Below are 288,358 nucleotides of genomic sequence, written 5' to 3'. Positions count from 1 at the left end.
AACCTCAAGCTCATAAGACTTGTCTGTAGTAATTACTACTTGTGAAGAATGAATGAACACAAGGAGGATGATTAAGTTAATATTCTTGCTTTACTGTATGTATTGTCTAATTTCAGAGTTTCTTCCGGTCTCAAAACTTTAATAATCATCTATCTCTATGCAAATTATCTTTCATCTGAGCTTGGGGCATTATTTTTTCAAATTGTGACTGGGCAATCTGTTAATACTGCTAATAAGAAATTTGTACACAATACAGATACAACTTATAACATTATGTTCATTAACTTAAAAAGATTTTTTTTCTCTTTGTTAATCTTAAAGTTTATTACTGCATTTATTGTTCTTGTCCTATATGCAACAAGTTCATAAATCAGTTTGGCATTATGGTTTCTGTACATATCATCAATTTTTCCTCTCTATCCCATTCCAATCACCATTATGCTGTGTATTTGTTGGGTTATCTTCCCTGCTAGTGTGACTTCTCAATCATAGCCACCCTCCAGACTATACATTGCGACAAAGTTAAATGTGAGTTCTTAAATCAATACTTCTCAAATCTAAAAACAGGAGTATATATGGAAGTCTTGATTAAAGGTAAATGTAGTAGTTCAGTACTATGAGGAAACGAGAGTGTTTTCTATAAACGGTGCTGAGACAATTGCAAATCTATGTGGAAAAAATATTTACCTTGGCCACTACTTCACACTATGTACAAAAAAGAAATTCTAGAGTTGCAGATCTAGATGTAAAATAGGAAAATAGAATATTTTTGTGATGTAAGCAAAGTGCTCTTAAACTGAAAACAGAAGTGCTAATTTCAAGAGAAAAATAATTTATAAATTAGACTGAATTAACGCTAAACTCTTATTTTCAAAAGACATAACTAAAAGGTAAAAGGCAAGGAACATCGTAAGAGACAACTACACAGTACTTAACTACAACCACGTATATCCAGAATATATAAACAATTTCAACAGATGAATGGAAAAGAAGACAGAAAATCAAATATGGATATGGGCAAAAGTCGAAAGAATTAATGGAGTTATAAGGAGAAGGCAAATTCAAAATACAATGATATATTACTACATACTCATCATAATGGTAAAAATGCAAAACAAAGAAAATGCCAAGTTTGATGAGGACATAGAATTCTCACAGTGGTGATAACAAATATTGATATAATTACATTGGGAAGCTCTTTGGCTTTATCTACCAAAACAGGATATATGAATCAGAAATTTTGCACCAAAGTATATATCCAACAGAAAAACGTAAGTTTACCATAGGACATATACTAGAATCTTCATAGCAGTATTATTCATAATAGCTAAACAATTGCGAAATGCCCAAATGCCTAACAGTAAAATAGACATACATATTTTTCACAATGGAATACTATATGTTAATCAAAATAAATAATTTATTACTGCACGTGCAATATGAATAAATATCCATGTATCAAATTAACCACAGTAAACCAGACACAAAAGAGAAAATCAGCATGATTTCACCTATGTAAAAAATAAAATCTATAATACATACAATGAAATATTATTCAGCTGTAAAAGCAAATAAATTTCCGATGCACGTTACAACATGAAAAATCCTGAAAGCATCATGCAAAGGGAAATAATCCAGACACCAAAAAATAAATACTGTACAAGTCTAACTATAGGCAATATCTATAATATGTAAATTTGTAGTCAGACAGTAGATTAAAGGTTATCACAATTTAGGAGAAGGCAGAGTTATAGCTTAATAGGTACAGAATTTCTATTTGGGATAATGAAATTTTGAAAATAGATATGCACAACATTATGAATGTAATTAATGCTATTAAATTATACGCATACAATAATTAAAATGGAAAATGTCATCTTACAGATATTTTACCATAATAAAAATTTAAAAATAAATCAAGCAAGTGTACCAAGATTTAACTATCAAACCGTTCATAACAAATAGCAGAGAAAAAAATTGTTTCCCAGTCTAACCTGTCAGCAATCAGAGGTAGGTTAAATATGTTTCAGCACAAACACTCAATGAAAGTTTACAAGACCATTCAAAATCATATAGGAAAGAATATTTAATGGCAAGAAATGTATTTACGTATACTATAAAACTAAATATATGTTATGCAATCACTGTTTTGTTTTCAAAATCATATGTGTATGATTAGAAAAGAAGGATCTATACCAAAATATGTCTCTGGGAAGTGACATTTTATCTTCTTCTTTTTTAATGTTTATTCTTTCAATTTTCTATGTCACAAATATGTATTACAAATAGACAAATAATACAAGTTTTGGTTTCATATAAGCAAAGAAACAAAACATAAATTCAGAACTTGATAGTGATTGCATGAAAGTATCAGAAGTCTTCCGGAATATCACAGAAGTACTCTGTGGTGTTTCACTTCTTGATGTGGGTACTGGTCACAAAGGAGTGTTTAGATTTTGAATTATATGCTTTATAATATTTATACTGTCCAATATGCATATTAGGCTTTAATAATTTTTAAATACATTTTGAGAGCATTCTTTGCTAATTTAATTGGGGATAATCATATACCTTATATGGTTTCAATTGCATTTTAGGTTTATTCATTAGATTTTTTATACTCAGTCTCATCATCTTTCAAATGCAATGTTCTCTCAAGAAAGCTTTGTTCATCTTCCAAATGGAAAGTTCTTTACAATACTGTGGGGAACTCATTCTGCTTCATTTTCCTAATTTACATATTTAATGTAAATAGTGCTGACATATAATGGACAGCAACTATGTCAAGCATGGGACGCAAAAGTTGAACAATTTGCTTCAACATAGTCTTTAATGGACCCTCTTAGAAAAAAAAAAAAAAAGTGGAGCTTATAGTTCAAAAGCCAAAAGAGATGAAAATTTAGATTAGTGTAAAGAAAGCAAATCATGGTATGTTGATAGAGACTACTGAGGTAAAGGGTGTTGGTGCATTAGCAAGGAAGATTTTTTTTTAAATCACTTAAGCTATGTTTTGAATATTCATAATTTTTTGTCATGAAAAGAATGTCATGAGAGCGGGGACATGAAGGTAAAGATATTTCATATGGTCAAGCGTGACAAAAATGGAAATGAACTGGAGATGGTTATGGCAGGCGGTTCAAGGCAGAGGCAGAAAAACATTTGTAGATCTCATTAAGGAGTTTAAATTGTATGGGAAGACCGTGAGGTTTTAAAAAAACTAACTATATATGTGGTAAAATACTTAAAATATGTCTCAGAATGCTGCATGGAGAATAGCTTTAATTGTAGAATCATAGAGAATAATTCAGAAAACATGACAGTTGTGTAGCCAACAGCAATTGCTGTTATTGACTTTGGCAGTCTGGATTGAGAGAAATATTTATATTCTCAACGTGTTCTCCAATATATGTTTATTGAGATATGTTTGAGGAGACAGAATGAATGGAAAGAGTGACAAAATCAGGGTTGAATGAATTCATGGCCTGAAAAAATATGGCTGATAAGAGAAGACTAAGAAAGGAATGAATGTGGCAATCAATTTAATTATCAAACAGTTATAGTCATACCCATTATAGGCCTACCTCAATTATTTCAGACTTTTTGTCAGACATCTAACAGGAGATTTTAAATATAAAGTTAAATATATACATAGGGTATAAAGAAAAAAAAGATTGGGGTAAGATACGCATGTTTGAACATACACAAAATATTAAAGGACTTGGCCTAGATGAGATAATACACAAAAAGATATTGGAGAAGAAAAAGCAAAGAGTTTAGAACTGGAGCCAAAAATCAACAATTTTTAAAACTCAAAACAAAAATTAAAAACAAAACAAGTAGGAAAAAAAAAAACATTCAGAGGTCAAGTACAGATAGAAGAACAGGAGAGAAGAGAAGTGGCTAGAGAGGTAAGAAGCAATGAAAAGGATGAAACTGAAAAAACATGGTGGCCCGAGAAAAAGCTAAAGGTCTTCTACTCAGAATTATTTTGAGAGAAGATTAAGTCAAAAAGGGCTACGTACAAGTAAAACAGGAAAATTCCTCTGCTGCCTTTATGGATGATAAGAGTACGTGTAAGATCCCAGAGTCAGGAAACCCAAATTTGCCTTCTAAGCAAACAAAATACATGGCTACACTGTTTAATTATAGTTTCTTAATCAATGCAACTTGGAGACTTCCATCTTTGTTAGATTTCACAGACCAATTGTACTCTGACTTGCAATGTTGATGTCTAAAGGTCTATAACCACCATGAGATATGATAATCATGTACATTTTTTTTTTCATCATGATCAGTTTCCTTGTAAACCTGGTTAATTCTGGTGATCTTGTGATTATCATTTTAAATAATTTTTTTTTTAATTTGGTTGGGACCATCTTACTCCCTTTTCAATCTTTCTTTGGAAGTAAATCTTTCTCTAAAGCTATCTCAACAATAATTTTTCCTCTTAACCGATTCTGCAGATTCTTCCAAAATGCATCAGGGCTGATTAACTCTGTTTTTAAACATGGCCCGTCAAGAGTTGATTGCCCCAGGGCTATGTTCTTCAGATAATGAGATCCATCTTGTATAATAATGAAACTTTTACACTCATGGACTGGATTGTGCACTATTTTAATATGACCCCTGAAACTAACCACTCTATTCTAGTGTTATTACTTATACTCAAGAGGCATTGAGCTAGTATTTGCACTGGTTGCAAAGCTATTTCTTAGTGATTTAAATTACACAATATAATTTTGCAGAAATTCCTTTGGCTGACTTTAAGATATTTCAAAATGTAATTATTTGCAACATTGAAAGATCTCATATTTATTGATACAAATAATTTTATTTGCATTAAGTAAACATTTCATTAAATATGCTGAAAAATATATATAAGGGCAGTCTGCTTTATATGTTTTTATTTTAGTGATGATGCTTTCTTCTGTTTACTTAAAAATATTACAGTATTTTCTTTTATAAAAATTACTACTTGTTCTATTTCTTATTTAACAGATTGAGATTTAATATTAATATTCAAAGACATATAGAATACTGAGGCAATATTTTTCATTCTTCCTTACAAAAATATATATTTTTTTGTTTTAAAGGTGTGAATAATAAAAAATAGTCTAAAATTTCTATGGAAAGAAGTGAATATATTGAAAATAATAGTCTTAAAATTAAGTACCTATTTTCTCACTACCCTGCATACATTGTTTTTGAGATTGGAAGTCTTTTATTCACTTCCAATCATAAAAACATAATGTTTTCGGTTTTCATTTATTCCCATTTCCTTTCACGTTTCAAAGCATTTTCTGAAAGTAGCCTTTTTCCACCTCTCTTTTTTGCTAAATAGGAGATTAAGTCTCCCTAAATAGAAAGACTGCCAATTACCCACCATTATCAGTACTCTAAAACCTTAGGCCTCTTAAATAAAATGTATTTGGCTATGATTGTGCTGGTCATAGTGATTAAATCTGGGCTCTTTAGAAATAAGTAAATAAATAAAACTTAATCGTTAATCTTCAGAGTCTTATAGGAGAAGAAAAGCAATAGAATGGAGTGAAAACTCTTAAAAACAGTTTGAAGAGAATATAGTGTATGATATGAACTGAAAAATGTCCTTAATTTTGAGGTATGATTTACATAGGAATCTAATCATGCTTACTGAAATTTGGTAATATTAGATTATGAGATATAGTAGGTAATTTTCCTCTTTGTAATTAACATAAAATGAAATGACACAATTTCTATCATTAAAACATCTCGGTTTCACTGGTAATAAAGCTTTAATTGTATAATAATAATATTATTAATGTTAAAGTAATCAAATGGAGGAAGGGCCCTGTGGGAGAGAAAGATAAAGCATAGAACATTATTTTCTTTTTTTAAAATAGCCTCTCAATGTAGAAAATTTATTTTCTCATTTATTTATAGATCCGTGCACCAATTTTCAGAAAGTGCAGTTTGTTACTGTGTGAATGTTAGCACAGACAATGCCAAGTTTATATTAAGTCCTCCAAAAGAGTAGAAACACAAATATGAAGTATAATTTTTTATCTAAGATCACCTGTACTACAAAATTAATTTGGCTTCCAGTTAATTAACTTCTCAAATCTCTCCCTACATGCATTTGGCACTTTATGGCTACATATATTTCTACATACAAGTGCAAAATGGTGAAAAACACTGAGACCATGAAAATACAAAAAGCAGCCACAAAAGCCTCAGCTCCTTCTACTTTCTGGTAGATGGATTATGAGCTATAATATGTCATTTGAAATATCCTCTGGTGATTTGTTAGGACCATCATGACTCGTAACTACCAGAAAGTTTAATGTTTCAATTTCCTGTGGTTTAACACCACCTTAAAGTTGTCAGATATCAAATGGTTCACCCGATGCAATGAGTTACTGGTATATAGAACCTACATTGTGAGTTCAACTGCCAGTCATTTACTTAAAGCTGGGGCCTTCTTTTTCCTTTTGAGCTTTGAACACCATAGAAGCAATTACTCTGAATATTTAATAGTTAATTTATTTCTCCCTGTTTTACCTGAAATATGTATCTAACTGTTGCAGTGTAACTATGCATATATTAAAAATCCCACAAATTATAAATGACTGTCAGTGGTTGATGGTGACAAGCATGTGATAGTATTGTCCAATCAACAAAATTAGGAAAACAAGAATTCCTATGTGAACTCTGTGTATATTTATTAGAGAATCAAATTTCACCGCCTGATGGATCTGGCTACAGAATCCTGTTTCTGTCCAAAACTATATTGTGTTAATGTGTGGAATATGAAATAAGTGATGGATGTGAAGGTGCATTTGTTAGATTCTAGCTCCCGTTTAAAAATTGTTGAAAAACTTTGTTTACTGATTAGAGCAACTTATGGTACTAGTGAGTTAACCAACACTAGGGATAAATATTAATTTAAATATATTTAAATGTGATTTAATTAATAATTATAAATTAAATATCCAATTAAATAACTAACTTAACCATAATAATTATTATGTCTTTCCTATGTATCAGGCATTAAGAATTACCTCATTTAATTCTTGCTGCAATTCTGCAGTATAATTTTATTATTGTTACCCTTTTATAGATGAGGAAAATGAGCCTTGAAGAAATTATATAGTATATCATTGGTTTCATATATAGCAAATTTCAGTTTCAGAATTCTTGTTACACTATATTACCTCTAGAACAGATAGACTCTACTGTCAATGTTTCTAAGAATACTAAAGACAGAAGGATATTCATCTATTTATTAATTACAAGACAAATTTTGATGTGACATATATTTAAAAAAACTTCATGTGATATAATTGTAAATAGCTTATATTTAAATATTAAATAGTCTGAATTATGAAAATAATTTAAATATTAAATTAAATATTTAATTTGCTACAGAAATTTAACATACCCTTAGTATCCACCAGACAGTACGTAACTTAGAAACCTTTATCTTATTTAGATATATTATAATATTTGAATAAAACTCAGTAATAGGTTATCACATACAAAAGTTTTGTTTTAAAAAGAATGAAGTTGCAAAGTACATTTTTCCATTTTCTTCTGCTAAAACAACTACTACAGGCTGGGTAATTTATAAACAATAAAAGTGTATTTGACTCTCAATTCTAGAGGCTGGGAAGCAAAATATCAAAGTGCCAGCATCTGGTGAAGACATTTGTATTGCATTATTCCATGGTGGAAGGCAGTAGGTCAAGGAAAGGCATGCAACTGAGAGAGAAATTTAGCCCAACTCTTTCTTTTTAAATCAGGAGCACACCCTCACAATAACTAGTCCACTGCTATAATAACTTCATTAATCTATTTATATATAAGTCCTCTGCCATCATAATCTATTAAAAGCACCACATCCCAATAGCATCAAAATGTCAATTAAATTTAATTATAAGGGTACAATGAAACCCTGGCATAGAGACAGTATACCTGAATATGCATAGAAGAACATAAAGTAAGGGCTATAAAGAAATACATCAAATCTAGCCTGGTTTTGAAGGATGAAAGTACTTTCATGGCTATTTATAGTTTCCCCCATAATGATCCTTGTATATCTATTGCATATTCCATAATTTTAAATGTAGTTTAGATTAAAACCACACAAGTCCTTGTAGTGTATTATGAGCTTAATTCACATTGGAAAAAACATATCTCTTCTATAGTACTATACAATGCACACCTCACCAAAATGTAGAAATCACTTGTCTGTTAATATCTTTACGCTATAATTTTATAGAGTTTAAATTTGTTATTTAACATAGTAAAGCTAAAGGGAAGAGAGTTCAACTTGTTGCAATGGGACAGAACTTGACTGGTAAAAACTAAAAATAGGATCCAATTTTCTAGTTTTGTTTTATTTTATGTATTTATGTATTTATATTTCAATTGATTTTGGCGGAACAGGTGGTGTTTGGTTACATGAATAAATTCTTTAGTGGTGATTTCTGAGGTTTTGGTGCACCCATCACCCTGTACCCAATGTGTAGTCTTTTATTTCTCGCCACCCACCACCCTTTCCTCCAAATCCCCCATGTCTAATCTATCATTCTTATGCCCTTGCGTCTTCATAGCTTAGCCCCCACATGTGAGTGAGAACATAAGAAGTTTGATTTCCCATTTCCGCATTACCTCACTTAGAATAATAGTCTCCAATTCCATCCAGATGTCTGGGAATGCCATTATTTGGTTCATTTTTTTATGGATGAGTAATATTCCATGGTATATATATACCACATTTTCTTTATTCACCCATTGATTGATGGGAATTTGGGCTGGTTCCATATTTTTGCAATTGCAAATTGTGCTGCTATAAACATGCATATGCAAGTATCTTCTTTGTATAATAGCTTCTTTACCTCTGGGTAGATACCTGGTAGTGAGATTGCTGGATCAAATGGTAGATCTATTTTTAGTACTTTAAGGCACCTCCACACTGTTTTCCATAGTGGTTGTACTAGTTTACATTTCCACCAACAGTTTAAAAGTGTTCCCATTTCACTGCATCCACACCAACATCTATTATTTTCTCGATTTTTTGATTATGGCCATTCTTGCGGGAGTGGGGTAATAGAGCATTGTGGTTTTGATTTGCATATCCCTGATAACTACTGACGTTGAGCATTTTTCCATGTGTTTATTGGCAATTTATGTATCTTCTTTTGAGAACTGTCTATTCATGTCCTTAGCCTACTTTTTGATGGGATTGTTTATTTTTTTCTTGCTGATTTATTTGACTTCTTTGTAGATTCTAGATATTAGTCCTTTGTTGGATGTATAGGTTATAAATATTTTTCTCCCACTCTATGGGTTGTCTGTTAATTCTGCTGCTTATTTTTATTTGCTGTGCAGAAGTTTTTTAGTTTAATTAAGTCTCATCTATTTATCTTTACTTTTGTTGCATTTGCTTTTGGGTTCTTGGTCATGAAGTCTTTACCTACGCCGATTTCTAGAAGGTTCCCCCCCCAATGTTATCTTCTAGAATCTTTACGGTTTCAGATCTTAGATTTAAATCTTTGATTCATCTTGAGTTGACTTTTGTATAAGGTGAGAAATGAGGATCCAGTTTCATTCTTCTGCATGTGGCTTGTCAATTATCCAACCACCATTCGTTGAATAGGGTGTGTCCTTTCCCCACTTAATGTTTTTGTTTGCTTTGTTGAAGATCAGTTGGTTTTAAGTATTTGGCTTTGTTTTTGCGTTCTCTATTCCATTCCATTGGTCTATGTGCCTATTTTTATACCATGCTGTTTTGGTGACTATGACCTTATAATATAGTTTGAAATCAGGTAATGTGATGTCACCAGATTTCCTCTTTTTCTTAGTCTTGTTTTGGCTGTGTGGGCCCTTTTTTGGTTCCTTATAAATTTTAAGATTTTTTTTTCTAGTTTTATGAAGAATGATGGTGGTATTTTGATGGGAATTGAATTGAATTTGTAGATACCTTTTGGCAGTATGGTCATTTTTACTATATTGATTTGACTCATTCATGAACCTGGTGTTTCCATATGTTTGTGTCATCTATGATTTCTTTGAGGAGGTTTTGTAGTTTTGCTTGTAGAGGTCTTTCACCTCCTTGGTTAGGTATATTTCTCTTTTATTTTTGTGATGAAGTTTTACTCTTGTTGCCCAGGCTGGAATCAATGGTGAGATTTCGGCCCACTGCAACCTCCATCTCCCAGGTTCAAGTGATTCTCCTGGCTCAGCCTCATGAATAGCTGGGATTACGGGCATGCACCACCACGCCCAGCTAATTTTGTATTTTTAGTAGAGACGGGGTTTCTCCGTGTTGGTCAGTCGGATCTCGAACCTTAAGTGATCTGCCCAGCTTGGCCTTCCAAAGTGCTGGGATTACAGGCGTGAGCCACTGCACCCGGCCTGGTTAGGTATATTTCTAAGTTTTTTTCTTTTTTTTTTTTTTTTTGCAGCTATTGTGAAAGGGGTTGAGTTCTTCTTTTCTTTCTCAGCTAGGTCACTGTTGGTATTTAGCAGAGTTACAGATTTGTGTACATTAATTTTGTATCCTGAAACTTTGCTGAATTCATTTGCCAGTTCTAGGAACTTTCTGAATGAGTCTTTTTGAATGAACTTTTTGAATGAGTTTCTATGTATACAAACATCATCAGCAAACAGCAACAATTTGATCAGTTTGATTTCCTTGTTACTAATTTGGATGCCGTTTATTTCTTTCTCTTGTTTGATTGTCCAGTGCTATGTTGAATAGAAGTGGTAAACATAGGCATCCCTGTCTTGTTCCAGTTCTGAGAGGGAATGCTTTCAACTTTTCCCCATTCAGTATTATGTTGACTGTGAGTTTGTCATAGATGGCTTTCATTACATTGAGATACATTGCTCATATGCCTGTTTTGCTGAGAGTTTTAATCATAAAGCGTTGCTGTACTTTGTCAATCGCTTTTTCTGTGTCAATTGAGATGATCATGTGATTTTTGTTTTTAATTCTGTTTATGTGATGTTTCACATTTATTGACTTACATAGGTAAAACCGCATCTTTGGTATGAAACCCACTTGATCATGGTGGATTATCTTTTTGATGTGCTGTTGGATTCAGTTCACTAGTATTTTGTTGAGGATTTTTGCATCTATGTTCATTAGGAATATTGGTCTGTAGTTTTCTTTTTTTGCTATGTCCTTTCCTGATTTTGATATGAGGGTTGTACTGGCTTCACAGGATGATTTAGGAAGGATTACCTTTCTGTCTATCTTTTGGAATAGTGTCAATAGGAGTGTACCAATTCTTCTTTGAATGTCCAATAAAATTTTGGTGTAAATCCATCCTGTCCTGGACTCTTTTCTTTGGCATTTTAAAAAATTACTATTTCAATCTCGCTGCTTGTTTTTGTTCTGTTCAGAGATTCTGTATCTTCCTGGTTTAATCTAAGAGGGTTGTATATTTCCAGGAATTTATCTAACTCCTCCAGGTTTTCTAGTTTATGTGTGTAAAGATGTTCATAGTAGCCTTGAACAATCTTTTATATTTCTGTGGTATTGGTTGTAATATCCCTTTTTATTTTTAATTGATCTTAGATGAATTATCTCTCTACTTTTCTTGGTTAATCTCACTAATGGTCTGTCAATTTTATATATCTTTTCAAAAAATCAGCTGCTTGTTTCATTTATCTTTTGAATGGCCTATTTGTTTCAATTTTGTTTAGTCTGCTCTGATCTTTGTTATTTCTTTTCTTCTACTGGTTTTGGGTTTGGATTGTTCTATTTTACTCCAGTTCCGTGAAATGTAACCTTAGATTATCTATTTGTGCTCTTTCAGACTTTTTGATGGGGCATTTGATGCAATGAACTTTCCTCTTGCACCACTTTTCCTGTATCACAGAGGTTTTGATAGGTTGTGTCACTATTATCATTCAGTTCAAAGAATTTTTAAATTTCCGTCTTGATTTCATTGTTGACCCAATAATCCTTCAGGACCAGGGTATTTTATTTCATGTATTTGCATGGTTTTGAGGGTTCTTTTTAGATTTGATTTCTAGTTTTATTCCACTGTGAGAGAGTACTTGATACAGTTTCAATTTCTTAAATTTACTGAGACTTGTTTTGTGGCCAATCATATGATCTACCTTGGAGAATATTCCATGTACTGATGAATAAAGAGTATATTCTGCAGTTGTTGTGCAGAATGTTTTGTGAGTATCTGTTAAGTCAATTTGTTTTAAGGTTTAGTTTCAGTCCATGGTTTCTTTGTTAACTTTCTATATTGATGACCTGTCTAGTGCTGTCAGTGGAGGATTAAAGTCCCCCATCTATTTCATTTCTTAGGTCCAATACTAATTATTTTATAAATTTTTGAGCTCTTGTGTTAGGTGCATATATATTTAGAATTCTAATATTTTCCTGTTGGACAAGTCCTAGTCCTTTTATCATTATATAATGTCTCTATTTGTCTTTTGCAGTTACTGTTGCTTTAAAGTTTGTTTTGCCTGATATAAGAATAGTTACGTCTGCTTGGTTTTGCGATGCATTTGCATGGAATATCTTTTTCCACTTCTTTACCTTAAGTTTAGATAAGTCCTTATGTGTTAGGTGAGTCTCCTGAAAATAGCAGATACTTGATTGATGAATTCTTATCCATCCTGAAATTCTGTATCTTTTAAGTTGAGCATTTAGACTATTTACATTCAATGTTAGTACTGAGATGTGAGGTGTCATCCTATTCATCGTGCTCTTCGTTGCTTGAATACTCTCAGCATTGGTTTTCTGGAAAAGATTGTATCTTTCCTTTATTTATGAGCCTTAGTTTCACTGGATACAAAATTCTTGGCTGACAATTGTTTTGTTGAGGAGGTTAAAAATAGGACCCCAACCATTTCTACTTTGTAGGGTTTCTGCTGAGAAATCTGCTGTTAATTTGACAGGTTATCCTTTATAGGTTACCAAATGCTTTCATCTCACAGCTCTTAAGAGCCTTTCCTTTGTCTCGACTTTAGATAACCTGAGGAGTACATGCCTAAGTGATAATCTTTTTGCTATGAATTTTCCAAGTGTTCTCTGAGCTTTTCGTATTTGGATGTCTAGATCGTTAGCAAAGTAGGGGGAGTTTTTCTTGATTATTTCCTCAAATATGTTTTCCAAACTTTTAGATTTCTATTCTTCCTCAGGAACACCAATTATTCTAGCTTTGGACATTAACATAGTCCCAAACTTCTTGGAGATGTCTTTTATTTTTAAAAATTATTTTTTCTTTGTCTTTGATGGATTAAGTTAATTCAAAAGCCTTGTTTGTGAGCGCTGAAGTTCTTTCTTCTGCTTTTTTGATTCTATTGCCAAGACTTTCCAGTGTGTTTTGCATTTCTCTAAGTGTGTCCTTGAATCCTAGAAGTTGTGATTGTTTTTTATTTATTTCATTGAAAATTTTTCCTTTCATATCCTGTATCATGTTTTTGATTTCTTTAAGTTGGGCTTCCCCTTTCTCTGGTGTCTCCTTGACTAGCTTAATAACTGACTTTCCGAATTCTTTTTCTGGCAATTCAGAGATTATTTTCTTGGTTTGGATACATTGCTGGTGAGCTGGGGGTGTTAAAGAACCTTGTTTTGTCATATTACCAGAATTGTTTTTCTAGTTCCTTCTCATTTGGGCAGAATATGTCAGACGGAAGATCTGGGATTCAAGGGCTGCCATTCAGATTCTTTTGTCCCACAGGGTGCTCCCTCGAAGTGGTGTTCTCCCTGTTCCCATAGAAATGGGGCTTCCTGAGAGCTGAACTGGGTAGTGATTGTTTTTGCTCTTCTGGGTCTAGCCACTCAGGGGAGCTACTGGGCTCTGGGCTGGTAGTGGGGAGTGTCTGCAAAGAGTCTTGTGTTGTCATCCGTCTTCAGGTCTTGCAGCCGTGAATACCAACACGTGCTTCGGTGGAGGTAGCAGGGGAGTGAAGTGGACTCTATGATGGTCCTTTGTTGTGTTTTTGTTTAGTGTGCTGGCTTTGTGTTACTTGGCCTCAAGTCAGAAGGTGGCACTTTCAAGAGTACATCAGCTATGATCCTGTGGGGAGGATGCAAACTTGCCCTGGGGACTCCGAATTAAGTATTCGGGAATAACAGATGGTGATCAGGGCTATAGGGCTCTCAAGAGATTATGACTTTTGTCTTTGGCTACCAGGGCAGGTAGAGAAAGACCCACCAGGCTGGAGCAGGGATAGGCATATCTGAGCTCAGCCTCTCCTTGGGCAGGGCTTGCTGTGGCTATTGTGGGAGATGGGGTATGGTTACCAGTTCAATGGAGTTATATTCCCAGGGGGATTATGGCTGCCTCTGCTGATTTATACAGGTCACTAGGGAGGTGGGGGAAAAGCCAGGAGTCATTGGTTTCACTCTGCTACTCTGCAGCCGGCAGTCCTAAAGGTCAATTTCACTCCCACTGTGGTCCCCTAACAGCACCGAGTCTATTTCCAGGCAGCTGCTGACTAGGACTGAGAATTTGCCTCAGAACACAAGCCTTGCCATTGAGAAAGCAAGCAGACTCTCAGTTTTTTGGCATCTCAGGTAGCTTGCATGGGTGACCCGGTTCCTTCAAAGGGTCTGTGGATTCCCTCCACCTTTCCAAGTATGTTCCTGTGGTAGTTCTTGGAGCAAAAGATTACAATGCGAGTCTTCACATGCTGCTCTGTCTGACTAAGTGGGAGGTGCAGACTTTAGCCCCATCCTCTATCCACCATCTTAATCTTCAGTATCCAATTTGAGACGCTCCTTATGTTGTAGTTATCAGAGTGCTTCTACAGCATGGAAGCCTTACAAATTCACTCTCCTGGACAGCAGAGAAGCCTAGAGATGTGAGGCAGACATTTGGAACCACTTTTTCACCAAGAATTTGCTCTGAGGAGGGTGGGGATCTGAGAAGCTGAACAGTCATCTGTGGTTGAGAGGCTGAGAAACTTACCAGAGTTTTGGACAATTGCACAGAGTTGATGAGAGAACATCAATTGGAATTTGAGGCTAACCTGGGAGAAGGATCCTGGATTCCACCCCTGCCAAAATTGCAGTTGGGACCCTGAGAGGATATGCTTTAGGTTAGGTGAAGAGAAAATATGCCAGCAATCACAGTAACTGAAGCCAGCTCCAAAGCAAGTCAATGTCCATTTGTATTAAGGTTACCTGCACACTGTTTAATTGATTCTTGAAGCAAACATTTTTGGATGAAAAAGCAATTTGAGTTTTAAGTTATCTTGCACTGTTTTATACATAATTTCTTGGTCTCATGCAAAAATAATCAGGCATGCAGCAACACAATAACAGCAACAACAACAATAACACACACACACACACACACACACACACACACACACACACTCTGAAAGTAAACCAAAGAAACAAAGAAAAAAAACAGAAACAGAAATATTGCAGTAAAACTGCCAAAAACAAAGACAAAGAGGAGAATTATAAAGGCAGCAAGAAAATAAAATTAGAGAAGCCAGAAAAAAGCATGTTGCCTTCAAAAAACTTCCCCAAAGAAACAATAGAAGCCAGCAGACAATGGACTGAAATCATTGAAGTGCCACCCTAGAACCCTAGAATTCAATACCTTGTGAAAATGTCATTCATAAATGAAGATAATTGTTAATTGTTAAAAAACAAAAACTGGAAGAAATCAACTGTGCAAGTCCCTGATTAAAGAAAATGCTACAGGAAGAATTTTTTGGCATTGGAAAACACTCACAGGTAGAACCATAGGGATAAAGAAAGCAGAAGGAAGAATGTGACAGGCAAATTTGAAGGTGGATTAAATGAAATTGACTAAGGAAAAATTATGTGTTGTAGAACTTTATATATAATACTTATGCACAATTAAGTACATATTATATATATGCATGCACACTAATTAAAGCACATATCTACAATGAAACTAAAGGCATGGGGAAATAACTGGAGACAGGTGTTCTAAGAATTCTAAGACCCCTATATTGCCTGAAATCTGGAAATATTCTAGGACACACACTCTGTGTCCTATATTAGTCCTGTATTTTATTTTATCATTAATCAGCTAAGTGTATCTTATACATTTTAGATGAGTTATCAACTAAAACTAAAATAATAACTAGCAATTTTTCAAAAAGGAAAATGGAAGTTGATTAAAAAACATATAGTACATCCCCAAAATGGACGAAACAGTGAAAAAATTATAAAATATAAAAGAGTCTACTTAAACACACATGTCAGTGATTAGGGTAATTATAAATGAATTAAACAACACACTTTTTAAAAGTTTGTCACACTGGTTTTAAATATATGTATACTGCATATTACTATCAAAACTCCGTGTAGTAAATATAAGATAGGTATAGTAGTATGAAAAAAATAAGCACAATGAAAACGTTTATGAAAAGAGAACTCGCTTACCAACATATAGAGAAACTTTAACCTATGCTGGTATGTGATTTGCTTTAAAAAAATAGCAATTATTTTTATTACATCTCGAGTTTGACCTGGAGATGTTATTGTCTGGATTTATTTTTCATTCTCTACCCTTCACAATGTTTAATTTTTCTCCCACATTGCTTATTTCAGAATTTTCTCATTCCAGAATTATCTGATATTGATACTACCATTGAAGTTTTTATTAGAATTCTGCAATAAATTCTTCATAACAAACTCAAAATCTCAATGGCTTACACAAAGATTTTTTTTTTTTTTTTAAACTTACAGAAACATGGGCTTAGATATTCCCCATGAGTTCCTCATTCTGGAATTAGTACTAGCCTTGGTTATGCTCTTTTCAAGGTAGAGGGTAGAAGAAATGTAAAAGCTAAGCTAAACTACAAACTACACAAGCACATTTTAAGCAGAAACTCATGGTATCTCCTAATATCCTATTATTGGCCACAAGAGTCATTTGGTGCAGCCTTCGTCAATGTGATATGCTGGATGATCTGTGTTCGCTCCTGGAGGCACTGCAGTCACATGGCAAATGTTGGTATATCATTTTATTACAAGAAGGGAGTGAAGAGATGGAGCAATAACTTTATGTGTTACATTTGGCAAATTTACCTTTACTTTTTTTCAATTGTAAATTCCACAAGAAATCACGTACATAAGCCCACAATGTAGGCACAATACGGTAATATATTCCAGCAGTGTACCATTTCGTCCTTGCAGTTTTATTGTGTTTCTTGCCCATACATACACATTTGTTCAGAATAAGCTCTGTGTATATGTATATGTATGTGCAATTGACATATGTTTATATAAATTACATATTTTTAAAATTAGTTCAATATGGTTATAACACGTGTTCACTAAATACTTGAAGAGGCTTGTCCAGAGGCAACATGTTATCTCAACTAATTGTTCACAGTCACAGTCACAGATGGAACTTCTGTTCTACTCTTTTCCTCCTCACTATTGCACTTGACTCATCTTAAAAAAATAAAAATAAAAAAATAAATACTTGCTAAAGAAATAAAATTTTTGAGATGGAGTCTCACTATGTCGCCCAGGCTGGAGTACAGTGGCATGATCTTAGCTCATTGCAACATCTGCCTCCTGGGTTCAAGTGATTCTCCTGCCTCAGCCTCCCAGGTAGCTGGGATTACAGGCACCCACCACTATGCTTGGCTAATTTTTTTAAATATATAATAAAATGGTTTTATTCTTAATTTTTATTTCCAATACAGTTTACAAATACACTTTTACTCTGATAATACAGCTTTGCAACTAGCAAAGCAGTTGTGCTAACACCCATAAATACAGGTGGGGAGACAATTAACATCCACTAATGTTTCTCTACATAAACTATTATTTTAATGTCATTTTTTTAAACGAACAGTTGCAAATAGACTACATAATATATGTGGGCAAAAAGGCAATTAAGTGACTCTCTTGAAACACTAAATGTGTAATAAACAGCATATTATCAACATTTACATGATTCACATCAACATGATGACATCCTAAAATGTATTCCTTTTAAAGGATAGACTTATAAATAAATATTACATACCTTTTAATACTCTGATACAATACTTCATATACTGCAGGAAAATTAATTGTGGAGCTAGTCATCAGCTTAATCAGGAATCCTTTTCCCATCAGCTTTTATTAATAAAAGAATCACAATTAGGTCACAAATAAACAGGCAAATGATTAATTACATGATTTGAGGCTTAGGATGAAAACTTGTCAAAATTAGTTTGATAAAAAACAAAGTTATATGACACACTAAAACCAACTGTTCACTAGTTTTTGCCTTGTGTGGACTGCCCATAGTGAAAAAGGAACACATTTTTAGTGAAGAAAGATACAATAAACTATATTTTGGAACTTTTCAAGAGGAAGAAGGAAAAAAGATTTCAACAAAATTAAGGGCAAATACAGATCCTAACAAAGGCATCCTGACATCAGGGAGGCCATGTGCTTGCTATGTGCAAAACTTGATTCCCCCAACAGCATACAGAGAACAAAAACTGCACTGGCTTTGTAGTTATGTCTATAGTCTAAGTTTCTCTTATGGATACTAGGCTACAACAAAACACTTCACAATTACCAGCCTTTCCACAGCCCCCTCAATTAAAAATAACTCAAGATGTTATTAGTTCTTAAAATCCCCAATAAAATAACCTCTAAAAACAATCTTGACCATTTTCTTCGCCGTTTACCCTAAGCAACTGGGCTTTTTAAATAATGCACACACATACTAAGAAAGTCCTACCCATGTTTTCTCAACCCCATTTAGCCACATTTGAAAAGACCTTGATTTCAGTGAGAGAGATGACCATAAGTTTCAGAAGGGCCACACACTAGACATGAAGCGCCTTTTAGTTTTTTTTCTTTTTAAAAAGTTACTAAGACTGTGAAATTTGACTTTTTTAAAAAACCCCAATACTATGTGCCAGATAACTCTTTCACCCCAAAATATAATATCCTATGCTTATAATTTTAAAATCCTCAGTGAGCTATGGAATATTGTGCATATTGAATACCTACCAGCAACCTAGAAGTGAATGGCATCCATGTGTCTGTCACACTGACTTTCCAAATAACTAATTCACCCATTACTGACTGCTCTGGCCCTGAGTTCTCTGACTTCCTTAGAAATCACCTCTTTGGAACTTTCATTTCCACAACTTTTTTTTAAACCTGCACCTCGACCTTTCTCCATCATCCTAGCCTCTTTGCCTGATTCCATCCCACATAAAGTAAACTCATCTAAGAACCTGCAATCACCTTTTACCAAACACATAATAAGCCTTAGCAACCTAGGGATTATGATAACTCTGGCCTTGGCCTAAGTTCACATAAGAACATGATAGTTTGTTGACCTCGTGGAGGGAAATCTAAGTGAAATCAATATCTTATAACAAACAAAGCTAGCCAAGATCAGGTATTTCCATTCTGAGTATAAAAGCAACTGATCTTAGGCAACAGGCAGAGATGTTAATGCAGGAGATACATTTGTACAATCAAACTCTTGTGTGCTGGTGAAAGATTTTACCCTCAAAGTCAAGTCAAGACAAAACCAAAGCAAAGTGGAGAATAAGTCAATGTAGCAATGCAATAAAAAGAACAGGATTCAAGCTTCTTGCTGCAAGTACTGAACTGAAATCTTTTTCTTTACAAATTTGACTAGAAGACAGCAGTCACATTTCCCTAATAGGGAAATACCTCAGGCCACAGCTGTGTTCTGAAGCAACTCAAAGTTCAATGAATACTGGGGGGTAGGGGTGGGACTGATATACATTTTGTCAGTGAGAATGGCAGCCAAACTACCTGAGAGTCTCAAGGGACTGAGAAACCTCAGAAAGGAACTACTCCCAGGGCTGGATCTACGCCTTCCTTTCAGGAGCCAAAGTCAGAAGAATCCAAAGAGACCATAACTTCACGGCAAAGATGCCATAGCATTTTATTACCGTCACAAAAGTCAACCAACGATATTTTCATTGAAATATCTGCACTGAATCATGATTAAATGTATGAGACAAAGAGGGATGTCTTTGGCGAAGGCACTTAGGGTAGAACATTAGCCAATCTCACCAGTTGGCTAAAACAAAAATGAATTCGTTCAACCTGGCTGGAGGCCTGTTAGGGCTATTCTTTCTCACTGTGGCCTGACTGAAAACCAGTGGCATTAAGAAAGAGTCACATTTCCCCAGTCTGGGGGTGGCCCAGTGGGGTGGTGCTGCTCTCAAAAGCCTTGTGCCCCTAAACACATCCATCCTCACAAGATCAGTTTCCCTAAGTGCTGGTTCCAAAAATAGGCTCAAAGTTGGCAGAAATCATCCAGGAAGCTTCTTGAAGGCCCTCTCTTTATTTCTCAGTCTGACTTTCAGCTTGTCCCAGCTACTGCAAGCAACTTCGGCTTCCCAAGGTCACTAGCAACTTCTAGTTTTGCTAATATCCTTGGTTTTCCATGGCATTGGTTGTGACCATCTGTTAGACTAGTGGCTCCCCAATTAACTGTACCTGCACTTCACACTCTTTTCTTGAATCTGGGCTGGGCTTGTGACTTGTTTAGTAAGTAAAGGGCATAATCCAGCTCTCTTTTGATTAGAAAAAATCATCATCATCATCATCATCATCATCAATAGAGGGCAGTAGAAGGGATACAGTGACAATTCTGGATTTAAGTCTTCAGAAAGTCTGACCACTTCTGCTTTTGAGCTCTTGGGAGCTCTGAGCCGCATGTGACAGGTCTAGCTACCCTGCCAGCCAGGCCACTGAAAGAGACTACATGGAGAAGGAGAAACTCAGGACTGCAGGCAGAGAGAGAAGCCTAGCCATCCCAGTCTCTCTGCTGACCTGCTGACCACATGAGTGACCATCTGCAGGCTGGCAGAAGAACAGTCCAGCTGAGCCCAGCTCAGACTGAAGAACAGTTGGGGGTGGGGTTTCTTTAAGCAATTAAAGTTTTGGGGTAAGTTTGTCAGCAACATTTGACAACCAAAAACACTGGTCATTCATAGATGCCTTTTTTCTAAGTACAAAACAATTACTCAAATGCAAAGAAAATGTGGCAAACATTTTCCCACCACAACCGTCTCAGTCAACAACTGAACTATAATTGGTCATCAGCTGGAAAAAAAAAAAAAAGCCACACCTCTTATCTTAATTCATAAATATCCATGATTCTTTTTCTAGGACTCTTTAATGCCAACACAAAGGTAGACCAATCAGCTTCTGACAGTCTCAGGGACTGGCTTAATTCTCATTTGGCCAAAAATAGAAGCCATCAAAATGAATTATCCACTACTGGATACACAATGGTAAATGAGATTGTTCTCAGTTTTCTAGGATGTTGTTACTTAATTTTCCCAAATCATTTCTTCTTATCATCCCCCATAATGAGGAAATAAAAAAATAAACTGGTTAAGGTTGTAAAAAGAAGAAAAAAAAAAGCCTATTACTAGAATTTGAATCTCCACCATCTGCAAAATACAGTGCACAATTTAACTGCTTCCTCAAGATAAAACAAATTCTATAAAATATAATGTTGTCTACATTGTAGAGATGATTCTTCTTATCTGGGTAAATGAGTAATTGGGAAGCAGGTATTGTTGAGTTAAAATACAGTGGTCTTTAAATGGTTTCAAATTTTCCATATCAGAGGTAGTCAACCACAATGCAAGCCTTCCAAATTCAAATTCTGTCTTCACATAAACTTTCTCGCATATGTTCTTGATCTTTTTAGGGAGAGGGTGAAAGTCCACATCTATTTCTGTGCTGAAGTTCTGGCAGGTTTTCTCATCTGAAACTTTTCTGCTGTTGCATCACGTTTTCAGACTCTAGCACTGTCTTCTCTCATTTCTGCACAGGGTGGTGTTGGAGTACACGGCGGGATGGGGCTCTGATCTCCACTTGTCTGGTCTGCTAGAGAACACTTAATATTTGTATATTTGTGCCCTTTACTCTTGATTTTCTGCTCTTCAATCCTGCGCTGTAGTGTTTCAATATAATGCTGGACTGCCATATAGATAAATTGGTACTGTGCTTCTGTCTGAACCATCCCTGACCTCTGAGACCACACCATCTGGATGGTTTTGGGAACGTCAATGTCACAGTCAACACCTTTCTCTCTGATTATGTCAATAAGAATATCAATCACAATCAACGTCCCTGTCCGGCCAATTCCAGCACTGCAGTGCGCCACAAATGGCCCTGCATCTGTGATGCTCTCCTGTTTATGGTGCACCTCCTCCAGGAAGTCCAGCATACCCCCAGGGTCACTGGGCACTCCATGGTCCAGCCAGGTCTGAAAGTGGTATTGCCAGACCATTCTCTCCATGTTCCCTTGTCCAATCTTTGAAAGTTTAAGTTCTTTTAGCGTATAGTCATGGAGGGTGCTTTCTTTGACCTTCCTAACATTCATGACACCATAATCTTTCAGAGCATACTCATCAGGCCAGTATTTGACACATTTACTCTTTCCTCTCTCCACTTCTTTTGTTGTCATGACAATCACTTGGGAGTTTTCCTGGAACACCATCTGCAAAATTTACTCACCACGTTTTGCAGGCAGCCTTGTGTGGCAATGTAACTCTTTCTGGACTTTGAATTGTTGCACTTGGTTTCAAATTCAGACATGATGATATTTGCATTGATGTAATCTGAAACAGACTCATTTGGATCACTGTCTTGTAAGACAACCCTGGTATGATCAAAGGGCAGGATGTTTTTATATCTTTTTTTGTTTTTGTTTTCTTGTCTTTGACCCTCTTTTCGGCTGTAGAGAGGTTTGCCCTCTTGTTGTTGTAGTGTCTCAAATTCTTCCCAAACGCCTTGTTTGACTTTGTCTGTGGTCTCAGCTAATTTGCTTAGTTCTCAAACTCTGCAACATTTATACAAGCATTTATACAAGTCGTGTTAAGGGGCTGCTTGAGTTGTAGCACTGTACCCAATGTTTCCATCATAGGATTCTTCTTGTAATGTTCCTCAAGATCTGTCAAAGAATCAAACTGTTCTCCACCAAGGTCGTATTTCAGTTCCTTTCAGAGGTAGGAGGTAGGGTTTGCACAGTTCAGAGGATATTTAAGCTCAACAACATCTCCATTCTTCCCTTTTAATTGTCCATGATGTTCCATGTAATACTGGACCAACTCAGCCAAAGTGGCAAATTTCTCCCCTCCATTCAGGTCATAGTAATCACCAGTGTTCTGAATCTTGATGTGGGTGACAGCTCCATTTCTTCCAATGGAAAGTGTGAAGTCTCCAGGGTTACTTTTACTAGGCCTTGCCAAAAAGCTGCCATCAACTCCTCTTGTCATCAGGTTTTCTGCCTCCACACCAGTGATACTTGGGTGAAACCATCTCCGCGATGTCACGTTCCTCCCGCCCTCCGGCTCCACGAGGGACCCGCTCCTTGCTCAGGTTCCTCTGGGCTCTGTCACATTGGGCTGGCCCAAGGGAGGCCGGCTTGGGACCGGACTCAGGGCAAAGCCAGCTGGCCATTCACAGACCCCTCCTCCAGGCCTTGGGATCCCGGAGACTATGCAGCCGCCTCCCGTTCCAGCTTGCTCCTCCTCTGGCGAATTTTTGTACTTTTAGTGGAGACGGGGTTTCACACTTTTGGTCAGGCTGGTCTTGAACTCCTGACCTTAAGTGATCCACCCTCCTTGGCCTTCCAAAGTGCTGGGATTATAGGCTTGAGCCACCATGCCTGGTTGGGCCTCTATTTCAATATGATTTTTATTTGGATGGGCATCTGGAGAAGCCTATGCTATATTATATCACTTTGCTTTCCATAACTTATTATAGAAATATCTATATTGCAAGCTATATATAATTTCACGAATTTCAAATAAAACGCTGAAGGTCTGAGCATGGGATTCAATCATACAAAATAGTAATTGTAGTATCCAAAATCAGAAAGATATGGGTTTTCTGTTATTGGACTGTCTCACTATATTTTTCTTAGCTTATAGGATAGACATGATTTTCCTGAATTTCCAATAAAATTCTAGAGGCTCTCATAAGCAGACCAACAATGCAAAGTAGTAAAACTGAGATATTCACTATTAGAAAGATGCAAACTTCAAAATGATATTCTTGCCATTTGATAGAATTGCTTTTGTACATCTATACATTCAGAGTTTTGTTTTGTTTTCTGAACTGGTTATGAGAAGAAACAGAATTTTTAGGAAATGAAACTTTGTTTTCCACTGTATTTTAGTTTTGCACATTAAACTTCTTTTATTTAAAATATTTTGCATTTATTTTCTAGCATTTTTTCTTCTTCTCATACTTATGTGTTGACTCAGGGGTACCTGATAAAATAGATACAATTGATCATTCCTTTTTTTTTTTTTTTTTGGAGACGGAGTCTTGCTCAGTCACCCAGGCTGGAGTGCGCTGGCGCGATCTCGGCTCACTGCAAGCTCCGCCTCCCGGGTTCTCGCCATTCTCCTGTCTCAGCCTCCCGAGTAGCTGGGACTACAGGCGCCCGCCACTAAGCCCGGCTAGTTTTTTTTTTTTTGTATTTTTAGTAGAGACGGGGTTTCACCGTGTTAGACAGGATGGTCTCGATCTCCCGACCTCGTGATCCGCCCGTCTCAGCCTCCCAAAGTGCTGGGATTACAGGCTTGAGCCACCGCGCCCGGCCTGATCATTCCTATAAAGATTTATATGTCCCCAAAAGTGGAAATTGTCTTACTTTTTCATAATTTGTTTCTTTATATTTGAATAACACTTAAATGTAAAGGTTACATGGTGAATACAGACAAGATAGATTTTAAATAGTCTATTGTTTTACAGACCTTTTAATATATGCTTCTGAGACTAAAAAGTAATACCTAACACTTATGCTATCTGTTAGACTCATTGCTTCATGAGGATCCTCCTAGTTTCATGAGGATGCATAAGTGTATTTTAGGCATCACCGTATTTTTAATGCCTAGTATTGAGACAACAGTATGGGAGGGGCTCAATAAATAGTTTTCAAATGTTTAAGTCTGGGGACTAATTTCAGCAGGAAATTAATGTATAAATATTTATCAAAACACTATTGAGCCCTTAAAGTTGTTATGATTTTTTATGTGTTGATAACAAAAACAGATGTTATTTTGGCCTGCTTTGTACTTACAATCCAGAGATAGAGAAGCACATTAATCAAACGCAACAGACGCTATAAATGTGTGTCCATCATTACTGCTATAAAGGAACTAACTCTTTGAGGGCTTATGGAAGTAAGATTTGACATAATCATGATTAGTGAAAGTGGAAATCAAAAAATGGAATATAATGCATTAATGGTTGAATAATCAAAAAACCAGATAAAAAGTGGGGCAGCATAGAGAAGCCAAGACACAGGAAATAGCACATAAAGTGTAATGCGATATGTAGGTGCACTCCTAATGAGTACAGAGACCCCAAAAAGTACAAGGTCAGAGATGACAGAGCAAAGAATACAATGAGGATGCATGATATGAAAAAAAAGCTGAAGAGACACTTAGGGAGAGGGTGTTAGGTTTCTATTGATCAGGATAACAGTTGTCTTTTTTTTTTTTTTTTTTTTTTTTGAGACAGAGTCTCGGTCTGTTGCCAGGTTGTAGTGCAGTGGTGCGACCTCAGCTCACTGCAGCCTCCATCTCTCAGATTAAAGTGATTCTCCTGCCTCACCCTCCCGAGTAGCTGGGACTACAGGCATGCACCACCACATTAGCGCCGGGCTAATTTTTGTATTTTTAGTAGAGACGGGGTTTCACTGTGTTGGCCAGGATGGTCTCGATCTCTTGACCTCGTGATCCGCCTGCCTTGGCCTCCCAAAGCTCTGGGATTATAGGCGTGAGCCATCGTGCCCAGCCTAACAGTTGTCTTTGTCTAAAAAAGAGTGAAAACAATTAAAATATTTTATGTGTTTGTTGGCATTTTCAGATTTTTAAAATATTATTCTGACTGCTATGGGGAAAATGGAGCAGAGATAATCTATGGCTAGTGTGGGAAAAACAAAAAGTTAACTGCTGATTTCCAGGTAAGCGATATAATTGCATGAGCAGGTATTGTGGTGTAGATGGAGGGAAGGTTAAAAAATACCATATTTTTTACTAGGTAAAATAAATAAGAATGTATGTAATTCTATAGATGATAATGTCATTCACCTACATAGGGAACATTAGAAGAGGCACATGTTTGGGGGAACTGTATTTTGTTGGTAGCACATAAACCTGGAATGCCTTAGATATATTTAAGACATGATATTAAATATACATATTGTATTATCCATTACAAAATATCTGCCTTTCAATAAAATTATTATAAGTCATGCCCATGAAGAAAAGAAGCAATAAAGAAAGCAAACAAACTAGACTCAGATATGATACAGATAAGAAGTTAGTTATCTGCAATAGAAAAAGTAGACAACTTAAAAGACGGACAATTTAAGTAAAGGAAATTATAAGAAAAAAATCAAAAGGTAATGCTAGAAATGAAAACCACTAACAGAAATGAAGAATGTTGTTTGATAGATAATCAGTAGACTGAACATGGCCTAGGAAAGAAATTAGTGAGCTTAAAATTAGACCAGTTGAATCATCTTAAACTTAATGCAAAGGATAAAACTAATAACGACAACAACAAAAAATAGAACTGAATGTCCCAAAGCCAGGATCAATTTGAAAATCTTCAACAAATACATAATAGTAATACTAAAAGAGGAATAAAGAGATAGTGTAGCAGAAGTAATACTTCAAGGAACAATGGCTAAGAACTTTACAAAATTAAGAATAGACACCAAAACAAAGACTCAGGAAGCTCAGAGACAACAGGCATGATAAATATACACACACACACACACACTCACTCACAAAATGACACATATTATTTTCAAATTGCAGACAGTCAAAGGTCAAAAAAATCTCTTAAGGAAATGAAAGAGGAAAAATACCTAGAGAAGAATAAGATTAGGAATTACAGCAAACTTCTTATCATAAGTCCATAAGCAAGAAAAGATTAGGCTTAAATATTTAACGTATTAAAAAAACCGCTTAGAATTAGATATCAGGAAAAATTATCTTTCAAAATGAAGGAAAAATAAGATATCCTCTGAAAATTAAACACTGAGGAAATTAATAATCATTAAATCTGCCTTATAATAAATGATAAAAGTCCTTCAAGAGGAATAAAAATAATGCAGGCCCGAAACTTAGAAATAAAGAGCAAGAGAAAAGAAATAGATTACGATAAACAATATTTTTTCTTATTTTATGAATAAAATATAAAATTTGTGTTTAATTAAATAATTATAACAATTTGTTGCTACATATGTTTATATAATATATGGATAAGTGAAAAACAGCAATGACAAAAGTGATGGAACAGGACTATTCTAAGAAACTTACAGTAAACATGAATAGATACACTGTAGTTTGAAGGTAAGCTTTGATTAGTTAAGTGAATGTATTAGAACCTTAAGGGAAGCCACTTAAAATTTTCAAAAATTACTATGAATAATATATTAACAACAAACACAATGAGTAGAAAACAGTTACACACATGGTAGACAGTAAATCACCTATATCAATAATGGCTTTAAAATGACTAGTTTAGATGCATCATTAAAAGACAGAGATGCAACTCTTTGTTGTCAAAAAGAATCTCATTTGAAGTATATAAACTAAGGTTAAAATTTTAAAAAGGGTGAAAAAGATATCATGCTAACACTAATCCAAAGAAGGCAGAAGTAACTAATTTTGGTGAAAGGAGACATCAGAAGAAGAAAATTTATTACAGATAAAGAGCCACACGACATAATGAGAAAGGAAACAATTATCCAAAAATGTATAATATATAACAACCCTAAATCTAATAATAAAAAAATCAAAGTACTCTATTTCTTCTGAGGAAGAAATAAAGAAATACACTATTAGTGTGCTATAAAATTTCAACATTTCTTTTCACAAGTGATATATCAGTAAGCAGCAAATCAGTAAGGATATTGTTGACCTGAACAATACTAAAAATCAACTTGATATAATTGATACTTATATACAACTTCATTCAATAACAGCAGCACATATATTCTTCTCAAGTTTGCATGGAACATTCAACAAAGGAAACCACATTCTTTCCTGGGATGTAAAATGCCTATCAATGTGTTAGAAACATATTAATAATTTAAAACACATATTAATAACTTAAAAGTATAGAAATCATGCAAATCATGTATTCAGAAAACAATACAATTAAACTAGAAATGCATAAAATGTAGTCGGGAAATCCTAAAACATTAGAAGATTTAACAGTACACTTTTAAATGATAAATGTATCAAACAGTAGTTTCAAACAAATATTGTAAAGATTGTGAAGTAAATAAAAATAAAATATTTACCTTTGTGCAATGAAGGAAAAGAAGTGTTGAGAGGGAAATTTATAGCATAATATGCATCTACAATGAATCTACAGCTGGTGAGAAACTAAATGTTTTTCTATAAGGTTGGTGTCTTAGAGTTCTCTAGAGAACAGAATCAATAGAGAAAAATATACACATTATTATTTTTAAAATAATTTTATTTATAATAAGAACTTGTCTTGTGTGATTATGGAAACTAAGAAGGCCCAGGATCTGCCCTTTGCAAGGTAAAGACCCAAGACAGCCATATATTTCAGTCCAAGTCTGAAGGCCTAACAACCAGGAGGACTGATGGCGTAAGTCCCAGTCCAAGAGTAAGAGAAGACTGTTGTCTCAAAGTTCAAGCAGTCAAACAGAGAGCAAGAATTCAATCTTCCCCCATATTTTAGCTCTAACTGGGTCTTAAATAGGTTGGCTGGTATTCACCCACATTAGGCCAGGCAACCTTCTTTCTTCAGTCTACCAGTCTAAACACAAATGACTTATCTGGGCATCTCAAGGCCCAGTCAATTTGACATAAAATTAAACATCACAACTGGGAACAAGTCAATAATGTCCTATCTCATAGCTTCTATTCAACACCGTATTGGAATTCCTGGCCAGGGCAATAAGAAAAAAAGCAAGACATGGGTGGTAAGGTGTAAAGATTGAAAAAGAAGAAATAGAAACTTCCTCATTTGTAATGGAATAATAGCTCATGTAGAAAATTCAAAGGAATAAACAGAAACATTTAAAATTAATGAGTCCAAGAATATTGTGAAATGTAAATTTAACATACAAAGGCAATTGATTATTCAAAAAATATTACAGTAGAACTACTTTTATACATTTACAGTAAAATTCTTCCCTTTAAATCTAAGAAAATATATGCATGACCTATTTAAGGAAAACTGCAAAATATTATGAGAAAAATACAAGCTCTAATTAAATTGATAAATTGATACTTTTTTCTCTGTTTATTTATTAGAAGTCTCAATATTGTTAAGATGTCAATTCTCCGCAACTTAATCTATAACCAACACAATCTCAATCAAAGTCTGTGCAACCTAGTTTATATATATTGGTGAATTGATTGTAGCATTTAAATGGAAAGGCAAACAGCCTAGAAAAACCAACATAATACTGAAGAAGAAGAAAAAATGTTGGATGACAAACCTTATCTAATTTTATAAGACTATAATAATCAGGAACATGTGGAACTGGTGAAAGAATAGACACATCAATCCACGAAACAGACTAGAAAGCATAGAAATCGACCTACACACATCTCGTCCACTATGTTAGTCTGTTTCATGATGTTGATAAAGACATACCTGAGACCGGATAATTTATAAAGAAACACGGGTTTAACGGACTCACAGTTCCACATGACTGGGGAGGCCTCACAATCATGGCAGAAGGCAAAAAGCACCTCTTACATGGTAGCAGGCAAGACAGAATGAAAGCCAAGTGAAAGGGGAAACCCCATATAAAACCATCAGATCTCATGAGACTTATTCACTGCCATGAGAACAGTATGGTGGAACCCGCTGCATAATGCAATTATCTCCACCGGGTCCCCCCAACAACACATGGGAATCATGGGAACTGCAATTCAAGATGAGATTTTGGTAGAGACACAGCCAAACCATACCATCTGCTAATATTTGACAAAGGAATAAAGGCAATTTAGTGAGAAAAAGATAGTATTTTCAGCAATTTATGATGGAAAACAATTGGACTTCCATATGCAAAAGAAAAAAGTGTAGACAGACACATTATATTATACTCCAAAATTAACTTGAAATGGATCATTGTATAAAAGGTAAAATGTAAAGTCCAAGGTAAATATGTAAATATACATTTTCATCCTAAACGTAAAATGTGAAACTATGAAACCTCTTGGAAAAAAAAAATATGGAGTTGGTTATAGTGATGTGTTAAATTCGTAACAGTGGCATAATTCACCAACCAAAAAATTCATAAGTTGGATTTTATTAAAACCAACAATTGTCTGCCCTGCAAAAGACACTATTAAGAAAATGAAAATGTAAGCTACATACTGTGAATGAATATTTGATAAACACAAATGATGAAGGACTTGCACTCAAGATATACAAATAGCTTGTAAGCTCAAAAACGTAAAAACAAGCAGTTACAACAAAGGGCAAAACACATGAACAGACACCTCACCAGAGAAGATATACAGATGGGCACATAGCCTATGAAAAGTTGCTAAACGTCATTTTTAATTAGTGAATTGCATATTAAAACAACATCTAATAGAATGAATTCAATGTGAAACAAAAAAGTGGCAATGCTCCCTGCTGCTGAGGATGTGGAGCAACAGGAAAATAAGTTGGTGGTAGGATTGCTGGTAGGATTATAAATTAATAATTTTGGAAGACAGTTTGGCATTTTTTCCCAAAAAGTGAAATATATGTTTAACATACAATCCATGAATTGTGCTCTCAGGTATTTAAAAAACTCAGTTAAAAACTTACGTCCACAGAAAACCCAACACATTAATGTTTACTGCAGTTTTACTTAAAATCATCAAAAACTAGAAGATAGCTATTAATAGGTAGATGGAACAAAAAACTCATACATTAAGATAGTAGAATATGAGTCAGTGATTAAAAAAGGATGTGAACTATCAAGCTATCAAAAAATTATGGCCAAACCTTAAATCTGCCCATTGGTATATTTAAAAAGTTATTCAGAAAAAATCATATATTGTACAATTCCAATTATGTGAAGTTTTAGAAAATGCTTAACTATTGAGAAAGTAAACAGATAACTGGTTGCCAGAAGTTCAGATAGGGGGAACTTTAGTAGGTGAATCAGAGGGAATATTTTATTGTGGCAAAACTATTCTGTAATGATGAATAGAAGAAATTTAACATTTGATATGTTGTGTATTTAAATTCACACCTCGTGCCATAAACTTCTGTGTTGCATATGTGATGCCAATAGAATGGAATGTAGAATGTGAGAAAGTAATCCAAATATATTACAAATTTGTAAAACAACCTCACTGACTAAAGTTATGGAATGAGGCACCAATAAGAGTAACTTTGGAATTAGTGGAGTTTTTTTAAATAAGGGCAAAAAGAAATGTATATAAGCACCATACTCTACTTGATAAAATGATTTTCCATGGAGATACAAATTAATAGTTTTGAAATCACTGAACACTGAAATTGAATAATTAGGTAAATAAATGGTGAATGGTGGGGCAATATTTCTAAATGTTGGAGTGAGAGATTATAGGCAAGTAAGGAAAAGAGGACAGAATAATTCATGTGGTCATGGATTAGAGCTGGAGACATCAATACAACATACCGTTTAGCTTAATATAGACAAAGGCAGTTAAATACATGTGTGTGTATGTGCATGTGTGTGTACATGGGTTGATCTATCCACGTATGTTTATTTGCTTTACCAGAACTTATAAGCACATTTAACTTTCATAGCTTGGCTTCTAATTTAATGTCATTCTCAAAAAATGCAACCAAACCATCTTGGAGAAAAAAGGGTGATTCTAGAACTGGAGTAAGAAATACATAAAATTAGTATGGATTTCATGTAGTACCAGAAAGTGTTGAAAACAGCAACAGCAACAAACAGACAAACAACAACAGAAAATAATAATGATGGGAGTATACCAAAAGAATACCAGAGTCAAATTTAAGCAACAAATAATGTTGTATGAGATAATAATTTAAATTATCAAATAAATATCCATTGGTACATACTGATATAAATACATTATTAGGTATAAAAACAAATGGGAAAATATAGACAATACCCCAAATAGAAATTTTCCAAATAATTTATAGAGATACTTCACCCTTAATTAGGGGATGCATATCTCCCCATTCCTTAAGTGCTGGCTGTGCATAATGACTTCCTTCCAAATAATGCATTATTAAAATGAGGGAGGAATAATAATTTTACAATGGAGATTCCTGAGTGACACTACCTCAGTTTACAGAATAGCACAGACTGGGTAATTTATTTTTCTAAAAAAGAAGTTTATTTGGCTCACAGTTCTGAAGGCTGGGAAGTCAAAGAGCATGGTACCAGCATCTGGTGAGGGCCTTTGTGCTGTGTCATTTCATGGCAGAAAGGAGAAAAGCAAAAGCAGATTATGGAAAGAGTGAGAGCAAGACAGGGCTGAACCCACTTTCATAACAACCCAGTCCCACAAGAACAATATAAATCCATTCATGAGGGAACAGCCCTTGTGGCCCAGTTACTTATTAATGGTCCAACCCTTAATACCTTCACTATGGCAATTAAATTCAACTTGAATTCTGGAGGGGACATTCAAACCATAGTAGCGCTGTTGAGTAGTATTTCTGCTGATATTTTATTATCATAATGGCACTTTACCTTTGTGGTCTTCATCTTAAGAAAATAATATCCACTCACATAATTAGAAAAACATCAGGAAAATCCCAGTAGAAGAATATCTTACCAGGACTTTTCAGAATTGAAAACATCATGAATAACAGAGCAAATTAGAGAAACTGTCGGCCAACCATAACTGTAAGGAGACATGACTACTAAATGTAATGGAGAATCCTAGATGAGATCTTGAAACAACAGAAAAAGGAAATATGATGAAATCTGAACTTTACTTAATTATGATGTATGAATATTGGTTCATTAATTTCAACAAATATGCCATACTGATACAAAGTATTAAAAATTGGGAAACTAAGTTATGTGGAAAACTCTCTGTACTATCTTCACTATAAATGTGTAAGTCAAAACTGGTCAAAAATAAAAAGTATACTTTAAAAACACTATAGAAAGTAAGAAGAAATATTTGGTAACCTCCAGAGGCATCAACTCATATGAATTGTTTTAGATCATATTCCAAATGCACCATCTAAAGTTTATCCTCTCACCCAGTCCTTATAAAACTGTCAGAGTTCAAACCAGAGCAACCCCATCTTGAGTAAGGGCTGGGTAAAATGAAGCTGAGATATCCTGGGCTACATTCCCAGGAGGTTAGGCATTCCTAGTCACAGGATGCTTATGACTAAGGGAACAGGTTAATAATGTTGACTAAACAGACCCAGGAATTAACAGATTCAGGAAATGTCCTAATGCCCCAATGCCTTTTTTTTTTTTTTTTTTTTTTCTTTTTTTGAGACAGAGTCCCACTCTATTGCCCAGACTGGAATGCAATGGCACGATCTCAGCTCACCACAATCTCTCCCTCCTAAGTTCAAATGATTCTCCTGCCTCAGCCTCCTGAGTAGCTGGGATTACGGCATACGCTACCGCACCTGGCTAATTTTTGTATATTTAGTAGAGACGGAGTTTTACCATGTTGGCCAGGCTAGTCTTGAACTCCTGACCTCAGATGATCCACCTACCTAGGCCTCCCAAAGTTCAGAGATTACAGGCATGAGCCACCGTGCCCGGTCAGCCCAATATCTTAAGAAGAAAATGATTCGTAGTTTAAGTTCTGCTTTAAAAGCAATAATATAGATTCTTGCCGAAGATAGTAGGTACACAAAGATTAACAATCTTTTGTTAGGAGCCATGTATAACAGTAGAGCACATCTCTCCCACGATTTCTTGCTATATATCTTGTATATAAACAGGCATTGTTCCTAAGGTGGTGTGTTTCTCCCCTTGCTTTCGAGAACACCCTGCTCTGTCTACGGAGTAGCCCTTCTTTTATTCCTTTACTTTCGTAACAAACTTGCTTTCGCTTTACTCTGTGGGCTCTTCCCAAATTCTTTCTTGCATAATATACAAGGACTCTCTCTTGGGGTCTGGATCACAACCCTTTCTGGTAACAAAACCATTTTTTCCCTTTGATTTTTCAGACCTCTTGTTTGTAACTACTTCTTATTGTTGCTTGACTAACTCCCTCAATATTACTTGTTATATTCCTTAACTTTGTCCATACATGTTGAAATTGTCACTTCCAGTGGTAGATATAGGTTTTATGGGGCCTGAAATGTGTGCAATTTGGAATTCCTTTTTTTAAGAAAAGGCGTACAAAATTATAGACACCAAATCTGAGAGCAAAACTATTTTACTGGAGACTTAGAAGGGTGGATCCCTTTCTCCTGAAATTCCTTTAGGAAATTTATCTGAAATGCTTACTGTAATGATTCCTAATTGAAAGCTTGTTGTCCCTCCCCATCCAGAATATTGAATTGCACAGCAGCTCTCAGACTTCACAGAAGCTCATGCAAATGAGGGCCCTGCAGCTTAAACCTCATTAGCTTCACATTAAATCTGTCTCTAGTCCCTTCCTTTAATTCTCTTCAAAATCCCAATTGAATGTGGCTGCTATTCTATGTCAACAACTCTTACCAGTACAGGCTAGGGAGGAGGAAATGGAAAAAGTAGGCTAATTAGAGATCTCTTTAGTCTGTAGAATCAATGCTCTTGGGGGATTTGTGGCAAACAGGAAATGAGGGAGAGGTACATAGCAGTGATGATAGCCAGGCTTTAGCTTCAAAATTAGTGCGGTTGTCAGTGTCATTTGTTCGGAACAGGGAAAAGGCATGAGTTTAAGGAAAATCAAATGTCAGTTTGGAGTTTGTGAAGTTTGATGTGTCTGTGTACCACATCCATAGATATATCTAGGAGGCAGGTGTTCTGATCTGCAGTTGTGAGGATAGATTTGAGCTAGGGATATAGGCATTAGAATCATCAACGTACAGTAAATTTCTCTCTGTGAGTGGTCACTTGAGTCAAAAGACTTAGGAGTAAAGAAGGGCTAATGTGAATCTCAGAAGAGCAATGTTTGAAAGGGCAGCTCATAGAAGCAAATGCAAATTGACTCAGTTGTTAGGAGGAAACCACGACATTCTATTTAAACCAAAGCAAGAGAAACAAATATATAAAGATGGACAGCATAAGTGACAATTCTGATAAGATGGCGAGGCCATGCAAATTTAAAAGTTTCTGTCTTGTTTGTGGCAATACTGAGAATTTTATAAGGTAAGAATTACACCATTTTAAGATGAGTAACCTGAGTTTCAGAAAGATAAATAATGCTCCTTAATTCATAGCTCAAATAACAAAAAGATTTCAAATTTGAGTATAAATCAAACTCTATTACAAACTACACATGGATTAGGAGGAGAAGCAATCTCCCATTAAAAATGAGAAGTATAAAAAGCATGACCAGTAGCACTGGAAGTATGCTGGTGGGAATGTAAAATGGTACACCCACTGTGGGGAAAAGTTTAATCGTTTCTCAACGAGTTAAACATAGAATTACCCTGTAACCTAGTGATGCTGCTCCCAGGTATGTACCCAAAAGAACTGAAAGCAGATATTCAAACAAAATGTGTATAGAGATGTTCCAAGTGGCACTATTTGCAATGACCAAAACATAGATACATCTTAAATACCCATCAACGAATGGATGGGTAAACAAAATGTGATGTATTTATAAAATGAAATATTATTCAGCCATGAAAAGGAGTAAAGTACTGATATGTGCTACAGCATGGATGCACCTTGAAAAAATTATGCTATGTGAAAGAAGCCAGACACAAAAAACACATATTGTATGATTCAACTTATATAAAATATCCAGAATAAGCAAGTCCAGAGACAGAGAAAGAAAGCAGATAAATAACTATTAGGAAATGGAAGGGGAGTTATTGAGGAGTGACTGATTACTGGGTATGAACTTTCCCAGTAATTTAAATACATTCTGGGTGATGAATACATTCTGAAACTAGCTAGTGGTGATGGTTACACTACATTGTGAACGTATTTAACGCCAGTGAATTTTTTTTTTTTTTTTTTTGAGATGGAGTTTCGCTTTTGTTGCCCAGGTTAGAGTGCAATGGCACAATCTTGGCTCACTGCAACCTCTGCCTCCAAGGTTCAAGCAATTCTCCTGCCTCAGCCTCCTGAATAGCTGGGATTACAAGCATGTGCCACCCATGCCCAGCTAATTTTGTATTTTTAGTAGAGACAGGGTTTCACCATGTTGGTCTTGAACTCCCTACCTCAGGTGGTTCGCCAGCCTCAGCCTCCCAAAGTGCTGGGATTATAGGTGTGAATCACCATGCCCGGCCAGTGAATTGTACTTTTAAAAAGTGTTTAAATGGTAAATGTTATGTTTATCATAATCAAAAGTTTTTAAAAATTATCACTGGAAGCTATAAGCCCTCAGAATCTTTAAAACTTTTAAAACAAAACAAAACTCCAAACAATCTCTATCAAAACCGTGAATGAAAGTTATCTCCTTAGCATATTTTTGTGGTTTTATAATTATGCGGTTATGGCATAAAAAGGCCAGTCTTCCTGTTATTAGATCTGTATTATCCATTATATATGCTGAGCAATAAAAAAGAAATGTATCTGTCTACTCTGCTGCCTCCTATTTGTCACCCCTACAACCTGGCTTTGTCCTACAACTCCCATCTTTTCTCCTTTAGTAATGGTAGAGTTTTGCATTTACACAATAATTTTTGTTATAATCGTGGCTTCATGGCTAACAAAGAAGATTTCTATGTGTATGTGATTGGTGCTAATACCAACATGCTATCCATTCCATCCTTCCAAATTTAATACTTTAGGTAGATATTGTGTGAAGTTTATGTTTCTGGGAGATGCCTTTATAGAATATACCTTATGTCTAATACAATGTAGTATATTTCATATACATATTAAAGAGTAAGATTTTCATATTTATGGCCCATAATGCAGTGGTTATGAAACAAAACTTTAAAAAACATAAACTCTCCAAATTTTGGAACAGTTATATAATTACAGAAAAATTACAAAGGTGGTACAGATAATTGACATAAACTCCATGCTCAGTTCTCCCTGTTTTTAATGTTTTATATTAGTATGGAACATTTGTTAAAATTAATGAACAAATACTCATAAATTATTAAGTCTTTTTTCAGATTTTCTTTTAATACCCTTTCTTTTCTAAAATCCCATCCAGGATACCACATTCCATTTACTTGACATGTCTCTGTAGGCCACTCTTAGCAGTCAGTCTCTCAGACTTCTGTTGTTTTAGATGACACGGACAGTTTTGAGGGGTATTAACCAGGTATTCTGTAGGATTTCCCCCATGTTTTATTTCATGATTAATATAGTATATGCTAGCAACATGGTTTATGATCATGTCGATGTTGGCCATAAGCTCATGTTTGAGATAGTGTTGGTCAGGGTTTTCCGTTGTAACGTTGCCTTCCTCTTCTAGGAATGAGGAAGTACGCCCTCCACTCCTTGAGAGTAGATATCTATAGAAATTATTTGAAACTCTACAAACTTCCGCAATTTTGGTTCCATTTTTTTTCACATGGAACAGCACAGGATGAGGGTGACATGGATCAGCATAAATGGGAAGAATCATGAGAAAAAACTGCTGAGGAAGCCATGAACAAAAGCCTTCTGCCATTTTGTGGACCCAGCAAGTCAGATGAAGATTTAAAATTACTGATATGGAAAATTACTGAGCCAGCTTGAAGAAATATCTCAAGGCCACCAATAAGGAGGTCTCAGTAGAGGTTCTGAAAAGCCTGTCAGTGTAGCCTCCCCAGCCTGCCATAGGAGGCCTCTGAATGGGGATCTCTAAGATAGGAATGCATATATGCCTAAAAGTGTGGCCTGCCATTGTGGGAATAGGGGTGAATCTTTGACTACAACTATCTCCAAAGGTTGCAATGCGTTGGCTGTGCACCGAGTGTTGAGTGGGGAGAACCACCTTCCCCCTTGAAACCTGCCAGTAAAAGCTTTGTAATTGACTATAACTGGGCCTGAAAGATCAGTTCATCTATTTCTGCTTGTGTTAAGTTTGGGGGTTTGTGTCCTAAAAAATGCTGGTCTATTTCATCAAAATTGCTACAATAGAGCATAGAGTGATTCATAATATTCTTCATTATCATTTTAATATTCATGGAGTCCGTACCAATGTGTTTAAATATATGGTAAAGACAGTGTCAAGAATGGAAGCTTGTTCCCAAGGTATAATTCTAATATCTTGTTCCCAAGGTATAATCTAATTGTGATTCACAATCACAGAAACAATTGTATTTTCAATGATTTCATGATAAAACTACAGGAAGCTTTAAAAATTATTAAGCAGAAATTTCCAACTGAAGCTTGCAGAACCCAGCTGCAATGAATATGATACTGAGGATATTACTCCCACTGAGTGGGAGCAACATCCCTGGAAATGAGTGCCTGAGTGTTTTTCTCTCTGTGTACTTTGCTGTTCTCTCTCTATCTCTCTTCTTCCTCAAAGCCTCTAGATCCTCTGTCCTCTATCAATTGCATCTTTATTTCTCTTTTAAGCAATTTATAATCTATGTATAAAATTGACCACCCTTTCTTCCCAACTCCCATATTTTAACTATTTTATTTTTTTATTGTCCAAAACAAATGTAATTTAATAAATATTCAATTCCTATAATTATTTGCATTACCAAAAATAACATTAAATATATATTTATTCATGAACAATAATATAATACTTAGCAGATTTTCATTTTTTCTGCTGAAGATTTGAAAAAGTTGCATTAGTTTTGTTTGCATTTCAGTCATGTTAAATATAAAGATGCTTTCTTCAAATATCTTAGGTCAGTGTTTAGAAAAGGTGGTCCATGGGTATTCTAATCTAGGGTATTTGCAATATGTAAGCTTACAGTTGGAATTCTTGGGTCTCATTCTAGAGCATATGAATCAGAATGTTTGAAGAATGCCCATCCTTTTGACACATTTTAAATCAGTATCCCTGCAGATCTCTGTGTACAGAGAAAATTATCTTAAGTCTTGAATTTAAATTTTTATGATATCCTTTTTATTTCTCAAAAGTCATATTTGCAAATGTTTCTTGATTATCCTCCTTGCCATTCTGCCACATTTACTAAGGTATTCAGATAATTTTCTATTACTGGGACTATAAATGTAATTTCCTCAACTATTTTGAAGAGATAATATTTTCAATCAGATTGCTATTTCTTGTGCTTTCTCAGTTTTCATAAAATTCTTATTACACTGGTAAGGTGGCAAGAATTTCAAACAGGTTTTCAAATGTGGCTTCAATTATTTCTCACCTATGTGGTTTTGAGTGAATTTCCGATAAAGTATATAAATTGTTTGCTTTTTAAATTTATCATCACACTTCATTTGACTATATTCATTGCATTAAAAATGAAGATGGAAGTGGATTTTTAAAGGTATACTATCTTATAGATGCGCTTCTTAAATTAGCTTATTGATAATAGTAGGAAAGGTGCAATATTTAAAATATAATTGTGTAAAATCATCTTAGAAAGATCAGGAGTGTGAAATTATAGAGAAACACAAATTGTAATTTTCAGTTTGTGTGTATGTGCATACATTTTAATTACTTGTACATAATTAAATGTATCTTTTAAGTTTTAGAAAGTTATAACAAAATGTCATGACAGTAATTAATAGAAAAATACAAAAAGATCATCCCTTTTAAAAATGTATTCCAGCATATAAAAATACTTAAAGCCAGGCATGATGGCGTGCATCTGTAATCTTAGCTACTCAGGAGGCTAAGGTGGGAAGATCACTTGTGCTCAGGAGTTAAAGGCTGCAATGAACTCTGATCACCACTGCACTACAGCCTGGGTGACACAGTGAGGCCCTGTCTCCAAGAAAAGATAAAAATACGTAAGTCTCTAACATTGACAATCTTACATTAAATTCCTATAAATTTGAAAGTTGTAGGTCGTAGGTGCTCTCTCATGAGTCAATACACTTTGCTTCGTCCCAGATTTACCAAAAATGTGATATAAATGATGGCAAATCATGAATTCCAAAAGAAGTAACTTAAGGTTTGTGTTCTGGTGGGAGATGGAGCATATTTTTTCTTGGCCAACCTTTCCTTGGCTGGACAGCTAACGTTAGAGTGTCCAGATCTCCATAAATAGTCCCCTTTTCTTCTTGCACTGCATACTGGCTGATTCTTTTCATCACTTCTAATTAAATCATTGTCCAGACCATGTCTTTTTTATCCCCTGTTTATAATCCTTAAATAGCTTCTTATTGCGCACTGAATAGACTTGCCCTGGTTTAAAAAATCCTACATACGCCTAAACACAGTTTAGCTCTTTAGTTTATCTCCCATCACTCCCTCACTCATTCATGATATCACAGTCTCACTGACATTCCTTCTATTCCTTAATCAGGAAAACTTTATTTTGACCTTGAGATTTCCACATTAGGTCTACTTCCTTTTTAAAATGTTCCTTTCCTAAACTTCACATAGCTATCTCCTCCTTACTATTCAGACCACAGTCTAAATGTCTTTTTTGAATAAAAGATGCTGGTGAGGTTGCAGAGAAAAGGGAATGCTTATACACTGCTGGTAGAAATGTAAATTAGTTCAGCCACTGTGGAAAGCAGTTTGGTGATTTCTCAAAAAACTTAAAATAGAACTACCATTGGATCCAGCAACCCCAATATTGGGTATATACCCAAAGGAATATAAATCATTCTATCATAAAGGTATATGCGCTCATATATTCATTACAGCATTATTCACAATAGCAAATACATGGAATCAACCTAAATGCCCATCAATAGTAGGCTGATAAAAAAGCGTGCTACATATATACCATGAAATACTGTGCAACCATAAAAAGAATGAGATCATGTCCTTTGCAGCAACATGCATGGAGCTGGAGGCCATTATTCTAAGTGAACTAACACAAAAACTGAAAACCACACACCACATGTTCTCACTTAGAAGTAGAAGCTAAACATGAGTACACGTGGACACAAAAAGAAGGGCACAGTGGACACCAGGGCCTACAAGAGTTTGGAAAGTGGAAGGAGGGTAAGGATTGAAAAACTACTTTTTGTGTACTATACTTATTACCTGGGTTATGAAATAATATATATACCAAATCCCCATGACACGATAGAACCAACCTGTACATGAACCCCAGAAACTAAAAGTTGAAAATAAATAAATAAATACAATGCTATTTTTGCAATGAAGCTTTCCCTAACCATTCTATTTCCAGCCTGTCAATCTTCTAGTTAATTATTAAAAGTAACAGCAAAAACGGCAATTACTTTTGCACCAACCTCATAACATTCCATCCTAATGATTTTAATACACTACTAATATTTTTTTCATAAATTGTTCTTGTATAAGGCATAAAATTAAGGTTCAATAGTATGTGCTGCCTTGACATCCAGTGAAACCAGGAAGGTTTTGAACAGCCTCATTTCAAGTTCCTTTCCCCATTCTGCTTCCATGGATAAGGTCTTGTCACCAAGTAACATTTCTTTTCTTTTATTTTTTTTCATTGAGACAGAGTCTCGCCCTTTCACCCAGGCTGGAGTGCAATGGCATAATCTCAGCTCACTGCAACATCTGCCTCCCGGGTTCAAGCAATTCTCCTGCCTCAGCCTCCCAAGTAGCTGGGATTACAGGCACTTGCTACCACACCCAGCTAATTTTTGTATTTTCAGTAGTGACGGGGTTTCACCATGTTGGCCAGGCTGGTCTTGAACTCCTGACCTCAGGTGAACCGCCCGCCTCCCAAAGTGCTGGGATTACAGGCGTGAGCCACCACGCCCAGCCACCAAATAACATTTCTTTTCAAGGAGATAGGCATGTTCCTTAAGTACTGACCCTAGTAAACCCAGAATAGTGAGTTTTGCTTCCCTGCTCACCTGCAGAATTATTCAGCCAAGGTATGTCCTTGGCTGAAACTAGAGGGCACTCTAATAATAATACTAAAAAACCAGCCTCCCATGGCCCATAATTGTTCGCTGTCTTCCTGAATTTAACCTCTGCGTGCCCCCACGTGAAATGTGGTGCTTTCCTTCCCTGGATTGTATCTGTGATGAGTAAACTGCTGTCTATCTCATCTATCCAGTGTTCAGCCTTCCCATAGCCATTCTGACCAGAATCCCTCCTTCACTAACGGAGTGAAAGAGAGGCTAACAAAACAATGTTTTTATGCATTTATTAATCTTCTGCTATTTGTCTATTACCATAAAAGGCAAACACCATATCAACAAACACATCATTTGTTTCCTTGACCCACATAGCCCTGGACCCTTCAATAATGCAGCATTATTGATGAATTTGAATACATGAATGATTACTTAGACTTTTCTTCCTATCTCAAATATTTACAAATTATCATAATATAGATATTTACAAACATAAATATGTTTAGGGTTTTTAAGAAACATATTTGTATTAATGCTAAAAAACATGAATAACTTCTGATATATTTACAAACATATTATATAACAATTGTATGGATAAATGTGTAACAGGATGTAAAAAAGGTACATGCTTAAACACAGGAGAAATTATTATGGGCATGAAAAAGAAAAAAAAAAGTGTAGGTTGACTGGCAGAATGTCTTCAGAAACAAGATGAAGAATCAATAATTTTATGTTCAGCCAAACTATATTAAAACTACTCAATAACATAAAGAACTGGAGAGAATTGAGGGAAGGGGAGATTGACAGGAGAGGAGTGGGGAGGGGTGTGCTTTCTTTGTGAAAAGCTTCTGTGGGTGCTGCCCTGCAGCTTTGCACAATGTAATGTTGATGATTGCACAGTAAGCAGCTACTTGGAGAATCTTGTAGAATCTTCTCCCTGGAATATACCTGGAAGATGCCTCACTTCGTTTGGGTGGGATTAGCTGAGAGCCCTAGCATTTTGCATTATTTCTCTAGAGCTGAAAAAGTCCTATTTGAGATCAACGTTAAAGTCAGGATGAAGATTCTGCTAAATTGTTGTCACTTCCCAATTAGCCTAGATAAGTGGCTCTGCGCTGACTGTTTTTCCTATTATTCATCACCTGATGGATTTTTGGTAAATGTAGAATGTGTTAAAAGACACGAAGGGCTTTCCTTCTTCTCCCACAGGAGTCTTACTTCTGAGGCACAGAGACTTCTGTCAGAGCCTCTCTTGCAAATTGATGTTTCTTCTATAATCAATGCTGTGCCTGTGTGATATGCAACTGTATTTTTAATTTTATTTTTGAATGAAACAGTGAGAGGCATTAGAGTAGGAGTCTGCATCTTTTCTTAGTTTTTACTACCGTGAGATAAATTGAATTCATTTTTGTTCAGTGCAGCCATTAAGTTTGTGTCATGTACCTGTTAACCCTTTACTATGCTTAAACTATAGTTTAACTAAAGACAAGGAGGCTCATAGTACGTAATAGTATCCCGATTATCCCTTTTATAAGAGTGTGCCGAATGTTATCTAATAAGAATAATTATAATTCCTAAGTCAAAATATGATTGATTGATTGCTAGAAGGATTCATGACTTTACCGAATATAAATATCTGAAATAATTATTCCAGTAAAGGATACACTCCCACAAAATTAAATAATGCAAATAAAAACAAAATGAAGAGAAACTCATAAGCAAATGAATTCTTGAAGGAACAGACTAGTGAAATAAATAGATCTCAAAGAATGAATGAAACAGTTATTATTAAAAAAACTCAAAATAATTTCTACCTTAGGGAACATGGTGTTTGTAAATCTTTCTTGGTTTACTATCTTGTTCAGTGAAAAGGTGTACATGTTGATTTTCTTTCAATTTGACTCTTAAATGTTTACATTTATTAGTGTGAATGAATAAGTCTACAGAATTTGTATACAATTTAGGTTTGTTCTAGGTCTTTACAATTATAAACAAAAGTCTAATGTATTCCAGATATTTTATGTTTGGTTATTTACATGCTATATCTAAATATATCAAACATATACCTAAAATATATTCGTTAGATGAGTGAATATGAGAATATTACATGATTATGTGTGTGCAATTAATCTGGCTTTTTGTTCACTCCAGTTTTTTACCCACTTCTTGTAAGAAGAAGATATTATTTTAAAACAAAGAGAAAGACTATGACCCAAAGTCATTTTCTAAAAGTTAAGAATGCTTTTGTTTATGTGTTTGATTAAGATAGTGAGAAATTTGGTAACATAAAACATTTTAAACATTTAAAATTCACTTCTATATAATATGTCATTTTTAATATGAAATGTCAAAGTCTGTAAGAAAAGATTGACAGTAGTTTTAAAAACTACTTATATCAATGAAACTGAATATATAAAAACATACAAATTAGTTAAAAAATGGGTTATGAAAATGCAATTTACAAAAGAAGAAAGGTGGATGACAATTAAACTTATCAAAAAAATGCTCAAATTCACTGTACTCAGAAAAGTGTAAATCAAAATATAAGTGGACAGCATTGTTCTGTCGGATCCGGGAATATTAAAGCGTCTGATAACTTCCAGATTTTAGCGACGTTGCTGACAAATAGCCACTTGCATATAGAATTGACAGAGAGGGGATGCAAAAACAACCTAAATATTTTGGGGTAGGATCTGATAGTATCAATTAATACTATAATAGTTGTGTGCATATTATCTCACTTAATGTATTTGTGATATATATCCTGTATAAATAACCAAAACTGTAATATACCTTGAATGCATGCTTTGTTTATAACTATAAACACTGGGGAAAAAAAAAACCACCCTAAGATACATATTGATAGTGTAATGGTTGGGTAAGATATGAAATAATCATTAATTAGAATAAAAGCAATAATTTAAAAGAATTAGGTGCATATGTATTAAGTGATCTGAAATATACCCATTTTATATACTGCTCACTGGAATAAAGAACTTGGGAAACATATGTATAGAATAATCACATTATTATTACAATTCCTTCTGTGTGTGTATGTGTATGCAGTTATAGGTGTGTATAGATAGATTTAGTCATCATCAAAAATACCTAGAAGTTTATGTAGCAAATTATTATCTTTGAGTTTCTAGGACCATGAAATTAAGGAGAAACATGTTCCAAGACATGTTAAATATCAGGCGAAATAATAGGTAAATGTTTATGCAATATATTTTCATTTTATTATTTTACCATAACATATAAATTTTAAAATAATGCAAAGTATTTCTTTCGAAATACATATCAGATTGTGTGGCTTATTATAAAATTATTTATAGGGCCGATGCTGCGGCTCATGCCTGTAATCCCAGCACTTTGGGAGGCTGAGGTGGGTGGATCGCGAGGTCAAGATAATTGAGACCATCTTGGCCAACATGGTGAAACCCTGCCTCTACTAAAAATACAAAAATTAGCTAGGCTTGGTGGCGCATGCCTTTAGTCCCAGCTACTTGGGAGACTGAGGCAGGAGAATCGCTTGAACCCGGGAAGTGGAAGTTGAAGTGAGCTGAAATCACACTACTGCACTCCAGCCTGGCGAGAGTGAGACTCCGTCAAAAACAAACAAACAAACAAACAAAAAACCAATAAAAATAAAAATAATTATAATACTGCAATTCTCTTCTGCTTCTCTACTTATAGCATGAAAAATTCTGCTTTCCATAGTGATTATTAGTTTTAACTCATGTAACCACGTAGCTATGTAGAGAAAAAGAATAATTTTGATGACAAGGAAAAAGTAAAAAGGGAAAGAAAGGTGGATTTGATTGACAAACTCTATTGAGAGAATATTTTCTTTGAAAGAATTAAGCTCAGGGGTTTACAACTTTACTTCAGGCAACAGAACTTAAATTTAAAATGCTAAATCTCTATCGACTTGCAGAAAAATGCATATAAACCTTGTTTAGGTCGTGTAGTAGCCTATGAATCTCTTGGGATATGAAAAAAGTTTGATAGCATTTGAATTGCATATGGAGTTATTAGATGAAAGGATCCATATGCATTAATGTATAAATATTCCCAAACATATCTCCAGTTACTTTACACAATAACATTTCAAGAGAAAACAGAAATGGAAAGAGAAAAACAAAACAAAACAAAAAACACTAAATTTGGGCCAGATTAGCTTTCATCAGTTCAAAGAATTTCTATACTTTATAATTCAAGCAAAATAATTTAATTAGTTTGTTTCAAAGAATGACCTTCCAATATTCTAAATTTGACCTTGTGTTTGTTTAAACTAACTAAATCGCTAAAAGTATAATGTCTTGTAATATATTTATTTATAAAAAGCAAATTGTTATGGGATTCCTTTATGTGAAGTCAAGCAAAATACATAGCCAGCATACAAATGTAAGCATCCCTTCATTCTATGATAAAAGAGTCAAGCACAACTTCAGGGAACTTTTTCTCTTACTCTAAGGAGAAAATTTAATTCCTGCTTTTTGCTACAATGTCTTTCAGAAATGAAATTAATTCTTTGAGATTTCCCATAGTTTCATTCTTCTTCCTGTCATTAATATAAACAAGTGTACGATTGATCTAATGATCAACAAGGTTACTTGACTAGAAATAAAATATATCCACACAAAGATACCTTTATTAAAGCAAATAACTAATTATAATTTTCAAAAACATTTTAGTAAGGGGACCACCTCCATTATGTCTAACTTTTGTAATCATTTCTAAATTGTGCAAAACTGAGTTTATTGTTTTCCAGTGCTGCTGTGTGGATTAAGCTCTATGATCTCACCTTCATTTTTTTTTTTTTTTCCAAATTTCAACTTTTATTTTAGATACAAAGAGTACATGAGAATATTGTGTGATGCTGAGGTTTGGGGTACGGATCCTTTCACCCATGTAGTGAGCATAGTATCTATCTCAACTGCATTCATAATACTACAAAAAAACATAATTTCATTTTTATTTATACTTACACAGCATTCCATGGTTTATATGTACAACATTTTCTTCATCCGGTCTACCATGGATGGGCATCTGGGTTGCTGGTCTTTGCTATTGTAAATAGTATGAAGATGAACATATGAATACATATGTCATTTTGGTAAAATGACTTACTTTCCTTTCAGTAAAAGAACAGGACAGAAAACTAAACAATAATGTCAAACACCTACAATCATCTTATCTTTAACTTGGCTGACCAGAGCAAACAACGGGAAAAAGATTCCCTATCCAATAAATGGTTCTGGGATAATTGGCAAGCCTTATGCAGAAGATTGAAGCTGTACCCTTACATTTTACCATATGAAAAAACTAACTCAAAATACATCAAAGACTTAAATCTGAGACCTCAAACTACAAAAATGTTAGACGACAATCTAGGAAATACTCTTCTTGATGTTGACCTTGGCAAATAATTTTTGGATAAGTTCCCAAATACAATGGCAACACAAACAAAAATAGACAAGTGGGATCTAATTAAACTAAAGAGCTTCTGCACAACAAAAGAAACTATCAGCAGAGTAAACAGACAACCACAGAATGAGAGAATATATTCACAAACTATGCATCTGACAGTGACCTAATGTCCAGAATCTATAAGGAGCTTAAACAAATATACAAGTAAAAACCAAATAATTCCATTAAAAAGTGGGCAAAGGACATGAACAGACACTTCTCAAAAGAAGACATGCATGCAGCCAACAAACATGGAAAAGTTACATATATATGGCATCACTGATCATCAGAGAAATGTCCATCAAAACCAAAATGATGTACCATCTTACACCAGTCAGAATGGCTATTACTAAAAAGTCAAAAAACAAGAGATGCTAGTGAGGCTGCAGAGAAAAGGGAATGCTTATACACTATTGGTGGGAATGTAAATGAGTTCATCCACTTGGAAATCAGTCTGGAGATTTCTCTAACAACTTAAAACAGAGCTACCATTTGACTGACTGACTTTTATTTCTGATTCTGGTTCTGCAACTTCTAGATCACATTTTGTTAGTCTGAGAGTTCGACGTCATCTGTTCACACCAGGCAAACTGTCCTGTCACCTTCTCTGACCTCTTCTCGTCTACTGCTGAGTAGATTTTGATGCTAGGGCTGCTTGCATGATATATACTTGAGAGTCATACACGCTTTTTTATTCGTTTTATTTTACTTTATACAATAATAGTCATTTTGGCATTCTTTACTGCTACAGCTTGGTTATTACATCCTGTATTCCTCTATTGAGTTTTTCTAACTTCATTTTGATTTAGTTTAATGATCTCAGACGTATTTTATCTTCTACTTGTTCCAGAATCTCATTCAGCAGAATCATAAGATCTTTTATAATCTGCCATCGCGGACTCTCTCTGACTCTTTTTTCTCTCTCTGCAAATCTGTGTGTGCATTTATTTTTTAATTTTGGAATAAATTCAGACTTACGAAAAAGGACAAAAATATTTCAAAAAATTAAAAAGAATCCTTCATCCAGTGTTTTTAAAATTTTTATGTTATGTAATCAATAATGTGTGTGTATACACACACACATACAAATAAACACGCACATATATAATCTACAAATATGTATCTCTCTATATGCACAAATATAGAGTATATATTAATAATTGCAAATGGATTAAAAATTATAGTTCAAATTTCTGAAATTATTGGGTTAATTCTTATTCCTACTTTATGTGGGTGCTGTGATCTCACATGAAAGATGAATAACCCGTTTTATATTCCAAAATAAAGATTTTAGCAATAAAAACCTGTATAATTTTCTGCAGCTGTATTTAAATATTCTAATCATCTGTCACTATTTTTTTGTGTCATAAATGTTTATTTTTAAATTTTGAAATAAATTCAGACTTAGGAAAAGGGGACCCAAGTTTTCAAAATATATAAATATATCCTTCATCTAGTATTTTAAAAATTTCATGTTATATAACCAATGATGAACACTCAGAAAATAAATTAATATGTGTAATAATCTACCAGTATTATTCAAATTAGTTTATGTCACAGATTCTAAAGATTAGGACAAAAAGGAAAATATAATAATTTATGTGTCCAACTAATTTCCTTTTTCTGGTGCAAGATCCAATCCAGGACCAAATATTTACTTGTCATGTCTCTTTAGTGTCTTCCAACACAATTCCTCATTTTTTTCTTTGCTTTTCATGACTTTAAAACTTTTGAAGCGTATTGGCCAGTTATTTCAAGAGTGTTCTTAATGCAGGTTTATCTAATGTTTTCTCCTGATTAAGGTATGTGTTTTAGTAAAAATATAATGGAAGTAATGGTTTATGTTTTTTTGATACATCATTTCATGGGTGGATGATGTAAATATGAGTCATTACTGGTTATGGTAACTTTGTGTGCTTGGTCAAGGCGGTTTCTAAATAGTAAGGTTATGTTTATATCTTCACAATTAATATGTATCATGTGGAGAGAAACATTGAAAGTATGTAAACAAAATGATTTTATCATATTTGTGCTAATTTTGGAAACATTTCATATCAAGCTTTTGTCTTTTTTAATTAACCAAAGTAGTAACTTACCTTTCTACATTGCACTACCTGTAATAACTGAAGGATAATTTTAGTTTGCTTAAACATGTCATATGTTTAGTCCTATACATTTGTATTATTTATTTAAACAATACAATAAACTAGAACAATGTGTCTGGAATAAATGAGAAAAAGAAAATATGTAGCCATGGCTTTAGACAGCTGCAAAGGACATGGCTTCAGGAACATTCTGAAAACCTGCTTAAATAGACAATAAAGAGAGTCTTGATGACAATGGAAATTGAAGGCTAGTGCCCATTTGATATAAAAGAAAAAATAATAGCTTCCTATATTATTTCTACTGCCCCATGGAACATTAACAAAACTGAATTACCCTATAAAGAGAATAATGACTTGGAAATGTGTATGGAAGAGAAGATGTTCAGTAGTCTTTATTACAGAAATTTTTTCTAATCATGAATATAAAAATTTAGCAAATGAAAAGGTGCCAAACTTTGCATGTACTTTAGCAGTATTAGGAGGAATAGAGTTTTTAAATCGATCTGAAGTCTTAAAATCTGGATTTATGTTTTAAGAAAATGATCACACATTAAAGATGGATGCCAATATAATTGAAACTTAGCAGAGCAGCTGAAAATTACCCAATACATGTATGACCTTAGTGACAATGATATCCTTTTAGAGAGCAATGCTAATTGCAAATTTTAACATTTATTGTAGGCATGAAAAGGCATGCCAGCATACAATTCATTTTAATTGCCATTAATTTGTTCATCCATGTTCCATCTTATTGGAAGCAAATAAGAAAGTTAATACGCCCTTGGCTTTTTTATGATTATGGGAAATGTGATCCATTCATTTCCCTTTGACTCCAGATTTAAGAAAATTAAATGGGGCAGCTTTCTGAGGTACCCAAGTCTAGAAGAGTAAAGGAAGGTGTACCACAAGCAGTGCATAGGTAGCACATGAATTTTAGCAAACTATTTATGTCTTTCTTTTCTAGCCCCCAAAACAACTCTAGGCATCTCATTTCACATCAATTGCTTGAAGAAATAGCATAAACAACCATGAGGGACAAACATACTTTTGGACAAGTTGTGTTCCATTGCACAGTTAAATTACTTAGTGACAGAGTGACTGCTTTGCCTACTTATACACTTAGAAGTGTCATCCTTGGCTATACTCCAGATTCTGCAGTCTCACAGCAAATCAGATTATAATGCTTAATATTGTGAAGTAAGTTTATTTATTCCGTCAGTAAGTATATGTCATAGAAAAGGAATTGAAAACAAGGTTGCATATTGACCAGAATTAAGATGGATTAGAGTAAGATCAGCCACATTAATTCAAGATAAATAAAAGGGTTGGAAAATTACCTATTTATTATAAATGTGATATGAAAATTTAAAAGAAGTTATTTTGTGAGTTGTTTGACTTATTTTTTTTATTATATTTCAGTGGATCGAAGAGTGTCCCCCCAAATTTATATCTACCAACAACCTCAGCATGTGACTTTATTTAGAAATAGGTTCTTTGCACGTAATTAAAGATTTCAAGATGAAATTACCCTAAATTTAGGATGAACCCTAAATCCATTCTTGTACAAGAAAAGGAGAATGCACAGGGAGACCATTTGCAGAGGGAAGCAGAAGGTTGAGTTATGCTGCCACAAGCCAAAAATACTGGTATTATCAGAAGTTGGGAGAGGCAAAGAAAGATTCTTTTCTGGGGTCTCTAGAGGGAGCTTAATCTCATTGAGACCTTGATTTTCTACTTACAGCCTCCAGACCTGTGAGAGAATAAATGCATTTTGTTTTAAGCTACCTGGATTTTTGTACTGAGATTGGGGCACTGTTGTATCTAATATCAAAAAATGGAAAGTGCCTTGGAATGGGTTAAAAGATATACAAACTCCAAAGATATACAAACTTTGGGGCATATGACAAAAAGTGACTAGATTGCCTTGAAAAGTCAATTGGTAAAAATATAGATGCCAAAGATGTTATTGGTGAAAGCTTACTGGCTATGAAAAGCATGGTAGGCCGGGCACGGTGGTTCAAGCCTGTAATCCCAGCACGTTGGGAGTCTGAGGCGGGTGAATCATGAGGTCAGGAGATCGAGACCATCCTGGCTAACATGGTGAAACCCCGTCTCTACTAACAATACAAAAAACTAGCCGGTCGAGGTGGCGGGCGCCTGTAGTCCCAGCTACTCGGAGGCTGAGGCAGGAGAATGGCGTAAACCCGGGAGGCGGAGCTTGCAGTGAGCCGAGATCACGCCACTGCACTCCAGCCTGGGCGACACAGGGAGACTCTATCTCAAAAAAAAAAAAAAAAAAAAAAAAAGCATACTAGAGAAAACCCCTATCATCTTCGAGAATACATAAATCATCACGAACAGAATGTTGGTAGAACATTAAAGGTGTTTCTGATGAGTCTCAGAAGAAAATGAGAAACACGATATTGGAAACCGGAGAAAAGGAGAGTCTTACTTTAAAATGGTAGCAAACGAAGCGGAATTTGGTTATACTGTTGGGTAGAAAACAGACCTTGTAAGCACTGAACTCGAACACACTGAATTTGAGTGCACTGTGATTTCTCCTTGCTTTGTGTGTATATGACCTTTGAACCCCAGCTAGGGGTTAGGCCAAGGAACCCAGCCCCACTTGTCAGGCCTTTTCTTGAACAAATTGGAGGATAATTGTCCCAGATGACTCTAGATCAAGTTTCATGAATTTCTCCAAACCAGAGTGAAGAAAGCCAGTTTTTCTAGGGACCTTCAAGTTGTGGGACCAACAGGAGGTCTTGTTGTTCTGCCCAACTTCTGAGAATCTTTCCTGAAGACCCATGTTGTGACCCCATGAATATCTACTTTAAATCTCAGATTTCTTAGTAACCATTTGAAAATTTCCACCTTACTAGCATTAATATCTTGATTCTCCCCTTCCTCTTTCACCTTTGTTTTGCTCATTTCCTTATTTATCTACTATAGGTGCTTCATCATTTTTTTTTCCCTTTGGAATTAGGTCAGATTTGGCCCTGTGTCAAGATCTGCCTCAATACTGTTAGTAAACTCCTATTTATCCTTCAAAACCCATTTCCGTGATCATCTCTCACATTCTCTGCAGAACTTTAACTAACCATATTTACCTTTCATAGGTGTTGCTTTGAGATTTAATGCCTTGAGAATGAAGAATTTGAGGGTCCTGAATTATTACATTGAACGGAAATATTCTGACTCCCTCCCTCACTGACCTGTACTGGACTGCACCATGAACAAGAAATAAAATTTCTCTGTGAACCCACCAACAATATTTATTTGGTAAACCCACTAGGATTTGGGAGTTTGTTTATTATAGTGCCAAGATTAGGTATTATAGTACCTAATCAATTACATAGTGTTTAGCTACAATATAGTTATTTAAATGTCAATATTGGCTGTTCTTATATGACTTTATAAATATTAAAATCTAATTTTAAAAAGGTTAAAATTTTATAGAAAAAATATATATGGAAAGAATTGATATTGTAGAAAATGAAACTTAACCTAAATGATGAATAATTAGAATTTGCAGAAAACAGAAACCTATAAAATAAATAAAAGAGACTTAATAATTGTACATGAGAGAAGACATGAAAACAAAATAAGGCCGGGCGCGGTGGCTCAAGCCTGTAATCCCAGCACTTTGGGAGGCCGAGATGGGCGGATCACGAGGTCAGGAGATCGAGACCATCCTGGCTAACACAGTGAAACCCCGTCTCTACTAAAAATACAAAAAAAACTTAGCCGGGCGAGGTGGCAGGCGCCTGTAGTCCCAGCTACTCGGGAGGCTGAGGCAGGAGAATGGCGTGAACCCGGGAGGCGGAGCTTGCAGTGAGCTGAGATCCGGCCACTGCACTCCAGCCTGGGTGACAGAGCGAGACTCCGTCTCAAAAAAAAAAAAAAAAGAAAACAAAATAAACTAAGCCCAATAAAAAATGTGAGCTATTCAGTTAATCTAACATATTACATAACTAACAATCTTTTATCAAATGTCAAGTATAAAAATAGGTATAAATATTTGAAAACATACTGTAAATATTTTTGAATAGTAAAATCACCAGTGTGGAATCACCAGGTTGCTACCCCCAAAATAAATGAAAAATATAATTTTTGGAAAAATATGAATAGAGTTGAATAAATTTCCTTAAAGTTATTAATTATAACACTTGAATATTTGATGGGTTGAAAATAAGCTCATTTATATTAGCAATAAAAAACAAAAGTAAAAAGATGTACTGATTATACAGGCTTATAGAATTAATCTAAGAAGAAACATTTAAGATGTATATGAGTAAAATAAAACCTGCAAAGCCTCTATTGAAGAAAATGAAATAAAATGGAAGCATATTTCACGTTTCTGTATGGAAAGCCTAAAATAAAACATACAAGCTCATCCTAATGAATTAATGTTTTAATTTTAATTTTAATTTTAATTTTAGGGTACATGAGCAGGTTTGTTAATAGATCAACTTGTGTGATGGGGGTTTGTTGTACAGATTGCTTTGTCACCCATGTATTAAGCCTCGTACTCATTAGTTATTTTTCATGATCCTCTCTCTTATCTCACTCTCCACCCTCCAATAGGGCCCAGTGTGTGTTGTTCTGCCCTATGTGTCCATGTGTTCTCATCATTTAGATCCCACTTATAAGTGAGAACATGTGGTATTTGGTTTTCTTTTCCTGTGTTAGTTGCTAAAAATAATGGCCTCTAGCTCCATTCATGTTTCTGCAAAGAATATAATTTTTTTTTTTAAATGGCTGCATAGTAGTCTGAGGTGTATATGTACCACATTTTCTTTATCCATTCTACCATTAATGAGTATTTAGGTTGATTCCATGTCTTTCTATTGTGAACAGTGTGGCAATGAAAGTACATGTGCATGTGACTTTATAATAGAAAACTTTATATTCCTTTGAGTATATATCTAGTAATGAGATTGCTGGGTCAAATGGTATCTCTGTCTTTAGGCCTTAGAGGAATTGCCATACTGTCTTCCACAATGGTTGAACTAATTTTTCAGCCACAAAACTACCTGCAATCTTAAAGAAAATAGGGTACTCTTAAATATAAAGAAGAATCACCCATTTATTCTTAGAGTAGACTTTTAAACATTTGAATTTTAAAAGTAGGGGTAAATAATGCACTACAATGGCAAACGTAATCAATTTCTTAAGGTTTACAGAAAATTTAATAAAATGTCTGTCTTTCAAGTACCAACCGTTATTACTGCTCCTGAAATCCAAGCCGCATCTCCATTCCCATGGTTCCAGAAGAAAACATTGAATTTCTTACACTATCATTTATACATCATCTAAAAACATTGAGAATCACTGACAAAGGTCAGAATTAAAGTCAATGTGAGGTCAATAAGATTTAGCTTAGCATACACAACAAAATAGATCACAAGAGGAAAAGTCAAAACATTTGAAAATAAAAATTAGAGACAACAGTGGTTGTTGAATTACTAGGGGAAAAATAAGAAAGCAAATAATACACAGGAGGAAAAGTTCAACAAAATTTAATAAGCAAAAAACAAAAAATAGAAAATTATTTTAAAAGGAAAAGTATTGATAATTATTTCTGAAAAAGAGAAATATTAATAAAACTAGTGTGCAAGGAAAAACAGCACATTCATATAATTCATATATTGCCTCTATCAAATTGGTAAAACAACTTAATGGCAATACTAATATTATCATATATGTAAAAAACAGTCATTCTTCCTAGAGAAAAACAGTGAAAATGTACAGAGAATTGTATGAAAAGATATATTTAATTTTTTAAGATTAAGATTATAATATCAAATGGATGACTAATGCCATTCATTATGAAGAAAATGATGAGAAATATGCAGAATTGATTAAGTGGTTCCATCAAAATGAAATTTAAGTTTCAAATAAATTAGTCAATATAACCAACAATTAGTGATTAGGGAAATATAAAGTATGAGACTACAGTGGTGCATCCTGCAGCCACTAGAAATTAATATTCAATAAGTGAATAATATGTGGACAATTCTAAGTACAAAGTTATAAAAGTAGTAAATACTATATGTTGCCATATAGTATAAATATAAAATTATATAACACTACATAGATACTTGGATAGATAGAAATAAAGTAGGATTTGAAAATGATGAGAGAATAATTGACAATCTATTCAGACATACACACCCTAATGTATATCACATCTTAAAATTAGGGTGATTACTTTGTTTAGCATTCATTTTGAAGATTTTTCCAGTGGAAATAAACATTTTAAAAATGATTCTTCCATTGCTGTTACATATAAAATCAAAAATTGAAAGCAAAATACTTGAGTTAGTTAAATCTTAGTGGTGTGAGAAAAGCTACAGTATGTTCCAGCCTTACAATAAATAACTATGAACTTAGAACACATTCAAACTAATATTATAAAATACTTTGAATAAGATGAATGTTAAATATATCATTATATTATAAAATGAGGATTGCAAATTGTATGTATAATTTATAATAACAGTTACATAAAATATAGACAAAAAGTTGAAATGAAATATATTAAAATGGTAATGGTAATTTCCCTTAATCAGTAGAATTTAAGGTGCTTTAAAATCGCAAATGTTTTATTAAATTAATTTTGTTCTGTCAAAATTATAAAAGAGGACCAATGGATTTTTAAAAGGAAAATCAAAACTAAAATTTAATAAAAACATAATTAAGTATTCAGGAGCCATCCATTTTTCATCAGGCTACAAGATTTCATATGAAATATTTAAAAGTGTTGCCCTACAAAATGTCTCTAAGGCAGAAAGAAATCATAGATGAAATCTTTTATAGGTAGAATCCATCCAAGACTTATAGTAGGAAATTGTGTTTTATTTCTTTTGTCTATATAAAATTCCTGTCTTGACATTAATGGACATGGGAGGTGATAGATTATTTTTTCTTCACAATATTATTATTTAGTTCATCAAATGAGAGATGTTTTGAAATGAAGTATAACTCAAATGATATTAATTTGGACGTTAATGGACACATAGATGGCATAATTTTATCTTGACCAATAAGTGTGTGTTTTAAAGCATTATTACTTTATTACTGATATGCTAAATATCAGTTGCAGATTGCTGTTAAATTTATTGCATTATCCCAATATATTGCACTGTATTTCTTACATGCTAATCAAAGCCTTGTCAATTGTAAAGTTGTTAAGTGCTGTTAAAATTTAAGGACATGTATCCTACTATTTAATAGCACACAAATAAATTATCCAACTAAAAAATGTGCAAAGAATTTGAATATACATTTTTCCAAAGAAGACTTACAAGTGATCAACAGGGCACATTAAAAGATGTTCGACATCAGTAATCATCGGGGAAATGCAAATTAAAAGCAAAAATTAGATATCACTTCACACCTGTTAGAATGGCCGTTATCAGAAAAGTAAAAAAAAAAGATAGCAAGTATTGTGAAGCAGAAATTGGAACCCTGGTATACTGTTGGTGGGAATGCAAAATGGTACAGCATCTGTAAAAAGCAGTACAGAGTTTTCTCAAATAATTACAGGTAGAACTACCATGAAATCTAGCAATCACTCTTCTGGCATCTATCTATAATTATCGAAATCGGGATCCTATCATGTCCTTTGCAGAATATGAGTGGGGTTGGAGACCATTATCCTAAACGAATTGGAATAACACGCGAATAGAAAATCAAATACCAAATGTTCTCACTTAAAAATGGGAGCTAAACATTGAGAACACATAGACACAAAGTAGGTAACAACAGACACCGGGACCTACTTGAGGGTGAAGGGTGGGAGAAGAGAAGGGATAGAAAAACTACCTATTAGCCTTGTCAATTGGTTACTATCTGGGTGATGAAACAATCTGTATGCCAAACATCATGACATGCAATGTATCTATATAACAAACCTTCACATGTACCTCTGAACCAAAAAAAAAAGTTAAAATTAATAAGGATCTCAAAGATGTATGTGCATTTTTATGGTATTGCAGTCTGATTTGCAAGATATGGAAACAAATATCCATTGATGGATGAATGGATAAAGAAAATATGGTATGTACACATAAAGGAATATTATTTGGCCACAAAAAGAAGGGGATCTTGTCATATGTTATAAAATGGATTAATCTGAGGATATTATGCTAAGTAAAGCAACCCAGTCAACTAAGAATGAACACTGCGTGGTTCCACGTGTGTGAGGTATCTAAAGTAGGCAAACTCAGGGAAGCAGAAGGTACAATGGGGGTTGTCAGGGCTGAGGGAAGGGGAAAATGGATAATGGCTGTTCAATGGTGCAAAGTTTCAGTCATGCAGGTTGAAAAATTCTGAAGTTGACTGTAGACATTGTGCTTAAACAGTACTGTGTTGCACACTTAAAATACTAAGAGGATAAATCATATATGATTTTTAGCACAACAAAAGAAAGAAACATTTTTTAAAAGTTAAGTAGACTTAAGGTATCATTTAGAAAAACGTTTACCTTTTGGCTGTTAACCCAGCTTTATTCAGCAGAGTTTAGCTAGTTTTAGTCTCCAATCCAGTTAATCACGGTTCATGTGCATTTATTTCAATTGAATTCCTTGGAATTACCTTCACATTTTTAAATTCACTACCAAATAGATTTTCAGTTGTTGGCAGGCTTCCTCCATTCCTGCCGCATTAAAATTGTGGGGTTTGTTTTGGTTGATATTTCTGTTAAATGTTGTTCAAGCCTAAAAGCATTTCTCATTATTTTCTTTGCCATTCAATTGAGATTTTCATATAGCTTCACTGAACTTGAGAATAAGTCTAGCATTCCTTTTGCTGTACCAATACACAATGTTTTTATCTCGTTTCCCGTAGGTGACTTATTTAAATTGTTATTCTATACAGAAGCGTATAACCTATTTGTCTAAATAGTCTATTGCTTTCCACATGGATTAATTAATATCATACTTACAGAAGGTTTTTTTCAATTAATATTTTGGTATTTTTATTAAGTTTCAACATGATAATATTATTTATAAAGAGCATATTTACTCATTTAGTATTTATAATGAGTTTATTTAAGGAATTGACATTTTTGCTGAACTGAGTAGATCACAAAACAAACAAAACAAAATAAAAAGCAATGAACCAATGAATCAAGGCCATGAATATTGTGTAAATATTTATGTTCATTTTTTGTCTTTACATCCTGAACTTAAATCACGTTGGAGATAATCCTATTTCTAAAGAACAATAAATAATGGTACATTTCCTATTGAAATAAAATGGGGACATGGTTCAATTAATTTTATATTAAAGTCAAATTTCAAAATGAATTTAAGAGAGATTTTTAGAAAATTTTTTTTAGCTTTCGTAGTTCTCAAACCTGCGCATCAATGTGTAACATGTCCCCATAGACAACACCACAAATATTTTATTTTATGTTTGCAAGATTTTAGACCAGAAAAAGTCATTCTACTTCCCATATTTTTAATTGTTTAAATAATCTACATTATTGAAGTGTAGCTTCCCTATTTAAAAAAAAGAAAATTTAGGTATATACTTTGATACATTATAAAAATATATAATCAAGGCAGTTCAACCTTAATAATAATAAAATATTTCTATAATTCACTGCATTAGTTTGTTTTTACACTACTCTAAAGAACTGCTTGAGACTGGGCAATTTATAAAGAAAAGAGGATTAATTGACTCACAGTTTAGCATGACTGGGAAGGCCTCCGGAAACGTATAATCATGACAGAAGTTGAAGGGGAACCAAGACCTTCTTCACATGGTAACAGGAGAAAGAAGAATGAGGATCCAAGTGTGAAGAGCCCCTTAGAAAATATAAAACCACCAGATCTCCTGAGAACTCACTCACTATCACAAGAACAGCATGGGAGAAATTTTCCCCATGATCCAATCACCTCCCACCAGGGTCTCCTGCTATACACACGGGGATTATGGGGATTACAATGCAAGATGAGATTTGGGTGGGGACACAACCAAATCAGATTACTTACTAAAGTTTTCTTTGTAGTTATCCTCATCCCATCCCTCCACAATCCCATTCTTCAGCCTCAAAAAAAACACTGCTGTTTTCTATGATTAAGGATTAGTTTTGACTATTTTAAGATTTCATATAAATAAAATATTAATGTTTATACTCTCTTGTTTCTGTCTTCTGTAACTCAGCATGCTGTTCATAAAATTCATGTTTGCTATTGTGTGTGATATCAGCAGTTCATTATCTTATATTACTAAGTAGTATTTCTATGTATATATCACAATATTAATTTATTTGTTTTTTGATGGGTGTTTGTATTGTTTCTAGTTCTGTACTTAAAAAAAAACAAAATTGCTATGAACGTTTGTGTGCAAGTCATTCTCTTGTTTAAATATCTAGAGTTGAAATTACTCCTTTATATAGGACGTGTGTTCTTAATTTTATATGAAACTTCCAAAATATTTTACACCCTAACCAGCAATGCACGAGAAATTAAGTTATTCCCCATCCCCACTAGTATGTGGCATGTCTTTAATTTTAGCCATTCTCATTTTTTGTGGTGGTATTTTGTTGTGGCTTAATTTGCATTTCTCTGATGACTGTTAATATTTGTTTCTTTTCATTTGGTTATGTCATATTCATTTAACTTCTTTTGGACAGTGTATGTTGAAATCTTTGATCTTTTTTTGTTGGGTTGTTAACTTTCATAAAGTTAAAGATGTCTTATAAACTGTGTAAATGAGTCCTTTGTCTAATAAATCATGTCAACCATTTTTCTCTTCTTGTCAGACATACTTTTCATCTTTAAAATGTATCTTAAAGGGAGTGAGTAATATGGTTCAATAAAATGTATCTGTTTTCTGTGTGCTTAACATTTTTGTATCATTTCTAGAAAATTCTTGCCTCCATCAAGGTCACAAATAATTATTTTCTACCTTTTCATTTTCACAATGATCTTTCCTATGTTTTCCCGTGTTTCTGCCTATCTTTCATATATTTCAACTTTTAAACATCTGTCTGTGCTATATTTTTGTGTTAATTGAATATTATGTTAGTTGGGTTTTAAATACTGTTGTTAATTCTTGCCCAAAGATTGTATCCAAATGTCCTAGCCTTATTTGTTCAAAGACCACCTTGTCTACATTGAAATTATTTGGTAACTTTGTCAAAAAGCTATTAAACCAGTACATGTAAGATGTCTGTTCTTGCTTCTGTTTTTCACACCACTGTTCTTTATTTCTATTCTTACACAAAAACCACAGTCCAGATGCATGGTAATAAGTCTTAAAATCAGGTAGTGTAAGTTCTCCAAATTTGTTCTCTTTAAAGATTGTTTAGACATTCCATATTCTTTATATTTAACTTTAAGCTATAAAATCAGCTTGTCCATTTCTACACTTAAAAAATAATTCACTGAGGTTTGCTTGGCTAGAGACTCAGTCGTAATCTGTGTGATGTTCTGTCAAGACTCCTTTATAGATGGCATTTATTTATTTTATCAAAAGTCGTATAATGTTTACTATATGTCTTCTTGTATGAGCTGATATTCAATGGCTAGATACACTAATTTGTTAGTTTATCACAAATTTTCTTATAATGACATCATTTTTCCTTCTTTTAGAATAAAAGAATACTCATAAAAAGATACATTTTACCTTATAGACCTATGGTTATTTTATAGTTTAGTTCATGTAACAAAGGCAAGATAGATGCTTGATCTGTTCCTTTGCTTCCTGACAACACATCACATTTGACAACTTATATCTTAAATACTGTTATGTACTTATGGATTTAGTATGGTTGACACATTTGGATGTGTTTCATTCATTCAGTGTCTTCTTGAATGCAAATTTTCCATCTTTTGCTTTTACTACTTGCTTATTCACCAAGTAGTATTTGGTGAATACTACTTCAAATTGTCTCCTGAGTCTTCTTAATAAGATCCTTACTAGCTATTTTACTCCTGTGCTGATTGGTTATCAAAATGGTACAGACTCATCTTGTCCACGTTCTGCTTCACACAAGGAATACATTTGTTTCTACGGAGATCCCTGTTATCTTATTGGCTTTTTAGTGAAATATTTTATTTCAGGACCACAGTCTGGACACTAGTAGTAATTTTTCATACAGGATGCTTCAAAGAAGAGGTTTCTTTCACCATTTCTAAGCCTTTCCATCGGCAGGTATAGGCAAAGTATTATATAAAAGAGATTTATGATTCCTTTCTGAGAGTTCCAAATGGAATTCAGTCTTACAAACTTTATTCTATCTTGTATCTGTATTTCTTCTTTCACCACATCTAGAATCTTGGTTCTTAAAGGCATAAGGTATTATTTGATTAGAATATTGTATTATTACTAATTTTCAGTATACCACAGTAAACACAAATACTATTCGATGAACAATGCCAACCCTACTAAAAACATGCTACAGTGATGGTTTTGTTTGTTTGTTTCTTTATGGAAATCTTACCTTTCTTCTAGGTTTAGTATGGTCCCGCTACTTCTGAGATTTTAGGAAAGCTCCATTTGAAAGGAAAGCACCCAGGAGACCATATTAGCCTTGTCCCTGAAGAGTTTATTCATCCAGATTCATTCATAAATGAAATTACAATTTTAGGTCAGACTCCTTTGTCAGTTCCTCAAAGCAGAAGGGAGAGTGATATAATCTGCAACTACAAACCCTCCCAAAAAATAACTAGGAAGCTAAAACATATTAAAATATATCATTGAGGCTGAAAACCAAATATTGAGAGCTAGGTGGGATTTACTGCCTTCTTTACATAATTGTATTTTTAATTTGCTTTGTTCTTATAAACTATCTTTAAATATAATTCTTCAAATTTCCTAAAGGAGAGAAAACAAACTGCTGTGCTGTTTCCGTGGTACACTGAGGATTATGTTTGCGTGGTCTTTGTCCTGTGCCCTCCCATCTATGCATCACAAATAGGCTTGCATGCATTGGTGCCTATATGTTTACTTGGCTCACCACTCTCCCGTTTATACTTTATGTACAATCTCTCCCAACTCTCAACTTTTATGTACTACACTTTCAGGCCTAAAAATGCTCTTCCCAGTTCTTCCTTGAGTTAGCTTCTGAGCAGCCACCAGGACCCAGTTCTATGCCACATTTTCCAAGATGGTTACAGGTCTCTATTATTTCATCCATAAAACTCTGAATATTCATCTGTCAAAATATTTATTTTACTCTAGGAAAATCACCAGTTTACTTCTCTAAACCTAGGATAACAGCCTATATCTCTTGAAGACAAGATAATATATAATTTTTGCTATATCTTAATTGCCTGGAACATAATAAATTTTCATAAACCAGTCTGGTTTATGAAAGATATTCTTAAAGAAGCAGTTACTATTAAGCAGTGAACTTTATGTTGTCAGTTCTTTTAACTTCATTTGCCCAATTTCATCTCTTTGTTTCAAACTGTACCATCTCATCCTCCTTCATGGAATAAGAAATGCTTTTATGATATAAAATTCCACTAAATGCATAACAATCATTTTTTTTCCTAAGGGCAGTTCCCATTCACCTTTTCTTATTTGGTCTTTAAAACTAACTAGTAGTATATACAGTTTATACTAAATCCTAAAATTAATCAACAAAAATGCATTCCTCTGATAACTAAGAATTTATCTAAGTACAACATATCTATAATTTTATGGGCATTTAGTATATTATAGGATACATGACTTGGCATTCACCTATATTCTGAGTTTATACCATACACTTATCCTGAGTGCTAGATATTGTAAAAAATGAAAAGAATTGGTATTCATTGCAAAAAGTCATATTTTCTATATAAATGCTAATATATCCATCACAACATTTTGTAGGTGAAAATCCAATGTAACAATTGTATGTGTCTTCAGTATGAACATAGGGAAGTATTATTTTCTGAACAAAATCCAGACTGAGAAAAACAAATAACACTTTTTCACATGTTACTCACCAGAATGTGATCTTTAAAAAATTTTTCCAGTAAGAAATTTTCCATCAGAATGCATTAAAAAAAGTGTATATGCCCAGGTGCATAGCCAATAGAAAAACCTATACTAGGTAAAACATACATGCATTTTAATGAGAGTACATTAAACTAACTTGGGCATTTTTCTGTGTCATTTAATTCAATCATCAAAGGACATCCTTGTAACTCACTGAAAAACATAGGGAGAGATTAACATTTTCACCTTTTTGAATGAATATCTGTGTGACATGAATCACATTCTACATTAGGAAATTGAAGGAAAATAAAGTGATGCTGTTGAAATACTTTACACGTCTAATGACAAGTCGTTCTTATTTGCACTCACTAGATTAGTACACTGTGCATCTTATAATGCAAAGAATAATAAAAATTATCCCAAGTTGATCTTCTCATTGTTCATGCCAATAACAAAGTTTAATCTCCTTTCATGTTCTAGGAAATTAGGCTTATCATCTTTCCCCTACAATTCCCTGATGTTATGAGACAGTGGTGTCCAGTAGAAAGAAACTTTTAGAACACTTATTTCTATTTTAATTATTCCATCATTTTAGATAATATTTAGGGTGATTTAAAATTTACAACATTGATTGATTTATTACCCCGCCTTCATAGGAACAGTAGTCATACCTGGTGATGTTTTCAGCTTACAGATTTCCAAATAAAACAAAGAGACGTACAGTTAGCCCTCTGTATCTGTGGATTCACCAACCACAAATAGAAAATACGGTGTTCACCAAAATAAAAACAAAAATAAAATACAAAAATTAAAAATAATACACACACAAAAGCCTGTATAATAACTACGTAGCATTTGCATTGTATTCGGTATTATAAACAATGTAGCGATGATTTAAAGTATATGGAGGGATATGTTTAGACTACATGAAAACAGTACATCATTTTTCATGTGAGATTTGAACATCTCCAGATTTTGGTTTCTGTAGGCATTCTAGAACCATTCCTCCATGGATACCGAGTGAAAACTGTAGTTCAAGGCACTTTGAATAATGTATTTTAAACATAAGAGTATATTATTAAATATAAGAAATAGGAATAAAAAATTTCACCTTAAATATGGGAAATATTATTTTAAAATATTAGAGCATTCAAGAGGTTTCTAATAATTGTAAATTTCAAAGCTGTTTTTACAACCTCTGCCTTGACATGCATAGAGGAGAATATCTCCTCAGTCAGATCAAGATTTTTTTTTTAAATAACCTCAATTTTAACCTATAACAATTATGTTATTTCAGTAAGAAGCTAAAATGTGTGTTTATTTACTGTTACGGGAAAGGGGTCACGATCCAGACCCACAGATAGGGTTCTTGGGTTTCCTGCAAGAAAGAATTCTAGGCAATTCCATAGAGTAAATTGAGAGCAAGTTTCTTAAGACATGAGAGAATGAAAGAATGGATACTTCATCGATGGAGCAGCGCTGAGGGCTGCTGGTTGCCCATTTTGATGGTTATTTCTTGCTTATATGTTAAAGAAGGGGTGAATTATTCAGGCCTCCCCTTTTTAGATCATATAGGGTAACTTACCAACATTTGTAAACTGTCAACTCACTAGCGGGAGTGCAGCAGTGAGGACACCAGAGGTCCTTCTCATCACCATCTTGGTTTTGGTGGGTTTTAGCTGCCTTCTTTACTGCAACCGGTTGCATCAGCAAAGTCTTTATAACCTGTATCTTGTGCTGATCTCCTATCTCATTCTGTGACTAAGAACACCTTAACTTACTGGAAACGCAGCCCAGTAGGTTTCAGGCTCATTTTACTCAGCATCTATTCAAGAGGGAGTTGTTCTGGTTCTAAAGTCTCTGACAATACCACTGAGAATTTTGTGTCTGCTCTTACTTTAGTATGACCTAACTTAAACAGAATGATATAAAAATGGTTACATATTTCCATAAAGTAAACAAATCTACATTATCATTTCTGTAAGTTAACTTCCTTTGTTTGTTTTTGAGATGGAATCTCCCTCTTTCGCCCAGGTTGGGATGCAGTGGGGCTATCTCAGCTTACTGCAACCTCTGTCTCCCAGGTCCAAGCAGTTCTCCTTCCTCAGCCTCCTGAGTCCCTGGTACTACAGGTGGCGGGGCCAAGCCCATTTAATTTTTGTATTTTCTGTAGAGATGGTGTTTTGCCATGTTGGCCAGGCTTGTCTAGAACTCCTGACTTCAAGTCATCCCCCTGCCTGAGCCTCCCAAAGTGCTGGAGTTACAGGCATGAGCCACTGCACCTGACCAGGTTAACTGTCATATGTGCAGCATATGGATAAAATAGTAAAGATTTTGATATTATTTCATATCTATTTAGAATTTAGTGGAGGATTTTAATTGGTAATTATGACAGAAACATTTTTAGATTTTTCAGCAATCACACTGCTTTGCCAAAATGAGTGGGGAGGACAAAAGTGTAAGTAATAAAATCTATTGAGAAATCAATCCCTTGGATTATGAACAGGGCTTGACCCTGTTAATGGTAGAGTGTGTTTGAGAGAAATGAACAACGTAGAAGTATACTTTAGAAATAGAACGGAAAGGAATTGCTGTTGCATTATGTAAGTTTCCCTCTGTCAATTATTTTGTAAAATAGAGTTCTCATATCTAAAGATTGAATGCACTAACAGTGTATGTAGTTTTGCTTCATTTCTTATTCTTGAACTGGTATTAATTACAAACAGAAATTCGACATCTGAATGTACTTTCTCTCATGAACCAAGATTATATCTACTCGTGTGGAATACTGGTTAATACAAATATGTATATGGGTTCCTAAGACTTTGACTCATGTTGCTCAGTATGTCATCTCTTATTAGCACAATTCCTGCCAGCCATTACTTAAACAGTGATGGACATCTTAGTTCACTTGAGTTTCCAAGACCTGTCTTCACAATTCAGTTTGTCCACCTTCTGTGCAAATTTTTCTAGCCAGAATTTTGAGTTGTTTTAATTAGCAAAACATAAGTACTTTGTGAAAAGGGGCAGCAAAATTAGACAACAACAATTATTTTGAGATGCTTGAATGCTTATTAATATGCAAATTTTTGTTGTAAGACTGAATATGATTTAGAACATTTATTCTTGAAATTATTGGAGTTTATGTGTTTCATTTCTTATTGAAGGTAGCTAATAGATTGAAACTCTCAGACATGATGTTTTACATCTAATGAAAGAGCTCACATGGCATTGTCTCCAAACTAAATGCTGATTTCAATAGACATGAACTTCTTAAATACATCTCTTAAAACATCGAAGGCAAACTGAAGTGGTGTGTATTCAATGTTTCAAGTTAAAATTGGCCTTATTGATACATTTAATTTTTTCATGTGCTTTGCTAACGGTTTGTGTTTGCTATTTTTAGCACCATATTTTCTTAAATAGAATCACTTTGCTATTGTAGCATTATTTTATCATTAAAATATTTAAATCCCTGGACATATTGTTTTAATAATTATTGCAATGGCATTCCTTTCAAAAAAGTAGGAAGGTTTAAAATTATCTGATTGACAAATAATTTTGCATGATACATTTTCCCCAATTAGGAGCAGAAGTGAAATCTCTATTAATTAAAAAGATGGTTTTACCAAATGGCTGAATTGTTTTTCTAAATATTTTAATAGATAGATGAAAATACAGGCAAACCTCACTTTATTGTGCTTCATTTTATTCTACTTTGCAAATATTGTGGTTTTTTACAAGGTGAATGTTTGTGGCAACCCTGCACCAAGCAAATCTATCTATGTCAGTTTTCTAACATAGTATGTTTGGCATGTGTCTCTGTGTGACATTTGGTAATTCTAGCAATATTTCAATTTTTTATTATTTATTTTATCTGTTATGTGTGATCTGTGATCAGTGATCTTTGATATTATCATTGCATTGTTTTGGGGTCCATGGACTATACTCATATAAGATGACAAACAATTGGTAAATGTTGTGTGTTCTTACTGCTTCATCCACCAGTCCTTTCTCCATTTCACTTCCTTTTCTTGGGCTTCCCTTTTTCCTGAGCTATGACAATATTAAAATTAGTTCAGTTAATAAGCCTGCAATGATCTCTAGATGCTCAAGCAAAAGAAACACTTTTCATGCCTCTTACTTTAAATAAAAAGCTAGGAATGTTTAAGCTTACTGAGGAGGGCCTGTAGAAGAAGGAGACAGGCTGAAAGCTTAGCTGTGAATGCAAAAAAAAGTTATTGAAGAAATGGAAAAGTGCTACTCCAGTGAACACATGAATAATAAGAAAATGAAAGTGTTATTTTGGTTATGAAGAAAGTTTGAGGGGTCTGGAAAAATTAAATCAGCCACAATACTCCCTTAAATCAAAGCCTAATCCAGAGCAAAGTTCTAACTTTCCTCAATTCTATGAAGGCTGAGAGAGGTAAGAAAGCCACAGGAGTAAAGAAAGCTAGCAGAACTTGTTTCTTGAGGTTTAAGGAAAGAAACCGTCTCCACAACATAAAAATGAAAGATGAAGCAGCAAGCGCTGTTGTAGAAGCTGGAGCAAGTTGTCCAGAAGATCCAGGTAGGATAACCGATAAAGGTGGCTACACTAAACAACAGATTTCCAATGTAGGTAAAATAGCCTTATGTAGAAAGAAGATACCATCTAGGACTTCCATAACTAGAGAGAAAAAGTCAATAGAGGATGATGCAGCTGATGACTTTAAGTTGAAGCCAATGCTCATTTACTATTCCAAACATTCTAGGGCCCTTAAGAATGATGTTAACTCTACGCTTTCTGTGCTCTACAAATTGAACACCAAAGTCTGGAGAAAATCACATCTGTTTACAGCACGGTTTACTGACTATTTTAAGCCCACTATTGAGACTTATTGCTCAGAAAAGAAGATTCCTTTAAGGTATTACTGCTCACTAGCAATGCATCTAGTCACCCAAGAGCTCTAATGAAGGTGTACAAAGAGATTTATGTTGTTTTCATGCCTGCTAAGACAAAAATCCATTCTGCAGTCCATAGATAAAGGATTAATTTCAAGTTTTACATCTTATTATTTAAGAAATACATTTCATAATGTTAAAGCTTCCCTAGAAAGTGATAGCTCTGATGATTCTGGGCAAAGTAAATTGAAAACCTTCAGGGAAGGATTCACCATTCAGGATGCCATTTAGAGCATTCATTCTTCATGGGAGAATATAAACATCTCAAAAGGAGTAGTAGTGCAGAAGAAGTTGTCTCTAACCCTCATGGCTAACTTTGAAATGTTTGAAACTTTAGTAGAGGAAGCAACTGCAGAAATGGTGGAAACAACAAGAAAACTAGAATTAGAAGTAGAGCCCGAAGATGGAACTGAATTGCTGCAATCTCATGGTAAAACCTTAATGGATGTGGAGTTGCTTCTTATAAATGAAAAAACAAACAAACAAACAAACAAAAACCAGAGTGGTTTCTTGAGATGGAAATTACTGCTGATGAAGATGTTGTAAGCCCTTTTGAAAGAACAACAAAAGATTAAGAATATTGTATAAACTTAGTTAATAAAGCAGCAATAAGATTTGAGAGAATTGTCTTCAATTTTGGAAGAAGTTCTACTATGGGTAAAATACTACCAAAGATCACTGCATGCCACAGAGCAATCATTTGTGAAGGGAAGAGTTAATCAATGCAACAAACTTCACTGTTGCCTTAATTTAAGTTTCCCATCCTTCATCTTTGCCATCCTGATAAGTCATCAGCCATCAATGTCAAGGCAAGACCCTCCACTGAAAAAAGAAATGAAGGCTCAAATAATTGTCAGCATTTTTAATCAATATTTTAAATTCAGGTATATACAGTGCCTTTTTAGACATAATGCTATTGCACACTTGCTAGACTACAGCAGCACAAGGAGACTAGATGCTCTTTGTGACTCACTTCACTGACACATTTACTGTATTGCAGTGGTCTGGAACCAAACCCTCTATATCTCCAAGGTATGCTTGTATGCAGGATGAGGAGAAAAGTGAAGGTCATCCTGAAAATTCTAACGGTCCTTTTTGCCCTGATTTGGATTCTTCTTCTCACTATACAGGCATATTAAATAAATTATTTCATGTTCTTTTCCTTTTCCTCCTCTTTCTTCTTCCTTTTCTATGTTAATGTTGTTTTTAAAATAATAACTCAAAATTTATTTGTTCTTCCAAATTATACAAATGTGCTTAAAATTGTTGCATTTTTTAAAATGGAAGTTTCTGCGAAAATTGATAATCTTCAACAAAAATAAATATGATCATACATTTATTAATAAAACTTTATGAGAGGCCTAACATGAAATAAGAATCATGCAGATCAGTTATCACCCAAACCTGGATCTGGGCATGGGCATTTCAGTGAGTGCCCAATAGCAGAGAAGAGAGGAAAATTACAAAAGTATGAGGGATTGCAGCGTTAATCAGAGAAGACAATCACTTCTTTATTTTTGTGGCATGTATGTTTTTGCTTCTCTTTTTCAATCAGTTAATAAAGACAGTTATTCTATTTTTTAAAACCACCACAGCTCATGCACAATGCATCTCTAATTCACCATTGATTCCATATATTGAACTGAATCAATTGATTTTTTATGTATTCATTTATAAATTCATTTATGCATTATATCAATGTTCATTAATATTTATTAAGCACTTATTCCATGAAAGGTACTGTGTTAATATTGAAGACAATTGGGTGAAATAGATGATTTTATTAATATCAGGAACGATTGGAGACTCTGCCCTCCATAGTTAGACAGACCTATTGTAGTTTGATTTTTACTTAACTTGAATTTATGCGATGATACAGTGGTTTTCAAACTTTCCTGTCTGAGGAAATAAAGTTATTTTTGTTTATATAGGTTATACAGGTTAATATTTATTGGAAATTAAAACTAAGAGTTTTTAAAAATAGGTTGATTTATTTTAAACCAGCTATTAAAAACCCATTATGCTATTATAAATAATATATTTCATGAAAATATAACTATTTTTCAAAATGGAAAATTATATGAAAGCTGTTATTGCTTTATATATTTTTCATTAGTCTTTTATAAAGTCTGTCTTACTAGAAGATAGTTGGATTTTCATATCTGCTTCTGCATCCAGTCTCTTGTGATATGATGCTTTGGTTTAATTATATGAGGAAAATCTTGCCTCTCATGGGTATGTAGTTTGAAAGGAGGACACTACGCACCCCTGAAAGGAACCCTGCAACTCCCAGGGATTACACATTCAGAACCACTGTCTCACTGGGAAAGTCATGCAGTCAGAAGTCAGACATACCTATGAAAGTAGAAATTGTAACTCTCACAAGTAGTAGATTTTGTCATAAGGATAGTATGAATCATTGATGATGGAAAAGTGCTGGCTTAAAAGTTTAAAATACAAAAAAAAATTGAGGAAGAAGGTAATTTAGATACAGAAATTTGAGTATACAGCAGAGAATTAACCATCGAACCACACAGAAATGTATGCCTTTTTCATTGTGATCAGATAAAAAGGAAAGGATAGGTATGGGTTTAGGTACGTGTATGGCATTTAATGCTGAATGCTGAAGGAGAGCCTGTCCTGGAAAGATTCTTGAGCAGACATCAACCACACTTTTCTTTAAATGTCTAGATAGTCAATAATTTGGTCTTTGAAAGTCACAGATGATTTCTGTAACTTCTTCCCCTTCCTGATCCTTCTTTTGTTCCTCTTTTGGTTCTTCTGGTTCTTGTTCTTCTTTTATGTTCGTGTTTTCATTTCTGTTTATCTCCTACTGCCCCTCCTCCTCATCCTCTTCCCTTTTTCAAATTTTAAAAAGTTAAAAAACACTCTCACTCAAATTATGTGCAAAAACAGGCCTGAGAATAAATTTAGCCCACGGGATTTGGGTTGGTAATGCCTAGTTTAGAGAAACAAGTCCTTGTATTAATGAGAGTTATGAAAATTGACAATGACAGAGGAGTATAAGTTGAATAAAAGTATGTAAGTGCAGCTCACGCCTGTAATCCCAGACTTTGGGAACCTGCAGCAGATGGGTCATGAGGTCAAGAGATCGAGACCATTCTGGCCAACCTAATGAAACCCTGTCTCTATTAAAAATACAAAAATTAGCTGGGTGTAGTGGTGCATACCTGTAGTCCCAGCTACTCAGGAGGCTGAGGCAGGAGAATTGCTTGAAACCGGGAGACAAAGGTTGCAGTGAGCTGAGATCATGCCACTGCACTCCATCCTGGTGACAGAGAGAGTCTCCATCTAGAAAAAAAAAAAAAAAATGTAAGCACATTTGTGTAATGCAAATTAAGAGTGATGCTGCCCCCATTTTCTCCATCATTAATGAAATTATAGATCCCAACATTAAAAAACAGTTTTATATTTTGAGTGAAAACTATATAAATAATCTTCTTTCTGTGACTTCAGAATTCAGATATTTTCCTTGAAATAATAGGGATAATTTTTAAATTAAAAAGATATGATATTTAACAAAATACATAAGTTAAAAATTTGATTTAAAATTATGGTCTCATTAGAATATTAGATGGTTGTTATTTCAAGAATGTAATCAAATACAAACACATATTTAGTCATACATTTAGAAAGAAAAGCACTAACACTTATAAAGGTCAAAATCATTCTAAAAGATATTAAACAAATGCATAACAGAAAATATCCATTAGTCACAGTTTTTTCTAAAATCTAATTTAGAATTAGAAAATAAAAAGTGTATTCTCTTTGCACAGGTTTTTATTCAGCATTAATGTTTGTATGGGGTGGTTTTCAGATGAAACATTAAATTGAAGTTCCATCTGCCTAAACTTAGAAGTTATTAATGATGTTAAAATTTCTTATTACTGTGGTTTAGAAAAAGAGAATGTATATATAATTGTGTCCTGGCTGACATTTTATTTTTTTGAAATGAAACGATGGCTGAATTGTCACTAACAGAAATGTTCATTGAAGAAAACAGAATGTTGCAGAGTTTACAGAGGAATTCAAAATTATATATCAGAAACATAAAATATCACTCTAGAAAATGCCGTTTAATGTAGCATAAAATAACACAATTTAATCTCTAAGCAGGTGTGACACTGATTGGAAGCAAGCATAATTACTCCTCTATCTCATTCAGTAAACAATCTCTATAATATTCACTTTATTGTGAAATTGTTATATTATTTCAAAAATTGACTCATTCATTTATAAGCTTTGCATTTTCATTTCCACATAAACTGTACAGCATGTTAAAGCTGACTGATGAACAAGACTTACTTTCCACACATTAAAATGTTAAAATGGCAAATAAGAATATCTTGTACCAGAGGGTTAGAGATGGCCAAAAGAGGAACTCTCACTGAACTAGATTAGGGATACAATTCCTAAGAGGGTATTATACAAGTATCTAGCAGCCCAATAATATGTTTTAATACATAAGGCTTTGTGATCAATAAATTACTGATTTTAATAATGATCATATTTAATTTTTGATACATAAACTAAGATGCTAAAGTTGACTTAAGATTAATACTTTGTCCCATAGCTAATATAACAATTTGAGTTTGAAATTGTTATATATTCTCAACTGATTTTCACATGTTCTGAAGAGGGATATGAGAAGTAATTGATGGTGCTTATCGGCAAGCTTATCAGGAGAGATGTCTCGGGGTATGAAGTGACGTTATAGCTGATGATATTTAAGCAGACCACTCTGGCTTGGGATCAACAGAATATTACAGTGAGGTCTCACAGTACACACAGTATACATAACACCACCAATTGCTGGGGGGGCAGTTCAGTAGAAGCAATCACAAGACACCGATCAAAGTAAGAGAACTTGCCACACATTTTATTATGTGATGCCAGCAGAATGTCTCCCCATCAGGCAGCCAAAGAGTATTATCTCAGCAATCAGGGGAGCCAGAGAAAAACACAAGGACCTATGTATAGGAAAATGAGAGCTTATCCACCTGACACTATGTATTAATCTGTTAGCATGCAGCTATGAAGAAATACCCGAGGCTGAGTAATTTATGAAGAAAAGAGTTTTAATTGACTCACAGTTCTGCATGGCTGGGGAGGCCTCAGGAAACTTAAAATTGTGGCAGAAAGGGAAGCAAGATATCTTTCTTCACATGGTGGTAGGAGAGAGAAGAATGAGAACCGAGTGAAGAAGGAAGCCCCTTATAAAATCGTCAGATCTCATGAGCACTTTCTCACTGTCACAAGAATAGCGTGGGGGAAACCGCTCCCATGATTCAATTACCTCCTACTGGGTCCCTCCCATGACACCTGGGGATTATGAGAACTAAAATTCAAGATGAGATTTAGGTGGGAACACAGCCAAATTATATCATTCCACCCCTGACCCCTCCCGAATCTTATGTCTTCACATTTCAAAACACAATCATGCTTTTCTACCAGTCTCCCAAAATCTTACCTCATTCCAGCATTAACCCCAAAAGTTCAAGTCTAAGGTCTCATTTGAGATAAGGCAAGTCCCTTCCACCTATGAGCCTACAAAATCAAAAGCGAGTTAGTTACTTTCTAGATACAATGAGGGTACAGGCATTGGGCAAATAAATCTGGCCCAAATGGGACAAATTGGCCAAAGCAAAGGGGCCACAAGCCCTATTCAAGTCAGAAACCAATAGGGCAATCATTAAATCTTAAAGTTCCAAAATGATCTCCTTTGACTCCATGTCTCACATCCAAGTCATGCTGATGCAAGAGGTGGTCTCCCATGGCCTTGCACAGCTCCACCCCTGTGCCTATGCAGGGTACAGGTCCCCTCCCAGCTACTTTCATGGGCTGGCATTGAGTATCTTTGGCTTTTCCAGCCATACAGTGCAAAGCCCTCAGTGGATCTACCATACAGGGGTCTGGAGAATGATGGTCCTCTTCTCATAGCTCCACTAGATGACACTGTTCCAGTAGGGACTCTGTGTGAGGGCTCCAACCACACATTTTCTTTCTGTAGTGCCCTAGCAGAGGTTCCCCATAAAGGCTGTACTCCTTTAGCAGACTTCTGCCTGGACATCCAGATGTTTCTATACATGCTCTGAAACCTAGGCAGAAGTTCCCAAAACTCAATTCTTGTCTTCTGCACACCCACAGGCCCAACACCACATGGAAGCTGCCAAAGTTTGGGGCTTGTACCCTCTGAAGCAGTGACCTGAGCTGTACCTTGAACCCTTTTAGCCATGACTTGAGGCGCTGGAATGCAGAGAAGCAAGTCTCTAGGCTACGTTCAGCAGGGCAACCCTGGACCTCACCCACAAAACCATTTTTTCCTCCTAGGCCTTCTGGCATGTGATGGAAGGAACTGTCATGAAGGTCTCTGACATGCCCTGGAAGCATTTTCCCCATTGTCTTGTTGATTAGCACTTGGCTCCTTGTTACTTATGCAAATTTCTGCAGCTGGCTTAAATTTCTCCTTAGAAAATGGATTTTTCTTTTTTATCACATCATCAGGCTGCAAATTTTCTAAACTTTTACGCTCTGCTTCCTCTTGAATGCTTTGTCACTTAGAAATGTCTTCTTCCGGATACCCTAAACCATATCTCTTAAGTTCTATGTTCCACAGATCTCTAGGGCAAGAGCAAAATGCCACCAGTCTCTTTGCATAGCAAGAGCGACCTTTACTCCAGTTCCCAACAAGTTCCTCCTCTCTATCTGAGAGCACCTCAGCCTGGACTTCATTGTCCATATCACTATCAGCATTTTGGTCAAAGCCATTCAACAGGTCTCTAGAAATTTCCAAACTTTCCCACATCTTCCTGTCTTCTGAGTCCTCCAAACTGTTCCAATCTCTGCCTGTTACCCAGTTCCAAAGTCGCTTCCACACTTTTTGGTATTTTTACAACAGTGTCCCCATATTCCCAGTACCAATTTACTGTGTGAATTCTTCTCACACTGTTTTAAAGAAATACTCAAGACTGAGTACTTTATTTTTTAAAAAGAGGTTTATTTGACTCACAGTTTAACATAGTTGGGGAACCCTCAGGGCACATGCAATCATGGAAGAAGGGGAAGCAACATGTCCTTCACATGGTGACAGGAAAGAGAAAAATGAGAACTGAGTGAAGGGGAAAGCTTCTCATAAAACCATCAAATCTCATGAGAACTTACTCCCTATCACAAGAATAGCATGGGGGAACTGCCTTCCTGATTCAATTACCTCTCACTGTGTCCATCCCATGACATGGGGATGATGGGAACTACAATTCAAGATGAGATTTGGGTGGGGCCACAGCCAAACCATATCTCACTAGGAGGTTACATGAGTTCTCCTTACTAGCCCCTAAATTATCCTGTCATCTGGGAGATGAGAAAGGGGAGGGAAAGAAAATCTCCAAGGACAGGAAATTTATCTTAACAAGAGTGATTCATGCAATGAGACTGTTTTATTTATTGAATTGGACTGAGTTTAATAGATAAAATTGATTTGAAGTTTTCCTTTTACTATCCTGAAAAGTGAGGGCTTTCGCTCTAGGAAATAAACTCAATATCTTTAAACACACTGACACACAGACACACACACACACACACACACACAGAGATTTGCATATATCAACTTTATTACAGAGAAAGCACACAGTCACATGTTATCTTTATCAAATATCTATAGTGTTTAGAGTATGAATGAATTAGATATATAGTCACTAAAGAATAAATGTCCTGTATTTTGTGAAATAAAAATTCAATGAGAATCTACAAGACGATGAATACATAATTTAATGAAATACATATTTAAAAACTGTATTTATATTTTTATCTGTATGTATGTACTCATATTTTAAAATAGCAATATTTTAAAACTCATATTTGTGTGTGTATACATATATACACACACACACACATACATATGCAACTGTAATATTAAAAAAAAGAGACTTTTGAATGTTTTACCTTTATAAATATGGACAAAATCCACCATAGAATAGAAATACACTAATACAGAAATTTTAAAATTTAAAGAGATAAAATCAACTTATAATATTCAAAGATGTACAGAATTCCTCCTAAATAATATATACATATATACATATATATATATATATTTATATATATATATATTTTTTTTTTTAGATGGAGTCTCGCTCTGTCACCCAGGCTGAAGTGCAGTGGTACTATCTCGGCTCACTGCAACCTCAGCTTTCAAGGTTCAAGTGATTCTCCTGCCTCAGCCTCCTGAGTAGCTGGGATTACAGGCACACGCCACCACGCCCAGCTAATTTTTGTATTTTTAGTAGAGACGGGGTTTCACCATGTTGGTCAAGCTGGTCTCAAACTCCTGCTCTTGTGATCTGCCCACCTCAGCCTCCCAGAATGCTGGGATTACAGGCATGAGCCACTGCTCCCGGCCATAATACTTTTTTAATATCAAAGAAATATATGTTTAATAAGACTATTATTTTCTAGTATCCCAAATTATACAAATATGCTTAAAATTGGTGCATAAAGCCCTGTGTTTTATGCCAGCATTCATGAAACTGTGTCAGGCCAAAATGTTAGCTTAAAAATGGGTAAACATTTTAGATCCTTCACAGGATTGACTTTGTCAATAAAGATGAAATGCTACCAGAGACATGACTTTTAGGAAGAGAAATCCAATGATCTTTAGGACTAGGTTCAAAGATATGAAATAACTTTTAGGATCTGTTAGTGAATGTTCTCACCCAAGTAGAGGATATGTGTAGGGGGCTAAGATCGTTGACTGCCATGGCTGTTAATGAATGAGTTAAATTAATGTAGAGTGGGCTGAGCAATGAAGTTATGGCCAAAATGTGATGCCCAAATGGGAGTTTAGATTTTGATTATTCTTCTCTGGGTTGACAGAGGAATGCATGATATCACAACATGGGTTAGCAAGCCTAATGGCCCAATCCAGAAGCAATATGACTGTGTCTCCTTGTCTAAGGTGTATCTAAAGGTGAGATACATATTGAAGACAGTTACTATCCAATAGAGAGCTTTAAGTAGATCAAAGACATTAGAAGTGTGTTTGGTTAAGATGTGAGTAGCATACCAACCAAGACTTTGAAAGAAAATGTTCCATGCTCATTATTAATAGCACGAAGCCCCTCTCAAAATTGCATCTTCTTATACCTCATTCATCTCTACCTCAATCTCAGCTGCTTTAAAGATAAAGATGTTTTAGAGTATGGACAGCCTATATTTGTTCCCAGAAGAAACAGAAGTCTCCACACATTCATCCAGGTAGAGGTGAATGTCAAGAATAGCAATTCAAATTATTATAGCTCTGTTTAGTACAGACTCCAAAGTTACTATCCAGGCAAGTTTAATGAGAAAAGGGGACATTTGAAATCAAGTGAAGAATATTGAGTAAATGGGAGGCGACTCTTGTATTCAGGAACTGCCACCACTTATATTGAGGTGCTAGTGGAACCTTACGCATTGGCTCACTCCACTTCACGTGTCTTCCTGTTCCCTGCCGAGTAGATATAAATAATATATTATCCAAGGAAAGAGAGACAAATCATAGCTTTATTTAAATTCTTACTGAATACAAGCGTACTGAGGACTATTTTCCAGTGTGATAGTGCCACCCATTAGACTCAGGAACTAACTACTATTCCTTAAAAAATTGTGGAAGGTCTAGCTTCAGTGGCTATTTACATTTCCACGAAAAAGTAGAATCTGTCTCTCCGGGGGAAACTTTAACCTCCACTGGACTACGTAAATCAAAACTACTGGCTCAGTGGAGCCCTCGATTCACAGAAGTTCCTCTAAATGTCTAGGTCTAGTTCACTTGTGGTTTGGCTTAGCTAAAACTGAAGACTATGTACTGGACTGTTTGGCGAAGCTACTGAACTTCAGCACCAGCTATGCAGAACCAAAAAATGGGTTTGTTGCACTTGTGAGTCGGCAAAACTTAAGGTCATTCTTCTACTTGTAATCAATACTCTACTTGGCAAAACTTATATTTTTACTGATTCTTGGGTATTTCCATTGGTATTATACATGTTATTCTGTCCTTTGGAAAATTACAGACAAGTAGGTTAAACATTTAGCTATTTGGAGATGCAATCTGTGGAAACAACTCATTGCTATCACGTGAACTATCTGTGTTACTCATGTAGATGCCATGGTTACGTCCCATTTCTGATGAGATTAACTGAGATCAACTTGCTGATGGAGCCTTCACTGTGTAGCTTGCCACTAATGCTCACTGGATCTATCATCATCCCAGACATGGCAACATATCCATCATAGTAAAGGACTCTATGATTTTGATTCAGAGGCTACTACTGTATGTCAGACATTTGACCCCTACCTAAAATTTACCAACTGTCTTTCAGGGAAGGGTGACACATTAGACGAGGAAGTATCTTCTCTCCTCTTGACAGTTTGATTACCTTAGTCTTTGGCCTCTTCTCAGGACTATCAGTGGTATCTTTCCAAAGTTAATACTATTCCAGTTTGCCATTCTGTTTGGTTCTATCCAATTAGCTAACTCCAGTGACTCTCTTTTAGCCTTTTACAATTATCCATGTTGTAATTTTAACTCTCTGGATCATTTGCAACAAGATTATGGTGTGTCTGTTATCACTAAAGCCACTGAACAATGAGCCGATAGTGAAGGGTAGTAAAGGAGTACAGCTTGTGGTACTTTTTAACATTGAAATGATCTTGAAAATTGACTCAAAATGATTTGTGACTCTATCTCTTTCATGACTTTCTTTCCCACACTCTTCAGTTAGGCTGTTTGGTCAGTGGATGTCTTGTCTCTAGACAGAGATTATCTAGTCTTAATTAAATAGTGAATGTGCTGTGGTCTTTTTCTCTTTCTCCCATCTCAGTATCCCCAGCTTTTCTACCCTTGTGCCTGCCAAGCAGGAGGGGACTTGGTAAGTAACACATATATTTTGTTTTAATATTTCCCTGACAGATTACATGCTTGAGAAAGGGGAAAGCAGAGCTAGCTCACTCTCACCAGGCCCAAAGCCCAGGACCAAGTCATCTCAATACCTGTTTGTATCAAAATAGTCTTGAACATAGAGGCATTTCCCTAACAACATTAGTAAATAAGATCAGACAATATGTAAAAAGTACCTGACCATGTTATATTTTGTCAAGAAAGACATGATTTTTAAACATCGAATAATGTAATTACCTATTCAACAAAATAAGAGAAAAATATACAATCATTTCATTAAATATAAAAAATTATTTGATAAAATTGAAAACCAGAAAAACAACCCAAAAATGACCCCAGCTAGTCCACTATGGTGGACCTGTTGGTTGGGCCTGTAGGAATGAGCCCTGTATCTATAACAACAGAGGTTGACCTGAAACCTGGGTCTACAAGGACTTACCTGGTTCTTGAGTAGGCCTTGAACCTGAGTCTGCAGGAGGTGGCCAGATGCTAGGATGGTCCTGGCACCTGGGTCAACTGGGATGGGCCTGGAACCTGAGTATATGGAGGTGAGTCTGAGTTCTGAGTCTATGAAGGCTGGCCTGATACCTGGATCTCCAGGGGTAATCTTGGTGCCTTAGTCCACAGGGTCTGTCCTGACACCAGGGTCTGTTGGAGCAGGCCTAGACCCTAGGTAAAATCTGGAGAAGAGTCCCTTCTGGAGCCTAGGGCTGGCCTGGAGCCTGGATTTTAGAGGGCTTTTCTGAAGCCTAGGATCATGGGTCCTGGCCTGTTGCCTAAGCCATTGGGGCTGGCCTGGAGCCTGGAGCCAAGAAGATTTTTCTTGAGCCTTTCTCTACTGGTGCCAGCCTGGATTCCAGATGTGCAGTTACTAGCTTAGAGGCTAGGTCCATAAAGACAGGCCTAGATCCTGGGGCTTCTGGGGCCTGCCTGGCATCTGGTTGCAGAGGAACAATCCAGGAGCCTAGGTCTCTGGTGGCCAATTCAAATCTGAAGACTTGGTCTACTGGAGCATGAAGTTGTAGCAAGTGACTTGAAGCATGGGACTGTGGGGAATGGCCTGGCATTGGGTAGCCCTGGGGCTTGTATCTTGTGTCAAGTGTGCTTGCCTGGTGTTTGAGGCCAGGAATGCTGACCTGGTATTGAGGCAGCCTTCAGCCTGTGGTTTCAGAGGCTGGCCTGGAGCTAGATGGTCCGAAATTATGTATTTGCAGGGACTGGACTGGAGGCTGGATCCCTAAATGTTTGCCTAAAGACTGAGATTGTGGGTGCTGGCCTGGCAGTAGGAGCAGTTTGGAGTTTGGGGCCACGGGGGTTGGCCTGGCAGGTGGACTGCCTAGACACCAAGACCTGAAGCCTGGAGAGGCAGGATCCAGCCTGGTGCTTTGGCAGCCACAGAGGCTCAGTCTGCAGGTACTAACCTAGGGTCTGGGACCATTAAAGCTTTATCAATGCTGGATTTTCCAGGGGTGGGTACAGTTTTGAGGTCTGAGGCCTAGTCCAGTGCTCATTTCTTCCTCCTTCCTCCACCACTGAGGCTCTCTCTCTCCAAGCTGTGCTGCAAGGGGTTGCAAGAGGGGTGGCCTGGGTCACATAAAGCTGTCTTTTCTACACTCTTCAATGTGTGCTTTCTTATTTCTGTGCATCTTCAGGTACTCTAATTGCTCATCTAATTCCCTGGATCTTGTGAAGATAATTTTGCTTTTGGTTAGTTGTTCGAATTGGTATTTCTGCAGGGAAACAAATGCTCAAGAGTCCTGGTCCACCCTCTTGCTGACATCTCTATACTGATTTGTTAAGAGAAATCAAACAAGGATCAGAGATAAGGAAGGTCAACCAGTTGTATAAAAATTTTTCTTCTCCCAAATTGATCAACAGATTAATGCCATTTCAATCAGGAATAACTAAGGCAATCTTGGGGAAATGCTAAGAAGCTGAAATACTTTACCACCTGTAAAACCTACTTTAAAGCTATAGTATCTAAGAAAATTTAGTTACAGAGTAATAGTAAAAAAGTAGATTATTTTCAAACAGAATTTATATATATGACATTAAAAACATGGGGTCAGAAAGTACAGCCTGTGGGCCAAATCTAGGCTACTGCCCATTTTAAGAAATAAAATTATATTTGAGGGCTGGGAGTGGTGACTCACGCCTGTAATCCCAGCACTTTGGGAGGCTGAGGCGGGTAGATCACCTGAGGTCAGGAATTTAAGACCAGCCTGGCCAACTTGGTAAACCCTGTCTCTACTAAAAATACAAAAAATTGGCTGGGCATGGTGGCAGGTGCTGTAATCCCAGCTGCTCTGGAGGCTGAGGCAGGACAATTGCTTGAACCTGGGAGGCAGAGGTTGCAGTGAGCCGAGATCACTCCATTGTATTCCAGCCTGGGCAGCAAGAGTGAAACTCTGTCTCAAAAATAAATAAAATAAAATAAAATAAAATAAAATAAAATAAAATAAAATAAAATAAAATATAAAAATAAAATGAAATAAAATAAAATTTGAGCATAGGCCCATCTCTTCACTTATGGTCTGGTCTATGGCTACTGTCTGCTTCAACAGCAGAGCTGAGTTATTGTGGCAGAGACAAGCCCTAAACGTCTAAAACATTTTAAACCTGACACTTTACAGGAAGTTTGTCACCTCTGTTGCAGTATAGAGCATTGGGGAAGAGACAGTCTATTCAATAAATGCTGTCGGTCATTTGTATATCCAAATGAAAGGTAATGAAATTTACTCCATGTCATATCAGATACAAAATTGAATGCACTGTGTTTTATAGACCTAAACATGTCAGTGAAAGAATAAAGATGTTTATCATAAAACATAGGATAATATATTCATAACCTTGGGAGAGATAATAATTTTAGACACGATACAAAAAGCACTAACCATAAATAGAAACCGATTAAATAGGCTATAATTGATAACCTCTGTTGTCACAGAGAATGAGAATATACATTCAATACCCCAAACAGACAAAGACTTCTTACCTGTATTATATAAAGATCTCTTACAAATTGTCAAGAAAATTTTGAAGAAATAATATAAGAAATTGAAAAATATTTCAATGTGTCTCTCAAAAGACATCCAAATGGCCCAAAAAATTATGAAAAGGTAGTTATCCATAAGAATAAAGGAAATGCAAATTAAATCTGAAATATCTATATACCACTACAAACATAATAGAACTAAAAAAGAAAAAAAAGTAACGTCAGTTTAGCAAGGATGAACTACTGATGGAGGTGAAATATTTTTCTATTTTCTTTAGAAAAATTTTTGAAATTGACTACTAATGATCTTAGATGTAGTTGCAAAAGATATATGTATATATGTCACAAAAAAATATGCATATAAGTATCCATAGCATAATTATTTATGCTAATCTGGAACAACAATATTTCCATTAAACAAAGAAAGAATATGTTACATGCCTAAAATAAAAGTCTATTCAGCAATGAAAATGAACTCATTGCTACTTACAATATGAATGACTTATATACATAGAGTGAATGAAAGAAATTAGACACTAAGCAATGCTTATTATGTGATTCAGGTACACAAGTTTCAATGGGTAGAAAAAACTAATATAGGATATGATATTCAAAGGTCAGCACAGAGGTGACCTTTGGGATGGAGAGAGAAGTAAACATCTGGAAGAAAAATGAAGGTTGGCTTCTGAAATCTCAATAATTATCTAATTATTTTGTAGTGGTCATAGGGTATCTGATTATTGAGCCATTACTTATGATTTCTGCATTTATACTTTGTAAGCTTTCCAGAAATGAAATAATACAAATATTAAACATAAAAACTTTCAAAAGTTTCAAAGAGTAGTTGAGGCATTGGATTTATGTGACACTCACGGTAGATGTGTTATTTCATATTCCCAGATTTGATATCTCATAGAAATCATATTTTTTAAAATAATATGGGAGAGTTAAAAGACCTCTCTGAAGTTCTTCTATTCTTTCAGAGTTCTCTGAAGAAATAGCCCGTGTATGCATTTACATGGAATGAACCTGCTGTTATGGTACAGAAAAGTCTGTCTTTGACATGCCTATTGTCACTGAAAAGGGTTTTAAAGTGTATAAAATCCTGCATGGCCTACCAGAAATTGGGAATATTTCCTGGTCTCTAGAACTTCTTTAATGGCTAAGCAAAGTCAAGGATACAAGTGCTGAATAAGCAAACCAGGTTTATATTAATACTAAGACTAACGCCAACATTTATTGAATCTTTAAATATTGGAAAGGCACTTTTTAATGGAGAATAAGTTTCAAATGTAATGTCCCAGGGAATCTTATGGAGCAATTGCTTTTATCCCCTTTTTATAGATGAATAAATCGAGGCACAAAGGCAATAAAAAGTCACATTATTGGGTAATTATACTGCAAAAGAGAAACAGGCATTGTAATTCCTGTGACCAGACTTTTTAGCAATACTCAAGTATTTAAAAATATATTCCATTATGACTAAAACAGTACAGCGTACCAAATGACAGAAAATTATCTAATTTACTCAAGGAACAAGGCAACCTCTTGACTAACATTAATTTAGTTGGAAGGTTATGTGATTCAAGTTTAAAATAATATTTCTAATATTCTCAACTCATTTTATAGTTTATTAATACTAAAATGTCAAAGAACATATAGAAACAGCTTAATAGTTACATAACAAACTATAATAAAACTATTTAAATATAAGCAAAGAAATAAAGTTATTATTGAAACATTCTTGAAGGCAAAAGCAAAGTCACAATTATAGTCAACAATTAACTTAGAGGAAAGGAAAGCTGATGCTTTTTGCTCCTTTTGAGGTAGTTTGTGAAGCATTTTCTTTATTATTATTATTATTATTATTATACTTTAAGTTATAGGGTACCTGTGCACAATGTGCAGGTTTGTTACATATGTATACATGTGCCATGTTGGTGTCCTGCACCCATTAACTCGTCATTTACATTAGGTGTATCTCCTAATGCTATCCCTTCCCACAATAGGTCCCGGTGTGTGATATTCCGTTTCCTGTGCCCAAGTGATCTCATTGTTCAATTCCCACCTATGAGTGAGAACATGCGGTGTTTGGTTTTCTGTTCTTGCGAAAGTTTGCTGAGAATGATGGTTTCCAGCTGCATCCATGTCCCTACAAAGGACACAAACTCATCCTTTTTTATGGCTGCATAGTATTTCATGGTGTATGTGTGCCACATTTTCTTAATCCCATCTGTCTGATGGACATTTGGGTTGATTCCAAGTCATTGCTATTGTGAATAGTGCTCCAATAAACATACGTGTGCAAGTGTCTTTATAGCAGCATGATTTATAATCCTTTGGGTACATACCTAGTAACAGGATGGCTGGGTCAAATGGTATTTCTAGTTCTAGATCCTTGAGGAATCGCCACACTGTTTTCCACAATGGTTGAACAGCATTTTCAAATTATGAAGGCTTCTTTTGCCGTGGTGGGCTGCTTCATTCTTTCTTTTGTGTTCATATTGTTACCTGTACTAAATTATGCTGAATAACCTTAATGATAATAAGCCATCTTCCTTTTGTGTTATTTGTGAGTTAACAAATAGTTTTTTTAAGAAGGGAGGGTGGGATTGAACCCTGTTTTCATATATCATTCACAATCTATATATGTCATGAATATCACTACATATGAAAACAGAAGAGTACATTTTCTCTGAGAAGAACTGCACACATTAATACATGGAACAATTTTTAATTTTCTTAATAGCAGCATTTTCCCAAGGACAGCTTGCTTTTATTGAATAGATGCTGATTACACACTTTGGATTTGTGTCTCTATAGACTATATGTGTTTTCTAGTACCTAGGATCAATTCTAGCATAACCTAAGAATTGAGAGAGAGGCTTTAATCTAGAGGGTTTCAATTCCAGTATGTGAATTACTGTTTATAGAATTGTAATCTAGTTACTTAAGTATTACTATAAGCGCTGCAGGTAACAGGCACACAACTGTATCTTTTTTTCACTCTAATTAGTTAATAATGTAGCTTCCTGTAAGAGTAATCAGATTAAGCCCACAGCTTCTTATTGGAAGGTAGGCAGACTTTATTTCTATATCAAAGCACATTTATGTCTTCTTGCATTTTTTCCATTATTCAGTACCCAACAGAATTAAGAGAAAGACCATTTTTGTTATTGTCCTGCTGTTTCTCCTGGGTGATTGGATTGTTTATTTTAGTATCATCCTTTCTTCCATCTTATCATTTATCACACTTTGTCATTCAGTGGAGAATGACTCACTGAAGAGCCAAAACTCAAACTGTTTTCAAACTATTTCATCTCAAGCCAAACATGATTGAATATAATTCATCTTTGAGTCCAGTAGAAGAGCTAAACTTACATTGTTCAGTGCCCTTGGAATAACTGCTTGAGTGTTTAAAGACCAGCTACCTGGATGTGTAACTTGGGAAGAGGGAGAAAAAGGGCAATTAAGCTCTTAAACCACCATGTGGTGGTTAATATATTTCTTTTCTTTTTCTTTTTAGATGGAGTATCGCTCTGTCGCCCAGGCGCGATCTCTGAACGCTCTGCCTCTCGGGTTCACGCCATTCTCCTGCCTCAGCCTCCAGAGTAGCTGGGACTACAGGCGCCCGCCGCCATGCCCGGCGAATTTTTTTGTATTTTTTAATAGAGACGGGGTTTCGCCGTGTTAGCCGGGGTGGTCTCGATTTCCTGACATAGTGATTCGCCCACCTCGGCCACCCAAATTGCTGGGATTACAGGCATGAGCCACCACACCCGGCCTAATACATTCCTTTAAGGGAGCATAGCAAGTTTCAATTGAAAATTATTTCTCACTTACAGGAATGAAAATCACTTGCCTAAGATTCAAACATAGTTCGCAGTAAAGATGGATTTGATAAAAATGCAGCTGGAAGAAGAGAACAACTCTCGGTTGTTTTGCCCCCTGAAGCCAGAGAAAAATTGATTTTATTTTATGCTAATTGAGGAGTGACATCAACAATCAAGTGGTGCTGTTTTCATTGTGCATTTTTAACTGCAATGAAAATCAACAAATAATACAGCTTCGTTCTATATCAATGTATTTTGCATCATGTTTACACAATTACTGATGAAACCAGATGTCACCATGCCATAATATTCTCTAATTATTCACTTTATATAAATATATACTCATATAAATATGTGTGTATGTGTGCTTGTGTAGCTTTAAGTAAAATGAATAATCCCACTACTATGAAAATAAAAATAAAATTTTAACATAGAAAAAAGTAGTATATCTACTATACATATAATTTTCCACGTTGTATTTGAAGTTACTGATGTGAGGAAACACACTGGTTCTTTTTTTTTCTTTTATTTCTAAATCCCTGTAACAGTTTATATATATTTGTTTCAATATCTGAAGTGATTACACAGGTTCAAATTAATGATGATTTGCAATTTATGGTTTCAAGGAGAAAAATAATTTTCCTAGACAGTCTAATCAAACTTTAGATTTACCACTACATAAACAATTCACTCCTTTTATTAATGTTCTAATTATTAGTAGAAAAATCAAATGCTATAGGTAATAATTGGCAGTTGCCATAAATTTCACATCTATGTGAAAATAAAAAGCCCTGAATAACTCCAAATGCCTATTATACCCTTAGTGTATACTGATTTGGTATTAAATTTGGTAAATTATTTTCAAGGATTTTATTTAACTTTGCTTTTCTTACATACAGTAGCTTTGAGTGTATTTTTCAAAATGTATCTCAACCTGTGGTTTATTATTAGTTATATTAGGTCTCAATGAATCTCTTTAGGATCTGTTTTACACTTATTAAACTCACACACACACACACACAAAAGCACATAAAAACAAAGTTGGAAACGCTGACAAAAACTGTAATGAACATCCCCTACTTTAACCATGCTCCCTTCTCCATATTACTTCTAGCATGAATTTTTCTTAATTCATGGCAATTTAACCAGAATACACATGGATGGTATTTGACCAAGATACTATTCCAATTCACACCTTTTTTTTTAGGCCCTTGATGACATGACATTCAGATTCACTGGTGCTTTGCTTTTCTCAGATATCTATGACACCTTCGAAAATGTTGATGAACTGGAAGCATTCAATAAACAGTGCAGCAAAATAAAACTTTTGAAATGTGAGGTAGTGAAAGGTAGATTCTGAGTACTTTTCAAGGTTATTTTTTAATTTTTAAATTTCAAGTTCTGGGATACAAGTGCAGGATTGTTATGTAGGTAAATGTGTACAGTGGTGGTTTGCTGCACCTATCAATCTATTAACTAGGTATTAAGCCCAGCATGTATTAGCTATTTTTTCCTAATGCTCTCCCTGCATCACCCACCCCTGAAAGCCCCTAGTATGTGTTATTCCCCTCCCTGTGTCCATGTGTTCTCATTGTTCCACTCCCACTTATAAGTGAGAACATGTGATGTTTGGTTTTCTGTTCCTGCGTTAGTTTGCTGTGGAAAATAGCTTCCAGCTCTATCCATGTCCCTACAAAGGACATAGTCTCATTCCTTTTAATGGGTATATAGTATTCCATGGTGTATGTGTACCACATTAACATAGTGTTCTCTTGGATTAACCAGGGCGAGTACCAACATTTAAGGCCACAGTAAATGTCTGAACATTGATTTGCTTTCAGATTTGCTCTTGGCCTTTATTCTAGTAAAGCTCTTCCTTATTCCTTCATAGTTTGTGTGTGTGTGTGTGTGTGTGCAGTTTTCTTTTATTTTGTTCTAATTGTCTTTGTCTAGTATAGTATTTATAATATGATTTGGTATTCAATAAATGGTAATCATCCAATGCAGCATCCTTTTACTTAAAGCCAAAAATATAAATTATATTTTCCAAATTTCAGGCTTGTACTATAAGCAACTAATTCTTTTAATCTGAGAATATAATAATCAAACATATGTAATAAACTAATCAGATGAAAATGTGCAATTTTCAGAGAAAATTTATTCCAAATTATCTATCCCTTTATCTAGTCTTACAAATATTCTAGTCTTCAAATATCATAAAACAACATGATTTACTCAGTGTATTTCACACTGTTGAGAGACACCTCATGTTTTTTATTCTTTGTTTTTATGTGGGAACTTGCTAGATTCCAGCCTCCTTATAAGTTTTAGTTCTTTCTGCATTAGAAAGAAGGAAACAAGCATCGCTGGCTCAGATTCTCTTGTTCTTCCTCTGGGATGTTCCTGTTCAGAGAGAGAGGGCTTCTGGTTTACTCACCAAACTCTACTGGACTGAGGAGGTCGATAAGGAGAAGCTCTTGCTCTCTGTGACTGAGTGAGTAATTTTAATATTACAGGGAGTTTTAATATTACAGGGAGTTTAAAGACTATGGTGGCTTCATATTGAGACCACTTCCTACAATCCAATTTTGGCATCATAAAACTAACATTTTCATGTGATTACTTTGTCCATTTCTCAGCTAGTTGTAACTACAGGAGATGAATGAGTCATTATATATCTTGTGTTCAAATTCTATTACATAAATTCTAAAGATGTACTTAAAGATATTGATGTAATATCACCATTTAGGTGTTCCAGTGCAACACCGAGACAGACAAGCTGAGTCCAAGAACCTGACACATGAGTGGAAGAAGTCAAGATTGAAATGAAATTTCTAGCTCTAGCTCTTCCTGCTGTAGGTGTTTATATATTCACAGCTGATCTCCCAGACATCTGAAGACCCAGACAACCCCTCCTAATTGTGTTCTTTCTGAATTCCTTTCAAAATCTATGAACATGTTAAAATTTGTCCTTTTGTATGCCATTAAGTTATAGGATAGTTTGCTATCAAGCAATATATAAATAAAATAGATACCTGTTTTAAGAAAAAATAAATTAAAAGCTCTTTGCAGAGGTAACACTTTAAGGGTTGGCAGTTTAAATTTTGATATAAATTATTTTAATTGAAATGATTGAAAAGATACAATTGCATAATTTAATTGTTCAGCACATCCGTGTTTTCACTTTTGATGCCAGGCTTGTTTAGATTTTTTAATAAAAAATAAAACCTGCTGTGTATTCATTTTTGCATTTCCATTATGTATCATATTGATATGCACAAAACAAATCCTAAAAAGTATTTCTTTGGTAAAGACAACTAAGTATGTCTGCATGTAAAACATTAGAGATAGTTTACCAAAGGGGACTTATTCAATCAAATAATGCACGAAGTTATTCTTATTGTTAATAAACAGTAAAACAAATGACATTGCAGCATAAGTAAGCAAGAAAACAACAAACATACACATAATTATTTCACTTGATGATATTCACGCATATATATGGAGCTTCACCAAAGCAAAATTTTGATGACTACACACACACACACACACACACACACACATACACGCCTGCTGTACTAAAATGGAGAAGTGACCTATCATAAGAGTGACCCTGTAATTAATTTGCTCTTAATTCACACCAATCCATACTATTTAAGAACAAAAGAAGCTGTTTGGATTAAATAATGAAAAGTCTGTGTCACTGGCCACAGCTCCAAATAAAAAACGGTGTGAGAGAATAAAGTGTACATGAAGTGAGAGTCAGACATCTTTGGGGCTTCTCTTAAGAATTCTGATAGAGATGTGTGTGAGTGTGTGTGTGTGTGCATGGTCTTTTGCAGAATTCTACTTAGAAGAAGCTCTCTATATATTTCATCCTCACCTACAAACTGAATTTCATCTGAAGGTGTGGCCAGTGACCCAGGCTTCTCATTATTTAACCCAGGCAATCTCTGTTGCCCTTCAACAGGACAGATTAGTGTCATGCAAAGAGGAATTGAATTACAGGGTCACTCATAAGATAGGTCACCTTTTCATCTTAGTGGCAGTAACATGATTACTGGCGCAGTCAATGAAGACCAGCAGCTGATCAGGACCAAGCATCAGGTAGAGTTTTCAGGCTCATTCCAACTGGCAAAATAAAAATCTATATTGGGACCCCTGAGACATGAAGAGAGAACAAAATTGCTTTGAGCCACTGTGGTGGTTGATAAATGGCACGCTTAGAGAAAAACATTAGTCTCTCTACCCACCCGCCCAACACTAGCTAAATTCAAAGGAAATATGTACCTCTCTGGTATGCAATTAAGTACTTAATTTATTCCCTCTCACCAGCAAAAAAAAAATACCATTGTGTTCATTATTCACTGTTCACATTCAAAGGGATGTTAAATATGGATAATTTTTCAAAAAAGTTATGTGTAAAACAATAACAAAACTCTAAGTAGAATATGTATGTTAACATAATTTTATTTTTATTTTTATTTATTTTTGTTTTTTGAGATGGAGTCTCGCTCTGTCGCCCAGACGGGAGTCCATTGGCGCTATCTTGGCTCACTGGAAGATTCACCTCCCAGGTTCACGCCATTTTCCTACCTCAACCTCCCAAGTAGCTGGGACTACAGGTACCTGCCACCATGCCCGGCTAATTTTGTGTGTGTGTGCTTTTAGTAGAGATAGGGTTTCACCGTGTTAGCCAGGATGGTCTCAATCTCCTGACCTCGTGATCCACCTGCCTTGGCCTCCCAAAGTGCTGGGATTACAGGCGTTAGCCACCGCGCCTGGCCAACATAATTAATTTTTAAAAGGCAAGTAGCATGTACAATAAATATATTTAAGATTACATGAAAAAGAGGAATCTATTCAGACATCAGAGGAATGAGATTCAAAGAAGAAGGCACAAAGTTCAAAGAAGGCATCACAAACATAGCGAAGGTTATATTCAATCTAGTGTCTTTCATTATGTAGAATACATGCAATTAATCATTAGATGGAATTGATTAAATAAGTCTAAATCAGTCTGCATCAGTCAAATGAATCTAAATATCAGGCTGCTTTAGGATTTTTTAAAATATATATACTTTAAGTTCTGGGATACATGTGCAGAACGTGCAGGTTTGTTACATAAGGATACGAGTGCCATGGTGGTTTGCTGCACCCATCAACACATCATCTACATAAGATGTTTCTCCTAATGCTATCCCTCCCCTTGCCCCTGAGCCCCCGACAGGCTCTGGTGTGATGTTCCCCTCCCTGTGTCCATGTGTTCTCATAGTTCAACTCCCACTTATGAGTGAGAACATGCAGTGTTTGGTTTTCTGTTCCTGTGTTATTTTGCTAAGAATGATGGCTTCCAGCTTCATCCATGTCCCTGCAAAGGACATGATCTCATTCTTTTTTATGGCTGCATAGTATTCCATGGTGTATATGTGCTACTTTTTCTTTATCCAGTCTATCACTGATGGACATTTGGGTTGGTTCCAAGTCTTTGCTATTGTGAATAGTGCTGCAATAAACACATGTGTGCATGTATCTTTATAGTATAATGATTTATAACCCTTTGGGTGTATACCCAATAATGGGATTGCTGAGTCAAGTGGTATTTCTGGTTCTAGATCCTTGAGGAATCATCACACTGTCTTCCGCAATGGTTGAACAAATTTACACTCCCACCAACAGTGTAAAATCATTCCCATTTCTCCACATCATCTCCAGCATCTGTTGTTCCCTGACTTTTTAATGATTGCCATTCTAACTGGCATGAGATGGTATCTCGTTGTGATTTTGATTTGCATTTCTCTAATCACCAGAAATGATGAGCTTTTTTTCGTATGTTTGTTGGCCACATAAATGTCTTCTTTTGAGAAATGTCTGTACATATCCTTCTCCCACTTTTTGATGGGATTGTTTGTTTTTTTTCTTGTAAATTTGTTTAAGTTCCTTGTATAATGGAGTCAATTGCTCATTAATAAAAGCTATGTATATATAAAATAAAAAAATTTATTAGAGTTTAAAATTTATTAACATAAATTATATTAAATATTTTCATAATCCTTGACACATTTTGTTCTTATGTAACTAGAAAGTATAACTCTTACATAATAATGAAATGCATTAAGAGAAAGATTTTTCATAGTATTTTAAATAAAATTTATATTAATATCAAATTGTATCCCTTCCCAGGATTTTTGAATAAAAAATGAAATATCCTCGTTTCCATGATACCAACCAAAGTGATATCAAGCAATACAGTGAAGGGGTTACTCTTTCTTTAAGAATATGTCAAACATTCCAAAATAGTGATAAACTCATATTTTCATATAATTAAATAATTTCTGCTCATTTGTATATTTTCTATCTTATCATCTTTATCCAATTTATTACCTTTTACTTCATTTTACCTGATAATAACAGTGAATTTCAGAGAAATTAAATTACCTATCTGCCTGTCTATGGAACTTTCTTATATAATTAATTGAAAAATTACTTGAACATGATCTTTCTAACTCTTAGGTTAATGTTTGTTTGTTTTTAATTAACTACTTAAGTATAATTAATATTACTGATTTGATTACTGAATTATGTTATACTAAAATTTGAACTAAGGTTTAAATAATCCCACGTGCACTCTAAAATGCACTGAAGCCTCCCCTGGCTTAAACTAACACTAGACATAACTAATATTTTTTAGTCCTTGTTATTTATATTCTTTTCTCTATTCATCATGTCATTATTTACCCCCGCTCCTCATTAATGCTAATCTAAAACAGGTGAAATGACTTTAACACTTCTAATGCTTTTACTTATGTTTACTCCTAAAGTACTTAATAGGCAGCACAAGGTATACAGTGCAATATAATGATGCAGACAAGAGACAATGGCTACTTCTTGAAGTGTGGTAGTTTTGGCAACTCCTCAAGTAGCTACATCAGTGAGTTTTTATGTTTTGGCTTACTGTCCTTTACAACACTCCAGCTAATACAGAGAAAGTTTAATCCATCTCTGGAGCCCAGGGGGAGAGAGTAAAGTGGTCACAGTGAGATTTGTAAGCTTGTAAAATCTCTTGTCTCTTTTTATAGATATTAATTGAAACTGTGGGCTAAGATAACTTAAGGAATAAAAGACACACATGCACACACACACACACACACAGACACACACGGTGGTAACATGAAATAGCCTAAGAAGGGCCTTTTGAATTTCAACATTTATTGGGCAATATGAGGAAGTTTGACACCCAAAACATAGTCAAAAATATGAGGATGATTAGAAAAACATCACATCTTGTCAAAAAAGCCAAGTGGATACAGTGTTGCAGGATGTATGGTATACTGAATAGACAAAACCGACAAAACAGATGATGAACAAAATCTATTTGTTATTTGGCAATATTTATTGATTAATATCTTTTAGGAAGCTAATATTCCTAGTGAGCTGTTGCCTTCATTTGTGTCTCAGCAGGTGAACAGGGCAAAAATGTTTGGAAGTCTAACTCCCAATAATTCTGCTTAAAGAGTAACCTCTGATGGTCATGAAATAAAGTTTTATATTCAGTCAAGTAGGTAGTTAAATGTCACTCACATCTAAGAGAAGTAAAACTTGAGTTTAACTGTATCTATTGGAAAACATAAAATATCTCCTAAATATATCCATAAAGGCTGTGTTTCTGGAATAAAATTGATCATGTATCAAAAATAGAGAAAAATGAAGAAAATTAAATGCATTAGTCATAATATTGTCTTGAAAGTTTTTGAATTTTTCCTAATTCCCTTATTTATTAAGATAAAAAATATATTACACCTTAATATGCTCTGATAAATGTCAGTGTCTTGCATAGCAAGCTTAGCTGTGGTTAAATATATGATTTTTGACGAGCAATAGAAAAATATCAGTAGAACTAAGAATTGATTTTTTGAAAACAGCAATGAAATTGACATACCACCCTTACACAGTGTTACTAAGAAAAAAGAGAGAATAGTCAAATAATTAAAATCAGAAATAAACAAATGTAAATTACAATCAGAACCACAAAATAAAAGAATTAAAATAAAATAATATTAAATATGTTAACAAATTGAATAATCTAGAAGAAATAGCTAAATTCCTAAAAACACACAACCTACTCAGATTGAATCATGAAGAAATAAGATATATGAAGAGTTTAATAACTGGTAAGTAAACTAAATAATTAATGAAAAGCTCCCAACAAACAAAAACCTCAAACCAGATAGCCTCATTAAAGAATGTTACCAAACATTTAAAGAATTAACATCAATTCTCTCAAAACTCTTCAAAAAATTGTAAAGTAGGGAAAACTTTTGCGCTAACTTTATAAAGCCAGATTTACCCTGATATTGTCAATGCCAGACAAAGACATTGCAAGAAAATAAAATTAATAACCAATATCCCTGATGAATATTAATACAAAAGCTCTCAGAAAATGCTAAAAACTTAATTCAACAACACATTAAAATAATTAAACACTACAAACAAGTAAAATGTATTCCTGGGATGCAAGGATGGTTCAACTTATAAAAAGCAATCAATGCAGTACACCACATTTGCAGAATAAAAGACAAAAACTCTATGATCATGTCAACTTTTGCAGAGAAACTGTTCAACAATATTCAATGCCCTTTCATGATAAAAATTATATGAACGAATACAATGCTCTTTCATGATAAAAGTCATGCAACAGAACATGAATAGAAAAAAATTATCTTAAAATAATAAAGGTCATATATGAAAAGCCCAGTTAGCATCACACTTTATGGTGAATTAATGAAATCTTTTCCTCTAAAATAGGAAGAAGACAAGGATGCCCACCAATATCACTTTTGTTTAACACGTTATGGGAAGGCCTAGACAGAGCAGTTAAGCAAGAGAAATACAAGGCATCCACATTTGAAAGAAAAAAGTACTTTTACCTGTTCACAAATGACATGACCTTGTATATAGAAAACCTTAAATATTATATAAAGACAAATCTGTTAGAGTTAATAAATTCAGCAGAGTTGCAAAACACATAATCAATACATTAAAATCAGTTGCATTTCTATAGCATAACAATGAACAATAAGAATACAAAAGTAAGAAAATAAATCCATTTAAAACAATATAAAAAATGTTTAAGGCAAAAGACTTATATACTACAAATTAGAAAGTATTGCTGAAATAAATTATATAAATCATAAATAAATGGGATGTTATCTCATGTTTATGGATTGGAAGCCTAAATTTTTTTTTTTTTTTTTTTTTTTTTGATGTGGGGGACTGAGTCTAGCTCTGTTGCCAGGCTGGAGTGCAGTGGCGTGATCTCAGCTCACTGCAACCTCTATCTCCCGGGTTTGAGCAATTCTACTGCCTCAGCCTCCTGAGTAGCTGGAACTACAGGCATGCACCACCACGCCCAGCTAATTTTTTTTGTATTTGTAGTAGAGACAGGGTTTCACCATGTTGACCAGGATGGTCTCAATCTCTTGACCTCATGATCTGCCCACCTCAGCCTCCCAAAGTGCTGGGATTACAGGCGTGAGCCACTGTGCCCAGCCTGGAAGATTTAATTGTTAAGATGTCAGTATTACCCAAAACTATCTTTCGATTTAATGCAATTCCAATAAAAATCCCAGCAGTATTTTTTGCAGAAATAGAAATAATCATTTAAAAATACATATGGATTCTTAAGGGACCCTCAGTAGCTTACTCTTGACAAATAACAAAACTAGAGGACTCATACTTCCTTATTTCAAAATGTTTTACAAAGCTATGATAATTCAAACATTGTGGTACTGACATGTAGACAGACATGTAGCCCAGTGGAACAGTACAAAGGGCTGAAAAATCAACTCTCGTATATATATTGAAATGATTTTCAAGAAAGGTGCCAAGACAAGTCAATGGGGAAATGACAGTTTTTATTATAAACGGTATAAAGAAAACTGTATATCCACATGTAAAATAATGCATTTGAACCCTTATACCACATATAAAAATGAGCTCAAAGTGGATTAAATAGCTCAATATTAAGATTCTACACTATAGAAGTCCTAGAAGAACATACAGGAGAAACTCTTCATGACAGCAGATTTGACAATGATTTCTTGGCTATGACATCAAGAATACAGGCAACAAAAACAAAAATACACAAATGGGACCATATCAAACTTTAAAACTTTTATGTATCAAAGGACATGATCAACAGATTGAAAATGGAACCTGTAAAATTATTTGCAAGTCCTATACTCAAAAATGAATTAATATCCAGAATTCATAAAGACCTTTCACAACTCAAAACCAGAATAAAATTGCTTAATTTAAAAGTGGGAAATGACTTAAATAACTGTTTCCAAAGATGATATACAAATCACTAAAAAGTACATAACAAGATATGAAACATCACTAATCAGAGGAATGCAAATCCAAACCACAATAAGATACTTCACACTCATTACAATGACTACAATCAAAAACATAAAAACATTGGGAGTTATACCTGATGTAAATGATTAGTTGATGGGTGCTGACAAGTTGATGGGTGCAGCACACCAACATGGCACAAGTATACATATGTAACAAACCTGCACGTTATGCACATGTACCCTAGAACTTAAAGTATAATAATAATAGCAATAAAAATATAAAAAATAATAATAAGAAAAAAAAGAAATGCCACATAGAAGAGTGTCAAAGACTGTGTATCTGGTGGTTTGCATGGTACAGGCTCTGAACGCTTTTAGAAAAGTCAAGAGTCTGTATAAGAGCAGGAGAAAAATCCCAGAGAAGTTGCAAGAAAGCCCCTTGAAAGGTCTGTCACTCTGCTGTGATAAAAGCTAACAGATGAAAAAATGGAACATGTTACCAGCTAGAATTTCAGCTAGCTTCATGAGAATGAAGGAAACTAGATTGAGTATAATTTCTGAATCTCAAGAGAAAAGAAGATTCCATGCAACAAATAAGACCAACTTTCATAAGGTGAAGCCTCCACCTACAATTCTCACTTTAATCAGCTGTGCTTTCAAATGACAGGGAGGCAGCAAACACATTTAAAATATAGGTGCTAATCTGTGTTACCTGTGGTTTTGAATACTACAGGAAGAATCTGACAGAGGGCTTACTGTGCTGCATAAAACAATTACATAATGAGCTTATTACCAATCCCTATAATTCTTGGTCACAATCCTAAAAGTATTTGTAATTATCAAATTATACCTTCTCCTTGAAAAAGAATTTGTATCATTTTATAAAAATATGTTTTCTTAAACAATAAGATTTTGTTGTTGCTATTAAAGATATAGAATTCAAAAAAAAAAAAAAAAAGAAAGAAAGAATGTAATAAGTGTTGGCAGGAGTGTGTAAGTTGAAACCCAGAAATTTTAAAAAATGGTGTAACCAGTTTGGAAAAGAGTATGACAGTTCCTCAAATAACTATAAATATCATGTGATTCATCAATCTTACTTCAACTCTCTCCAACACAAAAAATTTGAAAGCAGGGTTTAACTAGTGAGTTCAGTTGGTTCCCTCATATTATATGTGTAAATACATAAGGCACTGAGGAATTAAGTAATCTACCCAAGGCCATCCTTTTACTAGATGGAAAAGCTAGGAGACAAGATCTACAGCCTGCTTCCAAAGGAGAGGCCTTTCTCTGTATCGATTCTGTGTGAGCACTAAACATGGAAAACAAAAAGCTAGAAAGATCTCAAATTGACATACTAACATCACAACTATAAGAACCAGAGAATCAAGAGAAAACAAACTCCAAAGCTAGAAGAAGACAGGAAATAACCAAGATCGGAGTGGAAATGAAGAAGATAGAGATACGAAATACCCTTCAAAAAAAATCAGTAAATCCAGGACATTTTTTATAAAGAAAATTAAAAAAAAAAGACTGCTAGCTAGATTAATAAAGAATAAAAGAGAGAAGAATCAAATAGACACAATAATAATGATAAAGGGGATATCAACACTGACCCCACAGAAATACAACCAACCATCAGAGAATAGTATAAACACCTTTATGTGAAGAAAATAGAAAATCTAGAAGAAATAGATAAATTCCTGGACACATACACCCTCCCAAGACTAAACCAAGAAGAAGTGGAATCCCTGAATAGACCAATAACAAGTTTGAAAATTGATGCAGTAATAAACAGCCTACTAATGAAACAAATCCCAGGAACATATGGATTTATAGCAGAATTCTACTGGAGGTACAAAGAAGAGCTGGTACCCATTCTTCTGAAACTATTCCAAACATTTGAAAAGGAAAGACACCTTCCTAACTCATTTTGTGAGGCCAGCATCATCCTGATACCAAAACCTAGCAGAGATACAACAAAAAAAGAAAATGTAATGCCAATATCCTTGATGAACATCAATGCAAAAATCCTCAATAAAATACTGGCAAACCAAATCCAGCAGCACATTAAAAAGATTATCCACCATGATGAAGTCAGTTCCATCAAGACAGCTTCATCCCTGAGATGCAAGGTTGGTTCAACATATACAGTGCAATAGACGTAATTCATCACATAAAGAGAACTAAAGACAAAACCCACATGATTATTTTAATAGATGCAGAAAAGGCCTTCAATGAAATTCAACATCTCTTTATGTTAAAAACCCTCAATAAACTAGGTGTTAATGGAATATAACTCAAAATAATAAGAGCCATTGTTAAAACCTACAGCCAATATTACACTGAATGGGCAAAAGCTGGAAGCCTTCTCCTTGAAAACCAGCAAAAGACAAGGATGCCCTCTCTCCCCACTCCTATTCCACATAGTATTGAAAGTTCCAGCCAGGACAATCAGGCAAGAGAAAGAAATAGAGTGTATTCAAAGAGGAAGAGAGGAAGTCAAACTGTCTCTATTTGCAGATGACATGATTCTATATCTAGAAAACCCCAATGTCTCAGCTCAAAAGCTTCTTAAGCTGGTAAGCAACTTCAGCAAAGTTTCAGGATACAAAATCAATGGCAAAATCACAAGCATTCCTATGCAACAACAACAGGAAAGCAGAGAACGAAATCATGAATGAACTCCCGTCCACAATTGTTACAAAGAGAATGAAATACCTAGGAATCCATCTAACAAGGGAGTTGAAAGACCTCTTCAAGGAGAAGCACAAACCACTGCTCATGAAAATCAGAAGTCATAAACAAATGGAAAAACATTCCATGTTTATAATTAGAAAGAGTTAATATCATGCAAATGGCCATACTGCCAAAAGTAATTTGAAGATTCAATGCTATTTCCATTAAACTACCATTGATATTCTTCAGAGAATTAGAAAAATCTATTTAAAAATTCATACGGAACCAAAAAAGAGCCCACATAGCTAAGACAATCCTAAGCAAAAAGAACAAAGCTGGAGGCACCAGGCCACCCAATTTCAAACTATACTACAAGGCTACAGTAACCAAAGAAATCGTGGTACTGGTACAAAAACAGACACATAGATCAATGGAACAGAATAGAGAACTCATAAATAAAACCGCACATCTACCACTATCTGATCTTTGACGAACCTAACAAAAACTAGCAATGGGGAAAGGATTCCCTATTTAATAAATGGTACTGGGAGAACTGGCTAGCTATATGAAGAAAATTGAAACTGAACATCTTCCTTATTGAAACTGAACATCTTCCTTACACCTTATACAAAAATTAACTCAAGATACATTAAATACTTAAATGAAAAATCGAAACTATAAAAATGATAGAAGAAAATCTAGGCAATACCATTCAGGACATAGACACAAAAAAAGATTTTATGAGAAAAACATCAAAAGCTATTGCAACAAAAGCAAAAATTGACAAATGGGGTCTATTTAAACTAAAGAGCTTTTGCACAGCAAAATAAATGATCATCAGAGAGAACAGACAACCTATAGAATGGGAGAAAATTGTTATAACCTATCCATCTGACAAAGGTCTAACAATCAGAATCTACAAGAAACTTGGGCAATTTTACTAGTAAAAAACAAACAACCTCATTAACAATTGGGCAAAGAACATGAACAGACACTTCTGACACTTCTCAAGAGATATTTGTGAAGCCAACAAAAAGACTAATATCATCAATTATTATAGAAACGCAAATCAAAACCACAATGAGATACTATCTCATGTCAGTTGGAAGGCAATTATTAAAAAGTCAAGAAACAACAGATTCTGGTGAGGCTGCAGAGAGATAGAAATGCTTTTACACTGTTTTTGGGAATGTAAATTAGTTCAATTATTGTGGAAGACAGTGTGGCAATTCCTCAAAGACCTAGAACCAGAAATATCATTTGATTCAGTAATCCTACTTCTGGGTATACACCCAAAGGAATATAAATCATTCTATTATAAAAATACATGCATGCATGTTCTGAATCATAGGTGGGAATTGAACAATGAGAACACTTGGACACAGGGCAGGGAACATCACACACTGGGGCCTGGCAGGGAGTGGGGGTCTGGGGGAGGGATAGCATTAGGAGAAACACCTAATGTAAATGGCAAGTTGATGGGTGCAGCAAATCAACATGGCACATGTATACCTATGCAACAAACCTGCATGTTGTGCACATGTACCCTTGAACTTAAAGTATAATAATAATTAAAAACAATACAAGCATACGTGTGTTCATTGCAGCACTCCTCACAATATCAAAGATATGTAATCAACCCAAATGCTCATCAATGATAGACTGGATAGAGAAAATGTGGTACATATACATCATGGAATACTATGCAGCCATAAAAATCAATAAGATCATGTCCTTTACAGGGACATGGATGAAGTTGGAAGCCATTACTCTCAGCAAGCTAATGCAGAAACAGAAAACCAAGTACTGCCTGTTCTCACTCATAGGTTAGAGCTGAACAGTGAGAACACATGGACGCATGGAGGGGAACAACACACACTGGGGCCTGTAGGGTTTGAGGGGGATAGAAGAGCATCAGGAAAAATAGCTAATACATGCTGGGCTGAATACTTAGGTGATGGGATGATAGCTGCGGCGAACCACCATGGCACACATTTACCTATGTAACAAATCTGCATATCCTGAACATATAAACCAAAACTTAAAAAAAAAAAGACAAGTTAGTGTATAGTTATTTTTGTACCATTGCTTTTATAGACACCCAATGTTGAATTATAACTGGGCTGCCTAAGAACACCCTCTTCTCTTCCATTTGCAAACTGCATTCTCCTTATTTGTAATGACAAACTCTCTAAGCAAAGTTTATTGGATGCACTACACACAATTTCATTTTCCCAACAATTCATTGTGCTTTCCTATATCACTTTTAAGATTACAAGGCTCTTTTGGATTTTACTATTGTGACTATTGTGACTAATTTCTCCCAAGGAGAGGATCTCTTTTAATCAATTTCTGAACTTGCACAGCTGTTATTGTTGCTTCCAAATTCAAAGGCTCCAAGGGTCCAGGAGGACAAATAAGCATCAGCTTTGAATTTTCTAGTCCTTAAGCAATTCTATGCATTTCAATGACTTCAGCAATAATGTTTTTCACCACATTTATTCCAAGACTAGGCTCGGATTTTGAATTTTCCTCTGATATTTGCCTATTAATTGTAATTTCCTGAGAGCTGTTAATTGGCATAAATGTTGCATTGCTCCTCTTCCTCCTGATAAAAATGTAGGCCTGTGGTTTGGGCTTAATATTGAGGTGTTCCCCTTTTCTTTCATTTTCTTTTCTTTCCAATCCCATTTTTTTCTTTTTTTAATTCTCAAAATTTTGCCCTGTGGGTTTTTGAAATGCAAGAGGTCAATGAATATTGGATTTACTTAAAAAAACCCTTTGTTCTACCAATTCCTGCCATTTTCAACTCCTAATATATGCTAAATTCATCCAGGAGGAATTCTTTTAACATCAGTAATCTTTTGAAAATGCAAATCTCATCACATGAATCCTTGTTTTACTGCTTTAAAGTTTTTAACAGGTTTAAATCTGCATGATTAGGTTTCCCTCTACTGCTCTGGCAAACAAATTGATATTCTCTCAACCACTCACTGGGACTCAGTTACCATGGCCTTATGTTTGTCAGTTTCACCAGCTATTATATAACAAAGCCTCCTTATTTCTAAATATCCTTCTTCATTTTGTCCTTCAAAATAGATATACAACACACACACATACACACACAACTAGGACATAAATATACCCATATTCCTTAGAGTTGAATCTCATCTAGTGTTCTGGTTTCAGCTTGACTATGTCTTTCATTTTTTACCAGCATCTCCCCTCACACTATCTAAAGCATAACCTCTGACTATAATCTCTCATCACAATAATTAATGGAAATAAGAAAAAAGTGGTTCTTGTGTAAAAAAAAAAAAAAAAAAAAAAAATCTGTGTCCTCAGTAATCTATATACTTATTATGGCTATGATCCAAGATTATCAATTGTATTTTAACACTTACCAATGCATCAGGCCTGAACTTGACCTACTTGTATCCTGCCTAGCTTACTTATAGTATGATTGAGCTTTCTGATAAAATGTCCTAGCCTTGTTTACATCTACGATATTCTTTTATAAATATGATAACAATTTTCTGCAGTTATCTTCCGATTGTCTCTTACATTAACAAGATATATGTTTGATAGATTTCTTAATTGATCTTGACATTGAGTTCTGACATGTAACATTTAAAGGACATTTTCATTATATTCCTGATCTTGCATTTATTTATTTGTAGTATCTATTTTTTGCCACCTTTGATAAAACTGAGAATCAGTTAATCTTTTTGACTATATTGTTCCCTTCTTATCTATATTTTAAAAAACATTAATTCTGCTTTGCTATCATTTCTCTCTTATGACCAACTAGTCTGACTCTATTTTCAACTCCTAGAGTTTGCCAAAATCCACGTCTTCCAATCCACTGACCATTCATTGAACATAAAAAACAACACAGAAAATTAGCTCTAGCATTTATCAAGCAAAGCTTGTACTATGTTGACAAAAAGAGTTGAACTCTATAAAATATTCATTTACTCTGAGCCAAATGTGAGTGACCAGTGGACTGTGACACAGCCCAGTAGATCCTGAAACATGTGCCCAAGGTGGTTGGGACATAGATTGGTTTCATGTTTCCTGTATGTTACTTTCCATAAATCTTCCACCACATGGCTTCACTGGAGTCTCTATGAACCTACTCTGCCTCAGGAGGCTGCCTGATTTGTAAATTGCTATTTGTTCAACTAAACTCTGTTAAATTTAATTTGGCTAAGGTGTTTCTTTTAACAGTCTTTTCATGGTCATCTTCATATAATGATAGAAGTCACACGTGATTAGGGGCCTACTCTACTCCGGTATGACTTTCTCTTAATTTAATTAAACTCATCTGTAGTTACTCTGTTTATTAATAGGGTCACATTATGAGACACTCATGTTGAAGTCTGCCACATGTTTTTTGGAGGGAAGGCCTAATTTAACCCATAACATTCTCAGAACACACAGAATTAAACTAGATATTAATAACAAAATGATAACTAGAAATTTTGAAAATATTTGGAAATTACAAAACATAACTTTAACCCATGAGTCAAGAATTTATTTCCAGAACACTAAGATATATTTATACTAAATTTAAAAATATAGCTTATCAAAATTTTTGTGATGCAGCACAAATCATGCTTAGAATTAAATGTATACAATCAAATTAATTTATTGGGAAACTATGAATATCTATAATCAATAAAGTAACTTTCACACTCAGAAACTAAAGAAGAAAGAATAATTTAAGTCAAAAGCAAGAATGATAAAAATCAAAGATAAAAATCAGAACAAAAGTCAATCAAATTGAAAACAAGGAAAAAGAGAAAATCAATAAAATCTAAAGTTGGTTCTTTAAAAAGATTAAAACTCAATGGTGTTCATATATAACATAAAGATGTTAATTCTCTCTAAATTAATCTATGGAGTCAATGTAATTCCAGGATCATTTTTTTAAAAAAACTAAAATGTGTTCACATTTATACTAAAAAGGCTATGGCTTTTCCCTGATCTTTAGAAAAACAAGATCGGAGTATGTTACTGGATACAACTACAGTAATTGAAAAGGTGAGGCTTTGGTAGCTGGATAGAAACAGAGACCAACCAGTGGAGCGTGATGAAGACTTCAGAGAAAAAACATGCATGTAGAAATGGATATAAAACAGAGCTATCTGAAAAGGCAATGTGGAAAGAATGGTATTTCAAAAAAAAAAAAAAAAGAAACTATCCTGAGTAACTGTTACGTATATACTAAGGGGTAAAAAAATTAATCATTTCTTTTCAAACCATATACCAAAAAAAAAAAAAAAATCAGTTAAATGTTTGAGAAGATAAATTCCCCAAAGGTTAATATGAGAGAACAGATACCTTACTTTGGAGCAAGAAAATATTCGTTACGTATGCATACACAAAAACTACTATTGTTGAATAAATGAATGGATAAATTGACTTCATTATAAGTAAAAACTTTGATATATCAAAGACTCTATTAAGAAAGAGTAATGGGGAGGCATAATGTGAGAAACTATTGGTAACACCTTTGTGACTGTTCAAGATCAAAACAGAAAAGTTAAAATTGCGGGGTTTTTTAATGAGAGAATTTAAATTAGAGAATTTGGAAAAAAATGCTGGATCTGAACACAAAGGAATAGTGGATACTAAGGGACCACAGTTGTAGTGATTTCAGGAAGCACCAATCCTTTGTATGGCTGGGGCAGTAACACATGAGGTTAGGGGTTTAGAATCTAGCAACATGTAGGCAAGGATTCTGAACTCAGACCTCTGTGAAACATCCCCTTTCCAGATGATTGTGTCATTTGAAGAGATGAGGGAAGGGCTCCGCAGGGAATGGAAGACTCTGACAGATAGTGATAAGAAAAGTAATTTCAAAATGGAAAGAAGGATACATAGTCTCTGCCCTCAGAGGCTTTACCATCTAGGCCTCAAGACAGATACTATGCATAAAATATATGTATGAGTTGGTGAGAATTCTTTCTTGAATGTCCCCAATTGAGTGAGATATCCATGACTAGAAATAATACATCTGGAACCAAGGAGAAATGTCTTCATGAAAGTCCTACTCTACAGGCTCTAGTTGAAGCTTTGGTCACTCAGGGGATAGTGAGATAGCCCAGGGACCTCTCTTAAGGGCCTGTCTGGGCCCCCTCAGCATGGAAATAAACGAAGATTTTGAGTTTCTTCAAGAGAATTCCAGGCAAGCCCTGAGAAATAAATGAGCAACTTGATAAGCAAGAGGTAATAATAGCTTAAAACAATAGCCAAAGGAGTTAGAGTCACAAGATCTTCTGTTCTCTTAAAAAAAAAAAAAAAATTTTTAATATATGTCTTTGAGTTGTCTTTAGAAACCCAGACCCCCACCGAGTGGATCCACTGGCATGTGGACCTTAGGGAAGGGCAAAGGGAGGACTGAAATTGGACCATCGTTCTTTGTTCTAAGTTTCTTCCTGAGGGGCCTGAAGGAGTTCACACCCACAGGGCAGAGATAACATTCTTTTGTGTTGATTCAAAATCTTTAGATGTAGCTTCACCTCCTAACCAACCCCAAATCAGAAAATCTCTGAATCCATTTAGGATTCGTGGGGCTCTGCTTAGAGCCTGCCTGTTTAGGCCAAGCCAATGAATGGCCTCCAGGTGTTGATATGACTTTGCCTGAAACCTCTGCCTCTCCACTTTTAAAATTCCTTACCTGTAAACCCTCTGGGAATTTGAGTCATAAGCATGACTTGCCCAAATCTCCCTGTGTAGTGCTCTGCAATAAATATCTCACTTTCTTTCACTGCAGTTCCAATGTCAGGGTTCGGTTTTGTAGCACCAGGCCGGCGGACTGAAGTTTGGTTCAGTAACAATAGGAGAGAATGACAGCAAGCCTGGATCAGTGAGTTTGAAATAGGATAAGCCAGCCAAGAGTAATCCTAAAGACAGAAGGAGACTCAGAAACAGTTAATAATGCAGAAACAAAGTCCAGCAAGAGAATGGACAAGTGATATAGAGAGGTAATTGAGATGAGCATTTTAAAAGTCCGTGGAACTGGCAATTTGGGCATTAAATGTGACCTTTGTGAAAGGAACACTGGTAGGCAGAATTGAGGGTATAAAAGTCAGATGTAAAACATTTTTATTGATTATAACTAATACCATAAATACATGGTTTAAAGTTTAACGTCATTCCCCCTCCTATACGTTTACATTTATATTCAGAAACATCTTGTGGAATGTTTGGTTATATTTTTAATACATCTTTATGAATAATCAGAATGAAATTGCCAAAATTTTAAATCTGAGTGTAAGAGCTAATTTGCTCTACATTTGTAGCTGCTTATCATTATAGCCAGTGTTATCAACTTAATGTAGCAGAAGAATTTCCTCCTGGGTCAGTTGCTCAAAACCTTGGTGTAGTATAAAAATTCTTCGTCACTCTTTTCTAAGTACAAACAAAATTATTTTATATAGTTCAGGGAATTTGTCATTTTCAGTAATATAAGCAAATAATATTGCTTTTCTTCAAAATATTATGTGTAGAATAAATAGAAATAGATATTGAGAATTGTAAAACTAGCTAAAAGCATACTGGAATGTGAATTTAAAATTATCCTTTTAGATCAATTTTGGAAACACTGCTAGGACCAAAATATAGTATATGTTAGCATTTCACACACTTTATTTTCGTCATAAATTAGCATTTACTCATGTAAACTACAGAAATATTTATCTACTGGGCTAAAGCTTTAAAAATCTCAACTTTCTAACACCGATTTTCTATAATTATACTGGACATGAATTCATATGGAATTCTGTATCACTGTAATAGTAATTTCCTGACTAAAGCATTCAGATGGAAAGAAGAGAAGCAAATGGCTAAAGACCATGTCTTGAACTAACAAATAAAATAGCCTGTCAGCTGCCTAACTTATTTTCAAGCATTTTGGCACATCTCTATGTAAAAAATGGTTATGGTTCTGAGAGTTTTCTCCAGGTAGAATCATTTGTCAAGCTGTAACAAAACTTCCTCTTTTTTTTTATTAGAAAAGTTATGAAGCTGAACTTTAGAAACCACTTGCACTAATCTATTGGTTAAAAAAATATCTAGGAAGAGCAAATGCTCTCCTGTCTCTGTACTAGTGTAAGCATATGTGTATGCCCAAGAATGCATTTTAAGCACCATTAATGCCGATAAAGCACAGCGCTGCAGTCATTTTTCATGAGTGGTGGCTTTATTGACGCAGTCCCTCTGAACAACCCTCTTCATCTCTAACTGTTCATCTGTCTCGCAGAAATAGCACAGTGTGTTCATTCATCATGTGAATAATGGGTGGTAAAATCTCCACTCTTTTTCCTTCTACGGAACTAGTGTACTTTCATGGACTGTGCTTTTTGAGCTCATTAATAAAAATGATGTTATATGATTCACTCCAGTTATTTCCCTGGGCTGTTGCTCACATCATAGGAAGCAATAAAAGGAAGGAGGTAGAATGTGGAAAGAGAATGGGACCCCTGGTGGGTGGGAGTGATTGAGATAGCAGCTCATTATCCTTAATAAGCCAAGGGATAGACAAAAGGAGGATGAATAGGATGAATACACTTTTGGAAACAAATAGTAGTAGGCCACCCTCTCTCTCTCCTCTCTCTGTTCTCTCTGTCTCTCTTCCCCTTTCTCTCTTGCTCGCTCTCTTTCTCTCCAGAGTACTACGTAGTTACAGCAAGTTTTCTGTGGCACAGAAATTATTGCAGGTGGAACATTATTTTCAGCACTCCAGACTAGATCACTGCAATATGCTCTATTTGGAGTTCCCTTGGAAGACCTCCCAGAAGTCTCAGATAATACAGAGTGCAGCTGTTGGAGATTGTTAGCACAAATAGATTTGGCTTAGCTGGAAGCCTGAAGCCTGGAACTAAAATATATCTGAGCTCAACTGTTAGCTGAAAAACTCTGAAATAAAAAATACATAAAATAATACAAAACTAAATGTTTACACTGTAAATTTTGCAGATAAAAGACTTAGAGATAATTAACTTTGCTTCGTTCTTGAAATAAAAAGTAGCATTCCTAGGTAAAGATGAAAATGTGTTCAGTCAGGTGGAGCATTCTTCCAAATTGTGAGTCTTGTTTTTGAAAGATATAAATACATACACTCATATCTGAGTAAAATACATATAAAATGGACAAATGATAATTCTAACAGCATTCTTATTGAAAAATGAGTAACATTGTTATTTCAATTACACCGAAGTCAATAATGTTTATGTACTAAAAATGAATCACAAAATAACTCTCTATTTTTAATTTTCTTTTTTGCACAGATCATATGAAATTGATTTTACAACAAAAAATGGAAATCGAACAACGAGATCACTTGGACACAGGGCGGGAACATCACCTGTCGGGGGTTGGGGGGCTGGGGAAAGGATAGCATCAGGAGAAATACCTAATGTAAATGACGAGTTGATGGGTGCAGCAAACCAACATGGCACACGTATACCTATGTAACAAATCTGCACATTCTGCACATGTATCTTAGAACTTAAAGTATAATAATAAAAAATAATAATTAAAAAATATTCTTTAAAGATGACTATAAAATCCTTAGACTTTATAGTGCCATTGGTTTATTTACTTAAATTAACAATAAACAAATTTTAAATACTGTTTAGTGCTAAAATACATCATTAAGGTGACTAAGGCAGGAATTTAACAGCAAAGACAAACAATGCAACAGAACATCCAGTACTGTTTTTGAAATTGTTGGAATGACAAAAGCAAATGGACTTAGTGCATGAGTTTGCTTTTGCATTGCTATAAAGAAATACTTGAGACTGGGTGATTTAGAAAGAAAAGAGCTTTAATTAGCTCATGGTTCTACAGGCTATATTATCAGGACACCACTAATTACTCGGCTTCTGGGCCTGGCACAGTGGCTCATTTCTGTAATCCCAGAACTTTGGGAGGCCTAGGCGGGTGGATCACCTGAGGTCAGGAGTTTGAGACCAGCCTGAACAACACGGTGAAAGCCTGTCTCTTCTAAAAATACAAAAATTAGCTGGGTGTGGTGGCAGCACCTGTAATCTCAGCTACTCGGGAGACTGAGGCAGGAGAGTTGCTTGAACCCGTGAGGCAGAGGTTGCAGTGAGCCGAGATTGTGCTATTGCACTCCAGCCTGGGTGAAACAGTGAGACCCCTTCTCAAAACAAACAAACAAACAAACAAAACTACTTGGCTTCTGGTGAGGCCTGTAGGAAGAGTACAGTCATGGCAGAAGGTGAAGGGGAATCCAGTATATCACATGGTGAGGGAGGAACCAAGAGACAGAAGAGCAGGTGCCACCATTTTTTAAACAACCAGATCTTAGTGAACTAACAGAGTAAGAACACCCCTATTACCTTAGGAAGGGCACAAAACCATTCATGAAGGATCCATCCCCATTATCCCAACACCTCTTACCAGGTCCCACGTCAAACAATGGGGATTGCACTTCAACATGAGATTTAGAAGGACCAAATATACAAATGATAGCAGTTAGCATTATGAAATTTCTAAGCCTTGATTTGAAACATCTATAACTATATACAGAAGTATGGATCAGTAAAGCCCACAGACTCTGCAATATCCATATTCGCGTCTGCTTCTATTACGGCTTCACATTGATTTTCATTGTAAATTTAACAGTCTGTCTACTCCATTAGATTATCGCTAATTTATGAATTAGGTATTTTTCCCAAAATGTGTAATAAAAAATAAGAAATTGATTATCTTACTTAAAAATAGTTGTATTCAAAAATAAAATTAAAGATAACAAAGGAAAGTAAGTAAATAAGTTTATTCACTGCAAAACTGAGGCTCCATATAACGAACCTAAATAGTGAAAAACTAAAAATGTCTCTAGAAGTCTGCATTGACTTTTTTTAATCTGATGGAACTAATTTATGAGTAATATTCCAATCAAACCTGTGTTAATTACAAATTGAGGGACCAGTTAGCAGTGTGAGGGACCGAGGGACTAATGTATATTTACACTGTAATAAATCCCATTATAATCATTCCTGAACTCAACAAAAAACGTTAATCTACAGTTATACTTCACTTTACCACTGTGATACTTTCTGAGAAATGCATTCTTAAACAATTTAATCATTGTGCAAATATAGAATGTATACCTGTACTATGTGTGTGTGTGTGTGTATATATATATATATATATATACACGCTACCACAAATCTAGGCTATAAAGCGTAAAACCTGTTGCTCCTAGACTATAAATCTATACAGTAAGTTACTGTACAGAGTAGTATAGTCAACTGTAACACAATGAGAGGTATTTGCAACCTAAATATAGGTAAACACAGAAGATGAACAATAAAAATACAGTATAAAAAATAAAAAATTGTACACCTGTATAAGGCACTTACCATGAACAGAGCTTACAAGACTAGCAATTGCTCTGGGTGAGCCAGTGAGTCAGTGGTGACTGAATGTGAAAGCCTAAGACATTACCACACACGACTGTTAAGTTTATAAACAATGCATACTTGGTTGTATTACATTTATTAAAAAATATAAACATATTTTTCTTTCTTTAATTATAAATTAAGTTTTTCACCAGCCTGGACAATATGGTGAAACCCTGTTTCCATAAAAATTTCTTTAAAAATTATCCAGGAATGGTGGTGTGTACCTGGAGTCCCAGCTACTTGGGAAGCTGAGGCAGGAGCATCACTTGAACCCTGGAGGCAGAGGTTGCAATGAGCTGTGATTGCCACACTGCACTCCAGCCTGGGTGACAAAGTGAGACCCTGTCTCAAAAAATAAAATAAAATCAAGTATAAAGCATTTTACTTTATGTTTGAAATATTTACCAGTATTTAAATATTGATATTTTAATAATTAATTTTAGAAGTTTCTATTCAATTAATATTTAAATGTTTATTTCTAGTTCCTTAAATACTAAGGAACCCAACCAATTAAACCTACTATTGAAAAATACAATTCTATTTTATATTATCAAGAATTAAACATCTTGGTTATAACCAATGTGAGGGTCTTAATTTTATATTTCTCTCAATATTTACTAATATACTTCTATTTCTTTTAAAAATATTCTGGCTTATATAATCCCATTATGCCTCACTTGGTTAGATACCAAAGCATTAATATTTAATGTCACATGTGTGGTCCTTTTTACATTTTTAATTTCAGAGGCCAACTAATCTTACATTAAACATATGCATAGAATTGTGATTTTCATACTTTTTAATTTTTTAATATAATAATATTTGTATTCGGGGCAAAAAATGTATATTTTAAATTAGAAGCACTTTAAACGTGTTTTAATTTAGAAGCACTTTAAACATTCAAATGTTAAAAGTTATGCTGTAAAAATTATTAAAAGTTCTGAATAAAAATGTTTAAATTATTTCAGAAAGCACATCCATGTGCAGTGTTTTGACTCAGAGGAATGGAGATAAATCTGAACAATTATGGACCATGAACTGCTCTATAAATCTCTTGAAAATGGAGGCTACTTCATCTAAATAGAACACCAGAAAGAAGTAGTTTGCACAGGTATGAAACAATCTGTTCCACAGAGGATAATTTTACATATAAGATGTTAAAATATAGTTAATAACTGAGTTCAATTTTTATTATGTAAATCATTTGTGGTTTACATTTTGTATGAGGAAATTTGTTTTGTCTTCAGTAAAACCATATTTTATTGTCCAAAGAAAGATTGTTATTCACAAATTTATGCAAATTTAAGTAAGAATGCAACATATCCTCTGGTAAAGCAAGACTTTAATGAAAATCAAAATTATGACTTCCCAAAATTTCCATGGAACCTCTTGGGCTATGTCTGCTCACCAATATTAATAAGCTATGGAAGGTATTATGATTATTTGTTGACTGGAAGAATATAAAGATTATAAGAAAATTTAAATCTGTTCTCCAAAAAATATTCAATAAATAAGTTGACATGAGTTCCCTAGGAGGATATTCTTTAAAAAAAAAAATCAGATTCCAATTGATAATAGCTAGTCTGTGCTCTTTTCCCAAGACAGTAGAATATCTGCAGCAATCTCTGCTTTTTCACTGATTTAATTCCCCTAATTTAACAAGTTGTAGGTATATAAATCCCCAAGAGAGCTTATTTGGTAAGCCTCAGCATTTTTCTAATAGAACAAACTTCATTTAACATACATACTACTATGTACTCATATAGTGAAAAATGTAAAATCATTTCTAAACAAAATATAAGATGAAAGCTGCATGAGTTTTACTTTATGTATCTGTTAAGGACATATTTATACATTTATTTAGTTATTCATTCTTATTCTAGTATATTAGACATAATAATCACACACACATTCATATTATAATGTCAGTTCTTGATCAATTGTGTTGGGTTCTTTGATGGTGAAATCACCTTTGCAAAAATTATGACAGTGGGAGAAAGCTAATATGACTGAGTCCATCTTGCTTCTAGCTGACAACCAAACTCTACTTGCTCATTCCTGAGCATAGACCTAGCTAATTATGAGGGAAATTTAAAGTTTAACTTGAAAACAACAATGAAAACAGTTCCTTCCCCAAAGTAACTCCATCCTTGCTGAGGGACCAGAATCAGCTTTTGAAAATGAATACATTGACCACAAGGTTAGATTATTTTAGGGGCTTGAATTGTGTTAGGATTTAGGTATAAACTCTAACTAGTCATTGTTTTATAACTAATCTTTTAACGGCTGCTTACTGTTCAGGGGTCTTGTAAACTGAGGTAGCCAGATATGTAACTTCGTCAATTGTCTCAATAGATAACATAACTACTGTAAAACCTAAGACTGTTGTTTGAGATATTTTTTAGACTTTTGCATCATGGCTACCAATGACTCTATCCAGACTCATGACTTATACCAAGGAATTAACCCAACTAAACATGTGACCTTCACTCAGAAACTGACTCAGTGAACAATGATGGTTTAGATATCCCTATGATTTTCTCCCCAACCTATTAGCAGCACCCGTTCCCTGGCCCCTGCCTGCCAAATTATCCTTAAAAACTCTAGCCTATGTGTTCTGAATAAGGTGGTCTTGAGAAATATCTCGTGTCCTGTTGCTCTGCTGCCTTGTGATAATTAAACTCATTCTCTGCTGCAATCCTTTTATCTCAGTGTATTGGCTTTTCTGTGCAGTGGGCAAGAAGAACCTATTGGGTACAATGAGAAGAATATTTAATACTACCATGGAGATTTATATAAATTAGGATTTCCTCATAGTAAAGGCAGTATCTAATCACTTATGTTCCATTAATCAGGGTAGCTTTGTATACATGCTGCATATGACCATGCAAATCTTACTTTTGAATTCACTATTTTCCTGTTTGTATTGTTGGGACTTAGAAAATGTAGAAAATGGTACTCAAAAATGTGGCACTTTGACATGCTCAACTAAAGAAGCCTCAAGGTTTCTGACCTCCCCCTGCTTTCCTGTCCCTCTTAGCCACTTTTCTGAAGCAAACAGGACAGACTCTCTATGGAATTTCCTTATCTAAGATAACTTATTTCCAGAAGGCATGTAATTGTCTTAAGAACTTCTCTGTAGGTTGGGAGAGTTCGCCATGCCCAGACATACTTATTATGTATTCTGAAGGCAGTTTTAAGAGATTATCTAGAATACTTTATTTACAAAATAAGACTAACAGTGTTCACAGTGAAGTTTCATATCTCACCTTCCTGTCACTTCCCCTCACAGCTCAGAAGAACTTTGTTCCAGAAAATTGTACTTTCAGCTTATTCATCTCCTTTGAAAATAATTTTCTTCTACCCTTCATCTCCCATCTCCCTATTAAGAAGTGTATATAAGCATCTGGACCTTATTGGGTTATTGAGTAATCATTCTCCTGTTATTCTCCCATGCTATACACATTAAATAAATATTGCATGCTTTTTAGCCTATTAATCTGTACAGCTTTAGTTCATTTTCAGGGACTCTTTAGAGAGTAGAGAAAAAGCTTTACCTTGGTCCTTAAGTATTAGTTCTGCCCTCCTTCTCCCATTGTGGTGAGTCTATGAACAAGTTGTCTTATCTTTCTAATTCTTTCTTATATAATAAAGAGACAAAAATATCATAAACTATATGATGAAGATTAACATTTCTTATTGCATATTTTCTTTTTTCACTTGCTTATTGATAAAACTACTATAAAATTATCATCATTTAGAATGGAAAATAATAAAGGCAATGTCCCCGGTAATAAAAATTACAATATTAAAAACAAAAACTTTATTCACTGAGTTCTTTGTTTGTCAAAAATGTAACTGTAATTCTCACTACATCTCTTTATTGTGGATAATATTTTGACAGTTCTTTTTAATTAATGCATTGATGAATTAACAATCAAAATCTTTTTTGTAATTTGATGATGTTCCAACAAGCAGAAAGTGGTAGTGCCAGTATTTAAACACAAATTAGAATGTTTTGACAGACCTATTTTTGATATTACATAACTCCTGCCCATAACATAGTGATAATTACTTAAATAAAAACTATTCTGAGTAATTTCAGCATTATAACTTTCCATATTTTTATTCATGTCTAAAATAAAATATATCTATATGATACGAACATTTTATCGAAGTAGGTACATTTTTTGGTTTCTTATTGATTGAGGAGACCATATTTATTTAGATCAATTCAATAATTGTGCTCATTTTAGTCATAACATAAATTGCATTGGTAGCCCATCCTTTAATATCTAGAAATTAATATTTCCAAATGTTAGTAGTAGTATTATTGAATATTATTTCAATTTTTTAATTGCCATACTTTTTAACCTCTGATAAATATTTTACTTCAGCATTTTAAATAGTAAAGGTCATACAAAATAACTCATTAAGACATTCAACGAATAATGATAGTTTATTAAGTTTTAACTATTCTACTAATTATTATGCATGGAATGGAACAGCAATCAGTTATGTTCTCCTTATGTAGCCTGCAGCTACTGGAAGAGAATAACCATAAATAAAGAAACAAATGAAAGCATGATTTCAAAGTGGGAAGATTGTTAAGAAACCAAAGAAATAAAATATTTTGACAAGTATTTTTTTCTTAACCAAATGTTAGCCAGGCTTTTTAATCTTCTGCTAGGCCCATCTGTGCAGTTCCTTTCAAATTCCAGTTTTAGCAAAGAACCCTGCTAAGTCAGTTTAGCAAGCACTTCTCCCTTCCCCGTCCTTGATAGCAGATCAGCTCTCTCATCCCTCACTATCCTCTCAGTGCTGTCTGATCACCTTGGCCTGTCTTCAGCAAGTGTCATGTTGGGGAAGTTTAGCCAGAATCTTTCTTACCCCTGATGTTTTCTGTTAGTAATTTTCTGTCTACTGATATGCACACTGTTTCTTGGGTATAAATTGTCACTTATCCATATTGTATTTAGAATTGAGTCCAATCTCTCTTCCCACACTACAATTGGTCCCTAAAATGAATATAATGGTTTGGAATATAGTCTTTTTTATCATGCTTTATCAAGTATCATTTCATCACTTTTTAACAGTTATGGTGTGATGACTCAGATAGGGTCAGATTTATCATAGATTCCTAGGTCTCTCACCCAGGACCCTAAGTACACACCTTTGAAGCTTTTTGTCTTCATTCCTGGCTGATTGAGAATCAACTGGAGAGTCAGACTCCTGAAACATTGCCCCAGACAAATATCAGCTACAGTTGGTAAAAACAAATTTTGATTCTTAAGATATGAGGATATTCTCCGAAGCTGGATTAGAATCCCAGGCTTCTCTTGCAACATACACCCTGGGATGCAAGGTCTTTTCTTGGCTCCTTGTTCTGAATGGGAACCATTCCCTGAATTACTGGGCTGTAATTATTTATTTATTTATTTATTTATTTGGCTCTCAATTTTTGAGTGGGGATTATTCCCTGACTCCCTGGGCTGAAAGTCCCTCTTTTTGGCTCCCTGAGGGACTTCTCTATTCTCTCTTTTGAACCCTGTCTCTCCCATGGGAAATTCTCTGTCAGCTAAAACCCTTCTTCTTAAACACCTGCTGAATATATGCTCTGCAAACTCGATTTACCCCTGTGAGACACTTTTCCCTCCCACTCCAGCCCATCAAACACTTGAACTTTGAGTCCCGTAGCCTCCATTGAGAGTTCTCAAGGGATTTGTAGTCTCCTCAAAGTCAAACATCTGTGGCTGAAAAGAGACAAGAGCAGGAAACTATTTGGAAAGTGGGCAAATGAAAAATCTTAGTAGTCTTCTTCACGAATATCATTAAAAAGCTTTAGCTTTTACTGAGTAGGTAAACTCAACTTGTCTTATTTTCATCAAAAACAGAATTTATCTTCACATAGAGTGAAGATAAACAGAATTCATTTTCACATAAAGATAAATCAGTGAGTCTATTACTGCTTCATTACTATAAATTTTAGAGATTCAATTTTTTAAAAATATCTGGTTTAATTTGTTTGTATCTTTATGTATCTGTACATGTATGTATCTGTATTTATGTGCTATTTATATAAAATATTTTTCTACCCCCACTGATATTACCAAGCTAAAATACCCAAATTGGTTGAGGAATAAATGAACACTAAAGCAAATTAAGCATTCAGAAAATGTTCAGAAAAAAATGAAAACTGATGCGAATTTCTTTTTTAAAATTAATATAATCTGGGATAAATAAAAACTAGGTGTAAAATTGTGTGTAAAATAAAACTATGGAAGTTTTCAGAATTGCCAGCATTAAATATAGTATAGACATGCATTTTTGCCTGGATTTGCTAGTCAGAAAACTTTGTGTTTTCTGTGCTAGCTATTTAAGGTTGCAAAATTATAAGTCCAATCTGAGAGTAGAATGCAGAGTAAAAATAAATTGTTGATTGCTTGCTGCACATTAAGTTAAAACAAAGAGAGAAGATTCTAAAAGGATTGTAAAAATGTTAACTTGTGTTGGCAAAGCTGACTGAGATTGGATAAATTTATGTATACAATTTTATTAAAATTAGTTTTAATAGTAAATAAAAGTAAAAGTAAAATTTAGCCTTTTCTGTCAAAACAGCAGTATTTAGTAAATATTCATCTGTTCTTAACAGAATACTGTGAAAGATTTTTCTCTGCCTCTTAGGCATCTGGCGTATAAAATAAAGGTTTTGCATTTTATCAGGGTAGATTCTTGTGCCTCATTTTGTCTTTTGTTGGGTCTTTGATTACTTAAGCAACATGATTTTTCTCAATATTAATTTCATTTACAACTATGTAACTTTCTGTATTTTTCTTTAAAATCTTTTCTTTCACTTAGAACAAATAGATAACTGAAATCATACTTATTTAAGTGTTTCAAACCCTTTGGCACTTTTGACAGACTTCTCAAAATAAAGTTTTAAGACTTTTCACCTTGAATTAACTTTGGGATTTTCTAGTTGGTCACCTTCAAAGCTCAAAGAACACGTCTCTAACCTTGTAGAAGACAGATATTCAACTAACTCTGCTTATCTTATATGTTAAATTCTATGAGAAGCATTGTCAAATAAATGATGCTTAATTTGTAAAAAAGATTAAAATTGTATTTTTGGATATATTATTGATATGATTGTTCCAAATATAGTATGAGATCTCTAGAAATCTAGTTTGTATTCTCAGTTAGTTATAATTTTATTATGTTAAAATGTTGTATGCCACTAAAACAACCAAACGTCCTTGTCAATTGTGTCATTGTTACACATGTACTCTCAGAAGAATTTTACCCATAATAATTTCAAGCCTTTGCTTTCATAGACTGCTATTGTTTTACTGTAATTTTTCCCAAAAACCATACAATCACCTACAGTCTAACAGTCCCTCTTTTTTCAGGACATTTATTAAAAATACTCTAACACGTGCTCTGGAATACAGGTTTCTGGTAACTTTGAGATCATGCTATTGCACTGGATAAGAATTTCCAAAACTCTAAAGAAGAAACTTAAGGCTTCATAAAGCTGCTAGCCAAGATCAGGAATTAACAACATGATACTAAATGAACTAAAGAGGATAATTTTTAATGATTCTTTGTTTGAAACAGTGTTCATTCCTTAAGTGTTTTGTTTTCTAGATTTAAGAAACCTTTTTTCTTTTAAGCTAATTGCTTTCAGCAACTCAGTAAAGCGTAGTTTGGGATCAATAAAGGAAACGCTTTTTCTTCCTACATAGTTACTCCAGAATTTGGCAACTATTTGTAGTCTTATTTTTATGTCAAGATAGTAATTTGAATAAGTTCAATAATAATATGCTTTCTTCTCAACAGGATACAATTGAAAAAACTGATACATTGCTAAGACTTTCACTGGAATGTCATATTTTCACATATGACCAACAAGCTTCAAGAAACTAAGATTTACTTTATGGCAATAAAGCTCCCTTTGGAAAACTGGCCTGAGTATTCCCAGCTTTTATAAAGAAAGAGAGGCTTAACAGACTCACAGTTCCCCGTGGCTGCCGAGGCCTCACAATCATGGTAGAAGGTGAAAGGCGCATCTTACATGGTGGCAGACAAGAGAGACTCAGAGAGCCAAGTGAAAGGGAAAATTTCCCTTATAGAACCATCGGATTTCATGGGACTTGTTCACTACCACAAGAACAGTATGGAAGAAATTGTCCCCATGATTCAATTATCTCCCAACGGGTCCCTCCCACAACATGTGAGAATTATGGGAGCTACAATTCAAAATGATATTTGGGTGGGGACACAGCCTTAGCCATATCAAGATTGTCCTTTCCTGGTAGGTCTAGGAACCTCAGGATATTTTGGGTACCTCAATAACAAACGAATTCACCAAAATATATAAGTGTTACAGATGCGTCCTGATGGCAGGTCCTGGGTTTGTCTTTAGAGTTCAAGAGGCTTTTACAACTCTAATCTGAAATTTTTTAAAAGTTCTAGTGAAACAAACATAAAAAAAGCCTATAAGGTCAATCACTATTCTTGCTGCACTTATGTAAGTAATGAGGCAAAGTTTAATAAAACAAATTATTTTGCAAATATCTTACTTTATCTTTGGTGGAAATGGAAGTGGCTATAGAGACAAAAATTATGTTTTCGAAGGAAACTACAGAGCACTCAGTATTAGATTTTAGTCATATTTATCTTCTTTGAGGTTTTATTATGTACCTATAATCTGGACTGCAGTCTCAATATTTCTAGTTTACTTCAATATCTGGCTAAGACTTTTCATACAAACATTTTTAATTATCTTCCATCCTTTTTGGTTGGAATCACTGTTCTTTTCCAGAAACTCTGGAAGAAAGCTAAAGCTGGACAACTGCTTTTTTTCTGATGCCCTGCAAGCTGAAGCTAGAGGACCTGATACTACTCAGAGAAACCTCCACAACAGCTTATGCAAGAACAATCTTTGTGATGTCCAAATTGTAAACACAGGAAATCTGTCAGATGGCTACAGCCTATCCTCATTTCAACTAAAGAGGCTTCAGGGTCAGCACCTAGAAATCTTTTCAACTGGCTGCCCTTTAAACTCGGAAACTGAGTCTACAGTTTATTTCAAATATTAATTTAAAAAAAAAAAACTAAAAGTAACATACATTAGTCACTCATCATTAAAGGTTTGACAGTTCACACCATCCAGGGGATATCCTGTACTACCAAGTCCCAACAGACGATTTAATCAATCCTTAATAAACAGGAAAATGGAGTTATATTGTTCAAAGGAAGGAAGAATGTTTCTCTTTCCTTGAGCAAAAGAGAGAATGACAAAGATTCTCTATGTGGACAAACATCAGACAGGATTCTGAATCTTAGGGTAGGCCCATCTGTGCACTTATTTGTAAAATTTGGTTTTAGCAAAGAAACCTCCTAACTCAGTTTAGCAAGAAACTCCTTCATCCTCGATATCTGATCATTCTCGAAATCTTATCAAAGTTTTATTTTCCACCATCCCCCAGGATGTCAGATTAGCTTGGCCTGTCTCTCAAAAGAATTATCATGATGGTCCTGTGTAAGGTATTTCTTACCATGCTTTAACAAGTATTATTGATTTTTTTTTCTTTTGGAATTTGAGAAAGCAAAACTAGTTGTGGAGGGTGAAAGAATATCTTTTTTGATTTGATGTTGAGAGAAGTTTTACTTAAGAAGTTGACATTTTATAAGAGACTAGAAGAATAAGACCAAGAAAAGTATGTCCAGACTGTATGTAAAGACACCATTAATAAAGAAAACAACATATACACAAAGACTCTGGCAGAACAGGCCTTTGTGTTTTGAAATAACTTAAGATGAGTATGTATCGAGCTTACCTGGCCAGAAGAAGGAGATACAGATAGTAAAATTAGAGAGATTGCGATGGGGTCATATATATGGTTCGATATGTATCTAGATCTAATAAGTAAGGCCTAGACTAGACAAGAAATTGTTGACTTCTTTTATATAACTTACATTTAATACATGAGACTTAAATAAAGTAGAGATAAAATATACAAAGAAGAAAAATGCTGCAAAAGGGTTGTAATCAAAGGTACTCCTGTCTTTAAATATCAGATAAAATAGGAGAAAAATCAAAGGGGAGATGAGAGAGACAACTGAGAAAAATAAGAGGCAAAAATAGAAGCCTGTCATGTGAAAAGAACCAAGAGAACCAAGAGCTTTAAAGAAGAAAGTTTGAAAACTATACACAATTCTATAGATACTTTAAAGAAGATACTAACGAAAAAAAATCTTCCAATGATAAAAGTCTAAGGTAATTATTTTTAGAAAGCACATTTTCACTTGGAAAGGGAAGGCAGTAATGATAAAATTGATTGAAAAGGGAATGAGATCTCCCACTTCACTTTGCACATCACTAATATCACCAGCTACCTCTATAGCCTAGATCTTTCCTGTTTAAATATATGCACATATTTGTTGTATTATATTGAATTCTTTTTCTAATTTTTCACTCAACTTTACTAGTATTTAATATCAATGTCTTTGGAATTACCTAGGTTTTAACCATGTGATTATATTGACCAATGGGATTTTGGTGGCTGTAAATGACACCAATTTTTAGCTTATGCTTATAAAGTTGTGCTTAATATATTGGTTTAGAGGTCTTTTATGAAAAGATGACATAGCAGTTGTATCATAAGCCACAGTTGGAGAATAAGAAACATGAAACAAAGTTAAATCAGTTGATCTGCAAAGTTTAAGCATGTAGCAGAACCTCCAAGAAGAACAGAAGATGCAAGGTCTGAGTCATTACCACTCCTGGAGTTCTGCAAATATATGCGAGAGAAATAAATGCTGTTTCTTCTATGTCTTCTTCCTTATCATCAGGCACTGGTTGGAAAGCACTCATCTCCATCAAGTCATCTTCTGTTTATATATCTGGTGTGGTATCTACTAGCTCCTGATTTTTTCCAAAGTCCATACCTCGAAGGCCTTCACTACTTACCTTTTTTTTTTTTTTTTTTTTTTTTTTTTGCCATATTTACAGTCTTTTATAATTTCCTTGATTGGCTCTTTTGTAAATCCTGTGAAGTCATGGACAACATCTGCACACAGTTTTCTCCAGCAAGAATTTATTATTTCTGACTTGCTGGCTTTCAAGACTTTTCCTATAATAACTACGACATCTTCAATGATGTAATTCCTCCAGACTTTCATGCTGTTCTGTTGATCTAGTTTCTCTCTCATAGCCATGCAATCCTTTCCATAGAGTACTTGGTGTAATGAACCTTAAAGATCCTTGTGATCCCATGATATAGAAGCCGAACTAAAGACATTGTATCTGGGGACAAGTAGACCCCTTTGACACCTTTGTTGTCGAACTCATGCGATACTGAGTGGTCAGGGCATTGTCCAATTAAAGAATAAAAGGAACTTTAAAAGGCAGTTTCTTACTGAAAATGTACTTCCCGAAATCAGGAACAAAGTGTCAATGCAATCAATCCAGAAAAAAGATTCTCATTGTCTAGGCCTTCTTGTACAACCAAAAGACTAGTAGCTGTTTTTTACTCTTTTCTCTACAAGGGTCAGGGTTAGCAGCTTTATACATAAGGACAGTCCTGATCATAAACCCAAATGCATTTACACAAAACAGTGGAGTTAGCCTATTTCTTCTTGCTTTAAATCCTGAGGCTCACTTCTCTTTTGTATTAATAAATGTCCTTTGTGATACTCTTTATTTTTTTATTTTTATTTTTTATTTTTTTCAGAACAGGACACTTTTTTCTGCACTAAAAACTTGTTCAGGTAGATATCCTTTCTCCTCAATGATTTTCTTAGTTGCCTCTGGGAACTCGTCTGCTGCCTCTTGGTCAGCAGAAGTCACTACTCCTGTTATTTTGATATTTCTAAAGCTAAACCTCATTCTAAAATTATCAAACCATCCTTTCATTGGCATTAAATTATCTAGTTTTAAATTCTCCATGTTCCTTTGCTTTGCATTTTCATATAATGACTTTGTATTTTCTTAAATTATATTAGAGTCTATTGGTATGCCTTTCTTATAGCAATCCTATTCCCAAATAAAAGAGCTTTTTAAATACAAGATGAAAAGGCATTCCACAAAATGTTCAATATTTTCATGCTGCTGTTGTAGTTATGATAGCTTCATAGATTTTTTCCCTTTTTCTTTCTTTTTATTTTATTATATTTTTACAATGGGCCTGACATTGGATTCGTTTATCTTGAAATGATAGGTAATCACAGCTGCAGACCTCAATCAATGGTACCTATCAAGCAATTCAACTTCTTCTTGTAATGTCATAGCATTCCTCTGCTTCTTGGGAACACTCTGAGCATCATTAGCAGCACTTTCTATGGGTTCCATGGTGTGATTCAAGGTTTACAATATTGCACTAAACACAATGGAAAATATTCAGTAACAGCAATAGATCACTTTTTACTGTGATACATGATTTACTGGAAGAAGAAACGGTTCATGAGGGAGATGAATAGCATCACATGGCATTTTAAGCAGATATTCACAACACTTAAGCCCACTATAATAGCAACAGGAGGTGGTTAAAAATTATTGCAGTAATACAGTATGTACTGTGGTTAATTTTATGCAGTTATCATTTAATACAGCATCTTTATATTTGCTTACATTTCTCACGAAGGCAAATGGTGCCATGTATGGTCCCTAAGTGTTTGGGTGCAAAAGTTTTGACCAATTTAAAATTTTTCTGATGGATTTGTTTAACTTTTTTGGTATTAAATAACAAAATAGACTAGAATCTACATATATTTTATGTATTCATCACATACCTAACTTTTACTTAATTTTAAAAATATTTCTAGGCTATACATTTTATCTTTGAGTTTTTTTCAAATTAGTGAAAATCCCCCAAAATGTTTTCAACGTATTTTTTTAATGTTCTAATAAATGGCCTCATTTAGTTCAAAACCACTTTGTTCAAGGGTTAGCATATATATTGTTTAAGGGTCATGTTGTTCAAGGGTCAATATGTATACGTAAAGAGAGAGATAAAAAGGAGGAAGAGAAGGGACAACGAGAATGATTCGTGGATAGGAAAAGAAATGTAAAAAAATGCAGAGGCTTTGGGGTGTTCGACACCTTCTATTTGTTGACTCAGGGTCATTTAATTTATATAATTTGTTATTCTGGGTTGTATTCTTGTAAGCATTTTTTCTTTAAATGCATTATATTTCATGTAATATTACTTTTAAAGTGAAAGAAAATAAAAGGAGCTTTTATTCAAATAATTGCTGAGTTGTTGAAGTCTTGAGAAATCAAGCAATAAATGCCTGCTTTCAGAGATGGTATCATTTCTGATTCAGCCTGTGACCACACATTGGGAAATAGGAAAGGAGTGGAATTGTTAAGCAAGAATAACAAAATTAAGAATGAAAAGGATGATTAAAGCTGATACAGTACTCTACTAAATGAGAGATGGACTGTAATAATAATTTGAGTAGAATATAATTTTAAAAAGTAACTTGAAAACGGGAAAACCAACCATGAGCTGATGGCAATAGTAAAAAGACAATATATACAAGCAAAGGTAGAATGATTACCATGGTTTTCACATTTATATAAGAAGACATTGATTCCATGACCTAAAAACTATGTGTCAGTCATTGACCAAAAGCAGTAAAATCAGAATGATTATATAACTGATTGTCTAAACTTGGGGATTTTAATCCAGGAAAAGAAACATGATGCCTCCTGGGAGTATGAAGCAAACATAGCAACAGTGTTATTCTACATACAATACAGCATTGACTAAATAGCTTCTAATGTTCAGGTAAAATATCATAGAAAAAAGCCTCATACAATGTGATGGGCAAATTATGAAAAGAAGAGCTTTTAGTATGTATTCCATGTGGGCTCTTATTACCATTTTTATCACTTCAGAATGCCTTTGTTTTGATGACCATTTTATTCATGTTTTATAACACCTATTAAAACTTTCTAAAATTGTAGATTTATGCACTTTAAATTCTCTTCTACATTATTCAGTTCATAAGAATTATTTTAGGACTGTGTTTATATTACAGTTTTTGAAGTTTTTACTTTAAATAAAAAGGAAAAGAGAAACTTGGTTAATTTAGTCACCTCTAATTTAACTGGTAAAAAGTTTGATACTAAAGAGCTGCCTGATATTGGTTGGTACTATTTTACTATGCATGAATTTAGTAATTTTGTGACAAATTAAATGAAATAGGGTGACAATTATGCAATCATTTTATACCTTAATGAATATCTTAGAATAAAATTGAGTAGTTAAAACAAGTCACAACAAATTTGATTTTAATACAGTCTTTGTCAATTTAGACTTTGGAAGAAACAGCACTCTAGAGACGTTCTCATAAAATATTCAAAACCAAGGAGCTTATCAAAATACACATTAATCTCCTTGTGTTTCAATTTGGAAAATTTCTGTTGACCTATTTTCAGGTTCACTGATTCTTTCCTCAGCAGTATCACATCTACTGATGAGCCCGTCAAAGTCAGTGTTATTTTCTATTACAGTGTTTTTTATTTTGAACACTTTACTTCTATTCTTTATTTGATTTTTCATGTATGATATTATTACCATCTATTCTTCCATGTTGTCTGTTTTTAGACAGGACCATTAATGTGTTAGTCTTAGTTATTTTAAATTTCCTGCCTCATAAATCCAACATCAATGTTATATTTGAATCTGGTTCTGATCATTGTTCTTTCAGATTGTTTATGCCTGCCCTTTGCTGTATCTTTTAATTATTTGTTGAAAGCTGAATAGATTGTCCTGAGTGACAGAAAATGAAGTAAATGTGGGAAGTTTTGGTCATCTGTCTTGCAGTTGAACTTTGCTTAATATTTGCTATAAATATAGGTATTAGAGGTTAAAAATTCTTCTGGTTTCCCTGTTTTTGTCTTTTCTTTTGATTAATGAACTTCTTGATGTATTGTTTCTCAGAGAATTGTCTCTTGAAACTCTTTCTGCTGTAATCCTATTACGTGCCATTACATTGGAGTCCTACTCTAGTGACAAGATGTAGGGGAGGAGAAAATTCCATAATCCTCTGATTACATTTTAGCTTTTTAGTGAGCCTCTTTCTTGCACTTGTGAAATTCAAATTTTTCTACAGGGGTGTATCTTTATTTTCCCTGCCTCCTAATCAATTATCTGGTACAGTGTTTCTTTTTTTTTTTCTTTTTTTTTTTTATTATACTTTTAAGTTCTAGGGTACATGTGCACAACATGCAGGTTTGTTACATATGTATACATGTGCCATGTTGGGGTGCTGCACCCATTAACTCGTCATTTACATTAGGTATATCTCCTAATGCTATCCCTCCCCCCTAACCCCTTCCCACAATAGGACCCGGTGTGTGATGCTCCCCTTCCTGTGTCCAAGTGATCTCATTGTTCAATGTTTCTAAACAATTTCTTTGAACAGTTGACTCCTGTTGACATTTTTCCTTTTTAGGTAAGACAGGAAGGCTGAAGGATGGTGCAGTGGGAAGAATGCCTTTCTCCCAGCTGGAACGAGGCCCTGGAGAAGTCTTTACTCCTAAAGTGTAAGGATTTGTTTTCGAAAAGTTTCTAGGCATATTTAAACATGTTTATGCTTTTGCTCCCCACGTCAAAAGTAGGGAAGTGAGTAGTTCTGGGATCTTTACTTCTTCACTGAGAGAACCTTGTGAGATTCCTAGAGAAAAAGCTTGGTGCATGCACAATTTTTTTGCTTTCATAAAAATCTACACTACACACATCCTCTAGTAATTTATCAAAATTATTAGTGAATTGCCAAAAATTATCCCTTAAGTATTCTTACCAATTTATGACTTCAGTGGCTTATGTTTCTGGAAAACAGAACTTGGTGTAACTTTCTGCATGTATGTCTCCAGATTTCAAGATAGTAGTTTCACTTTTGACTTAATTTCTCTGATGGATCAAAGAAAAGTCATTCGTTTTAAGTTTGTCTCACTGTTTTTGTTAAGGAAAAGATTAATTACTTCTAAGTTTTTTTCTTTTGGAGTTGAAACTGGAAGTTCCAGATAATTTTTTCCTAATGCTTTATACTTTATATATCAAATGGTATACTTTAAGGAAATGTATGTCTTATTCTGACAGCTTTTTTAAACATATAGAACAATTATCAGTTTGACACAAATTGGGAAAGACATAATGTTAATAAAATATTAAAATTTGACAAAAGCAGTATTTGAATAACACATGTATTTAAAATATTTTTAATATGCAAAGTAACAACTGAACTTATTTCTAATTTGTAAAATTTACATTAAAATTTAATAGAATCAACTTACATTTAGATATTTATTTTTAATATCATTCTCTATGAAAAGAAACCAAGTCTCCTTAGAGAATTAGTGGGATCCAGAATTGGAGCAATAAATAAGCAAAATGAGTCCAGATTATCTTATTAAGCCAGAGAGTTAGAAATTGTTGATGTGCACACACACCCACACACACATACACACCATGAAACAATAAAAATATGTGAAGAGATACAGAACTCAAATCCCATTTGAAAAAACTTTCAATGACCCAATACAAAACAATTTGAGCAACAATATAAAGTAATACTGAATTATAACCCAACTAACAAAATAAACATACATGAATCCCAACTGAAAAAAACAAATTAGTGAATAAATGAGTAAGTAAATAAATTGAAAATTGGCTACTTTTCTGTACAAAAGAATTCTAAATAAATATTGTGGATATTTTGTCTTCAAAAAGAGAAAGCATGACTCTCCATTCCTTAAGTGTGAGCTGCTCATAGAGACTTACTTCCAAAGCACAGAGTATGGAAACTAGAGAAATGAGTACACTTACAGTGAAGAAACGTGACAAACACTATCTACTCCAGATGGGCAAGGTTAGTAGCAACATTAATGAGTCAGGTCCATAGCATGTGCCCTTGATATGGTATAATGAGAGTGACATTTCACCTTTCTTATTCTTTCTCCCCAAAACATGTAACCTCACTCTAATAATGAGAAAAATATCAAGCAAACCACAATCGAGGAACATTAAACACAACACTTGATCAATAAGTGTTATAGACTTCTGCCCCCCTATTCAATTTCATATGTTGAAGCCCTAACCCCCAATATGACTGTACCTGGAGAAAGGAATTTTGGGAGCTAATTAAGGTTGAATGATGTCATAAGGGCAAGTCTTTAATCTGATAAGACTGTGAGCTTCTAAGCAGATGAAGAGAGAGGGGCTCTCTCTGTCTCTTCACTATATGAAAAAACTACCTGTCTACAAGCAAAAAGTAGAGCCTTTGCCAGAAACTGAATCAGCTGACACCTTGACCTTGTACTTTCCAGCCTCCAGAACTGGGAGAAAATAAATTTCTTTTATTTAAGCTCCCCAGTTTATGGTATAATATTAGGGCAGTCCTACCCAGCAGACTAATACAGTACTTCTCAAAACTGTCAAGGTTACAAAAAACATGGAAAATCTGAGAAATTGACTTGATGTTCCACAGCCATGAGAAGTCTAAGGAGTCATGAAAATTAAATGCAATGTCGTATCATTTATGGAATTCTAGAAGAGAAGAGGACGTTAAATAGGAAATCTGAATGAAGAGTAGACTTGAGTTAATAATATTACTAATATGTATATAAATTATTAATTTGTAAGTTAGTAATTAGATTTATTAATTGTGACAATTGTACCATGCATCGTATTAAGATGCTAATAATAAGAGAAATCAGGTGTGACTATATGGAAACTCTGACTATTGTCACAGCTATGCTTTAAGTCTAAAACTATTCTAAAATACAATTTTATTTTAAAAATAAATAGAATATTTTCATTATAATTTGTGTATAAATAAGTGCTTATATAATGTCCCAAAATCTGTTATTATTCATGTAGTTAGTCATTTTATAAAGAATTAGTAAAGAAATCTCAGAAGAGATAATACAATGAGGTTAGAAATGGGAGGTAAATCAGAATCATTTCTGGAAATTTCACAGTACAGTGAAAAAACTTCCCATATTTTACTGAAAAATACATTTCTTATTCTGCTTAATTCCCAGTTCAGCACTCTTTCTACCAAACTATAAAACATGCAAAATGCTTGCTTTGACATTTTGTATTTTACAATCCACTTAGATAGGAAAAAGTAAACATATCTATTTCAGTTGACTTATCTGCAAAATTGTAGGGTTGAGCAGATAAGCACAAATGGAATTTCTAGCTAGAAATACTGTAATGTTTTACATGATTAAACAATAGCAGATACAATGATATAATATGAATTGTTTCATCTTTCACTTTTTCCAATTCCGGCATTTAGTACCTGTAGTGTACTCATAGCAAAAATAATTCTGTACATAGAGTCTTCAAAGAAAGATTCTGATATGGATCTTTTTCATGAAAACTCTTATGATGCACAATAGGAGGAGCTTCTCTGGTTCAAGAACATTTATGTAGGAATTGGGGAAGTTTTGCATAGATAGGTTTGACTTAAAAGAAGGGGCTACATCCTCCATATGCATTTCATTTACAGACAAACATAAAAGCAAACTTCTTTTATTTATTAGTTTTTAACTTTAATTTTCATTTTAATGTGCAGGATGTGCAGGTTTGTTACATAGGTAAACATGTGCCATGGTGGTTTGCTGCACTTATCAACCCATCACCAAGGTATTAAGCCCAGCATGCATTAGCTATATTTCTCAATGCTCTCCCTCCCCCTGCCACCCCCTCAACAGGCCCCAGTGTGTGTGGTTTCCCTCCCTGTGTCCATGTGTTTTCATTCTTCAGCTCCCACTTATAAATGAGAACATAAAAAGCACTAATTTTAAGTGTTATCTCTTCAATATATTTAACATCTAATCATAATTTCTTAAAAATATTGCCTGCCTTGCATAAACCTTCATCATAAGATGGTTTAGCTTTATTTAGCTGAATTCTTTAAAAAAATGTTTTAAGATTTCCTGTCTCATTTCAATTATAGGTAGGAGCAGATGTCATAGTAAGAGACAGGACTAGCTGGATTACCTAGGCCAACTAAGAATTCCTAAGCCTAGCTAGGGAAGGTGACCACACCCACCTTTAAACACAGGGCTTGTAACTAAGCTCACACCGGGTCAATCTGGTAGTAAAGAGGGCTCACTAAAATACAAATTAGGCTAAAAACAGGGCGTAAAGAAATAATCAAATCATCTATCACCTGAGAGCACAAGGGGAGGGACAATGATTGGGATATAAACCCAGGCATTGGAGCCCGATCTGGGAACCCTCTTTGGGTCCCCTTCTGTTTTATGGGAGCTCTATTTTCACTCTATTAAATCTTGCAACTACACACTCTTCTGGTCTCTGTTTGTTCTGGCTTGAGCTGAGCTTTCGCTCACCGTCCACCACTGCTGATCGCCACTGTCGCAGACCCACCACTGACTTCCACCCCTCCGGATCCGACAGCGTGTTTGCTGTGTTTCTGATCCAGCAAGGTGCCCACTGCCGCTCGGGACAGGGCTAGGGGCTCGCTATTGTTCCTGCGCGGCTAAGTGCCCGGGTTTGTTCTAAGCGAGCCGAACACTAGCCGCTGGGTTCCACGGTTCTCTTCCGTGACCCATAGCTTCTGATAGAACTATAACACTCACCGCACGGCCCAAGGTTCCATTGCTTGAAATCCCCGAGGCCAAGAACCCCAGGTCACAGAGCGAGAGGCTTGCCATCCTCTTGGGAGTTCTGTGAGCTCTGTGAGCTCCAGTAACAATAGAACCTACCAAAAAGCCCTGCCACCATAGTTCAGTTTCATTTTCTTTTTTTGTATAGTAAATAATTCAATATTTAGAAAAGCAATTTTTAAGCACAGTTACTTTCGTTAAATATTCTAATGATCTCCTAGCATTTCTATCTTTGCAAGTAATTCACATTTGATAGTTAGGAACCCCTGGATTAAGATATAAACATCTTAACAGCAAGCTACTGACAGAAACAATTTCAGAAGAATTGATGTCTCCCTCCTTCGACTGAAAAGAAAAAAGAATAAGATTTTGTAGCTAAGTCCGCAAGGCACTGACCCTACCAATTTCTCCCAGGCTCAGGGAGGTAAAAATGCTATGTGTTTCATTTTTAAAATAATTCTTCTTGAATTGGAGTGTTGGTTTCACGGTAAATGATGTGGCAAGATCAAAATCACTTGTAAGTGGACAAATAGGAAAGTGACTTTTTAATTTGAATAGTCATCTGTATCCAGAAACATTGCTTAATCAAACGCTAACATTCCTCTCCCATAGTATCATACATATATATACAGAGAAAGAGGGAGGGGAAGAGACAGACAGAGAGTAAAAGCATCTAAGGAGACATGAGAGTTGCTCGTTCTCTCTCTCTCTCTCTCTCTACACACACACACACATACATATTCATATACACTAATTTTTCAGCCTTTGATGATTAGTAAGAGGAAGAGAAAGAGAAACTACCAGTGAAGAAAGGACTTTTCTCTCCCCAGTCACAAGTCTGTCTATCAGAAAAAGAGAACAGATTTGTTCACATTGATAATCTCCCTGTCACTCTTTCTATCTTTTCATGCCAATGTGGATTCTTATGGGCCAGTTAGTGTCCTTCAGAAACATATGTTGAAGTCCTCACCATCTCAGATTGTTACCTTATTAAGAAATCGGGTTTTTTGCAGATGTAATAAAGAAGAGGTCATTAGAGGCTGTTTCTAATCTAATAGGACCATGTGAAGAAGGTTCACTAATAACTAGTCCCAAGGGAGGACACACAGCTTGGGGGATGGCAAAGATTATTATTATGCCAACCACTGAGAATAGGAGTCCAGACACCTCCACCACATTCTGGCTGCAGTTTTATCAATTGCCTGAGTCTGGTGAGACAGAACACATACACACAACAAGTTATATGAAGCACATTTATTTCTTACAGAGGCAGCAAGGGACAAAGGAAGCCTGGAATCCATTGTAATTAATTCCTTCCAGCTCAAGAAAGCTTCCAGGAGCAGAGGGAGTCTTGACTGCACCATAGCTGAGGAACACTGAAAGCAGCCGACCCCAGATTACATACCTCAGGGGCCACATAAGTCGCTGGGCATTGTTCGAAAGAACATCCTGCTTCCAGAGGAGAGAGAATCAAAACGTAGCCTCCCCCAGGCAGTTCCTCCTTGTCTCAGGATATTGTACTCCCAGTGCGTTCTACAATTATTCTGAGAATTACAGGCAGGAAGAAAAAAGGGGAGAAACTGGTCAGCCAAGGCTCTCAAGGCACCATCCAGCAGGCTGGCATCCTTCTAAGAAGATAAAGACTCCGTGTGATGACAGAGACACATAGGAGAGATGCCATGTGACAACAGAGGCTTAGATTGAAGTGTTGCTGCTGCAAGCCTAAGGATGCAGAGGTTACTGGCAAACCATTCTAAACTAGGCAGTGGCAAGCAAGAACTGTCCTCTACAAATTTCAGAAGGAATAAGGCCCTGCCAATATCTTGATTGATTTTGGACTCTTGATCTCTAGAACTGTGAAACAATATATTTCTCTTCTCATGCCCACTCCTTTCCTTCCCATTTGTACTGTTTAGCTATGGTAGCCCTAGGAGACTAATACACTCATTGATGGAGACTTGTTTAATATTGAATACGATTACAGATCCCAAAATGTTAGGAACAGTGCTTGATCTCCCCTGCAGTTTCATCCCACCATGTATTTAGCTAAAGAGGCAGAAACTGCTTCTTGAAATTGAGACTATGAGCTCTTTTAAGTTGGAGTACTTTTTTCCTGATGAATTCTTCAGAGAGGCGTCAAGCTTTGAGAGCAATGTGTTTGTGTCTATAAGGATCTTTGCCTGCCGGTGGGTTTACTAGTGACTTCTTATCATTGATAAAGTACTACTTACTTTCACACATGGAGTGTAAATGAAAAGATTAATTAAACATAAACCAATCCAAAGTGACACAAATTACTAAGTGATTGGATTACCAGGTAGTGGATTAATATATGGTGACATATAGTCTTAGTTATTTCCAGACAATTTTGTGGTTTGATACATTATAGCAAACTTAAAATTTTGTGTTTTTCTTCTAGTCTGCACTCATTCATTTAGTGTTTGTTGTTGTTGTTGTTGTTTGTGTTACATTCTGTAACATTCTGTTGCAGAGGGCCACTGTTATTCATTTTTCAATCATTATCAGTTAGTATGGAGTTCAGTAATATTAGATTTCCAAACTTTTTAGTAAAAACATCAATCAAGGAATGAATGCATAGAAAATAAACACATTACATTTGTGTGTATTAGCCTCAGTTATCATCATCACATAAAAAAACATAGTAGATCAGGTGCGGTGGCTCACGCTTGTAATCCCAGCACTTTGGGAGGCCGAGGCGGGTGGATCACAAGGTCAGGAGTTCGAGGCCAGCTTAGCCAATATGGTGAAACCCTGTCTCTACTAAAAATACAAAAATTAGCCAGGCATGGTGGTGGGTGTCTGTAGCGCCAGCTACTCAGGAGGCTGAGGCAGGAGGATCACTTGAATGCGGGAGGCAGAGCTTGCAGTGTGCCGAGATCATGCCACTGCACTCCAGCCTGGGTGACAGAGCGAGACTTCATCTCAAAAAAAAAAAAAAAGAAAGAAAAGAAAAGAAAAAGAGAAAGAGAAAGAAAAAGAAAAACAAACGTAGTAGTGTTCACTTGTTGACAAGACAAGATACTGACCAAAGGTTGGGCTTGTATAGATAGAGCTTGGGTTTTGGTTGACATTTAAAACATGTATCAAACATTGGCAGAAAATTAATTTATTTCTAATTTCCACAATTATTTTATTAATTATTCTTAATCTACTTATCATAGCTATTTTATCTATATTTGACGCACTTGTCTAAGACTTCATTGATCAGAGTAGCTGTGAATTCCAGCTGTAGGCTTTACATAGAAATGCCTGGTAGGTGCACAGAATCTACCTTTGTCATGATGTATCAACATGAGGGACCTAAAAGACAATAAAACGCTGCTTACATACAAACTCAAGAGTCCTTTTTCCTCTACCCCAGGGGCAGGTAGCTATAACCACTACCCCAGCCATCACACAACCCCCTATTTTCATGTGCCATCTTTGGAAGGAAGTAAAGAGAGGAAAGACTATTTGCCGAACACATTTATTTAAAAGAAAATAAACTACCAGAAACAGGTTGTCTAAACCAGACAAAGCTTGTCAATTTTAAGCCTTCTTTACTCCATGCTATCCAGCAAGGTTAGGATTCATGAGAAAAAAATAGTGAAAAAGAAAAAGTAAACCTGATTTTCCCTTGCACAACTGTATAATAAGCTAAGTTTTCCACCTGGGGTTCAAACTCAAGATCCTTTACAGGGTTAACTGCACACATCATCTTCGCTCCCTTAACTATCATCCACTCTTCAGTACTCCACACTGACTGCACCACTCAAACTTTTCTTTAGCACTGCCACTAGTGTGACTTGCGTTTGCCAAATCTAGTAGATACTTACTAGTCTTCCTTTATCCCAACTTCACCGTAGCATTTGTCCAAGATTATTCTTTTTGAAAATACTTTTATCTTGACTTCTCTGATACTATGTTTTCATATTGTGTTTCTTTTACCTCTCAAGCCATTCCTTCTCATTCTCTTTGTTTCTAATTCTTCCACTTCATCTTGCTTAAGCATTACCACCGCAGACCTTGACCTCTTTCTTTCTTCGCCCTCTCTCTAGGTGATCTCACTCATTCCCAGGCCTTCATGGGTCCTTCCAAGCCATGACCCACCAGTTTTAGGCTATGTTTCTTTCCTGCTCTCCAGAGACATAATTCAAACTGCTTAATCTTTTCATTCAGCTAGTTCACAGAAAGTAACACGTCAGTATATAAACACAACATAATATGCTCAAATATAACATGTCCAAACTGAAAATCTTAATGTAGCCTTATTCACAATTCAATTATTCCTATTAGGTTCTCTACATTAATAGATGGTCCTTCCTTCAGTCACTCAAGCTGAAGACATTGAAACGTTCAACTGCTGCTTCTGCTTAAACTGCTAGATCCAATCCATCATGAAGTCTTATAAATTATAGTTCCTATACATATCTCAAAGCTGTCTATTTCCCTTCAGCTCTGTGACAATCAAATGGGTCTAAGCCAACATCTGCCATATGGGTTACTGTAAGAATTTCCAAATTGGTATTTTCACATCCACTATTTAGTCTGGAGAAGAAAAAAACACAAATTTTCCCATAGAGTAGTTGGATTGACGTATTAAAAAAAATCTAAATTGGTTTATTGCTCTCTTGTATGATTAGAGTAAAATCTAAACTCAGTAAATTATTTATAACTACTCAAAAGATACCTAAGGTCTAGTACAATTCAATTTCTTATCTTTGATCTTGCCATACCGTCCCTTTTTTATTCCATTATCTAATTTTGACCCCCCCTCAAAGCACTCTTTCCACTTGAAATAACAAACCATACTTATCAATCTTGTTTACCTATTTTAAATATAAAAAACAAAATATATATAGAAATAGAAGTGAATATTTGACCACCACTCAACCTGAAAGAGAGCCACTGAAGCCTTTGAAAATGCTTCCTAATTTGTACCACTGGTTATACTGTTTCCTGCAGAAAACAACTGTCATGTTAATGATCCTCTTGCATATCATTATATCCTTATCACAAATTTACAAACCTCTAAAAAATGTCTTGTTTCCATTTGTCATTTTTATTAGGTTTTGTCTGCACTGATAAAGTCATACTTACATACACTCCTGTGGATTTTCTAAAAAAGTCATAACAGGTTTATGCAATTCTGTTATATGGTATTGGAGTTAATTTGTTTCCCTGATGTATAACTTTGGTTAAACAAATAGCACAATGTATTTACTCATTCTATTGTTGATAAGTAAAGGAGTTATTCCTAGCGTTTTATCTGTAAATATTAATACTAAGACAATTTTTATGCATGGACTGGTGGGCGTGCACACACATGGATTCCTCTTTGGCAAATACCCAGAAGAGAAATCCTCAGATCGTAAAGTATATATATATTTAAAGCATGGAGAATTTATAATATTTGATCATTTATTATCCTAAAATCTTTGAAGTAATTTTAAGGGTTTTTATTTATTTTATTTATTTTAGTTTTCAGATGGAGTCTCACTCTGTCACGCAGACTGGACTGCAGTGGTGCGATCTCAGCTCACTGCAACCTCCGCCTCCTGGAGGCAGAGAATCAAGCTATTCTCCTGACTCAGCCTCCTGAGTAGCTGGGACTACAAGCACCTGCCACCACACCCAGCTAATTTTTGTACTTTTAGTAGAAACGGGGTTTAACCATATTGGCCAGTCTGGTCTTGAATTCTTGACCTTGTGATCCACCTGCCTCAGCCTCTCAAAGTGCTGGGATTACAGGGTGAGCCACCACACCCAGCAGATTTTAAGTCATTTTATATAATTCAACTTTATATATAGCTAACTTGAATGAACAAATTGAAATCAATTTTAACATAAATATAATAACACATTCTAATTATTTTCTCCCATTCTTTGGCTTGCCTACTCATGACGTATTTTTAGGAAATGTTAATGTCCTCAAATACATCATTATTTACATTTTCATGTGTGTTTTAAAATACTTCTTTAACACTAGGTCATAAAATATTATTTTAAAATTTAAAAATTTTAGTGTTGGTATCCCCATTTCACTCTTTAATTTGTATAGGTGAGATGGAATGAATTTGTTAAAACCACTTTTATTTTTTGATACAGGAAAACACATTTTTCCAACATTATGTATGGCATATTCTCTCTTTTTCAGTGACCTCTTATGTAGCAAGATATTATGTCTATCAGCTGCTGCTTCAAAATCTTTATTGTATCCACACAAAACTACTTTGGTAAGTAATGTTTATAAGATGTCAAAATATCTGCTAGATACAGTCTCCCAACCATATTTTTCTTTTTAATGCATACAATGTTTAATACATATAAATAAATAAATATAAAATATATAATTCATTTGTATAAAATATATATTATATGTGTATATATACAGAATTACATAATATATAACATATATAATGTTATAAATGTTATATATAAAATATATGATATATAACATATATATTATATTCTGCCAGGTATACATATATAATATATAATCTATACATATGAATTATGTTTTATATTTATTTATGTTATATATTTTATAATTCTTTATATATAATGTTATGTATAATTGCAATTGCTTCATATCTTAAGTTTCTGATATGAATATTATGTTAACTCTTGCTCTTTGTCCTCTCTATGTGATGGGAACATATCCTGAGAACTTTGAAAATTTTCTCATTGTCCTTGATACTCTTAAACTTCACTAAAATGTTTTTCAGTGACAATTTTTCATATGTTTCTTATTTGGCATCCTATGTGCTTTTGTTTATTTCAAGAGAATTTATCTCTGTTATTTATTTAAATATTTCTATTTTATTATTTTTTAGATCTTTGAATTTTTTACCCAATTATTAAGTTTTCTACATCCATTCTACTTAAGATAATTTTAATTAGTGTTTTTAATGTATTGATCCTTTTTCTACAAAGAACTTACATTTGTGTTTCTAACTCATAATTTAGTATTCAGATACATTTGCTTCACTATTTTTGCCTTCCTGTAAACAAATTTCAACTATACATAATTTTATATATAAACAAGCACGTTTGTAAAATGACTTACATATTTTGCTTTAAATTGACGATATATTTTCTTCATTGTTTTATCATTGATGCCTATGATGGAACACTTCTACATCTAGTGGTATTTGTAATCAAATTTTTCCTTTTGATTACTGTTGTTCCTCTTGTTTTGTTTAATATTTTGTTTGTTTTAAATTAGTTTGCCTCCTCCGATGTCTTTTTATTTGAGTACGCAACTACAAAGTGATACCAAAACCCTAGACATCAGAAAAAAACTTTGACTCACTTTCATTTGCTAAAAGGCTAGCAAATACTCCTTGATATCAGAACATTCTCTCCAGCTCCTCAGGTTAAATGGCTTGGTGGGCGAGCTCTGAACTACTCCTGGAGGTTGAAAAGAGAAAGTACATGGGAGTGAATGCCCCAGGCTAGTCAATCACCCACCTGTTTACTCAACACTCAACAGACCAACATTGCTGCGTTACTGGTCTGGAATAAAAGTTTTTGCTGGCTGTATGAATATCTTCTTTTGAGAACTGTCTGTTCATATCCTTTGCCCACTTTTCAATGGATATTCATATAGCCAACAGACACATGAAAAAATGCTCATCATCACTGGCCATCAGAGAAATGCAAATCAAAACCACAATGAGATACCATCTTATACCAGTTAGAATGGCAATCATTAAAAAGTCAGGAAACAACAGGTGCTGGAGAGGATGTGGAGAAATAGGAACACTTTTACACTGTTGGTGGGATTGTAAACTAGTTCAACCGTTATGGAAAACAGTATGGCGATTCTTCAAGGATCTAGAACTAGAAATACCGTATGACCCAGCCATCCCATTACTGGGTATATACCCAAAGGATTATAAATCATGCTGCTATAAAGACACATGCACACATATGTTTATTGCGGCACTATACACAATAGCAAAGTCTTGGAATCAACCCAAATGTTCATCAGTGACAGACTGGATTAAGATAATGTGGCACATATACACCATGGAATACTATGCAGCCATAAAAAAGGATGAGTTTGTGTCCTTTGTAGGGACATGGATGCAGCTGGAAACCATCATTCTCAGCAAACTATCGCAAGAACAGAAAACCAAACACTGCATGTTCTCACTCATAGGTGGGAACTGAACAATGAGGTCACTTGGACTCGGGAAGGGGGACATCACACACCAGGGCCTATCACAGGGAGGGGAGAGTGGGGAGGGATTGAATTGGGAGTTATACCTGATGTAAATGACGAGTTGATGGGTGCTGACGAGTTGATGGGTGCAGCACGCCAACATGGCACAGGTATACATATGTAACAAACCTGCACGTTATCCACATGTACCCTAGAACTTAAAGTATAATAAAAAAATAAAATAAAATAAAAATAAAAAAATAAAAAATAAAAAATAAATAAATAAATAAATAAGTTTTTGCTAATGTTGCTGATTCATGCAATTCGGCATGAGCATGAGTTTTTCCAGGGAGATGAATTCTTTTATTCTAATTTTTCAAAAAATTCTTCCTGGATACCTCCACTCCAGATTAAATCAACCATCTTCCAGAATCAACAAATTCCCAATGCTGTGTTGCCGCAATTTTTTCCTATTGTTGTTTAACAACAAATTCCCAGTGCTCTGCCAAGCCATGTGGCAAAAATCTATGGGAAGAAGGATGACCTCCCCTGACCAAATATCATATGTTTCATAGTTGATTTCATTTGAGAGGGGCTGTAATCGTGTAAATTTACCATCTTACAGAAATTTAAAAATCTCAGCTTTATGTTACTATTATGATGATTGTGCCAGTCTTGTACGTTAAGTTTACTATAACAGAAAATATTCTCCCAAAGTATATTTCCGTTTCTTGTGAAAAACTGAAAAATAGAAATTATAATAAGGTCAGTAGAATGACCACTTTTTTTTTTTCATTCGTATGCCCCTCATTTTAGCTAGTGTCTAAGTGCTAGTGGGTTATTTAACTAATTAATTATTGATTGAGTAAAAACAACCCTTGGGGTACTATCTGTTCATATTTACATAAAATAAAACTTGTGTTTAAATATTTTATTATGCATTTTCTCCAGTTACTGACTACAATCTGTTCTTAAAAGTGAGACAATCTCTGATGAATGCTAGAGATCTGGCATACATAGCTATTAGCTTTTTGTATTTTTTAATAACTATTTTGTAAATAGCTAAATGTAAGCTATTGTATATGTTTATAGTCACTATTGGCCAGTGAGCCGATTAAAGCCAGGGTTCTTCTCTATTAAACAAATGTGGAAATTAATATCTAATATTTACTCAAACTTTTTCATGTTCCACCTACATTTATACTTGACATGATACCAACTCTATCTGCCTTCAAGGAAAGCATGTTCAACTAGGGTAGAGAACTATGAAAACAAAGCCCATAAATAACAAATGTTGAGAACTGAAGATCACTTCAATGGAAAAAAATTTAACTGCAGGTAATAGAAACGTCTGCCTAGGTAGATCCTTTTTAGGAATTTTTAACTGAATCTAAATATTTAGCTGGTCAAACAGCAGTACAGGGAGAAAAGTCTACTTAAATATTAAGAAGTATATTAGGCATAAATTGAAAAATTAAATTAGAATCAAAAGCTAAACTGGAAAGATTCATTTATATGAGATAATTTCCAAAACTCCCTTCTGTTTCAGCCTAGAGAATGGTGTTATGTGATTACTTAATTTAGTAATATTAGAACCAAATATTACATAAGTAAATGATATAAAAGCAAATCTAGATTCAAAAAATAAATCACAAAAAGTCCTAATCAAAAATGTATTTCCTAGAGAACTACATTTTGGAAGAGAATTCTTTAGTGAAACAGAGTAGCATACCAGATTTATTTCTATGCTTCAAAAATATAACCACCAAAAATCAAACTACTTATACTCAGTTTTAGGGCCTTAAGAAAAATAATTATTGTAACTGCAAAATTACACATGGAATTACTGTCAGGCCTCTGAGCTCAAGCTAAGCCATCATATTTCCTGTGACCTGCACGTATGCATCCAGATGGCCTGAAGCAACCAAAAAATCACAAAAGAAGTGAAAATGGCCAGTTCCTGCCTTAACTGATGACATTACCTTGTGAAATTCCTTCTTCTGGCTCAGAAACTCCCCCACTGAGCACCTTGTGACCCCCACCCCTGCCAGCCAGAGAACAACCCCTTTGACTGTAATTTTCCACTACATACCCAAATCCTATGAAATGGCCCCACCCCTGTGTCCCTTCACTGACTCTTTTTTCAGACTCAGCCCACCTGCACCCAGGTAATTAAAAAGCTTTATTGCTCACACAAAGCCTGTTTGGTGGTCTCTTCACATGGACACACATGACATTTGCTACTGTGACTCGATCGGGGGACCTCCCTTGAGAGATCAGTCCCCTGTCCTTCTGCTCTTTGCTCCGTGAGAAAGGTCCACCTACGACCTCAGGTCCACAGCCCAACCAGCCCAAGGAACATCTCACCAATTTTAAATAGGGTAAGCGGCCTCTTTTTACTCTCTTCTTCAACCTCTCTCACAATCCCTCAACCTCTTTCTCCTTTCAATTTTGGTGTCACCCTTCAATCTCTCCCTTCTCTTAATTTCGGTTCCTTTCCTTTTCTGGTAGAGACAGAGGAGATGCGTTTTATCCATGAACCCAAAACTCCAACGCTGGTCACGGACTCGGGAAGACAGTCTTCCCTTGGTGTTTAATCACTACAGGGATGCCTGCCGGATTATTCACTCATGTTTCAGAGGTGTCTGATCACCGTGGGGATGCCTGCCTTGATCTTTCACCTTAGTGGCAAGTATCACTTTCTCTGGGTGTCAAGCACCACTTCCCGTGGTGGCATGTACCCCCCACCCCCACCCCTTCTCTCCGTGTCTCTACCCTCTCTTTTCTCTAGGCTTGCCTCCTTCACTTTGGGCAACCTTCCATCCTCCATTCCTCCCTCTTCTCTCTTAGCCTGTATTCTCAAGAACTTTAAACTTCTTCAACTCACACCTGACCTAAAACCTAAATGCCTTATTTTCTTCTACAGCACTGCTTGGCCCCAATACAAACTTGATACTGTCTCTAAATGGCCAGAAAATGGCACTTAAGATTTCTCCATCTTACAAGACCTAGAGAATTTTTGCCGAAAAATGGGCAATTGGTCTGAGGTGCCTTACATCCAGGCATTTTTCACACTTTGTTCCCTCCCTAACCTCTGCTCCCAAAGCGATTCTTCCCAAATCCTCCTTATTTCCCCCCTGCCTGTCCCCTCAGTCCCAACCCCAAACGTTGCTGGGTCTTTCCAATCTTCCTTTTCTACGGACCCATCTGACCTCTGCCCTCCTCCCCAGGCTGCTCCTTGCCAGGCCAAGCCAGGTCCCAATTCTTCTTCAGCCTCCACTCCTCCACCCTATAATCCTATCACCTCCCATCCTCATACCTGGTCTGGCTTACAGTTTCATTCTGCGACTAGCTCTCCCCAACTTGTCCAACAATTTCCTCTTAGAGAGGTGGCTGGAGCTGAAGGCATAGTCAGGGTACATGTGCCTTTTTCTCTATCAGACCTCTCTCAGATCAGTCACTATTTAGGCTCTTTCTCATCACACCCCACTAAATATATACAGGAATTCCGATATCTAACTCTGTCCTACAATTTAACCTGTAGTGACTTAAATGTCATCCTAACTCGTACCCTCTCCCCAGATGAAAGGGGAAGAATTATTTTCTGTTGCCCCATCTCACGCTGACAGCTGGCTTCATGAGCCAGACCTCCAGGAAGACATTAGAGCAGTTCCCCAAGACGATCTCCAATGGAACTATCAGGCAGATTCTCCAGGTATAGCTAGGCGAGATTACATGATTTCCTGCCTAGTTGAAGGGCTTAAAAAGGCAGCTTACAAAGCTGTTGGGCGCGGTGGCTCATGCCTGTTAATCCCAACACTTTGGGAGGCCGAGGTGGGTGGATCACCTGAGGTCAGGAGTTCAAGACCATCCTGGCCAACATGGTGAAACCCCATCTCTACTAAAAATACAAAAAAAAAAAAAAAAAAAATAGCCAAGCATAGTGGCATGCACCTGTAATCCCAGCTACTCGGGAGGCTGAGACAGGAGAATCGCTTGAACTCGGGAGGTGGAGGTTGTGGTGGCCTGGGCAACAAGAGCAAAACTCTGTCTAAAAAAGAAAAAGAAAAAATTATGACAAGTTTAAAGAAACTACCCAAGAACCCAGTACATGGCTCTTTTGGCAGCAACCCTGAGACACTTTGCAGCCCTAAACCCTAAAGGGTCAGAAGGCCGTCTCATTCTAAATATGCATTTTATCACCCAGTCATTTCCTAACATTAGAAAAAAGCTTCAAAAATTAAAATCCGGTCCTCAAACCCTACAACAGGAATTAATCAACCTCACTTTCAAGGTGTACAATAAGAGAAAGGAGGCAGCCAGACAACAACACATTTCTGAGTTACAATTACTTGCCTCTGCTGTGAGACAAAACCTAGATGCACCTCCAGCATTCAAGAACTTCAAAATGCCTAAGCCACAGTGGTCAGGCATTCCTTCAGGACTTCCTCCATCAGGATCTTGCTTCAAGTGCCAGAAAGCTGGCCACTGGGCCAAGGAATGCCCACAGCCCAGGATTCCTCCCAATCTGTGTCCCATCTGTGCAGGGACCCAGTGGAAATCAGACTGCCCAGCTCACCCAGCAGCCACTCCTAGAGCCCCTAAAGCTCTGGCCCAAGGTTCTCTGATCGACTCCTTCTCAGATCTGCTCGGCTTAGCGACTGAAGACTGACACGGCCTGATTGCCTCAGAAGCCCCCTGGACCATCGTGGACACTGAACTTTGGGTAACTCTCACAGTAGAGGGTAAGTCCATCCCCTCTTTAATCGATATGGGGGCTACCCACTCCACATTACCTTCTTTTCAAGGGCCTGTTTCCGTTGACCCCATAACTGTTGTGGGTATTGATGGCCAAGCTTCAAAAGCCCTTAAAACTCCCCAACTGTGGTGCCAACTTGGACAACATTATTTTATGCACTCTTTTTTAGTTACCCCCACCTGCCCAGTTCCCTTATTAGGCCAAGACATTTTAACCAAATTACCTGCTTCCTTGACTATTCCTGGACTACAGCTACATCTCATTGCTGCCCTTCTTCCTAGCCCAAAGCTTCCTTTGTGTCTTCCTCTCATATCCTCCTACCTTAACCCACAGGTATGGGACACCTCTCCTCCCTTCCTGGCAACTGATGACACCCCCATTACTACCTAATCAGCCTTACCCCACTCAATGCCAATATCCCACCCCACAGCAGGCTTTAAAAGGATTAAAGCGTGTTATCACTCACCTGTTACAACATGGCCTCTTAAAGTCTACAAACTCTCCTTACAATTCCCCCATTCTACCTGTCTGAAACCAGACAAGTCTTACGGATTAATTCAGGATCTGAGCCTTATCAACCAAATTGTCTTGCCTGTCCACTCCAAGGTGCCAAACACGTATACTCTCCTATCCTCAATACCTCCCTCCACAACCCATTATTCTGTTCTGGATCTCAAACATACTTTCTTTACTATTCCTTTGCACCCTTCATCCCAGCCTCTCTTTGCTTTCACTTGGGCTGACCCTGACACCCATCAGCCTCAGCAACTTTCCTGGGCTGTACTGCCACAAGGCGTCATGGATAGCCCCCATTACTTCAGTCAAGCCCAAATTTCTTCCTCATTCATTACCTATCTTGGCATAATTCTTCATGAAAACACACGTGCTGTCACTGCTGATTGTGTCTGGCTAATCTCTCAAATCCCAACCCCTTCTACAAACAACTACTCCTTTCCTTCCTAGGCATGGTTAGGTACTTCTGCCTTTAAATACCTAGTTTTACCATGCTGACTAAACCAAGCCTAGCTAACCCCACAGATCCTAAATCCTTTAACCACTCCTCTTTCTGTTCCTTAAAAACAGCCCCAAAAGCTGCTCCCACACTAGCTCTCCCTGGCTCATCCCAATGCTTTTCATTACACACAGATGAAGTACAGGGCTGTGCAGTTGGAATTCTTATACAAGGACCAGGACTGTGCCCTGTAGTCTTTTTGTCCAAAAAACTTGACCTTACTGTTTTAGGCTTGCCATCATGTCTCTGTGCAGTGGCTGCCATCACCCTAATAATTTTAGAGACCCTCAAAATCACAAACTATGCTCAACTCACTCTCTACAGTTCTCATAACTTCCAAACTCTATTTTCTTCCTCACACTTGACACATATACTTTCTGCTCCTATGCTCCTTCAGCTATACTCACTCTTTGTTGAGTCTCCCACAGTTACCATTGTTCCTGGTCTAGACTTCAATCTGGCCTACCACATTATTCCAGATACCACCCCTGACCCCCATGATCCACCTGATATTCACTCCATTTCCCCATATTTCCTTCTTTCCTGTTCCTCACCCTGATCACACTCGGTTTACCGATGGCAGTTCCACGAGGCCTAATCGCCACTCACCAGCAAAGGCAGGCTATGCTATAGTATCTTCCACATCTATCACTGAGGCTACCACTCTGCCCACCTCCACTACCTGTCAGCAAGCTGAACTCATTGCCTTAACTCAGGCCCTCACTCTTGCAATAGGACTATGCATCAATATTTATACTAACTCTAAATATGCCTTCCATATCCTGCACCACTATGCTGTTACATGAGCTGAAAGAGGTTTCCTCACTATGCAAGGGTCCTCCATCATTAATACCTCGTTAATAAAAATTGCTCTCAAGACCACTTTACTTCCAAAGGAAGCTGGAGTTATTCACTGCAAGGGCTATCAAAAGATACCAATCCCATCACTCAAGGCAATGCTTATACTGATAAGGTAGCTAAAGAAGCAGCTAGCATTCCAACTTCTGTCCCTTACTGCCAGTTTTTCGCCTTCTCATCAGTCACTCCCACATACTCCCCCACTACAACTTCCACCTATCAATCTCTTCCCACACAAGGCAAGTGGTTCTTAGACCAAGGAAAATATCTCCTTCCAGCCTCACAGGCCTATTCTATTCTGTCGTCGTTTCACAACATCTTCCATGTAGGTTACAATCTGCTAGCCCACCTCTTAGAACCTCTCATTTCCTTTCCATCATGGAAATCTATCCTCAAGGAAATCACTTCTCAGTGTTCCATCTGCTATTCTACTACTCCTCAGGGATTGCTCAGGCCCCCTCCCTTCCCTACACATCAGGCCCAAGAATATGCCCTTGCCCAGGACTGGCAAATTAATTTTACTCACATGCCCCAAATCAGGAAACTAAAATATCCCCTGGTCTGGGTAAACACTTTCACTGGATGGATAAAGGCCTTTTCCACAGGGTCTGAGAAAGCCACCACAATCATTTCTTCCCTTCTGTCAGACATAATTCCTCGGTTTGGCCTTCCCACCTTTATACAGTCTGATAATAGACAGACCTTTACAAGTCAAATCACCCAAGCAGTTTCTCAGGCTTTTGATATTCAGTGGAATCTTCATACCCATTACCATCCTCAATCTTCAGGGAAAGTAAAACAGACTACTGGTCTTTTAAAGACACTTCACCAAGCTCAGCCTCCAACTTAAAAAGGACTGAACAGTACTTTTACCACTTGCCCTTCTCAGAATTCGGGCCTGTCCTCAGAATGCTACAGGGTACAGCCCAGTTAAGCTCCTTTATGAATGCTACATTTTATTAGGCCCCAGTCTCATTCCAGACACCAGTCCAACTTGGACTGCACCCCAAAAACTTGTCATTCCTACTATCTTCTGTCTAGTCATACTAGGCCCCAGTCTCATTCCAGACACCAGTCCAACTTGGACTGCGCCCCAAAAACTTGTCATTCCTACTATCTTCTGTCTAGTCATACTAGGCCCCAGTCTCATTCCAGACACCAGCCCAACTTGGACTGTGCCCCAAAAACTTGCCATCCATACTATCTTCTGTCTAGTCAGATTCACCATTCTCAACTACTCATACATATCCTGCCCTCGTTTATACTGCTGGTTTACACTTTTCCTCCAAACCATAATAACTGATATTTCCTGGTTTTACCTCAGTGGATAGAAGATCTTCAGTGGCAAGGTACACTCCAATACTTTCACCCTGGTGAAGTCCTATTCTTTACTTTTATATTCACTCTTATTCTCGTTCCCATTCTTATGTCACCCTCTACTTCTCCCCAGCTAACTCCACCACACTATCAATCTCACTCACTATCTCCTAGCCATTTCTAATCCTTCTTTAACAAATAATTACTGGCTTTGCAGTTCTCTTTCCTCCAAAATCACTGAGGCCTTGACTTACCCACTGCTAAACAAACAAACAGAAAAACCCAAAAACAAACAAACAAACAAACAAACAAAAACTCCATATATTTTTAAATGAAGAGTGTTGTTTTTACCTAAATCAATCTGACCTGGTATATGACAACATTAAAAAAAAAAAAAAAAACCCTCAAGAATAAAGCCTAAAAACTTGACAACCAAGCAAATAATTATACTGAACTCCCTTGGACACTCTAATTAGATGCCCTGGATCCTCCCAATTCTTAGTCCTTTAATACCTGTTTTTCTCCTTCTCTTATTCAGACCTTGTGTCTTCCATTTAGTTTCTCAATTCATACAAAACCGTAACCAGGCCATCATGAATCATTCTATATGACAAATGGTCCTTCTAATAACCCCATAATATTACCCCTTACCACAAAATCTTCCTTCAGCTTAATCTCACCCACTCTAGGTTCCCACGCCGCCCCTAATCCTGCTCCAAGAACCCCTGAGAAACATTGCCCATTATCTCTCCATACCACCCCCCAACATTTTCACCACCCCAACACTTCAACACTATTTTATATATTTTTTTATGAATATAAGAAGACAGGAATGTCAGGCCTCTGAGCCCAAGCTAAACCGTCATATCCCATGACCTGCATGTATACATCCAGATGGCCTGAAGCAAATGAAGAATCACAAAAGTGAAAATCACAAAAGTCAAAAAAGTGAAAATGGCGGGCTCCTGCCTTAACTGGTGACATTACCTTGTGAAATTCCTTCTCCTGGCTCAGAGGCTCCCCCAATGAGCACCTTGTGACTCCCGCCCCTGCCCACCAGAGAACAACTCCTTTGATTGTAATTTTCCATTACCTACCCAAATCCTATAAAACGGCCCCACCCCATCTGCCTTTGCTGACTCTTTTCAAACTCAGCCCACCTGCACCCAGGTGATTAAAATGCATTATTGCTCACACAAAGCCTGTTTGGTGGTCTCTTCACACAGACGTGCATGACAGTTAAAAAATAAAATACATATTTAAATAGAAATTTATGTCTAATAGCCAACAGTTCTCTGTTCTCTCTGATATCTGGCTTTTTTTTTTTTTTTTTTTTTTTTGCCTTTTAAATAACTGGTGGGGGCAGAAGAGAGGTACAGATCATAAAAGCACACTCTGACATCAGTCTCTGCCATCGCTCCAGCTTTACTCTCAATGAGAACTATCACAGACATTAGAAGACAAGGATTGTATTACTTTGCTTGAAGGCTGAATAGAAAGTGAAGGACTGAAAACACTGCTCTTGCTTCTGGGAATAAAAAGTCCCACAAAAGTTCCTGCTTTTATGAAGCATAGCCTTTACTAAAGAGACACAAATAATTAAATCAGAATATAAATATATAATAGGTCTGGAAGCCAAAGGGTTTAGGAAGAAGGATAATCAAGGGCAAGGGGAAAGAAAGTCATGAGGGGGTGAAGTGCTATTTAAGATGGGGTGGTTAGAGAGAACCTCTCTGCTACTGTTATGTTGGACAGAGGCAAAAATAAAATGACAGAATAATGCATAATGGCAGAAATAATTCCAGGCATTGGGAGCAGCAAGAGAATACTCCAAAGCAGGGATGCTTTTGGTGCATTGAGGAATATTATTAAGGCTGGTATAACTGAAGCAAAATAATGGAGCAAAAGAGCTACATGAGAAGAGTACAGTCAGGAGGAGTGTGTGCTTGTGGGTACAAGTAGAAGGTATCACACAGGGCCATGAGGCCTTAAAAGCATCCAAAGGATCACCTGTGAGACAGGAAACAGAGGAGTATGGTTATATTATTTATCATTAAAAAAAATAATTAGCATGGCTGTCAGAAAGAGAATTGGCTGTTGCTGGGCAAGGGAGGGTGATCAGATAGGAGGCTGTAGACATAGTCCAAGTGATAAATGATGTTGGCTTTGATTAGGGCAGTAGATACAGGCAATGCATAGTGATCAGATTCCGGAGATATTTCAAAGGAAGAGAAAACAGGACAGGCAATTATATGGAAAAAAATAACACTGAAAGTTTTTAAAGAAAAACTTTATAATTTACTGGAAATAGATTGCAATAAGAAAGAATTAGATATGCCCAGGCAGTAGCTGGGTAACTACCTGATTCTTGAATGCATCAAAATCCCAGAGTTTTATTTATATAAGTGTATTAGTCAGGGTTATCCATGAAACAGAACCAATAGGAGAGGTATATAATATTTATTATGTAGATTTATTATAAGGTGTAAGGAAAATGGATGTACTGCAGTCAAAAACAGACTGAGGCAGACATCCAGTCCAGCATGACTCAGCAAGTTTGGAGCACAGGTGCACAACTCCTCATATGATGTAACCACAAAATGTGAGGCACATTAAGTAATCACTCATATGTGCTTATAGTTGGCTTTTAGCCACAATTGTCTGTAAAAGGTAAAATTACCCTGCTAACTCTGTACATATAGTTTGCTTGTGCACATGGCTTGTTTGTTCCCATGGCATATTTGTGCCCACAACTTGCTCACACAGAGAGAGAGTAAAAGCCATGTCAACACTGTCTATGATTCCTCAAGTGTTTTTCCAGCTACCCACCACTCATCCACCAACTCCCCTCAGAACTCAGTTAGAATCTAACAGTTGGCATCATAAACAGGATCCTGAGCCATGGTACTTGGATAGGGCTCCTGTGAAAACCTAGGCAGTGCTAGATGGGTCACCTGTGAGCATGGAGAAGGCACTGAAGCAGCTGGAAGCACAGAGCACTGAGAAGGAATGAGACTTTGCCAACAGAGTTGGATGAGCATTTTTGACTGTGCTATGAGAAGTACACACCCAGTCTCTGAGGGGTGTAGCAGAGTTAAGGGCACCTCAGGTGCAGGCAGGGCACCTGGAGGCCTGGCTACAGAGCTTAGAAAAGAAATTAGAGGCTCCAGTGAATACAGGTCTGGGTCTGCCATCTCAGCCTGAGACCCCCCTACTCCATCTGATACTGAGAAGAACAAACTCCCATTGTAGGCTTGTCCAATGACTCATCAGAAAGTAGATCATGAACAGCTACTGGGACTCCAAGGGAAGGCTCAGGGACCCCCCATTATAATGCAACACAATTCATTTACTGCCTATACCCCAAATGAGGTGTGGGAATAAGGCAAGCAGTGCCACCAGTGCCCAGGAGAACCTATGCTCACCTGGGTGCTTCATCTGTGGGATGAGGGGGCAGATAATATATCCCGTTTCACCTCTGAGATTGAAAAGCTGGCATCTATCAAGACCCACTTCTCTCTCCATCAGCAGCTGCAAGTAAGTAGGTGGTTGGCATAAGGGCAAGGTGACCACATCCTGATCGAGTGGCTGTGGGCAGTCATACGGACTGTGTGGAGTGATGCTAGTGAAATACCCAAAACTCATAGTTGTATGCAGATTTGGTGCAAGTCATCCAGGAGGCAGGTATGCCACAGGCTATATTTGACCTGAACACCTGGGGCCAGTTGATGAATGTTTCACCTCGCACATGAAGGATCTTATATTGGGTTCTGTGCCTCTGAGCACTTTTGTCTCTCTAGTTACTATCCTCACCCTGTACATAGGGCACCGCATGTATAAAGTGACCACTGATATGGTGGCTCTCAGGGAAACAGAAGGCCATTGGCAGGACTGAGGGATATTCACCTTAAAGAAGGGGAAGAAGCGTTGCCTGCGGGATCCCCCCCTCCAACCCCATGGGAGAAAAGGGAGCCCCAACAAGTGACCCGCTCACAGACGTTGATATATTTGATTTTGGCTGGCTTTGACTAAGAGAAAATCGATAAGCAACCCAATGAAGTACTCTTAACTTTATGGAGACAGCTGTCTCTGGACCAGCAATTTCAGAAAATGCCCAAGGGGGAGAGACATTGTGGTGTGACCTGGTCCTGGCTGGATGCTTCGGCTCAAAGGCTACTTGCTGCAGCCAGGAGGAAATGTAGAGCCTTTTTGATTTGACCAGGGAAGCAGCTGAGGTGCCCGGCTTTGGGGGACACCAGACAACCGGAGGCAACACGTAGACTTAGCAATCCACTAGTCCCTGCACCTGAATAAGTTTCTGGGCAAAGCTGCCTACGTAGACAGTTATCAAAGCTGGTCAATGAAAGTAAAACCTGTATTTTTTTGCACCTTGGCATTGGCTGGCTCCATGCTTATGTACTGTGTATGTCTCTTCCATACCTGAATACATTCTGGGAGTTGGATATTTTACATGGCTTGGCAGCTGTGCCATATGTCACGGATTTGATGGACCATTAGATTAGAGAATTGGGTTGGTGCTGCTATTTGGTAGACTTGGCCAATGCATTCTTCTCAATTGACATTGCTCTAGAGAGCCAGGAATGCTTTGCCTTCATTGGGGGGCAACAATGGATTTTCACAGTGTTGCTGCAGGACTATGTGCAAGATCATGTGTTGTGGTCTTGCTAATAATATGCTAACCTCTGATTCTCTTGCATATTTAGAAGTGGCAATGCTCCCCTTGCCTAGAATTACGATGATGCAGCTGAGACTTCCTTCCTGACAGCCAAGTGGGCTATTCAGCAGGCACAAGCCTTACAGGTAGTTGACCAGGGGCACCCATTTGAGCTGGATGTGCACATGACGACAGATGGTTTCGGTTGGGGCCTGTGGCAGTGCACAAAGCACTCAAGAATGCCAGTCAGCTTTTTGTCCCAACTGTGGAAGTGAGAAGAGCTCTGGTATTCACCCATAGAGAAGCAGTTAGTAACTGCATATGCTGCCATTTAGGCTCATGAGACCATGGCAAGATGGGCTACAGTCATCAGGAGGATGACTTACCCAATAGCGGGGTGGATACATTTGTGGGTAAGCATCCCCTGGACTCGGACAGCACAGACATCCGTTTTAGCAAAGTGGGGTGACTACTGAGAACAGTGCAGTATGCTGAGTACGAGTCCCTTAGCACCAGAGTTGCAAGAAGTTTGGGACCTGTAGTCCTAATGCAAGAGAAGGCCATGGGGCCTGAGGCATCCCTAGATCCTGAGCCATCACCATTTAAGAAAGGGCATCCCTCCATTCCTGAAGAGGCATGGTAAACAGATGGGTCCAGCCAAGGTGCTACTGCTGCCTGAACCACTGTTGCAGCCCAACCTAGTACTGACACCATATGGTCTGAAACCAGGTGTGGACAAAGTAGCCAAACCTAGAGCAGTATGGATGGTGATCACCAAGGAGGTTAACCTGGAAGTTACAGAATTGACTAGTTAGTTACTAGTCAATTGGCCCATATAGGACCAGTCATGTCGCAAAACCTATGGGAAGAAGGATGACCTCCTCCAACCAGGTATGGGAATGAATGGTAACCTGTCATTTCCTGCCCCAATGTCCCTAAAGGTAGGGGAATAAAAAACTTGGCTTAATGTATAAAGTAACATTAGGATAATGTAACCATCGAGTGGTTGCCCGCATGTGTTGGACCTGTGTGTCAGGGGCATGTGTGCCAAGTCTATGTATTGGGCCTGTATGCCAAGACCTATAAGTCAAGTCTGTGTATCAGGCCAGTGTTCCCAGAGCTTATGTGTCAGGCTTATGTGTTAAGCCTGTGTGTCGGGCTTGTGTGTATGTATCAGACCTGTGTGCCCACAGCCTATGTGTTAGGCTTATATCTCAAGGCTGTGTTGGATCTGTGTGCTCAAAACCTATGTATCAGGCCTGTATGTTAGACCTGTGTGTCCAAGGCCTATGTCTCCCTCAGCCTAGGAGGTGGAGTGGAAGGAAAATGGATGTACTGCAGTCCAGAATAGGCTGAGGCAGACATCTGGTCCAGCATGACTCAGAGAGTTTGGAGCGCAGGTGTACAACTCCACATATTATGTAACCACACCATACAAGGTGTATTAAGTAACCACTCACGTGCACTCGTGCTTGACTCAGAGTCACTATTGTCTGTAAAAGGTATAATTACCCTGCTAATGCTGTACATACAGCTTGCATGTGTCCATGGATTGCTTGCACCCATGGCTCCCTTGCACCTAAAGAGAGAGTAAAAGCCATGTTGAAACAGTCTGCATTTCCTAGAGTGCAGACTAACTGGAAAAACATTTCCAGCTATCTGCCCCTTGCCCACAGACCCGCCTTGGACCTCAGTGAGAACCTGACATAAGGAATTGGCTCATATAATTATGGAGGCTGACAGATCCCAAGATCTGCAGTCAGCAAGGTGGAAACCCAAGTGAGCCAATGGCATAAGTTTCAGCCCAAAAGTCATTAGCATTGAGACCTAGAGGGAAGATTCAATGCTTCAGTTCACACCAGAGAGCAGGAAAAACATAATGTCTCAGCTGAAAGGCAGTCAGGCAGGAGGAGTTCCCTCTTACTCCCAGAAGGATCAGCTTTTTTGTTTTATTCACACATTCAACTAAATTGATGAAGCCCATCTGTCCATTAAGGAGGCCAATATACTTCCCTTACTCTATAGATTCAAATGTTAACTTCACTCAGAAACACCCTTAAAGACACATCCAGAAAATGGAATGTAGGACCAAATGGCACCTTGTAGCCTAGTCAAGTTGACAAACAAAATTAACCATCACAATGAGTGTATCATAAAATGATTTCCTTTACTCCAAAAATTAATTTTTTGATCTGCAGCCAAGAGGTCAGTAGAAGAGATGTAATAACAATTAACAAGGACAGGCAAGATCAATCTTGTAGTGATAAGTTAGCTAACTGTAAAAAATATGCTGATCACTTGCATTTAGCATTACTCATTTTATTATAGAAAAAATAGTCTTAAAGGTCCACATGTTTTCCTAGGGGACAAAAATATTAAGGAGTTTTTGTTAGCAAGGCTCTATGATAACCTCATGTGATTCCTACCTCCTGGTACTCATGGTCTTGTGCAGTATCCCCCATTGTATCTGGGACTGTCTGTGTGACCAGTGGAACACAACAGAAGCGATGGCATATCACTTCTGAGACCAGGTCATATAAGCTATTAGGTCTTCTCTCATTCTGTTCCTGTCTCCTTTCTCTCTCTCCCTTTGGAGAAAGATGCCCATATTGTGAGGACACTCAAATATCCCAATGGGGAGGTCCATGTGGTGAAGAACAGAAGTCTGCATATAGACAGAAAAGAACTGTGGCCTGTAGCCCATAGCAATATGAGGGACTCCCCTAGGAAGTGGTTTCTTCTGCTGCAGCTAAGCCTTCTGTTAACTGTAGCCCTGCCTGACATCTTTACTGAGCACCTTCATGAGCTCCTGAGTCAGAACCATCCAGCTAAATTCCTGAACCACACAAACTGGAAAAATCATTCAGCTAAATTTCTGAACCAGACAAACTGGGGGAGCATCAATACTTATCTTCCAACCTACTAAAATTTGGAGTAATTTCTTATAGCAATGGTTAACTAAGACAGGTTTTGGGACAGAGAATGTCATGCTGCTGTAACATAAACCTCACATGTGGGCTGGTATTTAAACTAGGGAGTGATTGGAAACTGGAAAACTTCAAACAAATGTGAGTGAAAACAGAGGAGCTTTTAATAAATGGTTTGTAATAACAGGGTGATATTTGAGGAGGCTGCTTCAGGGGAAACTGTGGCTTGAAATACTAAGAAACAAATAGATTAAAGTTTCCCTTGGAAATCCAGATGCCTGAAGAGATTTGAGAGAAAGCCCTAATTGTAGCTAGAATCAGATCTGCAAGTTTCATCTCTACCTAATCAATACAATTCACAGCTATAACTAAATTATTTCTTCTCTTACAGTGCCCTAGTTCCTACTTGGTATAAATATTCATCTGTGAAGTGCAATGATTTAAATGTGTCCCCTAAATTTTATGTGTTGGAAATTTAATCTCCAATACAACAGTTTTGAGAGGTAGCACATTTGGGAGTTGATTAGCCCATGAGGCCACTGCCCATATGAAGAGATTAATGGCGTTATTGTGGGAGTGAGTTTCTAATGAATGAATTTGGCCCCCTTCCTCTTTTGTTCTAATCTCAGCTGCATAAGTGCTTGTGTTTCCGCCTTCCACAATGGAATGATGCAGTAAGAAGCCCCTAGCCAGATATGGGCACCTTGATCTTGGACTTCTCAGCCTCCAGAATCGCACAAAATAACTTTCTGATCTTTCTAAATTAACCAATCTCAGCTATTCAGTTGTAGCAGCACAAAACAGACTAAGACAGGGAGACAGTTCTTTCTTCTCTTGCTGCTGATGGAATTCCAGCACTGCTCAGCCTGAGAGGCAAGAATGAGCCTGTCCTTGCTACCTGTTTTGTTTTCCAAAGTTAGGAATGTCCATCAACTGACTCCTTACCTTTACATTTTTGCCCTTTTTGGCGCTTGTGATGGATATGAGTGTGGAGGACTAGCATGTGCAAAATTTGTCTTCTTGTCTGGATGCCTTCATGTATTTATCTTAAAAGTTTGGAAGAAAATAAAGATTGAAACCAGATTAAAAGCACATGCTTATAAATGGTTTAGGCATACAGACACAAATACTGTGAACAATGAATGGGTTTTTTAAACAACTTAATTTTGCAAAGGAGGTGGTAAGAAGTTGGAAAGCCTTTATGTATATATAAACCACATTTCCTCTTTCCAAAACTCTTGTCATCTGCTTCTGTGCGTTTTCACTGACTGTTAAAGGCAACATGTTTTTCCCTCTCTATCTGGGTATTCTGTATCTGCGTGCCATCTGCCGGGTCTGACATTATTTCTGGATAAATATACTCTTTGTTTTAGTGAGTTCCCTACCTTATTTCAGTAGTAAAGTCCAGTTCTGCTTGGGCTCTATGATTTAAAACGTCTGCTTTATGCAGTGTTGTGGTACTTCTCTAACATCAACCTGCGTTCTGCCATCCACAGCCCAGGGAAACTGCAGTGGAGTAATTAGCAGTATCTGAATTACAATTTTACCAAGAAGGCACAAAGGGGCAAGAGCCGAGGGCAACAAGAAGGATGATTAAGTTTTATCAGTAGTTTTTAAACTTTCCTTTTCTACTGTTCACAAATACATTTAGATTATCAAAGACATTTACTTAAAAGAAATACAAATCAGTTCTTATCTTACCAATTAAAACAATTTTTTTAAATTTTGATCTTTGAAGATGTCACTTTTTCTTTAGTAAGTAGTAAAGCTTTGTACCCAGAAATGTTCCTCATCAATGCAATTTGATAACATCCAGTGAATTAAGACACCAAAGTACTTAGCATGATTAAACTGCTGATAAATGTGTATTTTTGAATTCATCAAGAAGCATTTTCATGTGATATAGATTTTTTTTTTCTCTCAACTTGATGTAGACTGTTTTGGTTACTTTTTTTGTTTTAATTCTGTTAAAAGGCATCTAAGTAAATATTGAACTTACAATGAGAAGTATTTTTTTTTCCAAACAAATTTAAGTAAATAACTTGTATTAATTTGCTTTGCTTATGAGTGAACTACTCAAGACAAAAGTAGATAGTAGTCTTGAATTTACAAGTAATTCAACTTTCTTTTATCCAGAATGTACTCTCTTTGGAAAGTATTGCATTTAGTTGACTTGCTTTTGTTTTATACTTATCATATATTTGCTATTTTTGTTATTTTGCGCCAATATAAAGTGTTTTTTAAAAAAATTTAGATCCATTTATAGGATTTACAATAGAACTCTAGAGTATTTTAACCTTTTTGTCCTGCTGGAGAAAAAAATAATAGTACATTATGTGTTTTCTTATATACCCACAAACAAGTGGGTTCAGAAATATTCAATTATACCTGTGAAGAGAAAATAGAAAAAATGGGAAATATTTGTAGTAAAAATTTGGATGAGCAGACTTTTAAAAACAGCATATTAAATTGCAGATGTACAACTAAAATGACTGAGTTCCAGGCTCTTTAGTTTAGCTATTTGCATGCAAAAGTAATAGAACATTAACAAACTATTGTGCAATCTGGTGTAATTGCTCTACCCATGCAACCCTCATACACCATGGATATACTTGTGTACAAAATAGCTATGATACTAGCATAACAGAGAAATAAAACTTTAAAGCTTGGTTTTATGTGGTAGGGAAGAGGAATCAAAGAAATTATGGAACTCAGGTAGGGTTTTTACTGTCTTGTCTTCTTTTGGGAGCTACCAGCTGCTACACTCACACAAATAGATTAGTTGAAAAATACATTAAAATGTACAAATTATATCTTTACAGTGAAATTAATGACTACATCATTCACCATAAAAGATAATTTTACAAAGGAAATACTGCATCATTAAAGTTAGCATTTGTGAAACCCAAATGTGTATAATAAAATGACAGCAGCTTGCTCAAAACAGTGTTATATCCTGCTAAAGTGCTTATCTTTTAAAAGAAGAAGCAGTGATACAATTCCACTCTTCTAAGGAGGACACAAAGGGTCCTGCTAAATTCATTTATCCTGTTTTAGGGTACAAGGATTTTAGTGCTCTTTAAAATCTTAAAACAGAGCACATTTTTATTTTTTTGTTGTATTGTGTGATATCAAAATTATTCATTAAAGAATTGTTAATGATATGGCAGATATACTAAAATAGCTGAATTGTGAGACAAATTGGGATAATTACATAAAGATTATTTAATTAATGAGATATTAAAATATGAGATATTAAAACATTTACAAAATTGTGAAGTCTCATTGAGTTCAGAACTAGACTTGAATCACTATTCTATTTCAAAACTAATTAAATCAGCTGTAGTGAACCATCTCCAAGTCAATGCTTTCAACATTGAATGCATATCTATCACAAAGTATAGCAGTTTTAAAGCCACTTTGCCAAGAATCTTGGAATGGCAAATGAGGATAATCTTTTGCTTCCTATCAGTGCTCTAAATACAAGGAAAACTGCGGAGTCATACCTACGTATAATTATAATAAACTTCTGCAGAGGGGCAAGTGATTCTTCCATTTGTTTCAGAGAACCAGCACCCATTCTTACATGTCCTCTTGCCAGTGCATTAGTCATAAATAACAAGCATAAATAGTGCTGTTTATATACTTATGTTTTCCTTTCTATTGTGGAGGATGATGAAATTTAAATTTATTAAGGATTTTGACTCTTGAGAAAAGGAGATAGTACCCAACTGTCAGTAGATTGAGTAATGTGAAACATATTTGATTAGTGATTCAAAGAAGAAACATTAAGATTGCAATACAAAAAGTGATTATACTTTGATGTGCTGTTTGTCTGCAAATGTTCTGGGTTATGCTCAATATTCATAACCTAACTTTTGTTGTGCAGAATAGCCTCTTTCTATTATTAATATGATGAGGAAGCTATGCATGCACTGAATGCATTTTTCTTGGAAATATGTACCAAATGATACAGGTATTATGGGTGCAGAAGCAGGAATTAAGGAAACCTGATAATTTAATGAGGAAGATGACTATGTAGTCAGGGAAGAATTCATTATGTCTGAAAAGTTTCATTGTTGATGAACTATGGCAGACTGGCTTCTTGGTATATACTGAGACACATAGTGGTAGACTTTACTTCCATCACACTTCATTTCTTTTTTCTTTCTTTTTTTTTCTTTCTTTCTTTTTTTTTTTTTTTTTTTGAGACAGAGTCTTGCTCTGTTGCCCAGCTTGGAGTGCAGTGGTGCAATCTTAGCTCACTGCAACCTGTGCCTACTGGGTTCAAGAAATTCTCCTGCCTTAGCTTCCCAACTAGTAAGGATTACAGGTGTGCACCACCATGCCCAGCTAGTTTTTTAACTTTAGTAGAGACTAAAATGAGGTTTCACCATATTGGCCAGACTGATCTCAAACTCCTGACCTCAAGCATCCACCCGCCTCTGCCTCCCAAAGTGCTGGGATTACAGAGTGAGTCACTATGCCCAGCCTGTTTCATCTCTTTAAAAAACAGATTCTATAGAGCTTACAAAACTACATGCAGTAACCATGACATAAAATAGTTATAAAATTAGTAAAGAAAAAATTAAAAATGAGTAAAAAGAAAGCAGAGGTTCATGTACATGAAGCAATATACATTTTAAATTTATACTCTGTTAATGAAAGCATGCGTCAAAATCAGATCTGATCATTCTGGTGACTAACCAAAGAAAAAAGAAAAAATAAGGCTTTTACAAATTTAGCACAGTATGTTTTTTCATGTGAAGTGCTAAATGAAAACAGTAAAATGCTTCCTTTAATGTGCAAGACTAGTTTCAAATAGCATTGCAATGCAAATCGAAGGTGCAATGCAAATTGAAGGTACAATACTGTTGAGCCAAAGACCAAATAATGTTTAATATTATACTTCAATGTCTAGTGGCTGGCATAATTCAACTTTAAGATGAAATATCTACAAAAGGATTATAATTAATATTTTGGAAGTAATTATTATTGCCACCACTTTCAATTCTTGCTCCTTAGAAACCTTTCCTAATCATTGACATTAGATAGTTCTAAGTTATATCCTTGGAAAATACATTTGTTATCAAAACATTTGGGTTAAGAATTAAGAACATTTATCTATAGAAACTCTTACTTAAGTTTGTTAAGGTATTGTTAAGTGGCAGATAAAGTTGATGTACAGTAACTTAACTGACTAGTTTTCTAAGTTACTCTATGACTTTAGAACTATCTCGGCTGAGCTGGGCACGGTGGTTCAAGCCTGTAATCCTAGCAGTTTGGGAGGCCAAGGCAGAAGGATCACTTGGAGTCAGGAGTTCAAAATCAGCCTGGCCAATGTGGTGAAGCCCCATCTCTACTAAAAATACAAAAAAACAAAAACAAAAAAAAATGGCTGACTGTGGTGGCCCGTGCCTGTAATCCCAGCTACTTAGGAGGCTGAGGCAGGAGAATTGCTTGAATCCAGGAGGCGGCAGTTGCAGTGAGTGGAGATCATGCCACCGCACTCTAACCTGGGAGACAGAACGAGACTCAATCTCACATCAACAACAAAAAACATTACCGTGGCTGGCAGACTAGGAGGTGTAGCACTATTAACACAACTTCTCCAAAATGACTCCTAGTGCAGCGAGGACTTCATATTGACTTACCCCATCAAATAATTATACATTTTAAATGATGGAAGCTTTAAGGCATTAATAAAGTGCTATGAGGTTTTACAGGTTTTATCACATTTTATTCTAGCATAACATATATTGTAACAGACGTCTCCTGCATTTAAAATTTTTATATTTTGTATTAATCATATTCATAATATTTTACTAAGTGAAATGCTTATAATAATGAGTCTTTCAAAATTTCATATCAATCACCATTATACCATAGCAAGTTGTTTTGAAATTTCATATCAATTACCATTATATATTAGAAAGTTATACATTTATTGTATACTATGTATTTTTTATGAAATATATCATTATTTTACAATATTTTAACCTTACAGAAAAGTTGCAAGATTAGTACAAGAATCTCCAAGATACTCTAACCTAAATTTACTAGCTGTTTATGTTTTGTCTCACTTGTTTTATCATCCCCTCTCTCTGTGTTTTGTTCTATTTATCTATTTATACATATACATATATTATTTTTCTTCTTGAACCATTTGAGCATAAGCTGGAGATAGTACTACACTTAACTCCTAAATACTTCAGTGTGCTCAGCCTAAGAGTAAGCTTATTCTTCTAAATAGCTATGATATAGTTAACAAAATCAGAAACTAAAAAATAATCTGTACTCAATATTCAAATTTCAACAATTTGTCAAAAAACAGTCATTTATAAATATTTTTCTCCAGCCAAAATCCAAATATATTGTTTCCAAGTTGCTTTAGTCTTTTTAAGTTTTGTGTAACTACATATAAAAATATATATGAACTTATTAAGTGTACATTCTTTAAAGGTTTTGTGTTTTCATGTAAGTCAGACTATTTTCTATATATGAAAACTTTATAAGAACGTTGTTTTTGCCAAACACTCTGAGATAAAAATATGTGAACTTTTCATTTAAATAATAAAATCTGGCAAATGCTATAGAGGAACGAGTAATGACTAAACCTCTTATCTTTGACACAGTTCAGATTCTACTAATAATATTTACGTATGTCAAGTGTTAAACACTAGGCTAAGTGGTCTTGGATATATTGTCTCGCCCTTTGAATAATATAAATAAGCAACCTGGTATACAGTGAGGATACAAATTAGTAACTTGAAGTGTGTATTGTTGATAGCTATTGAAACTGAAATTTGAATTCAGGTTTTTAGAATTACAGTTAAGCAAATTTGTGTAATATATAATATAAAATAACAAGGGTCAGAAATAAATCCAGATTAAGTTCCAGGAGCAAGAGATCACAGCAATTTTTAATACGAGAAATGAATGAGAATTTAGGCTTTGAATGTAGTTGTGCAGAAGTATACATAAATACACATGCTCATCAGAAACAATGGTTCAGAACATGATTCATTCCATCCCTCAGTCATACGCCGACTTTAATGGTTATACATCCGTGTCTCATCAAGAAAACGTTCATTGTTTCTTGAAAGAATTATTTCTAATGTCTACTTCCAGAAAACTCATGTGTGTATTGGTGGGGATGCTACTCACAAATTTGGGATAGTTTTATTCCTTAAGTATGATGGGTATTTTTCTTTTCTTTTGCTGCAAAACAAATTTCCACAGATTTAATAACTTCAAACAGTACCCATTCATTAGCTCACAGTCCTGCAGGTTACAAGTCTGGGTGACCTCAACTGAATTCTATGTTGAGGTTATCACAAAGCTGAAATTATGGTATTAATCAGGCTCAACTTTTATCTAAAGACATTGGAAAAGAACCCACATCCAGATTCTTTCAGACCAATGGCAGAATCTACTTCTACGCAGTTAGAGATCTAGAGGTTCCATTTCCCTTGCTGGCTGTCTGCCAGGCATTGCTCTCTGCAAGCAGTGACCACCTGAACTTCTCACGTCACTTTCTCTGTCTTCAAAGCCCACAACCATGTGTTTGTCTTTCTCACACTTTAATCTTTCTGAATTCCCCTTCTGCTACCAGCTGGCAAAAATATTCTGCTTTTCAAATGCTCGTGTGATTACATTGGACCGTGGTCATCACCCAATCATAAGTGTCAACCAATTAGTACACTTAATTACATTATCTAAGTTATCTAAGTCCCTGTGGCCTTGTATGTTAACATATTCAATAGCATGATTTTCATTATATTGGCATTCCCAATAATTATGATAAAAAATTTGGTGGGGGCCATTTTTTGAATTTTGCTTACCTCATAGAAGATAGTAAAATATGTCTGAGGCATATTTGAATTTAGCCCTATTTTATCACATCAGCACTACCACTTTCAGAGTGAACCTGCATATTTGCGATGAGTATTCTTGTAATCTGCATATTTAAGGTCTTCTTTTCAGTAAGAACTCTACTTGACATCACTGTAATTTTTTATGTCATTGATAAACTACATAAATTTCTTCTCTCTTGGTTTTCACAGAGTCATTACTTTTTGCTAGCTTAATAATACCTTTGGCTACTTATGAGTCTATTTTTCTTCGTTGTTGCTTCTGATGTATTTTGTTTTGTTTTGTTTTTCCTTTACCAGCTGTGAAATATCCACCAAACTTTGGATTACAATGTTTTCTGATAATATATTTTATTCCTATTGAATATTTACTCTCATGGATTCCATTATCTATTTGCAAATATATTTCCAATCCTGATTCCCACTTTGCTATGTAGTCTTCCACTTGTATTTGTTGATCACAAATAAATATCATGTAAAATATTATATTCTTTGAATGCAACAGAAAATAGACTTTCAGCACTGAGAGAAAATAGAAAAAAATAGGGCTCATACTCATTACATTAAGTATTCTTGGCAAATTAAAAAAATACATCGAATAGCATATTCTTAAATTGCAAAATATCTAAATAATCAAAGGGTTATAACAATATTTTTATAATGCACCCCACAGTGGTGCTTAAACTTTTATATTGCATTTTCAGTTGTTTTGAAGCTGGCAAGATAGATTCTCTGGGTTTATAAGAGTACTGGACCTGGGCCTTGGGGACAATGGTCAATGACACGTCTCAGATGAAACGCTCTCCAGGAAGCTTCTTTTAGCCCAAGAAAGCAAACTTGCCCAAAGTCATGCCGGTTTTTAGGTAACTGCCCACATCCAATGACTGGAGAATGAAGAGATATAAACTCCCAGCATATTTACTTTAAGACAGAACAATTATGATGGGTCATTCATACTCCACAGCTGCCTGTGATGAGCTATGGTCTTGGCTTCAAATGCAGTCATATGCCATGTAACCACGTTTCAGTAAATGACTGACCACATATAGGATGGTCCCATAAGATTATAATGGAGCTGAAAAATTCCTATCACCTAGTGGCATCATAGTCCTTGTAACATCACAGTGCAATGAATTACTCTCATGTGTGTGGTGATGTTACTGTAAAAAAAAAAAGAATACTAGTGAACTGCCAGGCATATAAAAGTATATAGTACTTACAATTATGTACAATACATAATAGTTGATAATGATAAGAAATAGCTATGCTATTGGTTTATGTATTTAATATACTATACATTTCATTGTTATTTTATTATTTATTTATTTATTTTATTGTATTTTATTTTTTCGAGACAGAGTCTCAGTCTCTCGCCCAGGCTGGAGTGCAGTGGCACAATCTTGGCTCACTGCAAACTCTGCCTCCCGGGTTCATGCCATTCTCCTGCCTCAGCCTCCTGAGGTGCTGGGACTATAGGCGACCACCACCATGCCCAGCTAATTTTTTATATTTTTAGTAGAGATGGGGTTTCACTGTGTTAACCAGGATGATCTCAATCTTCTGACCTTGTGATCCGCCCTCCTTGGCCTCCCAAAGTGCTGGGGTTGCAGGTGTGAGCCACCGCGTCCGGCCTCATTGTTATTTTAGAATATAAATAAGTTAACTATAAAACAACATCAGGCAGGTCCTTCAGGAATTATTTCAGAAGAAGGTATTTTTATCATAGGAGATAATCATTACCTGCTTGTTATTATGCCTGAAGACCTTTCAGCGGGGCAAGATATGGAGGTAAAAGGCGGTAATATTGAAGAGTATGACCCACTGTAGGGCAAGGTTAATGTGTGTGTTTGTTTCTTAGTTTTCAACAAAAAAATTAAAAAGAAAAAATAAAATAAAAATTTTAAAAATGGAAAATGCTTGTAAAAAAATATTTTGTACAGCTATACAATGTGCTTCTGTTTTAAGCTAAATGTTATTAAAAAGAGTCAAAAAGTTAGAAACTTTACAAGCTTATAATGTAAAAGCATAACAGTAAGATAAGATTAGTTTATTATTGAAGAAATATTTCTTGATAAATTCAGTGTACCCTAAGTGTACATTGTTAATGACGTCTACCATAGAATTTCATGTCTTCGTATCTGCCTGCCACTCTCTTATGCACTAAACTAGAGCAACTGGCAGTCCTATAAACTACATTCACAGTAAGTGCCTTGTACAGGTGTATGTTTTTCTATGTTATACTATGATTGTTACTGTACCTTTTCTATGCTGAGACACATAAATACCATTGTGCTACAGTTACCTAGAGTCTTTTGTACAGTAACATACTGTATAGGTTTGCAGTCTAGAAGCAACATGCTATACCATATATGCCAGGTGTGTTGTAAGCTATATTGTCTAGGTTGTATAAGTACACTCTATGATGTTCACACAATGACAACATTGCCTAACCATACATTTCTCAGAAAGTTCCCCTATTGTTAAGTAGTGCTTGAGTGCACATCACTGTTTTGCTTTGAGTAACCACTCCTGCTGACCAATACTACTTTTTACACTAACTCATAGGTGTTCAGAGCTTCCTTTTATTATTTTTGTAGTGCACTACATGTTTTTTTTTGTTTTTGTTTTTGTTTTTGAGACAGAGTCTTGCTCTGTTTCCCAGACTGAAGTGCAGTGGTATGATCTCGGCTCACTGCAAGCTCCGCCTCCCGGGTTCACGCCATTCTCCTTCCTCAGCCTCCCGAGTAGCTGGGACTACAGGCACCCGCCACCACGTCTGGCTAATTTTTTTGTATTTTTAGTAGAGATGGGGTTTCACTGTGTTAGCCAGGATGGTCTCAATCTCCTGACCTCGTGATCCACCCACCTCGGCTTCCCAAAGTGCTGGGATTACAGGTGTGAGCCACCGCACCCGGCCACCATTACATGTTTTAATAGTTATTGAATAATATACTAGAGCATTTATCTATCTCATGACACCTGCCTGAAAACAAATTGAAAAACAACACAGAAAAATTACTTTTATGCAATTCCTTGTAATTCAGTTGTTTCAATTACAACAATCCTCAGAAATAAAACTTTTAAATCACTTTTTAAAAGATTGTAAAATTTATGATTTTATTTTTTAGATGCTTTGATATCAGATATCTCTAAATCATGCAGTCATTTAATGTAATGGTAACCTAGATCATGTAGTATGTCTCTAAAATTTAAGTTTATAATTTTTCTCAAAAGAGTGGAGTCTCTAACACAAGTGATTTGACAGAATCACCATCTGCCTGCCCTGAGCTTTAACATCTAGAGGAAGGTGTCATCTACTGGGGAAATTTCCACATGCATTTCAGTTGAAAAGGTAAGACTTCCTCACCTTTTCTTGCCCTTTGTGCTTGGGGAAATGGAGTACCACTCAACACTGCTGGCCAAAGATACAGCTGGCCAGTTCTGACCTCCTGGATTCTGGCCAACAGCTGTTCAATCTGTGCTCTGCACTCAAGGGACTTGAAGTTGAAGCATCATCCCTGTATTGCCAATTCCACCCTAATTATCTCAGTGCTCCATAACCAAAGATTTCTTTTTTTTTTCCCCCACCAGAATAAATTGTTTAGCATTTTCTCTATCAAATCCATACTATTTATCAGTATAGCTACATGAATAGATCCTAATACTTATGAATTCAGTAAGTATATTATCAATAGGGTGTATCTTTTTAACTGAAGCACAACCTGAAAACTTTTTAGTAAATAAAAACAATAACAGTAAGTCATAGCTAGCAAATGATTTTTAAACTCTTTAAAAAATTGATTATTAAGTAGAATTAAAGGGAAGAGATACTGACTTTCAATTTTATCAAGTTTACAATAATTTTTTATTTTAATTTTTATTACAATAATCTCAACAATTATTTTAATTGTTAAAATAATTCTAGGAGAATTATTTTAAATTAAGAAAACTTGAGGTTTTTGGCAGGGAAGGACCACATAAAGGGGTTAGTTAGTTGGAGAATCCTAGTGCATTTACTCAGGTGTCCAGTTGCTATTTATGAGTTGAAGAAAGAAAAGTGTATTTGAAAACACCTTTGCAAAAATTATGACACTAGAAAAACCAAACATAGGAAAATTATGACAGTGAATGAAATCTGACCTAACTGACCCCATCTTGCTTCTAACTTACAAGCCACTCTTGTTCATTCTTGGGTGTAGGGTGAGCTTACCATAGTAGGAATTTACCTTATAGTTTAACTTTGAAACTAAGATGATAACAGTCCCTTCCTGAAATGAACCCTCTCTTTGCTAGAGACCAGACCACCTTTGTAAGGCTAACAAGTTAGCCACAAGATTAAAAATGATGGATCAGGAGTCACACAGACAGAGACAACAAGATTCCTAACCTCCTCAACTGCTCCTGTGGATGACATCACTATTTTAAGACCTAAGATTGTTGTTAGAGACATTTATCAGACCCTGTATTCTGATGGACCAGCTGGCACCACCCAGACCAGTAAACTGGTTCAATTAGTTCTGTGATCCCACCCAGGAACTAAAGGCAGAAAAACCCACTTTGACCCCCAGTGAATGTATCCCCTACACTAACAATTAACATTCCCCATTCCCTAGCCCTCTGCCCATCAAATTATCCTTGAAAAACCCTAACCTCTGAGCCTTTGAGGAGACTGATGTGAGTGATAGCTCTAGTTCCCCTGAATGGCTGGCTTCGCATCTATTAAATTCTTTATTTTCTACAATACTACAGTCTCAGGCAGTTGATTTGTGGGCAGTGTGCAGGAAGAACCCCTTGGGTGATTACATATTTGTACAATTATATTTTTAAATTCATACAGGAACTCATATTTCTCACAATGTTTCTGTTTGTTAAATTATTTTTACCATGTTTGCCCTTTAAATTTTCTCTCAAAAATGTATGTGTAACTTTTCCACAAGACATAAAACATTAATATATAACCTTTTCAATTATTTTCCAGTAGTGCCAATAAAAATGTGCATGTCTTGCTTACTCTTTCCCACTGTCCCCATGTGATTAACTTTAGTGACTCACATTATGAAGTAGGATCATGATTACAGAATCACAAATGTATTAAACCTCTTAGTTTGAATAAATTGACCCTAAAATTTATCTAAAATTTAGACCTATAATGTCTAAATTTATAATATTTTAACCCAAATACTCTATTGCCCTATTGGGTACTCTAGCAGAGGAAATAGTCCATTGTTATTGTCTGTTTATTGATTAGAATAGAGTGATGATTTGGTTAAGTGTTGTGTTCAGATGTAGCAAAGTTTCTCAGTAAACAGATCTGGGGATGGAAATTTGCACATAATAATTTTATTAAGGAGAGTTCTCAGGATTAATACCTATTGAGAAATAAAAAATTAAGATGGAGAAAAAGAACTTGAACTGTGAAACAGTCTCAAGGAGGCCTTGGCCAATCTCTTGGGCAGATCTGCTCTTTAGAATTCTGCTTTGAGATAGGGGTGCAAGTATTTATACCATCATATCAATAGCCATTTGATAATGAGCGTCCCAGGGAAAGAGGGTTTCTTGTGGTGAGGCAGCTCCCTTTGCCCAAGGACAATTTCATAAGTCTCAAGATTCACTAGAAAGAGAGCAGGCAGCAATACTCTCAGGGGGCAGACAAATGAAAGCCTCAGAACTGAAGGGTGAATCTTGGTAGCCCACAAGAGCATCCATTACAGTCCAAACTTTTGCTTTCTTCAGCTCCACCTACTTTACATAATGCATTTTGGAAACTCTTCATTCATTATTTGCACTGGTCATATTTTTGGGGGTAAACTGCAACAGGAAGTTTAGTGGAAAAAACTTCAACCTTACCACTGTAGCTGGTCTTGAAGACATAATTTGCTTCTCTCTCTCTCTTTTATTTAAAACAAAACAAAACAAAACAAAACAGTTCTAGATTCCCCTCAATTTTAACAAGTATCTTCACTGACTTAGGGTCTTATTTGTATGTTGACGAAGAAGTTATTCCCAAGGGGGTCTGAACTCCAGGTCATCATGCTTTTCTGCTTTTCAATTTTCTGCTGGTTTTTCTGTTGGCCTACTGTACATGAGCATTAAACAATAAAACTGGGTAAGAAAATGCCAAGAGATATTTCAGGGAGGACACAAGTATCAAGCATATTGTTTTCTGACCTCACTGCATAACATTTCTATCTCTTTGTGATGATCAAGATAATTACTGCTACTAAGATTGTGACACCTTTTCTTGATGATTGGTATTTTGACAGTGAGCCCTGAAGTATACATACAACAGCCAAGGATTGAAGCTTAAAGGCACTTTTGCTGTATACTCTGGTGAAGGTATTCTTCCACAGGAAACCCAGATCTCTAAAGCAAAAAAAAAAAAAAAAAAAAAAAAGCAAAAACCTCTTAAATGGGTAGCTAGAAATAAAAAGAAGTTCAGTTACTTACTGAGAACCACTCTCAGTTCTCAAATCCATATATCTCGACTTTTAAATCCTAACACCATATGAGAGCTATTGATTTAGGGGATATATTGCATCTTGAACTATAGTGTTCTACCTTATCAGGGTATTATCCTTAAACTGGCACATCAATTGTGCTTTTCATAGACTATTACATCTATATCTCTCTCTGATTAACAACTTCTGGGTGGGATGCATAAGCGTGTATGTGTGTGTGTGTGTATGTGTGTATAACAGAAGTAGTTGATGCCACAGTAAACTGTACACTGATACACTGTTTTGCTCTAAAGTAGGTTCTGAGGCTGTGCTAGTTCTATATCAATTTGTAATTCCTTGAATAATGATGCTAATTGAGACCGTGAAGGCAGGAATTATACCTGGGATAGGTTTCGATGCTTTCACTTCTGGTGCCAAAGGACTCCACTGTAATTAACTGGCTGCTAAGAGTACACATGGTGTCTTCATGTATGACGGCACATTATGGGTTCTGAATTGGACTTCTATGTTTGAATATTGGACATTCTGAAGCCATAGTAGCTAGGTCAGCCTTAGTGAGTTTGAATCTATGTTACTAGATTCATTCATGACCATCCTTGCCACTGCAGCAACTTTATTATTGTGCCCTTATCCTTTCAGGACTAAAGGGGCCATTGAGACTTTCTTACATCAAATGCCGGAGTCATTGTTTCTGTCTGGTTGTTCAGTGATTGTTTCTGTCTGGTTGAGTAGTGAATTGTCAAGGGCACATGCCTTTTGTTGGGTATTATCATATACTACAAAGATCATATATTATGCCCACTCCTGTAGGTTAATTGACATATAGTTCCCCAGACATTCTTGTTCTTGGTCTCATTTTTCTTTGCAAATTTTCCAAAAATCTTCTAAGCTATTTGCCACAGCCCATGATTCTGCATAGATTCTTCATTAGTCTTCTTTTCTTTCCATATAACATGAATGACCAAAGATTTGCTCATTAGGAGAATTTCTCCTCTCCCAACTTTCAGGAAAATACAGGAGTGGGCCTCTAATGAAACTGCAACAAGCTTTTATTAGCTTCTAACCAATACCGATTAATCCACCCAAAGTCTGACAAAGTTAGAAATTACCAAAACTAATTCAAGAAAAAAATAGAAAACCTGAATAAAACTTATATACATAAAAAAGTTTGAAATTAAAAATCTTTCCCAAAGCATAATCAACCCCTCAAGAAAAGAACAACAATTAAAAAAAAAAAAAAAAAAAAGCAAAAAAAAAACCAAAACACATAAGGCCAGCCCAGATGGCTTCTCTGGTAAATTTCATCAAATATTTAAAGAAGAAAAAATATCAAGTTACTCAAACACTTCTAGAAAATAGAAGAGAAAGGGATAGTATTAATCACATTTCCAAGAGGTTAGTGTATTCGAAAACGAGCAAACAAAGAATCGCAAGAAAAATAATTCATAGTGCAATAACCTTATAAACATAAATGCATAAAATCTTAAGATATTAGCCAACTATATTCAGCATAATATAAGAATTATGTACTATACCGGCCGGGCGTGGTAGCTCATTCCTGTAATCCCAGCACTTTGGGAGGCCGAGGTGGGTGGATCACCATGTCAGGAGATTGAGACCATCCTGGCTAACGTGGTGAAACCCCGTCTGTACTAAAAATACAAAAAATTAGCTGGGCACAGTGGCACGCGCCTGTAGTCCCAGCTATTCGGGAGGGTGAGGCAGGAGAATCACTTGAACCTGGGAGGTGGAGGTTGCAGTGAGCCGAGATCACTCCACTGCACTCTAGTCTGGCGACAGAGCAAAACTCTGTCAATCAATCAATCAATCAATAATTATATACTATACCAAATGGGTTAATTCAAGAACTGCACAGGTAATTTAATATATATAAATTAATTAGTATAGTATATTAAGAGACTAAAGCACATATAATCATCATCTCAAAAGACACAAAAAAAGATAATTGAAGAAAATCTAACACTGCTTCATAGTAAAAACTCTCAAAGTTAAGAAATAGAAGTGAACTTTCTCAACTAGATAAAGGACACATACCATATACAAACAAAAAATGACAATTAATATTATGTTTAGTTGTGAAAGGCTGAACACTCCTTTTCCTATTATAGAGAACAAGTGAAAAATGTCTACTCTCTCCATTCTATTAAATGTCATGCTGAGGATCTAGCCAGTGTTATATGGCAAAAGTAAAATGATAAAAAATGAAATTAAATAACAAGCATGCATAGTAATAAGGAGAAGTAAGACAGTTATTATTTGCAAATGACATAATCCTATATATAGAAAATCCTAACGAATACATACACTCAGAAAGAAAACAAAGAAATAGAATTTGCAAAAATCACAGGATACAAGATTAATGTACAATAATGCAGTTTGGAATTCTAACAATAAGAGACTTAAAAATAAAATCTCAGAAGAAAGTTTATTCACATTTACATTAGAAGCTACAATAAAAATATATATTTAAAATAACAAAAACCACAAGATATTGCTCAAAGTACAGAAGACCTAAATAAATGATAAGATATCTCATGTTCATGGAATGACTCAGAATTGTTAAGATGAGAATTCTTCTCAAATTGTTGTGTAGATTACATGAACTTCCTATCAAAATCTCAGCACATTTATTTTATAATAGAAAATGATCAGCTAATTTTAAAAATTGTGTGGAAATGTAAAAGATTGAGACTAGCCAAAACCACTTTGAAAAAAAAAATTGGAGGACTTATACCACCTTAAGTCTGAATATACTGTACAACTTGAATAATAAAGGTTGTGTGTTATTGCCAAAAATATTATCAAATAGGCCAATGAGTATAATTGAGAGTCCAGAAATAAGGCCTCACCTTTTTTAGTCAATTGATTTTCTACAAATATGCCAAGTTAATTTAAGGGCAAAAAAAAAAAAAAAATAGACATTACAAAAAATTTGTGCTGGGAAAATTAGATATCTATAGAGAAGCAAAAAATACAAACAATACAGAAACCAAAACAAAAAAAAAAAAAAAAAATCTCAACATTAATCATAGAGCTAGATGTCAATGATAAAACTATAAAAATTCCATAAAAGAACATAGGTGAAACAATCTTATGGCTTTTGGTTAAGTAGAATTCTCATACATGTCAACAAAAACAAGATCCATGAAAGGAAAATGTTGATAAATCATACACATGGATATGGTTTGGCTCTGTGTCCCCACTCAAATCTCATCTGGAATTGTAATCCCCAGGTGTCAAGGGAGGAACCTCGTGGGAGCTGACTGAATTGTGGGGGAGGTTCCCCCATACTGTTCTCGTGATAGGGAGTTCTCAGGAGCTCTGATGGTTTAAAAGCGGCAGTTTTTCCTGCTCTCTCTCTTTCTCCTGCTGCCTTGTGAAGACAGTAGTTCCTTCCCCTTTGCCTTCTGCCATGACTGGAAGTTTCTTGAGGTCTCCCAGCCATGCAGAACTGTAAGTCCATTTAACCTCTTTCCTTTATAAATTATCCAGTCTCAGTAGTATCTTTTTCTTTTTTCTTTTTTTCTTTTTTTTTTTTTGAAATCGAATCTTGCTTTGTCGCCCAGGCTGGAGTGCAGTGGCACAATCTTGACTCACTGCACTTCCTCCTCCCAAGTTCAAGTGATTCTCCTGCCTCAGCCTCCTGAGTAGCTGGGACTACAGGCACCTGCCACCACACCAAGATATTTTTGTATTTTTAGTAGAGAGAGGGTTTCACCATGTTGGTCAGGCTGGTCTTGAACCCCTGACCTCAAGCAATCTACCCGCCTCGGCCTCCCAAAGTGCTGGGATTACAGGCTTGAACCACTGCACCCAGCCTCAGTAGTGTCTTTATAGCAGTGTGAAAATGGGCTAAAACACATATCAAAAGTAAAATTTAAGAGAATAAAAATGCAAGCCATATCCTGGGAAATTATCTTTACAAGGTATATATCTGACAAAAGGTTTTTATCCAGAATATGTAAAAGACTCAAGGATCAACAATAAGAAAATAAGCAACCAAATGAAAAACTGGCCACAGATTTCAGTAAGCACTTCACCAGAGTAGATAGACGGATGACAAATATGCATGTGCAAAGTTCCTCAACATCATTAGTCATTTGAAAAATGTAGAACCAGAGTTTAATACCAACATTTATACACATACACACACACACTAAGATGACTACAAGTTTTTAAAAAGACAACTATGTGAAGAAAGCGTATCCTATACAATTCGATTCTTATAAACTATTCTTAGGCCGGGTGCGGTGGCTCAGGCCCGTAATCCCAGGACTTTGGGAGGCCGAGGCGGGTGGATCATGAGGTCAGTTCAAGACTAGCCCGGCCAACATAGTGAAACCCCTTCTCTGTTAAAAATACAGAAAATTACCTGGGTGTGGTGGTGGGCGCTTGTAATCCCAGCTACTCGGGAGGCTGAAGCGGGAGAATCGCTTGAACCTAGGAGGCAGAGGTTGCAGTGAGCCAAGATCGTGCTACTGCATTCCAGCCTAGGCGACAGTGCAAGACTCTGTTACCAAAAAAAAGTACGTAAATAAATGAATAAAATAAACGATATTTGTTTTAGATAATGAAACATAGTTATAGTAGTTTAAAGCAGATCTTCAGTTATCTGGAGGAATCTGAAACGGAGTAAGAAGGAAGTAATAAAAGGGTAGGAGGAAAAGTTTGTAGATGGCTGCTATGCTTATTATTTTGATGGGAATAATTGTTTCGCCTGTATATACAAGTGCAAAAAAATGTCAAATTGTGGCCCGGTGTGGTGGCTCATGCCTGTAATTCCAGCTACTTAGGAGGCCGAGGCAGGAGAATCTCTTGAACGCGGGAGACAGAGCTTACAGTGAGCCAAGATGGCGCCACTGCACTCCAGCCTGGGCGACAGAGCGAGGCTCCCTCTCAAAAAAAAAAAAAAAAAAAAAAAAAAAAAAAAAAAAAATTCAAGTTGTAATTTTAAATATATGTGTTACATTGTATGTCAAATAGAACTACTGTAGCTTTCAATAAAAATAAGATATTTTATACATTGTATTTGCATTTCACTGAATCAATGTTGCTATCTATTGTAGCATGTACAATTATTTTTTAATACAAATTAGGAAAACGCATGCTATTAAATTTATGTCACCTGTCTTCACTGAAGAATTGGAAGAATGTTTAAAGTGTGAAATCTACAGAAGAGCACATGAAATTTAAAATCTGATCAGTAAGTTTGTTCAAATGATTGTTTCATTGTCACTATTGAAAATTTAAAATTTGCTTTCATTTTCCTCAAGCTCTTGGGAGGAGATATAGAATTACTTCTAGAATATATATTAGTGAGCAATTTCTTCTGATTTGTATTCTTTTAGGCAAAAATATGCTTACTGATATTAAATTTATTGTTCTGTATCATGAATATCAGATGAAGCATGAAAATGAACATGAATAGACAAGCCAAGTTTCTTTTGAATGTTGAATAAGAGTGTGTTAATAATAATTTAACTATCTTTCCACTTGCATTATTTACTGATACATATATCAGGTTACAAATGGTTATAAAGAGAGTATTTGGTAGGAAAGCTATTTAAAGAATTGGTACAGAAAAGTGTCGTGTGATTTTCATTGAAAATAGAACAAATATGATGGCGTCTAGGGGTGATTAGTTGTTCTTACCTTACAATTGTCTGCTTCAAAAGTAATTGTAGCACACAGCAATGTGTTACAAATACTGACTATGAAAAGGAAACTATTAGCTACATTTATTATTACTTTCCAGCCAAATAAAAACAAGATGTCACACAAGAGATTTGAGAATCCTGCTGTCACTGAAGACATTCAAATGCAAAACAGTAAAATACAACTATTACATGCTTGCAAATAATACTCAACCAAACTTAAAGACAACCAATGTTAACTAGCAAGGAAAGTAGATTTGTTTTTAACTTGAAAATCCATCTCAATAATACACCAAATAAACATTCTTTGAGTATACAAGGGTTTTCTACATGATACTTGATATAAAGATTTTTCTTATGCAGATAATATGTTGAAATTAATGTTTTTTGTACATTAATTTCAACGGAAAATAATATTCAGTTCGAAATTTAGTAGAATTTTGTGATTTGTCTTGCAAGCTTCATGCATTTCTTTATGGCCACATTTTCAGATTCAAGATTATAAGAACATATTTTTTTTCTCAAGTAAATTTGCTTAGCAACATATGTTTGTGACATAATAAAAAATTAATGTTGTGTGTATGTGTGTGTGTGTTCTTGTTATCTATTGCTCTGTAACAAACAACCTATATCTTGTATCTTAAAACAATAGCTGTTTATTTTGCTTAGCAATCTGTCAACTGGGCAAGGCTTAATGGGGATAGCTCGTCTCTCTTCCACATGTTGTCACCATAGCCGGCAAGTTTGTGATAGGTTTTGGTTTATCTCCATGTGGACCTCTCATGGGAAGCTTGGCCTTCTTACAGCATCGTGGCTGGATTCCAAGAATAAATTTCCTTAGACCTAGAAAGTTGAAACTCCTGGGGTTTTTTGTTTGTTTTGCTTTTTTAACGTCTGGACAAGAAATTGGCGCAGCACGGTGTCACTTCTCCTGTATTCTATCGGCCAAGTGGCCATAGAGGCCTAGACTGACAGGGAAGACATAAACCCCTCTCTCAATGTGAAGAGTGAAGAAGAACCTTAGGGCCACATTTAAAAACTTCTGCAATGTGATTATAACCATCTTAAGCCTGTTTCTGATAACATTGTAAAAGCACCTTCCTCAAGTGTCGTACACTGCCTTTGATTGCTTCAAGGGTAGAGCCCTAACACCTTATCCACTACAAGTTCTGAAGCTGAAGGTGTAAGGATTTAATGTGATTATGTTGGGACACAGAAAATGATACCTCAAAATACAATGCTTTGGTATTTTGAGTGTTTAGAATTAAAGAAAATGAAAAGGCCTCAGAAATATGCCAAAGTCTCTTAATACCTTCCCTTTCCTCTCTCTCTGATCCTTTCTTTCCTGAAGTACATGGAGGAACGCTTTCTGGAAAAATAAATTTCTTAACTGACTGAAAAAAGCCTGTCTCTAAAAGAAATGCAATTGTCTTACGACCTTTTCCTAGTAAGCTCATCAAATAATTAGGAAAGAATTACCACAGGAAAGAGAAGAGGCGAGGAGTCCTCACCGTGCCCAGACAGACTTTTCTTTTTTTTTTTTTCTTTTTTTTTTTTTTTATTATTATTATACTTTAAGTTCTAGGGTACATGTGCATAACGTGCAGGTTTGTTACATATGTATACTTGTGCCATGTTGCTGTGCTGCACCCATCAACTCGTCAGCACCCAACTACTCGTCATTTACATCAGGTATAACTCCCAATGCAATCCCTCCCCCCTCCCCCTCCCCATAATAGGCCCCGGTGTGTGATGTCCCCCTTCCCGACTTTTCATCTCTTCTTCTGAGGGCTGCTCTGAGGGTTTACTTGAGGGCCTTTATTTTCACAATAAGACAACCTTTGTTCAAAGTAAAGTTCTGCCACTCACCTTCCTGCCACCTCCCCCAGACCTCAGGGAAACTTTGTCCCAGGTCATTATTCTTTGAGCTCATTCTTTTTTTCCATAAAAAGCATTTACTTCTATAACTCTCCTATAGCCTTTTCCTAAGAAGAAGAGTCGATAAACATCTGTACCTCATTGGGTTATTGGGTAATTAGTCTCTTGTAATTATATTTTGCATATCTTTTCTCCTGCTAATCTGCCTATTGCCAGTTCATTTTTGGTGAGTCTTCAGAGAGCAAAGGGGAAACTTTCTGTCTTTGACCCTACTATTATCAGAAATACAAGTAATCTTATAAGTTGATGGCTCTGTTTGGGCAAAGCTAGCCAAATTTTGTTTTTTCCTCCATCATACTCAGATGAATGTGAATTTCTGTTTATTATTGTGTATTTTCAATATCGTGACCAGAAGAACAATCTAGAAGTTAATAGACTTGAGTGTATTAACTTTGCCACATCTCATATTAAGCTATAAAAAGTGTTAAGTTTAGCCTAATGTTGCCTCCTTACATATTTTTAGTTTGACATAAAGATTTCTTTGTAACAGCGAACTATAGCCAATCTGAATGTACAAACAACCTGTACCCTACTCTTGTAGCAATTACCAAGTTTCAGGCAATTAAAGGAAGCCAACTGTTTAAACCGAGTTCTAATAAAGCAAACGCCAAGTCGTAACCAATCCAGCTGTTTCTGTACCTCATTTCCGTTTATTTACATCACTTTTCTTTTTTTATCCATAAATCCTCTTTGACTCAGCATTAGCATTACTAGAAAGGGGTCTTGATCCAGACCCCAAAAGAAGGTTCTTGGATCTCAAGCAAGAAAAAAAAAAAAAAAAAAATTGGAGGAGAATCCATAAAGTGAAAGCAAGTTTATTAAGAAAGTAAAGGAATAAAAGATTGGCTGCTCCATAGGCAGAGCAGTAGCTTGATCTGGACTGAGGATATTTATACTTATTTCTTGATCATATGTTTAAAAAGGAGTATATTACTCACAGTTTTCTGGGAAAGGGATGGGCAATTCCTAGAACTGTGGGTTCCTCCCCCTTTTAAACCATATAGTGTAACTTCCTGACCTTGTCATGGCATTTGTAAACTGTTTTGGTGCTGGTGGGAGTGTCTTTTCGCATGTTGATGCATTATAATTAGCATATAATGGGCAATAAGGAGGACCAGAGGTCACTTTCCTTGCAATCATGGTGTTGGTGGGATTTATCTGGCTTCTTTACTGCAACCTGTCTTATCAGCAAGCTTTTTGTGCTGACCTCCTATCTCCTCCTGTGACTTAGAATGCCTAATCTCCTGGAAGTGCAGTCCAGTAGGTCTCAGCTTTATTTCACCCAAACCTTATTCAAGATGGTGTCGTTCTCGTTCAAATGTTTCTGAGACCAGTGCCAGAGTAGCTTTGAATGTATTCTCGTTGAAGATCTACCCAATTTGCAAATCATTCTCTATGCAATTAAACTGTTAAATTAAATTTGTCTGAAGTGTTTCTTTTAACAAAAACAACAGCTAGCTTTTTGATACTAAACTTGTAATGACAATTGTTTTCGCGACAATTTTAGGTTTGCATTTACATTCTATGCAAAGAAGCTGCTAAGCTATTTTTAGATATCTTTGCAGTATCTTTTTCTAAAGTTTGTTAAACACTACTGTGCAGATGTCACTATATTAGAAATGCACACAATTATTTGGTGCCTTATTGATATCATGAGAGCATTCTTTTGTTTATTTACTTACACTGAACAACCTAACCACTCACATAGAGACTAATATGAAGGAAGAAGTCATACATAGATTCCTTCATGATTGCAAAGCCCAGACAGTAAATTGAGAGCTCTGCCCCAGATTAAATATAAATTTCTTCCCTTCATTAAAGTTCTCATAGAGATATCTTAGTCAATGTAAAATTTTTCTCCATTTTTGGAAAAGGCCTAAATAAATAATAATGCAAAGTATAGCATCATCATTCTTTTTTTTTAATCCTTCTTAATCTCTGCAGATTGAACTCAGCTATATCTCTATGAGGACGAGAAAGAGTGGCTCAAGTTTCCTTCTTAAACTACTACAGATTTGACAGTCAAAGATTCCTTGGGGATTCGGAGACTGAATAAAGTTAGTTGGAATTGCTGTATATTACCAATTAAACCTTTTCATGTCCCAGTTCCCTAAAGTTACAAAGAATAAATAGGACAGCTAAGAATATCATCTTATTTGGGACATTTTTCCAAAATATTTAGTAATATAGCACATACCAACTCTCTTTGCTGCCAGTCATATATAATTTCCTTGTATGTATGCCAGTCATATATAATGTCCAAGTATGTGTGTACTGTGTGTGTGAGAGTGTATATGTCTGTGTGTATACACAATTTCCATATAGATATATAGATATGTATGTTTCCACATGATTTCCAAGTAGTAAGACTATGTCATTTGGTTTAATATGCACCAGTTGTGCACTCAAAAATGGTTGGGAGGAGATGCAACTAACCACTTTAAATTTGTTAAAGAATTTGAAAGGATCAGGAGAGAGCTAGGAGATTGTAACCTTGGTACCGCGTGTCAGTAATGAGCAGTGATTCATGAGAAGTTAATAGTAGCTCTCTAGGGCAAAGACTTTGAAGTTGGGTGAAACAAAAATAGGAAGTGCAGTCACTGAAAAGGGCAGAGCAGGTAGTTCCAAGAGCTTGACCCATCACAGAAACAATATGCACACACACACACAAAAGCAGAAATCAAAAACTGTCAATCAACTTTGTTGAAACTGAAAAATAGTCAAAGGTTCAAAGGTTGAGAGCAAGCAAGTGCTGAATCAAGAATCAGTGGATTTAGAAAATAAATTTTGCAGCTGTTTAGCTTTCCTTTGTCCCTGACTCCTGTCCCAAGCTTGGCAGTAGCCTTGAATACAGTGATCTGTGTTTCCAGTCCCCAGTTCCAGAGGGAGCAGAGCAGACCTTGTTCTCAAAGAATTGCGTATTTGTTTTGACCAGTTTGGGGGCTACCCGAAGGACAGAAGCAAGAAGCTTGTCTTTGTTTCACCTAATTTGGAAGACTCTCACAGCAGAAAACCAGCAACTAGGCAGAGGGCATCACTCAAAAATAGGGAAAGGGAAATGAACAATTTGCTGCTGCCTGGGGCAAATGATTACTGTGGAGCCAAATGACATATGCTGAAAACTTGGGAGGAGGATAAGAGACTCTTAGAATTAGGGCGTTATAAAGCACTCTTCTGTACTAAGAATTTAGTAAACCACAGAAAGCCTAGGAAAGCCTATATGCTGAGAAAAGACCTAGGCTTTCATTTGTGGCTGATCTTTAGGCTCAATGCAAGCAGGAAGTAAAGGCTAAGACAGATATGTAGAGGCCCTGGCCGAAAGCTAAAAACATGTCCCAACACAGTTTTTTAAATCATCATCATCATTATTATTGTCTCCGATGTTCAAAGAAATCTCTGAGCAAATACTATTTGTCCACAAGCTAAAGAAACAGATTTTAGAGACCACACGTGAGGACTATAGTCATTTTAACGGTTATAAAAATAACGAAACAAGCAAACAACTACAACCCAGACCAAAGGATAAAAACAACAGCAAAACACTGAACCAGGGGATCATTTTGATTTCCAGAGTTAGCACATTACACTGTTTAAAAAGTCCTCTTTCTTAACAACAGCAAAATGCAAAGTGTACGAAGAAACAAAATAGAATGATCCTTTCAAAGGATAAATTAATAGAAAATGTCCCTGCGGAAGCACAGACTTTGGGCTTACTAGATAAAGACTTCTAATCAACTATTTCCTTTAAAAAGTTATACAAAAAAAATGTGCCTGCTCTTCAAAAGTTACACACAGACTTACCACATGACCCATCACTTCTATGTATCACTCCTATGAATCACTCCTATGTATCAACCCCAAAAAATCAAAAACAGGTATTCAAAGAAGTACCTATACAAAGGTGTTTATGGCAGCATTATTTACAATAGCAAAATAGTGGAAAGAACTCACGTCCATCATTAGAAGAATAATAAATTGGCATATACATACAATGAAATTCAGCTACAAAAAGGAATGAAGTTCTGATACTTGATGCAACATGGATGAACAATGAAAACATTATGCTAATAAAATAATCTAAGTAAAAAAGGTCACTTGTATGTGAACTCCCAAAAATTTAAGACAGGTCTCAGTTAATTTACAAAGTTTATTTTGCCAAGACTGAAGACATGCGCCTGTGACACAGCCTCAGGAGGGCCTGATGACATGTGCCCAAGGTAGTCAGAACACAGTTTGGTTTTACAAATTTTAGGGAGACATGAGACATCAATCAAGATGAGACAACTTGAAGCAAAGACTAGAAGACTTGAAATGGGGAGGGGCTTCCAGGTCATAGGTAGATAAGAGACAAATGGTTGCCTTCTTTTGAGTTTCCAATTATCCTCTGCAAAGGAGGCAATGAGATATGCATTGATCTCAGTGAGCAGAGGGGTGACTTTGAATAGAAGGGGAGGCAGGTTTGCCCTAAGCAGTTCCCGGCTTGACTTTTCCATTTAACTTAGTAATTTGGGGACCCCCAAGATTTATTTTCCTTTCACAATTCTATTGACATGAGGTATCCAGAGTACATACATCTTTAGACAGATTGATAGTCCTCAGAGCTTGAGTGAAGAGGGAGAAAGTGGGAATGAGTGCTTAATAAGTAGATTTTCTTTTTAGGTGATAAAAACGTTTTTGGAGTATTAAAAGTGCTAGTTGCACACCTTTCTGAAAATAGTAAGTGACACTAAATTGTGTTCTTTCATAGGCCAATTTTGTTATATTAATTTCACTTTAGTGACAGAAATATTGAACAAAAAATTGATTGGGAGATTTCTGCTACCAAAGTGCGGTACTGTAGGAAGATGAAGGCCAATATTTGTTGCAAGAATCAGAAAACGATGTCACATAAATGGCAAGAATTATGCTTTTTTGTGGTATCCAAGTTCTGTAGAAACAATGATGACTTGTTGAACTAAAATTACAAAGAAAAATTACCTTTCTGGATTGAGCTAATTGTTATTGGCTAGTTTTTCCAACCTGGGGACACTGTTCACACCCGGGCAGGAGCTAAAGGTCTAGCTTAGTTGAGGCAGAGGTCCACTGCCAGGGTAGAGACGCCAGTAAAGCTCTAAGTGTTAGAGGAGGGCTGGAGAAAAAAAACTAAAATCTCAAAGGCTTTCAAACATACTACCAGTATCATCAGTGGTAGTTTCCTGAGTTCTGGAGCACAGAGAAGGCCTAAGACTGGCCAATCTTTCAAACTGGCAGAACAAAATCTCCAGTAGTCATTAGATGCCCAGAAAACAAAGACACACTAAGAGTGGTGCTTCCTACATATTCACTGTTGTGTCCCTTCTAAAATATTTGCTGCAGTTTGCATCAGTGTGTGGTGACAAGTGGAGAAATGGTCTGGGAATACCACAGCGTACCACTGGATCTTCCTTCATGCCTGAGGTGAGGGTACCTTCATACTCACAGTCAAAAGTCTAGGTGTGTGCCACTCTAGAAAGAATAGCAAACCAGAAAATTCTTACTAAGTCTGCAATCCATTCCAATCCAGCTCCGTATTTGATGGGATTGGAATGATGACTAGATTGTATTGCTTAACAGTTAAAGTCCTAGCCATTGTAATATGAACAATAGGGGGAGCAAAAAATAAGAACTGGAAAAGAATGGTGAAAACTGTTATTAATCAGATTATGTGATTATACACAATGTAAAGTTCAAAATAATCTAAAGACAAATGTTAGAATCCGTAAGTGAATTTTCTAGGGTTGCTGGCATAATGCCTATATGACAAAACGCACATTTCTAAATAAAGAATGGCTAAAATATTAAAACAAAAATTAGAAAATATTCTTAAGTGGATTATAGTGAAAATAGTGTACTGAAATAAATGGGATAAAGCTAAAGAAGTGCTTGGAAAAATTCACGGCCATAAATGCTAAATATTTTCAAAAAACACAGGCTAAATTTAAATTACTTAAATTTTACCATAAGAAACTAAGCAAAAAACAGCAAAACATGTTTATAGAAAGTAGACCACAAATAGTAAAGATAAGAAGAGAACAATTAAATTGAATACAAATTGAAAATATCTATTTACAATAGTATCAAAAATATAACATGCTATGAAATAAATCCAAGAAAACAAATTTAGGACTCTATCTTGAGAATTATAAAACACAATAAATATAAGAATACTCAAAGAAATGGAGTATATATCACACAAATAGATGGGAAGACTTGATAGTTTAAAGATGGAAATAATCCATAAATCAAAGTATGGTATATGCAATCATTATCAAAATGCCAGAAATCTAGTTCGTATGTCTGTATGTAAATTGACGAGCTGATTCCTAAATTTGTATGGTGTTTTAGAAGGCAAATATTTTCATAGCAGCATCAAAGAAGAACAAAGCAGAACGACTCACAATAACAAATATCAAACTCAATAATGGAAAAGAATTGAAAGTCTATAAATAGATCAATATACATGTGCTCACCTGATTTATCAAAAAGACAGCACTCTGTTACAGCGGGTAAAAGCCCATCTTTTGAATACATTGCATTAGGTATATTGGCTATGAATGTGGACAAACACATTTCTGCTTGTCTAGCAATTCTACTCCTGAATGAATGTTAAATAGAAATGAAAGCATATTTATACACACACACAGAGCACATGCACACCCACATATACACACAACATTGTCTAAATGTATTTATCACAGCTTCATTCATGATAATCAAAGAAAAGGAATCTACTCAAATGCTTATTTTTAGCACATAGATAGAGCTACATTTATGGAATCTGACACTAAGCATTAACAAAAACAATGTAAAACCACATGGAGCAATGTGAATGAATCTTATAAAAAAAATATTGAGGGGAAAAAAACACCCAGACATGGCTACTGACTCTGTGATTTCATTCATAGAAAGGACAAAGGCAGGCGAAATCAATCCGGGCTGTTAGAGGTCAGGAAAATCGTTACCCCTGGAAGGTAGAATGTGAGAGGGGGCGCAAGGTGAACCAACTGTTGTGGGTTATGTTCTATTTCTTGATCGCAGTGATAGTTTCCCAGACGTGCTCAGTGTGTTAAAATTCACTGGTCTGTCTATTGAGAATATGCACACTTTTTTGTGTATATATTATACTTCCATAAAAGTTTATAAAAATAAAAATGATTGGTCAATTGTCCTGCAAGTAGATTTCTCTATACCTTCAAAATTTCCTTCTGTATGTGCAGAAACCCAATTGGAGAAAAATACATATTATTTTTACCAAAAGTTCTCAATTGGAGAGATTTTGTACCCAAGAGAATACGTGGTCATGTTTAAGTCAGTTTTTGATTGGCCCTACTAGAGGGATATGAAGGAGGGAAATATTGGTATCTCTTGAGTAGAGACAGGGATGTGGTTCAGCATCCTGAAATGCACAGAACAACCCCCACTAAAAAAGAATTATTTGACCCAAAATGTCAATGACACAAAGGTTGAGTCACTTAAATGATATGCATTTTACTAAATGCATGTTAAGTAAAGCAATGAAGCTTTCTTTAACTCTATTCTGCTGCTGATGGCGATTCCCAGGGTGCTATCTTTTAAGACACCCTGTATGTCACATGCTTTTTGCCATATGCTTCTTGACAAATCTTGCTTCTCCTCAGCTTTTAATTCCCTGATTATTAATTAACCTTCACGACAGCAAGTTAATTGCAAATATGCACTAATATTATATTTTTCCCTTCTTCATATTACCTGACTTTATCTACAGAAGATATTCTTTCCTTAGGCCCAAAAGAAAGTCAAATTAAGGAAAACAAGTACAATTTCGGTTAAAATAAGATAAATAGACATTTAGGCTATTTTTAGCTACCAACCACCTAGATGACCAAAATCTCTTAAAACTCTTCGCAGTTCTACCGCTGTCCTAGTTCAATCTCTATGAGAGAAAACAAAAACAAAAACAAAGCAAAACAAAAAAAAAATTAAAAGTTTCAGGCAAGATTTTCCTGAATCTAGCAAAATTGTTCTTTTTGAAGTTTGTGAGACGTATTTTTGTATTAGAATTTTAAATTCTCTGAGGATATTTCCAGGAAAAATGTCTAAATATCAGTCAAAACTAGACACTTCCCCTCTCAGTTTTAAGTATTAAGAAAGCTTTTCTAGTCACAAAACTATCTATCTTTTTTATTTCACCTATTATCACAGTCTCTGATTCTCCTCACTCAGCCTACTAAGTCTATGCAGTAGATTACAAGAGATTACAAGTTGTGGTGATTTTTAGTGCTATTTGATGTCAATTAACTTAAAAGACCAGAGACTCTTACAAATCACTTCCTTTTTACCACTTCATAAATTCCTGGAGATGATCTTATGAAAGAAAGAAAAATCCAATATGAATCAAAGCACACATTTATTACTTGTTATGAAAATATTGTAAACCACAATTATGAATTCACTTGTAAAAGTCAATAATATGCTGTTTGGTTTGGAGAATAAGCAGAAAATGTATGAGACAGACAACATCAACAAAGGGATTATGGAGAGAGGAAGAGCAAATGTTCATTCCCCCATTATGTTGTCCACCAAGCTACCTGGAACCAGGACGCAGTGACATGAGTGACGTAGATGTGCTGTGCCTTACAAGAGTGACTTCAATCACTTCTCAAGCTGGCACAGGCCATTGTTCTACATAATGACCATTTAGATTATTCTATAATTTTTCTGATGCAGTTAATTTTTGATGTTTTTCTAATAGGATTGTGGTAAATAGTTTGCAAAACCACATGCAGTTGGTAATTTCCAGGCTGTGGGGAGAGATGCGGTGCTCACACCTACGAGGCATAGCTTAGATAGAGAAGGGCCTCCTAAATCAGTTCTGACTGGACGTGGAAGAGCTTGTTGGGAAACCTGGGGCAGCCACTGGGGCTGACTAAAGCTCCAGTAGCCTGCTTCCTTGGAAGATGCAACTGCGACGATGATGGACCTGGAAGGTGGAGAAGGCATTTGAGATGGAGGAAAAACACCGATGTGACCACCAGATCTCCCAGCACAACCTCCAACAAAATTTGCAGCTTGACAGTCAGTGTGGAAACATCTTGTTGAATTAGATCTTGAGTTGTAAGATTCTTTTCAGAGGTTCACAACCAATCCTGAGCACTTCCAGGATGCTGAGTAATTGATTTAAAAAGCTGAGATTCTGTAGCATATAAATGAACCACTCACAAAGTTATACCTACAATTAGATGTCCTTGCAAGGTAGCTGGAAGAAAGATAAGTGAACCTCGTTGACCAACAACAATACTTCACAGCGAAATGTCCTTAGTCTTTCTCAAACAATTCAATTCCTCCAAGTGAGCACTAATAATCTGCAGAACCAGCTGGAGGAATTGAAGGTGTTTGACATTACCACAAGAAACCAGAAGAAACATTGCTCGTAGAAACTGGTGCACAACTACTCGGATCTATGCCACGTATCTGCCTATTCATATTTCTGTCCTATTCATATTTCTCTTTATAATTAAAGAGAAAACATTTCTGTAAATAAGATTACTTGCAGAGGTCTTTTGGATTTGTTGAGAAGTTTCAATGAAACACTTGGAAGAAACCTAGAGCCAGAAAAAGTCAAAAGGTTTTTCCAGTGTCAAGACTTGTTTAGTCTACTGGTATGACATGACCAAAGTCAGGAAGATAGCTGATTTTGCTCTCTGAGAGAAGAATTACCTCTGGGTTTATTTTCTGTTCATGGTGCCTCACAAGGAACAACTCTGTGTCACAAAAGTAGGCAGTGGCACCAATGGTAATGACAATCAGACAGGTGATGTCCTGGACTTTGAGTAATATTCTCTTCTTCTTGTATGAGGTCACAGAGAAGAATACTGCCATGCTCACACAGTGGTACTGAATTCCCTTATATCTTTGTAGGCAGGCAAGCTGCTTGGGAATTGTTCTTCATTTCACTATTAATTGCCTTTTACTTTGAGAAGAAGCCATCAGATATGATATTTTTACTCTTTATTCTTTTAGTGTTTATGAAAGGCAGAGACAAAATTTTTCCATTCTCACCATCAACAGGCTGATTTTCTGGTCCCAGGTAACAACAAACACCTGATTAATTACCATCTTCATCAATATAAACTGCATTTGCCATATAAGGATAAGAATGAGGATCTATTCATTGAGTTATGCCCTACCTTGAAACCACAGCTAGTGCCATATTTATTTACAATAATCACTCTACTCAGTCCTCTGTGTGACTTTCCTTTAGTTGTAAGAAAAAGTGAATATTTATTAAAAATATGTAAAAATATGGCACTTATTCTGAGAATGAAAAGTGATTGAGGATCTATTTTGTTAGTACAAAAGTAATTGCGTGTTTTGCCATTACAAGTAATGACAAACCCACAGTAAACTTTTACACTAACATAATAAACGAACTTTAGGACCTATGTGATTCTTCCTTCTCTCTCTCTCACTAAGCATTTCTGTTTATCTGGAGGACTTTACTGTTGTATTCACTCATTTAGAACAAGCAGTTCATCTTACTTTCTAGTTAAAGAAAAAGTTTATCTCATTAGCTGAGCTAATTACCATTATCCTTCCCAAAAGACCAATTATTCCAGACCTTGTGGTTTTCTAGGTCCCATTGTTTATCTTGGTCCAGTCAGTAACCAAACCTGATCTGCTTCTCAAGACCTTGGTGTTTGGGGAAAGAACATTTCCCCAGTAAACTTTAGATACGGTAAACTCCACCTGTTATATGTTCAATCCGCTAGAGAAACAAAGTATCCTGTGTCCAGATGTAGCTGAAGATTTGTGTGAGTGTGTGTGTGTGACACAAATATCCACAGCTGGATGAATTTTGTAAAGTGCAGTTCACCAACAAAGGTCTAAGTATGAAATTAGCATACATTTAAGTCAGTGAATTTTAGTAAAAGTGCTGTATACAAGAGATGTAAGCTGGTAACTTCCTTCATAAGCTTAATGATTCTATAATTACTTTGGTGGGAAAGTAAAGTGTTTTCTCTGTGTTCTAACAGAGGATTCCCACTTCCTCAGGTTTCAGCTTTCTCTAGGGTGCCTTCGCTATATAATTCGAGATCAGGCTGTAGCTGTGACATACTCATTCTAAGTATTGGCATTCAAAAAAGAAGAGAAAGGCAAATACTAGTTATTTCTTAAGAAAGATTCCTGGAAGCTGCCATAAAACACCTATCTTTATCCTGTTGCGTGAAACTGGGACATTGGTGGACACTTAGCTTCAAGAAAGGCTGGGAAATGTAACATTTATTCTGAGTGATCTGATGACAACCTAAAACTCTAGACTTTTGTAAAGTTAGGAAAAGGATATAAAAAATATTGAGGGATAACTATCACTCCATTGCAAGAATCAATGTTACATGAATAGTTACCATTAATAATATCTGTAATAGTAAAAGTAGAAATAGCAGTGACATTAATTTTATAACTTTCCTCTAATTTCATTTAAATGTAGTTGAATGAAACTGTATTTTAGAAACTGAAAGGTGATGAAATTGTGAGAGGCTTACCAGGTTTGTGGCTTTTGTACTTGGAAATTCCCCCTTTTTGTTTTTGGCAACTCTACAGGAAGGAGCCCATTAAAGAAAATTTCTCTGTGTTTACATAAAAATTCTACAAAAATAATGCTCTTTTATGTTGGTCCTTGTATATTGATAATGTTTTTATTAGTCTTTTCTCACACTGCTAAAAAAAAAAAAAAAAAAAAAACTACCTGAGACTGCTTAATTTATAAAGGAAAGAGGTTTAATTGGTTTATGGTTCTGTAGACTGTACAGGGATCTGCTTTGGGGAATCTCTCAGGAGACTTACAATCATGGTAGAAGGTGAAGCGGAAGCAAGCACATATCCACATAGCTGTCACAAGAGAGAGAGTGAAAAGGGAGATGCTACACATTTTCAAACAACCAGATCTCCTGACACCTCTATCACAAGATAGCTGTAGGGGTATGGTGTTAAACCATTAGAAACCACCCTATGATTCAGTCACATCCTACCAGGCCCCACCTCCAACACTGGGGATTTCAATTCAACATGAAATTTGGGTGGGGACACAGAGTCAAACCATATCACTGCTGAACACAAATTAATGACTATACCCAACCTCCTGGTAGCTGCGCTGAAGTTCATGAAACAACTGAAATTTGGAAATGGCATTCTACTGGTATGACTGTACTCTTTATAGCAACATCTTCTACAGATTATTCTAATTTCAGTAATTTATGAGGTATGTTAATTCTGTTAATCACACTTAAAAAATAAATTTCTCCAAGAAGAACACATTCTTTAGAGCAGTGCATTTTTTGAGACTCCTGGAAAAGGTTGTGTTTGTGTACTCTCATTGGGGTATAAAAATGAACAATTCGTATAGATTAAAATAATCATCTTCACCTATTATTTGTTATATTTATTAGCTTAGTTAAAAAATGAGTACTAGTTAGAAGTAGCTTGTATTTATTCAGTTATTTACCTAAAATTAAATTTATTGTCATTATAGTTACAGTTTCATTAAGAGGAAAAATATCTTATCCTTTGTTCTTTGTGTAAGGAAAGAATACATTTAATATATTTGTCTTGATAGAGGAGGCAGAGTCAGTTGGCAGTGTTTAGCCAAATTATACATGATGCCTCTATGAATTGCTTTGAGGATGAATTAGAACACTGGCATGGAAAATATTGTCATCAATAAAAGTTTTCAAAGCTCATGATTGATTTTCTCTTTTTGTGTATATGTTTATTGTGTGAAAATAACAGCCTTTAACAATTTTAATATTTTTTTCTGGCCAAAGTATAGACACGAAGTGGTTTTGATTGGTGTAGAGTGTCCTTATGACGAACAATTTTGGAGAAATTTTGGCTCAAATACCAAAATAGTGGAAATATAAATTAAATAACGGCCGAGGAGACTATTCAAGAGAAACATGTATAGAGATTGCTTTGCTCATTTTCCTTTAGTTTATTGGTTTGTGTCTTAGTTTATGAAGTGGTATTATTTGTATGAGTTTATGAAGTGGTATTATTTGTATGGGTGTTTTTCTGCATGCATGCATGCATGCTTAGTGGGAGTTTGTGTTTAAATAAATAAATATCTGCAGATTTTGAAATGTAGACTTAAGAATGAATGAAATTCTGTGTCTACTTTTTTTGGGAACAGGATGCAACATTTCAATAGTTTCCACAGAGGGTCAAGGTCAAGGAGCCAGTTTCATGGGGATTTAATTATTTGTTTAGTTGTATAATTTCAAAAAGGATCCTGTAAGGAAAAATATCAAGGGATTTTATGGTACATTTAAAAGAACAAATATGTTGGGATGTCTCTCTAACTGCCATTTTCTTAAAATCATACTAGTTAGTAGTAGCTTGTATTTATTCAGTTATTTACCTAAAATTAAATTTATTGTCATTATAGACACATTGCATAATACTGCAATGTGTCTACAATACCCAAACTCATCAAAACAGAAGACAGAATTTTAGCTTCTGGGGCTGAGAGGAAAGAAAGAATGGGAGTTGTTATAATGGACATAGAGTTTCAGTTTTGCAAGGTGGAAAAGTTCTAGAGCTCTTTTGCACAATAATGTTAATATAGTTAACATTACTGAACTGTACACTCAAAAGTAGTTCAGAAGGTAAAGTTTATGTTATGTGGTCTTTGTCATGAATTTTCAAACAGTAAAAAATTATTTCATGCTTCATATACATTAAAAATCAAAATGTGAAGGGCATTCTTAAACACAGCTGAGATTAAGATTAATGTTATTACCATGACAGTCTAATTTCAAACACAGCAAATCCTTCTTTAGTTGCTTGAATAAGAAAAAGATCTGACAGTGATGTAGTGTTGAGGCAGGAGAGGATGAAGTAGGACTCAGCAGTTTCAATAGATTTTTCATGTTTTGACTGAAAGGCTCCAATTTCTTCTTTATTCTCTGTAGTAATATACTGTCATCTTAATGAAAATCTGATCTCCATATTGATGCATTGTTCAGTAACTGTTCCTTCAGTTGGAGACTTATATTGCGTGGAGAGAAACATAAGTAAAAAAAATCAGAAGAGTATGTACATCTTATTAATATTTTTAGTTAAAGTGCATGTGTTTGTGTGTGTTTCTTTATATTTTAATTCCCAATCCCTACTACTCTGAACCATTATCTAGAGGAACAGTGATCTCTCTGGGTTTGAGATTTTGAGCACATGTATTTTGAAGAGCATCTGTTAAGACAGATTAACTGAACAAGCTAAACAAGTTAGAACAGTTTGTATTGGTTTTGTAGTGTTTTACCATATTAAAGTAATGCCAAATGACATGACAAGGACTATGACCTCCCTCAGCGACTGGAGTTAATCATTTGTAATTGATTGAACTGTAGAAACAATCACATAAGAGATTGCATAATATGTACATTGGGAAAAAAGTAGGGAAACAAGATAACATCATAAGTTATGTAAATATCACAGATAGTTACTGAATATTTTCCATATTAAGCATTTGATGAAGAACAGTGAAAAATTAGGCACTTAATAAAAGCATTGCTAACAGTTGCATGGCAATTATGTATTCACATTAACTTTCAAATACTTTAGAACCATTATAAATTAGTATTTGATTTGACCTATATTTAAAGTATAAAACATACTTTGATTAAAGGCAAATTGTGTAAAATTTAATGTAATTATTCTAAGGACATCCGGTGACCAGACGTGGCTGAGATTAATTTTATTCCAATTGCAGGAGATGGAAAGCATGAGAGGATATCTATCAAATCAATTAAATCTGGTTTTTGGCAAGTAGCATGATGCAGACTGGGTAGAAGTTTGAGCAGAATTTAACGTTACTTTCTAGTAAAGTATTCCTCATAATCCGATATTCAGTAACTTCTGTGATTTATTGGAGAGACATAAACAAAACGTTGTTATGATTAAGATCTCTGTCTGTTTATGGAGATATGGACAGTATCAAGAGGACTCACAAGAATGTTGAAATATCCAGGGCATATAAAAAATGGGAAGCTTTTTATACCACCCTTAGGCCTGCAGGGGCAGGAAGCAAACATCTTGTTACTAGGCTGTGAACTAATGTGAGGAAGGATATGATCCTGAGGTGGTCTGTGAAGATAGGAGAATTGGAGAAGAGATGGTTCTGACAGTTCTTGCCTACAGTCTCTGATCTGTAACTCTGATTGACTGAACCCAAGAAGAAGCCAGAGATCAAGCACATTTGGGCTGGTGCTCTCTGACGGAGTCAACATATCTTTCGCAGTAGAACAGAGTAGAGAAAGGTGAATATATCCTAATGAAAGCAAATGAAGATTAACTCCCAATACAATGCTACATTATGTTCTTCTAGAATATAAAGACATGTTACATAATGACATTTTTCGTCAATATATCTCATTGAAACAGAGAATGTCTGACTAAGATAAGAACGTATGTTTTTAAATTCACTTAGAGATCATTCTAAGTACAGCATTTTGCAGTTTCATTACTATAGTGAATAACAAATGAAAATTAAAGGTTTTAAGAGGCAAGAAAATAAATGATCAACATTATAAGCTTTACATTTAAACAACCTGTAGCAGCACTATAGTGCTGGAGTGGTCAATAAACCGTATGAAGTTTAAGATTCAAATATTGTTTGTGTAGGAAAGGGAAGACTGTATGACTTTATTATCAATGTATGTGTGGCAGGAAGAGTAAAATATAATATTTGAAAATATATCCCAAATTTCATATTACAGAATTTATATGTCTCTAAGATTTTCTTAATAACTAGAGAGGAGCTGGGGACAGTGGCTCACACCTGTAATCCCAGCACTCTGGGAGGCTGAAGCGGAGGGATCACCTGAGGTCATGAGTTCGAGACCAGCCTGACCAACATGGAGAAACCCCATCTCTACTAAAAACACAAAATTAGCCTGGCATGGTAGTGCATGCTTGTAATCACAGCTATTCAGGAGGCTGTGGCAAGAGAATTGCTTGAACCCGGGAGGCAGGGTTTGCGGTGAGCCGAGATTGCACCATTGCACTCCAACCTGGGTAACAAGAGTGAAACACTATCTCAAAAAAATAAATAAATATAAATAAATAAATAAATAAATAACTGGAGAGTGATTTTTAACATTTAAACTCAATTAAATTTGCAATCTAGAAGCTTGACAGTTGTAAAAAAGCATAGTTATTAAAATAATTTCAGAAAATTGAGCATAATATTTTTTATTTTCTAATCCCCTAAAACTAATAATTGATTCTTCTCAAATACTTGGCTTTACCTTATTAAAATAAATTATATTGAATTACCTTGACACATAGATAAATAAATTATAATGTTTCTAAATTATGTTACTTTCTAATAAAATATTCCTGATAAAATACCTAATAACTTTAATGATTTATTTGAGATATAAACAAAATTTTGTTATGACTAAGATTAGAAGAAAAATAAAGATTCTTATAGTGGACCCAAACAATTGCAAAAATTACTAAAAAAAAAAAGCATTAAAAGCTGAAGTAACAGTTCATGCTAAAGTCCAATCATTTTACGACTGTGATAAAAGTGATTGTTAACATCTGCACAGTTCATATAAAAGACATCAATATTTGTAGCCAATGACTAAAGGTATTGAAGTGATAAGAAATTAAATAAACTCATCTCTTTTATCTGTAATATCTAGGGTTGTTTCCAGTTAAAATACGTCATCTGGGGATAAAGCTAAATATAGCCTCTCTATGCATGCTTTTGGCATCACTGTTATTGTCAGTTTTTATACTTATATGTACAATATTTTTTTGAAATACAAGTATTCTTTAACTATTTGCAAATAAAATACAAAAAGTAACTTTAAATGCATCCTGCACCTCCCTCCCATGGCACTAAATTGCTCGAGCAATAATTATTAAAACGCATAGTGGCATTTTTTTAAAGTGAGAATATAAAAAAAATTTCTAACTTGAACGAGGCAGAAAAAGGGCAGAAAACACTCACCAGGATAGGAAAAACACAAATAAAAATAAAAATAACATGAAGAAGTCACAAATATTAATCACTGAAAAAAATAAGCATGTGGAAATGATACAAAAATATCAGTAATTGCAATGAAAATAAAGGAATATATGTTGCCTATTAAAATGGTAGATATATTTGACAAATAAATACATCCCACTAACAGATGGCAGAGTTGGGATCCAAACCCTATCCCACTGGACCCAGAGCCAGAGCTTTTCACACTACAGCGCCCCGATTGGACAGTCTTCACACTCTGGTCAACTCATCAGAGAGTTGAAAAAAGAAGGCACAGTAACACTTTGACTTCAGCTGGGAATCGACACATCAGAGACTAAAATTTTCTGCCACTCTGAGCATGTCTACAGATAGGAACAAAAAGTGTCATCAGAATTTATTTCGAGTTTTCAGATAAATTTTAGCATGTAGAGAATTTTGCAAATACAGAATCTATGAATACATATGGGTCAATAGAATTTCATTTTTAACAAAGAAACAGTAATTAAAAAGTTGGAAACCATGAACGTATGTGCACCTAACTCCAGAGGCACAATATGAAATTAGAAAATCACAGCAAAATACTAGGAGGATCCAGGCATGGTGGCTCACAACTTATAATCCAGCACTTTGGGAGGCCAAGGAGGGAGGATCATTTGAGGTCGGGAGCTCAAGACCAGCCTGGCCAACATAGTGAAACCTCATCTCTATTAAAAATACAAAAAATTAGCCAGGTGAGGTGATGGGTGCTTGTATTCCCAACTACTCAGGAGGCTGAGGGAGGAGAATTGTTTGAACCAGGGAAGCAGATATTGCAGTGAGTCAAGATCACACTACTGCACTCCTGCCTGGGCAACAGAGCAAGACTCAAAACAAACAAAAAACCAGAAGGTTACAAATTTGCAGATATGTTGGAAAAACTCTTATTTGAAAGTTAGCAATTAGGCAGTTATGAAATCACTAGGAATGCAGAAAATTTCAATGCACCAGATTAAAAAATTGAGCTAGTACTTCATAGATAATTTTAATTTACATAAATACTAGAGACTATCCATATATATATATACATATGGATATATATATATGACCAATTTTAAAGCAACATAATGAAACCACCTTTGCAAATATTATGACAGTGAAAGAGTCTAGCATGGCTTACTCCATATCACTTCTAGCTTCACAAGCTGGCTTTCCTTTCACATTCCTGGGCTTTAAGCCAAGCTAACCACGGCAGGAATTTAGATTATAGCTTATCTTTGAAGCAAGAATGATAGTAGCCCCTCCCTCAACTGACTCACTCCTTGTTCAGCGACTGAAACTGCCTTTGTAAGACTTCTGAAAGGCCACATATTAGGATTACTGGGCGGTTAGAGCAGAATGCATGCACAGCTTGCCTTTATATAATTGTTTATCACACCATAGGTCAAAAACTTTGTAACTTCCCCAATTGTTTCTATGGATAATATCACTATTGTAAAACCCAAGATTGGTATTTTGAGATTTTTTTTTTTGGAACTGCTTACACACTGACTCTGCCTGGACCTGTGATGTGTGACTCAATCCTGTACCTGGGATTCATGATTCAATCACTCCTGTGACCTCCACCCAGAGTCTGATTCAGGGCAGAAGCACCATTTTCCACACCCCTATGATTTCATCCTCAACCAATCAGTAGCACCCATTCCCTAGCCCCTTGTCTGACAAATTATCCATTAAAAAACCTAACCTCTGAGTTCCTGGGGAAGATTATTTGAATAATAAACTCTGTCTTTCACTTGACTAGTGCTGTGTTAATTAAACTCTCTTTGCTGCAAAAATCTGCTGTTCTCAGTGCATTAGCTTTTATGGGCAGTGGGCAAGATAAACCAGTTGGGCTATTACAATAACATAAAGTAAATGGTATTTCTTGTATAATTTAAGGCAATTACATGTAATATTATTATCTATCATTTGTTCATATATAAAGCTGCTGTTGTGCATATCTATCAAATTTGTGATAGTGGTTGTCTCCGTGTGAGTGAAGGCAAATACTACTAGAAACAGGTGGTCAAAAAGTGTATCAAGTTTATCATCAATATTCTCTTTCATTAAAAAAATGAAATCAACAGAAGATTTGTTAAAAATGTTTAAAAGGAAACCCGATTACCTCTTTTGTAAGCCCCAATGACTCCTGCCCTAGTATAATCCGCTTCCCTGGGGAGTAGGAGAGACCTGAATATTATACTTGACTAAAATTAGTTAGTATAATACTTAACTAATTAAGGATATTAATTCCATCTGCAAAATCTCTTTACATATAAGATAAAAGATAGTGGAAGTGAGATCCCATTATATTTTCAGGTCTCTCCTACTTCCCCCAAGTAGGAATATCATCCACAGTAGATCTTACCTACTAATGAGTTGAACACTTTAAAGGGGAGAGCCTGGAAGGAACAGAAGTGCTCTTCTGCTGGTATTAAAGAAACAAGTCATCAGTTTCTAACCAAGGATCTGAGTACTGCCAACAACCTTGTGAGCTTAAAAGAGGATCTTGAGCCTAAGATGAAACCTCAGCCCCAGCTGACACCCTGAATACATCCCTGTGAGATCCAAAAACATAGGACTGTGGGACTTGCAAGACAGTAAATGTCACATGCGTCCATGTGAAGATACCACCAAACAGGCTTTGTGTGAGCAACAAGGCTGTTTGTTTCACCTGGGTGCAGGCGGGCTGAGTCTGAAAAAGGAGTCAGCAAAGGGTGGTGGGATTATCATTAGTTCTTATAGGTTTGGGATAGGTATACAAAATACATTCTCAAGGGTGGGGAGAATATTACGAAGTACTTTCTTAAGGGCGGGGGAGAATATGTCTTATCAGTTAGGGTGGGGCAGGAACAAATTACAATGGTGAAATGCCATCGGTTAAAGCTATTTTCACTTCTTTTGTGGATCTTCAGTTGCTTCAGGCCATCTGGATGTATACATGCAGGTCACATGGGATGTGATGGCTTAACTTGGGCTCAGAAGTCTGACAGTAAATACATGTTGCTTTCAACTGTTAAGTTTGTGGTGGTTTGTGAAGCATCAAGACAACACTAATGCCCCCATTAATGCACCAATGACTTTCAGTGGAGAAATCCCCCTGGAATGTTGTGATACAGTTTGCTTTTAATATGTTACATGGCCTTAGGCAAAAGATTTAACTTCTCTAGGCATAAAGAGGTGTTTTTGTGCTAAGTATATCCAAATCCCTTAAAGTTGTAAGGATTTATCCTTCACTGTAAGAGCTAACAAAAAAAAAAAAAAAAAAAGAAAGAAAGACACAAAGAGAGAGAGAACTATTGCCAAGTTTAAAAGAGGCGAGCACTTTCCAAGTATTGATTAGTAGATTAATTCATTTACTTATTGGAACATTAATCATTCAACAAATTTAGAGAGTAGTCAATTAATTTACTTATTCTGTGCTTTAGCAAATATTTTTTGAAAATTTACCACAGAGGCTAGATGATAAAGACACATTAATAAATAAAGTCACTCCCATTTTTATTGTGATTACTTAACAGTAAATAATACATTAGATGAGCAATAAACCAAAATGCAGGAAACCTGAGAAGGCTTTCTTCATGAAATGGGAGCTAAAATGACACTGATTGAATAACATTTACAAAGTCAAAAACAGAGGCGTTGAAGAGAACTAGGGATGCTCCAGGCCAAGAGAACATGATAGGCAAAGATCTGAAGCTGTGGATGAACTTGATAAGATTATGGAATTACAAACTTTTCTTTGAGTTGATCAAACAAGTCAAAGAAAATAATGCTTGCATGTGAGAGAGGAAAAATAAACTGAGAGCAGATTATAAAAGGCCTGATAATCTTTTTAAAAAAAATGTGGTTGTTGCCATAGCAGTAGTAATGTTTTCAGATGTGACCTCAGTCAGTTCAAGCTGGTATAACAAAAAACCATAAACTTTCAGGTGCCTCATAAACAATAGAAAATTATTTTTTACAGTTCTGATGGTTGGAAATCTGAGATTAGGGGGCCAACATGGTCAAGTTCAGGTGAGTGCCCTCTTCTGGGTTGCAGACTGACAAATTCTCATTGAATTCTCACATGGCAGGGAGAGAAGGCGTGCAGGGGAGAAGAGAGAGCTCTTATTCCTCTATGTATGGGGTGCTAGTCCCATTCATGAGGATTCTCCCCTCATTATCTAATTACCTAATCACTTCCCAAAGGTCCCATCTTCTAATGCCAGCACATTGTGGATTAAAATGTTAGCCTATGAGCTTTGAGGAGACACAGATATTCAATCCATAACAGATGTTATTCTGGCACGTGATGGGTTTTTTTGTTAGTTTGTTTGATTTAATGAAGTTTGAACTGTCACCGTTAAGGGGTAACTGTGAATGGACTTTCAACCTACATATAATGTAATAAAAATTGTACAATTGAAATAGCTGGGCATGTCTATGCAATGATAGATTACTGAAAACTATAGCAATCTATAGATTATATGGTAACATAGACATAAATATGTCTTGTATGTCTCAGAATGAAGTCAGTGGTAATGGAGAGGAAAGTGCATTAAACAAATATTTAGAAGAAAAATACATGGAAAACAGTAACAAATTTGATAGTTACTGAATAATCAAGGTAACTGCAATAAAAGAGAAAAGATTTATTCCTTGCTAACTTAGCTGATGGCTAAAACAAAAGTTAGAAAATGTTAAGTGAATATATAGAGTTGTTTTTTTTTTTTTTCCAGTTAGAAAATGCTGAATTTGAAGTACCATTAGAACACTTAAGTTAGAGCTTTTCAAAAGTCTTACATAGAGAACACCATCTGTCAACAACGTGCTTAATAGTTTCCATCAAGGAGCTTAAGACTGAACCACTGAGAACCTTTAGCAATGCTAGGTTTCCAAGAGCAGCGAAAGCTAGAACTTAAAGAGTTTTATGTTCATAACACTCTTAAAGATTGGCCTCTAACTTTAGTGCCCGGATATTAAATTCAACACCAAGGATCTGGGTTAAATAGAGTCAAATACATTATTTTGTTATTATAGAGACAAGACTTTTCAGAATCGTTGTGCAGACCTAGGGCTTATGTTTTGATGAGATACTCAAGGAGAAAGTGGCCTCTGTATCTTGAATAAACTAGAAAATAAATTAATATAGTAAAACCTGTGGCAGCAAAATTAGTTTATGATAATTGTATCAGATCAGTAATGTCTGCTTATATGTTACTGCATACTAACCTGTCTGTAAATACAATGGGTTAAAACAATAATTTAATGCTGCTCACAATATATCAGGAATTTAGGATGGGCTCATTTTGTCATTTATCTGTTATCTACCTGGCATCACATGGGGTGTGTACCTGTCAAGGTCAAGGTTCTAAAGCAGGCAAAGGGTGGTTAATGTTAGAGATCAGACATCAAAAAAGGCTTCTTTATTGACATATCTAGTGTGGTGGTGTTGATGTCTCTTGGCTAATATTTCCATCCACATAATATCTGTTATTCCATCTATCCTCCATGTCCTTATGCTTCTCACATCATGGTGGTCTCAGGTTAGTCACATTTCTTTTATATTTTATTGTAAATATTGATGGAGTACAACATGATGCTTTAATATATATACCCATAGTGAAATTATTACTATAGTCAAACAAATTAGCATATCCATCTCTTCACAATTACCACTATTTTTTTTGTTTTTGGTGGTAGCACACCTGAAATCTACTCTCCTAGGAAATCATTGGTACACAGTGCACTATTCTTAACTACAGCCATCAATGCTGTACCGTGGATTATTCAACTTATTCATCATACATAATTGCAATTTTGTATCCTTTGACCTGCGTCTCCTCATTCCCCCCTTCTCTTTACTCCTGCAGTCTTAGTTTGTTCTGTACTTCTGTAACAGAATACCTGACAATAGGTAACTTATAAAGACCAGAGTTGTATTGGTTTGCAACTCTGGAGACGAGAAAGTCCAAGATTGAGGGGTTGCATCTGACAGGGCCTTCTTGCTACATCATAACATTGCTAATGGCACACATAGCAAGAGAGCGAGAAAGGGGGCTGCACTTATCCTTCATAGGGACCTGACTCTTGAGATAAAAAACTCACTTCTGTAATAATGGTATTAATCCATTAATGAGGACAAAGACTCTCTGCTCTAATCACTCCCAAAATCCCACCTCTTAACAGCATTGAGGATTAAGTTTCCCATACATGAACATGAATGAACTTTAAGGGATACATTCAAAGAAGAGCACTTATTAACCATGGTTCCACTCTGTGGTTGCCTGTTTCTATGTATTGGATACTTTTAGATACCATATAAGTGAGATCATGCAGTTTTTGTCTTTCTGTACCTGTTATTTCCATTAACATAATGTTCTCTAGGTTAATCTGTTGTTGCAAATGACAGTATTTCTTTCTTTGTAAAGGCTGAATTGTATCCGATTATATCTATATCTATATCTGTATCTAATCTATATCTATCTATATTTATATCTAGATATAGATATAGATCTATATCTATCTACAACTATATCTAGATATAAATATATATTCATATCTATCTATATATAGATATAGATATAATGGGCTATATAATGGGATATCTATATAGATAGATATAATGGATATATATATAATAGGATATATATAATGGGATATATATATAGGATATATATATAATGGGATATATATACACACACACACACCACATTTTCATTTTGCATTTATTAGTTGATGTACGCTTAGGTTAATTCTGTATCTTGGCTATTGTGAATAATACTGCAATGAATATGGGAACTTAGAAATCTCTACAAAGTACTGATCTCATTTCCTGTGAATGTATACTTTTTTGTATACCCAGAAAAGCTATACATTCACATGTTCACATGTTAGTTTTATTTTTTATTTTGTAAGGAACCTTTATATTATTTTTCATGAATGTACAAGGACATCCCTTTCCCTACACCCTTGCCAACATTAATTTATAGGGCTTTTAAAAAATAATAGTCATGCTAACAGATGTAACGTGACATCTCATTGTACTTCTGTTTGCATTTCTTTGGTGATTTGTTATTTTGAACACATTTTCATGTATCTGTTGGTCATTTTTATGTCTTCTTAGAAAAGTCTATTCTGTTTATTTGCATAACTTTTGAGGCTTTATTGCTTTAAAACATTAATTAAAAAATTGGAGAATACACAAATAATGGAAAGATCTCTTATGTTCATGGATTTAAAAGATTAATATTCTTGAAAGTCCACACTACCCAAAGCAATCTCTATCAAAATTCCAATGGCAAGTTTTGAAGGAAAAAAAATAAATTTAAAATTTACATGGAGCCACAAAAGACCCGGAATAGCCAATACTATCTTAAGAAAAAAGAAGAAAGTTGGAGTTATCACACTTTCTGATTTCAGGTTACATTACACAGTTATAGTAATCAATATAATATTGATACTGGCCTAAATATTGGTACTGGCCTAAAAAGAGACACTAGAAAGATGGAACAGAATAAGAGCCCCCAAATAAACATAAGCATATACAGTCTACTACTAATTTACAGCAAGGGCCCAAGGAGACATGATGTGGAAAGAATAGTCTCTTCAGTAAATGGTGCTGGGAAAACTGAATATTCACCCACAAAATAATAAAAATGAATATATGTCTTACACCAAGCACAAAAAATGAACTCAGAATAAATTAAGGAAACACAGGGAAAAAGCTCCTCGATGTTGATCTGGGGGATGATTTCTTTGGCTACTACACCCAAAGCACAAGCAACAAAACAAAAAAATAAACCAGTGATAATACATCAAGCTAACTTTGCACGTCAAAGGAAACAATTAAAACAAAAAGTCTACAGATTGCCAGAAAATATTTGTAAACCATGTATCCAATTAGGGGAAAACTTTAAAGAATCTAGACATACTTCTATGGAGGCTACTTTCTCAAAAACTGGCTTTGAGAGGGTGAAAGGAAAAAAGATGAACTCATAGAAGTTTAATAATTAAATATAAATTGAATACATAAGTATATATGTATTTTAATATATTAAAAGTAAATATATCTAATTTCAGACAGAGTCTGAGAATCGAATCATTTTCTTTAGATGGAGTCTCACACTATTGCCCAGGCTGGATTGCAGTGGTGCAATCTTTGCTCACTGCAACCTCCATCTCCTGGGTTTAAGCGATTCCCCTGCCTCAGCCTCCTGAGTAGCTGAGACTTACAGGCATGCACCACCATGCCTGGCTAATTTTGCATTTTTAGTAGATCTAAAGTAGAGACAGGGTTTCACCATGTTGGCCAGGATGGTTTTGATCTCCTGACCTCGTGATCCACCCGCCTTCACCTCCCAAATTGCTGGGATTAGAGGTGTGAGCCACCGCACCAAGCCGGAGTCTAATCATTTTCAATAATTAATAGCAGAGAATACAAATGCTAGAAACCCTCAAAAAACAGAGATAGTTTGCTATGAAAAGATCATCATGCAAAAGCTGTACCAGTTTTCAAATTGGTGTTAAAATTAAAAACAGAGAGTATAATTTGTAAACACCTGAAACTAGAGATCCAGGATTGTTATAAAAGGTACAGCCAGATAAGTGAATTCCGAGGAAGGTTCTCATTGACTGATTTATCACCATAGGTATGCTTCATTCCTCTTCTTGTCTCTAATTATGTGTATTTCTCCATGGGAATTGCCCAACCTTAATTTAACTGACTTTTGTTAGCCACAAAAATTAATGACAATGGCTATCAACTGATGGCCTGAAGCCAGTGTATATGCAAATATGTACTGTACAATCTATCCTTAGGTTGCCATATTACATCTACTGTTTGTCTTTGGTGCTCCTTCCTAAGCTCATTTTTATTTTTTATTTGACTTTGATTTTGGCACAGATGGTAAGACTGAAATTTCTATTCTTGATCAATCACAAACAGTAAATTGTTATTTACTTCAGATGAGCAATTTCACTTATTTAACAGATGACAGAAAATTACTCAATTTATTTTAAAAACTGACGTTTTCTTAGCTGTGCTAAGAACATTTCATTGACGTGAGTAAAATTTATGTATGCAGTGAAAACCATTATTTCCCTAAGGTTATCTAGATGAAAGCTGCCTTATTGTTCACTCACAACAGTGTCTTTCCAAAGTGCTACTGAAAACACTTCAGGTATTAAATAAACTGTTAATCATTTTTCTATAGTTTATTTCTATATACTCTTGTCTGTAGTGACAGAATATATGCTATCATCTATATGAAATTCTGCCGAGAGATCTTTAATAATATTTCATTGCATTATTCTCCTTCTCATTATTGCATCTTGTTACCCGTGGCCATAAACATATGCACACATTCTTATAGTCTATTGCAAACCGTAAAGCAAAACGTTTCAAAAATATGCAGGTGCTTTGTAATCTAAGTGCCTCATCAATGATGCAAGTAAGTAACCAAGAGCAAGCTGAGAACTTTCAATTCTCCGAAGCTTCTCAGTTTTATGGTGAAATGAAAGTGGAATCATAAGAAGAGGTTGTAATATATGCAACCAACTCATTCTATTTACATATTTTTCAGCTCTGCTAACAGATGATCAAGTGTAAATACCATAGTGAATTTTCTGCTTCTTTTCCTTCAGCAAAAACTATATACATAAATTTCCTAAACCAAAAATGAAAATGTCACTATGCATTTGCTTAAGATAAATATATCTTATTCAGAATACACTGATGACTTGTTATTTCCATAATCCAAAATGGGTTTTATTACATCCTAACCTTTTTATGCAATATACATTTATTGAGGTTTTCATTAGAAGATGTTCTAGACCTAGAGACTGAGTATTGAGTCAAACCTAGCATTAAATAAACTAGTCTTTTAAGGGGGCTGGAATTACTAAATCTCAGGAACATCCATGCAAATATTACCACTCTTTTTTATCCTTATACTTACTGCATATTCGTTATCATATTTATTCTTATCTACTATCAGAATGACACATAGTGTGTCTGTGTATATGTAATTATTACCTGCGTATCCATGTAATTTTCATGAGAACAGAGACTGTTATGACAACGTTTCTTTATGAAGTTTTTTTTTTTTTAAATTTGATCTAAACATTTTCTTGAAGACCCAATGACAAAGTAAATTTAAAGTGGTAGTACGTAGTCCCAGCTACTCAGGAGGCTGAGGTGAGAGATTCATTTGGGCCTGGCAGGTGGAAGCTGCCGTGAGCCATGATTGCGCCACTGTACTCCAGCCTGGGTGACAGAGTGAGACCCTGTGTCAAAATAATAAAATAAAATAAAGTAAAGTAAAGTAAAATAAAATAAAATAAAAGTGATAGTAAATTTAGTGTAATTGATGGATTATAGCTCTTTCTTTTGGTAGACCATAGTCATATTCATTTGGCTTAACTTAATTTTAGCTGTAGCTGGTCAATTCCATAACATTTCTGCCTTATATTGATAATATCACCTGGAATACACACTATGTGTTTCATTTTCAGTCATAGGGCTTTCTTTTTTTTTTTTTTTTTTTTTTGAGACGGAGTCTCGCGCTGTGTCACCCAGGCTGGAGTGCAGTGGCGCGATCTCGGCTCACTGCAAGCTCCGCCTCCCAGGTTCACGCCATTCTCCTGCCTCAGCCTCCGAGTAGCTGGGACTACAGGCGCCCACCACCACGCCCGGCTAGTTTTTTGTATTTTTAGTAGAGACGGGGTTTCACCATGTTAGCCAGGATGGTCTCGATCTCCTGACCTCGTGATCCACCCGCTGCGGCCTCCCAAAGTGCTGGGATTACAGGCTTGAGCCACCGCGCCCGGCCAGTCATAGGGCTTTCTTTGAAGCAATGCAAGCCTACTGAGGCACAACTTGGAACTAGGTAGGACATAATATTCTTCAGGATAAGCCTCAATTGATACGTGCTGTGGTAGGTGGGTAAATGCTCTAGTCTTCTGCTCTTTGTATGAACAACTATGAAAGACATAAGCATGTTTCTCTGTCATTGCTAGAGAATAGAGTCCAGTGAATTAAATAGCAGTAACATTGATGTTGAGCAATTAAATTGCTTTTTTTCTGCTTTCTTCTTTTCTAAGATAGCCTTTTAAATGGTCTTTTGGCACCCTCGTTTCTTGTTTTACTTTTTGCTTTGAATGTTGTATCAGTATGGAAACAAAATCATTGAAGAAGATCAATAAGGTTTGTTTTTCAGATCTGGAACCTATTTTTAACTTTAAGCATTGCAAGGAAAGTTCACAACTTCTGATTTATTTGAAAAATTGTGATTTGTATGCAGATTTCTACAAAATGTAGGGTTATTTAATTGCAGTATTTTATTATACATCTATAGATATAGTTTTAAATCCTTAAAATGTGTTACTATATTCATTTATATACTATTGTATATAAATCAGCATACCAACTAGAGGAAAGGGCATTGAAAATTTTCTACTTTATGACTTGGTAGAAAAATTGGAAACTACATATTTCTCTTTTAAATGTAGAAGATGTGTAGAGATGTACCTGGAATTAGTCTCTATATTTTTATGAAACTTAAATAGTATAAAACATGAATAGACTAAAAAGGGCTTTATTATCATCAAATAGTTTCAGAGTTAACATTTTGTATCATTATGCAGACAAGATAACCAAGTAATATGACTAGGCAACTCTAACAGAAGTAACAGGGAAATTGAGTCTGAGGGAATGTACATGCACATGCGCACACACATACATGAATGCTTTGAGAAACTTCATGGTGAATGAAGTGAGTTATGATTCTGGCCTCATCAGGTAGATGGAAGTCTTTCTTTCTCTTCTTATGGTAATCACATTTTTAATTTTTTGAGTAACCACTGTATTGTTTTCCATAGTGGTTATACCAGTTTACATTCCCACCAACAGTGCGCAAGGGATCCCTTTTCTCCGCATTTTCATCAACATTAAATATTGTGTAGCAGAAAAAAAAAAAGAGAAAATGTGAAGGCAACTTAGTAAGGCACTGGAGATTTTGGTGGACATTATAAAAACTAAGAGAGGCTGGGCGCGGTGGCTCAAGCATGTAATCCCAGCACTTTGGGAGGCCGAGATGGGCGGATCACGAGGTCAGGAAATCGAGACCATCCTGGCTAACACGGTGAAACCCCGTCTCTACCAAAAAATACGAAAAACTAGCTGGGCGAGGTGGCGGGCGCCTGTAGTCCCAGCTACTCGGGAGGCTGAGGCAGGAGAATGGCATAAACCCGGGAGGTGGAGCTTGCAGTGAGTTGAGATCGCGCCACTGCACTCCAGCCTGGGTGACAGAGCCAGACTCCGTCTCAAAAAAAAAAAAAAAAAAAAAAAAAAAAAACTAAGAGAGAGAGAGATTTAGAGATTTAAGGGAAGGATGATACAATCATCTACTCAGAAATCCCAATATGATTAACTTACAAAATATTAAAATAAATGACAAGCTCAGCAATTATTTCAGATACAAAATTAATTATAGAAAGTCAGTACTGATGTTTTCATTTCAGCAAGAACATACTAGAAAATGTAATATAAATTAATATATATTTATAGTAGCAAAGAAACTCTATAAATTAGCTGGAAGTTCATTGGTAAGTAATGTGTAGGCCTTATACAAAAAATATAAACATCTATGAAAGATATAAGAACATATGAAAAATCAAATGTACAATATGAACACAGATGAAAGACCTAGCATTTTAGAGATATTAAAATCTGTTTTTAGTGTTAACCAAAAAGTGACTGAGGCAGATGTCTTAGGTGATCTAGGTAGATTAAAGCAAAGTTCGAGGAATTTCCTTCCAAGCAATATTTGAGGGAGCCCATCTGGGGAGATATGTGGCCTTCTATGTTGTGAGAACCTGGCTTATGGATGAGGCTGTGACACAGGGTTGTAAAATTACAGCTATTTGGGAAGAACAGGAAGGCAGTGTTGCATGACTCAGTTCCCAAGTTTAACTTTCCCTTTGGCATAGTGAGTTTGGGGTCCCAAGATTCTATTTTCTGTCACGGCATCAGTCCATAAGAATATACATGCCACCAAAATCAAACCTGGGAACTTAGTATAAAATTATATGTGAATAAATGTCTATGAATAGTTAAGTCAATTTTGAAATAGAGCAAAAATTGTAGACTCAGTATATAAGATATTATGAAATAGTATAAAAGCATATCAATGAAAAACAATGTGGTGTTGACACAGGATAAGATAAATAGACCAACAGAATAGAATAGAGAATACTAAAGAAAACTATGCACATGTGAGAATCTAACATAAAATTAAAAGTGTACAAATTAAGAGTGAATTATTTAGTAGATGGCATTATCAAAAGTGGTTCTGAGTACAGAGAAAAGTAGGTTGGATTTTATACCTCACATGAAGGTTGATTACTAGTGTAATAATAATTAAATATGACAGGTGGTATGGTTTGACTGTGTCTCCACCCAAATCTCATTTCGAATTAAGGTTGGAAACATAAAAACAAAAGTAAAAATACAAAATAAAACAAGAGGAGGACCTCATATGAACAAGTAATCAGAAAAGGCTATGAATGGATAAATTAGATTGATATATAAGGAAATAATGAAATAGAATAGCACACTCCCTCGGCTGGAGTGCAGTGGAGCCATCATAACTCACTGTAGTATCAAACTCCTGGGCTCAAGTGATCCTCCCTCCTCAGCCTCCCAGGAAGCTAGGACTACAGGTGTGTGACAAAACCCCCATCTAATTTTTTAATTTTTTAATTAAAAACATTTTTTTGTAGAGTTGTTGTTTCACTTTGCCATCCAGGCTGCTCTGAAACTCTTGACTACAAAAGATCCTCATGCCTTTGTCTGCAAATTGCTAGGATTGCAGGCATGAGCCACCAGGCACAGGCTTGTTCCACGATTTTTTAGGACATATTTAAAGTATTTAAATCTGAACGACAAATCAGGGTATTATCATTCTTCTTAAAATATGAAATAAAAGTTCTCAAAATATGAAAGTTTCGAGGCATGCATAATACTAGTATCATACATTTAATAAATAGCATAACTTTAAAATCCTACTAAAGCATTCTAGAGAGAGAAAAACATCATGTTAAAGTAGAAATGTTTTATGTGGACCCTGGAGAGTTAAGTTTAAGAAACAACTAACAATTGTTTTGGAAAAGCATAAAAAATGGCAAATAAAATATAAAAAGTTGAACACAACAGCTTGGTCAAAGGTTTAAAAAAATCCAGACAATTCTAGGTACTGGAAAGAATATAGGAATATGGAAATGCTTATTCCCTGCTGGTAAATTGTTATAACTATCCTGGAGATCATTTTGAATTTAGCTTGTAAAATTAAAGATGCATGTAAATTAATTCTCTGCAATGAGTATCCTAGGTATAAGTTCTAGAGGAATCACTGCTCATGTGCATTAATATGCATACAAGTATGTTTTTAGAGATGTTGTTTGTTATGACAGGTAATAGAACCATGCCAAATGTCCATTGTCAGAAGAATAGATTCACATAATGAGGTGAATTCATAAAGTAGGTTACTATGTAACAATGAAAATGAATGGATTGCAACTGTTTTCTTCATCAAAGGTATATCTACAATATAATTTTGGGTTAAAAATATTAGTTGCAATGCACTTGCTTGGTACATAGTACTGTGTACATACTGGATTATACAATTATGCAATGCTCCAAATATACAAACCATAATACTATTTTACCATGATTTCATGTATATATAAAAATTCATAATAAAAAGCAAGGAGTAGTGGCTCATAAATGTGTAAAAGAAAATAACATTGGGGATGTCTTCATAAAGGTTTTTATCATGTTTTATATAGTAAATTGGATGGTGTTTCCTTAAAAAAATGTTGACCACAGGTAATAATGAAATATGTTTCATTATAGTTAGTATACTTATTTTTATTGCCAATAGTATTGGAGAATATATTTATATAAAAATAAAATAATGTTTTTACAATTTAGAGTTGGCAGGCAATATACTGCACTTAAGAAAGTAAAATGTTAATTTGAAAATTAACTTCAAATAACAAAAATTTTTGTTAATCCTAACAAAAATTTTGCTCTATTGTGAATTTGCTGATGGATCTTTCAAAACCTGTTGAGAGATAGTAGCAATACTGGTATTCCTTAAAGACACAAATAAGTATCCCTTAAAGATGTGACGAAATCTTCAATATTTTTAATTTAGGTATTATTAGAAGAAGGCTAATTGGTTTGTTGTGTTTTATTTTTCAGGAAGATAATTTGGAGAAATGAACACATTCATCACCCTGACCTAATTTGTTCATTAGCTAATACAAGTGAAACATAAAATATTTATGTAATATTAACTGGATATTCTTTCTATTAATCTACATACAAGTAAAAATGATAATGTGTTTTTTTAGCACACTGTGGGAAAAATTTACCTAAAATTGGCTTTCAAAATTAAGTTCTGTAATGTTCTGGCGAATCACTTCTTCATAGCCATGGTGCTATATTCACATTTATGCATGGAATCACTGGCAAATTTTAAAACTTTTACAACTTATATCATTACTTGCATATGTAGTTTGGGAAGCACTTTCCATAATCTCTCCGACGTATATAAGTTTGTACTTCCAGCCTCATCATATCAAGCTCCAAAAGCATTCCATTACATGTATAAAATACTTGTCCATTTGAATATTTTAAGATTAGTTATGGAGACAAGAAGGCCTCAAATTTGTTGGTAAACAATTCTCCATAGTCTTGTATTTTTGCACGTCTTGTGAGCAGAAATAGTGCCTGCCTTTGGTCTAGACTATCATTTCAAGAATGTGTTAGGCATGGGCTGCCTTGAAATTAGAGATAGTATCTCCACTAGAGGCAATAACAGGCATACTTGTTGTCAAATTAGCGTAATATTAGCGTAATATCTCCTTTGGATCCAAGTTCAGGAAGGCTGACTGCCTGTGACAGTTAATTTTATATGTCAACTTAGCTGTGCCATGGAGTGTCCAGATACAGTCATGCACCATTGAATGATGGAGATGCCTTCTGAGAAATGCATTGTTAGAAAATTCCATTGTTGTGTGAATATTATAGAGTATATTCACCAAACCTAGATGGCGTAGCCCACTGCACACCTGGCCTATATGGTATAGCCTATTGCTCCTGGGCTACAAATATGAACAGCGTGTTACTGCAGTCAATACTGTAGGCAATTGTAACACATTTATAAATATTTGTGTGTCTAAACACAGAAAAGTTCTGGTAAAAATATGGTCTTATAAACATATGGGACCACTGTTGGACATACAATTCATCCTAGACTGAAACATCACTATGCTATGCATGACAGTATCTGGTTAAACATTATTCTGGGTGTGTCTGTGAGAGTATTTCCGGCTGAGATTAACATTTGAATTGATAGACTGAGTAAAGTAGATTGCCCTCCCTAATGTGGAAACACCTTATCTCATCAGTTGAGGCACTAAATAGAATTGAAATGATGTTTAAGAGGAAATTTCTCTAGCTACCTTTGATTTGGGACATCAGCTTTTTCTCTGCCTTTGACTTGAACTGAAACATTGGCTCTTCTTGAGTATTGATCCTGCCAGTTTTTGGACTAGAACTACACCATTGGTTTGTCCTGAATTTCAAGCCTTCCAATGCACCCTGCAGTTCTTGGGATCTGTCAGTTTCCATAATAATTTAAGCAAAGTCCCTAAAATAATTTTTTCTCTCTGTCTCTCTGCATATATGTAACTATATTCATTCTGTTATCATTTTGTTCTCTTCATATCAGTCTGAGGAACTGAAGAAACTTAAGCTTGAGGAACTGGTACAAATACTAATACCCTGAGTACTGCTATTGTAAAGAATGATAAATTCATTTATCTCTGACCCGTGAGTCCCGTGTCTTCTGCCAGCATCCATAATACCGTTATTGTAGGTGGCTCACTTGTTAGTTTGTGGGTACAAATAAATCTCAACCCCTTTATGAATCTTAACAAAATTTTATTTATAATATCTACTTCTATAACAATATTAAGAAACATATAAACAGTACCCATTTCCATTTTATGTATATATGTGCAGTGCAGCATCACTATTTTGCAACCAAGAGTTTACATTTAAATTTGATAATTTTATTATATGTATTGTATTTATAAGGCCTATATTTAAAAGGATCACACAATCTCTATGTTGATGGAAAAAATGCACATATGTCTTCGTTTTTCACTGGTTAGTAATCCAATTTGTACTCTCGCTTCTTTTCCATGTCATTTATGATTATGTTTCACCTCTGTACACAAGGCTATATGGGGCAATGGAGAGTCAGTAAGACTGTGCTAGTCACAATTCCTGCTGTCACACTGAGAGCTGGCTGCAGCGGGCAGAAGGCAACAGAGAAGCAGAGCATCTCACACATAATACTGTTCTACATAGTTTCGTAGCAGTCTTGCAAGAAACAGTCAGGATACTTGTAAATACTGATTCAATTTTTGAAAATTTAAATACAAGTTTTTGTTTTAGTAAGTATGATTAGAACATTTTTATATTTACAGAATTACAAAAATAGTATAATTTTCATATAATCCATACCCGTTTTTGTAATATAATTATTTAAATAATTATAGTAAATTTGTCATGAACAATGAAACGTATTTCTTTTTTCCTTTTTTTTTTTTTTTTTTTTTTGAGACAGAGTCTCATTCTCTCGCCCAGGCTGGAGTGCAGTGGCGCTATCTCGGCTCACTACAAGCTCTGCCTCCCGGGTTCACGCCATTCTCCTGCCTCAGCCTCCTGAGTAGCTGGGACTACAGGCACCCGCCACCATGCCCGGCGAATTTTTTGTATTTTTAGTAGTGACGAAGTTTCACCGTGGTCTCGATTTCCTGACCTTGTGATCCGCCTGCCTTGGACTCCCAAAATGCTGGGATTACAGGCGTGAGCCACCGCGCCTGGCCAAAACAATATTTCTACATCATTATTAACTAAAACCCATATTTTAATCAGAATTTTCACATTTTTCCTAATGTCTTTTTTGTTGTTGTTACTTTTTCAAGATCACAATCAGGATATCACATTATATCTAGTAGTCATGTGTCCTCAGTCTCCTCTTGGTTGTGACAGTTTCGCAGACTTTTCTTATTTTTGATGACCTTGATGACTGCTAGATTACTGACAGAGTGTTTTCAATTGAGATTTTTAAAATATTTCACTCATGATTAATAATGACCACCCAGGCCATAAACAGAGGTCCATGCCTGTAATTCTAGCATTTGGAAGGCTGAGATGGGCACATCACTTGAGTTCAGGAGTTCGAGACCAGCCTGGGCAACATGGCAAAACCCCATCTGTACAAAAATTAGCCAAGTGTAGTGACACTTGCCTGTAGTCCAAGATCATTGGGAGGCTGAAGTGGAAGGATCACCTGAGCCTGTGAGTTGGAAGCTGCAGTGAGTCGTGATTGCACCACTGCACTCTAGCCTGGGTGACAGTGAGACTCTGTCTCAAAAAAAAAAAAAAAAAAAAAACCACCAAAATATACCAGTTTCCAATGACAGGAACATATAAATATTATCTTCCTACAAAAAGTTTTTAAAGATATCATTTAGTTAAGAACACTAACATAAGGAGATTATCCTTAATTATTTATTTGGACTTAAATCCAATAACAAATGTTCTTTAGGAGAGATAAGATGGAGACATTACACACACAGAAGACAAGGAGACAGAGGCAGAGTAGGAGTGGTGCAGTCACAAGCAAAGGAATGCTGCAGCCACCAGAAGATGAAAGAGGCAAAAAACAGATTATCTAACTATCTGCTAGGCTCCTGAAGAAAGTACTGCCCTATGGACACCTGGATTTCAATACAGTAAAACTGATCGAAACATCTAGCCTCCAGAATTGTAAGAGAATAAGTTCCTCTTACTTTAAAACACTCAATCCTTGGGAATTTAGCTGCCCTGGGAAATGAACACGCTTCTATAATGTGTTTTCCAGAGGAAGACCACAGAGATAAAGTGGTCTTATATCAAGGTTCCATAATCTTTTTTTTTCTAACTTTTATTTTAGGTTCAGGGGTATATGTGTATGTTTGTTACACAGGTAAATTGCATGTAACAGAGGTTTGGTGTACAGACTCTTTTATCACCCAGGCAATAAGCATAGTACCCAATAGGTAGTTTTTTGATCCTCACCCTCTTACATCCTCCACTGAAGTCAATCCAGTGTCTGTCGATCTCTTCTTTGGGTCCATGTGTACTCAAGGTTAAAATCCCCCTTACAAGTGAGAACATCCAGTATTTGATTTACTGTTTCTGCATTAATTCACTTAGGATAATGGCCTCTAGCGCTATTTGCATGGTTTCCAAGAACATGATTTAATTTTTTTCCTGGCTGTATAGTATTCCATGATGTATATGTAAGACATTTTCTTTAATCAGTCCACTGTTGATGGGAATCTAGGTTGATTCCATGTCTTCACTATTATGACTGGTGCTGTGATGAACATATGCATGCATGTCTTGATGGTAGAACAATTTATGGTCCTTTGGGTATATGATTGTTGGGTCAAATAGTAGTTCTGAGTTATCTGAGAAATCTCCAAAAACTGCTTTCTACGGTGGCTAAACTAATTTACATTCCCACCAGCAGTATATAAGCATTCCTTATTCCCATAAGCTTGTCATCTGTAATTTTTTCACATTTTAATAATAGTCATTGTGACTGGTATGAGATAGTATCTCATTGTGGTTTTCATTTGCATTTCTCTGATGATTAGTGATGCTGAACATTGTTTCATATGCTCATTGGCCATGTGTATGTCTTCTTTTGAAAAGTGTCTGTTCCTGGCTGGGCATGGTGGCTCACACCTGTAATCCCAGCACTTTGGGAGGCCAAGGCAGTTGGATCACTTGAGGTCAGGAGTTTGAGACCAGCCTGGCTAATGTGGCAAAACCCTGTCTCTATTACAAAAAAAAAAAAACCTACCAAAAACAAAAAACAGCTGAGTGTGGTGGCACGTGTCTGTAATCCCAGCTACTTGAGAGGCTGAGGCAGGAGAATTGCTTGAACCCGGGAGACTGAAATTATAGTGCAATGAGTCGATATCAAGCCACTGAACTTTAACCTGGGTCATGGACTGACTCTGAAAAAAAAAAAAAATGAAAAGAAAAGAAAGGAAAGGAAAGGAAAGGAAAAGTGTTTGTGCTCTTTGTTCACTTTTTAATGGGATTGTTTTTGCTAATTTATTTAAGTTCCTGTAGATTCTGGATATTAGACCTTTGTGAGAGGCATAATTTGAAAATATTTTCTCCCATTATACAGATTGCTTGTTTTCTCTATTAGTTTCTTTTAATCTGCTGAAACTCTTTAGCTTAATTCGGTCCTTTTTGTCAATTTTTGTTTTTGTTGCAATTGCTTCTGGCATCTTCATCATAAAATTTTTGCTAGGGCTTATGTCTAGCATAATATTTCAAAGGTTATCTTCCAGGGTTTTTATAGATTTAAATTTTACTGTTAAGTCTCTAATCCATCTTGCGGTTTTGTTTGTTTTGTTTTTTGTATATGGTATAACGAAGGGATTCAGTTTCAATCTTCTGCATATGTTTAGCTAGTTATCCCAGCATCATTTATTGAATAGGGATTCTTTTCTCCATTGCTTGTTTTTGTCGAAAATCAGATGGTTGTAGGGGTATGACATTATTTCTGGGCTTTCTATTCTGTTCCATTGATTTATGTATCTGTGTTTATACTAGTACCATGCTGTCTTGGTTACTGTAGCCTTGTGGTATAGTTTGAAGTCAGGTATCACAAGGCTCCAGCGTTTTTCATTTTGCTTAGGATTACCTTGAGTATCCAGGATTTTATTTGGTTTGATATACATTTTAAAATATTATTTTCCTAATTCTATGAAAATATCACTGGTAGTTTGAGAGGAAAAACACTGAATCTGTAAATTGCTTTGGGCAGTATGGCCATTTTAACAATGTTGATTATTCCTATCCACGAGCATTAAATATTTTTCCATTTATTTATGTTAGCTCTGATTTCTTTGAGCAATGTTTTGTAATTCTCATTATAGAGATCTTTCTCCTCCTTAGTTCGTTGTATCCCTAGCTATTTTATTCCTTTTGTGGCTATAGTGAACCACATTACATTCTTGATTTTAATTTCAGCTTGGCCGTTGTTGGTGTACAGAAACGCTCCTGATTTTTGTGTATTGATTTATATCCAGAAACTTTGCTGAACTTGTTTATCAAATCTACGTACTTTTGAGCAGAAACTATTCAGTTTTCTAAGTATGAAATCATATTGTGTAAAAACAGAGATAGTTTGACTTTCTCTCTTCCTATTTTGGATAACTTTTATTTCTTTCTCTTCCCTGATTGCTCTGGCTAGCATTTCCTGTGTGTTTTATGGGAGTGGTGAGACTGGGCATCCTTGGATTGTTCCTGTTCTCAAGCGGAATGCTTCTAGCTTTTTCACATTCAGTTTGATGTTGGCTGTGGGTTTGTTATAGATGGCTGTTATTATGTTGAGGTATGTTCCTTCAATGCTTAGTTCATTGAGAGTTTTTAATATGAAGGGATGCTAAATTCTATCAAAAGCCTTTTTTTAGTCTATTGAAGTTATCAAGTAGTTTTTGTTTTTAGTTCTGTTTGTGTGATGAATCACATCTATTGGCTTATGTGAGTTAAAACAATGTTGAATCTCAGGGTAAAACCTACTTAATTGTAGCGGATTAGCTTTTTGATGTGCTGCTGGATTCTGTTTGCAAGTATTTTGTTGAGGATTTTTACATCAGTGTTCCTCAAGGTTATTGGCCTGAAGTTTTCTGTTTTACTTGTCTTTGCCAAGTTTTGGTATCAAGGTGATGTTGGCTTCAATGAATGAATTACAGAGGAGTATCTTCTCAATTTTTTGGAATAATTTCAGTGTGAATGGTACTAGCTTTTTCTGTTTTGAAGAATTAACCTATAACCCCATGTGGTCCTGAGCTTTTTCTGATCTGTAGGCTTTTTATTACTGATTCAATTTCAGAACTTGTTGTTGGTCTATTCCGGGATTCAATTTCCTGCTGGTTCCATCATGGAAGGTTGTACATTTTGAGGAATGTATCCACCTCTTCTAGGTTTTCTTGTTTGTGTACAAAGAGGTGTTCATAGTAGCCTCTGAGGGTGTTTTTATTTCTATGGGGTTGGTGGTAATGTGCCTTTTGTCATTTATGATTATGTTTATTTGGTTATTCTGTTTTTATTAGTCTATCTTGTGGTCTGTCTATCATACTTAGTCATTCAAAGAACCAACTACTGGATTCATTGACCTTTCATATGGTTTTCCATATCACAATTTCCTTCAGTTCAGTTGTGATTTCGGTTATTTCTTTTCTCCTACTAGCATTGGGGCTGGGTTGCTCTTGGTTCTCCAGTATCTCTAGTTTTAATGTTAAGTTGGTAATTTGGGATATTTCTAACTTTTTGATGTGTATGTTTAGAGTTAAATGTTTCCCTCTAAACACTGCTTTACCTGTGTCCTAGAGATTCTGGTATGTTGTATCTTTGTTCTCATTAGTTTGAAATAACTTCTTGATTTCTCCCTCAATTTCATTACTTACTGAGAAGTTATTCAGGGGCAGGTTGTTTGATTTCCATGCAATGCAATGGTTTTGAGCAAATTTCTTAGTATTGATTTCTGTTTTTATTGCACTGTGGTCTGAGAGTTTGTTTGGTATGATTTTAGTTTTTTTCTTTAATTTTCAAAGAATTGTTTTATGGTTGATTGTGTGGTGGACTTTAGAGTATTTTCTATATGCAAGAAAAGTATAAGTCTACTTTCAAATAAAACTACCATTTCACATGTAGTGCAGGGACACTATAACACAGTGTTTCTAATACTTACCTCCCATCCTTTTGACATTATACCTTTCATTTTACTTATTCATATGATATGCTTACATAACACATTGTTATTATCACTGCTTTAAGCAAACAGTTATTTTTTAGTGGTTAATGGGTCGATTAATTAATATTTTAAGAAACATTTATTTTACCTGTATTTATTCCGTCTCTGACAATTTTTATTTCTTTGTACATAATTAGCAGTCTGACTTATATTAGTTTAGAAAATAAAAGAAAAAAACAAACACTAATGGAAAAGAAATTCTGGTAAAATGAATTCTGTCACTATAAGTAATACTGTTATTTTGTTTTTTCTTGTGTGTGTGTGTGTGTGTGTGTGTGTGTGTAAAGGATAACAATATTTACATAGAGATAAAGAAAGTAATGATATTCTACATATGCAGAATTCAAAATTTCTGCCCTCAGGAAGCTAACATGATTGGGGAATGTTGAGAAGAAAATGTAATTTGCTTTGTCAATATTGAATCAGAAAACATTTATTCAGTACCAGCAATATTACTGGTGCTGTCCTAGGGAGTGAGGGTGCAGTTCTTAATACATTCCATCTTTATTTAACCTTATGATCTCTATACTAGTATATCAAAAATACACAGAGAATAAGTAGAAATGAAAATCAAAACAGGATATTACCATATATATATTCCAAAAATTCAGACTTTTTAATGCGAATTTTAAAATGCTTTTATTAAACAAATCATTTTAGGTCAAAGCAGGAATTCAAACTGAAAGTGTTATATATTTCTCTAAGCCAGGGATAATGAAAACACAGTGTATTTAGAAAAAACTCATGCAGAAGAATATCTGTAGCTAGAAATCTTATATCACTATAAAGCAAAATGTAAAAAATAATTTTAAAATTTCATAATTTCAATAGCAAACAGAAAAAATAAACCAAAGAAAAGACAAAAGATTCAATGAAGAATGAGGAAGAAATTAAAGAGCCAAAAAAAAGTAAAGTGAATACATTATAAAGTATGTCCTTTGAAAATTCTGCAGAATAGTTCTATCACAAGCTAGTCTAGGCAGTCTTAAAGGGAAAGGGTATACAAACATGCACATCTTTCATAAAAATGAGAAGAGAAAACTAATCAAGAAAATAGAGGAAATAAAAAAGTATCAGATACTTTGCACAGCTATATGCAAAAAAATAGATAGTTTTTAGAAAAATACAAATTTTATAATGTTGAACAAGAGACAAAATGTATATGGGAAAAATACCTAGAATAAATAAATAATGTTTTTCAAATACTACTCTCCCTAGACCAGGCCTGATTCTCCATGTACCTGGCTCATTTATATTTACTAGATTATAATATATACTATCAAAGTTTAAGAGAAGATTTTCTCAGTGCTATTTAGACAAGTCCAAATCTTTTTGAAAGAGATAGACAGAGAAAGATAAATATTTAAAAGCTTTATAAGAAGTGAATGTACTGTTTGTACAAATTCTGTTAACTGTTTCTTAAAATCTATAAGTACATCTCACTTACGTGTAGATGAAACAATACAGCATGATATTAAGGTGGGATTTAGTCTAGGAACAAAAAGGATAACTCAACATTTGAAAATATTTTAATATAATTTATCACACTAAGAGATCCCAGGAGGAAAAAAAAATCACATAAATGTTACCTAATATACTGAAAAGTCACTTGGCAATATCCAAAACCATTGAGTCATAACTATTAAATCAACATAAGTTAATGAAAATTATTCTAAGTCATTATTTCATATATCTATATCTGTAACATATATATGTATATACATATATACCCAAATATATCTGTATATCTCAAAATCAAGTTTTCTTATTAGTAAAGGATTATTTGAGAAAGGCCTTCAAAAGTAATGTATTCGTGACTATAATGGAATTATTAGAGAATGCAATAAACAATTTATGGATACTAAAATTGCAATTAAAGAATTAGAAAAACATAAAATTAGATCTTTCTTTTAGATCATATGAAAGTATAAGTGGAAGTTCTATAAGATCAATTTAAAACGACAAGAAATGTTTTATTAATGAGATATAAAAAAGATACTAGCATCAATAAACTATATAAATATATTATTTTTACATATATATGATTTTTATATATCACATATATGGGCATATATAGATAAAATATAAACAATAGATTTTGCACATAAATATGAAGAGACTATACAACATGCAATAGACTATACAACTATACAAACATGTGTGAGTGCACAAACATGCACACATACACACGCATGCAAGCAAGAACTGGTTTTAAAGTATAAAGGAGATCTATGTTACATCATCAATATTAACAAGAACAAGTAAAAACTATAAAATATATATAAAATGTATATAAAGAAGTCGTCTATAACATAATTTAAAATGAACCTAATTTAAATAAATGAATTAAATTAATTTAATTTACTGACACTGACACATGCAGAAGTAAATAAGGAAAATTTTCTAGAAATTTTCTAGCACAAAGAAAATGTTATGTGGTTGGTGGGACATATTAGACATTCAATAGTTAAAACATGGTATAATTTACCAATATTTAAACCATTATGATATTGAAACATGAACAGAGTACATGACTATTTCATATACTACAATTAATACATATATTTTTAAATGTGTATATTCATAAATAGACAATTTATATAAGACAAAGAAAGCATTTAAAATCAGTGAGTTTATAAAATGACTTCCTAGTAAAAGATATTGAGATAACTGGAAGATAATTTAGATTCAGAATTTTTCTTTCTGCATTTTAAGATAAATGTCAAATACTTAAGAACTTACTTGTAAAACATTAAACCCCTAGAAGTATAAAAATATTGCGACACTTTTACAATAATGAAATACATAATATCTGTTTACAATATCAAATACGTAAGAAGCTGTTAATAACATCACAAACAAAAAAGGGATAGGTAAAAACACCAAACTAGAAAAATATTTGCAATTCATACTACAAATAAAGGAGTAATGTTCCCACATTGTACAAAACACCTACAGTTCAGAAGAAAATAACCAACATGCTGATTTAAAAATAATGGGTTGAAGAAGGCACAAGGAAGCAGAAAAAGTAGCAACAGCATTGATGTATATGAAAAAGTGGTCAAATTGCCTCATGGTAAGATAAACGCAAGTAAAAACCAGCAATTCACACCTGTAACATTCTAGGAAGACAGCATTTTCATGCATTCATTGTGTGGGTAGAAAATAGAACAGCACTTATTGAGGAATATCTGGCAATACCTGACAAAATTATGAATTTTAGAATTCTATTTCAGAAATACAGCAGTATAAATATAGAATAAATCTTATGCAGGCACAGTTATTGTAGAAATGTTTATAATAGAAAAATACAATAAAGATTCCATGTGCACATTAATAGAAAATGGGTTATAGTACTCTAAAAGAAAAAAAAAGCAGAAAAAAATTAATATACTAATTTATTTTTACTAAGAAAAACTCACCAAGATATGTTGATAAACTGAATGATCAGCTTCTAAATATTATATATAGTGTTCTCCTTTATTCCAAAAAGTATACACATAAAAAATATAATTTCATTTGCTTAAAATATTTTAGAAAAATAAAGAAAATAATAAATAGCATACACATGAGAGTGATTTGGCAGAGACAGGAAGAGGGAAAGTCAAGGACATAACTTCTCTGCTTATGCTTCTTTTTATATTACAATGTAAATTGTGTTTATGTTCGAGAAAGCGTATTTTGCATTTTAGAAAAATGCTCCAAATAAACAAATGGTCCAACATTTATGGGAATCTAGTATGATTCAGGTAATGCATTAAAGGCTTGGAACATGGTTATGAATAATGGGGAGAAAAAAATTGGGTCCTTTGGAACCAGGACTTTGTTATAACTCATTTATGGTCTCCCCATGCTATCAGAAATTTTTCTATCAATATTCTTTAACCTTTTTTTCTATAATTGGTAAAGAAAAAAGAAGTAAAAGAACCACCTTAAAGCTAGTTACTCAATATGACAAAATGTTTTGGGATGCCGAATTTAGTAATTATCTATATGGGCTATTTAATGTAATTTTTTGCTAATCTAGATAAAACAAAAATTGCTATATTTACTCTTTATTCATGAATGTTCTCTTTTCCCCTGGTTATTTCTCAGCTTTCCAAATTTGCATTGACAAGAATCAGAATGCTTTCTCAGTGACACATTATGCACCTGACAAAATTCAATGGAGGGTGATGATTCTTAATTTTAATGAGAGGCTTTCTACTTTCCATGGACTATGCATAAATCTTTAATTAAGAGTTATGAGGCAACACAGGAAACATAACAAATCCTCCATTTGGCTTGTGAAATTTAAACTGAGTAAAAAGTCTACCAGTAAAAGAGATGCTCCAAAGAGGTAATATAAACATATATTTTAAGTAGATATAAAAATAGAAATAATGATACAAATTATAAACTGATTAATATTCAAATATGTTTATTTTATTAAATACAGATGACATAATCTCAGTCTTTAATAAATTTTTAAAAAGTAATGTACTTATTCAAAATATTAATAGCATAGCCTTAAAGCAATTAAGGAAACATGATTCCTAACTTCAGCTGGAGTTCTGACAACTGGAATGTGATTATGCACATTGTTCTTTACATGCAACCCTTAAATGAATCATTAAGATAGGAGATACACACAATCGTCTTCTTAGCTTCAAGAAATAATTTTCTTCTTCATAACATTTTTCAATCAGAAAGGTATATGGGTGTAGAGAGGTTGATGTGGTAGTTTTTTGTAAATAAACAAGCTGACCAGAGGAAAAAACAATAGATTTGGTAAAGAAGAATCAAAGATTTGTTGTTTTAACTTACCATCTTTCATAATCTACATGTCAAATAACATGGACACATGACATATGCTTACTCCACGTAACATATGCTTGTTCCACGTGACATATGTTTGTTCCATGTGACATATGCTTGTTCATTGGGGGGATTTTGAGTAAGGGATTATTCAATGTGTTAATAGGGCCCAACACATTAGCCTTACATATAAGATATATTATAACAAACAAGTAAGCTGTATTAGTCTGTTCTTGCATTGTTATAAAGAACTACTGGAGATTGGGCAATTTACAAAGAAAACAAGTTTAACTGACTCACAGTTCAAGGCACATTTTACATGGCTGAAGCAGGAGGAAGAGGGAAAAGGGTGAACTGTTAGAGACTTTCAAACAACCAGATCTCATGAGAACTCACTCACTATTATGAGAACAGCAAGGGGGAAATCTATCCCCATAATCTAATCACCTCCCAGAAGGCCTCTCCTCCAACACTGGGGAATAAAATTTGACATGAGATTTGAGTGGGAAACAAATCTAAACCATATTATTCTGGCCCTCACCCATCTCAAATCTCATGTCCTTCTCACATTGCAAAATACATTTATCACTTCTGAACAGTCCTCCAAGTCTTATTTCATTTTAGCATTAACACAAAAGTCCACAATCCAGAATCTCATCTGAAGCAAGGCAAGTTTCTTCCGTCTATGAGCCTGTAAAATCAATAACAAATTGCTTCCTTCCAAGATACAATGGGGTTACAGGCACTGGGTAAATACATCCATTCCAAAAGACAGAAATCAGCCAAACAAAGTGGATACAGGCTCCATGCAAGTCTGAAAACTAGTAGAGCACGTTTTTAAATCTTAACTCCAAAATGATCTCCTTTGACTCCATGTCTCACACCCAGCCACAATGATGCAAGAGGTAAGATTCCAAAACCTTGGGCAGTTCTACCCTTGGGCTCTGCAGGGTATAGACTCCTCAGCTGCTTTTATGGACTGGCATTGACTGCTGGTGACTTTTCCAGGCACATTATGCAAGTTGATAATGAATCTACCATTCTGGGATCTGGCAGATGGTGATCTACTTCTGACAGCTCCACTAGTCAGTGTCCCATTGGGGATTCTCTGTGGTGGCTCCATCTCCACAAACCCCCTCTGAACTGCCGAACTAGGTTCTTCATGAGGGCTCCACCCATGCAGTAGATTACTGCCTGGATATCCAGGCATTTCCGTACATCTTCTGAAATCTAAGCAGAGGCTTCCAAGCCTCAACTCTTTCCCTCTCTGCACCTATAGGCTTAGCACCACCCAGAAGCTACCGAGGCTCATGGTTTACATCTTCTGTTGCTTCAGGCTGAGATGTGTCTGGGGCCCTTTTAGTAATGAGTAAAGTTGGAGGGCCTGGGCTATAGGGCACGTGTTCCATGGCTTCACAGAACAGTGGGGCCCTGGACCATGAAACCATTCTTCCCTCCTAGGCCTCCAGGCCTCTAATGGGAGAGGCTGCCACGAAGGTCTCTAAAATGCCCTTTTTCTATGTTATCTTTGTTATCAATATTTTGCTACCTTTTACTTATGCAGATTTCAGCATCCGGCTTGAATTCTTCTGCAGAAATTTATTTATTTTTCCTACCACTTTCCCAGGCTGCACATTTTCCAAGCCTTTGCACTCTGTGTTGAGGTATATTTACTCTATATCTAATTTATTAAGAGTTTTTAGCCAGGCGCGGTGGCTCACGCCTGTAATCCCAGCACTTTGGGAGGCCGAGGCGGGCGGATCACAAGGTCAGGAGATCGAGACCACGGTGAAACCCCGTCTCTACTAAAAATACAAAAAATTAGCCGGGCGCGGTTGTGGGCGCCTGTAGTCCCAGCTACTCAGGAGGCTGAGGCAGGAGAATGGCGTGAACCCGGGAGGCGGAGCTTGCAGTGAGCCGAGATCGCGCCACTGCACTCCAGCCTGGGAGACAGAGTGAGACTCCGTCTCAAAAAAAAAAAAAAAAAGAGTTTTTAAAATCATGAATGGGTCTTATGCTTTATCAAATGCTCTTCATGCTTCTATTGAGATGCTTTTGTCCTTTATTCTGTTGACATGGTGTATCATATTTATTGATTTGTGTATATTGAAGAATCCTTGCATCCCTGGAATAAATTATCTTGATCCTAGTGTATTATCTTGTTGATGTGCTATTGAATTTTGTTTACTAGTATCTTGTTAAGGATGTTTAACTTCTATGTTCATCATGGATATTAACCTTTATTTTTTGTCGTTTTTGTGTCCTTGTTTAATTTTAGTATCAAGATAATGCTGTCCTCATAGGATGAATTAGGAAGAATTCCCTCCTCTTCAATATTTTTGAATAGTTGAGAAGTATTGGAATTAGTTCTTCTGTAAAAGTTTGGTAGAATTCAGAAGTAAAGTCATCAGGACCTGGGCTTTTTGTTGTTGTTGTTGGGAGACTTTTTATTACGGATACAAACTTGCTACACATTATTCATCTATTCAGGTTTGTTATTTCTTCTTGGTTCATTTCTGGCAGGTTGAACGTGTCTAGAAACTTACCCATTTTCTTCAGGTTTTTCTATTTGTTGGCATGTGGTTGTTTATAAACAAGTGTACAGTTTCAGACATTCATAAGCTATGATTGTGAGTATTACACTGCCAGTCAAAACACTATTTGTAATACAACTGAGTGAGAATAAAATTTATATGTACCCATATGGTCTATCTCCCATTTATGTTTTTATCTTCATCTTTTTTTATATTTCTCATGACATTGGTCCATGTGAAATACTTTAACCTGCTCTCCCTCTTCTCATCAGATTGATTTTACCCTGTAGGCTAGTGTATTGTCATCTTTCAGATCTTGGTTCTAATATTGTTTCCTGTACCCTTTATCTTGCCACACTAGCAGAGGATCCTTCAGTTATGAACTTTTAGCACAATATACATTCTTCCTTCATAGAATTTAACATAAATTTATTTGGGTAACAATTTGATTAAGAATGTGGTATTAAGTAAAATACAAGCACTATAAGTAAAAGAGAAACTGTAACTTAGTTGCCTGTTTTATATCCAAACCATAACCATTGACTGGTACATAGTTGCCTTCAGTAAATATTTGGGAAATATATGGCTGAATTCTTGACAAGCTTTAAATAAATAAATGGTCCCTGTCTTCCTCTCTGTGCAACTATGTACTCAAAGACATACTATGCAAGTGTTTAAAATAAATAATGCTTATGTACCTCTTTTAATATTTGTTTTGAAGAAGCATCATCTTAGTTAATAGCTATGGTGGAAAATGTGAATTATACTCGATTACACCTTCCTCTTCAACTTCCATACCTCATTGGTCTCCAAGTTCTTTTGATTCCTCTATCTTACATCTTTTGATGTGACCCTCCAAACTCATCCATAATTATTCATCCTTTGGTGGCTTCATTCATGCCTTAGTTAGGGTAGTGATAATTTTATTTCCTAAATGTACTCAAGATGCCCCCCAGTATACCATTTGCAATTTAAACTTTTTAATATTTTGGTCTGAGAGCATAATTTTCTCCTCCTTTTTAGAAGAAAATTCCAGCTTTAGCTGGCAGGAAGGTTTGGAGGATGATGACCAAAAGGATATTTAATCATAGCTTCACACACTCTTTGGTCATCTGAGGATACCACAGGTAAAGAGATTAAAAAAGAATGGTCTTGAATCTCCCTTCTGTGTATTGCCTATTCTTTCTTTCAAGCAGAGTCTGCTAAGTTCATTAGTGTGGCTTTGTTTTTGCAGAAGATTAATTCTTCTAGGACACACACTAATTGGTTATGAGAAAAAGTAGATATTCTAGTTATCTCATTGATGTTTTTCATGGTGGGTTGCAGGAGAAATAAACCAGAAGTTTACTCATATAAAGCAAAGTTACATAAAAGCAGTATGTGGGCCGGGCATTGTGGTTCACACCTGTAATCCCAGCACTTTTGGAAGCAGAGGTAGGAGGATCACGAGTTCAGGAGATTGAGACCATCCTGGCCAACATGGTGAAACCTCATCTCTACTAAAAATACAAAAATTAGCTGGGTGTGGTGGTGTGTGCCTGTAATCCCAGTACTCGAGAGGCTGAGGCAGGTGAATCGCTTGAACTCAGGAGGCAGAGATTGCAGTGAGCCAAGATTGTGCCACTGAACTCCAGCCTCGCAACAGAGTGAGACTCCATCTAAAAAAAAAAAAAAAAAAAAAAAAAAAAAAACAAAAAAAAAGGAGTAATATTCAAAGTAAGTTTGCTCCACTGTTACTGATTGCACAAACTGCACACAATTCTTTAAAGTTCACAAGATATTTTCAAACATTATTGAAATTTGAGTTAAAGTTTTTGAATCTTTAGAACTTGAACCTCACATATAAGGTAATAGCGGTTTTGTTTAACACATTAAAAAGCATGATTACTATTCATTTGGAAAAAATAAAGATAAAATTAGCAAACTAAAAAGCACAAAAACAAATTTATTGAAGTATGTCTTTTCATCTACTAAATAGTGTGTTAAGAAATAAGATAATTTATTCCTTATTTTTCATCTCCCAATAGTCCTTAAAATAATGCTTCGTTAATGCAAGTTTTTACAAAATTGGCGTACGGTTTGTACTTAAAGAGACTGATTTGAAACCACTATCATCTAACACTTTATAAAATCCTGGAGAAAGTATGGATTTTCATTTGGTTCAGGTGTCATTCATCTTAAACTTACAACTGACTCTTTTAAAATATGGTCTGTAATTGTAGCTGTATAGATTCCCCCATTGACATGGCAAGAGATAAAAATGTTTTCTTTTTTTAACAAAGAAACACACACATACATACTTGAAGCGATGAAAGATAACACATTTCTCTTATACTTGTGATATGGTTTGGATTGGTGTCCCTGCCCAAATTTCATGTCATATTGTAATCCCCTATGTTGAAGGAGGAACCTGTTGGCAGGTAATTGGATCATGGTGGTAAATTTCTCTCTTGCTATTCTTGTGATAATGAGTTCTCATTAGATCTGGTTGTTTTAAAATGTGTAGAATTTGTGCCTTCACCCTCTTCCTCCTGCTCCAGCCATGTAAGACATGCCTCCTTCCTCTTTGCCTTTCACCATGATTGTAAGTTTCCTGAGGCCACCCTAGCCATGCTTTCTGTACAGTCTGCAGAATCATGAGTCAATTAAACCTCTTTTCTTTATAAATTACCCACAAAGACACAAACTTCATGGCTCAACCAAAAAATCACTTAAGATAATCTATAGACTTAAATTTCCAAATATAAAATTGTAAAAGTTATAGAAGGAAACCTACATGGATTTGGGTTGGTGATAAATTTTTAGATACAATAGCAAAAGCTAGTCTATGAAAGAAAGAAATTGATAACATGGACTTCATTAAAATTTGAAATGTCTACTCTGAAACATCCTGCTACAATTATCAAAAACCAAGCCACAGACTGAGAGAAATTATTTATAAAATAAACCTGAAAAGGATTTATATGCAAAATATACAAAGAAATTCTAATGTTCAACAAGAAGACAACACAAGTAAAATGTAGACACCTCACTAAAAAAGATTTAAGATAACAAACAAGCATCCAAAAAAATGTTCATGGCACTTATCACAGGGAAAAGCAAATTAATGCAACAATGGTATATCACTGAGCATCTACTAAAATGACTAAAATCTTTTTTTTAATGCAATAAAAATTACAACAGAAGACTGGGCATAGTGGCTCATGCCTGTAATCCCATCACTTTGGGAAGCAAAGTCAGGAGGATTGCTTGAAACAGGGAGTTCAAGACCAGCCTGGGCAGCATGTGAGACCCCCACCCATCTTTACCAAAAAAAAATAATAATAATAATTAGCCAGCCCTGGTGGCACATACCTGTAATCCCAGCTGAGGTGGGAGAATTGCCTGAGCCTGGAAGGTAGAGGCAGCAGTGAGCAGTGTTCGCGCCTGGGCTACAGAGCAGCACTCTCTCTCATAAAAACAAATAAATACGTGAAATTAAAATAAGTTTCAACAAGAACTCTCATTGAACTTTCATTCAATGCTAGTGGAATGCATAACGATACAGCAACTTCAGAAAACAATATGGCAGTTTTTATTAAAGTTATTATGCTCTCACCGTAGAGGCACTCCTAGGTTTTGGGGGATTTTTTGCTTGTTTTTTTGTTTTGTTTTGTTTTTTGTTTTTAGTTTAGTTTAGTTTTGTTTTGAGATGCAGTCTCTCTCTGTCCCCCAGGCTGGAGTACAGTGGTGTGATCTCGGCTCACTGCAACCTCCACCTCCCGGGTTCAACCAACTCTCCTGCCTCAGCCTCCCGAGTAGCTGGGACTACAGGTGCACAAAGCCACGCCCAGCTAATTTTTTGTATTTTAGTAGAGATGGGGTTTAACTGTGTTGTCCAGGCTGGTCTTGAACTCCTGAGCTCAGGCAATCCACCCACCTCGGCTTCCCAAAGTGCTAGGATTACAGGCATGAGCCACTGTGCATGGCCAACTACGAGGTATTTAGATAACCACTTTATAAACTTAAGTCCAAACAAAAGTCAATGTACAGTTGATCTCTTCATAATGGCCAAATACTTTTAGGGATCAAGATGACCTTCAATAGGTGAATGAATAACCAAGTTGGGTACATCCATGCAATGGAATGTTATTCAGGAAGAAAAAGGGGTGATCTATGAAGTCATGCAAAGACATTGATGAATCTGACATGCATATCGCTAAGTGAAAGAAGCCAGTCTGAAGAGATATCCCATTTCTGTGACATTATGGAAAAGTGTCACCATAACTCATTGCAGGCTCAAACCCCTGGGCTCAAGCAATCCTCCCACATCAGCCTCCCAAGTAGCTGGAACTCCAGGCAAGTGTCTCCACACCCAGCTAATTTTTTAATTTTTTGTAGACTTGAGGTCTCCCTATGTTGCCCAGGCTAGTCTTTTAACTCCTGGGCTCAAGTGAACCTCCCACCTCAGCCTCCCATGTAGCTTGGACTTAAGGCATGGACCACTACACCCAGCTAATTAAAAAAACATAATTTGGTAGAGATGAGCCTCAATATGTTGCCCAGGCTAATCTGAAACTCCTGGTCTCAAACAATCCTCCCTCCTTGGCGTCCCAAATTGTTGGGATTACAGGCATAAGCCACTGCACCCCACCTGATTTTTTAATCAAGTTTTTTTGTTGTTGTTGTTGTAGCATTATAAGACTTTTTTTTATATAAGTTTCTGGATATTAACTCCTTATCAGTTATATGATTTGCAAATATTTTCTCCCATTCTATATAGGTTGCCTTGTCACTCTGTTGATTGTTTCGTTTGCTACACAAAAGTTTTTAAGTTTGATGTACTCCCATCTATCTAATTTTGCTTTGGTTGCTTATGCTTTTGGTGTCATATACAGGAAGTAGTTGCTCATTCCGATGTTATAAAGATTTTATTTTTTTCTTCTTGGAGTTCTGTACTTTTAGTTCTTACATTTCAGTCTTTAATTTATTTTGAGTTAATGATTATACGGTAGCATTCCATATAATGGAATGATATGGTTTGTATCTGTGTCCCTGTTCAAATCTTATGTTGAAATGTAATCCCCAGTGTTGGAGGTGGGGCCTGATGGGAGATTGGATCACAGGGCAAACTTCTTATGAATGGTTTAGCACCTTACCTCTTTGGAACTGTATAGTGAGATCTGGTTGTTTAAAAGTGTATAGCACCTCCCCGCTTTTCTCTCTTCCTCCTGGCTCTGGCCATGTGAAGTGCTGACTCTCCTTTCACCTTCCGCCATGAGTGTAAGTTTCCCAAGAAGCCAAGCAAGTGCCAGCATCATGCTTCCTGTACAGTCTGCAGAACAATAAGCCAATTAAATCTATTTTCATTAGAAATTACCCAGTCTTGGATATTTCTTTATATCAATGCGAGAATGGACTAATACAGAGGCCAATTCCCCAAGGCTCCCTATCTTCTAGCAGGAGGCTCTGGCAGCAGCTGACCTCTGAGCCAGGAGACAGCAGGGGCAACTTCCCTGTGGGACTTGGGTGCCTCTGTTCTGCCAGTCCTCCTGCCCACTGGCCCCTCCCAGGGTCCATGCCTAGCCACTCTGCAAGAGCAGGTGCACAGCGCAGCCTCTGCAGCCCAGCCTGAGTGCATCGCTGCACTTGAGTACCTACCCCGTGATCCAGGAGCACACTGGATTCCCCAGCGCAGCGAGAGCCCAACCCCAAGCCATAGGACTTCTTGGTGTCCCAGGGCTGTGGCACGTAGCTAGGGATACCGAGGGGGAGATCTGCGGCTAGCACTTGAACGGGGGAGGGGTCCCCACTCTCAGAGCACTGAGAGAGGTGAGACATTTGGGATACTGGGCAGCGAGGGATCGAGGTATGCCTCCCTCCAGAGAGCCAGTCCAGAAAGGGGGCGACCTATGCAGCCTCTGCCCGAGGGCGCCCCGCAGCCCAGAACACCTAACAAAAGAAACGCAGGCAGGCACCAGTGATCACAGGAGGCTCCACCAAGGTCCAGGAGCTGGTAAAGGGCTATCGCTCTCCCGTCTCACCGCAAAGCACGCCTGCAAACGCAAAGTACAAAAGAGCCTAGCTGCCAGAGATAGCAACCTTTCCTCTTAAGCACCATCTATTGGATCACGGCCCTAACTACGACACCAACATTGGCCAGCTAATACAACATCTGTGAAACCAAGCACAATTCACCCACACGTAAGGGTCCTGTACAGAACCCTGGCCCTCTGAAGCATCCAGAAACGAAGTCAGCTGACAATACCCAACTTACACCACAGTTAAGGGAACACCAACCCTCCCAGATGAGAATCAGTGCAAGAGCTCTGGCAATTCAAAAAGACACAGTGTTCCCTCTGAAGACCCAGGCCTGCGGAGGGACGTGAGGAGCAGCCCCGCCTCCCGGCTCAGTCGCAAACACCGGAGTTGGGGGAAACCAAGTAATAAAAACGCGAAGAAACTGCACCTGCGCACAGGAGGATTACAGATGGTTACACGCAGTCCCCGCGGGGTGGCGAGGGACCTTCTCCAAGGGCGGGAAGAGCCAGGCCCCTCCCAGACCTCCTGAGCCCAAAACTTGTTTGTGCCCGTGACTGACAGGCAAGGCTCCGCCTTACTCCCCGCCCATTTAGCACTTCCTGACTGCCGAATGGCGGGCTCGCCTTGGTCTCAGCGCTGATTGGCTGGCAGCTCTACAGCTTGGCGCCTCGCCTTCCAGCACGGCTCATCTCCTGAGGGGGGCTCTGAGAGGACGTCCGGCCGGGGTGAACACCGCGGCAGTAGAGCACCGGAGACTGTGAAGAGCATGGGGAGCCTTTGTCGTGCAGCGTGAAACCCTTGTAAACCCTCGTAAATCCTCATCCCGAGACCTTCAAATTTTAGCCTGGGAGACCCGAAATCCCCTGACCCTGAGAAGCTCCAAATCCTCTCAGCCTCAAGAGACCCCAAATCCTGCCATCTTGCGGGACCTAAAATCCCCTCAGCATGAAACCCGCAAAGTACTTCAGGGACCCCAAATCCCTTCACCCAGAGGAACATCTCCTAATGCTTAAGACATTCTGAGCCTGAGGAGCCACAATTCCCCTCACACTATGGCACCCTAAATCCCTCAGCCTGAGGAACCCTAAATATCTCACCCACAGAGACCAAATTTCCCCAACCTCAGATAACCTAAATAGCCTGAAAACTCAACCCCTTCAGCTTCAAGGACCAAATAACCTGAGCGTCAAAGACCCTAAAACTCCTTAATGAGAGATCCAAATCTCCTTTACCTGAAATCCAGAATTTCCTCAACCTCAAAGATCCCAAATCCTTTCATCCCAAGGAATCCCAAATCCCCTTAACCTGATGAATCTCAAATCCTGTCAACTTGAGCACCCCAAATCTCTTCAACCTAAAAGACCCCAAATCTCATCCTGAAAAACCACAGATACTATCAGCCTGAGGCATACCAAAGCTCCTCAGTTTGAGATACCCCAAATTCCCTCAATCCGATAAACCCCAATTTCTTCAGTCTAAGACATTTCAAATCCCTTCAGCCTGAGGGACCCCAAATCTCAACCTGAGAGATAGTTTCCCCTTAAAGATGCAGACTGCTTTACTCCTGGATTTTTCTAGAATCCTCAGGTAGAGATCCCGAAATTCTGTCTATGAAAAATGTTCATTTTGCCTCCCTGAAACAGAACCCTGCTCCTCAGTCTGACCCAAGTCCCAGCAGTCAGGGGGTCTCAAGGTTTCCTTGGGACTCCTCTGGCTCTCACACCTCGGGACTCCCCTAAAACACCAGTAGCTACAACCCTCCAGCCACCTGTGCCACCCTTCTCCAAATGAGCCAAGCTGCAGGGGAACTAAAAGAACAAAACCCAGCTTATATTAGGTGGTAGCTCATGGCCAGTGGAGGCCTTCCCATCCCATCAGTACCCCCAGACCTCCCTGGGGTGCTTGAGACCTCACCAGGAACCCACATCTTTCTGCTCTGAACACCCCAGCCAGATGGAGAAGACAGAGCCTAGTTCTAGGTAGTGCTCAGGGCTGTTGCCTGCTCTCAGCACCTTCTCCTTCCACAGGAGCCTTTGGCCTAGGAGCTGGGAGACTCAGAGCCCTTCCCACACTTGGAATTGGAGCAAGGCCTTCTAGACAGTCCCAGCACCATGAGCCCTGAAAGGTCCCAAGAGGAGAGCCCAGAAGAAGACACAGAGAGAACAGAGCGGAAGCCCACGGTGAGAAGTCGGGGAGGCGAAGCCAGACTCCTGTCAGGAGCTGATCTCTGGAGTGCTGCAGACTCCTGGCCTGTACCCTTGGGTGACCCTGTCTGAATGTGCATGGAATGGGGGCAGCTGGTCCTGGGCAGGACATCAGGGAGAAAAGAACACTAGCATCAGCGACTGCTCTGTGTCAGCAGAGAGCAAGGAATGCTCAGCGTCTGCTCAGTTAAATGGTACACAATCTGGAGAAGGAGGGAAGGTCTTTATGTTTCACAGAGACTCCCAGAGGCCCCAGGCTATGCCCTATACACAGGGTAGAGGAAAAGGACCAGCTTGATGTGTACTAGTAAATCACTGATAGAATCTGTTACTTCCTCTAGGTCAAAGATGCCTTCAAAGACATTTCCATATACTTCACCAAGGAAGAATGGGCAGAGATGGGAGACTGGGAGAAAACTCGCTATAGGAATGTGAAAAGGAACTATAATGCACTGATTACTATAGGTAACAGGAAGTGCTGGGCACAGACCAGTCTGGGAGACATAAAACAGGTCTTTGGTCCCTATATTATTTTAGTTCTCTGGTGGTGGCATCTGCCCACAATTCCCTTTTGCATGGAGACAAATCTGGAGGGAAATTTTATTCTTTTGCATCAGTGCAGGACTGAGTGTGGATACCGACCATGCAGAGGTCACATCTTGACCTTTTTCAAGACTCTCCCAGCTCAGCAGACTAAGCAGCACTGGCTTTGTGGTGCCTTCCATTGCCACTGCCCTTTGTTCCTCCTCCCAGCTCTTCCGTTTTAGAACAAAATTTTTGATTCTTTTCAGGTCTCAGAGCCACTCGACCAGCTTTCATGTGTCACCGAAGGCAGGCCATCAAACTCCAGGTGGATGACACAGAAGATTCTGATGAAGAATGGACACCTAGACAGCAAGGTAAGAGGGAAGGGAAGGAGGAATTTTTTTTTTTTTTTTTTTTTTTTTTTTTGAGATGGAGTTTCGCTTTTATTGCCCAGGCTGGGGCGCAATGGTGTGATCTTGGCTCACTGCAACCTCCGCCTCCCAAGTTCAAGCGATTCTCCTGCCTCAGCCTCCCACGTAACTGGGATTACAGGCATGTGCCACCATGACCAGCTAATTTTTTGTAATTTTTGTTAATAGAGATGAGGTTTCTCCATGTTGGTCAAGCTGGTCTCGAACTCCCGACCTCAGGTGATCTACCCGTCTTGGCCTTCCAAAGTACTGGGATTACAGCTGTGAGCCACCATGCCTGGCCTATTTTTATTTATTTATTTATATATTTATTTATTTATTTATTTATTTATTTATTTATTTATTTTGAGACAGAGTCTTGCTCTGTCTCAGGTTGGAGTACAATGGTGCAATCTCGGCTCACTGCAACCCCTGCCTTCCGGGTTCAACAATTCTCCCACCTCAGCTTCTCAAGTAGCTGGGACTACAGATGTGCACCACCTTGCCCAGCTAATTTTTATATTTTTTGTAAAGATGGGGTTTCACCATGTTGGCCAGGCTGATCTTGAATTCCTGGCCTCAAGTGATCTGCCTGCCTTGTCCTCCCAAAGTGCTGGGATGATGATGATGATGATGATGATGGTTATTATTATTACAGACAAGGTCTCACTCTGTCACCCAGGCTGGAGTGCAGTGGTGCAATCATGACTCACTGCAGCCTCAAACTCCTGGGCTCAAGTGATCCTCCCACCTCAGCTTCCCAAAGTGCTGGGATTACAGGCATGAACCACAGTGCATAGACCCCAGGAAGATTTAGAAGTTACCTCTTGGCCAGGCACGGTGACTCACATCCATAATCCCAGTACTTTGGGAGGCCGAGGAGGGTATATCACTCGAGGTCTGGAGTTCGAGACAAGCCTGGCCAACATGGTGAAACTCCGTCTCTACTAAAAATACAAAAAAAAAAAAAAAAAATTAGCCGAGCGTGGTGATGGGTGCCTATAATCCCAGCTACTCAGGAGACTGAGGCTGGGGAATAGCTTGAACCCAGGAGGCAGAGGTGGTAGTGAGCCAAAATCATGCCACCACCACCCTCCAGCCTGGGCAACAGAATGAGAAGACTCGGTCTCAGGGGGAAAAATGTGACCTCCTGAAACCAGCCTGGGTTTAGGTCTCAGCTACATTTCAGAATTTAACAAAGGAAAAAGAGTTTTCCCTCAAAAACATAAATGTTCAACAAACAAGCAAAATGCAAGACAGTGTATACAGTAAGAGGTTATTCATATATCATTGTTGATTAGTTTTTGTTTTTGAGATAGAGTCTCGCTCTGTTGCCCAGGCTGGATTGCAGTGGCACAATCTCAGCTCACTGTAACCTCCACCTCTCAAGTTCAAACGATTCTCCTGACTCAGCCTCCCGAATAGCTGGGACTACAGGCACGTGCCACTATGCCGGGCTAATTTTTGTATTTTTGGTAGAGATGGGATTTTGCCATATTAGCCAGGCTAGTGGCAGACTCGCCTCGGTCTCCCAAAGTGCTGGAATTACAGTCGTGAATCACCACACCTGGCCTCATATAAAGTTTTAAAACCTGTAAACTATGTATAGTATTTATAGATATAATAATAAGTGGTAAATGCATAAAATCTAAATGTGAATAAGAATACCAAATTCAAACCATTTATTATCACAACAAAAGGAGGAAGGGCTGGCAGGTGGTTTCCCTGTGGTTTGGTTAGTTTTTTTGTTTGTTTTTATTTTTGTTTTTAAATTTTGAAATAAACATAAAAAGACCTGAAACAGTTGTGGCAGAATGTTGACATTGGACTGAATAGTGATGGATGTATGGGTTTTCCAGTACTATTCTCCATTGTTTTCTATATGTTTAAAATTTGTCATTCTTTTTTTTTAAAAAAATTGTTTTTGCTAAACATTGTTAATAAATCATAGATTAAAATGTGATTAAACTGTAAATCCACAAAAAATCCACAAAAAAATCTTTCTAACACCAATCTCATAATAGTTTAGTTATTGAATTAAATATCTTAGAAGAAGAAATAATATTAAGATACATCATTTATGTACATTTAATCATACTATATGATCCTCTTATACCAAAATGAATCTACTTCTTTGTCTCAATTCTGGAGTGGGTTTGAGAGAGCTGTTTAGTTTCACTGATCTTTCCCATATGTCACTGACCAGAGACAGCATCAGGTAAATAAAATAATGTGCCATAATTATAAAATGAAAGTGCGAAGCTCATTTTCTCTTCTACTTCTTGGTCAGGAGAGTTTAGAAGTAAAAAGAGTCAATCTGCCCAAACTAGAGAAAGCAACTTGGATTCAGTCTACAGTTTCCCCATCTATGAATTTTAGATTCCTTAGGACCTAAAAGTAGCATAAGAGGTATGAAAGGCCAGTGTTTGCTTTTCTGCAAATGCTTTGACATGAAAAGAATGTCTCTTTAGAGGGAATCTATCTCCTGTGGTTTATCACACATCTATACATCTTTATCTGAACTCAGTTAAAATCCCCAGCTTAAGTCAATTTATTTTCTATTGTGGCAAGAAATAAAATAACATATATTTACTTCTCTAACAATTTTTAAGTGTACAACTTTATTAATTATAAGCACATTGTTGTACAATAGAACCCTAGAACTTTTTATCTTGCATGACTAAAACTCTATACCCATTGAACAGTAACACCCTATTTCCTCCTCCCTCCAGTTCTTGGCAACTGCAATTCTGTTTCTATGAATTGGATTACTTTAGATACCTTATATACGCAGAATCAGCCATGAAATATTTTTCTTTTTGTGACTGGCTTATTTAATCACTTAGCATAACGTCCCCAAGATTCACCCATGTCATAGCATGTGACAAGATTTTCTTCTTTTTTCAGTCTGAATAATATTCCTCTCCATGTATATACCACATTTTTAAAATCCATTCATTCGTCAATGGGTATTAGGTTGCTTTACCTCTTGTCTATTGTGAATAACGCTGTAATAACTATCAGTGTGCAAATATCTCTTTGAGATCCGGTTTTTAATTCTTTTTACTATATTGTATAACCAGAAGTGGAATTTCTGGATCGTAAGGTAGTTCTGGTTTTAATTTTTTGTGGAAGTGCCATACTGTTTGTTACAGTGTCTGCATCATTTTACATTCCCACTACTATGGTTTGAATATGTGGAAGTTCACGTATTGGAAACTTAGTTGCCATCGTAACAGTATTAAGAGGTAGAGCCTTTAAGAGGTGCTTAGGCAATGATAGCTCCAACCTCATGAATGGATTAATGCGATTATCACAGGAGTGGGTTAGTTATTGCAGGAGTGGGTTCCTGATGAAAAGGATGAGTTGGGCCCTTCCCTGTCTTTCTCTCTGTCTCACATTGCACACTTACCCTTCCACCATGTCATGATGCAGCTTGAAGCCCCTTGCAAGATGCCAGGGGCTCTTCAACTTCCCAGCCTCCAGAACCACAAGCCAAATAATTCTTTTCCTTATAAATTACCCACTCTGGGCCAGACGTGGTGGCTCACGCCTGTAATCCTGGCATTTTGGTAGGCCAAGGCAGGTGGATCACAAGGTCAGGAATTCGAGATCAGCCTAGCCAGCTTGGTGAAACCCCATCTCTACTAAAAATACAAAATTAGCCAGGCGTGGTGGAGTACACTTATAATCCCAGCTACTCAGGAGGCTGAAGTACAAGAATCACTTGAACCCAGGAGGCAGAGGTTGCAGTGAGCCGAGATCGCACCACTGCACTCCAGCCTGGGCAACAGAATTGAGACTCTGTCTCAAAAACAACAACAACAACAAAGAAAAAACCACACAAATTACCTACTCTGTTACATTCTAGGAAAGCAGCAGAAAACAGACTAATCCACCCACCAACAATGAGCAAGTGTTCCAATTTCTCCACATTGTCGCCAGTACTTGCTATATTCTGTTTTTTTTGACAGAAGCTATCATAACAGAATAAGGTGATATCTCATTGTGGTTTTAATTTTCATTTCCCTGATGATTAGTGATGTTAAGCATATTTTCATATGCTTCTTGGCCATTTATGTATCTTCTTTTGAGAAATCTCTATTCAAGTTTTTTGCCCATTGTATTAGTCAGCCCAGGCTGCCACAAGAAAATACCATACACTGGGTGGCTTAAACAACAGAAATTTATTTTCTGACATTTCTGAAGCCTGGAAGTAAAAAATCAGAGTGCCAGCATGGTTCGGTTCCGGTGAGGGCTCTCTTCCTGACTTGTAGGCTGCCTCCAACTCACTGTGTATTTACATGAATTATTTGTGTGCCCACAGTAGGAAGGAGAAGGAATATCTTCCTCTTCATATAAAAGCAATACTATCCACTAGAAGATTTTTTTTTTTTTTTAGACAGCCTCACTCTGTTGCCCCAGACTGGAGTTCAGTGGTGCATTCTCAGCTCACTACAAACTCCACCTCCCGGGTTCAAGCAATTCTCCTGCCTCAGCCCCCGACATAGCTGGGACTACAGGGGCACACCAACTAATTTTTCTATTTTCAGTAGAGATATGGTTTTACCATGTTGACCAGGCTGGTCTCAAACTCCTGGCTTCAAATGATCCGCCCACCTCCTTGGCCTCCCAAAGTGCTGGGATTATAGGAATGAGCCACTGCGCCCGGCCAAAAGCACTAATGTCATCCTAAGGGTCCCACCCTCATGACATCACCTAGCCCTAATTACCTACCAGTGGCTCCATCTTTAAATACCATCATATTGAGGTATTAAATATGCTTCAGCATATGAATTTGGGGGAAACAAAATTCAGTCCATAGCACTCATTATTTAATTATTTGTTTTGTTGTTGTTGTACTATAGGAGTTCTTCATATATTCTGGATCTTAATTCTTTTTTTTTTTTTTTGAGACAGAGTTTTGCTCTTGTCGCCCAGGCTGGAGTGCAATGGTGTGATCTCAGCTTATTGCAACATCCACCTCCCAGGTTCCAGCGATCATTCTGCCTCAGCCTCCTGAATAGCTGGTATTACAGGCACACACCACCACGCCCAGCTAATTTTTTGTATTTTTAGTAGAGATGGGGTTTCACCACGTTGGCCAGTCTGGTCATGAACTCCTAACCTCAGATGATCCATCTGCCTTGGCCTCCCAAAGTGCTGGGATTACAGGCATGAGCCACAGCGCCTGGCCAGGATATTAACTCTTTATCTTCTTTTTTTGAGACAGAGGTCTCACTATGTTGCCCTGGCTGGTCTTGAACTCCTGAGTTTAAGTTATCCTCCCACCTCAGCCTCTGAATAGCTGAACTATAGTTACATGCCACTTCACTCAGCAACATTAACCCTTTATCAGATATGTGATTTGCATATATTTTCTTCCACTCTATAGGATGTCTTGCCACTCTGTTGAATGTTTTCTTTGTTACACAGAAGTTTTTAAGTTTGATGTAGTCCTACTTGTCTAATTTTGCTTTTATTACTTATGCTTTTGGTGTCATATACAAGAAGTTATTGTTCATTTCAATGTCATGAAGATTTTCCTCTGTTTTCTTCTTGAAGTTCTGTACTTATAGGTCTTACATTTTAAAGATAAAATAGTCTTTAATCTATTTTGAGTTAATTTTTATATGAGATATGTGGTAAGAGTCTGTCTTCTCTTTTGCACGTGTATATCCAATTTTCCCAACACCATTTCTTGCAGATTGTCCTTTCCTCCATTGTGTAGTCTTGGCATCCTTGCTGAAGGTCATCTGACCATATACACAAGGGTTTATTTCTGGCCTCTATTCTGTTCCATTGGTCTGTATGTCTGTCTTTATATCAGTACTATACTTTTCTGATTACTGTAGCTTTGTAATATGCTTTGAAATCAGGAAGTGTGAGGTCTTCAACTTTATTCTTCTTTTTCAAGATTGTTTTGGCTATTCTGCTTCTTTAGAGAGTCTGTATGAATTTTTGGATATTTTTCCATTTCTGAAAATAATGGCATTGGCATTTTGATAGAGATGACATTGAATCTGTAGATCATTTTGACAGTATGAACATGTTAACAATATTAAATCTTCAAATCCATGAACACAGGATGTCCTTCCATTTATTTGTGTCTCCTTAAACTTCTGTTGGCACCGTTTTGTAGTTTTCAGTGTTCAAGTTTTTTGCCTCCTTGGTTAAGTTTATTCGTAATTATTCTATTCTTTTTGATGCTATTGTGGTTGGGATTTTTTTCTTAATTTCCTTTGTGGATTGCTCATTGTTAGTAAATAGAAACACAACTGTTTGGGGTGTGGATTTTGTATGCTGAATTCAGGTATTACTTCTTCTTTTTTTTTCTTTTTGAGACAGAGTCTGGCTCTGTCACCCAGGCTGGAGTGCAGCCGCGTGATATCGGCTCACTGCAAGCTCCACTTCCCAGGTTCACGCCATTCTCCTGCCTCGGCTTCCCGAGTAGCTGGGATTACAGGTGCCTGCCACCACGCCCAGCTAATTGTTTACAATTTTAGTAGAGATGGAGTTTCAGCATGTTAGCCAGGATAGTCTCCATCTCCTGACCTCGTGATCTGCCCACCTCGGCCTCCCTAAGTGCTGGGATTACAGGCGTGAGCCACCGTGCCCGGCCCGAATTCATGTATTACTTCTAACTATTTTTTGGTAAAAATCTTTACAGTTTCATTTCTTTGTTTTTTTTTTTTTTTTTAGATGGAGCCTCGCTCCGTCTTCTCCCAGATTCAAGTGATTCTCCTGCCTCAGTCTCCTGAGTAGCTGGGACTACAGGTGCCCGTCACCACGCCTGTAATCCCAGCACTTTTGGAGACTGAGGTGCGTGGATCACGATGTCAGGAGATCAAGACCATCCTGGCTAATAGGGTGAAACCCCGTCTCTACTAAAAATATAAAAAATTAGCCGGGCATGGTGGCAGGTGCCTGTAGTACCAGCTACTCGGGAGGCTAAGGCAGGAGAATGGCGTGAACCCAGGAGACGGAGCTTGCACCGAGATTCCACCACCGCACTCCAGCTGGGTGACAAAGCAAGACTTCATCTCAAAAAAAAAAAAAAAAAAAAAAGAGGACTTTTCTTATATGACCTTTTTTTATGTTGAGATGATTTCCTTCTATTCCTAGCTTGTTCAGTGTGTTTGTCATGAAAGGTCAGTCAATTTACATTTTAAAAATTAATGTAATAGATACCTTATTAGGTATACCTTAATAGGAGGAAACAAACAGGAAGTTTTGTCTATTTTTTTAAATGTTAAGAAAATTAGCAATGCCTCTAATAGAAGCATACGCCTTAATGATACTTCAGAAAACATTTCCAAATCGCCTTTGGATAATACTTGGAATCATCACTCTCTGATTCAGAATTCTCTGTCTCTACTGAGAAACTCCAGAGTTAGGCCAGACATGGTGGCTCACACCTGTAATCTCAGCACTTTGGGAGGATGAGGCAGGTGGATTACCTGAGGTCAGGAGGTCAAGACCAGCATCTCCAACATGGAGAAACCCTGTCTCTACTAAAAATACAAAAATTAGCTGGGTGTGGTGGCACACACCTGTAGTTCCCAACAACTCGCAAGGCTGAGGCAGGAGAATCTCTTGAATCCAGGAGACGGAGGTTGCAGTGAGTGGAGATTGTGCCACTGCACTCCAGCCTGGGCGACAGAGAGAGACTCCATCTCAAAAAGAAAAAAAAGTAATAAAAGAGAGTATCTCTAGAGTTTGGAAACATTTACCAACCAAACCACTGATTTCTCATCACCTTTTAGTTAAACCTCCTTGGATGGCCGTAAGAGTGGAACAGAGTAAACACCAGAAGGTAAGTATTTCCCAAATCCTGTTAACAAGAAACCTTCCTCATAGATCCAAACGCAGGTAAAAGAAGGAGAATGTACAGACTATCATAGGGACTATTACCTTCCTTTCCTGATCTCTTTAGCACAGTGTCTGACATCATCATTATTTTAAGAGTTAAGAAGAACAGCAACAACAATCGCTACCATGGTGTTATTTTCTCAGTATTTTCAGACTTTATTTTAAGCATTTTAAGTGAATAAACTTTACATAAAGTTCCTATTCAACTTACATATAGTACCTATTAAGTAGATGCTATAACTATAGCCATTTTACAGATGAGAAAACTGAGGTAAAAAATGTTCAATTATATCGCTGGGATCACATTCAGTGTTGGTGCAGTCTAATCCAAAACTCTTTCTCTAAAGCACTTATAAGATCATTAAAAGTTTAATAGTTTTATAAAATTTATGCTGTGTTACCCATATGTCTTACATAATTCATCTAACTGACTTTTGAACCTCAGTTTTCCTCTGTTATGGTAAAGTGAGATTTGCACTAAAACACTCTGATTAAGGGAAGCTTCCAAGCAAATAGACCATTCACATTGTGGATGGTCCCAGAAGGAGATAGGGTCCTTACCCTCATAAGGGACCCATTCTGATCAGAGGAAGCAGCTTCCAGCCCTGAGGAGTTTCAGGTTTGAAGACTGAGAAACAACAAATAAGAAAATGGTTTAGGACTTCATATAGGTTACACCCTATTAAGTAAAAATAATATTCTTCTGGAATTGATGTCAAATGCTCATTCCTGTAGAAGGCAGTAACAACTCCTTCCTCTGGGCTCCAGTTAGGAAACTGTCATGTTGTCTGGAATTATTCGTTTAGCCTGCCTGCTGCCTCTTCATTGTGAGCTCTTTAGGAGTCTAGTCCATATCTGATTTTTCTCAGAACTCCCAAGCCCAGCTCAGGGCCTCTGAGAGCCTCCTTAGTGTTTTCTGAATGACTGATTCCAAGTTTATGAATTAAACTATAAGTAACAGGGTCAAGGAGTGCTAAAAATATCTTAGAGTTAGATTTCAACTGTAGAGATGATATCAAGACTATGAGATAATTTTTGTTTGTTATTTTTCTGGGTTGGTGGGGTGGGTGATTTGAGACAGGGTCTGGCTCTTTCGCCCAGGCTGGAGTGCAATGACTCAAGCTCGGCTTACTGCAGCCTCCGTCTCCTAGGTTAGTGCGATCCTCCTGTCTTAGCCTCCTGAGTAGCTGGGACCACAGGTATGCACCACCATGCCTGGTTAATTTTTATGTTTTTTGTAGAGATGGGGTTTTGTCATGTAGCTCAGGCTGGTCTAGAACTACTGGGCTCAAGCCATCTTCCCACTTCGGCTTTCCAAAGTGCTGGGATTACAGATGGGAACCACCCCCTGTCTGTGAGAAAAAAAATATTTTTTTCCTTTCTTTTCTTTTTCCTTTCCTTTCCTTTCCTTTCCTTTCCTTTCCTTTCCTTTCCTTTCCTTTCCTTTCCTTTCCTTTCCTTTCCTTTCCTTTCCTTTCCTTCCCTTTCCTTTCCTTTCCTTTCCTTTTTTTTTTTTTGAGACAGAGTTTCACTCTTGTCACCCAGGCTGGAGTGCAGTGGCACGATCTCAGCTCACTGCAACCTCCACCTCCTGGGTTCAAGTTGTTCTCCTGCCTCAGCCTTCCAAGTACCTGGGATTACAGGCACTCGCCACCACACCTGACTAGTTTTTTGTATTTTTTGTAGAGACGGGGTTGGCCAGACTGGTCTCAAACTCCTGACCTCAGGTGAACTGCCTGCCTTGGCCTCCCAAAGTGCTGGAATTACAGGTGTTAGCCACTGCGCCTGGTGAGAAAAATCATTAATCTCATATTCATACCGTATTAAGTAGCTCAAAGAACACTTTGGTGAGCATTATTATCTTTCTTTTTTTTTTTTTTTTTTTTTTTTTTTTTTTTTTGAGACGGAGTCTGGCTCTGTCACCCAGGCTGGAGTGCAGTGGCCGGATCTCAGCTCACTGCAAGCTCCGCCTCCCGGGTTTACGCCATTCTCCTGCCTCAGCCTCCCGAGTAGCTGGGACTACAGGCGCCTGCCACCTCGCCCGGCTAGTTTTTTGTATTTTTTAGTAGAGACGGGGTTTCACCGTGTTAGCCAGGATGGTCTCGATCTCCTGACCTCGTGATCCGCCCGTCTCGGCCTCCCAAAGTGCTGGGATTACAGGCTTGAGCCACCGCGCCCGGCGCATTATTATCTTTCATGTTCACTATAATATTGAGAATTAGCACCAGGGGCAGTGGCTAACACCTGTAATCCCAGCACTTTGAGAGGTGGAGGTGGGCAGATCACCTGAGGTCAGGAGTTCAAGAGCAGCCTGGCCAACATGGTGAAATCCCATCTCTACTAAAACTACAATAATCAGCTGGGCATGGTAGTGGACACCTGTAATCCCAACTACTCGGGAGGCTGAAGGAGGGGAATAGCTTGAACCTGGGAGGTGGAGGCTGCAGTGAGCTGAGATGGTGCCACTGCACTCTAGCTTAGGCAACAGAGTGAGACTCCCTCCCTCTCAAAAAAATAAAAATAAAATAAAGAATTAGCATGGGCTGGGTGCGGGGGCTCATGACTATAATCCCAGCACTTTGGGAGGCTGAGGTGGGTAGATCACTTGAGGTGAGGAGTTCAAGACCATCCTGGTCATTCTAGTGAAACCCCATCTCTAATAAATATACAAAAATTAGCTGGGTATGGTGAGACATACCTGTAATCCTAGCTTCTCAGGATACTGAGGTAGGAGAATCTCTACGTTGGAGGTGGAGGCTGCAGTGAGCTGATATCATGCCACTGCACTCCAGCCTGGGCAACAGAGTGAGACTCCTTCAAAAAAAAAAAAAAAAAAAAAGAGAATTAGCTAACAATACACCCTTATTCAAGCAGACAAGCAGAATTAGCAGAATTGGTACAGGAACTAACTAATCTAATTCCAAAGTCAAATATTCTTTCCAGGATATGGCAACATGCAACTTTGACATCGCTTTCTTAGTTGTCTAGATATATTTTTGCCAATCATCTCTTTGCTCTGTTCCCAACCGTACTGCTTTATTACCTCATTTTCCGGATGTGCTTTGTCCCTCTGTGCTTTTCTACATTTCCCCTTCCATCAACAGTCTACTATTTTATGGAAGATTCCCTCCTTCTCTCTGTAAGCTCTTACCTGCTTCTTTTTTTTTTTTTTTTGAGACGGAGTCTCGCTCAGTCACCCAGGCTGGCGTGCAGTGGCGCGATCTCGGCTCACTGCAAGCTCCGCCTCTTGGGTTCACGCCATTCTCCTGCCTCAGCCTCCCGAGTAGCTGGGACTACAGGCACCCGCCACCACGCCCAGCTAATTTTTTGCATTTTTAGTAGAGACGGGGTTTTACCATGTTAGCGAGGATGGTCTCGATCTCCTGACCTCGTGATTCGCCCACCTCAGCCTTCCAAAGTGCTGGGATTACAGATGTGAGCCACCACGCCCGGCCTTACCTGCTTCTTTCACAGATCTTGTTGATTCTCCAGCTAGTCTTCCAAGTATTCTTCCTCCTTCCCTTTAACTTACATAGAACATTTTAAAGAAAGTTGAAAGAAAGAGCCTTAAGATATGGGTTAGAGTCCCAGATTCGCTACTCACTTAGACCTTCTTTTTTCTCTCCAGTATTTAGACACTCTAGATATTTCCAAGGTTTGAACATTAACTAGAGTCATGCATATGAAAACATGTTGCAAGCCATAAAGAACTAAAGAAATGCAAGTTGTCTTTTAATATGTGACTCTCACATTAAAGGGAATGCCCAAGGCATCATTCAATAATGAATCTAGTTTGAAAGAAGTGTCAGGAATGGCAAATTTACTGAATACAAGTGGCTCAGAGCAGGCTCAGAAACCAGTGTCCCCTCCTGGAGAAGCAAGGACCTCTGGACAGCACTCTAGACTAAAACTGGGTAAGAAAAAATATTTGGGGGGACTTTAGTCTCTCTATGTCCTCTAGAAAGGTTGATGAGTATGGTCTACCTATGTGGGGTGGACTTTGCATAGGCCTGGGCTTAAGCTGGACTCAACTGTGAGACCAGAAGGTAGATGCAGTATTTTGTTAAAATTATGTATTTATTTGTTCACTGAGACACAGTCTCTCTCTGTTACCCAGGCTGGAGTGCAGTGGCGCGATCTCGATTCACTGCAACCTCTGCCTCCATGAAAATAGCCATTTTCTTGCCTCAGTTACCTGAGTAGCTGGAATTATAGGCATGCGCCACTGTGACCAGCTGATTTTTGTATTTTTAGTAGAGACAGGATTTTACCATGTTGACCAGACTGGTTTTAAACTCCTGGCCTCAAGTGATCTGCTCACTTCAGCCTCCCAAAATGCTGGGATTACAGGCTTGAGCTACCATGCCCAGCCTTGGATACAGTATTGAATAGCACGGAAGAACATTAACTTTGAAGTCACTCACTTGGGTTATAATCCACAGAGAAGCATTGGGGCCTTGGGCAAATCTTATAAATTCTCTGAGCTCCTGAATGGTAATCTGTAAAATGAGACCAAGTATATATAGACCAAGAACATTGTTTGAAAGCATTAAATTAAATATAAATGAACTGATACATGCAAGGTGTCCAATAAACACCTCTCTGATAATAGATATTCTTTTCTGTGTTTCTACATTTCCTCTTCCATCACATGTCTACTAGTTTATAGAAGATCCCCTATAGAGAACATACTTTCTTAGTGTTGTATGTCCAGGCCTTTGTTCAATGCCTAAGATGTAATGTGCCCTCAAGAAATATTTTCTGAATGAATAAATGCATGAATAAACCATTTTGTAAGCAGAAAGGTTGGGAGGTTAATGGGATAATAAGAATAGCCAGAAACTAAAATTGAATAGGCATTTGGAGTCAGTGTGGGTGTGGGGCCTGAGTCTCTCTGAAGCCGTGAAGAGGGGGAGACTAGAGTATGTAGAAAGGTAGATGCTAATTTGATGGTAGGAGATTTCACATTTTCTTATGAAACAAGGATGGACACCCCAGACTCCCAATTTTACCCATCTACTCTTCTCCAACCTAGAACTCAGGAGGAAGGAGACTGAAGGAAAGATGTATAGTCTGCGAGAAAGAAAGGGTCATGCATACAAAGAGGTCAGCGAGCCGCAGGATGATGACTACCTCTGTAAGTGACCCTTTTGGCCACTCACACAGCTTGCTGTTACGTCCTGGTAAAATAATTTCATCATTTGACCCACAAATCATTCCCTTTCTCTAATGAATTAGAGTACAGGATTGGGGCTGAATGATGTGAGTGCCAAGCTCTTTTTGAAGCTCTTATATCAAGGAACATGCATTACAACTTTCCTAATCTCTGCTTCCTCACTTCCAGATTGTGAGATGTGTCAGAACTTCTTCATTGACAGCTGTGCTGCTCATGGGCCCCCTACATTTATAAAGGACAGTGCAGTGGAAAAGGGGCATCCTAACCGTTCAGCCCTAAGTCTGCCCCCGGGGCTGAGAATTGGGCCATCAGGCATCCCTCAGGCCGGGCTTGGAGTATGGAATGAGGCATCTGATCTGCCGCTGGGTCTGCACTTTGGCCCCTATGAGGGCCGAATTACACAGGACGAAGAGGCAGCCAACAATGGATACTCTTGGCTGGTAAGAAGAGCCTACCGTTTCCCCTGTTCTGTCTTCCCACATCCCTTCTGTGCCTTTGGTGGGACATCACCTTCTACATGTTAGGGTATAGGTAGGGATAACATGGTTAGCTCTGTGTACTCAAGGGTTTTTGCAGGAACATGGAATTCTTGTTTAGAAATCAAAGGGTATGTGGGAGCAGAGTGGTACAAAGACAAAGAAATGCATCCTCCCTTGTGGAGCTTCTGCTCTGATTGGACAAACCAACTCAGATGTGTAGATGATACCATGTGGTCTCAATTGGCAGTTGAATTTATGTATGCCCAAAGGCCATAGATGACAGTGGAGTAAAATAATTCTTCTGATTTTTACCCTTTAAAAAGCCTTTACCTTATTTTTCTGAAACTCAGATCACCAAGGGGAGAAACTGCTATGAGTATGTGGATGGAAAAGATAAATCCTGGGCCAACTGGATGAGGTAAGGCCAGTAGCTCTGTGAGTTTCAGATAGAACCTTCATTTCTCACAAACCTGGATTTCCTTCCTTCTCATCATGCCTCCCTCAATGATTTTCACATCCCCTACTTCTATTTTTCTCCATACAATGCTGTTTTATACCATCAACATTTACAAATAAAAATTAAAAATATAGATATTATGATTTACTGGTATCAAAACATAAATATGTATGCTAGACAAAATTGAGGCACCAAGATAAACCTTGAGAAGTCTAGATTCACGGGGGACACTGAATTCATGCTTTAGTTTATGTAATCCACGTTTATTAAGCACTTAGTATGTTCCAGGTTAGGAAGCAACGTTCACTACTTGAACAGAAGAGAGCTGCAGGATGACCCAGACCCTTTCCACAATGGGCTCTCGTTCTATCAGAGAATAGAAAAATGAATCAACTATTACTGTTCTATGTTATTGGGCCAAGAGAAAGAGACTTCTAAGTTTCTCTTGGAATCTGGGGAAGTCAGGTGAATGGTACCTGAGTGAACTATAGGGTGATTAGAGGAAGGCTTGTCAAAGAAAGATGGACTTGGGCTGAGTGTAGAATGATGTGCACTAATCTAGAAGCAGACTACATAAGAAATATACCAAGCACCAAGTTCTGTGATATCAAACAGAATTAATTTAGAGTTTAGAGAAGCTAGAGGTCAATGTGTTTTATGGCCAATCAAGGTGGAGGTAAGTCTGGAGTTGGGCTTTGAAAAAATGGTTGATTAGGCATGGCAGGGAAGCATTCTAGGCAGGATGAGCACTGTAGTCAGAAGTGCAAGTTCATATGACATTGTGAAAGAGATTTAGGAATGAGCAGAAGGTTACCGGAGGAGTGGTGGGGTTGTGGTCAGCACTAGACCATGCAGGCCTTCACCAGCAGGTGATGGGCCAGACCTGGATCTGACAGATACTGGGAACTCACTGCCTCTTTTCTTTCCCTTTGCCTGCCTTGACCCCAGGTATGTGAACTGTGCCCGGGATGATGAAGAGCAGAACCTGGTGGCCTTCCAGTACCACAGGCAGATCTTCTATAGAACCTGCCGAGTCATTAGGCCAGGCTGTGAACTGCTGGTCTGGTATGGGGATGAGTATGGCCAGGAACTGGGCATCAAATGGGGCAGCAAGTGGAAGAAAGAGCTCATGGCAGGGAGAGGTAGGCATCACTGTTACTCTTTTAAAAGGACAGGAAAGAAACAATTAACCTAGAGAGTTTTCATGTTTTAACTCTTGGGAAGAGTAAAATGCTGTCTAAAGTCAGTAAGATTTCAAATCAGTGGCTTCCAAAATTAAAGATTCATGTTATATACCTTTGCCTCTATGGAACAATTTTTATATTTTTAAATCTTTGTTCCGATTTTATATTCTAAGTACTTCATGCACAAAGTATATAACAGCATAGAGTGCTGAAAGACTTAAAGACAAAAATCAAGTTCTCAAACACCTACCAGTTCTCCTAACAAGGTAGTTTCTTCTGGCATTTCCTTAATATTTCTTAATGATATGCATGTGTTGTTATTCATTCATTCATTATCTCAATTAGCTGTCATGTGAACTCCTACTCAGTGCCATACGATGTTGCAGGAAGTATAAATACACATTGATCCAGACAATCAGAAAAACTGCTCGTGAACAGATGACATGTGAATTAGGTAGCCATATGATTACATACAGACATATGTGTAATATCAGACAGTGATTAGTGCTTTGAAGAAAATGAATCCAGAAAGAATACCTGGGGATCAGTGTGAGGTGAGAGTAGAGTGTTGCAGGAGATTGTCAGGGAAGGTTTCTCTTAGGAGACAGCATTTGAGAAGTGCAAGTGCCTGTGGGCCAAGGGTTCCAGGCACAGGGCACAGCTAGTGCAATGGTCCTAAGGCCAGAAAGAGTTCAGCTTTGGTTCATTTTTGGAAAATAGGCTGCAGTGGGTCATCTGCTCAGAGCTGCTTCAGTTTCCAGGTGAGAGAGAATGGTGGGCAGGATGAAGGTGGGGAGCATGGAGGTAAGCCTGAGTAGGGATATATTTTGAAACAAGACTTCCTATTGTATTTGAAATGGGCTCAGACTGAATGAAATATCTCAAACATGAATACTTGATGTGCAGCCTGAGAAAGAGCAAATCCTCATTTTATGATTTGTGGAATCTGAAACAGAAGCAATCCATGCACCTAGTTGGGGCAGCAGGACCCAGAGTCCTTTAGTCAGTGGGACCTGGACAACTCTGTGTTGGCCAACCTGAATCTCACTTCCTGATGGAGAACCAGGCACATAACAGTCCTCAATCAAATATGTCCTTTTGAATGAGGAGACGCAAATTCAGATTTGCTCACACAGCTTCTCTTTAACTACATTTGTGAATCTCCAGGCTGGGTGCTCCTAATAGATCCTTTTTCCCTCTTAGGAAGTCACTAAGGACAATCTCACCTAAGTCATCAAGAGTGTTATTTCTCAGTAGAATAAAATAGCTGAAGACCTCGTGTTAGCAAAAGTGCCCAGGGACCAAGGAGGGAGGATGTGGCAGAGGGTGATCAGGGAAGGCTTTATAGGACTTGGAAGATACCTGCAATGTGGGGGAAAGGTCGCTGCAGTTCCATCTATGTAAGGAATGACACTGCCCCTGATGCTGTTTGAGGTTACCTAGTCTGGCTGATATATAGAAAAGGCTCAAGATGTAGGATTTCTGGATTTTTTTTTTTTTTTAAGATGTAGTGAATAAAAGTGGAATGGAAAATGGACTGTAAAGGTCCATCCAGCACTTGGTGGGAGACAGCTTGCATTGTTAACATATGAAGAATGCTTGGTTCTTCATTTGATCTTCATACCTTCATATGTGGTAAGGCCTGAACAAAACATCTACCCTGACCAAAAACTTCCTCTTTCAGAACCAAAGCCAGAGATCCATCCATGTCCCTCATGCTGTCTGGCCTTTTCAAGTCAGAAATTTCTCAGTCACCACGTGGAACGCAATCACTCCACTCAGAACTTCCGAGGACCATCTGCAAGAAGACTCCTCCAACCAGAGAATCTCTGCTCAGGGGATCAGAATCAGGAGCAGCAATATTCTGATCCACGCAGCTGTAATGACAAAACCAAAGGTCAAGAGATCAAAGAAAGGTCCAAACTCTTGAATAAAAGGACATGGCAGAAGGAGATTTCAAGGGCCTTTTCTAGCCCACCCAAAGGACAAATGGGGAGCTCTAGAGTGGGAGAAAGAATGATGAAAGAAGAGTACAGAACAGGCCAGAAAGTGAATCCAGAGAACACAGGCAAATTATTTGTGGGAGTAGGAATCTCAAGAATTGCAAAAGTCAAGTATGGAGAGTGTGGGCAAGGTTTCAGTGATAAATCAGATGTTATTATACACCAGAGGACACACACAGGGGAGAAGCCCTACCTCTGCAGGGAGTGTGGGCGGGGCTTTAGCCGGAAGTCAAACCTCCTCTGTCACCAGAGGACACACACAGGGGAGAAGCCCTACCTCTGCAGGGAGTGTGGGCGGGGCTTTAGCAATAATTCAGGCCTCCGCTATCACCAGAGGACACACACAGGGGAGAAGCCCTACCTCTGCAGGGAGTGTGGCCGGGGCTTTAGCCAGAAGTCAGATGTCCTCAGTCACCAGAGAACACACACAGGGGAGAAGCCCTACGTCTGCGGGGAGTGTGGGCGGGGCTTTAGCAATAATTCAGGCCTCCGCCGTCACCAGAGAACACACACAGGGGAGAAGCCCTACCTCTGCAGGGAGTGTGGGCGGGGCTTTAGCGATAATTCAGGCCTCCGCCATCACCAGAGGACACACACAGGGGAGAAGCCCTACGTCTGCAGGGAGTGTGGGCGGGGCTTTAGCAGTAATTCAGGCCTCCGCTATCACCAGAGGACACACACAGGGGAGAAGCCCTACCTCTGCAGGGAGTGTGGGCGGGGCTTTAGCGATAATTCAAGCCTCCACCGTCATCAGAGGACACACACAGGGGAGAAGCCCTACCTCTGCAGGGAGTGTGGGTGGGGCTTTAGCCAGAAGTCAGACGTCCTCAGTCACCAGAGAACACACACAGGGGAGAAGCCCTACGTCTGCGGGGAGTGTGGGCGGGGCTTTAGCAATAATTCAGGCCTCCGCTATCACCAGAGGACACACACAGGGGAGAAGCCCTACCTCTGCAGGGAGTGTGGCCGGGGCTTTAGCCAGAAAGCAAACCTCCTCAGTCACCGGAGGACACACACAGGGGAGAAGCCCTACCTCTGCAGGGAGTGTGGCCGGGGCTTTAGCCAGAAAGCAAACCTCCTCAGTCACCAGAGAACACACACAGGGGAGAAGCCCTAGTCTGCAGGAAGGATGAGTGAGTCATTAGTAATAAAACCTCATTTCCATAGTCACAAGAAGACAAATGTAGACACCACACACTTGCCCACCCCAGCTCTGAGGTGGCTTCAGCGGAAGTCTGCTGACCCCTTACATTCCCCGAGAGTGTAAAGAGATAGGAAATAACTAATTAAGCAAATCCACCACTTTCATGACTAGAGATGAGGAAGAACGGGGGATAGTTCTGTAAGTGTTCAGGGGACGTCAACATATGTGGTTCTTTCCCACACCGATCCCCTCCATTTTTTGTTTTTTGCCTCCTGTTCTAATAAAGTTTGTCTCCATATAAATCTGAACCCCAAGTGTGTACCTCATTCTTCCCTTATCACTGAAGGCAAGAAGAGTCCAGAAGGTCCACAGAGAACTCATATGTTCAGCTCAAGTCTCCACAGGAATTCAACTCCCAGAAAGACATAAACTTGGAGTCCACCTGTTTAATTATTGGAGAATCGATTCCCAAGTCCAGGAAGAGAAATGTAAGATTTTAGAGAGTCGCGGCAGGAAAGGAAGTTCCTTGGTCTCCTGAGCAGTGTGGCCTCTTCTCTTAATGGACCCCTCCACTCTACTGCCATATTCCCCCTTGGCTCCTCCTGTCTCCTCTCCTGATTTCCTCAAATCTCTGTAGCCCCAGAGGTGAAAGCCAGACAAGAACAAGCGTGTGTGTATATATGTGTTCACGTGTCCTATGTGTGTTAAGCCTGCGTGCATGGGCGTGGGGGTATGTGCCCTTCGTGTATGTATCTGTGAGAGTGTGGGGGGTTTCAAGGGTGTGTTAGAAATAACGCTCAAATTCCTAAGGAAATTGAAGACTCGAACAAAAGATTCTTAGCAAAGCAATTTTACTTCTGTGAAGAGGGGTGCCTCCTTGGCCAGTCGCCATGAGAGCACACCTGAACAAAGGGACACGAAACCCTTTATTTCTGACACAAGTCCTACCCCTGTACCTTCTTCCATTGGCTGGGGTTGGGTCGTACAATCTAAACTAATCCCGGTTGTCTAAACTAATCCCGGTTGTCTAAACGTTTGATTTTTTTAGATAAGGTGGGAAAGTTAAAAAAAAAAAAAAAAAAAAAAAGGAGAGGAAGGGTAAGGGGTGTCTGTAATGATCTAGGAAGTTAGTCCTCTTTCCAAATAAGGAAAGGATTGTGAGTTGGTACTGATAACGCCTAGTACTGTAGCGTGCCTGGGCATCTAACAAAGGCAAAAAGGAAAGGAGAAAATGGAGAAAAGTGGGGTACTATGAATTAAAGGATAAAAGATTAATCAGGTTATTTGAAGAGAAACCTCATCATGTCCCACAGGTGTGTGTGCATGTGTGTGTATCTGCACACGTATGTGCATGTACTTGTGTGTGCCTGTGTGTGTCCACTTGAGGTCACCAATCAGAGAAGGATTGCCCCTGTTTCCTCCAGGGGAATCCTAGATCCTCACTCTCCTTCTACAGAGAAACAAAAATGAAAACAAACACCTTGTTCTTTTTTTAAAAAAAGATTATGAAAATAAATAACGGGATAGATTTTTTTTTTTTTAATTAAGATCCACACTCTCTGTCAAGACCCAGCCAAGCTCGAGGAGGGCAGACAGACCATCCCTGCAGGCCTAGGAAGAAGAATTCCTGTCCTCCTGGAAGGGCTTAGGTATCAAGCCTCCCTCTACCTCCCAGCAGACACACGACTGAAATGTGCTGAAGTTTCCCTCAGAATAAAGTTGAACAGGGGTGGTGCGGAGAAGGAAGTGTCCCAGCTGCATGGGCCATCAGCTTTGCTGCCGAGAACAAGCTCAGCCTTTGATCCTGAATCTGATTCTTGAAGTGAGAGCAGGGCTCTCAGACCAAAATGTACCCAGGGCACGCAGAGTCTAGAGGAGAAATGGAGTGCTTAAGATCGAGTCAGTTCCCCTCTTTGAACAGTCGAAGTCCCTTTTCTCATTCAGGTAAAGCCAGGAGAATCTCAGTTGGGACTTGGCAGTAGAAGGCATCTGCTAGATGATACTAGCCATCAGGCATTTAATGAGGGGAAATTTCTATGAAAATAAACAAAAACAAAGGCTAATAGTTGGAAACCCAATTTCTGAGTCCACAGGGCAGCCAGTGGAGAGGATTTCTAGATACCTTTAAACAATTGCCCCCAGGCATAGGTGTGGAGAGCATGATTGAAGCCCCACACTTATGTCGCTCTGGGTCTGATAAAATTTGCACACCTCACATAGCTCAGACTGCTCTGAGCTATTTTTCTTTTCTTTTCTTCTTTTACAATCGAGAACATGTAAAGGATTGTCCTACATATCAACCAGTTCAGAGACATTTCAAGTAAAGCAGCTTCAGATCTATATATAACTGTCATTATAGTTAGTGTTTTCTATTCCACTGCAGTGATCTAAGCCATGACTATGTAGCCTGACCAAATCGAGGGCCGGGCTGCTTGTTCTCATGGCCCAATAACGAGATACAGATGAACTGGGACAGAAGAGAATCTTTATTTTTGTAACCGATTACAGGGAGAAGACACACAGCTAACATTCTGAATGAGGAAAAGCTTAAAAGCCTTTCCTTTGAGAAAAGAAGTAAGATTAGGATGTCTAATATCACAACTGTTATTCAGTGCGTTACTGAAAGTTTTAGACAAAGCAATTAGGCAATATAAATAAATAAATGGCATACATATTGAAAAATAAGAAGTCAAATTATTTCTATTTGCAGATGATATAATCTTATATGCATAGAAAAGTCTAAGACTCTACCAAAAAACAACAACAAAAAAAAACAAACCTCTTAAAACTTAGAAATAAATTCAGTAAAATTGCAGGATATAATATCAGTATACACAAATCATCAGTACTCCTACATTCCAATAACAAACTACCTGAAAAATAAATCAAAAAAGTGATCTCATTTATAGTAGTTATGAAAAAAATATTTAGGAGTAAATTGAACTGAGGAAGTGAATGAAAATCTCTACAATAAAACTCAAAACCACCAATGAAAAAAATTGAAGAGAACCCCTAAAATAAAAAGGCATATTATGCTTATGAATTGGAAGAGTTACATTGTTAAGATAATCATGCTACACAAAGCAATCTACAAGGTCAGCGCAATCTGTCTTAAAATACCAATGACATTCCTCACTTCAGAGGTAGAGAAAAACAGCCCTAAAATTTATATGGAGTCAAAAAAGACTCAGAATAGACAAAGCAATCCTGAGCAAAAAAGCAAAGCTGGAGACATTTCACTACCTCACTTCAAAATATATACAAAGCTATCTTAACCAAAATAGCATGGTATTGGTATACAAACAGATGCACAGACCAATGACACAGAGTACCCAGAAATAAACTCAGGTATTTAGAGGCAATTGATTTTTGACAAATTTGCCAAAAGTATGCACTGGGAGAAAGATATTCTTCAATAAATTATGCAGGCAAAACTAAATATCAATATGCAGAAGAATAAACTAACTTCTTACTTCTCAGTGTATACATAAATCAACTCAAAATGAATTAAATACTTAAATTTATGACCTGAAACTATAAAAATACTTCTATAGGGGAAATGCTTCAGGACATCAGTCTAGGCAAATATTTTATGCATAAGACTTTGAAAGTACAAACAATAAAAACACAAATAGACAAATGTGATTATATCAAACTAAAAGCATTCTGCACAGCAAAGAAAGCCGCTAACAGAATGAAAACACAATCTGCAGAATAGTAGAAGATATATGTAGATTAGTCCTCTGACAAGGGATTTCTGTTCAGAATATACAAGGAACTCAAACAACTCAGCATAAAAAAAATTGATTACAAAATAAGCAAAGAATATAAACAGACATTTCTCACAGAAAGACATGCAAATGGCCAATAAACAGATGAAGAAAAAATTCAGCATCACTAATCATCAGGGAAATGCAAATCAAAATCAAAATGAGATTCTGTGTCCCATCCCTGTTAGAATGACTATCAAGAACATGAAAACTGGCAAATGCTGGGAAGGATGTGGAGTAAAAGGGATTGTTACACATTGTTAGTGGACATAGAAATTAATACATTCATTGTAGAAACAACATAGAGGTTTCTCAAAAAAAACTAAAAATTGAACTGCTGAAAGACTCAGGTTCCCACTATTTTGTATTTATTCAAAAGAAAAGAAATCAGCGTATCAAAGATATGCATGCACCCTCCATATTTATTGCAGCACTACTCACAATAGCCAAGATATAAAATAAACCTAAATGCCCATCAACAGATAAATGGATAAAGAAAATGTGATCATATATAATGAAATAGTATTCAGCTATAAAAAATGAAATCTTGTCATTCCCAGCAACATGGATAAGCATGGAGGACACTATGTTAAGTGAAATAAGTCAAAGTACAGCAAGATAAATACCACGTATTTTAACTTATATGTTGGAGCTAAAAAATAACTGAACAAAGAAGTAGGGAGCAGAAAAAATATTACTTGAAGCTAGGAAGGTCTCAGGGAGAAGAAGATAAAGATAGGTTAGTTAATGGATACAACATTATAGCTAGGTAAGAATACTTTCTAGTGCACTATAGTGCTGTAGGGTATATATAGTTAACAATAATTTTCAAAAAGCTGGAAAAAAGGATTTTGAAAGTTCCCAACACAAAGAAATAATAAACATTTGGGATGTATACATTGCATGCATGTATTGAATTATCCTTTCGTATTCCATAAATATGTACAATTATTAAATGTCATCTTAAAAGGGAAGAAGGAAAAGAAATCTATAAACTTGGGACATCTATAGGGTAGATCTCATCTATATCCTTCATCCATAATCTATACCCTTCATCCATAATCAAGTTTTTTATAGAGGAGAACTCCAGAAAAGTTCCTTTATTTCTCTCTATATTTTTGGATTATGCTTTTCTCCTTTTGTAAAAAATCATATCTATGATACTTTAAAATGTGTCCTAAAATAAATTCTTTCTCTATGTTCAATCATAAAAGAAAAGATATGACTTAATAATAGGTATAAGAGGTAGAGACAGTTAATAGAAAACAAAGGAAGATTTTTATTAACCTATTCAACAAATCAATATGTTTAAAATAAACATTCTATCTGTAAAGGGGCAGAATATTTAATGACCATCACTTAAATTCATTGTTTGTGAAATATTACTTAAGGAGCACATTTTCATCAAAAAATTCTCTGAGTGAGCATTGTGCTTCTGCCTTAGATATACAACATGATAATTTCCCTTTTTTTGTAAGAAATTTTATACTACTTTTGTATTATCCAACTGCCTTCTACAGAAAAAAAAGATCAGTGACTAAAATCTATACTTTGTCTAATAGCATTATTAACAACTTAAAATAGTCTGTCAGGTATTAAAATTTTAGAGAGATAAGCTTATTCCTTCAAAAATGGCTGTAATGAAAAAAAAAAAAAAAGTAGATGTTGGCATGGATGCAGTGCAAAGGGAACACTTCTAGACTGCTGGTGGGAATATAAAGTAGTACAACCAGACTGCTGGTGGGAATATAAAGTAGTACAACCACTATGGAAAAGAGTGTGGAGACTCCTTAAGGAAGAGACTTTCAGATTTGCTTAATTAAAACCCCTCATTTTAATAGTGAGCAAAAAGAAGTGAAGCAAGACTAAATTATTTTCCTTAGCTTCTCATTCACAGAGTTGATATGTACATAGATCTAATTCCCACTCCAATTTATCCTTTCCTTGTTCACTGTCATTAATTTGTCCTAAATTTTGTAGTGGTTTACAGATGTCAAAGGCTGTCTCTGATGTGGGTCCAAAGAGCAAACTAATCACTGTCTTACGGTGCTTTATATAAGCATATATAAATAAAGCATATATACGGTGCTTTATATAAGAATATATACATTCATAACTTCTTACAGTGATAATTTCTATGAGAAAAAAATTAATGTACTAGTGTGAAAAAGCTGAATGAGAGACCTAAGCTGAGGGATGTACTTTATAATGGGAGTCAGGAGTTGAGGCCAAGCGACAAGAAACAGCCACCGTTGTGAAGATCTGGGAAAAGAATGTTCGATGGAGATATAAGAGGTTAAGGGTTAGAATGTGAATGTAAGCAGAGTACATCTAACAAACATGTGGTGTAGACTGATGAGGAGTCTGAGCCCAGAGACCCCTGTACACTTCAATACAGAGCCTCGACTTTATTGACAGAATCCCTTTGGATCTTGTCTGGAGAATGGACTGATGGGTAGCAAAAATGAAAACAAGAAGAACAATTAAAAGGCTATTATTCTTTCCTTAATCAGACAATAAATTACTTTTTAGAAATGTAAACTCTTGTAAAAATTAAGGAACAAAGAATAAGCAAACATAATATTCTGTCAAAAATTATTGATTTTCTTCTTAAATCATGTATTTACTAAGTACTACATTTTGAATATCTCTGAACAAGTTGTGACAAGTAAACAAAATGAAGGACTTATTATAATTTACAAATCTGGGGAAAAGCAATATCGTTTAGTGAAGAGGACATGTATCTTAGAACATATTTAAATCTATTTACAAGAAAGCATAATGAATTTAAATGTTATAAGTCAGAATTCATTTTTACCATCCTGGCTAACACTGTGAAACCCCGTCTCTACTAAAAATGCAAAAAATTAGCCGGGCGAGGCGGCGGGCGCCTGTAGTCCCAGCTACTCGGGAGGCTGAGGCAGGAGAATGGTGTGAACCCGGGAGGCGGAGCTTGCAGTGAGCCGAGATCCCGCCACTGCACTCCAGCCTGGGCGACTAAGCGAGACTCTGTCTCAAAAAAAAAAAAAAAAAAAAAAAAAAAAAAAAAAAAAGAATTCATTTTTAAATTTTAAGCTGTATTTCAAGTATACATATAATTTGTGATTATTACTTATTTTGTAAGCTTACCGTTTATTTTTAGAATACTAAACATGTAGTGTTGTATTACATAAAAAAGAGTGTTACTCAATAGGACTCTGTGAAATTCAGTGTGAGTTTCTATGCTAGCTAAACTCTATATATTATTTGTTTCTATCATGGATTGCTGTCCTTAAAAGTTGTGTATTTTTTTTTAATCGTGACTAGTATGCCCTGCCTTAATGTAATTATTAATATTGCTCTTAGTTTTAAATTTGGCAGGTTATAGGGTACATAATATAAATTATAAAATTTCAAAACTTCAAATAATGACCAAAACAGAGAAAGCTTTTATTTCAAAAAATGATGCTATTCTAGAACACTTGTTACTCAGGTGTAATTTTGAATTACTGTTTAATTCTATTACAATAATAAATACAATTTATCTATGATAATTCATGAATGGAACTAGTTAATCTTGAATTCCTTATTTCTACTAATAATACTTGATACACAAAAAGTTCGGGTACTCTAAAATTGCTCATCATTTGTAGGAGTAGAAACCCAGAGTTCAAAATTTTAGGTATTTTGTTTATTTGAAAGTTCAAAAGGATGTCCAAGTAATAGCCTCTTAAATTTTCCCAAGCCACATCAGAAATTTAGCCCTTAATTAGTTTCTATTCAGCTACTTTGCAAATAGCTGTTTCAAAATGAAAGTTGTTAATTTCTTCTAACACAACTCCAACCAAATTATGTGCTGTATAAGAGAAATATCACAAAATACCTAGCTTAATGAAGATACTCACATTCTAAATGTGACCAATTTAATCAATTTTATCTTGTTTAAATCATATGAAAGTATATGCAGGAGAGAGATAGATAACTACAGTTATCTAACTCTAGTTAGATAATAATAATATAATCAAATAGTCAAGAATTCTAAATGTATTAATTTTACCATTATGTAAATACATTATCTAGTTGTCACAATCACATCAAAAGATTGAATTTTTATTCTTTGAATGCAAGATAAAGACTATAATGTGTTGCATTTTTTTTCTGCCCCTCTTCTACTTGTGATGTTTTATTTACATAAATGACGTTTTGGGTAAATATTGTCAATGTCAAATTATTGCTTTCTAATATTCATTAGAGAGATTTTCAAAGTTTAACTGAAATTTTCATTCAGTTTTCTAATCATGAATAAACATTTGGACTTAACTTTTAATATAACTTGCTTAAATAATTGCATCATTTTAAACAAAATTTGCTTTTTTCCACTTATTTGTTTGGGCTTGAAATTTATATCATCTGATGTTTATACTTTGAGTGACACAAATTAGCTGCAATTGCTAAATGCTTATTATATGCCAAGGATTATACTAAATATCTCATATGCATAATCTCATTTGTTTCATGGGACAACTCAATGGAATAAATGTTATTAACTCCATGTTCCAGAAAAGAAAACTGTTGTATATTTAGATTAAATATATGAATTATTAAATCTGAATTGAAATCTGAAATTACTTGGTATTGGAGTCCAGGCTCTGAGTTCTGCAATGTATGCCATGTTCTAGGTCGTGCTCTGTTTCTCCTGCTGTGTATTTGCTTTTTAATTTCTTTTTGTTCTTGCTCTTTTTCATCCCACCCTCCCACAAACCCATGATATAAACATCTTTGAAAAGGTGTGAAATTGCAGATGAAAGGGAAGCAGATATTACTGAACTCCTACCAGCAGAAAGAATGAGTTGTCCAACAATTTTGTTGGTATGGATTTTTTATGAGCCAGGCTGTAGAAGGAATGAAGCCCAGCTTTCAATTACAGAGAATAGATCCTTAGTTTAATGAGATCAAGCATTTTTAGTAGCATTGCTCTTGCTTTTCTTTTCTGAAGATTCAGCCTAATAGGAATTTATAATTTATAGCAATATCTATCAATCTCTGGAAACCCTTAGTGTTTCATGACTTAGTATTTCATATTTTTGTTAAGTTCAATAATTTTTTGTATCCCCAGAAATATTTTAATACGCTGTGGCTGAATGTGGTCTGATATGCAAATATCAGTATAAACCAAAAGTTTTCATTTTTGTTTGCAAATATCTCTACAAGTGAAAGGCAGACATTTGCCTTAAAATACAAATAATATCTAAGTTTTATTTTCATATATTTTATACATTTGCTTTCTTTTTCTTGTGACAAGAATGAATTCAAATTAATTATGAGATTTTTAAAATTTTCAGCCTCATCACTCATAGCCTCTTAGTTTTGAAAGATAGTAACCATAAAATAGTGTATTAGAAGTAATTTACTCTTTTTATTTTACTATTTTTAAATTGAAAATAACATTACTAACGTATTTAGTAACTTATTTAATCTGCACCTAGGGCTTCTTTCTCTGTCTTCTGCTCCATGGACAAATTCTAAAATATTAATATATTTCAGTCAATTAAAAAATTTTCCATTCATCCCCTTCCAAATATAGAATACTACTGCACTGGATTCCTCATTATTGGTTGTTATGGGTTGAATTTTGTAACCCAAGAAAGATATACTGAAGTTCTAACCCACAGTATCTCAGCATGTAATCTTACTAGGAAATAGGGTCTCTACAGAAGAAAAATGTCTTCAATTTCTAGTTATCCATCTGTTTCTTTATTTCTATTATACAATGTGTTATAGAGACAAGATGATAGCTGCTATGAATCCAATCTCTTCAGACTGTAGTAGCCCACAGCTCATTCTCTTTGTACATCTTTCTGTCTTACTAAATTTTATGAAAACGTATTACCTGTGCTTAATGTACCTGAAGAAAAAATTCAGTTCTTTTGTGGATATTGAAGTTTAAAACATATTGTGATAGTTGCCTTATATAAATAGGTCATCTCTGACCTCTGCAAACAACGAATCAGCACCCTATATTCAGCAACATCCAGCATCAACCATTACACTCTGAAAAATCTCTTTTAAGACAATTATGCATATAACCATTAAAATCAGTGTTCTGATTATCTGCTCAAAATCACAATAAAAATCAAACACAGAAGTTCCAGTTCTTTCATTAAAAAATTCTAAAATAGAAAAGTGAATTTTTAGAAAAAATATTTTTATGGAAAATAAAACATGGCACATATAATTACGCAGGGGACAAATGCTCTGTTTTCGTGATGAGCTCAGAGGAATGAAACTGCAAATTCAAAATTCTTTCTTCATTTTCACTTAGCATATAGACTCCAAAATAATAGTAAAATGCATGCCTTTACATTTCCTGTGATTTTAAACACATAGGCATCTATTTGTTAGATGTGTTTTGCGAATTCTGGTTCTCCAAATAAAAACAAATGTTACATTAAAAACAATTGTTCCTTCTAAACTTTGGAGTGGAGACTGACTACAATTCCAGGAAGCTGTTTTGTTTATCTATGAAATAAATAATTTGAAATTAAATATTCATATTTAGCAGTGATGAAAATGAATTTTACAAACTACCCAGTCAAGTACTAATAAAAGATACTCGAATTTCTGCATTCTGTTTTACTTGAATATTTATTTGCATATGACTATTTTACTATCTTAATGAAAAGCTGTTTCATATTAAGTGTATGTCATTCTTATTCATGTATCATTTAAATAGCAGCAATGTTGGAATTTAAATATTTTCCAATGTGAGATATTTGTTGAGGTTTTAGTCAAAATTAGAGATGGATATAATTGTTTTGAGTAATACTATAGATTTATATACAATTAAAGTAGAAATATTATAGTATTACAACATATAATTATTATTTTTGAATAGAGATAAACTCAGTGGTTACTATTTTATATTTATATTACGTTGATTTTTTCAATTAAATTTTCTTCTAATATACATTGTTTTATATCAGTGTAGCAATTTCTCATTTAGTCTATATTGTTTAAAAATATACATATATTTAAAATACGTATATATAATCACAGCAGAAAACAGTACTCATTTAAACTTTTATTTTAAGTTCAAGGGTATGTGTGCTTTTTGTTATAAAGGTAAACTCGTGTCATGGGGGTTTGTTGCACAGATGATTCCGTCACCCAGGTATTAAGCCCAGTACCTAATAATTATCATTTCTGCTCCTCTGCTTCCTCCCACTCTTCCCCATTCAAGTCGACCCGAGTGTCTCTAATTTCCTTCTTTGTGTTTGTAGGTTCTCATCATTTAGCTCCCAGTTAAAAGTGAGGACACGTGGTATTTGGTTTTCTGTTCCTGTGTTAGTTTGCTAAGGATAATGACCTCCAGCATCATTTACGTCCCTGAAGATTTTAATGAAAGTTCAGATTTACAAAAATAAAAAAGAAGAACATACAGAATTACTAAATCTTAGGTTCTTGAATGAATATCTAAAACACAGATTAGATAAAAATAAAGTCAACAGAAAATTTTTCCCCACTTCACCATGAAAAAATTATCTTATACTTGCCACCACTCCCCACAGCATCTTCCTGTCTCTTCTGTTTGTGCCAGTAAGATGACCCCAGAAAATCATGATAGGTTACACCATGTTGTCCCCAGGAGGACACCTGGAATCTTGAAGCCAGATGTCCTTCCACAACAGGGCTTAACATTCTATTGTTGTTTCTGTCTAATTTAAAATGGCAAACCTATGTGTTATAGCTGCTGCAAGTAAGAAAAAAATATTGAAATGTATGTTACTGAACATTAAAATTTTTAAAAATAGTTTAACATATTCATTTTGTTAGATGGATTTGTGTTTGTCTCTTGTGATTTTGGATTTTCCCTCCAAAAAGCTTTGTTCTTCTGCATGTAGTTGTTTATGAATTTGACAAGGCTACTGGGAGTAAGAGTGTAAATTTCAGAGTTATCTGTAAGTTACTTAAGAAAGCAGAGAACCCCACCACATGTATATCCTGAGGAAGTGTGAAATATTCAGGAATTTACAGAGACATTAAGCATGCAATCACAAAATAAAGTCAATAATTTTGAAGTCTGATTAGTTTATAATGGTTCTTCAGCAAAGAAACTGTTTCATTCGTTATTTCATTGGTTATTTCACATTTAGGATCAACATGGAACAACTATTAAATGAACCAAATTAAATATGTCAAAAGTGTACTAGAAAATGCTGAAACACTTAATTAAGATAATACCACTAAAAAACATGCATGTGTCATGACACACTTGGCTTATAACTCCAAGGATGACTCCCAATGAAGAATGCATAAAGTTGAATGAGAAACTACACTAGAAAGCACAAAAATCATGAAAGAAAAAATTTCATCTCAAGCCCCATTCACACCACAGAACAAAAACCTTCAGTTAAAGGAAGAATAACTATGGAAAAGAAGGAAATAAAGAATATTACAAAGGCGAAGAAAACAGAAAAAGCTGTAGACTAAAACTGTTAAATATCTTCATGCCATTTTCTTTTTTCAGGAGCAATTTGAGTAAATTGGCTAGAAATGCTAATGTATTATTAAGAAAAGGAGACTGATATCAACAGTTGAGGTTGCCAGTTGGTAAATGTAAGACGTAACAGAAAATTCCAGGGTTAGGTGACCCAGATAGTGTGAAACACATAATTATAGGTCAGTGGTTCTAGAAACTTCCTGATCTCTCCTTCAGTTATCTCCAAATCATCTGTGTTTCTGCCTCATTCTGCACTTCATTTCCTTCACTTTCTTATTCCCTCCTCTTTCCTTACCTCTTTAAGCTTAAGTTATCCTAGTTCATTGTTTCAAACATTATCTTGCTAGCATTCTCAACTCTTTTTTTAACATTGGACATTCCTGGCCAAACCCTTCCATATATTATTTTTTGCTATTGCTTGCAAGTTGTTAAGAGTTGCTGGAGAAGATCAGTTCAATGTAATAACAAAAGCAGATAAATTACACTATTGATCGATTCATGGTCTTTAATGACTTTCAGATTTGTATTACTAAAAACAGTAAATTCTCTCTTCCTGCTTTTCCACATAGTTATTTCAGCTGTTATTTATTTTTCAAATTTATTTATATTTTTCTCCCTTCAGTGTTACAGATGACCTCTACCGCTACTTTACAAAGAAACTGAAATCTACCAAATAAAACCTCCCATGATTATTTGCCACCTCGGCTATAGCTATCTTCATTTATACTTTGTTCACATCTTTCCTTCTTCCTTCTGTTTTCAGGGAGCAAAGCATTTTTCTTCCTTTTCTGTAAGACTAGTTATTTTATTTCTCTAAATTTCATCCTAATCTTTATCCTCATACACTAATCTTTATTCATATGTATAAATTATCACTTCACTTTTGTAATATCTAATTTTCTCACTTTAATAAATCCTTTCAATCAGCATCTACTTTTCTGTAAATCTGTCTGTGTTTCACAGTCATCATCACTTATATCTCCATTTCTGAGTTCTCATTTGGCTTTTTATGGCCTCCATAATCGGATTACTTCTGATATGAGATTATTACTGACATCTCTATTTTGATAACTTACTGTGACACTAACATCAACAAATATGTAGGAACTATATTTAGGTATCCCTTCTCCCCAACCCTGACTTCCAAAATTGACTTCCAAAATCCCAGACATTTTGTTCTGTTCTTTGACTCTCACTTCCTTTCCAGATGTCTTAGGTCAGTCTCCTAATGTGATCTCCCTGAAGCCGGTCTTGTCTACTTTAATTTTGTCTCCAATGTTAGATAGGTATGTTTCTTTCTTTAAAAAAAAAATCATTTTATTTTTCAGATAAAAACATTTCAGTGAGTTCTAGTTATGGTCAGTAAAAAATCCAGTCTTTTTCTTGCCCAGCTCATTTCACCCTTCTGCTCCACTTTTTGCAAGTCTCTCTTAAACATCCTTGCCTTGTAAAATACGTCAATCATTCTCTCACTTCCCAACCTTTTCAAAGACTATTTATTTAATGCATCTTTCAATCTTATCCAAACTGTGTTTGTAGTTTCATGATCTACTTATCACTTCCTCTCTTTAGCATTCTCTGACAACTTCAAGAATCATTACATGCCCCCAAGAACTCTCATGGTAACCTGTAATTTTGTGTCATTGAGTTCCTTAAATACTTTGTTCTTTATAGACTTCCATGTTCATTTTCTAACAGCTGATGCTTTCGTTGAAACCATTACAGTTCTATAAGCATGATGAGGAAATTAAGTGCCATTTCTGCTGTCTAATTTCTGTTCCCACTGTTTTGAAATGTATTTTCTCAAGCATTCTGACTGCAACACCTGCTGCTCATCTAGTAAATACTCATACATCAAGGCAATTTTAAACTGATTAAGATCTTTCTCTCCAATGAATAAGTTAGGCTATTTTAAAAGAATAACAGTGATAAATATAAACAAAATGCATCCTCCTCAGTGAATCCTTTAAGTGATATGCTGTTGTGCTATTGCGTCATTCAGCTTGAAGGTGACAAGAGACTTGCTGTCAGCTCACACCTACTGAGGAAAAATGGCTTTCTTCTCTTTCCTTAAAAAGCAGTCTCTGACAAGTAAATAAGGCAAATTATTTTTCATTAAAATGTGTATAATGATGACTCTGCAGCGGTCATCTCAGCACATAAACGGGTTTACTATTTTATTTTTTAGAACCATAAAGCACCTTTATACCATTGTTTGCTTACTTCACCCATATTCTCTCTCTCTCTTTTTTTTTTTTTTTTTTTTTTTTGAGACAGTCTTGCTCTCTTGTCCAGGCTGGAGTGCAGGGGCACGATCTCGTCTCACTGCAACCTCCGTCTCTGGGGTGCAAGAAATTCTCCTGCCTCAGCCTCCTGAGTAGCTAGCACTTCAGGCGACTGCCACCACACCTGGCTAATTTTTTTTTTTTTTAGATAAAGTCTCGCTCTGTCACCCAGGCTGGAGTGCAATGGCGCGATCTTGGCTCATTGGAACCTCCTCCTCCCAGGTTCAAGCAATTCTCCTGCCTCAGCCTCCTGAGTAGTTGGGATTATAGGGGTCCACCACCACCCCAGCTAATTTTGTATTTTTAGTAGAGACAGGATTTCTCCATGTTGGTCAGGCTGGTCTAGACTCCCTGACCTCAGGTGATCTGCCCACCTCAGCCTCCCAATGTGCTGGGATTACAGGCCTGAGCCAGCACACCCAGCCCCAATTTTTATATTTTTTTTTCAGTAGAGATGGGGTTTCACCATGTTGGCCAGGCTGGTCTCGAACTCCTGACCTCAGATGATCTGCCTACCTCGGCCTTCAAAGTACTGGGATTACAGGCATGAGCCACTGTGCCAGGGCCCATATTCTCTTTTATCCCTGAAAACAAAAGTGTTTTGTGTTATCAAATATCCATATTAATCCATCCTATATCCTGATATGTTCTCTTTTAAGTTGATAAAATATATCTCCCCAAAATGGTATTTTCTGATGTGTAGTGATAAATACCAAGTTTAAAAATTGTTTAGCCACCACAGTGAAGTGGAAAATTCTCATTCATCACTTATATTACCTTCTTCCCTTATTACAAAATGATTTTTAGAAATTCACAGGCAAAATGGAATGCATTTCAGCCATTCCAATTTCAGCAAAATGTGTTTAAGGCATATTTCTTTCAAATTTGTACTGATCAGTGAGTGGTTAATTGCAGTATCAAATTTCATTATAAATTGCAACTGTCGAAATCACAGATGCAATTTATTTATTTTTATTATCATTATAAAAATAATTTCACCTTTCATTTTAGATTTAGGGGGTACATGAGCAAGTTTGTTATATAAGTTCATTATGTAATGCTAAGGTTTAGGGAACAAAAGCTGTGAGTTTGTCATAGATTCCTCTTTTAAGTTTGAGGTATGTTCCTTTGCTGCCTAGTTTCTTGAGGGTTTTTGACATAAAGGGATGATGAATTTTATTGAAAGCTTTTTCTGCATCTATTCAGATCACCATATGTTTTTTGTTTCTAATTCTGTTATGTGGTGAATCACATTTACTAATTTGTGTATGTGGAATCAACCTTGTATTACAAGGATCACTTAATCATAGTAAATTGATTTTTGATGTGCTACTGGATTCTGTTTGTTAGTATTTTGTTGAAGATGTGTGTGTCTGTGTTCATCAGAGATATTGGCCTGTGGATTCTTTTTTTTTTTTTTTTTTTTTTTGTCGTATCTTTGACAGATTTTCTATTGGGATGATGCTGGGTTTGTTGAATGAGTAAAGGAGAAATTCTTCCTACTCAATTTTTTGAATAGTTTCAATAATATTGGTACCAGCTATTCTTTGTATGTCTGGTAGTACTTGGTTGTGAATGCATCTGGTCCAGTGCTCTTAATGATTGGTAAGTTTTTATTACTAACTCAATTTTGCAACTCAGTAATGGTCTGTGCAGGGTTTTGATCTCTACTTTGCTCAGTATTGGGAGGTGGTGTGTCTCTAGGAATTTATCCATTTCCTTTAGATTTTCAAGTTTGTGTACATAGAGGAGTTCATAACAGTATGTTATTATCTTTTGTATTTCTGGGGGATTAATGATCATGTCACCTCTGTCATTTGTGATTATGCTTATTTGGGTCTTCTCTCATTTTTTTTCTTTGTTAATCTAGTTAGTGGTATATTGATCTTGTTTATTCTTTCACAAAACCAACTTTTGGCTTTATTAATCCTTTATATAGATTTTTGGATCTCAATTTCATTAAGTTCTGCTGTAATTTCAGTTAGTTTTTTTCTTCTTCTAGCTTTGAGTTTAGTTTGTTCTTATTTTTCTAGTTTCTATAGGTGTGATGATAAGTTGTTAATTTGAGATGTTTCTATCTTTTTTTATTTGTATATATTTTTTGAGACGAAGTTTCGCTCAGGCTGGAGTTGCCCAGGCTGGAGTTCAATGGTACGATCTCAGCTCACCACAACCTCCACCCCACAGGTTCAAACAATTCTCTTGCCTCAGCTTCCGGAGTAGCTAGGATTATAGGCATGCACCACTATGCCTGGCTAATTTTGTATTTTTAGTAGAGATGGGGTTTCTCCATGTTGGTCAGGCTGATCTTGAACTCCAGACCTCAGGTGATCCAGCCACCTCGGCCTCCCAAAGTGCTGGGATTACACGCATGAGCCACCGCCCCTGGCCAATGCTTCTATCTTCTTGATGTAGGCATTTAGTGCCATAAACTTTCCTCTTAACACTGATTTTGTCGCATTTCACATTTTTAGGTATGTTTTTCCTCTGTTTTCACTTATTTCAAATTATTGTTTGATTTCTGCCTTGATCTTTATCTAAAAGTCATTCAGGAACTAGTTAATTTCCATATAATTGTACAGTTTTGAGATATTTTCTTGGTATTGATTTCTACTTTTATTCATCTGTGGTCTGAGATTATGCTTGGTATGATTTCAATTGCCTTGAATTTATTGAGATTTGCTTTATTACTGAGGATGTCATCAATTTTAGAGTGTATTCCATGTATACATGAGAGGAGTATATATTTTTTGGTTGTGGGAGGAGTCTTCTGTAGATATATTATTTGGTCTAATTGGTAGAGTGTCTAATTGAAGTCCAGAGTTTCTTTGTTAATTTGCTGCCTTGATGATCTAGCTGATGCTGTCAGTGGAGTGTTGAAGTCCCCTACTATTATTGTGTGGTTGTTTAAGTATTTTCATAGCTCTAGAAGTACTGGTTTGATAAATCTGGTTGTTCTCATGTTAGGTGCATATATTTTCAGGATAGTTAAATCTTCTTGTTGATTTAGGCCCTTTACCATTATATAATGCCCTTCTTTGTCCTATTTTACCATTGCAGGTTTAAATTCTGTTTTATCTGATATAATAATAAGGACTCCTGCTCTCTTTTATATTCTGTTTTTGTGTTAGATCTTTCTCTAACCTTTACTTTGAGTCTCTGGGTGCCATTACACTTGAGATGTATCTCTTGAAGACAGCAGATGAATGGATCTTGTGTTTTTTTTTTTATCCAACTTGCCACTCTGTGCCTTTTAAGTGAACGCTTTTAGACCCTTTATGTTCAAGGTTAATACTGATATGTGAGGTTTTGATTCTATGATGAAGCCGTCAGCTGGTTGTTTTGTAGTTTCTGTTGTATAGTTGCTTGAGAGGGTCAATGGATTATTCACTTCAGTGTGTTTTTATAGTGGCAGGTATTGATTCTCTCTCTCTCTTTTTTTTTTTTTTTTTCATGTTTAGAACTCACTTAAAGATCTCTTGTAAGGTTGGGGTAATGGTAACAAATTCTCTTAGCAATTTATTGTCTATAAAAGATTTGCATTTCTCCTTCACTTTAGAAGCTTTTTGTTTGACGAGACATGAAATTCTTGTTTGGAATTTCTTTTCTTTCAGATTGCCAAATACTGGCCCCCTTTTATTCTGGCTTGTCTGGCTTTTGCTGAGAAAACCACTGTTGCCCTGATGGGGTTCCACCTAATGTAGTTGATCTTTTTCTCTAGCGGTCTTAAATTCTTTTTTAATTGGCCTTGTGCAGTGTGAATAGTGTATGCTTTGGTGGTATCTATTTTCTACAGTTTCTCACAGGCGTTCTCTGGATATCTTTAATCTTGATGTCTACCTCTCTAGCAAAATTACAATTTTTTTTTTCAGATTGTTTATGTTGTCTTTTTCTCTCTCATGAATGCTAACAATTTGTAGGTTTGGTTGCTTTACATAATCCCATATTTCTCAAAGACTTTGCTCATGTATTTTAAATTACTATTTTTTAAAATTTTTGCCTTAGTGGGTTAGTTAAAAAAAACCAGTCTTCAATATTTAACAGATAGATTTTAAAAGAGCAAATATTCTTTCTGAAAGTTTACGCGGCATCTTTTTTGTTGTAAGGTAAGAAAAACAATGATATTAGATTTATACTTCAAAACTGCAGGTCTTCTATAATACATACACTCTTAAAACAGTTACCATTGTTATCACCAAAGCAATTATCATTACTAAAAAGTTACAACAAAGATGAAGTTATACTGGAATAAAATGTGTTCCTTCTCAGATGTAACAAGAGAATGACTAGTCATTGACAACAAAGTGAGGTTTCTATGATAAAACAAAGGGGCTTTTGGACAGTGTGAAAATTGATTACATGTGTTGAACTAAGAACAACTGAAGAAACAGTAGCAAATTCCCTGGTACAAGTCACTGTAAGATGAAACTCAGAAAACGCAAACATAACTTGCTTCATGGAGAAGGAAAAGGTATACAGAATATGGCTGCTGCCTAATGGAATACACACACACACACACACACACACACACACACACACATGCAAACACAGTGTCCCATTGAGAACATGCTCTTCAATTTATTATGAAAGGTTTTTATTAAATTTTTTTAAATTAAAAATAATGTTTTTAATGTGAATATTTCTATACGTTTTCTCAAATTGTTAAAAAAGAAAACTATAAAGACTAAATTTATAAACCAGGGAGGTAGACACATACTATTAACTGAGAATGTTCCAAATAAGAATTTATATTATGAATATATATATATATTTATACAATCTTTTTGATGTTTCCCTCCAGCTAAGCTTTCTTTTCTTACCATCAAAGGTAGCATTATCAATGAGATTTTCACAGTCCATGTCTACAATTTTATCCATCTCCATACTACTTCTCAATAAAACTGTAGCAATTTCTACTCATAGCAGTGCACTGAACCTGATTTTAATAAACTCAGTGATTCTTTGTTGCTCATGCAGTGGATTTCTCATTCAGTGTAGAAGCTCAAAACGTTTGAAATTATTGACTTTTTATTGTCTTCACTCTTATTGCATGTAGAATTATTCCTATGACACTTGCCCTTTGGTTTTTAGGATTATTCTCTCTCTATATATATGAATAACTTATGTCTTTATTTGGTTATAAGCAAATTTATTGACTATGCAGTATTGTTCTATTTTTGATGTGTAAACTTTCACATGTGGTGACAAAATGTTTGATGAATGAGAAAATTAATGTTCAGCTGTCATAAATATGCATTTCTCTCTCTTTAGATATATAAATATAGATATGCCTAAAGATGTGAATACCATACATCCCCAGTTAAAGAAGAGTGCTTTGTTTCACATTATTCATTCTCTAAAGGATTTAATCTGATATATACTTTACCTAAAGTAGAATGAGTTGAGGATGTCTCTACTTTTTATTTGTATATGTACTTAAGTGCCTATTTTCACCAGGCCATGTTCTAGAGACTAACATGCAGCCGCACACAACTTACTCCCGGCGCTCATTCTGTTGGAGCTCAGAAAATAATACTCCAAAATAAAGGCTTCAGAAACAGCCTCAGAAGCAAAAGTTTATCTTTGACTTTCTCATGCCCTCCTGACTCTCACCCTTATTCTCCCCAGAGCCAAGCCATAGAATCTGGAAGCCCTCTTCCTCATGGTTGATCGTAGAAACCAGAACCCTTTTTACCCACATTCAGCCATAAAACCTAATAATGTTACTATTTCTCCTGCTGTTCTGTGTAAAAATTGGCCGTAAAGAAATTATCTGACCTACTTCGTTTGATTGTAGATCATAAGACCCTCATTTCAGAAAGGGTCCTGCCCCATAACCAGAAAGAAGGAAGCCTGCACTGAAAAATCTGGACAGACAGGCCTTTTGGGGCTTCCTCATTCAGTCTAATAGATTAAGAAAACATAACCCTTATGTCCAATTACAGTTCTACATGGCCATCCATTCTCCATTGAACCTAAGCATTCAAATGGACAATTTCTCTTGTATCTTTGGGTCTTCATTCCGAACGCATCCATGTCATGTAAGACTATGACCAAATAAATTGATATGCCTTTTCTCAGTTGATTTTTTTTTCAGTTCACTTTTTTAGTAAACGTTCAGAGGGTGAAGAGGAAATTTTTCCTTTACCCCTATAGTTCTATTGTAGACATAAATGATTTTCACTAAAATAAATCTTGATTTTTTTCATTGACTACATAAGCTAACATTTTAAAAGGATTATGAGGTCAAGAGTGACTAGTGCTATTTAAATTACACTGTCAAGGAAGTCATGTTGGAGGGAAACTCTTTGTGTTAAAGTTTGTTGATGTTTCAGTTTAATCTATGGTACGCTGTAATAACAATAACCTCAAACCTCAATGGCTTACAACAATACTTAATTTATCCTTCACGTGAAATGTGGAATGGACTTTTAGTGGAAACACAATAAAAGTCTAAGTAAATGTTTTTTAAAAAAGATATTTTCCAGTTGATTCTGTAATTATATGGAGATGCAGAGGATTTACAACTGTTAAAACAAATGTGAAAAAGAATAATAGTAAATGGCTCACATTAACTAATTTCAGAAAAAATTTACAAAGCTATAATAAGATGTAGTATTGCAATACTTATAGACAAAAAGATCAGTGAAGCAGAAGAAAAACACAGAAAACTGAACACACAAGTTTGGATATAGAATGAAATAAATTAGTCTTAAAAGTAGGCTGCTAAGAAAATTCTATGGCAAATAAAAGTTTCTTAAATGAGATGGGAAAATACATAAAAATAAAAATCACAACCCTTGCCTCTTAGTAAAAAAAGTAAGATATTAATACCAGACAGACTTTCGATCTAAAAATTAAAGGCAAAATATAAATCTTTAAAAGAAATCATAAAAAATAAGCTTATGCCAAAAGAAAGATCTGCTTATTTCACTGTATGTAATTTTTAACTCTATAGATATTGATTAGAAAAATTTGCCAAATCATCAACAATGATTTAATATAAAAATATTATATCATTGTTGACTCAAACACAGTACTTAGGAAGAATAAAAATAAAAATAAGACACCACATATGCAGATAACAACTAAACCCTATATAAATGCATAGCATAGTAGTGGAACAGTAACACCAAAACACTATGATCAGGGTTCAAATAAAGGCACAGCACAAATACTATTGAATTATAGAAAAGAGTCCTGAACTTTTGAAGGATGGAGAGAGGAAAATAAATGCTTTATAGCATAAGGTGTTCCTTAAGCCTGCAAATCTTTTAACACTAACAATATGTTTGATTATGATTTTTTATGTTGTTACCATTTAAAAAGGCATTTACTGGATATAAAAAGATAGCAAGATATTTGATTCAGTTTGTCATATTTTTCTTTATAAAAAGTAACAGTTAATATAGAAACTTTTGAATTAAAGTGCATTGCAGACTCATAATGTCATTTTAACATGTATTACTATAGTTTGAATCCATTTATGGCTGAATCCTGAAATATATATTTGAACAGCTGTTAGTTGAAATAAAAGTACTCATTTTTTTTACTAGACTAATTTTATGTAATGCTTAAAACTCTTTTAGCATTTTTATTTAACTAGGGGAATGGCAAAATGCCTAAAAACATATAAGTTATGTGGCTGTACCTTGTATATATGTTTTTCTTCAAGTTCAACATTTTTAGTAAGAATCGCTTTTACGAAGTCTCAAAGTAAAATTAGAAATGCTTTAAAAATTACAAAAAAAAAAAAAAATAGAAAACGCTGCAGACCTGAAATGGTCACTTTGCCATTTAACTGACAAGGCACACAGAGGAACTCACGTATCACTTGACATTTTGCTTTTTATAATTGATCATCATTTACATATATTCTCTTTCATAATTGTGTTTTAATTCCTTAAGCGAAGGTTCAGTCAATATTCTTTAACTCTTCTTATTGTCTTTCACCAAATACTATTTTAATCATGATGGTATTTAAAAACCCAGGTAAAATGACATATCATAACTTAGAATAAATTTTAAATTAATTATTCAACTATCATATATATTCACCCACCATATAGGGCACAGAATTTTCTACTTTAAAACATGTCACTTCTTGAATTTTTTCTGTTCAGAATGTTCAAACATGACAATGTATTATATCTATTGTAACTAATGATGTTAATTTCTCCTTAAAATTGTAATTATTTTAGATGATAATTCTCCTATAGGAACATCAACTAATTGATAATCCCTCAAAAAATTTTGTTTCAATGACTTTATGTAGTTTCATTGATTAAAAAAAAAGTAGTAGACATTTATTTTTAGTTAAAAAATATTTTAAAATATATTTTAAAACATTCTTTTCCCTTCCACATTTATTTCAGGTTCAGAAGGTACATGTGCACATTTGTTGCATGGGTAAATTGCGTGTTGTTGGGGTTTGGTGTACCAATTATTTTGTCCATGTAGTGAGCATAGTATCCAACAGGTAGTTTTTAAATCTTTACTCTCCTCCTACCTTCCACCTTCGAGTAGGCTCCAGTGTCGGTTTGTTCCCTTCTTTGCGTCCATGTGCGCTAAATGTTTAGCTCCCACTTAGAAGTAAGTACATGCAGTATTTGGGTTTCTGTTCCTAGGTTAATTCACTAAGGTAATGGCCTTCTGCTCCATCCATGGTGCTGCAAAAGACATAATTTCATTCTTTTTTTCATGATGTATATGTTCCACATTTTCTTTATTCCAGTCCAGTGCTGATGGCACTAGGTTGATTCCATGTCTTTGCTATTGTGAATGGTGGTGCTGCAATGAACATATGCATATGCATGCGTGTGTCTTTTGGTAAAATGATGTATAGTCCCTTAGGTATATAGTCAATCATGGGACTGCTGGGTTAAATGATAGCTCTTTCTTCTCTTTCTTTCTTTCTCTTTTGTTTTTGAGAGGGAGTCTTGCTCTGTCGCCCAGGCTGGAGTGCAGTGGCGCGATCTTGGCTCACTGCAAGCTCCTCCTCGCCTCCCGGGTTCACGCCATTTTCCGGCCTCAGCCTCCGGAGTAGCTGGGACTACAGGCGTCCGCTACCACGCCTGGCTAATTTTTTTGTACTTTTAGTAGGGACGGGGTTTCACCGTGTTCACCAGGATAGTCTTGATTTCCTGACCTGGTGATCCGCCCGCCTCGGCCTCCCAAAGTGCTGGGATTATGGGCATGAGCCACTGCGCCTGGCCAAACGATAGCTCTTTCTTAAGTTACTTGAGAAATCTCCAAACTGCTTTCTATAGAGGCTAAACTAATTTACAGTCCCTCCAGCAGTGTATAAGTGTTCTCTTTTTTCTGTAAACCTCGCCAACATCTGTTATTTTTTTAACATTTTTATAATAAGCATTCTGACTGATGTGAGATGGTATCTCATTGTGGTTTTGATTTGCATTTTTCTAATGATTGGTGATGTTGAGTATTTTTTTCATATGCTTTTCGCTGCATGTATGTCTTCTTTTAAGAAGTGTCTTCTTATGTCCTTTGCCTATTTTTTTAAATGAAATTGTTTGTATTGTGCTTGTTGATTTAAGTTCCTTATAGATTCTAGATATTAGGCCTTTATGAGATACATAGTTGCAAGTGTTTTTTTTCTTATTCTGTAGGTTGTCTGTTTGCTCTGTTGATACTTTTTTCTTTCTCTGCAGAAAGAAAAAAGTTTTTGTTGCAATTGCTTTTGGAGTCTTTGTCACAAAATCTTTGCCAGGGGCTACATACAGAACAGTATTTTCTCGGTTTTCTTCTAGGGTTTTTATAGTTTTAGATTTTATATCTAAGTCTAAACATTTTAAAGAATAAGCCGGGCACGGTGGCTCATACCTGAATCCCAGCACTTTGAGAGGCCAAGGCAGGTGGATCACAAAGTCAGGAGATCGAAACCATCCTGGCCAACATGGTGAAACCCTATTGCTGCTAAAATACAAAAAATTAGCTGGGTATGGTGGAGCACGCCTGTAGTCCCAGCTACTTGGGAGGCTGAGGCAAGGGAATCTCTTGAACCCAGGAGGCGGAGGTTGCAGTGAGCCGAGATTGCACCACTGCACTCCAGCTAGGTGACAGATTAAGACTCCATATAAAATATATATATATATATATATATATATATATATATATATATATATATATATATATAAAATAGTAAAGTATGGGCCATTTGGAGAACACTTATTTCTACATTTATTTAGTTTTAATGAATTTTGAATGGCCCAAAGATGTGCAGATCACCTATAGTTTGTGTTAACATTTTCTGCTGCAAAAAACAAACAAAAAAACAGATCCATCATCATAATTCTGTAAAATGTAATATTATGTTATTTTGCTCCAGAAGCAAATGGGAAAAGGTATATCTATATCTGTATTTACACACAAAAAAACATGGGTGGTTGACATAATTATATATAATGTATAAACATATGCATGTTTTCATGTGTAGTTGACATAAGTGTGTGAATGTGACTAAGAAATACAGTAAAATCAGCTATAAAATATATAACTTCATTATGAGATAAACAATGAATGAAATTGCATCTAATAAAATCAAAATATTATTATACCTAAAGAGATAAATATGATAGCTTATATAAAAGAATTTACAGCTTCCAAAATTAAAAAGCTAAAATAATTCATACCTAGCAGGTATGCACCTTATAAAATATTAAAGAAAGGTCTTCAGGTAGAAGCAAGATTATAAACATTGATTAAAACAATGAAATTAAATTTTAGCATTAACGTTGAACAGAATTTTTTTCTTTTCTTAAATGACACTTGAGTTTCTTTGTGTCTCTATTAGAGGGAGACTGCTCATTTACAGTAAGTGACACATCTCCGAAGGAAGATGGAGTTGAGATTAATACACTTGCTCTCTGTGGATTACAGATTATTACTCCCGAAATGCCCATAAAATACCAAAATACCTGATCTTCAGAGAGTCATAATATTTCATACGACATCCTGTCTGCCTGTTCTCTTATGATCTCAGTGTCACGTTCTTTACCCTTTAAATAGTCTACTACATGTTTTACTGTTGTTTTCTATTTTATGTTTCATGTTTACTCTGCATTGATTAAAAGTTTATAAAAGTAACCTCTTGAAAACGATAACTACCTAGGTGTTCTTAACAAGGTCATTTCCAGTATACTTAACCACTTTTCTTCAGTCTCTTCAATTCTAAAGAAGACTCAAGGCTGTTACAGAATCACCTTGCTTCATCTATCTTTAAAACATTATTTACCTTTGTTTTTCATATGTCTCTCAAACTTCTTTTTTTCCCTCTAAACATTTTCTTAATTTTATGGAAACATTATATATCTTGGCAATTGTATCTTTTGTGTTTCTCTTAACATTGTCTTTCTGGCACTTCTAGTGAGATAAAGTTAGGCCACACTGTTAACCCTTCTCTTGCCATGTTTCTTTCTCTTTTTTAACAATTACTTGCATATGTTAGGAAACTTCTCAGTGTGCCTGACAAGATTTATTTTAATTTATCACCATTTGATGTTGAATCTATAATATTTTGGTTGCCACTTTTACAGTTTGAACTGCTCTTGCAGAGTTGTCAATATTTATGTGTTGCTAATTTTTATGTTTTATCATGTTTCACCATTCTATATTCTATGATGACACATTGTTCTATGTGCTGTTTTAAATGATGTTTTTCCTTTAGTGTCTTTGATCCTTTCTTTACAAGGTTTGACCTCTATTTCTTTTGGTGTTCATTTCAGACTCCTGTCCAAGACATATAACTGTATGATGTCTGTGTTTTCATATGCGCGCGCGCGCACACACACACACACACACACATACACACACACAATCTTTATCAAGCTATTACGGAACATATTTTTGCATTGAACATGTCACTTAAAGAGATATTTGAACCATAATGCTTTGATACAAGAAGCATTTTAAAGAAAAGTTTAAGATGAAAGACTTTGGCTCAAGATACTTATCTTAACGTTGATATTTGCTACGTACTAATCATCCAACTAATAATATCACTAAGCATCTATTTCCCATCTAAGGAATTAGAAACTAAAATACTCTATACAATGAGAGAATGAAAACACAAGAGTGTGTAATATATCTGATGCTCATAAGACATATAGGAAATATCACTGCCTTAATAACTATTTGGCTCTGAATATGCTCCTACTAATAACAAAAGTATATAAACATAGAAAATGTCCTATCTTAGAAGTAATTTTGCAGTTTTTATGAGAGGTTATTCAATGCAACTGGGCTTTTGTGCATCATCTGAATTGTTTGTCTCATTTACCAAAAATTACATATTTAAAGAGATTCTATCCTTTTTATGGATATTAGGTTTGAAGTGATTATTGTTCAACATTGATATAATGAATTTAATCTAAATCTCAGATATTGTCCTGATGCCATTTAAAATTATTAGAGAATACAAGTATTGCATCCTTATAAATTCATTTAGATATATAGTGTTATCTATACAATGTCTCTTTTCATTATTAGCATGATTTGTTTATAATTATGCAATATGAGATGAACACACTCATGTCATTGTCAAATACTATAGAGCAAAATCAACACAAATGTAGAATGATACATAAAATGCTACTTCTATATTTTACATTCAAAGCACATAGATAAGAAGAATTTAATTAGATTAGATAATTTTCAAAGAAATTTTCATATTTTGATCATTTTGATATATATATGTCTTAAAATCATTTTTTTCTTGGTCAAGAGGACTTTGTATGATAATATCCTATAGCATGAGTTCATGTATGTGTTGTGATATATTTGACTCTCACTGTACTGATTAGATATTTAATATATGTATTTATGAATGTTTGTGGTACATATGTATGTGTATATGTGTATATCACTGTTATACATTGCATGTAATTTTTTATTATAAGTGCTGTTTGTTTCCTTACACATTTAGATGTACTTAATGGGAAAAATATTTTCCATATTTTTGGTTTGTAATAAAAGTGTATAAGAGAATTTCCTCTTTATTATAAAATGATATATCTGATGCAGGACAAAGGCTAGGACTTTAATTAAATAGGATAAGATGTTAGATTCATTGCTGTGAATTTTTGAAAGGTAAAATGTATGTTGATTTTATTATGAAATAGGTATATTTTTGATCAGTACACATTCGCCTTCCACTTTGAAAGCCTGCGTACTGTTGACAGAGGAAGATTTTCTACTTGTTACATTTTGAGTTCTACTAAAAGCCCATCATGCTGTTTGAGGTATTTCTAGGGCTATCACTCTGCATGTACCTCTCTTCTATCTTCAATCTTATTCAACCTTGTCGAATTTCCCTTTGTCTCTCACTCCCTCTCTCTCCTTTTGAAATTTTTTTTTACATTACCTATCAATAATAATCGAGAAGTTTCATGTCTAGTAATGTGCATCATGGAATTGTATCAGCTGTACAGGATCATATTATTCAAGGAAAGAAATAAAATGAAATATATTCAGGCAAATATTTAATCTCAAATTTGGCTCTGCTGTCATTATATTCTCTGATTAATGTACCTAACAAGTCTACAAACCCTGGGAGAATGAGAAGTGTAATAGGCATGAAATCTTCCTACTGGTAAATAACAGGAATCATAGCACTTACATGTAAGAGTTCACGTTTTATTGGTAAAATGTTAATACTTATGATGATTATCAAAGAATAAGTTTTCATATTTATAATTAAACTACCACATTACAAAAATACGAATGTATCTATGGCTACAGAATTAATGAACATTTCAATGTTTAAACATTAGCTTTAGAGGAAAAAAAAAACCAGCTGTTTCAGGTAACACCAGTTGAGTAGGTAATTTGTAATTAATTATAGACACATATGGCCATTGCTACTCATGCACAGACCAAGTGTTTCCTTGCTAATAAAAAAGGCAAGCGTTAAATTATCTGTAACCATTGAAGAGTATCTTCTTTGCCATATTGTGAATTCGTTTGATGTAATAATCCATCCTAGATTTTATATATGAATCAGTTTACAAAACCGATTGTTTTGATTTGGCAAAAAAATGCCTATGTCTATAGAGAAAAAGTGAATTTCTTTTGAGTAACATTTTAACATTTGAGAGGTAGTTTCATGATTAAAAAAAACTAAAGGTGTTTCATTTATCTTACTAAAATGTAGCTAAACTTATTGATGAGAAAGAGATAAAGATAATACCCAGGTCATTAAATAATTCTCTATTGTTGTGAAACAAGGTGTAATTAATGCCTACATATCTATTTCATATATCTTCATTTAAATACTCTTTTTCTTTGTTTCACTGTCTCTTACAAGTATTCTAAAATAATCCTTGATACATCATGGTTATTCTCATTCAAATTATTGACACTTCCTCTCCTTTTGCTTTTGTTGGCTTTGTTTGCACACTTCGACATAAGACTATTTCTAAAGAAAAGCAAATCTAATTGTTTTAGTATTTTATTACCTCAAATCATAAGATTATGTGTATGGTGTCGACATATCTGCATTTCTCAATTTTTTAGCTTAATAACTCAGAAGGTTTAAATGAATTATTATATGTTTGTGGCTCAGAAATAGAAAATGCACATTTTTAAAAATTCCTCAATTCTCTCTGAAAAAACCCAGATATTTCCAAATTATTCACTTAAAACTGATATTATTATTTTAAAATATCTGTTTTTCACTCCTTTATGAATGACAACAATAAAAGACAGACTAATGCCCATTGTGTTAGAAACTGTGCCTTGTACTGAACAGAATATAGTTTTTACTTTTGTTTTAAAATTAATTTTCAATTCCATTTTTTCAAAGGACTCTGAATATGCTAAAGTTTGATTTGCGTATACTTTTCTTTAGATTTCATGAATTCTTTGAATGTTCAAAAGAATAATATTAATCATAATTTATATACTTGATTTGTGGCATAACTGTCACTTGATGTAATGTGAAAAATAAATATTATAAATAATGACTTTTCAGTTTTTATATAGTTGAAAAAGATAATATCAGATTTGGTGCAGAAAAATTTTGGGCTTAGATGGTTTAACTTGCTTGATGCTTGGTTCCACGTCCATATTTGAAAATCTGTATATGCTCTGATATCTCACACTTCTCCCCAGTAAGGTAGGATCACAAGCAAATTTTAAGATCAGTCAATACGAGGTCAAAATTTTTCAATAGGAAATTATGTACAAAACTAAAATGAAAATTAACAGACACACATGGATATGGGAATCTATAGTACAAAGTTCTCTGGTCCTGTTTACTGCATTTTGGTTAAATACTGATCCCAGTGATTCAGCTTCTGCTATACTATGCTCATGTCTTTTTTTTTTTTTTTTTTTTTTTTTTTTTTTTTTTTTTGAGACGGAGTCTTGCTCTGTAGCCCGGGCTGGAGTGCAGTGGCCGGATCTCAGCTCACTGCAAGCTCTGCCTCCCGGGTTTTTTAGGCCATTCTCCTGCCTCAGCCTCCGGAGTAGCTGGGACTACAGGCGCCCGCCACCTCGCCCGGCTAGTTTTTTGCATTTTTAGTAGAGACGGGGTTTCACGGTGTTAGCCAGGATGGTCTCGATCTCCTGACCTCGTGATCCGCCCGTCTCGGCCTCCCAAAGTGCTGGGATTACAGGCTTGAGCCACCGCGCCCGGCCGCTCATGTCTTTTTAAAAATATTTGTTTTGCTATGGCAAAATATATACTATAAAATTTACCATTTTAACAATTGTTAGGTCTACAATTTAGTGGTATTAAGTATGTGTGCATTGTTGTGCAACCATCACCACTATCTATCTTTTTTGCTGGACGCAGTGGCTCACTTCTGTAATCCCAGCACTTTGGGAGGCTGAGGTGAGAGGTTTGCTTGAGTCTAGGAGTTAAGACCAGGCTGGGCAACATAGCAGGACCCCGTTTCTACAAAAAATACAAAAATCAGCCAAGCGGGGTAGCATGCTCCTATAGTCCCAGCTACATGGGAGGTTGATATGGCAGGATTGCTCGAGCCCAGGAGTTCGAGACGACAGTGAAACTGTGATCATACCACTGCACTCCAGCCTGGGTGACAGGTGAGAATCTGCCTTAGAAACAAAAAAATGTGGATTTTTTTTAATTAAAAAAAAGAAAAAAAGTATCAACATCTCTCCTTATTTACAACTGCATTCCCTTTTCCAAATTTCGCATACTGATATGCCTCAGAAAAAAAAAAAAAGTCAGAACACTTTATGATGTGACCATAAAATTAAATTTAGAGTTAACATGAAAAGTGCTTTACATACAATTTACACTATGTGCTATTTAATACACACACCCCCCCCCCAATACACATATGCAATGCATGGGAATTAGTAATAACTTATATGGACGTTTCACATATAACTTCCTATGCCATAGATAACACAGTAGGTGTTAAACTCATGCACTTATAAATCAAGAAAATTGGCTTCACAGCCATTTTTTTTTTCATTTTTTCTAATTTTAATTAGATATGCACTTATTTCGGCATAACTAATATTTTACCTGCTGCTCTGTTACTTTTCTTCTTTACTTCTCTCCTTCTTTTCTCCTTTTCACCCATCTTACTTTTCTAACTTCATTCATTCTTTTATTTTCTTCTTTCAATAATATTATATGCTTCTAAGGAAAATATGAATTGAAGAAGAATGGAAATAAAGAAATTAGTGGTATCTGCAAAAATACTTTTATCAAAATTAATATTATTTCCTAGTCTAAATATATAACACATACAAAAATGAAAATTGCCGTATAAGATATTAATATGTTTTTATTGTATATTTTTTCACAAAAAATGCTGAAATAAATTATTTTAAACAGAGTAGTAGCATATAATGTGAAAGTTACTTTTACCTGGAAATTTTCATTCTTACAATTTCCTTGTACTTATAAAGACGTAAATAATAAATCCAGATATAAATATAGCTATAGCTATATCTTTATTACACTACGGATATCATTCTATGTTTTTAGCAATATGTACATATTTAAAGTATAACATGCATATGGAAAAGTATAACATTAATAATTGTATATTTTGATGAATTTCCAAAATTTAGCATTTTTATAACCAAGACACAAATCAAGAGTCACAACATGACCAGCAATAGAGAATACCTCTTAGAGTCTCCCCTACAATCTTCCATCAGGTTTATCTGTTAACATTACGTTTATCTTTAGTTGATGTTAATATTTATAGATATAGTTTATTGTTAAATATAAACACAATTCTCTCAGAGAAAATTTTACTAAATTGTCATACTTAGTAACTTATATTTTGCTTATAGATATTTCAAATTTTTACTTTAAATATGACTGCAATAATCACATTTATACATATGTCTTCATACGTGTTGAATATTATTTTGGTGCAAAACTAATTGCGGTTTGCCTCTACTTTTAAATGGCCAAAACCACAATTGCTTTCGCACCAACCTAATACTTTCATGTTATGTATTCTAATCCTTGGAATTACTAAGTCGAAGAATAGACACCACACCAGTTGTTACTGAAATTAAAATAGAAGGAGACCTTCTACCTCTAGATCAAAAGTAGTAGGTTTATAAACCAATATTTCTGCTAAAAGGGTTAGAAAATATCACATTCATTAAATACATATATATGTCATATGTATATATATACACACACACATATGTCAGAGATCTGTGAACACATTAAAGTCTAAGTTAATTAAGATTACCAGGAAGGGAAAACATTTCTAAGGAAAGATGATGGTAACTGGCCATTTTTTCATCTGTGGAAATCTGCTTATACTAATTATAGGATAAAAGTAGGGCTTGGCCAAGGGAGAGACTCCCAAATGGGGCTAAAAGAAACTGCAAAGCTTTTCTTTATCGCATAAACTGGGAATATATCTTTGAGAGATCATACATGAATATTTAACTTACCCCAAAGGTCCACCTGATAAGTTTGTGGCGTTAAAGGGTATAAGGTGCTGACTTAAGAGCTTCTAAAAGAAATTTTGCTACATCTTATATTGCATAGTGCATAGGTAACAAAGACTCACCAGGAGAAAGGTCTCAAATTAAGCATGAGGTTAGTTTCTGATTATAGAAGCTGTTCTGAGTAGCTCTGAAAAATAGGACTACATTTACCAAAGTTTTAGTGTTGATAAGAAGGGTACCTGATAGGTTTTCATTCTCAGTTATGAGTCCACAGACACGACTAAAGGTGAAGTGAGTCTTATTAAAAGTACAATCCAGTCTTGGCCCAGTTCAATCACAGAATAAATTGAGATATTCAACACCTCAGCCTCTCTTTCTAGCAAATGAAAAGGACTCTCTATGATTTGAAAATAAAATCACTCTATCTTGAGTGTGTGTGTGTATGAGAGAAAATGTGTGTGTGTGTGTGTGTGTGTGTGTGTGGCTGTGTATGTTTACATATATGAAGAATAAAGAATATATGACTAAGAAAAAAACAGATATTAGGTGCCATCCCAGAGATAATCAGTATATTTCAATTATCAGATATTATAAATAGGATAATCATGTTAAAATTAATTAAGGAATAAATGGGAAAAATAGGGAAATATTGTCAGAAAATTTGAATCTACATACAGAAATCATAGATTCTTTTCTAAAACAAAAATTATAACTCCAATTTTTTAAAAGAAAAGTTTCATTGCATTTTGCAAAAATCAGATCATAAGATTATCAAACATGAATGTAAGACAAGTTAAATCACCAAAAAAGAAAAAGTCAGACTAAAAAAATTGAAATAAAGGAAAAGAGTGTATGTAATATTTAGGACATTTGCACAAGTTTTATAACATTATTATTGAAATCCCAGAAGAATAAAAGATAAACACAGTCAGACAAACTATAAAAGAGATAGTGTCCAGTAATGCCAGCAAATCACAAGCAAGATAAACATCCAAGTAAGTCATACCTGTCGACATTAAAATAAAACTGATATGAACAGAGACTCACCCCACCAAAAAAAGAGACATTATCGTACATGGAGCAACAACAGAAATAATGGCTACCTTTTTATACAAAACAATGAAGCCTAGGAGACAATGCAATAAAATCCAAAACATACTGAATAAAAATACTAATAATAACTGTAATGTAGAAGTCTATGTGAAAGAAAACTGTCCTTCAAAAATGAATGTGCAGAAACAATTGTTCTGTCATATAAAAAGTAGGAAAATATACTGCAATCAGACTTGTACTACGAGAAAGCATAAATTTATTTATACAAAACAATACTAATCCCATAAAATATGGAAATTTAGAGAAAATGAAGATCACAAATGGATGAAAAGGTGAGAAAATATAAATAAATACCAACAACACATTGTAAGCATGCTAATGTCTTATGTGGTTTAAACTATTTGTAGAAATAAAATGCATGACAATAATGCAAAAAAGGAAAATGAAAAAGATTTCAAGGACTCATAAGTTCTAACAGTATCAAGAACTTGGTAAACATAAACTTTTTAAGTTATAATAAGGTAGAACTTCTGGTTTTGGTTCTGACAGGCAAAGTGCTTAGACGTCATCCCTGTGGTCCTTACCAAAAGAAAGGGTGCACCAACTGAAATTTTCTCCTCAGAGAACTCTGGTTACAGGAAAATCTATGACCCTGCTCTGGAGAGATAGGTGCATCCAGAAATTCACAGCTGAGATATGCTCATCTGGATCAAAAGACACTGGAGTCTTCAACTAGCAGGAACAATTAAAATTTTAATATTTGTAAATTGCTGGAGGATAAGTATGAACTAGCTTTAAAGTAACAAATTCCAAAAAACCACAGTATTACAGGGGTCCCCAAACTCTTTTTTTTTCCTTTTTCCTTTCTTTTTTTTTTTTTTTTTTTTTTTTTTTTTTTTTTTTTTTTTTTTTTTTTTTTTTTTTTTGAGACGGAGTTTCACTCTTCTCGCCCAGGCTGGAGTGCAGTGGCACCATCTCGGCTCACTGCAACCTCCGCCTCCCGAGTTCAAGCGATTCTCCTACCTCAGCCTCCTGAGTTGCTGGGATTACGGGTGCCTGCCACCACTCCCGGCAAATTTTTTTTCTTTTTTTCTTTTTCTTTTTCTTTTTTTGTATTTTTAATAGAGATGGAGTTTTGCCATGTTAGTCAGGCTGGTCTCAAACTCCTGACCTCAGGTGACCTCCGGTGATCCGCCCGCCTCAGCCTCTCAAAGTGCTGGGATTACAGGCGTGAGCCACCGTGCCTGGCCCCAAACTCTTATAGACTTTATTTCCAGGAACCTCACTAGGTTTTCATGAGGAAGATCCAAGGAAATTTCCCTTACTGCTTCGACAAGGCGATGACAAAAGTTAATTGTTAATCAATGTTCCCAAATCCTTACTCTGGGGAAAGACTTTGCCTGGGTCTTTTCCTAAGACGAAGAATGGCAACCCTCTTACCCCAGGTTCCTAGAGCCTTCCTGGCTTATGTTCCTGGAGGTGGCGGGAGCAAAACAGAGTCAATAGAGTAAGGGATTCAAGGAAATAAAGTTTCAATGATGCTAGATGAAGAACTTCTAGAGATCTGCTATTCAACATAGTGCCTAAAGTTAACAATATGGTGCTATGCTCTCAAAAAGCTATCAACAGAGTAAATCTCAGGTTAAGTGTTCTTACCACAACACAAAGCAAAGCAAAACAAAAACTTAAATAAAAGGACTTAAGGAGTCCTTGGTAGGCGTTGGGTATGTCTATTATCTTGATTATGATCATTGTATCATGGGTGTTTACATAGGTTCAAACACATTAAATTGGGTATATTAAATACGTGGGATTCTTTGCATATCAATTATACCTCGATAAATTTAGAAAACAGAATTCTGCAGACATGAAACAGAATATGGGGCACGGGGGGAAAAATAGTTATAACAGTGGAGAAACACTTGCAAAGGTCATAGACATGAGACCGAGGCCCACTGAAAGACTGAGATTTAATTGGAAGATTATAAAACTCGTCCCTCATGCCTTTCCATTGCATACATAGCATAATAACAATGACTTCAGCTGAAAGAGCTACAAGATACAGACTCGCTTATTAGTTTTTGGAGAGGCACAAAGTCAAGACGAAAGATTAAGACAAGAATGCTAAAGAAATTTGAAGACTTTGGCACAATGAAATTAGAGTAGAATTAAATAACAAAAATAATATATTAAGGATATATGTGCTAAAGTAAGAATATTATTATTTAATAATAAAAAAATCCAATTAACAACAGATGGAATAACCAGACAAATTTAATCAAAAACATAAAATACCTGAACAAAAGAACAAAACTGATCCATGTATTACATTACATACATGTTACATGGCAAATAACAATGATAGAATCTAAATTAGTTTTAATGGCATATGGAAGATTGATTAAAATCAATCAAGAGCTGGCCTTAATATGTTTTCTGGTTGCAGAAAAGGAAAAAATATATATAGCAAAAAGATAACTACAAAATTCTTAATGAATCAAATAAAATAATATACTTAGACACATTTCATAAAAAAAATCAAATATTGTTTTATTAAAGCATATCAAAGCCTAATATATACTTTTATTTATTAGGTCTTATTTAATGTTTCAAATTTCTATGTACAGTTTTTATACTTTTTAATTTTATCATAAGGTACTATATAATTGTTTATGCTATTGAACAAGACACATTTCAATTTCTGTAATTTTAATTAGTTATAAATTTGAAATTTCTACTTGAAATTTCTTTGTTGAACTTATATACTGCACTTTGTTAACTTTTTAGTAATAAATTTTATCTTTGAATAGTTTTAGATTTACAGAAAATTTGTGATGAGAATACAGGGATATGCCAGAAAGCCTGCATTCAGTTTCCCCTATTATTAATGTCTCACATTAATAAAGTACAACCATTATAATTAATACAAGCATATTGATACATTGCCATTAACTAAAGTCTATACTTTATTCATATTTCCTTGGTTTTTGCCTAATGTTATTATTCTCTTCCAAGATCTCATCTGTTACCACTTTCATTTAATCATTGTGTCCCATTAGGTTTCTCTTGGCTGTGACAGTTCCTCAAACTTACCTTCTTTTTGGTGACCTTCACAGGTTTTAGTAACAGGCCAAATATTCTATCGAATGTCCCTGAAGTTGAATATGTCTGTTTTTTTTTCCTCATCATTAAACTGGGTTTATATGTAATTCGTAGGAATGCAACAGAGATAAAGTGTCATTGACGTTCTATTCTATCAAGGGTACATATTGTCATTGTCTTACCACAGTTTATATTAAACCCGACTGTCCAGATGAGATGCTGTTTGGCATTTTTATTTTTATTATCAAAGTCAAGGTACTCTTATTCTTCCATTTCACACCATACCCCTGAGAAGGAAGTATCCATGCATAGTCCCAACTTAAAGAGTAGGGAGTTATGTCCCATCTCCAGGAGGACAGTACATGTATAAGAATTATCTGTAACTCTTCTGCATGTGAAATGTCTCTTCTTTCCACTTATTTATTCAAGTAACTATGGACTTATAAATATTTATTTTATTTTATATTTTGTTTTATAAACTAATACTAATTTATTTATTTTACTGCTCAAGATCTTCTGGGAGTTCTCTCAGTTGACTCTTGTGCTGCTTTGATCTATCCTTCTTACATTGCTTGATTGCTTACTTTTGAGGAATTTCTTATTTTCTGGCACTACAAGGAATCTGAGGTGCTCCAAACTCATTGTGTATATGTGTCCTGTTCTGCTAGAATTAGTTATTTATCCAAGAAACACTGGTTCCTTTGATTGGAGAAATATATCACAAAGCGGGAACTGGGTACTAACTGTACTCCTTGCTACTGGGATATTTGCTCCAGGCCTCTCAGCTGACAGAGAAAGGAAATATATGTTTGTATACTAACTCTGGTATATACATGTGATATGGTTTGGCTTTGTGTTCTCACCCAAATCTCATGATGAATTGTAATTCCTAATGTTGGGAGTGGGACCTGGTGGGAGGTGATGG

General features: G+C 35.8%; 2 protein-coding genes and 1 long non-coding RNA gene across 4 annotated transcripts; 1 reads left to right on the top strand and 2 right to left on the bottom strand.

Moving 5' to 3' along the window:
* Positions 1–21,337: 21,337 nt before the first annotated feature.
* On the bottom strand, positions 21,338–22,965 carry LOC105472973 (tyrosine-protein phosphatase non-receptor type 11-like). Its single transcript, XM_071097900.1, has one exon. It carries the CDS (start codon positions 22,461–22,463, stop codon positions 21,756–21,758), a length of 708 nt encoding a protein of 235 aa, XP_070954001.1. The 5' UTR covers positions 22,464–22,965; the 3' UTR covers positions 21,338–21,755.
* A 114,738-nt stretch (positions 22,966–137,703) lies between these two features.
* Positions 137,704–229,892, bottom strand: LOC105472975 (uncharacterized). 2 transcript variants are annotated; one of them, XR_011625102.1, is made up of 4 exons: positions 229,799–229,892; positions 228,489–228,664; positions 226,705–226,798; positions 137,704–137,773 (listed from the first exon to the last, which is right to left on the bottom strand). It is a non-coding gene; the product is annotated as an uncharacterized lncRNA (long non-coding RNA). The 2 variants fall into 2 exon arrangements; XR_981961.2 differs by lacking the exon at positions 137,704–137,773 and adding an exon at positions 218,645–220,761.
* Positions 229,893–230,033: 141 nt separating this feature from the next.
* LOC105472974 (PR/SET domain 9) lies at positions 230,034–251,123 on the top strand. The gene is made up of 11 exons (XM_011726557.3): positions 230,034–230,171; positions 231,399–231,551; positions 231,917–232,040; positions 232,367–232,474; positions 240,277–240,326; positions 244,140–244,296; positions 245,418–245,519; positions 245,727–245,998; positions 246,388–246,455; positions 247,443–247,636; positions 249,363–251,123. Exons 2-11 carry the CDS (start codon positions 231,483–231,485, stop codon positions 250,796–250,798), a joined length of 2,580 nt encoding a protein of 859 aa, XP_011724859.3. The 5' UTR covers positions 230,034–230,171; positions 231,399–231,482; the 3' UTR covers positions 250,799–251,123.
* Positions 251,124–288,358: the final 37,235 nt, after the last annotated feature.

Source organism: Macaca nemestrina, chromosome 6 (genome assembly GCF_043159975.1).
Source record: "Macaca nemestrina isolate mMacNem1 chromosome 6, mMacNem.hap1, whole genome shotgun sequence".
In the NCBI taxonomy this organism is placed as follows: domain Eukaryota; kingdom Metazoa; phylum Chordata; class Mammalia; order Primates; family Cercopithecidae; genus Macaca; species Macaca nemestrina.
The sequence above is the reverse complement of the archived record's forward strand: the minus strand, read 5'-3'. Positions and strand labels throughout refer to the sequence as shown.

What these genes read in the sequence shown, in the direction of transcription:
- LOC105472974 (XM_011726557.3), top strand. Translation starts at nt 231,483, where the DNA reads ATGAGCCCTGAAAGGTCCCAAGAGGAGAGCCCAGAAGAAGACACAGAG. An exon ending in ATGGACACCTAGACAGCAAG is followed by an intron (nt 232,475 to 240,276) that starts GTAAGAGGGAAG and finishes ATCACCTTTTAG; the next exon opens with TTAAACCTCCTTGGATGGCC. An exon ending in AGAGCTCATGGCAGGGAGAG is followed by an intron (nt 247,637 to 249,362) that starts GTAGGCATCACT and finishes TTCCTCTTTCAG; the next exon opens with AACCAAAGCCAGAGATCCAT.
- LOC105472973 (XM_071097900.1), bottom strand. Translation starts at nt 22,463, where the DNA reads ATGGTGTTCCAGGAAAACTCCCAAGTGATTGTCATGACAACAAAAGAA.